This window comes from Acomys russatus, chromosome 22, assembly GCF_903995435.1.
Source record: "Acomys russatus chromosome 22, mAcoRus1.1, whole genome shotgun sequence".
Taxonomy (NCBI): Eukaryota; Metazoa; Chordata; class Mammalia; order Rodentia; family Muridae; genus Acomys; species Acomys russatus.
This window is the reverse complement of record NC_067158.1, coordinates 12,531,689-12,790,830: the sequence shown is the minus strand read 5'-3', so window position 1 is coordinate 12,790,830 and position 259,142 is coordinate 12,531,689. Positions and strand designations below refer to the sequence as shown.

Genomic DNA, 259,142 nt, shown 5'->3' with positions numbered 1-259,142 from the left:
TCCTCACAGGGTAAGAAACAAACCTCCAGGAACGTGGGCTGGAGTTTGAGACCAGAGAAAAGCCACTTCCCTTCCACGTGGCCCAAATTCCTCCTGACAGGTCTGTAGCTCTGAAGGAGGATGAGGGAACCGGAGAAACACACACACGCGCGCTCACGCACACACGCACGCACTTGTACATTCCCATATACACACTTGTACATACTCACTTATATACACTTGTATACACTCCCATACACACTTGTACACACTCATATACACACAGTTTACATACCCATACACACACTTGTATATGCTCATTTATACACACCTGTACACACTCACACACATGTCAACCGAAGCAGGATGGTGGAGCTGAGGAGCTCTTGGCCTTCTGCAGGCCACAGGGTGGGTGCCACCTGTCCTCTCTGAAGCTGGAATTCCTTTGCTGCTATAGCTCGGTGGGAGCAGCCCAGGGCCCCACCAGTGGGTGCAGATACAGAGACCCCTAGAGTGAAAAAGGTCACACAGCAGAGACTCGGGTCGCAGCTACTCTACTCATTCCACACAGGATACATAGCTAAAGGTGTTCACAGGCAGGTGAGTGGGAAGGGAAGGACTCGAACAAGGGCCCCGAGTGCCAAGAGGCTGAGGACCCAGCCTTGGGCCAAGAGGGGCAACTACTTGGAGAAGCCAGATAGCAGCAGAATCTCACTGTCAGACCAGAGCTGTGAGAAGTAGAGCAGCGCTGGGAAGCAGGGCAGGAACCGAGGGGCTCTGAGACCCATGGGAGCAACCAAGAAAGGGCTGAAAGACAGGTATTTGGGGAGCATGCTGGCTTCATGCCAGCAACCTGTGCTTACACCTGCAGTCATCCTCCTGAAAATCACAGTGGTTTCTCCCTTGAGCCTGTGTCTGTAAGTACAGCAGGACAGTAGAGCATAGGCCAGAATAACAAGCAGTGTGCATAGGACACAGAGTACATCAGGCCCGGTTCCACGTGTACAGAATCCCAGTGAGATACAGATAGAACAGAGTTCTGGCTCCCAAAACACAAGGCCTTCTGGGAAACTCAAGCAGCCAAGAAACACTGGCCAGCCCTTTCCTGGTGGCCACCAGTCTGTGCCAGCAAAGGCGGAAATGGGAACAGGGGTAGACGCAGCCTTGGCAGAGCAGAGGCTTAGACTCAAATAACACAAGCATGGCAGTGGCTTACAATGTGGGGGGTGGATGGCTGTGAATGGATAGTACCACCAAGCATTTTGGTGCCTGCTGTGGAACACTGGCCCATAAACATGAATGAAGCCTCGGCAGCTGCCACAGGGTACATAAACCTCCAAGCACACTCAGTAAGAAAAGCACGCTGCATGCTGTCAGGTCCCATTTACTTGACATGTCCAGAATAGTCAAGTGCAGAAACAGAGAGCAGAACAGTGGTTGCCAAGGTCTGAGGGCTCAGGGGACTAACGAGAGGCTGCTAATAGGCACAGGTTTTCCTTTGGGGCTGGTAGAAACGGCCTGAGATGAGAGATCAAGGTTACAGCCTTCTAAGGCTTCCCCGGAGACCTTGTTTTCAAAGCTGAGAGGCCACAGGCCACCAGTGAAGAACTCTGGCCAGACAAAGGAGTTTGGGCCACACCACAGGCTGGCACTGACTGCCCATGAGCACACAGTCACGGTAGGTCATTACATCCACTGCATCTACTACCCTGCAGGAGAAATCAAGAAGATGTCAGCCAGGCATAGTGGCACACGCCTTTAATCCCAGCACTCGGGAGGCAGAGGCAGGCAGATTGTTGTATGAGTTCGAGGCCAGCCTGGTCTACAAAGCAAGTCCAGGACAGCCAAGGCTACACAGAGAGACCCTGTCTCAAAAAAGAAAGAAAGAAAGAAAGAAAGAAAGAAAGAAAGAAAGAAAGAAAGAAAGAAAGAAAAAAGAAAATGTCCCTAGAACAACAGGGGCATGGTGCCCAGCAGGACAGCCCAGCCCAGCCCATGACACACTTGGCACAGGATGGGCCCTTCTGGGAAGTGGCTTTCCACTCTGGCCTGCACAGGCAGCTCCTTTTCAGTGTTGTACCCTATAATCTCTGCAAGGAGCAAGTGCGTCCTAGTTCTTATATAAAAGTTTAGAAAACTCCAGAAAATAGCCCCAACTCCTGAGACTTCCTTGGCATCTCATGTCTTGTTTCCTAACGTGACTCTGTACAAATTTGGAGGCGAGAATTTCCTTTGTCTGTGGAGGGTTCCAGCCAACCACTCAAAGTGGCACTTGTCACATTCATTTGTCACAGATCCTACTACTTCCTCCTCTGCCCCTTAATTTACTTTCATAATAAATGTGTATTACTTTTTTTAAAAGATTTATTTATTTATTATTTATACAGTACTCTGCCTGCATGCCAGAAAAGAGCATCAGACCACATTATAGATGGTGTGAGCCACCATGTGGTTGCTGGGAATTGAACTCAGGACCTCTAGAAGAGCAGTCAGTGCTCTTAACCTCTGAGCCATCTCTCCAGCCCCAACATGTATTACTTTGTAAATGAAAAAATGTATTACTCTAACTTAGGACTTAAAAAAAAAACAACTGCTGGGGGGCTAGAGAGATGACTCAGAGATTAAGAGCACTGACTGCTTTTCCAGAGGTTCTGAGTTCAATTCCCAGCACCCACATGGCAGCTCACAACTGTCTGTAACTGAAGGATCTGATACCCAGAGACATACATGCAGGCAAAATACTAATGCACATAAAATAAAAATAAATTAAAAATAAAAAAATAAAAATAAAAAACAACAACAAAACAAAAAACTATGGCCTCCATTGTCTTGCTCCTGGCAGCCTGGGGCTGCTCTATCCGTGTGTCCAAGAAGGAAGTGTTCCAGCCCATCTAGGGCTATGCCAGCCTGGCCCCTCCCTGAAGTCTTCCTCCTGTGGGTCCTTTAAATGCATCCCAGGCACTCAGACTGCCATCAGTCACTTGCCTGCCACTGTCACCATGCGTTGTTTCATCAGCCTTGCTCTAGGCCTGCTGGCCCTGGAGGTGGCCCTTGCTCGGAACCTGCAGCAGCAAGGATTCGACTCAGGTAGGCCCCAGCTATTCACTTTACTGCTGGCTGTGGCTTGGAGAGTCCCGCAGATTGAGCACAGCTCTCTATGCCCAGGGTGCTGAAGAGGCAAGGAGTAAAAGGGCTTCCCTTTGGGGAGAATGCAAGGATGGCAGGAAGTCAGGGCCTTGTCCCCGCACAGAGCTACATGGCCAGGGCCAAGGCCCTGTGGAAAATGTCCACACTGAGAGATGCGTTGATGGACTGGGTGACGGTGGCGCACGCCTTTAATCTCAGCACTCAGGAGGCTGAGGCAGATGGAACTCGGTGAATTCGAGGCCAGCTTGGTCTACAGAGTGAGTTCTAGGACAGCCATGGCTACACAAAGAAACTCTGTCTCAAAAAACAAACAAACAAAAGATGCAGATGAAAGATGGGTTTGGTTTTTGTTTTTTTTTGTTGTTGTTGTTGTTTTTTGTTTTTTGAGACAGGGTTTCTCTGTATGTTTTCCTGGCTGTCCTGGACTCACTTTGTAGACCAGTCTGGCCTCCAACTCACAGCAATCCGCCTGCCTCTGCCTCCCGAGTGCTGGGATTAAAGGCATGGTCAGATTCTTAACACTCTGTCTATGGCCACGAGCCTGTGACACACTTCCTAATTTTCACAGCGGCCTTCTCGGGCTTCCATCACCCAGACCACAACTCAGGCAGGTATTTTTCACCTTAAAGGTTGATCAAAACCCCTGGGCTCTTTGTAGTCTCCATCCATGTCTCCAGGCTTTCCTCTGAGAAGCCTTAGAAGTGGGCTGACATCTTGGTCCCCATCTTTTGTGCAGCTCAGTCTGTGGATCATGAGATCAGCTGCGGTGAGAGCGCGGAGTGTGTCACCTGTCACAGTAGTGAGGAGTGTGCCCAGAACACCATGTGTTGCCCTGATTCCGGTGATATTACCCACCGAACAGCTGTCAACAACAGTAAGGCCCTGCCCAGTCCAGGTGGTGGGGAAGAACCAGTGGGCTCAAGAGTCTGCCTGGAGAGGACACACAGACCTTTACACCCACACACCAACTCTGTGAAACCCACTCACCTGCCAGACCCCCCTGAATCCTGCTGCCCAGCCTAGTCCCTGAGGTCTGTGAGCTACCAAGGGGGCTGCCTGACAACAGGAGGAAAGACCTCCTGCCAATGACCCATCCACAAAATGGGGTCTTTTCAATCAGGGGTCCGGGAAGGCGGACTCAGCACAGCTGGGGTATGAAAGGGCTTTGGGTGGTAAGAGAGCAGCCATCTCTCCCCAGTTGATGTTCCAAAGGCTGACTGCTGCACCTGGAATCTAATCCCAGGGGTCTCTGAGGTATACCCAGAGGGGAGCAGATGCGCCCGGAACAGTGACTGTGAGGGCAACTTAAAATGCTGCACCATGAGCTGCGCCATCGACTGTGAGGACTCACAAGCAGGTATGTAGCCTTGAGGCCCCGGAGCCCCATGTCTCCCTAGGCCTCCTCTGGCCATCGCCATACCCTTCATCAGATCCAACAACAGCCCAGGACTAGGTCCCAGGGTAGGAGGAGAATGGCTTGGCCAAGTCATACACACCACCTACAGGCTTGTGGGTTCTTGGTGTGGCCACTCATGATAGGAAGGAGCGCCAATGAGCTAGAAGGCCTAGGAAAACAGACCATTCTGGCACTCAAAGCTGGTCCTGGTGAGTCTATGAGCCAGGTTGGACCTCTGGCACTGAACATGAGAGAACAGCGAAGTGTTCAAAATTAAGAACATGAACATGACATAGGGTTAAATCCTAACTGTCCATGTCCTCCTGTGACCTGGGCATCCCTCCTGTAGGTGAGGGTGTCTTATCCTCCTACCTATGGGTGATTGGGGGGGCAGTATAAGGAACTATACATACTCACCTGCAAAGCCTATAAAGGTGTCTGCCCTTCTGGTCCCTGGGTTGGTGGGTAGGACGAAGTTAAAAGCAGAGGTTAAAAAAAAAAAAAAAAAGCAGAGGTAACCCTCCCTCTTTTCTCACATCCCCTCACCACCCCCCATCTCCATTTCCCCAATATTTCTACAGAGCAACTCTCCCTGTGAGTAGCCTACCCTGGGATCCCTGCCTGGCTGGAGTGACCAGCCCAAGCCTGTACAGCACAAACCTTCACTCCTGGATCCAGAAAGAACATAAACCTTCTCTGCTGCTGCTAATAAAAATCCATTTGGCTTTATGTCTCTGTCTGTCTCTCTCCTGAGCTCCTGAAGGGATGACAAAGCAAGCACAGGCCTGCATTGCTCTAGGCTCTCCAGGGTGGCAAGTCAGCCATAGGTGATTCCTGAGTGGTGATGAGCATGTACGGGAGGGTGGGATGCTGAATCAGGCTTGCAGAGCCACAGTCTAGCTCCATCAAGACCGTGGGACCACAGTGAGTCTCAGGACCAGGAAAGGCCTCCTCACCTGGCTCTACAGGAATGTGCATTTTCTGCATCTAAACTGTTCTAAGGTATGACCAAGCCCAGCCTGCAGACAGAGAAGAAGCTGAGCCTGCAAGGGGCTTGTCTCAGCATCGTACAGACTCTCCAGCAAGGCAGGTGTGCACTGCTCAGACACAAGCAGCGTATGCCAATCCTGCCACCGTCAGCTTGGGTTCACATCAGACTCCACACGTGAGGGGTTCAATCCCAACCTCAGATACCAGCTGTAAGCCTATAGAACCTCCCACACTCCCAACCCAGTCACTTTCCCTGTCCCTTTGTAACTGTTTTTGCTGAAACAGAGGTGTTCTAAAGAAACATCCCTACTGTACCCTCTCCTGGCAGCTATCGGGCTACTGAGGCAATGGATGTCAAGGGCTGGAATCTCTCTAGGAGTCTCACTCTGGGAGAAAGAAAGGGCTGACCTCTGGTCCAGTCAGAGGAGGAAATACCTCCTGTGCTGGCTCCTAGTCATCTTGGAAGAGGGTTCCTCCTTTGAGATTCCCTCAGACTGGCCTGTGGACATGTCTGCAGGGCACTGCCTTTGCTTCTTCTTTTTATGGAAAAAAAAATTTTTTTTTTCGAGACAGGGTCTCTCTGTGTAGCCTTGGCTGTCCTGGACTCACTTTGTAGACCAGGCTGGCCTCGAACTCACAGCGATCCGCCTGCCTCTGCCTCCCGAGTGCTGGGATTACAGACATGCACCACCTGGCTTTTATTAATTATTTTATTTTGTTTTGTTTTTTTTGTTTTTGTTTGTTTGTATTTTTTTGGTTTTTTTGTGGGTTTTTGTTTTGTTTTGTTTTTTGAGACAAGGTCTCTCTGTGTTAGCCTTGGCTGTCCTGGAGTCACTTTGTAGACCAAGCTGGCCTCGAACTCACAGCGATCCGCCTGCCTCTGCCTCCTGAGTGCTGGGATTACAGGCATGCGTCACCATGTCCGGCCATGTGGGGCAGTCTTGATTAGTATTTGGTATGGCTGAACCCAGCTGACTGTGTGTGGTGCCATCCCTGGGCAGGTGGTCCTGGGGGTGTACAGAAAATGGGCTAAGCAAGTCAGGGTGAATAAGCCAGTAAGGCCATTCCTCCATGGTCTCTGTTTCAGTTCCTGCTTTGAATTCTTGCCCTGACTTCTCTTCAAAATGCACTACAACTGTAACTGAAATAAGCTCTTTCCTATCCTCAAGCGGCTTTTGATCATGGTCTTTCTCACAGCAACACAAAATTTGCAAGAGATTTCACATAGTGCTAACAACTTACCAGACCACCTGGCCTTCAGATAGACTGGGGCAAAGATGATTGTGAGTCAGGGATGGGCACGACCACATCTTGACCAGGACTGCTCAGCTATGTGTACCTCCTGCTTCCTGCGTACACCTAAACCTCATTTCTGGACCCCAAAGATGGGCCCAAGGAGTCAATGGGCCTCTTTATTTGTTCCTCTTCCCAATGTGGCCCTACTGAGGAAATCTCCTTTCTCTGTTTTTCATTACTAAATGATTCTTTACTTGGTGTAGAGGGCAGGTGGTTGAACCTAACTTGTTAGGGCTGCCAGAGCCCTGGCCTTGACACTAACAACACCAGAAATAGCTTCACGTTAAACAAGTCATTAAAATGACTCACAAAAGCACCCTGAGCACACAGCTTACAAACCTGCATTTGTCATGAAGGCCAAAGATCAGGAATAGCCGGGTTATCTTAGGCAACGTTCTATAGCTGTGAAGAGACATCATGACTTCAACAACTCTTATAAAGGAAAACCTTTAATTGGGGCTGGTTTACAGTTTCAGAGACTTAGTCCATTATTGTCATGAGGGAAACATGGTGGCATGCAGGCCGACATGGTGCTGGAGACAGAGCTGGGAGTTCTACACCCAAGTCAACAGATAGCATGAAGAGAGAGTGCCACTGGGCCTGGCTTGACCTTTTGAAGCCCCAAAGACCACCCCTACCGACACACTTCCTCCAACAAGGCCACACCTCACAATCCCTGTTAAGTAGGCCACTCCCTAGCGGCCAAGTAGTCAAATTTATGAGACTATGGGGACCATTCTTATTCAAACCACCACACAGCTGGAGACACACAGGGTGGGGCAAAGGAGTAGAAGATATAGGGATGTCTGTCCCTTTAGTACAGACACCTACCAGTTCTCCTAAGCATCCATGTCCAGAGCTACCAAGGAAGGTTTCATTATAGAGTCATGTTGGTGGCTGAATTTCTCTCTCTTACCTGGAGGTCATGAGTAGATCTGGGGGGGTCCAGCCCACTAATCCTATGCCTGGTCTTTGTGGTAAGCAGCCCCATCTGAACCTACAGAAGCCCCCATGTGACCAGACCCCATTTGAAGCTATAGACACCACCATCTGAAGCCCCTGGTTGGGACATCTTGGTGTCACACAAAGAAACATGTGAAAAAAAAAAGCAAAAGTAATTCAAAGCAAGGCAATTTCTTGTTGAAAAAAAAAAAATGTGTGTGCGTGTGTGTGTGTGTGTGTGTGTGTGTGTGCGCGCGCGCGCGTGAGAGAGAGAAAAAGAGAGAGAGAGAGAGAGAGAGAGAGAACCCAAACAAGACTAGAAAGCACTCTTAGCCAAAATGGCCTCCATCTCTTACCTCTGACGTAAGTGGTGATATGTTTCATCCCATTGGTGGGAGTGCAGCTTCACAAGTGATCACACTGGCCGGGCATGGCGGCGCACACCTTTAATCCCAGGCAGATTGCTGTGAGTTCGAGGCCAGCCTGGTCTACAAAGTGAGTCTAGGACAGCCAAGGCTACACAGAGAAACGCTGTCTCGAAAAACCAGAAAAAACAAAAACAAAAACAAGTGATCACACTGGCATTCAGTTGGGGTTTGGTCTGGTTGCTGCCCAAATAAGCAAACTCACATACCCCCAAAATGTGTGTAACCTTGCCTAAGAACTTATTCCTGTTTGGCCAATAAAAAGCAAACATACCTGGGCTGGGATAGGCATGGCTAAGGTTCCAGGGCTAGTCAGGCAGAAAGGTTCTTGGGAAAAGAAGTGGTGAGAAACCAGAGGAAGATTGGAAATGAGGGAGGAACAGGAAGAAGGAAGGCCACGGCGCAGGGATGAGGTGGAGACACACAACATGGCCGCCATGAATGGAGGATTCGGCCCAGATGATGAATGTTAGCAAGTATTTGGGATTGTGGGTGGGGGGTAGCTCAATAGACATTATTAGAAGCAGATGGCATGGGATTGGAGTAGAGTATGGGATAGCGGGCCAAATAGGGGAGATAGTTTAGGAGATTCATATCTGCCCTGCCCCAGGTGAACCAAGGTTATTTTAAAATATAACATTTGTCTGTGTCTTCATTGATTGCCAGCAGGCTAGAAAATAGCCATCCCCACAAGAAGACCATGAGGGCTGGCAGATCTGGATGCATGGGGGCCTGCACAAACTGCTGTACCAACCAAGGACAATGCATGCAGTATACCTAGGCCCCTTATTCAGATCTAGCCAACAGACAGCACATTCTCCACAGTGTGGAGAGCGGGGACTGCCTCTGACATGAACTCTGGTGCCCGCTATTTAACCACTTCCCTCTTGATGGGGAGGCCTGGAGGCACTGAGAGGAAGGGGAAGCAGGCTATCTGGATGAGACCTGATAGGCTGTGATCACTTGGTGGGGGAGGTCTCCCTTTCTGTCACAGACCTAGGAGAAGGGAATTGGGTGAAAGAGGGAGGGAAGGGGAGAATGGGAAGATGCAAGTGAGGGGATAACAATCGGGATGTAATCTGAAGAAATTATTTAAAAAATAAAAAAGAATCCGGGTGTGGTGGCGCACGCCTTTAATCCTAGCACTTGGGAGGCAGAGGCAGGCGCATCACTGTGAGTTCGAGGCCAGCCTGGTTTACAAAGTGAGTCCAGGACAGCCAAGGCTACACAAAGAGACCCTGTCTCCAAGGGGAAAAAAGAGAAAGAAAACACTACCATAATAATAATTAACCTAATAAACATTTATTAGGCCATACTTCTAAATTAACCACAACAGCATTGTGATACAATTGGCTAAGGGTACAAAGGGGAGGGAGGGGGATCAGTTGGAAAACACAAATTTAAAATGTTTCTCACATCTGAAGCTATGATTTGACTGTATCTCAAATGAACTGGATCAGACCAGGGCAGTGTTTTATAGCAATTTCCTCAGAGATAAGATCCCTCACAGAGAAGCTAGTTAAAACTCAGGAAGTGAACAACTCAAATGTTTTAGAAGCCCTTGGAACTAACCATATGTGGTAGGCTCCTCCCTCCCCAAATTTGTGTAAGGAAGAACTGCTTATACAGTAGGAACTGCTAAGAGATACTCTCAGACCAGCAAGCTGCATGGAAGAAATTGAGACCAACTGAGGTACTGGAAAAGAACAGTGTCCAACCTGGTGAGCTGCTGCAGGCTGAGCCCAGCTTTCATGAGCCACTACCCATATTTGGGTGGACTCTTTGTGACTAAATTATCTTAAAGTCAGGAGGGGGGAATGGGAAGATACAATTGAGGGGATAAGAATCAAGATGTAATCTGAATAAGGTATTTAAATAAATAATAAAATTTTACAAAATTGTCTTTTTTTTTTTTTTTTTTTTTGGTTTTTCGAGACAGGGTTTCTCTGTGTAGCCTTGGCCATCATGGACTCGCTTTGTAGACCAGGCTGGCCTCGAACTCACAGCGATCCGCCTGCCTCTGCCTCCCGAGTGCTGGGATTAAAGGCGTGCGCCACCACGCCCGGCCAAAATTGTCTTTTGAGTCATTTCTGATGGTCATGGACTCTAACCCTCTGAAACTGTAAACTACCAATAAACTCTTTCTATATTTTGCCTTGGCCATAGTGGCTTGTCACAGCAATAGAAAAGTAACTAAGACACTCTCAGCAAATAAAAAATAAAAATAAAAATTGTCATTGTTTCACCCTTACTTTGGTCCATTATTGGTTCCTTATCAGGACTGAGCAGGCATTTGTTCTTGCCTCTCCTTTCTTGATTCCTACGAGTCAGAATAAAAGGCACGCTTGGCTTTGTTGTTGTTGTTTTATTTTGTTTAATCAATTTGACACAAGCCAAGGTGTAGTATATAAAAATAGAGAGAGATGCCATGCAACAGATCTGATACGAAGAGATTTGGGGAAGGAAAGAGGAGTTAGGGCCATAAGGGTAGAGAGAGGCAGCAGGAGAGAGAGAGAGAGATGGAGAAAGGGAGAGGCGCCCCAGACACAGGGAGGGAGAGAGAAACCTAGGCAGAGAGAGAGCTCGCAGTGACAGGTCAGTCCTTTATATGTGTGCACAGCTGAATCATGCACACACCCAGAGGTGGCAAGTGATGACGTCAGGTTACGAGGCAACGTAGGAGTGAGCTTGTGGTGCTGCCCATATGCTAACATTCCTCCCTTTCCTTTAATTTAAAAAAATTAGGAACTGGGATGGGAGTGAGGGCCTTGTACTCAGAAAAGACTGCTTTCATACAAGACAAGTTAAAGTATACAATGTAGGTTCATTGGGAGCAGCTCTTGGCTGCCAGGCAAGGGAAGAAGAGAGAGACAGAGACAGACAGAGAGAGAGAGACAGAGAGTGAGCAACAAAATGTCTGGATTATATGGTGAAGGGGAAGAAAGAGCCCTGCCCTGGAAAGTTCAGGGTAGAGGGTGGGGTATGCCAGCCATGCCCTGTAGCAGATAGGGACCTAGGAATGCTGGGAGAACCCGGAGCTGTTTCTCCCAGGTTTAAAGCACACCATTCCAACCTTTTGTTGATAATAAATGGATAAGGGTGAAGAAAGTAATCACCTTTGGCTACTTCCTTCTGACACTGGGATGGCGCTAGGCAGCCAAAAGGCTGAAATGTTGGCCAAGTCTAGGAAGAGCAGGCTGTCCAGGGTCTGAGGGCATCTTCAGCTAGGAGGGGAAATGCAAGTGCAGCTGGCACAATCTGGGCGGTTAGACTGGGGCACCTGCGGGTAGCTGCTTTGGCACTGTCTTAGATGTAGGAAACCTGGCACGATACTGGAGACCAAGTTAACTAGGTTAGAGAGAAAAGAAAAATCTTTTAGGTCCATTTGAAACTTCTGGAGAAGGAGCAAAGGTCTGCCTTAACGCCCCTAGCTAATCCTCTGAGCTCCTTGTTCCTGTCCTACAGCTCTACTCTCCACCACAAGGTTGCTGTCATGGTGGCGCCCTACATGCTCCTATCTCAAGCAGCGTGGCTCTTGCTCCCTGCCACACGGACGTCTGCCACTAGGCAGCTGACCTGAGAACCGCCCAGTCAAGCTGCCCAGCTCTTGTTCCTTCTTTCCTCTGCTCCTCTCCTGTCCACTAGGCAGCTTCGAGATTGACTGTTCACCTGCCCTGGGGTCTTCTTTTTGAACTCTTGTCCTCAGCTTCCACTTTTCTAAAATTCTTTTATTAATGAGCAAGAACCGAAAGAACCCCGATTCCCTAGGTGCCATATGGTGGCCCTGCTGGGGCTCCCCAAGATTCCCAATTAACACGCCTTTCCTGCCTTTTGTGAGTGCGAGGCCAGCCTGGTCTACAAAGCAAGTCCAGGGACAGCCAAGGCTACACAGAGAAATCCTGTGTCAAAAGAAAAAACCAAAATAAATAATAATAAAGGTATTTATTACATATACAATGTTCTGCCTGCATGTGTGCCTGCCTACCAGAAAAGGGCTCCAGATCTCATTAATAGTTGTGAGCCACCATGTGGTTGTTGGGAATTGAACTCAGGAAGAGCAGCCAGTGCTCTTAACCTCTGAGCCATCTCTCGACCCTGCCCCACCCCCTTTTATTATGTAATTGGCAGAGAAAATGAACCCATTCCTGTACCTCCAGCTGACATCACTTCTGTGGCCACCTGGGGCTGTAAGGCCTCCAGCACCTGGCCTGTCCCATGGCTCCAGGGAACTATGACTAGGTACAGACATGACAGTGGCCCAGTCGCTTTGAGCAGCCTTGGGTGGAGGTGTTCAGAAGCTCCACCCCTTCGCCGAACACAGGGGACCCCACTGTCAGCCCTTTTTTTTTTTTTTTAAGATTTATTTATTTAAATATACAGTGTTTCACCTTCATATATGCCTGCATACCAGAAGAGGGTACCAGATTTCACTACAGATGGTTGTAAGCCACCATGTAGTTGCTGGGAATTGAACTCAGGACCCTTGGAAGAGCAGGCAGTGCTCTTAACCTCTGAGCCATCTCTCCAGCCCCCTGTCAGCCCTTTCATAAGAAAACTTAGGTCCACCTTCTGACCTGAGCCTGTGTCTTCACAGAGCAGAACCCTGTCTGGCTTACAGCTGTGGTGGTATGAAAAAGAATGGTCCCCGTAGGCTTATATATTCGAATGGTCGGTCTGCAGTTGGAGGAACTGCTCGAAAAATTAGAACGTGTGGCCTTATTGGAGGAGGTGTGTCAGGGTGTGGGGTGAGGGTTTTGAGGTTTTAAAAGCCCTACCGTCCCCAGTTAGCTTCTTGCTTTCTGCCTCTTGCTTGCAAATCAGATGTGAGCTCTCAGCTACCGCTCCAGCCTGCGCCGAGTGCTCTGTCATGATGGTCGTGGACGCACCCTCTGAAACTGTAAGCAAGCCCTCAGTTAAATTCCCCAAATTGGGCTGGAGAGATGGCTCAGTGGTTAAGAGCGCCACCTGCTCTTCCAGAGGTCCTGAGTTCAATTCCCAGCAACCACATGGTGGCTCACAACCATCTATAATGTGATCTGATGCCCTCTTCTGGCCTGCAGGTACACATGCAGGCAGACCACTGTATACAAAATAATAAGTAAAATCTTAAATTAAAAAAAAAAGTCCCAAATTAAGTGCTTCCTTTTATAAGGTGCTTTGGTCGTGGTGTTCTGACACAGCAATAGTGAAGTAACTACACACCAGAGGTGACTCCCACCACTGGGCTAGCTGCAACAGTTGGACCCCAAGAGACAGGTCAACTCCTTTTATCCTGCTCTGGGAAGACCCTTCTCAGAACTTACAGGAAGGATAGCAGTGTAACTCACGGTGAGCCACACTTAAGGGGCACCACAGTCACCAGGAGCCCATAGCCAGGGGAAGCCCATGCTCACAGGAGCCCATGCTTACAGGTTCTATGACCTGGTGACACCACTTCACTCAGGCTCCAGTGCCCACAGAGATCTGTACATTGGTACAATGTCAGTGAACAGGGGAGATAGGCGATCTCTATGTAGTCAGGCCAGGCTCTGAAAGAGCAAAAAGCATCAACTCTCCAGCCACTCTTTGGCAACTTTAAATTAGGAGTTGCTTGTTAAGATTTTTTTTTTTTTTATTAAATTATTTTGTGTTTGGGTGGTTTGCCTACATGTACCTATGTGCAGCACCTTCATGCAGTGTCAACAGAAACCAGAAGAGATCATCAGATCCCCTAGGACTGAAGTTATAAAGGGTTATGAGCCACCTTGTGGGTGCTGGAGATCCAACCAGGGTGCTCTGGAAGAGCAGCTAGCTCTTAACCACTGAGGCATTTCATTACTCCAGTCCCAGCAGTAAGTTTTTTGTTTTGTTTTGTTTTTTGTTTTTTTTTTTTTGGTTTTTCGAGACAGGGTTTCTCTGTGTAGCCTTGGCCATCCTGGACTCACTTTGTAGACCAGGCTGGCCTCGAACTCACAGCGATCCGCCTGCCTCTGCCTCCCGAGTGCTGGGATTAAAGGCGTGCGCCACCACGCCGGGCTCCCAGCAGTAAGTATTTTACAAACCTCAGCTGGGTATGGTAAGCATGTCCCACCACAACTGCAACGTTTCGTTTCGCTGTCTCCCTTATGGTATTATTTAAAGCCCTTTTTTTTTATTTTATATGTATTTATTTATTTATTTTTGGTCCTTTTTGCTTTTGGTATCTTACTATTGTTTAATCCAAGATAATACAAATTTATTTCCAGCAGGGCACAGTGGTGCATGCATGTAATACCAGCACCCAGAAGAGGCAGCCAGATTGCTGTTAGTTCGAGACCAGCCTAGTCTACAAAGTGAGGACCACCAGCGCTACACAGAGAAACCTCATCTCAAAACAAACAAACAAACAAACAAACAACGGAGGCAGAGGCAGGTGGATCTCCATGAGTTTGAGGGTAGCCTAGACTACAAACCCAGGACAGCCAGGGTTGTTACACAGAGAAACCCTGTCTCAAAAAACAAAGCAAAAACAAAAACAAACAATAAAAGTGTTTCCCCTTGAGAGTTTTCTACCTTTATACCTCCGGTCTATTTGAGTTAAATTTTGTATTCAACATGAGACTTTTTAAAACAAGAACAGCCGAGGTAAGTACACCTATGAGGTTAAAGCACAAGCAATCTGCCCCGGGTAACTCAGCAATCTATTATTACAACAAGAAGAGTTTACACTTCATTTTAGCCACAAAGAACATAAGAAATACAATTATTAAAATATAATTTTTTAGGAAAAAAAGGTTTTGTTTTTCCGAGACAGGGTTTCTCTGTGTAGCCTTGGCCATCCTGGACTCACTCTGTAGACCAGGCTGGCCTCGAACTCACAGCGATCCGCCTGCCTCTGCCTCCCGAGTGCTGGGATTAAAGGCGTGTGCCACTACGCCCGGCTTTGCTTTGTTTTTAACAAAATTGGGGTCATGCCTTTAATGCCAGCACTCAGGAGGCAGAGGCAGGCGGATCTCTATGACCAGCCTGGTGTACAGAGCTAGTTTCAGGGTAGCCACGGCTGTTACACAAGAAATGCTGTTTCGAAAAACCAAAAGGAGGAGGGAGGAGAGGAGGAAGAGAAGCAGCCACAAAATAGCTGGGGGTGGGGTGGGGATGAGGCACACATCTTTAACCCAAGCACTTGAGAGGCAGAGGCAGGGGATCTCTGTGAGTTCCAGGTCAGGGCTACACAGAGAAACCCTGGGAGGAGGGTGGGGGTGCGGAAGGACAGCTTAGTGGATAAAGGCACTTGATCTGAGTTCAATTCCCAGAGCCCAAGTGATGCAAGGAACCAATTCTCACAATTTTTCTTGTGCACGCACACAATTGTTTTTTAATACATACAGTGCAAGAAGGAAAACTAAGTCCATACAGACTTGGGCTGTGTACATGTGTAGACCAGAGTACAGACAGTATCAGGTGCCATCCCTCAGAAGCCATCTTTGGACAGTGCCTGGGCTCCAGTAGGCTAGACTGACTGACTACCCAGCAACTCCCAACGATCCAGTCTCTGCTTCCCCAGCACTAAGGTCCTCATGGCATTTTATGGGCAGAGTTATCTCCCCAGTCCTGCTGGGGGGTTCTGTTTTTGTCTTGGGGGTGTGTGCTGAGACAGGGTCTCTGTATCCTACGACTCGATATATTGACCAAGCTAGCCTCGAACTCACAGAAGTCCTTTTGCCTCTCTCTCCTAAGTGCTGGGATTTATGTAGTGCGCCACCACGCCCGGCTGTTCTGCTTCTCGAAACAGGGCCTCAATAGTAGCACAGGCTAACCTCTGCTTTTACCTCCAGTACTGAAATTACAGGAATTTTTATAAGTGTGCCACTGTCAGCGTACAGGCCATTCCACGGTATCCCGTCGCCGCCCCATCATCATTTATCATAACAGCCATCGTATGAGGTCCGTACTTTTGCGGCTTAACTAGACAAACTTCTTGCACTCCCACGAAGATTTTCAGCTGGAGCTACAATTTGCTTCTCTGTAATTAGTAGCCGCTAAAGAAGCGCCCTCCCGCCCCTTACCCCAATGTCACCACCGCGACCCGTCGCCCAAACTCACACCTCTCCTATAGAACCTGTGAAAGGCCCAAGGGAACAGGGCAACACGGACTGAAGCTACCCAAACACTGCACAAGAAGGAGGTTCTGGCCCGATGTACCCTCCTTTCGGTATGAACTTCCCAAATACGGGACACCTGTGCTCGGCAAAGATGGCGCCTGCTGGGAAAAGAAGAAGGGCGTGGCCTCCCGCCGGCAGCACTTAGAAACCTCGCTTCCGGCGGCGCACAGATGACGTACGTGGGCGCGCCAGGCCGCGTGGAGGTGATACGGCTGATGGAGGTCAGCGAGGGTGGTAGCTGCACCAGTCTCTCGTCATGTAGAGACTGGGCTGCTGAGCGTAGGTACCCGGGACGGGGAGGGGGGCTGGAAAGGGTACCAGTTAGTAAGGGCCTGCGAGGCCATTGTGGGGAGCTCCGGAAAAGGGGCTTTTGATTCCGTGACCCAAGGGCGCTGGCAGGTTGCAAATTCGGTTCCTGCCGGCTATTGCGCACGCGCCCTTCTGCGGGTGTTGGACGCTAGGCCTAACCGAGGAAGCTACGCAGCCCGCGGTGACCCTTGGCGTCCCCTGCCAGTTGCTTTTCGTGTTTCTGTATTTTAGGTTTCAGGATGGATATTTACTTTAAGAAGCAGGTTTGACTTAAATTGCTCTTAGAGTTGTCTTGAAGAGCGATAATGTTTGCCAGCGCTTCCTTACTGGGTTCAGCAAGTGGTAGATACTGGGTTTGGGTTCCGAACCGTATTTTATTTCCCGGTAAGTATAAGTTAAGCTAGTCTGTTTTTGTTTTGTTGGTTTTTTCCAAGACAAGGTTTCTTCTCAGGGTAGTTTTTTTTTTTTTTTTTTTTTTAATGTGCATTGGTGTTTAGTCAGGTCCCCTGGAAGTGGAGTTACAGACAGGTGTAAGCTGACACGTGGGTGCTGGGAATTGAACCCAAGCCCTCTGGAAGAGCAGCCAGTGCTCTTAACCGCTGAGCCATCTCTCTAGCCCCCCCCCTCACCCATAGTCTTGGTTGTCCTAGACTCAATTTGCAGACCAGGGTGGCTAAGCCAGTCATTTTACGGCTGCAGTAATCTGCTCATATGACAATAAAATAAGCTAGCCATATGCCTGATTCCCGGAAACAGAAGAATTCAAGGTGCTTTCCGTCTCACACGGGTCCTGTCTCACTTTAGGGAGCAAGACTGGCAGGATTGTGGAAAGAAGCACCGTATGGACGGATATGTAGTGTGTTCTTCCAGAAGGTAACATATGGCAGGACTTGAAAAGGGGTCAGTGTGTTTTGCCCCGTGATTGGCAGGGAGGGCAGTAGTACCAAGTCGTGCACCGTGGGATGAAAGTGCAAAGCGTTATTTGGAGCGGAGCCTGTGCTGTTTAGCTAAAAACTGGGAAGGTGGCTCTGTGTGGTGTCAGGGAGTGTTTGCTGTGATCGATTCAGTTCACGGGTTCCGGGGTGTGACTCGGTTGGAACTGCTCGCCTGGCTCACATAAAGCCCTGGGTTGATCTTCAGGAGTGGTAGGTAGGGTACTTGTAATCCTAACACTTGGGAGGTGGAGGAAGGAGCAATAGAAGTTGAAGGTCACCCTCAGCTACATGAAATAATTGTTGTCAGCCTGGGCTATATGAAACTCTGCCGTTTTAGTTTTGGTTTGTTTGGTTTTTCGTTTTTTTGTTTTTTTTTAAGCCAGTTATTTATTTATTTATTTCTGTGTCTCTGTGTGTGTGTGGACAGAGGCCCAGAAAGAGTAGGAGCCATGGAGGTGGAGTGAAAGGTAGCTCTGTGAGTCACAAGGGTGCTAGGGACTTTTGTTAATCTGGGGAAACAGCAAATGCTGTTAACTGCTGAGCAATCTCTCCACCCACCCCCACCTCCAAACACACACCAAAAAAAAAAAAAAATCCAAAAGTTAAGGGGAGTGATTTTTTTTTTTTTTTTTTTTTTAAAGACAGGTTTCTCTGTGTAGCCCTGGCTGTCCTAGACTCACTTTGTAGACCAGGCTGGCCTTAAACTCACAGAGATCCGCCTGCCTCTGCTGGAACTAAAGATGTGCTACACTACACCCGTCATGGGGAATGATCCCCCCCAACCCCCAATGTTGGTTAATGAGGCAGCCTTCCTCATTTGGGGAGTCTTACTCCCATGTCCGTGGTGTTGGTGTGTTTCCCAGAAATCACAGGAACATGAGTTATATATCCTAAGTTTCCCAAAATCATTCTGACTTAGAATATACTGTCATGTTTCTTTAAGCCAATAATTGGCGTGGGGGGGGGGTGTTGTTGCTTGTTTGTTTGTTTTTTAATATTTTATTTATTATTATATATACAGTGCTCTGTCTGCATGTATACCTGCAGGCCAGAAGAGGGCATCAGATCACATTATAGATGGTTGTGAGCCACCATGTGGTTGCTGGGAACTGAACTCAGAAGAGTCAGGGCTCTTAACCTCTGAGCCATCTCTCCAGCCCACGCCAATAATTTGTGATCCTGGATACCAGCGAAAGTAAAAAACAAAATAACCAGACACACATGTCCAGATTCTCATACAGAAAGGGGGACCCGGGGATCTGGGTGAATTCTGAAGTGCGGCTGGGACTAGTGCCTCCCAGGCCGGAATTGGCCACTTTCTGTCCTGAAGCAGAGGCCGCTCAAGGCTCTTGTGCCATCGTACATAGTGAGTGCTCGCAGCAGAGAAGGGCTGAGGCCAGCTCTCGTCATTCTCATGCTGGTGTCTAAGCTTATATAATACTACTTTCTCTTTCTCTTCAGGACTTTGGAATCACTTGCTAGGGGTCTTACCTCCCTCCCCTCCCCACCATGGCAGTTCGCTTGATGAAGCAGTGCACATGCCTGCTGAGAGAAGCTACCCGCCTAATCCCTGCCAGTGCTCCACTCGGCCAACTGAGACTTGCTGGAGTGGCCTGTAAGACTCTGACCTCCTCAGTCACCTCGGCCAGTTCCCCCTCCTCAGGTTCCTTGACGGAGCTGTTGGGGAGAGAGCAAGTGTTTACTGCCTACCCGGAGCACCAGGAGGTGGACTCCCTCATTGAGAAAGCCACCAGGCCAGAGGAACTGCTGGAACTGCTAGGTGGGGATCACAGCCTGCACAACAATCATGCGGCCCTCATCCTCATCCGCCTCTCTTACCTGCTGTCTGAGAAGCCAAAGGAGAAGGCCTTGCTTATGGAGGATGCTCGCTTCCAGCAGCTTCTCCGGCTGGTAGACAGTCAGGTGAGTGTTAATATGTTGCCTGGATAGGTGACACCTGCTATTAGACAGGGCTCCTGACATTTGAGGGGTGGTGCTTTTTGGTTTTCAAGCAGTTTCTCTATGTAGACCAGGCTGGCCTCAAACTCACAGAGATCTGCCTGCCTCTGCCTCCTGAGTGCTGGGATTGCAGGTGTGTACCAGCCTACCCAGGCATATTCCTGGCATTTCTTATTCTAGTTTTCAAAGAACGTTCCAGTGCTTTTTGTTTATGCTCCCAGGAACCTATTAGGTAAATGTTGGCATCAAAGACAAGCAACTGACACCTGGTGTCAGAAGTGCAGGAGATGAGCCTGGCTCCTTTCAGTTCCCTTGGTGCTTTCCCCTCAACAGCAGAGCCCCCTGAACTACAGCGGGAGGAAATGCTCTTTCACACAGCTACTTCCCGGCGTTTCGCCAGCTAAAAGGAAGTGCAAACCTGCCCTGGCTAACCTGCCTCTCACTCCCTGTCTCAGTGTGATAAAGAAGGGCTGGGCTAAATGCTTTAAAGACTTGCAGGGAGGAAGGGTGGCGGCAGGATGGCTTGGTGGTTAAAAGTACTGGCTGTTCTTGTGCAGGTTCTGAGTTCACTTCTCAGCAACCACATACATGGCGGCTCATAACCATCTTTAAAGGGATCTGATGGTCTCTTCTGCCATGCAGGTGTAGTTAAGCATGTTACTTAGTTTGCAGTGTGTGTCAAGTCATGTTCACTTGTTTCTTCCTGAGTGTATAGTTCATAAAATAAACTTAATAAGCCCCTTAGTCTATGAGGTTTTAGTTGCAGTTGGGTTTTGTTTAATGTTCCCATAGATAAAGTCTTAAGATACAAGACTAAACATTGTTTTGCAGAATAAAGATAGTAACAATAGAAACAGGAGGTTCTGTGGTTTTAAAGTTATTTGTTTTGTTTGTGCTTTTAAGCGTTCATGTGGAGGTCAGTGTTTGCCTCATAGGAGTCCATTCTCTCCTTCCATCCAGCTTCGCTACAAGCGCTTTACCCTCCAAGTTGTCTCCCCATCCCTGAAGCCAAGTGTTTACAATGTAAAATGTTGACAGTTTGCCGCTGTTCAGGTTTGAAAACTGCAGCTCTAAACTGTTCCTGGCTGTAAATGCAGGGGCCTGGGAAAGCCCCACCCCTGCCCACAGTTTCTGAGTACCCCTCCCTGCCTCCTGTGTGAGGCACCAACATTCTTTGAGGCTCTACAGTAACCCCACTGTGTGTATGTACAAAGGTGGACTTGTCCAGGAGGACCAGGAAGTGCAGACACCCAGACCTCCCAGGGGCCGGAATAGCAGTGGTGCCTCTCAGCCCTTCAGACAGCAGCTTCTGTCTTCCACTGCGCTTCCCGTTCTCCTTTCAGAGGTGATGAGAGGTGCAGAGAGTTTGATGCACAAGTAATCACACCATTTGCTGTCTTCCCTGATGAGCCATAGCTCCTAAGACTTGAGTCATTCAGTGTACAGAAGAATCAGCCTTTTCAGAAAAGAGGCAGTAGTGGCAATAGGACAACAGGATCTGCACTCATAACTGCTGAGACTTGGGGACAACTGCACATCACCAGAAACTTGTTGAAAAGTAGAAGGGAGGGTTGGAGCTTTTCAGACTCAAAATAATTTTTCTGAAGAAAAGACATGTTTTTTTATACCTAAAAATTTGTCATTGTAAGCAAAAGTAATAAGTGTATACCAAAACTGGCCATAGAAACCTGGTGCTGTTGGAGGCAAGGCCCCTGGGCCTGTGTTCTCTGGCCAGTGTTTGTATCTCTTGTGCTTGCAGCTCAGGTATGCGCCATGTGACCATGCCAGCCACAGACTGAGTCTATATTAAGGACTCTGTCTTACACATAACTCTTTCTTGCAGAGGTGAGCTACCTAGGCCACCACTAGTAAAAGTCCTAGACTCTTAGGCTGCAGGAACAGGTTCAGGAAACAGGGCCTGTGAGGCTGGGCTGGCAGTAGCTGCTCGGAATGCTTGTGTTAGATACCTATGGAACTGGCCTCACGTTGCCTTTTTCCTTTTCTGTGCAGATATCTTCGATCTGGCATGGGACCCTTGTGAAGCTGCTGCGGAGCCTGTATACACTAGGGCTTCCTCAGACCTCCAAGGAGCTGCGGTCAGTGGAGCAGGAGGTACGCTGGCGTCTGCGCAGGCTCAAGTACAAGCATTTGGTCTTCCTGGCTGAGGCCTGTGCCTCCTCCATGCGGGAGCAGCACTCCCAAGAGCTGATGGCTGAGCTGCTGATGCATCTGGAAAGGCGTTGGACAGAGATCAATGACAGCCGTACGGTGGTGACCATGATGACGAAGGCAGAGCACCTCTCAGAGTCACTGATAAACCACGTGGAAGACAAGGTATGGGCCAGAGAACAGACCTTCTGGGATGTTGGGGCTGTTCCTTGGGTGGTAGTCTTCTGCAAAAGAGAAATGGGATTGGAGCCCTGGAAGCATCTATACAGTCTCAAGTCTTGCAGAGACAAGGGCTCCAGCCACATAAACCCAACATCTAACCACGTGATCTTGAGAAGTAGGTGTGGTAGGTAACTTCTGAAGTTAACACAGGAGTCCTGGTCTGGCCTCAGCTATCCCGTGCACAGCTCAGCTTCTAGCTAGAATTCTAGAGGTGGCCCTGTCTACTACCCCTTCCGTATTGCTATCCCTGCAGTCAAGTCAAATTCGGTTCCTGTCTTCTCATGATGGGAGCTGGCCCAAATGGCTGCCACAGCAAGCTCTGCTGCTCATGGGCCCTGTGTCCCCTACCCTGGGACCTAGGGATAAGTTTGGCTGCAGACACTGCACTCCAAATCCAGGCATTCCTGGGGCAGGCATACAGGCTGATTCTATGCAGCCGGGCCTGTGTTGAGTCAGCTCAGGCCCAGTTGCTGTCTCACAGGGGCTGCACTGGATGGGACCCCTGCCCCCAGCTCGTCCCAGCCACTTCAGCTGATCCCTGCGCGGCTGTGGTTGACAGTGCCTGGAGCTGGTGGAGCAGTTTGGCCCTGATGAGCTTCGGAAGGTGCTAATGTCGCTGGCAGCACAGAGCCGGCGGTCAGTGCCCCTGCTGCGGGCCATCTCCTACCACTTGGTACAGAAGCCCTTCCCGTTGACGAAAGGCATGCTCCTGGACCTGGCCTACGCTTACGGTGAGAAGAGAGAGCCCCGGCTGTGGACACCTGCAGCTGTGTCAAATTCAGTGCCTGTCCTAATGATGGCGAGCACTGGCCCAGAAGGCTGCCACAGAAACTCTGTGACTCCTGAGCCCTGTTCTTTATGCTAGGTTTGGGGATAAGTGTAGTCACAGACACCAAGCCCCCAGATGTGAAGTCTGAGGTGGGTGGGGCGGTGAGCGTGGGCACTGCCCTCCCCCACAACGAACCTCTGCCCCACAGGTAAACTCAGTTTCCATCAGACCCAAGTGTCCCAGCGCCTCGCTGCTGACCTCCTACCCTTCATTCCCAGCATGACCCCTGGCGAGGTGGCCCAGTGCGCCAAGTCCTTCGCCTTCCTCAAGTGGCTCAACCTGCCTTTGTTTGAAGCCTTTACACAGGTGAGTTAGGACTACAGGGCTCTGTGGAGAGGCTTTGCAGGCCTCCGTTGAGAACTGCTGTTTTAATGATGGAAGCAAGGTCAAACTGAAAATACTCATTTGTGGGTCAAAAATACAGGTTTCTGATTTGGAAGGTGATGTCTAGTGGTGGGGAGAAAAATGTATTTGAAGGCAGTTGCCTGTTTTGTTCCCGAGTGTCCTGTCCTGTTGCCATTTATCTTGGGGCAGCCATGACTCTACACAGGAAAGGGAGGCACCTTTGTACTCCAGCTTCTGACCATCCATGTGGATTGTATGGAAACATGGTGCCTAAGTGCACATGTCCCTATAGCGATCAAAGCCACTATCAGGGAGGTGAATTCTGGGAAGCTCCTGCTGGGTGCAGAGTCTGGGCTCTTAGAGAGGGGAGGAGGCTGCTGCTGACAGGCCACTGACACTTGTCTCTCTACTGTCTTAGCACCTCCTGAGCAGAGCTCAGGACGTCTCCCTAGCCCATCTGTGCAGTGTGCTTCTTGCTTTTGCCCGTCTGAACTTTCATCCTGAGCAGGAGGATCAGTTCTTCAACTTGGTATGCGCACTCAAAACCACTTTCCTGACACACTGGCCACTGTCAGGGGTGGCGGGGGTGGGAGTGAACAGCCCAGCATTTGGCGTGAGAGAGTAGGGGCATCCCAGGGGTCATTGGAGCACAGGCAGGCTATTGGCCATTGGCTTGGTGTGGTTCTGAAAGCAGCTATATCACTGTTGCCCACTGGGGAGCAAATTTCACAAGAAATTTGAGGCCTAGGTCCCTGCTCATGGGCAAGATGTGAGTAAACCTAGCTAAAACACACCAGGATACTCGACTCCAGGCACGAAGAAGGCTCCTTGTACATTAGCCTGGGATTGGTGTAGGCTTTACCTAGTCAGGATGTGGGTCTTGCTTTCTAGCAGCTGCCTCTGGCTCCAGTATGACAGGTCAAGAGCCGAAGTGGCTGCAGACTTGGCTAGGGTGCTCCAGGCCCTGCTGAGCCTGCTTCTCCACTGTACCCCTTGCTCAGGTGCACGAGAAGCTGGACACCATGCTGGGAAGCCTGGAGCCAGCCCTGCAGGTGGACCTGGTCTGGGCACTGTGTGTGCTGCAGCAGGTACGAGAAGCAGAGCTGCAAACAGTTCTCCATCCTGGACTTCACACACGGTTTATAGGTAGGTGAGGACTCTGCCCTGCACACAACATAAGCATGCATTCTCTTCTGGAACATGGAAGCTTGCTGTTCTACCAGCCAGGCAAGAAACTGGAGCAGAGTCAGGAGAAGGCCAGAGTGCACAAAGCACATCCCATGATGTCTTAGAATTACTCCCTGTGATTGGCCTACAGATTTTTTAAAAATTTATTATTGTGGTTCGTCTGCATGTACACCTGCATGCCAGAAGAGGGCATCATATCGGATTATAGATGGTTGTAAACCACCATGCTGTTGCTGGGAATTGGACTCTGAGCCTTTTAACCTGAGCCATCTCTAGCTCCCTGGCCTATAGATCTTAACTTTGGAACCAGCCTAAGGCTGTGCAGACACTACAGCCTTAAAATGTGCTGTCCCTTGTGATCCCCATTTCTTTTTTCTTTTCTTTTTTGTTTGTTTGTTTTTATTTAAGTAATTTATTTAGATTACATCTCAATTGTTCCCCCGTCCCTCCTTCTTCCTCTCTATTCCTCTCCCTAGGTCTGTGACAGAAAGGGACCTCCTCCCCCACCATATGACCACAGCATGTCAGGTCTCATCTAGATAGCCTGCTTCCCCTTCCTCTGAGTGCCTCCAGGCCTCCCCACCGAGGGGAAGCAGTCAAATAGGGGTAGTAGAGTTCCTGTCAAGAGTCAGGCCCTGCTCTCCTGCAGCTGTGGAGAATGTGCTGTCCATGTGATCCCCATTTCTTTTTTGCACCTGCTGTTCTACATCACCCAACCTCTCTTCCTTTCCCAGAAAGCACATCTGCAAAGGATCAGAGTACCTTCCAGAAGTTGGTGCACATCAACACCACGGCCCTGCTGGAGCACCCTGAATATAAAGGCCCTTTCTTGCCAGCCTCAGCTGTAGCACCCACTCCCTTGTCCTCTAGCAAGAAGATGACACCCCTACAGAAGGAGCTGCAGGAGACACTGAAGGCCCTGCTGGAGAACGCTGACCAGGGCGGCCTGGAGGTGGCCACACAGTATGGCTGGGTGCTGGGTAAGTGCTCCCTTCCACTGGGAAAGAGTCTAAATGGAACAGGCCTTTGTAACTCTGCGTGGTACAGCGATTAACAACAGAGGCCTGCAGGCGCCTCCCCCCAATGCATCTTCGTGTGTACACTGAAGGGTCTCTGAGGCGTCTCCTGTAGGTCTCATCCAGTTCCCTCCCCGCAGATGCAGAGGTACTCCTGAGTGCTGATGGCCACTTTCTGCCCCTAAGAGATTTTGTGGCTCCTCACCTTGCCCAGTCAGTTGGGAACCGGCCACTACCCCCTGGAGCTAAAAGGTACTTGGGTGGGTACCCTCGTCATGGCCACTGCTGTTTGTGAGTGTCTTGATCTGAGAACATGCCTTGTAAGCACCCTTTCCTCTGCCAGGATCGCTTTCCTACGCTGGGAGTTCCCCAACTTCAACAGCCGAAGCAAGGACTTGTTGGGCCGTTTTGTCCTGGCCCGTCGACATGTTCTGGCTGCAGGCTTCCTAGTGGTAGATGTGAGTACCTGCTGGGCACGGGTCACTGCCAAGGGAGAAGCCCCTACCTAATTAAAAGAGCTAGCAGGATAGAGGCAGGTACCCAGCTCTAGACCCTAAGCCGGTGCCTCCCCCACTATACACACAGAAGCTTAGCTTGCGCCTGTGGCGCTAGGGTTCAGGCCTGTAGTTAACACCGCTGTGTGGCCACGTGGGGCTGCAACACAGGAACACCTCAGTGCGGAGTTTCCTTCAAAGAAAAGCTTCAGAGCTTTGAGGGCTGTCCCATTTTCTTCAGAAGCCCTGCTGGCACCTCACCATGTGCATAGCCTCACTCCCTGTGCTCTTCCTGAGGACACTGAGGCCAAGGGTTGGGTATTTGAAGCCGTCAGTCACCAGCACTGACAGTAGGAGGGGTCGCACTGGCCATGTAAGGGCGGAAAAGGACTCCACAGCCTCTGTGACCTGTCTCCGCTGCTTTCTTCCAGGTCCCGTATTATGAATGGCTGGATCTCAAGTCTGAATGGCAGAAATGCGCCTACCTCAAGGACAAGATGCGGAAAGCAGTGGCTGAGGAGCTAGCCAAATGACCTTTCACTTCAGTTCAGACTGCTTAGAGACCAGCAGGGAGTGCTGGCCACCAGAGTCCTCATCCGTAAGGGTGAACCATCTCTGAAGGGCCTTGGCCAGCAGCTCCAAGGACAGGTGGTCCTAATAAATCTTTTGTTTTGGTGGAGGCCAGATATCCTCCTAGGCTCTGTCTGTTCTCTCTTCTCTCCTTTATTTTGGAAACACACCTCTGTCTCTTTGCCCAGCTCTCCAGGGTTCTACCCAGTGTGCTCACCTCCAACTCCCCAATAATGCCTGTGGGATCGGCACGGCAGAGGATTTGAGAGACAGAAAACCTGGGGCGCTTGAGGTTCCCAGGAAACTGACAAGAATTGGAGTTGTGATTAGAGTCCTGAGAGGTTTCCTCCCATCCCTGTGTGACTAGAGCGTGTCTGATGGGAGCAGGTGCTGTGAAAGCATTTGAAAGGTCATGGTTCTGGGAAAAGAGAAAGGGCCACTTGGCTGATACCACTCCATGCTTACCTAACTACAGCCAGCTTGGCAACCCGGTCCAGATGGTCACCCCCACCCCTACTCCCAGCTGCTGTGAGTAGCATCAAGGTGTCTGCCTTCTGCCCCTGCAGGGGACTGGCTCCCTTAGGTAGGGCTTGCCTAGTCTGTACATTCCTCCCAAAGCACTTAGCACCTGTGTTGTCCTGTACAGGCTGTTGCTTACCACAGAGGCGAAGGGGGAAGCAAAAAAGTGGCTAGAACTGCAGAAAGGAACAGCTAGCCACGGATTGTCTGTGTTGAGGTGGGATAGGTATAGTGAGGCCTACTGGTGTGTGAGGAAATAAACATACTGTTGACCCCCATGCGCCCCTGGCTTTTCTTTTGAGCTAACCGAAGGTCACCATTCAGTTAGTACTCAGGTGGCTTCCTCAGTGGTCGGACTGTGCTGCAAAGTCACTCTGGCGCTAGCAAAAGGATGCTCCTGTCACCACAGGATCCTTACGACAGTTGCTACTGCCATCAATCTAAATGGTACAAGGACTGGCATGTAACCTGGATGTAGGGACATGAATTTTCCTAGATTGCTACAGCTCATTCTGCAGGCCCCTAACATCTTTGTTGATGATGCTTTATTTGTTTTTAAGGTTTATTTTTAATCTTATAGGTGTGTGTGGATATGTGCACCGGGTCAAGTTGCCTGTGGAGACCAGGGCATCAAAGCGTAGAGTAGTGCAGTACTCAGAACTGAGCTCAGGTCCCCTGCTGTTCTTTACCTGCAGATTCTTGGTTCCGGCAGCTTCCTTGTGACAGGTGAAGATGCGCTTCCCTGGTCGCTGCTGACCTTTTTGTGCACCTTTTTGTCTTTGATAAAACTAATGAGCAGTTGCCACCTGTTTTCTGAACCACCCCAGGTCTCGGTGTTGAGGTGGTGGTTGTTGTGGTAGCATGTCCGGCTATCAGCAGTGCTGAGGGTCAAAACCAGGTAGATGCTCTGCTGCTTGAGCCACACTTCCAACCAAGTCTGACTGTTCTGTAGACTCCAGGCCTTAATCCTTTGTTGGGTATGCAATTTGCATACGTTTTCTCCCAATCTATAGCTTGTGGTTGTTAGCCCTCTTACAATGGCTTTTTACAGAGCATAAAATTTTTAATTAGATTCAGTTACTCATTTTTACTTTTACAGATTCTACTTTGGTGTCAAGTCTTTTGTGGTTTTGGGGCTGGGCATGGATTTTAAGACAGGATTTCTCTGTGTAGCCCTGACTACCCTGGAACCTCTTTGTAGACCAAGCTAGCCTTAAACTCAGAGATCTACCTGCCTCTGCCTCCCAAGTACTAGGGCTAAAGGTGTGTGCTGCCACACCCAGCTTGGTGTCATCTTTTTTGTTTGGTTGGTTTGGTTTGGGTTTTGAGACAGGGTTTTTCTGCATAGCCTTGGCTGTCCTGGACTCACTTTGTAGAACAGCTATGCAGAGAAACCCTGTCTCAAAAAAAGAATTCGATAATTTTAAGTCTTTGATTTTTTGTTTTTGTTGTTGGTTGGTTGGGTTTTTTTTTTTTTTTCAAGACAGGGTCTGTGTAGCCTTGGCTGTCCTGGACTCGCTTTGTTGAATCACATTTTTTTTTTAAATGTGCATTGATGTTATTCCTGCAGCCATGTCCTTGGAACTGGAGTTTCAGGCAGTTGTGAGCTCTCATGTGGGTGCTGGGGATTGAACTTGGGTTCAGGCCAGTGCTCCTAACCACTGAGCCATGTCTCCAGCCCCCAGTCTTTGATCCAGTTAGAAGCAAGTGCTCATCTTTAAATGAGGGGGTTTGTTACCCAGTTTCCATGTGCACCCATGTTCATATGTGTGCACACCTGAGCATGCATACTAGAGAGCAGCCAGTGTTCCCCCAGGCACTGTCCGCCTTTTGCTTTGTTTCCTCGTGGTGTGGTCTCTCTGGCCGGGATCTTGCCAAGTAGGCCAGACTGGCTGGCCCTGAGCCCTGGGGTCCATCTGTCTCTGCCTTGCTAAGCCTGGAAACATACATGCACTTTAGGGATTAAACATAGGTCCTCACATTTGCAGGCAAGCATTTTACCTGCAGTTTTGTAAGACTTAAAATGGAGGATGAAGGGTGTGGCTTCTAGGTATCCGCTGAAAAGCGCCCCTCCTTCCTTCACCAGCACTGTCCCCCGCTGATTTTTGTATCTGTGCTTATACAAAAAGTTTGCATATTTCTCTGTGTCCATCACTGAGGTTTGTGCTGTTGGTGTGCCTGCAGTGTTACATGTTCTCAGCTACCATGGCTACAAGATAGCCTTAGGCCAGGCATAATGGACCACTCCTGTAATCCCAGCATCTAGAGGGGCTGAAGCAGGACAATTGCAAGTTTTGAGCTAGCCTAAGCTTTTTGCCTTAAGTAGACAGGCATAGTGGCTCACAACTTTAATCCCAGCACTTGGGAGGCAGAAGCAGGCAGATCTCTCTGCATTCAAAGCCATCCTTGCTTACAGAGACAGTTTCAAGACAGCCAAAGCTACGTAGTGAGACTGTCTTGAAAACAACTAGAAAATCACTTAATGAGTCTTCCTGTCTAAGATACTTTCAGTTGGAGCTCCTTGGTCTTTCCGTTGAGTTAGTAAGCATGGAACTTTTAATAGAAATTATGCTAAGTCTATAGAACAATTTGAGGAGACATTATTACTGTTCTGAATTATGCAAGCAACAAACACATCTCATATTTTTGTAGGTCTTTGATAGCTTTCATCACAATTTTGTAGTCTTTGTTTCTTCAGCATATGGCCAAGGGCTTAGAATGATTGACTGTGAGTGACAACATGTTATTGTTCAATTTGGGGGTATGGGGCGGACTGAGACAGGATCTCACTATGTAGCTCTGGCTGTCTTGGAACTCGCTGTATAGAGCCAGCTGGCCTCAAACTCACAGAGGTCCACCTGCCTCTGTACCGCCACATCATGCCTGTCTTGTTTTTAAAGATTTAGTTATGTATATATACATGCGTATCTCTGGGTTTCTGCAGGTGCCTGATCTTGAGCGGGAATCAGGCAGAGATGAGCTGCCTGGCATGGATTCTGGGAACCAAACACCTACTGAAAGAGCAGCCCTGTGTAACATGTTCTTTTCTGATGTGTGTTAGTGTACAAGTTTTAAACTGTCTAACATCTGGGCTCTCCCCACCCCCAACTTGGCTTTTGGTTTTTTTGACATAGAGTTTCTCTGTGTATCCCTGGCTGTCCTGGAACTCAATCTGTAGACCAGGCTGGCCTTGAACTCACACAGATCCGCCTGCCTCTGTCTCCCGAGTACTGGGATTAAAAGTCTGCACCACTGCCACCTGCCCTGAGCTCTATTAGTCTCATGCACTTGTTTGTTTGTATTTAGTGGAATCTGGCCTTGAATTTATTTATTTATTTTTTTATTTATTTATTTTATGGTTTTTTTGAGACAGGGTTTCTCTGTGTAGCCTTGACTGTCCCGGTCTCACTTTGTAGACCAGGCTGGCCTCGAACTCACAGCCATCTGCCTGCCTCTGCCTCCCAAGTGCTGGGATTAAAGGCATGCGCCACCACGCCCAGCTTTATTTTATTTTTTAAGATTTATTTATGCAGTACTCTTATCTGCATGTATGCCTGCAGGCCAGAAGAGGGCACCAGATCTCATTATAGATGGTTTATGGGCCACCATGTGGTTGGTAATTGAACTTCGAACCTTTAGAAAAGCAGCCAGTGTTCTTAACTTCTGAGCCATCGCTCCAGCCCCTGGCCTTGGACTTCTGATCTTGACCTTCCTGCTACCTTCTCCCAAGGTCTGCGATTAGGAGAGTGTGCCCAAAATAACCAAGGAAAAGTCTTGCCTTACAGTTCAGTGGGGTGTTTGTTCTGCCTCTGGGCAGAAGCACTTCCTGCTTTGGTTCCAAAATTTCTTGGCTAGCAGAGCACAATGTTGCAGGGGTACAAAACAAAAACAAACAAAAAAGTTGTAATGGTCACTAGGAGTGGTCCTCCACTCCTTGGATGTTGGATTCATGAATCCTGGATCCTGTCAGCCCTTGAATTTTGGTTGGATTTACTTCCTATTCTCCAGTGCACATAAGCGTTCCAAGAGTAAAGCTGCTGCCTTCAGTTCACTTGCTCTAATCAGTGTAATATTGCTGTAAGCAGCCTAGGGCTGTCACCAGGCTAAGGGCAGAGAGCACAGCAGAGATGGCCAGAAGCTTTTGAGGTCTCCAAGCCTGCTGCAGTGACAAATTTCCTGTGACACACTTCCTAACCTTTTCTTACCAGTCCCACCAACGGGGACCATTCTCACTGAATCATGCTGCTTCACAAGTGGGAAGTCCTGGTGAAAGAGGTGAGCAGCATCATGGAAGGATGTAACCCATTCAGAGACTGCCCTCAGGGGTCTGGGCACCAAATGTGAGGTGGGCTGGGGAAGAGGAGGAAGTGGTTCTGCCAGACAGCCCCACTAAACAAGACAAGGTGTTTACTGTGTGTATGTGTATTCATTGGGTTAGGTGTTGCGTTATTATCTGACTTATAAAAATAAATTTTAAAATAACTTCTGGAACAAATGTTTTAAATTTATGTTAACTTCACTTTTTAGTAGAAATATCCCATCTAGTTTTTCATTGGGAGTTCTTGTTTTGGGTGTTTTTGTTTTTGTTTTGGAGGCAGTCTCACTAGGTAGTGCTCACTAGGTAGTGGCACTCATTATGTAGACTAGGGTGGCCTTAAATTTGGAGTGTTTGTTCTACTGCCCGAGAGTTGGAATTATGAAACATATAAACAAACCTGCTTTGTGCATGACAATTTATTTTTCTTTTTATTGTCTTAGAGTCTTGGCAGTATGGGTGTATTCTGTATTACTTCAGTGTTGGGTGGTTTGAGGGGATTTGTTGTTGGGTTTGTTTGTTTGTTGAAACAGGATTTCTCTGTATAGCCCTAGCTATCTTGGAACCTGCTTTGTGTAGACCAGGCTGGATCACAGAGATCTGCCTGCCTCTGTCTCCTTCCTGAGTGCTGGGATTAAAGACATGCCACCAATGCACTGGCTGCCTGGGCGTGGTGGCACACACCTGTAATCCCAGCACTCTGGAGGCAGAGGCAGGCAGATCTCTGTGAGTTCAAGGCCAGACTTGTCTACAAAAGGAGTCCAAAACAGCCAAATCTACCCAGAGAAACCCTGTCTTGAGGGCGGGGGAGAGTACTGGCTGTTCTTCCAAAGGACCAAGGTCCAATTTCCATAATCTGCATGGCAGTTTACAATTGTCTATAAATCCAGTTCTAGGGGATTTGACACCCTTACACAGACAGACATGCAAGCAGGGCAGGACACCAATGTACTTTTTCGTTTGTTTGTTTTGGTTTTGGTTTTTTATTTTCCAGACAGGGTTTCTCTGTGTAGCCTTGGCTGTCCTGGACTCAATTTGTAGACCAAACTGGCCTCAAACTCACAGAGATCCCCCTGCCTCTGCCTCCAGAGTGTTGGGATTACTGGTGTGCACCCCTGTGTCTGGCTAAAAGTCTAATATCTTAACTGTGGGCTTTTGTAAAATCCAAAAATAAGTAATGTACTTCCTTTTATAGGAGGGAAGAACCAAGGCACAGTTATAATCAGTTCAAAACAAAACCAACCTCTGGCAGTGTAAGTAGCTCAGTGTCCAATGTCTAGAAGTCACTATGATCTGGGCTTCAACGGGCCTGAGTAGTCATGAGGCCTGCGGTACATGCAGCTTGTCTTGTAGACTCCACCCACTGCTGTTAGTAGCCACAGACCTGGTGTCTCCAGTGCACTGCGCTCTCAGCTGCTCTCTGTGTCCTCAGCCCCAGTAGAGAGATCTCAAGACCACCTGGGATACTCTTACACATTCCTAAGATTGGCTGCCCACTTGAAACTAAGCCTTGGCCCTACTGGACCACAGCTTCTGTGTGCCTACCCTGAGAGAACTTCTCAGAAGATTTTGCCTCAATGATGCTGGTCTCTATTAATTATAGAACTTTTTCCCCCCCGGCCCCAGTTAAATGATTTTCAGGTTTCACTTTGTGGTGCTGGTCTCTTGTTAAAATCATGGCTGACTCTGCAGTCCTAGATAACCAGAAAGCACAGATTCTTAACTCAAGATATGACACAAGTGGCCCCAGCAGTCTTCGCTTCCCTTTGGAATGTCACAAGCCAAGCCTCCGCCATCTGTGCCTCTCAACATTCCTACCTCCTAAGCTCCCAGAACAGCTCACTAAGCTCTCAGCAGCCAGGGGCCTCTCTAGCCCAAAGCTCCAGACATCTCCACTGTCTTCCCACAAGCCGGCATGGTCAGTCCACCACAGCAACAAACCCATCTTCTGGTACTAATTGCTGAATTAGTTTGCCTTCTGCTGCTATGATAAAGACCAGGACCGGGCTGGAGAGATGGCTCAGCGGTTAAGAGCACTGACTGCTCATCCAGAGGTCATGAGTTCAATTCCCAGCAACCACATGGTGGCTCACAACCATCTATATATAATGAGATTTGATACTCTCTGGCCTGCAGGTGTGCACGCAAGCAGAGCTCTGTATACATAATAATAAATAAAATATTAAAAATAAATAAAATAGAGCCGGGCGTGGTGGCGCACGCCTTTAATCCCAGCACTCGGGAGGCAGAGGCAGGTGGATCTCTGTGAGTTCGAGGCCAGCCTGATCTACAAAGTGAGTTCAGGACAGTCAAGGCTACACAGAGAAACCCTGTCTCGAAAAACCAAAAACAAAAACAAAAACAAAAATAAAGACCAGACCCAAAAGTAACTTGGAGGCCTGGCAGCAATGGTACCCACCTTCACTCATGAGGCAGAGGAGGGTGGATCTCGGCGTTTGAAGCCAGCCTAGTCTACAGTTCCAAGATAGCCAGGGCTACACAAAGAAACCCTGCCTCAAAAACAAAAAACAAGCAATTTGAAGAGGAAAGGGATTATTTAGCCTGTGTGTCCCCATCAGTTGATCACTGGGTCAAGCCAGGACCCAAGTATGTGCAAAAGCAGAAATGGTGGAGCAATGCTGTGTGACGCCTTGCCTTCTTATACCACACAGGACCACCTGCCAGGGGCAGCACTGCCCATCCACTGTCAACCAAGAAACCACCCCCCCACACTCGCCTACGGGTAATCTGATAGAGGCAGTCCCTCAAGGCTCCCTCTTTCCGGATGCCCCAGATGGCTAGGTTAGGTCAGCTTGATAAGACAGAACAAAACCTAGCCAGCACAGCCACTATGCACACCTGGCTTTTATGGCTGTTTTGGTTTTTGTTGTTGTTGTTGTTGTTGTTGTTGTTGTTTTTAGGGGGCAGAATGAGATGTAAGGTCCACACTGGCCTCAAATTCACTATAAAGCTGGGAACCACATCCCAAGTGCCTGGCTTTCCTGAGTGACATTTTTCTTGTGTTGCTAGTGTCCCATCTGCAGGATCTCAATAGAGCTGGGAAGAGAACAAAGAACCCAGAAGGTTCCCTCGTCCCACCAGCCTCTGTTGGTGTCAGAGAGCCTTGATTCTATATGGGGATGAAGAAGCCTACATGGTCTGCCTGTTGTTAGGCTTGAGTGAGAAAACAGCAAACCTGGCTCTCCACCATGTCTTCCTGCTGTGACAGTCGCCTGATTCCTCAGCGCGTCATGGCTGGCTTCTCATCTTCGAGAGTTCTATTTTGGTTTTCTTCAGTTTACAGTTGACCTTAGTAAAAGAAGCAGAGACAGAACTACACTATCTTCTCTGGGCCAGAAGCCCATGAGGCCTCAGAAAAAGACTGGCTTTTGGAAATTCTGTGATGTTGATAATCCAGTAAGGGGCAGTCAGAGAGGGTTGGGGTAGAATTCAGCTTTTAAAAAAAAAAAAAAAGAGAGAGAGAGCCTGGTGGTGGTGGCTGCGGCATTGGCCGCACACTTCTGATCCCAGGGCTTGAGAAGCAGAGACAGATCTTTTGAGTTTGAGGCTAGCCTGGTCTACAGAGTTCAAGGACAGCAGAGAAACCCCGTCTCAAAAAAAAAAAAAAAAAAAAAAAAAAAAAAAAAAAAAAAGGAAAGAAAGAAAAACAAAGTTAACAGGAGGAAACAACTTAGATCCTTGGAGACTAGGTAAGGGTCCGTAAGTGGAATATAGAGGAAAAGAAGGAAGTCAAGTGAAATATTGGGAGGATGTAGACTATCAGCAACTGAGAGGAGTGGGGCAGTTTTTTTGTTTGTTTGTTTGTTTGCTTGCTTGTTTTGTTTTAACCTTTGGACGTGGTGGGTAAGGGTGACTGGGAGCACTGGTGTGCGGTGCTGCGCCTTAAGTCATGAGTGGAGAACAGCATCCAGCTTCCTGGGCAGACTGCACACCCAGAAGATCCTATTTATTGGCCACTCCCTTCTTGCCTAAACAGCTACTAGTTTCCCTGACTCCAGCTCAAAGATGACAATGTGTCATTCATTCATCTTCTGGTGCCTGGCACTGAGAGGGGAAGGGGGACGCGCTCGCTCGGCAATGCAACAGTCAGTGTGGAAACAGTACATTTCACGAAGGGGTATGGTAAACATAATCTCTGAAGGTGTGGCACAGGTCCTGCCGGGAGTAGAGTGAGGTGGATTTCCTCCCTGGCCTAGAGATCTGAAGGATAAAAGGAAAGGAAGCCGACTGCCGAACTAGAACTCCAAGATCCAGCTGGGCCCAAGAGCTTGTCTGGAGCCTCTTCCCCTGCTGCACTCAGCTCTTCCCCGGTTGCCACAGAGACAGGAGGTGGTTGCTATGGAGACTGACTGCCAGGACCAGCCAATCTGGAGCTGCTGTTTAATCTCGTCTTGGGGCTTGGAGGTAATAACTCCTTCCCTGGGCTCCCTGTGTCTTCTGTCCAGTCACTGAGCAATAGGTTAGGCCATCAGCTCATTAAAGTGGCCCTGCCCCCTATGCAGAATACATAGCTATCCTCCCAGATTAACCTGCATCCTGGTTCTGGAGATACCTTTTGCTTCTTTCCAACTAAGAGGCGATGTCACCTTGGGAGGAGCCTGGACTCCAAGTGGCCCCTTGGATGCTGCGGGAAAGGCGGGGCAGGGCGCAGCCTTCGGGCCCTAGACTCAGCACTGGGAGAAAGGCGAAGGGGTGGACTTGAGGAACGAGCGCCCTCCCTCTGGCGCTCCGCATTGCCTGGTGCGCCGGCGCACGCTCACCGGGCTTGCTAGGCGGGCGGGGCAGCGCTGACGTCATTCACGGCCCCCCCTCCCCAGCAGAGGGGCGGTGGCCGCGCTGGCTACTCCGAGCGCATTGACGGACAGAGGGACAGAGAGACCGGGTACCGGCAGGCACACGTCCAGGCCATGCCCGGGGAGGCTGCGGGCGCTGAGCTGCCGCTGCCTGAGGCAGGAGGGCCTGGATCGCGCACAGGTGAGACTGCGCCGGCTCCCCTTTCAGGCCCAATACCTTTCTCTGGCTTTCTCTCTCCTCCATCCCTCTGCCCCCTTCCCTGACTATCCAGACCGGTTCTTTCCTCCACCTGCATCCTTCTCCCACCTCCCACCCTCACTTCCAGGATTTCATGACATAGGCAGCATCCTCCAAGCTTGCAGCTATGAAGGAAAGTGTCTTGGCCTTTCACTCTAGGCTGTAGGGGACCATACTCTTTGGACCAAGTCTCATTTGCATGGGCCTCTGTGCCACATCGAGTTCCATTGTCCATAGAGATCTGGGGTGGCAGGTTTGGAAGCAGAGGGCCCAGAAGGTCCCCGCAGGTTGATCCTGTGACCACCAACGGGTCCTTAGTGCCCAGAGCAGCAAGCAACTAGACTTAGGTGTAGGACTGTTGGGACCTGGGAGCCCAGCCAGAGGACATTGGCAGAACTGGGTCTGGGGACTGGGGCCCTGGGCAGGTGTCCTGGCCAGCAGTGGTTTTACTATGCAGACCTTGGAGAAGGGGCATTAAATGTTGGTGGAGGCCAGTCCACTTGCAGGCCTGAAGATACTCCAAGTTTGAGTGGCCTCTGCTGGAGATGGGCTGTGTGTAACTTGGGCAAAGCCAAGGGCACCTTGTTGTGTGCAAGAAGTCATCTGGGGACAGGGTGGGCAAGAATGGGGATGGTGCCAGTGCTGGGCCAGGGGCCTGGCTGAGAGCTAATAGTTGCCACCCTACTCTTGTTGGGAAACAAGCAGTCCAGGCTGGGACTCCGGCCCATAGTCATAAGCTGGTTCCTTTCTGGTTTACTTGGTGACCTTGAATCACACACACACACACACACACACACACACACACACACACACACACACACACACAATCTTTGGCCATTTGTTTCCCTTCCATTTTAACCTTGGCCCAATTCTGCCCTGGGGCCACACTAGGAAATGGAGATGGCAAGGCAAGAGCCTGACTCCAGGACACCCAGTGATGGACACCCAGTGATGGCTACTAGCCACACCCACTTTCAGGGCCAGGTATCCCACGAAGGACCTGAAGCATCCTCCTTCCCTTTCCGTCAGGACCCCTGTTTGCCCTACTAGGCCAGCTGCTGGTCAGTGAGTCCAGCTGGTGTCTAAGAGCCCAGTGCCCTGACATTGCTGAAAGCAGGTATCAGAGGAGGTGGCTGTCTCTCCTTGAGCTTTCCTCTGCCCGCTGGGTGAGATCTGCTCAGTAGCTGAGACAGACAAAGCCACGGTGCAGGCGATGTTGCCCCGTCACCAGTGAGCATGGTAAAGCCAGCAGTGTTGGCTGAGTGCCTGCTGGAGCGGCAGGCCCCTAGGCACTGCCCCTCCCCCTCTCATGCAGGACTTGGCCTGGGCTCTGGGGACAGTAGGAAGGCTTTAAGTGGCTACTTCAAAAAGATATGTGTTTGGCCATGGTCCAGGTGAAGGTGGAGCTATCACAGAGTCTTTAAAAATGAGGCTTTGAGCAGTCAAAGAAACACTTACGGGGTTGAGTGAAAAGCCATGGGACTCAGATAAATGTGCATAGATCTGACTGGTGACATGCAGGGCAGCAGGAGACAAGAAAGACAGCATCAGCCAGAGAGATAGGAGGTAGTATGGAGCGCTACCATCTGGAGGGTTGCTTTGCTACCTTCCTAAGTCCCTAAGTACTTTCTGGTTCGCATGCCATGCTCCACGGCACGGGTGTGTATATGCGTTATAGCATGTCAACTGAAGGCGTGCCAGCCCATGAGCTCTTGTGAGCACCTGTACCTGGCTGAGATGGTACCCGAGTCTTAGGGAAGGACCCCAACACAGGCCAGGAGCTCTCAGCATGGTGGAGGATCTGTTACCATGAGTGGCTGTCTCTACGGAGAGGACACAGCCAGCCTTCCCTCAGCTGTCCTGTTCCCATGGGCATCATCTCCCATCACCGACCTTTTTGAGCAGGATGCTTCAGCTCAGCCTCGGATACACGTTTGCCTCCATTCTCCAGAAACTTAGCTGCATGCAGACACCTGCATGAGAGCTCTGGGGAACTCGGGGTTGGCCTCAAGTCTAGGCAGCGAGGGTAGGCGAGAGATGGGCTAGAGGCAAAGCCTCCTGCTTACAGGCAACTTGGAATGTTCCAGAGCTGTAGTGTGCAGGACCCCCTGCCCTCGTCACAAGAAGGGGCTGGCATTATTCAGTGGATGCTTGTGGCCCTCTGTTCCTGCCGAGCCTAGCAGAACCAAGCTGAAATGGCAAGCCGGGCCAGGCGTGGTGGCACACGCCTTTAATTCCAGCCCTCAGGAGGCAGAGGCAGGGGGATTACTGTGAGTTGGAGGCCAGCCTGGTATACAAAGTGAGTCCAGGACTGCCAAGGCTACACAGAGAAACCCTGTCTTGAAAAACCAAAAAAAGAAAGAAAGAAAGAAAGAAAGCTGGATTTTGAGCAGACAATTGCTAGTTGTGCCTTTTTGCTGAAGTGCCCCCCCCCAAAAAAGCCTGGGTTCTGTTACCACTCCATATGGCTCCCCTTCTTATAAAGCTTGTCAGCAGCTGCCTGCTCAGCTGAAACACCTGGGAATTATTCCCCAAGTACACTTAGCCTACGTGCCATTCTCCTCTCTACTACCGTCCCTGAGCAGCTCCCCCTCTGGAATTTTATCCATGGAGACCTGTCCCTGTCCCATGTTCAACTCTTCACCCAGCCTGGCCCTGAGATGTTATCCAAGGGGGCACCTCATGTCCTTTTCTGTCTCCACAGATCTCTCGTGTGATGCAGCCATTGCAACCATCCTGAAAGGAGACCAACGGGAGCCCCACGCCCTGATCCCAGGGCCTAGTCCTCTGCCCCTTACATTCTTGTCCAGCAAGCCAGGTGCCAGGCCCCAGCCTGAGGGGGCCAGCTGGGATGCAGGGCCCAGTGGGGCTGCCTCAACCTGGGTGGACCCGGCAGAGGGCGGCCCAAACCCAGCGGTCCTCCCTGAGAGCCTGCCTCTCCAGCCTTTACCCGCTGAAGTCCCTCTCCCCACCACCCTGGAGCCCCGCATCGTGATGGGTGAGGAGACATGCCAGCTCATCTCTTCACCCAGGGCAGCCTGGCCAATGCTCAGGGACCGGGAGGGTGGGCACACCGCCCTGCACCCACCCCCGGAGCTGTGTTCTCAGGGTGATTCTCCCGTGCCTTCCCCTCCCCCTGACCTTGATTCTTACTTCACACCCCCCTCTACTCCCACCAAGACCGCCTATGCCCTACTTCCGGACCACAACGGGCCCCGAAGGGATGCCTGGGGCCTGGAGGCCAAGCTGCTGGATGAGTTACTGGACTCAACGCCAGCTTCACCCTCGGGCTCCTACATTACAGCAGATGGGGACAGCTGCGCGTCGTCACCATCCTGTTCCCTCAGCCTGCTAGCCCCAGCTGAAGGACTGGACTTTCCCTCCGACTGGGGCCTCTCTCCGTCAGGGTCGGTGATAGATGAACTAGAGTCACACCCTGCAGCACCCCCAGAGCCCCCATCCTCTGAATCTAGCCTCTCAGCAGATAGCAGCTCTTCGTGGAGCCAAGAGGGCCATTTCTTTGATCCGAGCTTCCTGGCCAACGACCCGATGATCCCTGCCGCCCTACTACCCTTCCGGGGTAGCCTCATCTTCCAGGTGGAGGCCGTGGAGGTGACACCACTGCCCCAAGAGGGAGAGGATGAAGAGGAGGCAGCTGCTGATGCTGCAAGCCCCGATGGAGACCTGGCTGGAGAGGGTGAGGACGACAGCACGTCCGCCTCCTTCCTGCAATCACTGTCCGATCTGTCCATCATCGACGGCATGGACGAGGCCTTTGCCTTCCGGGATGATACCTCGGCACCCTCCTCTGACTCGGACTCAGCTTCCTATGCAGGGGCAGATGATGACAGGCTGTACAGTGGGGAGCCCCACGCCCAGCCCAGCGCAGAGAATCCAGAAGAGGAGCACAGAGGCAGGGCCACAGTTCAGGGGACAGAGTTCACAGCTCAGATTTCAGAGCAAGAAATCTGTCTTACAAACAGCCAGGAATCGGTGGCAGAAATGACAGATGAGGCCCTAACTTCAGGCATAGAGTCTGAGGCTGCTGGGAGCTCACTTGATCTGCAAGCAGCTCCAGGCCCTCAGGTGGAGGAAGCTACCACAGTGACCCCTCAGGTGGGGGACGAAGGAGTTGACTCAGTCTCTCAACAAGCACCCAGGGCTCTGCCTCAGCCCTGTGAGAAGGGGATAGGCACTGTCTTAGGCTGTAAGGCCATCACTGCAAAGGAAATTCCAGATCTGCAGGAAGGACTGGTCCTTCCTGATAACTTGAAGGAAGAAGGTCAGGGCCTTCCCTCCACACTGGAGTATATGGTCGTGGCTTCAGTGGGGCCCCAGAAAGCTGAGGGAGGTGTCACAATACCCGAGGACTCCCTTATGACGTTACCCCAGCTCTTGGAAGGTACAGATTCCACCTCAGGACCAGAGTCTGTGGCCAGAGTTGTGCTGGGACCCCAGCGGGATGAGGAGTGTGACAAAGCACTGCAGGGTGTTCCTATGGCATCATCTCCACCCCTACAAAGTACAGACCCACCCTCAGGTCCAGAGTGTAGGGCTGTGGCTCCATTTGGGTTCCAGCAGGCTAAGGAAGGTATCACAGGACCCCAGGACTCCCCCGTGGCATCACCCCCACCCCTGCAAGGCTCAGATCCCACCTCAGACCCAGAACCCGAGGCTGTGGTCACACTGAGGTCCAAGCCGGATGGCAGGATTGACACAGTACCCCAGGAGTCCCCAATAGCATCATCGACACCCCTGCAAGTTTCAGATCTTACTTCAGACCCAGGACCTGAGGTTGCTGCAACACTGGGACCACAGCAGGTCGAGGAGGGTGTCGCCATACCCCAGGTCACCCTAAGAACATCACCTTCACCCCTGCAAGGCTTAGATTCAAGCTCAGACCTAGAACCTATAGCTGCAGCCACACTGGAGTCCCAGCAGGCTGAAGAAAGTGCCACAGCACCCCAGGACACCCTTGTGATAGCACCTCTACACCTTCAAGATACAGATTCCACCTCAGACCCAGAGCTGATAGGTCCAGACACCTCTCAGGCCCTGCCTAGGAAAGCAGGCTACATGCCAGAGACCAAGCCTTCAGCCTCAGAGGCCCATCAGGAATTAGGTGCGGCCGCAGGACCAAGGCCAGTGCTCCCCAAGGAGCAGCAGGATGCAGCACCCCCTCCACACTCGGTACTCCCGGCTTCCAACCAAGCCGGACAGAATGGCTCAGAGGCAGCTGGAAAGGCTGACAACTTTGAGGCTCCAGAAGAGTCAGGTCTCACCTTGAGCACAAAGACTTCTGAGGCATCTTGCATGGGGGAAAAAGAAGCCGAGAGCGCATCTGCTACAAGCCAACAAGGAGCATGTCTTAAAGCCCATGATGGCGTCAAGACTCACTCACCTCAAAGAGAGGCCCCGGGAGTCAAGAGCAAGCGGGGTAGAGGCCCCAAACCACCAGGGCATGGAAATAGGTCTAAGTCAGCAACCCAAGGTGCTGGGGATACACTCAAGGCACATTCCGCTGCATGCCCTGAGGTCAGCCAGCCACAGCTGATGAGCCCTGCTGGAGATAGAAGGGGCCTGGGCAGCAAGAACACCTCAGGCCCCAGGCTTCCTGGGGCTGTATCTGTACAAGCCAGGCTAGGATCCTGCCCAGGGTCCCCAACAAGGGCCACATGCACACTAAGCCAGGTCTATTCTGAAGAGACCGCCAGGTGTGCACCACCTTTCCAGCACCTGGAGCCTATGCTGAGCCTGGGTAGTGGGGAACAGCCCCAGGTGACCCCTTCCCCAGCAAACTCTGCCAGTGACCTGCACACTACACCCCAGAACAGGTTCCAGGAACCTGACCCTGCTGCTCCCAGTGCCCTGGACAGGGCATCCCAGTCATCCCCGGGGCCCCTAGCCCCCTGCTTGGGCCCTATTCCCCAGAAAGCCTCTGTGGAAGAGGAGGAGCCCCCAGCCTCTCATGGTCTGATGCCTCGGGCAGGAGCCCAGGGAGCTGCTGCCATTACCAGCTCAGGATCCACAAAGCCTCTGGGGGCCAGGCAGCGTGTCAGCCTCTCACCTCACTCCACCCTCAACCCCAAGGTGACCCCCACAGATGCCAAAGACCTGACTTGCATCATCTCAAGCCCCTGCCAAGTGCCTCCTCCCTCTGGGACCCACACCCCATCTGGCCCTCGAGGGTTCCCAGCCCAGGAACAAGAGGACGAGGACAGCCTGGAGGAAGGTAAGGTTATGTGGGAGTCAAGGCCTGGGCCAGCTGGATTCTTCTTCCTGAGGAGACACTAGAGGACCTTCTGCAATAAATAGTAAGAGGCTCTCATACCTCACCCCTTCCTCAGACTCACAGAGGGCCCCAGGTTCCGGCCAGCATTCGGATAGCCATGGGGAGTCATCAGCAGAGCTGGATGAAGAGGACATGTCACCTGTGAAAGCACAGTGCCCATCACAGGTGCCGGGTCCCAGAAGCGGGTGGGTCTCTGAGTGACATCAGCCAAGCCCCTATGGATACTTAGCCTTCATCTTCCCACAGGGCCCAGCAGGCAGCAGTGACGAGACCATTGCCAAAGCCAAGCAAAGCCGCAGTGAGAAGAAGGCTCGAAAGGTCAGCTGAGGGCAGGTCCCCTAGAGGATTCTGGGAGAGGACACGTATCAAGGGAGGGGTCCTTACCAACACCCCTCATACCTTGTGGCCAGTGAAATTCACACATCTAGTCACCCACCCCTTCCCCTGAACCCTGGAATGTCCCGAGAAGGCCCTTACAGAGGGAGGGCAGCCATCCAGTCCCAGGAAAGATGGTCTGAGTCTCCGGCCCTCCACCTCAGGCGATGTCAAAACTGGGCTTACGGCAGATTCAGGGAGTCACCAGGATCACCATCCAGAAGTCCAAGAACATCTTGTTTGTTATTGCCAAGCCAGACGTCTTCAAGAGCCCCGCCTCAGACACCTATGTGGTCTTCGGTGAGGCCAAGGTCTGTCTTGGCTATGACCAGGCTGTGGCTTGGGGGAAGGGCCAGGGGGAGGCAGGCAGGAGTCAGTGAGTTCTGCTCACACAGCTGTTCCATATTGCAGATCGAGGACCTGTCCCAGCAAGTACACAAAGCCGCAGCAGAGAAGTTCAAGGTGCCCTCTGAGTCATCGGCCCTGGTCCCTGAGTTGGCACCTGGGCCCCGGGGAAGGACAGAGTGTGAGGAGCAGGAGGAGGAAGATGAGGAGGTAAGGCCCTGGTGGCTCTGGACACTTGACAGGTGGCTAGGGGCAGATTGTGGGTTAGCGTCTTACTCTACCTGGGCAGCTTCGGCCACCTTCCTCTTCCCCTCTGCCAGGTAGAGGAGGCTGGACTAGAACCTCGGGACATTGAACTGGTCATGGCCCAGGCCAACGTATCCAGGGCAAAGGCTGTGCGGGCCCTTAAGGACAACCACAGTGACATTGTCAACGCCATCATGGTGAGCAAGCCCCTTCCTTCAGCTTGCGGGTCCATAGGGAGGTCCTCCAGAAAAGGCCCGATCCTAACATTACTCTTCTGTCACAGGAACTGACAATGTAGCTGCTGACTGGAAGCTGCTCTGCCTCTCCCTGTCTCTGCAGCCCAATAAACCAGTGTCACATCATCACCCTGAGTCCCCTCAGCTCTGTGGTATACTCTCATCATTGGGCGTCTTATCAGGGCCCATTGATGCCACTTCACTGCCCTCTGGTGTCCCCTTAGAGCCTGGTATTTTTTTACTGTCATCTCACTGCTTGGATGTCATCACCATGTCATCCATCGTCATCGTCCTTAATGCCCCATCAATCTCTGCTGTTATCTGATTGCCCTCAGGTGTCTCCCCAATACCTCTGACACCCCTCTCATCACTCTTCTTTGGTTGTGTCACACCCCAGAGTCCCTTCGTCCCTCTTTGACATTCTCTTAGACACAGATATGGCAGTGTGGCCATGCACTCGCTGTCCTTCCCTCCTGCAGTTCTGGCCACAGAAAAAGGGCTGCCGTGGTCCTTTACATCCACATGCACCCTGCTGTATACATGGGAACACTAGGACATAATTGGTCACAGGATGGACTTTGGCTCGACCTCAGCATCTTCACAGTTCCGGGACACAATTAGCTGCACATAAATTGACAGACCACCCAGTATATGGGCTTTCCTGGCTTAGCCTAGGTGCCCATGGAGGTTAGCAGGAGAGGAGGTAACAGGAAGAAAATGCTGTTAAGTACTGTCCTGAAGCCATGGCACTGCTGAGGAGAGCATCTGTGATACCCTAGGGACATTCTGGCTTGCCCAGGATACAACTGAGGTGTCCACAGAGCCCAGGGGCTCTGCTAAAGCCGTCTGTTTGTCCAGGACACTGACCCTCCTCCCTGAGTGTGGGTAACAGAGGCAACCGACCAGTCTCCCTAGCCTAGGAGCTTTCTGGGCCACCCTGACCCCAGGTCGCTTCCCTCCCTTCCTGGTTGCTAGAAGAGGTTCACGGGGCCTGTCTAGAGGGTAGAGGCCAGAATGAAGCCGAAAGACAGAGAGGAAGAGCTGACTGTGGAAGGGACAGACGAGGGCCCAGCCCTCTGTGTCAGCCTTCCAGAAACCCCAACTCTTAGCTCTGGGGGCTGCACTCTTTCTGGCACACTGTACTTCTGGTCATCAAGGAGGCTTAGGCAAAGGACCAGAGCATGCTATGTCCTTGGGATAACCTGCACACAGAATGCAAAGATCAAAGTAACCCTGACATGGGAGTGAGATCCCAAAATGTCTGCTCCTGTCCCTTGTCCACAGAGCCAAAGCAGAAGCACCAACCCTCGTTACTGTGGGCAGCCATGGTCCAGCAGACAGAGGCCAGAATGGAGACCCTCAGTGTACGTACACGTACACACACACACACACACACACACACACACACACACACACAGAGGCCAGAATGGAGACCCTCAGTGTACACACACACACGTGTACACACACACACACACACACGCCAGAATGGAGACCCTCAGTGTACACACACACACACACACACGACAACATGGCTTTCAACCAATGGGAATAGAAAAAAAAATGCTTGACAACTGGAGATTAAATTATTCACATTGTAGTAAACTTTTTAAGGTCTCTGAGAATTAAAAGAGGAAAATCATGTGCAAAATATCAGCTGTCCAGGCCAGGCCGACAGGACCGGCTCTTCCTGCCAGCTGCAACTGGCCCTCCCCGAGTGGGGACATGCTACAGGCATTGCTGAGCCCCTGAGGAACAGGCACAGAGGCTTCTGCCCTGTGCTGGGGCACATGTCCTGTGGCAGCTCTCCACTCCTTCACAGTAGAGGACCTGGCCACTAGAGCCACCTGTGTCTGCGGTTCTCCCTAGCTCCAAGCTAGGAAGGGCTGACACTCCCCAGGAAGGCAAGCCTGGGATGGCTGTGTGAGACAAGTGTGCACGGTCACGGCCCATCAAGCTGAGTCCTGGTCCATGCTGCAGCCTAGCGCTTCAATGTCACTACTGATGTCCAAGATCATGCGGTCCCACTCGTCTCCTTCTGAAGGCGCTGACCGGTCATCAGGGCTGCCCGTGGTCCTGTTCCCATTGGTGGTAGAGGTGGAGGTGGTGCTCAGGGCACGCCGGTGCCTGCCAAAGCTGTCAGTGATGATGCCGCGGCCATCTTTCACACCAATGGTCTCCAGGAAGTTTTCAAAGTGCTGACTGTCCTTTTCGGGGATAAAGGGCCTCAGACCTGCCAACACACACAGTAGAGTGACATCTCACGGGGGATCAGGGCCCTCAGACCACAGAGGCAGGTTTAATTAAATGGGACTCTGACCCAGCTATGACTAGCTTACTGTCTGTCAATCTCACCCTCTCTGGCTTTGAGCACGGCATGGGTCAGGGGCCTATGACCTTCAAAGCCAAAAACAATGAATGAGGTCTGTCCTCAGAGCCAGGACTTATGCCAAAGCCACTAACCAAACACATGATAACCCCCTACCCAGGATAACCAACGCTCATGATCCCGGAACCAGAACCTTGATGTGGGCAGGCAGGCTGGGCCTTCCAGAGTACACAATGGGTGAGTTTAAGAGAACATTCCCCTGCAGTGGCGCCTGTAAGAGAATCCCTGACATACCATTCATACTGCTAGTTGCAGAACATGAGGAGCAAGAGGGTAAGGAGTTCAAGGTCATCCTCCACCACACAGGGAGTTTGGGGCCAGCCTGAGCTACATGAGGCTGTATCATAAACCCAAACTAAACCGAACCAAACATGAAACAGCCTGCTTAGGTGGGGGCCCGGAGGTGAGAGGCCTAGAGGCTAGAAAAACTGCAGCATCTAAGCAGCAGGTGCCCACAGCTCAACTCATTTCCAACGTACCTTTTCTGAGGGTCTTGCTATATAGCTCAAGCTAACCTTGAACTTACTATCCTCCTGCCTCAGTCTCCCGAGTGCTCAGTTTATGGATGTGTCTTATCACCCCTGGTGCTCTCTACTTACTTCTGGCAAAGAGACAGCTGAGAACAAAACAGGAAGAAGCTGGCTTCAGGTTTCTGAATGTACATTTTGTGCTGGGTGCCAGTGTAGTGGATGTACACATGTTTTTGTTTTGATCCCAACTGTGGGATGGGGAACAGCCATGTGAGAGATCAGGAGATGTTTATGCACTAGAAAATGAACCACCTCGGCAGGAGCGTGGTTGTTGCCAGCTGAAACACATCCTAGTACAGACTCTGAGATATATGTATGACCCCAAAACAGGAGGTGGGGCTTTTTGGGTCTTGGTATTGTTTGGCTATTCATCGCTCCACTTTGAGCTGCTCTTAAGAGAGAACCACGTCAAAGAACGCTTTGGGGCTCCGGGTTCCGGCTGCTATTCCAGGTTCCAGCAGCAACTTTGGTTGTATTTGCTGGTCTGCTGAAATCCTGCTGACTACGCCAGAGGAATCGCACCCAGGAACTGAGAGGAATCGCACCCAGGAACTGAGTCCAAAGAGGTCTACTTCTCCTGTTCCCATGAACCTCTTTTCTCTCTGGAGGTATAAGCATTAAAGAACCTCAAATAAAGTAGTTTTGGAAAAGGCTAAAGCCCACATGCCAGGTACCTGGAAGTACCTGGTCCAGAAGGCCTGTCGGGAGGAGGAACTAGACTAGACTCTCGTGGGTCTCTGGTCCTTCACCTCCCCACAGACGAGAGCCCCAGGCAGGCAGCTGGTGTTCACCAGATCAGCTGACTTCCCTTGGTTCGCTGGAGCCCAGGTGAGAAGCTCAGAGTGCTCAGTGAGCTGCTGCAGATCACGGTGCTAGGTGCTGGCTAAAGGGTTGAAACCACAGAGGCACTACTGTGCCCTCCAGGTGTGGGGAAGATGCGGCAGGCCTGACACTCAAGACTGGCAGTGAGCCTGAAGCATGTGCTGGGCCCTTCGAGGGTGTTGGACAAAGGCTGATCATTCCATCTAGATGGTGTCTTTGCTTCCCCACTTGACAAACTCCTGTATGCTCCCCAAAACCCACTGACAAAGATCCCTCCTTAAAGAGCCCCTTGCCTCTTCCCAGGACACTTCTGACTGGGTGGGTTTTGCTTAGACCCTTTTTACACTTCCTGGCAGAGCCCATCCAGCTCAGCTCAAGGCTCTAAGCAGACTGAGAACGCAGGAAGGGCCCTCCCGAGCAGCTATGTCAATCCTGGAGCCTCGGCCAACTTCGATGACAGACACGTCTGATGGAGCACCTCCCCTCTGGACTCGGCACATTCCCAGAGGGGACGAGTGGCCCTCCCAAGCTCCACTCACCAAGCAGCAGGAACTTGCGACTGTCTCCATACAGCTGCCGCAGGCTGATGCAGAACTCATAGATGGAGGCCCCATTGCGGTATTCATGTAGCAGTGCTGCAAACTGCTGGATCTCCTGTGATGACAGCTTGGTACGTAACTGAGAGAGAGGAGACGTGCAGAGTAGTGAGGGCTTAGCGTGTACCTGCTGTGGGGTCATAATGCCAACCATGTGTCTCTGTCATTAGGCCCAGCATAGGAACTACCCAGAGGACCAGGGTGAACACAGATCTGTTGTCGGGAAACAAAAGGGGGCTCCCATGGGTCTCTAGTCCTTTGCTTCCCAACAGCCAAGAGCCCCAGGCAGGCAGCTAATGCTTGCCTGCCCAATACAAAGCAAGCTCAGCTGACCTCCCTTGGTTCACTGAGAGCACAGGTAAAAGCAGCTCTCAGCAGGGCTGTAGGGAAAGAAGCTAGCTCTGCATGGAGCAGCAAGTGTGCACGCGTGACCTGGGGGTACACAGATCCAGAAGGCTGACCTCAAAGACAAATCTAAGATGCAAGGAGGCATTAGGCCTACGCACCAATGGAGCTGCTATTCCGAGTCAGCACCAGCATGGTCCAGGCTAAGCAGCCCAACACTAGCCCAGGCCTCCAGATTCCACTCCCACAGAGCAACAGCGACCAGAGCAGGCAGGTAATAGGCCCAACTGCCTACCGTGAGCATGTAGTCCTGCAGCAGCTCTGTGGCGCTGGCGCTCAGCTCGCTCTCGCTGACAGTCTTGCTATGGGGTGAGGCCTGCATGCAGAAGGGCAAGGGTGGCAGGCCTCCTCCATCCCCGGAGTCAGGGAAGCAGCTGCAAAGGCACAGGGTTAGCACAGGTGAGCCCTCAGTCCTTCACTCCCCAACCTCATGTGCCTCGTGAGGACTGGGGCCTGCAGACCTGCTCACAAGCAGTGACTAAGAAGAAACACCCGGGCATAGCCGAGTATGGAGATCAAGGAGATCCTAGGAATGGGCCAACCTGACAGTGGAGCTGAGAGCCCCGGTGGAGTGACTCTCAGATGGGTTCTGGGCAAAGAGAGGGCGTTCAGAGGAAGGGCTAGGATAGAAGGCTTGGGTGGTGCCCAGAGCTGAGGGACGGCAAAAAGAGAGACAGGAAGGCTGGGAGAATGCGCGGGCTGAGCTAGCACCACCATTCAGTGTGCCTTTATCAAGGGCACGTCTGGAGGCTACAGAAGGTAGAGAGGAGAAAGGACTCTGAAGGTGGACACCTGGGGCAGCGGACTCAGTGGAGCTGAAGAGAACCTGCAGGCCAGCAAGCTACAGAGTAGACACAGAAGACCAAACATTTGGTGAACTAAGCCTGGAGCTCAGTGCATGTACTCACAAAGGGCTGGTGTCAGCATCATAAGTGTCCTTCATGTCCACTTTCGTGGAAGAGTCATCTGCACAAAAGATGTAGAAGACACAGAGGACTTTCAAGTACTGGACAGGTGTTTCAGGCCCAGGTACCCAGCAGGCCCTGCAGTGAGCACTCGGTGCAGGTGACCCCAGTGTCACATCCATAGGCAAGAGCCCCGCGTTGGGGACTTTATCATGGAGCTTCCTATGCTGGAAGTGCTGAGTGCCCAAGACAAGGTTCCCAGACTTGAGCCCATATCCCCTGGAGGATTCAGTCAAATGCACACCCTGCCACAGGCTGAGACAGCGTCCAGGAGGGCCCACAGCTGGCCAAGGTAGTAACAGCTGCTATGGAAGATGTCACCCATGTGCTCAACTACACCAGAGTAGTAATGCCACTTGTCCCAGGTCCCTCAGCAGAAGCCACAGAACTAGGAAGTTGAACTAGGATTCAGCCTGGACATCAAGAAATCCCTCAGTATAGCAAAGGATTCGGCCCAACAGAAACCACTCTTGTGTAGTTAAGAGTGTACTCTGCTTTTCCAGCCCTGAGGAAAGACAGCCCAACACCAGGACAGGCAGAGTCCTGAAGAAGACCAACTGGGAGCAGGAGGCTGGTGATGCAAGAGGGGCCAGGTATGCCTACATCCTCTCCTGGGACTGGGACTGCAACAGTGAGGAGCGAACAGTAGTGAAGGTTACTAATTAGTAGACCCTGAAACAGGGGTATGACCCTGGATATTATGTGTGTGTGGCAGGGGATTTAATGTGGTTACAGCAATCTTCTGTGGTTTAAATATGAAGTGCCCTGCCCACAAAAGTCTCAAAGATGAAAAGCCTTGTCCTAGCTGATGGCACTATTTTGGGGTTCTGAAAACCTGAAGATGTGGGGTCACTGGCGCTGTGCCCACTGGAATTGTACCATGTCCCTTCTGTCTCTCTGCTTCCTGGCCACCAGGAAGTGACAACCTTGTTCCTCCCACCATGATGCTGTCTCACCATGGCCCAGGAACAGGGCCAGCCAAGGACTGAAACCTCTGAAGCTATAAGCCAAAGAAACCCTTCCTCCTTTAAACCATTCCTCTCTGTCACTGTGATGAAAAGCCTAACACAGCTTCCATGTGTGTTGGTGGGAGATGTGATGTACACGGCTGCAGTGAAGATCAAGGAAGTCTCTAGAACTGCAGTTTTCAACCTGCAGGTTGTGACCCTCTCAGGGGTCCCACATCAGATATTTATATTATGATTCATAATAGTAGCAAAATTACAGTTATAAAGTACCAACTAAATAATTTTATGGTTGGGGGTCACCTGTAGTGAAAGTTTTGATTTCTTTAAAAACTTAGTTATGTTACATAAACAGGTTGTTTTTCTGTCTTTCCTTTTTTTTTTTTTTTTTTTTGTTTTTGAGACAGAGTTTCTCTGTGTAGCCTTTGGCTGTCCTGGACTCACTTTGTAGACTAGGCTGGCCCTGAACTCACAATCCACCTGCCTCTGCCTCCCAAGTGCTGGGATTACAGGTGTGCGCCACCACACCTGGCCAGGTTTTTGTTTTAATCCTAAGTGTGGAATATGGAGCTGCTTTTACTTTGTCCACAGCTGATAATTGCCTCATGCAGCTCAGAGAAGGCTGTGGTCTTTGCCAGCTGCAGTTAGTGGGACTCTGAGGACTTGGAGAGGGTATAAGTACCAGAGCCCAAAGAGGGGGGGATACTTCGAGAAATAATTGAAGGAAGAGGGTTCCTGGTTGTTTGCTGGACTTCTGGATATCCTGCTCCAAAGAACCCAACGCCCCTAACCAACTGGAAGTGGCTAAAGAGAACTCCGCCCCTTCCTCACTAACCTTCTTTCTCTCCTACCTAGTGCTGGAAGGAAGATAGGAAGGGCCATAAGAACCCCAGAAAAAGATAGTAAAAAACAGCTCCTACAGTCACCACAACGTGAGGAACTGTATTAAAGGGTGGTAGCATTAGGAAGGAGGAAAACCGCTGTTCTAGAAGCTAGGAAGGTTGGGGAAATGGGGGTTCTGAGGCCTTTGAAAAGGCTTCAGTGCCATGAGGCTTGAGCTGGACTCCGACATATAGAACACCGAGAGCACATGCTTGTGCTGTTTGAGACACTGAGCACTGGGATCTGTCGAGGTAGGCAGGACCCTGCAAGCAAGCCAGAAATGGGCAGAATGTAGCAGGGGTGTGTGTGCCATTCTCAGGGAGGGCTCGGGACAAGCTGGCAGAAGAGAAAACCCATTCAGTCACAGGCACTACATGTGTGCTTCCTGCAAAAATTCACTCCCATGTGTATATGTATATATACCTATACACTGCTATTGTTTTTGAGACAGGGTTTCTCTGCGTAGACTTTGCTTCTGGGCTTGCTTTGTAGACCAAGTTGGTCTCAAATTCACAGTGATCCACCTGCCCTAAGTGCTGGGACCCTTAATAGTTACCAAAAACCCAGTAATCAACTAGGGATGCAGCCTGACTGACAAATGTCTAGCATATAAGCCCCTGAATTAAATCCACAACATCACATAAAAACTAGATTTAGGGGCATGGAGAGGTGGCTCAAAGGTTAAGAGCACTGTCTGCTCTTCCAGAGGTCCTGAGTTCAATTCCCAGCAACCACATGGTGGCTCACAACCATCTATAAATAGATCTGGTGCCCTCTTCTGGCCCACAGGTGTACATGCAGGCAGAGCACTGTATACATAGTTGTAACAAATGCCTGTGATCCTAGCTCTCAGGATTTTTTGAGACTCCTTTCAAACAAACGGGGAGAGGGATGATGGTGCATATCTTTAACCTTTAATCCTAGCACTTAGGAGGCAGAGGTAGACAGATCTCTGTGAGTTTGATACCAGGATGGTCTACATAGTGAGCTCCAGACAAGCCAGGACTACATAGTGAGACCCTCATCTCAAAAAAAGGAAGGAAGGAAGAAAGGAAAAAGAGAAAGAAAGAAAGACCTTATTAGGATTTTAAATGAACAAGGGGTCAAACCAATCACAGGGACACAGAACTGCTCTAGCTGTGTGTGCCCTGGAGAACTGGTGACCTCTCAGCCTCAAGTTCCTTACCTGAATATTGTCAATGATAAAGGCACTGCTGTTTTACTGGCATGTAGAAGACTCAATGGCTCCTATAATGGGCCACATATGTGTTCAAAGGCTCCCTTTGGCTTCTTAATGGCACCAACAGGTCTCCCCTGCCTGGGAATCACCAGGAACAGGGTAGAAGACAGGACAGTCGCTCCATAAAAACAAGTAGCAGACAGCAAGCTGCTCCCAGCATCATTTCCCGCCTCTGATTCAGATGCACCATTAATCCTCAGTAAATGACAGTTAGACATGTATGTTTAGACCCATCTTCAGTGAGCCTGTCCACAAATGAACTGTGGAGGCTAATTTCAGTTGTCAACTTGATCGGATCTGAGATCAGCTAAGATCTGGGTCAGCCAGTGAGGGCACTTCTTAGTAGGATCAACTAAGGAGAGGCAGATCCTCTCCCGGAGTGACAGCACTTCCCATGGCTGTGGTCCAGATATACCAGCATCTGAGGTAAATGCAGCTTCTCTGGCTCCCCAGATGTGTCCCACTGGCCATGTGTTTGAACAACTGTTCCCTAGTTAATGGCACTGTTTGAGAAAGGTGTGGAACCTTTGTGTGGCAGGTGGAGCCTTGCTGAGGAAGTAGGTTCCTGAGCTGTGATGGTTTATAGCCTGGCTTCTCTCCCTCTGCTTCCTGACTACAGAAGCAATTCAGCCTCTGACATCTGCTCCTGCCGCCATGCCGTCCTTCCTCACCCTGAGGAAAGACAATAAACCATTCCTCCCTTAAGTGCACCTAGTTAGGTATTTGGTTACAGCAATGAGGAAAGGTCGTATAAGAAGTGTGCTATTTTGAAACAGGGTCTGGCTATGTAGCCCAGGCTGGCCTCAAACTTATAACAATCCTGCCTCTGGCTCCTGGCTTCCTGGATTACAGGTATACGTCACCACACCCAGACAGAAAGTGTCTAACAAGAGGTCTGCAGCCAGCTTTCATGGGTGACCCCTCCAGGGTGCCTCTGGCTCTTCCTGGTCTCAGCCTCTCACAAAGCCAGAACAACCTCAGGCAGCTGGCTGTGGTCTGGGGCACTGAGAGCAGCCCAGGAGGCTTGCCTGCCCAGTCCCACAGTACCCTTTAGTGGGGGCTTGTGCTTCCAAATGAAGTACCCATGACCCCCCACTTCCAGTCAACATACCGCTGTGCAGTGACAGGTGGTGAGTGGGTGTAGAGGCCCCATCAAATATTGCTCGGTCCAGGAAGTCGATGGTGGACTCCGTGTAAACAATCTGGAAGACCTGGCTGAGCAGGGAGCACAGCTCTTCCGCAGCGACCTACAGTGAGGGAAGGACAGCATCGGTCCTCAGTGGCTACAACTGCAGACAGAAGCCTCCCACAGTCTCTAAGGAACCCATAATGCTTCAGTGGCTCCACTACTGTAAAAGAGGAGCAGACCAGAGCCAAAGGGCCCCTGCTTTCACAGCCCACAGGGTTATTACAAAACAGAACCAATGCTTGAGAACAGGTTGTGGCCTAGGTATGGCCTCCCAGGTGTCTGGAGACCACGACAGACATGAGTGTTGGCATCAGCTTTGCCTCCTCCTCTTCTCACTGGCCATCAACATGTTCAAAGTTCCTATCTAAGCCAAGTAAGAGAGGGAAAGGCACCCTGGTCTCACTTCTGACCTTTGAGGCATTTCCAGAAGCAATGGAGTCGTTTTGTTACCGTGCACTGTTTAAAACAGGGCTTCTTTAGTGGGACTGATTGTGTCCAGACCCTTAGATGTGACAGTAACTTGGGACATTTCTGGTCATTACAAGGGAAACCCAGGGACATTGCTCAACACTCCAGTGCATGAGTAACTGCCCACAACAAAGTATCTGATGGAAAGCATTTAGCACAGAGGCTCAGTAAGGTAAACTAGAGGATATGTAGGTGGGCGCTCACTGCTAGCCAACCAAAGTAAGAGGCAGACATTAAGTGGAAGGTGTGATCTCTGAGGGCCACCGCCTCCTTCATGCCTCCAGACTGCCCACATGCTGAGGAGAGTGCTAACTCTGTTCGCGGCCCCAGGCGGGTGTGAGGTTCAGGTCCCTGCACTTGTGGCCATCACTATCAGTGTGGGGTGGGGAGAGGCACCCCAAAGGGGAAACAGGTGAGCAAAGCTCTGCTGGCCACCTCAGGGATGCTGCCAGGGGAGCGGCAGGGAGAGAGCACAAGGGCAAGGCTGGCAGAGGAAAAGGGGGAGGCAGAGAGAGCTAGGTACCTGTGGTGTGCTCTGGGGCCAGGGAGTGTGGGTTATACGTGGGGACATTGACTAGGTTGTAGGCAGGGCTTGGAAACTGAGGGTAGGACTTGGTCAGGGAGAAACAGTGGGAAGGGATCTGAAGTAGTGCTAGATAAGGCTGAAGGAAGGCTGGCTAGGGCCAGGGCTCTAAGTGGGGCCATGAAGATCTGTGGTGGGATCTGGTCTTGGGTAGGACTGGGCCAGAGGCAGGGCAACCTCTGATCATGGCAGGACTGGGATGTGAGCTGGGTCCTGGGCAAGGCTTGGATGAATGGTAGGCAGAGGCTGTGGATAGCTCTGGCCCACAGCAGGGATGTCTCACCTTGCTCTCTGTGGCCATGATGACCAGGCAACATGCCTCTACTGGCCCCACTGCACTTTCTGACAAGGAACCCGCGCTGAGGCCTCTAGAACTTTCTGCACAAAGACTCTGGCTGGGAGAGATGCCTGGGTCCTGGGCTGAGAAGTAAACACATCAAGTTAGTGCAGTGCATGGAGGGCAGGTGTGACGGCAGCTGGTGCACCAGGTAGACCACTCACTCCCCAGGGGCCCGTGAGATGTCTCAGTGGGAAAACACTTGCCATGAAAGCCTGACAACCTGAGCTCCACCCCCAGGGACCCACATAATGGTGGAAGGAGAGAACCAACTCCAAAAGGCTGTCCTCTGACCTCTACATGCATGCAACATGTGCAGACCACCCTAACAGCATCACACACACACATTTTATTCTATTATATATATTTAAAAACAAACCAACCAACAGCCAGACATGGTGGCGCACGCCTTTAATCTCAGCACTCAGAGGCAGAGGCAGGATGATCTCTGTGAGTTTGAGGCCAGCCTGGTCTACAAAGTGAGTCCAGGACAGCCAGGGCTACACTGAGAAACCTTGTCTTGAAAAAAACCAAAAATAAATAAATAAATAAATAAAACCACCAAATAAAATCCAGTCTTCTAGTCCTTCCAAACAAAATTAACTTGTGAGAGTCCCAGGGCAAAGCACCTATCCTCATCCTCCACTGTGTGCCACCCAGGCCAGCTGCTCAGAGCTACATAAAAGGCAGGGACTCAAGTTAACAGGTGACAGAGACTACAATAAACCCAACAGGGGTCCACACCTCCAGGAAGTTTTTGGTTCCTCAGGATGGATAACTAAGGTGAGGGGACTCTGAAAGGACGTGAATGGTCCAGTTGTGAATATGGAAACAGCCGAAGGCCACATCCTCACACTGCACGCGACAGCAAGTGCACTGTGGGTTCAGAACTGTGATGGGGTGGGCTCTGAGGGCAGCACGAGGGTCAGGGCAGCCTGGGAAGGGCAGACAGACTACAAGGCAAGCTTAGAGCTGGCCCCGCTGTAATCTCAGGTGTGTGCAGAGGACAAAACTGGAACAACACGAGGCAGAGGCAGGCTTAGGCCCGACACAGGTGGGAGTGTAGACAGTGGCTATGGGACACCAGTGAGATCCTGTGACAACAGTGTCCTCACAACAACCACTGAGCACACAGCTACTGAGCATAAGTGCCCTGACAAGGCTATAATGAACGGTAGACAGGGTCAATCACACCCAGGGCTTGATTGATTTTTAATTAATAACAACTAGCTCAGTCATCCTTATATTGTTCACAGGCTCTTATAGCAACATAATACTAGATACAGGGGGCAAAACAACATTATTAAAGCCAGGCATGCTGGAGCATGCTGCAAGGCCTGCCTGGGCTACACAGTGAGTTTAATGCCAACCATAGTGAACACTGTCTCAAAAAATTAAATAAATATGTTCAATGAATATAAATTTTAAAAATATAGAGAAGGCAAGGGATATAGTTCAGCTGGTACATGTGTATGTGTGTGTATCCCACCACCTCCTTCACCACAGACAGAGACAAAGAGCCTATGAATTACTTATTACAAGTTGTTTTACTTGTTTCTATTTTTGTTACATTTTAAATTGGCTTCCTGGCCTCCAGTGGGCAGCTGTGAAGTGTGAGTCCCAAGCAGGCACCATCTGTGAAGATGTCACTTCTCCCCTCTGGGCAGCATGCCGAGACAACCACCCAAGCTGCTCTGCGCGGCCAGCTTCTGACCTGCCACCTGTCTCTCCTCCACCACTGAAACTACTCTGGCAACCACACAGGGTCCCGGCTTCACCCGCTCGCCAAGGTGAACAGATCCTGAGCTCGCCACACTAGGCTGCCTCAAACACTAGCGGAGGCGCCTACTGAACGACACAAATTCATCTGCCTGGCTCTGTGTGGGGAAACTACAGGCCAAAACCTAACCTACACCGTGAGCGCAAAAGCCTGAATCAAGCGGATGCATACATGCTCCTGGCAAATGAGGCCGGCCCCGGGCCACAGGCACGAATTCTCTGCTGGTGAGAAGAGGAGTGTCGGGCCAGCTTCTCACGCTTTTGGAATGTTCCTTATATGGAGGGAAGTCTCTATTTTTCTCTTCCTTAATAATTTATCTGATTGATTCAAGCAGACACACATTGCTGCAGCATGAGAAACACAGGGGCCACTTCCCCATACCAGCCTGACATGCCCCCAGGAGCCTGGTCAGGAGCAGTCTTCTCAGCCTTGTCTCTGAGGGCCAAGAGCCAGAGGATCACCTCGGTGATGCCGGACAGAGTGGCTGGGATCTAAAGCCAGGAGGAAGCAGTTCAAAGCCCCCACCTGCACCACAACTGAGACGAGACTCTCGGACCCTCTTAGCTCTATTACAGGTGTTAACTGAAGGGAACTCGTGTCATATACTTTGTACTAGTTTGACTCATGTCTAAACTGACAATTTTACAGATTAAAATGGTCAGTGACAAGTTCGTGCTGTTGAACCTCTTTCAATACCCAGCATGAAACGAGATCAGGCAACCCTGAGAAGAAAAACAAGCACCATAATCAGGACACTAAGTTTGTGGCAAAGACTTGGCCAGAGGGCGGAGCTACTGGGAACTGGTTGAGTTTTCAGGAGGTTTCAGAGGAAACCCTGGGCCCGAGGCTCTTCTTCCTCTTTTTGGGTTTTCTGTCCCTGAAGCGAGCAGCTTCCTTCTGTCACGCAATCCCCACTGTAGCCACCTGGCACCTGCACCTCAGAAGCCATGAGCCAAATCGGCCTTTCCCCTTTGTAGCTGGGGACTTGTGCAATCTCATTACTAAGAAAGCTGGGGTATTACTGCTGTGAGTTTGAGGCTACCCTGGTCCTCAGAGTGAATTCCAGGTCAGATGAGATTAGAATGAGATAAAACTAAACCTTTGTAAGTTAAATAACTCAAGGGGACCTTGTTCAGGTGTACTTGGTAACAGGACAGGTGTCATGTGACAGCAAGTATCTACAATGTGTATCTACATATGTGTGTGGATGTGACTGGGTTGGCAGGCAAGCGCATCTGATTCTATGGCTGTGTGTGTGTGATACGGGACGTGTGAGCTGTAGGAAGGAAAATGTGATGTGTAAGCGTGCTGGGCAGGGGATGAGCTATTCTGCACAGACAAGGCAGAGCAACTAGAACTCCTTCACGACCCTCCAGTGGAGCTGACCACAGCACTTGGACCAGCATCATAAGCCAGACACACCCCTCCCCACCACAAAACAGGCTAGACCATCTGACCCCACCCCCGCCCACCCCGTGTGGCTTGTCACCGCTGGAGCTGGCTTCAGGGTCATCCCAACCACTCACAGTGCCTGTAGTCCCAGCACTCGGGAGGCAGAGGCAGGTGGATCGCTGTGAATTCAAGGCCAGCCTGGTCTACAAAGCAAGTCCAGGACAGCCAAGGCTACACAGAGAAACCCTGTCTCGAATAAACAAAAACAAACAAACAAATGTTAGGGTGGAGCCCAGAAGCTGGTAGAAGCTTGTACACTAGCACAAAGGCAGCGCTGGAGTCTGGGGAACTGTCTGTCTCTGGGGCCCCAGCTTTGGGAACACTGGAGCCCAAAATATGGACTAGAGGCTAGATGTGGGGGTACACACCTTAACCCCAGTATCCAGGTGACAGAGGCAGGGCGAGCTTTGAAGACAGACAACCCTATATAGAGACCCTGACTCATCTCTGTCTGTCTGTCTGTCTGTCTGTCTGTCTCTCTCTCTCTCACACACACATACACACACACACACACACACACACACACACACACGAGTGGGGGGGGCCGGGATGATGACAAAACAAACGTGGGTTGGGCTCCCAGCTCTAACTTTCTGTCACCACCCTTCTCTCTGGGGCTCCACTGTACCTGAGCAGTAGAGACATCATCAATTACGGGAAGCAGAGGCTTTTTTTGAGACAGGGTCTCACTATGTAGCCCTGGCTGTCCTGGAACTCACTTTAGAGACCAGGCCTCGAAATCATAGAGATCCACCTGCCTCTGACCACTCCTGACCCAAGAAAGGCCTTTTTGAACACTGATCTTAAATATTGTATTCCTCAAGTCTCCAAAGGCCCTGGAGTGACAGAGACCCTGGGGCCATAGGAGTTCATGGCAGGAAAACCAGGAATCTTCCTTAAGACCTCCAGACCACACCAACCCAGACCCATACCTGTCTTTAGGACCACGAGGTGTGCAGCATCATCTCGGACGTAGGAGACAGCAGCAATGTCGTGGATGGGCACCCTGAGGATAATGTCCTCCCCGTCCCTCCAGGCCAGCTTGACATTGTAGGCAGACAGACTGAGCACAGCATCATGCTCCTGGGTCAGGTGACCAGGAAGTTGGTGGGACCGCTGCAAAGAACCACAGGCATCAGAAACACTGGGCCACTGCATCAGGCTCTCCTCAGGGAGCGCGCAGTGTTGGCTGACGTCCACACATGACTGGTTCTTCTAAGTGGGGGGCGGGGGGATAAAGAACAGCCCTGACAGGATGAGAGCACTCATTCCAAGGATGTCAACATGCTTGAATCATGTAGAGGACTTTTCTGGAACTACCTTTTAGGGTCAGATCTTCAGAGTGAAATCTAGAATATCTTCAAACTGTAAGTGTGGGAAGAAGCCCAAAACCAAGTCTAGACATTAAAGGTTTCGGCTAAGAAACAATCTTCATCTTTGAGAGCCAAGAAGACCCACAAGGTGATAGGGCTGGGTCATCCCTCCCATTCTGAGGTCAAAGGTAAGGGGACTAAGGGCTGGTGTAGCAGAGTGCATGTGGGAGGGGCTGTTACCTTTGCCTTGTCTATGAAATGCAGGATTTCAGTCCGACTGGAGGGGTTCAGGTAGCCGGGTATGGATGTTAACTGACCTAAATACTGTGAGAGAGAGAAGAAGGAGTGCCATGAGAAGCAGAGCCAGGACCTCTGCTGCTACTACAGAGCATGGACCTGTGCCTGTCCCAGGCCACCAGGCCCATCTGGCTCCGCGTACTTTTGTTTGTTTTCCAGTACGTATGCATGCATGTCTGTGTGAGGGTGTTGCCAGGGTCCTCTAGAAGGGCAGCCAGTGCTCTCAGCCACTGAGCCACCCTACAGCCCCTGGTCCTACACTCTTACTCAAGTCCCAGCAGCTGTCGGCAATCGTCTCAGCACCGCCTACTGCTCTGTGTTCACAACTGGCATTGAGAGTCTAAAAGATATCGCAAAACTAGTTTTCGTACAATAGAGACCAAGATGGCAGGTGTTTCCCGTTCACTGCTGCGGTACAGTGCAAAGCCACACTAAAAGTTTAAAAAACCCCATCAGCTCAGCTGACAAATGTACACAAATGGAAAAGTCAAGTGCCATGGCTTCAGTGCACCCTCAAAATCCATGTTTGAAACGTAACCCTTAAGTAACAGAGTTGAAAAGTAGGCTGTGTGTGTGTGGAGAGGGCGGGAGAGGGGATTAGGTCGCAAAGGCTCTGTCCTAAGAAATGAATGAATGAGCCGGGCACACATGGCGGCCCACACCTGGAATCCCAGTTCTTGGGAGGCAGAGGCAGGCGGATCACTGCCTGTAGGCCAGCCTGGTCTACAAAGTGACCAGGACAGCCAGGGTGACACAGAGAAAACCCTGTCTCGAAAAACAAACAAAACAAAACAAATAAACAAGCAAAAAAAACCACAAGAAATCCATTCCTTTTTCTTTTCTTTTCTTTTTTTTTTTCTTTTTTTTTTTTAGGATTTATTTACTGGGGCTGGAGAGATGACTCAGTCGTTAAGAGCACTGTCTGCTCTTCCAGAGGTCCTGAGTTCAATTCCCAGCAACCACATGGTGGCTCACAAGCATCTATACCCTCTAACGCCCTCTTCTGGCATGCAGGTGTACATGCAAACAGAGCACTCATATACATAAAATAATTAAATAAAATCTTTAAAAATAAAGACTTATTTATTATTTATACACTATTCTGCCCACCACAATAAGTCACCAGATCTCGGGACAGTGGTGGCGCACGCCTTTAATCCCAGCACTTGGGACGCAGATGCAGGCGGATTGCTGTGAGTTCAAGGCCAGCCTGGTCTACAAAGCAAGTCCAGAACAGTCAAGGCTACACAGAGAAACCCTGTCTCAGAAAAAAAAACAAAACAAAACAAAAAAACAAAAAAAACACCCACAAACAAACAAACAAAAAGAAGTCACCAGATCTCATTACAGATGGTTGTGAGCCACCATGTGGTTGCTAGGAATTGAACTCGGGACCTTTGGAAGAGCAGACATTGTTCTTAACCTCTGAGCCTAATCACAAGACTAACAACACAACTCTTACCCAACAACAAAGGCTCTTGTTTCATCTAGTAAAAACTGCAGGTTCTTAGAACCTTACTTAAGGTTCCCCAGGAGAGAGAGAACCTCAGACACCAAAGAAAATTGTAGCTGCTGTCATGTATACTTACCACAATCAAGATAGCATCATGAGCTGGCAGGCCACCATAGCCCTCCACACTAAGACTCTGCCCCATGCCCACCCACGTTCCTTGCATATGGGCCATCATACTCAGGGCTCAACAGGTTACAAGGCATACAAAAACAAGACAAAACCAGGACCACAGTTGGGAGGCCCCACAAACGGTAGCGTTTTTCAGACACGACAGAGACGCTGTAACTGTTAGACTGGGGATTTAAAACAATTGTGATTAACATGCTAATAGATGAAATAGAAAAGTGTGCAACAATGAGGAAGAGACGGGCGACAGAAGCAGGAAGATGCAAAGTCTAAAAAAACCATCAGGGCATTCTAGAAATCAACAGTACTGTGACAGCAGTAAAGAACAGCCCTGGTGGACTCCCTAGTCAACCAGAGATCTGGCCAAAAAAGGAAATCAATGGGCTTGACGTGAAGATAAAAGAGAATCCCAAAACTTAAAAGTAAAAGGGAGGGGCCGGGCATTGGTGGCACACACCTTTTGAGGGGGGCACACACCTTTAATCCCAGCACTTGCGAGGCAGAGGCAGGTAGATTGCTGTGAGTTTGAGACCAACCTGATCTACAAAGTGAGTCCAGGACAGTCAAGGTTACACAGAGAAACCCTGTCTGGAAAAAAGCAAACAAAACAAAACAAAACAAAAAAAAAGTAAAAGGGAGCCATTGATAAAGGGACACACCTGTAACTCAGAACTCTGAATATTGAGGCCGGATGGTCACAAGTATGAAGGTACTCTTGGCTACACGGTAAATCTGAGGCCAGACTATTTGAGAGAGAGGGAAGGAGGAAGGAGACATGAAAGAAACAGTAAGAACTGTAGGGCAGCTGTAGCTGTAATGTGACGGGTTGGGGCAAAGGTGGCCCAGCAGTTAAAAGCACTGGCTATTCTCACGGTAACTAGGTTCAGTTCCTAGCACCCACCTCAGGTCACCTGAGGCATGAGCATATACCCACATCAGAACACATACATATTCATAAATTAATGAGATTTTTTTTTTAATAAGAAAAAAGCAAGCTGGGCGAGGTGGTGCACGCCTTTAATCCCAGCACTCGGTAGGCAGAGGTAGGTGGATCGCTGTGGGTTCCTGGCCAGCCTGGTCTCCAAAGTGAGTCCAGGACAGCCAAGGCTACACAGAGAAACCCTGTCTCAAAAAAAAAAAAAAAAAAGAAAGAAAGAAAAAAGCAAACGAAAATATTTAAAGTACTGATGCCTAAGGACTTCTCCATTTAAGGTGAGCACACCAACCCACAGCCAGAAAGACCAGAACACCAAAGAGGATAGAAAGCAAAAAGTCTGCACATAAACTTATACTCAGTTTTCAGAAAGAGAAAAAACAAAGACTAAGTCGTGAAGGAAGGGGGCTGGAGAGATGGCTCGCAGGTAAAAGCCCTGTCTGCTCTTTGAAAGATCCTGAGTTCAATTCCCAGCAACCACATGGCGGCTCACAACCATCTATAAAGGGATCTGATGCCCTCTTCTGGCCTGCAGGTGTACATGCAGATAGAACATTCATATACATAAAATAAATAAACATGTATATATGTATTTATATGTCTACATACATAGATACATACATCTTTTTTAAAAATCACAAGGAAACAGCAGAGAACCAAACACTCCATAAGAAGGTGAAGGCTAAAAATGACACCATGCTTCTCTCCAGAAGACAAGGATAAAGAGGAAAACCTAACAATAAATAAATAGATAGATAGATAGATAGATAGATAGATAGATAGGAAAACCTGCCAGCCTATAACTGTGAATCCAGTAAAATTATTTTTCAAAAGTAAAAGAAATGAAAAAGTAAAGCTTTAGCCAGGTACCATCACAGAACTCAGGAGGCTGAGACAGGAGGTTTAGCACAAGTCAGAGGTCAGGTCCAGCCACAGAAGGAATTCTAGTCAGTCTGAGCTATGACTGAGGCGCTGTGAAACAAAAGCAGGCCAGGTATGCAGGTACATACTGTTAATCCCAGCATTCCAGAGGCACAGGCAGAGGCAGACCGATCTCCAGACCACCCAAGGCTACTTAGTGAGACCCTGCTTTAAAAAGGGGGGGGGGGCAAAAAGGAAGGAAGAAATGATTCTTCTCAAACAAAAACTGAAGGTCTCAGGTACTTGGTAAGACATGTTCAGAGAACTTCAGAGGGACTGGCTGCTCTCACAGAGGACCCAGGTTCAGCTCCCAGCACCCACACGACAGCTCACTACCACCTGTAACTAACTCCACGTCCAGGGCATCCTTCTGGCTTCTCCAGGCACCACACACACACATATGCACATAAAATAAAAATAAGGAGCCGGGCGTGGTGGCGCACACCTTTAATCCCAGCACTCGGGAGGCAGAGGCAGGTGGGTCACTGTGAGTTCAAAGCCAGCCTGGTCTACAAAGTGAGTCCAGGACAGCCAAGGCTACACAGAGAAACCCTGTCTCAAAAGGAAGGAAGGAAGGAAGGAAGGAAGGAAGGAAGGAAGGAAGGAAGGAAGGAAGGAAGGAAGGAAATCACTTGGTCAGAATCTGTGATCTACATGAAGAAAGAACTATGTAAATAAAGGTAAAATAAAATCTTCTATTTTCTTTTTCTTTTTGGTTCTGAGACAGGGTTTCTCTGTGTAGCCCTGACTGTCCTGGAACTCTCTTTGTAGACCAGGCTGGCCTCGAACTCACAGCAATCCTCATGCCTCTGCTTTCAGAGTGCTGGGATTAAAGACCCGCCCCACCTCACCCAGCAAATCTTCTAGTCTCTTATTTTAATTGCCCTAAAAGCAGCTGATTGAAAATAAAAACAGTAGACGTTGCTTCCCGGCAGGGAGCGCCGACGCCTTTTCAGTATATCCCACCATAGTGATTTGTAAAAATCCCTACTTCCGTCCGAGAATTAAGGCAGGTTGGAAATGTTTCAAGTACTCAGCGTGCTCTTCTGGACCTGTCAATGGTCAGCAGACATGGACTGTTTTTTTTGTTTGTTTGTTTGTTTTTTAAAACATAGTTGAAGCCAGGCTTGGTTGTTTCACATCTGACATTTTAGCACTTGGCAAGTGGACACAGGAAGGTCAGGAGTTCAAGGCCAGACTGAGCTTCATGAGTTTCAGTCAAAAAACCAAGGTGGGGCTACACAGTTGTATTGGGAGTTGGGGGAACTCTAAAATGAGAACATAATTGCTAGACAGGAAGCTTCAAAGGAGTCAGGTGGTGTATGCTTGTAATCTCAGACAACAGAATGCTTAGGCAGGAAGACCATGTACGAGTTCCAGGCCAAATCTGGATTAAGTAGTAAAACTCTGATAAAAAATAAAATAAAATAAAAACAGTAATAGTCCACTGGGAGAGGATAGCTTAGGAGTAAGTGAAACAAATGGGGTGGCGGGTACGGGGGGGGGGGGGGGAAGCTGTTGGGTTGGGGGAAGGGAGGGAAATGAGCAGAGTACAGTAAGCAGCCTAATCCAACCCCTGAACATCCTGAGTATCAAAAGGATGCTCCAAAGTCCCAAGATGTGCAATGTTTTGGGTTTTCAGGGATGCTCAACCCATAAGACAATATGCAAACATTCCAATACCAGAAAACTCCAGTATCTGAAACATTTTGGTGTTTTCCTAATAAGGGCTACTCAAACCATTTTCAGGAGTAAAGCGGACACAACTATGCATGAAACAAGATGGCACTGTCAGAAAGCGGAGCAAGGCTAGTTGTAATGCTTTCTGCAAATTCCAAGGCATTAAATTAAAATAATATATATTGAATTAAATATAAAATATATAAAAATATATATGTGATATTGTCTGAAGAAAAACATGGCTGTACAAAATGCTCAAATAAAACCAGAGAAAGCAGAAAAAGAAGAAGAAAAAAAGACCAAAGGAAGGAAAGAGGTTAAATATACTAAGTATCAATCTAGCTATATCATTATTTACTTTCCCCCTCCCCACAAGTTAATTTTATTCCCACTATTATTTACTTTAGTATGAGTGGGATAAATATACCAATCCATAGAGAGATTGGGCACTGGTGAGATAACATGTGTGAGGCCCTAGGTTTTATGCCAGCAAAACACACACACAAACACACACACACACGGACTGGGAAGTGGCTTACTGGGTAAAAGCACAAGGACTTGGGTTCAAATCCCCAGAGCCAACATAAAAAGCTGAGCATAGTCCCACAGGTGCCAGTAACCATAGTGCTGTGGGTGGTAGAGACAGGAGGATCACCAGGCTTGCTGGCTGCCAGTTTAGTTCAGTGAGAGACCCTGTCTCAAAGGAATATGGCAGAGGCAAGGCAGGACATCTGATGTTCTTTTCTCTGGACTTGGTGAGACCACAGGCACACCCATATAAGGAGGGAAAGGCAAATACCATCAGGCTGAATTTTACTTATTTTAGCACTTCAGACACAGAGGCAGGCAGATCTCTATGAGTTTGAGGCCAGCCTGGTTCCAGACCAGACGAGGCTACACAGTAAAATCCTGTCTCAAAGAAAAGAAAGAGAGGGGCTAGAGGGCTCAACCCCCAGTACCACAGAGGGGGATAACCCCAAACCCACGGCCGTGCAGGTGGCCCTGGTTACACTAAGTGTGGCACAAGATAAATGCAAGACAAGCACTGGGAAAGAGATGGTCAGTAAGGCAGGGCAGTCGAGGGGGAGAAAGGGATGAGAGTGGTCATGTACAAAACTGACAAAGGACAAACTGTTTTTACACTCACATTTATTTTTAAAGTGTAAGCTGAAATAAACCCTTCCCTCCCCTGGCTGCTTTGGCCATGGTAGCTCACCCTAGCAGGAGCAACCCTAACTAGGACAAGTGATAAAGATTGCATTGTATTATTAGCTATCCCTCCTATCTTGGTATGTCAAGTGCTGAGTGAGACCAAGTACCCTGATATGTTTGTTTGTTTGTTTGTTTTGTTTTGTTTTTCGAGACAGGGTTTCTCTGTGTAGCCTTGGCTGTCCTAGACTCACTTTGTAGACCAGGCTGGCCTCGAACTCACAGCGATCTGCCTGCCTCTGCCTCCCGAGTGCTAAGATTAAAGGCGTGCGCCACCACGCCCGGCAAGTACCCTGATATGATGTCCTACAGGAGTTCTCGTGTACTTGCAAGACCTGGGTCACATATGCCTGTCATCACTACCACCTTCCTTTAGTGTCATCCAAAGTCTGGCCACCATACTTCCATAGGCCCGAGGGTCAAAGAAGAGTCTATTTTTTCATCTTTTAAGTTTTTTCAGTTTTAGGTATGGTGGCTCACACCTTTAATCCCAGTGCTCGGGATGCGGAGGCAGGCAGCTCTCTGAGTTCAAGGCCAGCCTGATCTACAGAACAAGTTCCAGGACAGCCAGGGCTACACAGAAAAATTCTGACTTGGAAAAAAAGTTTTTTAATTAAAGATTTATGTGTTTTCTTCTATCTATGTGTGTACCGGTGTCCACAGAGGGAAAGGAGTATCAGATCTCCTAGAACTGAGTTAGATAATATGAGCCTCCTGATATGGGTGCTAGGAACCAGCCCTGGTCCCCTTGGACAGCAGTGAGCACCTTAGCTGAGCTGTCTCTCCAGCCCAGACTCTACTTTCTTCACATACGTAAGGGTTCTCTACTTAAGCCCTTTGGGTTTTCATTGTGCTCTGAGATAGGGTCTTACTCTGTGGCCCAGATGACAGAACTCTGTGGCCTCTTGAGTGCTAGGATTGCAGGTGAGCCGACACACAGCAGTGAAGCAGCTTTATCAATAAGAAAAGCCACAGGTGGGAAAGCAACCTCTCCCCTGGCCTTAGTCAACACACTCATCTTCTGGTCCCCTGGATAATCAGGATGTGGAGCCTCTTAGAGCACCACCTGTCCTGCCAACACAAGCGCTATACTGATGACCTCATCAAGGCTAGCTGAGGTCACAGCTCTGAAAGCTGGTAAAGCCATGAGAAAGCAAGGAGACACGTGACTGTGGAGTCATCAGCTCATTTTGCCGCAGTGGTAGTGAGACAGGAAAGAATGCAGCTGGACAGTGTCTTGGGCATCCGCAGCCTGAGCAGTCCTGTGTGCTCCTCACTGGCAAGGCTTTCATTTGAGAGCTAAAGGGGGAGAAGGGCCCTAAATAGGAGCTCCTTCCATTTGACAGTGATCTCAGAACAGCCCCCACCTCACTTTCATCTCCCAGCCTTTGAATAAGTGTCCACGGCAAGTCTGGACCCAGATGGGAGGTGAGCTGAGGAGACCGGGTGAATCCCTCCAGTGCCTCCCTCCTCCACAGACCCTTCTCAACGCTCTAGCCTGTTGCCATGCTACAACACAGAGTATCCCAATCTCCCAGGCTGAAAGTCAACAGGCCCATGTCCACCTCCTTCAGCTCCGGGACCTGCCTACTATACAATGCAAGGTTCTGTGGTGCTGGGTCCAGGAGGTGGAATACAGATTTGGATCACATAGTCTGTCTCCACTAGGCTTGAGTAGCTCTTGTTCCACAAGTCGCAGGGCCAGTGTGAGGATTATGTCCTGTATTGGGTACTTGGTAGGCAGCAGACCACCAGCTTTTTCTCCCAGGGGACACTAGGAGGCAGACCCACCTTTGCAGAGATTCCCTGATTTGTGTGTGTCCATGCCACACAGAGTGGTACACAGCTACTCAGCCTCTCTCAGGCCCAGTGTGATGAGAGGCCAAGCCTCATCGAAGGAAGGACTCCAACTTTCTCAAGAGACTTGGTTGACCTGTGTCCATGTTCTGAGAAAACGGTAATCTTCAAAGGTTTCTGGAATGTAAGTGGTAGATGACACCGACAGAAGTCAATGTCCTCCTAAGATCCAGGGGCCTTTCCAACCTACAGCGGCAGCTCTCAGGAGTACTCTGACGCAGAGGTAGTGTGCTGCTTGGTTTTCTGTCAATGTGACACAAACTAGAGTGAACAACTGAGGAACCGGCTTTATCAAATTGGCCTGTAGGCAAGTCTAAGGAACATTTTCTTTTTTTAAAAATTTACTCATTATTATGTATACAGAGCTCTGCCTACATGTACACCCACAGGCCAGACAGGGCATCAGATTACATTTTAGGTGGTTGTGAGCCACCATGTGGTTGCTGGGAGTTGAACTCAGGACCTCTGGAAGAGCAGGCAATGAGTGCTCTTAACCGCTGAGCCATCTCTCCAGCCCATGGAACTTTTCCTTGATTAATGGCTGGTGTGGGAGGGCCCAGCTCACTGTGGGTGGTGCCACCCTTGGGCAGGTGGTCCTGGGTTGTCTAAGAAAGCGGGATGGCTAGCCTCTAACTGTAGAAAGTGATCACTCAGAACCAGGGACCCCAGGGACAAGGCCCAGGAACTGCACAAGCCAGGACGTAGCAATTCACTGCTGAGGGCAGGGTAGTTGAGGCTGGTAACATGCAGCAAGGTTATCGTGACAGTGGAGCCACCTCACCCACAGGAACCTGCGGATCTGGCTCAGTGACTGCCGGAGCCCCTTGGGGCAAGAGAGAGGAGCCAAGAGACCATCACTGAATTTGCAAACCATATAGAAATGGGCAAGCAGAGGGCCAAGCTTCTGTAAAGCAAGTAGCAGCCCGAGTCAGTTTCCAGTTCTGGAACTGTGATAACAGGCCCAGCCTGAAAGGGAAGGACTCCAAATTTCTCAAGGGACTTGGTCAAGCTGGGTCCATGTACTGAGAGGATGATAATCTATCTTCAAAGGTTTCTGGAATAACAGTTGTAGGTGATGGTGACGGTGACACTTTAGGACAGACACTGCCAACAAGCCCTGTGTGTGGTAAGAACACACGCAAGTCAGGGGATCACTGCACGGGCGGGTCCCCTAGGGGAAAAGAGCAAGTGGCCGGCTATCCACCATTTACTGAACACAGGACACAATACTCAGCCCCTCTGACTTGTGGAACAAGAGGCCACCTGGAACCCCCTAAAACTGACCTCCACCCCACACTGCAGAGCAAAGTGGTAAATATAACCTAGTATTCATGTGGGGAAGGCAGAGAATTAAAGCCACACAATAGGCCTGGTGAGCACACAGACACTCAGTGCATCACAAGCTAGCTTTATACCACATATACTAAGCCAAACCAGCTAGTGATGAAACATACTAGACAATGTTTCAACTCATAATGGTTTTATAAGGATTAAGTAAGAATTATGTGAAAATGTAAAATACAGTTGTGTGGATTCAGCATTCACTACGTTTGCTGACTTTATCAGTGTTCATTCAAAATCTAAAACACACAACACACACACACACACACACACACACACAGAATTCTTGCTGTCCCTAGAACTTATTCTGAAGACCAGGCTGGCTTCAAACTCAGAGATTCGCCTGCCTCTGCCTCCCGAGTGCTAGGATTAAAGACGTGCACCACCATGTCCAGCCTAAAATATTTTCTTTTTTTAACCTTTCTTTTTTGTTTTTGTTTTTCAAGACAAGGCTTCTCTGTGTATCCCTGGCTGTCCTGGACTCACTTTGTAGACCATGCTGACCTTGAACTCACAGCAGTCCACCTGCCTCTGCCTCCCAAGTGCTGTGATTAAAGGCCTGTGCCATGACCAGGCTAATTGTTTACCGCTTTAATGTTATCACCAACAACACATCCCTGCCCCCTCCTTGAACTCCTGGCTCAGATGACTCTCCCCAAGCAGCTGGGTCTCAGGCGCACACCGCCATGCTCAGCTATGCATAAGTTTTCCTTTCTTTCCTTTCTGTTTTGTTTTGGAAAGAGAGTAACTATGCACCTTCAGGTGGCCTGGAGCTTCTATATAGATCAGGCTGGATTTGATTCATGGAAATCCACCTGCTTCACATACACATGCATACATACTAAACTACTTTGTTTTCATACAAATAGAACTGTGCAGCTCAGTGGGATAAAAGGCTTCTTTAGAATTGCAATGCTGAGTGGCATAGTAACCAACATTGAGGTTTTAAGAGAGTGCCAGGCTCCCTCCCAGCATCAGGGTGTGGACTCTGCGCTCTGCATCCTCACCAGCAGCAGGTGCTGCCATGGTTTTATTCTCAGCCTACTGTTAGCAGTGTGCTGATATCCACTGTGGCTTTTGCCTGCACTTTCCTGATGGACATCCTTTAATGCCTAAATTCTGCTTCACTGCAATGTCTATCTAACCCAAATGGAACTGGATTGCTTTCACACTGAGTCTGGAAAGGCTTTACTGTATTACTAGCCTTGGTTAGATATGTGGTTTGCAAATATATTTTTCAGTCTGTAGCATGTCTTCTCATCTTTTCTTCTGTGGCTCGAGGATAGAATTCAGGGTCCTGTGTATTCAAAGCAAACATCCTATTGCTACTTTCATCTTTGTGTACAGAGCACAATTTTTGCATTTTGAAAGTCTGGACAAGCCGGGCAGTGGTGATGCATACCTTTAATCCCAGCACTTGGGAGGCAGAGGTAGGAGGATTACTGTGAGTTCAAGGCCAGCCTGGTATACAAAGCAAGTCCAGGACAGCCAAGGCTACACAGAGAAACCCTGTCTCGAAAACAAACAAACAAACAAACAACACCCCCCCCCCAAAAGAAAGTGTGGACGGTGAGTTTTCTGGTGTCATCTAAGCACTCTGGCTAGCCTGACCATGAATTATTTTGTCCCCCACCAACGACCTTACAAGTTTAAGTGGACACTTAAGCCCAAAGTCCACTCTAAGCTGGCTTTGTGAAGGCATAAAGTGGTGGGCAATGTCCCTTTCTGTCTACATTGTCTAACTGCTCCAGCACGCTTGCTGGCCTGGCCCTTCTTCCTCCACAGAATGGCTCTTGCATCCTGGCAAGAACCAGAGGGCAGATCTGTGTAGGTCTACTTCCAGGTTCACAATACTATTCCCCAGTCCTCGGCAGCCCTCTGCAATCTGGGTAGCAAGAATAATCCAACCAGAAACTAGGCAGTTGACTCATTTTATTTTTTTTTTTTTCTTTAAAAAAAAAAAAGGTTGTTTCACTAGCCTTGGCAAACACATGTCTGACTAATCTTCTGTCTGCAAATATAGCTTGCTGGACTTGTGACAGAAACTGCTATCATTAAGCTAGTCAAATTACCTGTTTCATACTAGGTGCCCTGTGCACTTTGTGTCTTTCTTTTTTTTTTTTTCTCTTCGTTTTTCCAGATTGGGTTTCTCTGTGTAGCCTTGGCTGTCCTGGACTTGCTTTGTATACCAGGCTGGTCTCGAACTTTCAGAAATTCACCTGCCTCTGCTCCCTGAGTGTTGGGATTACAGGCATGTGCCACCGTGCATGGCTCATTCTTTGTGCTTTTTCAAGGTGTTGACACACACATGTAACAAAAATAAATTTAAAATGCAAAAGTAGAATCCTTGTTATTGCATTTCTAACAGTATGTCCTCTTGTCTTTTTGAGACTATTATATACAGCCAAGGCTGCCTAGTGATGACAGCTGACGTAACAATGGTTCTCTAAGATCATGAAGGTATCAAGTGTTTCTAATGCGAAGGAAGTTTGTGGCTATACCAACGTCATAGTGCAACGCATGGCTCAATTCACAGTGACACGTGTGAACAAGCTGGAATACATTAACAGCTACACAATGGCTACACAGCACATACAGAGTGTTTGGCAGTCATAACAAATGACTGTGGAAGACTGTCAACCTGACAGAGTCTGGAAATACCCAGGAGACAAGCCTGTGAGGATGCCTGTGCAGAAGCTTATAGCCTAGGTCAACTGAAGTGGAAAGACTCACCCAAACCACAGGCCACACAGCACCATCCCAGGAACTGGGACCCCAAACTAAACAGAAAGGAGAATGTAAGCACATGTCAGCATTCATGCCCCTCAGCCTCCTGACTGTGGATGCCACGGGAGCAGCTGCCTCATACTCTTGATGCCACGGCCCCCCTGTTACAAGAGCAGAAAGGAAGGCCCCCTTGAGCTGGCATGCTGACCAGCTTAGCTGCTGCCCAGGCCCAGATCCAGGGCTCTGAGTTAACCCACTCCAAAATCTGTATCATTTGCAAACAGTTGGGATGCATTAAAGGACCAGTCCTATTGAACGAAAAAAGCAACAACAGGATAATTGGGAGGACACCCGATGAGGATCCAGTATTGATGGTGTCACAGAAGCCAGAGATCTCAAATCAGACAATGAACATCTGCAAGTGAAGATGTGTGATAGAGGGATAAATACTGTAGGGCACACTGTGACACACTTCAGCTTCCACAATGAAATGTTTTAATGTTTTCTATGCTTTGTTTTGTTTGGGATTTGTGTGTGTGTGTGTGTGTGTGTGTGTGTGTGTGTGTGTGTGTGTGTGTGTGTGTGTAGAGTAGAGAGATCGCGCGCGCGCGGGCCGTTCGTGTTTTATTGGGAGGGGGTGGGCAGTTGCAAGAATGAAGGGTGGAATTGAGGGTAGGGAAAGATGACCTGGACTGGGGTGCATGATGTGAAAGTCACAAAGAATCAATAAAAAGTTAAAAAAGAAAGGCTGGAGAGATGGCTAAAAGGTTAAGAGAGAGCACTGACTGCTCTTCCAGAGGTCCTGAGTTCAATTCCCAGCAACCACATGGTGGCTCACAACCATCTATAATGAGCTCTGGTGCCCTCTTCTGGCTTCCATCTGTACATCCAGGCAGAACACTGTGTATAAAATAATAAATAAATCTAAAAAACATAAAGAAAACTTCCCCTTAAGTTGTTCTAGTCAGCTGGTTTGTCATAGCAACGAGAAAAGTAATTGTGATTACAGGCATTTGCCACTGAGGCTTTAAAAAACTTTTTTTTTTAAAGATTTATTTATTTTTATTATGTATACATTGCTCTGCCTGCATCTATGCCTGCACACTACAAGAGGGCATCAGATCTCATTATAGATGGTTGTGAGCCACCATGAGGTTGCTGGGAATGGAACTCATGACCTGTGGAAGAGCAGACAGTGCTCTTAACCATCTGAGCCATCTCTCCAGCCCCCTAAAAATATTTTTAAAGCAGACTAAAACCTCAGCTTATTGTCATCAGTTGAAAGCAGTTCACCAGCAGCCAACAGTAGCCTCGTTCATCTCCTGTGTACCCCACTTTGTCATAATATCAAGAACACAATGGGGGACCATTACACCATCTACACGTAGATTCGCACACTCTGCAATGCTCCTAACAGTGAAGCTATAAAATAGTGCTTTTCTCAGAATATGACCCACAATCAGGCGACACACAGAATGTTCACAGGTGCTCTTATTTTCAGAGTCATCATTTTCTCATTTGTGCGTTTTGTCTTGGGCTCAATCTCTAGGTTAAAAGTTTGCCTCAAATATGTACTTATCCTCTGCTGCTTGTGTTTAAAGCAAGGCCCTGAGCTGGGCGTGGTGCAGGCATGGTGGTGCACTCCTTTAATCCCAGCACTCAGGGAGGCAGAGGCAGTCGGGTCTCTGTGAGTTCGAGGCCAGCCTGGTCTATAGAGTGAGTCCAGGACAGCAGGGACTACACGGAGAAACCCTGCCAGATAGATAGACAGACAGACAGATAGACAGACAGACAGACAGACAGACAGAGCGAGCAAGGCCCTGAAGAGCTGACTGGAGATGTATACTAGTAGACTTTCCACCCACTGGACTTTACTCAAGCTGACTGGGTGGTGATTCCTGGGCCAGTAAGGAGTACCTCAGCTACATCAAGGAGAAGCGACACTTGATGTGAACTGTTTGTGAGAGAGGACTGTTCAAAGACTCTCTGAAGCCTGAACATAAAAGGGACTGGGGCTTCTTTCCATCCCACCAGGCTTTGACTTAAGCTCCCCTTCTTCAGCCTGGGTCTCTCCCACCCACTCCTGTGCCAGGTATCAGTATATCCAAAACTCCACCTCCCCGTGTGGAGGGTGCCGACTAATCCACATTAGTCACCCCTGGATCCTCTGCAGAGACCCACTGAGCTACTTCACCCACCGTCACTGGCTTCCTTCTTCCCATTTGTGGGCGCCCACAGCCTGACAATCTCTCCTCTTCTCTCTGAACTCAGGGCTACATATCATTTAATTAACTTATTTCATTTTAGGGTTATCACTCATCTTCAACAGTCTCTTGGGCCCACGCCTGAGATGGAAGACCTCCAGCACTCAGACTGAGGAGCTGCATCCTGAACACACATGCACTGGCTCCAGGGTCTAGAAGACGCAGCTGCTGTCACCTGTAAACTGGAGAGGTTGTGGTTTCCCTCTTCTACAGGCATTTACTGATGGCAGAACACAACATCCATGACCTTCAAGACACAGGGGAGTGCACTGCCAAATACAGGATCAGAAAGCAAAGTTAAGGCCTAGGCCTGGGTTTGGAGTTTTCTAGTTATTAGAAATATCCAGAGGCAAGACAGTGGGTAGGACGCAGGCTAACTCAGCTATGTGCAGCTGGCAATGAACCTTGGCAGGAGTGCCCTGTGGCCCACGGTGACTTACCTTCACCTCCTTCTCAATATAGTCGCTCAGCAGTCTGTCTGGCTCGACGCGCTCAGGTAATGACAACACCACAGTGTGCAGAGGGCGCCTCTCTGTCACCTTCTCATGGGCTTTCTTATCTCTACTCTTTTCACCTTTTAGGAATACTCGTTTAAATGGCGACACAATTCCAGGCTGCAGGCAGAAATGGCAATGATTGGAGTTCATTATTCACACATTTGTGCTGTACCCACTGCTAACAAACAGAAGTGGCCAAAATGTTAGCACAGTTGCCATGAAAATGGGGCCCGACCACGCCAATGAGAAAGGACCAACACACAAGGCTGAGGCGTGGCCCTAAGGCCGGCTCACAGGCCGTGCAAGTGTCCATGCAGACTGCGTGGAGAACAGAAAGACCTGTCGTGACTCCTGTAACATCCGGAAGGCAGCTCATGCAGGAAACAGATCCCAGAAAACAGTCACAGAGCAGAGTTCCCACTCCACCATGTCAGCTCCGAGGCAGCAAGTGGGACAGAGGTTGCCACCCACAAAAGCATCTCAGCAGCCAGGGTCAAGTGAGCTCTAAGGAGCCCAGGCCCTAACAGAGCCCAGGGCCTTTTCCCTCTGCTGGGGCTCCAAGTCAGCCACCACCACCACCACCACCACCACCATCCTACTGGATGTGAGCTTAGTACCCGGGCTCTGAAGACTCATCCTATAATCAAAATGGACTTCTGAGCTAGAGAGAGGGAATCAAACCCAGTACTTACTACCACAGCTACAGAACAGAGCTATCTCCAGCTCTGGAAAATGGTGCTGCTGGCCATTTCACCACAAAGAAAGACAACAGAAACCAAGACACTTAAATGTGCCTTCTACAGCAACAGGCCACAGAGACTAAAGCCATGAGCAGTGCAAAAAAGAAAGGATGTCCTTAGCTGTTTTCTCTCTGACTCGGTAGACAGCTCAGAGAGATGTCAACACTTCTGAGGCTCACCACAACATGACCTGGCACCCAGGCAGGCAGCAGCTGGCGAACCATATCCTTTAGCCCCAAACTAGTAACAAACAACCACATAAATGTATGTATCGAATAGATTATCAAGCAGGAGTCACATGGCCAAGGCTCCCAAGAGACCCCACAACATGTGGGCTGCTCCCCAGCCTCGCTCTCAGGCTCGGATCTCTAGCACTAGGCATGAAACCAACAAGCAAGTAAGACTGACCTGGCCTCAGAACCCACCCCCACCCTCACCCTCCCCCGCCACACACACACACTCTTGCTATGCCTGCTGCCTCCGGCCATGACAGCTTCCCCGGCCCTTGGTTTCACACGCTCGGCCCTTTGAAACTCTGGTCTTATTCCACTGATGTACTGAAATGGACAGAGATCAAGAGGCCCACTCAACAAAGTCACAACAGCAGCCACGTGCACTGCCACCATGCCTGCTGCTCTCCCCACGGGTGTCCCTCCAGCTCAGGATCTTAGGCTCAGGATGAGCACAGAACCCTCGAGGCTCAAGGCTTGGCGGCTCTGATGTGCCCTGAGCCACCCTGTTTCCCATACAAGACACTTAGCAGAGTCTACCTTCTCTAAAATGAGCATGGTCCTTGCACGTCATCACAAGCTGTCCACGAGCAAGCTGCAGAAAGCTCTTAGCAAATGGAGTCAGTGGTTATTTCTGTGTTTACTCTTGACAATCCATCTCCTCTTCAACTACTGTCTTTAGAGCCCAGCACCAAAGCCTCAGAGAGTCTTCTACTCACCATGACCATAGACTGGATAGTTAAGTTGGGGCCAGCACCTACCTGCCTCCTCACCCATGCACCCAAAGTAGGAAAACACTGTGACCCAGGGCTGTAAATATGAAAATATTGCACTCATGGGAGCTGAATCTATCATCCTGCATCTCCATCTGTGACTGGGATAGTCTGTCACTGACCCTAAAGTCTTCTGGCACTTCTTACTGGTGTGGAAAGGTGAAGTAAGATCACAGGAACTACAGCACCAGAGCTGGATGATGACAGAGCGTCAGTTACTTTTCTGAGACAGTGTCATGTAGCTCAGGCTAGCTTCAAACTCACTGTGTAGCTGCGGCCTCTGAACTTCAGTCCTATCTCCTGCCCCCGAGGGCTACTGCTAGGATTAGGCTTGGACCACAACACCTGGTTTTTTGCAGCGCTAAGAACAGAACCCAGGAGGCTGGAGAGATGACTCAGGGGTTAAGAGCATTGACTGCTCTATCAAAGGACCTAAGTTCAATTCCCAGCACCCACATGGCAGCTCACAATTGTCTGTAATGCCAAGATCTGAACCCTCACACAAATATACATGCAGACAAATCACCAATGCACATAAAATAAAAATAAAAATAATTAATTAAAAAAATAATAATAAAGGAATAGACCCCAGGGCGTTGCACACGCTGGGCAGGAGCTCTGCCACCTCAGCTATACTCCTAACCCTCCATTGCTCTGCTTTTTTGTTTTGTTTTGTTTTAAGATAGTGTTTCTCTGTGCAGCCTTGGCTGTCCTGGACACTCTTCGTAGACCAGGCTGGCCTCTCAAACTCACAGCGATTCACCTGCCTCTGCCTGCAGAGTTCTGGGATTAAAGGTGTGCAACACCACACCGGCTTAAATTTATATTTTCATAACAGTACATACTTGAGATGGATGAATAAACAGCAGTCTATCACTGGCCACGCCTAACTATGATAAGATGTAAACACACAAAAAGTAATGAGAACCAAGATCTGTAGAAGATGACAACCAGAAGAAAGGACAGAAGGCTCCGGGCGGTGGTGGCGCACGCCTTTAATCTCAGCACTCGGGAGGCAGAGGCAGGCGGATCGCTGTGAGTTCGAGGTCAGCCTGGTCTACAAAGTGAGTCCAGGACAGCCAGCGCTACACAGAGAAACCTTGTCTCAAAAAAGAAAAGAAAGGAAAAGAAAGGACAGATTGCACTTCCAGAAGAGCCAGGGGGATCAGCCTGCCAAGTCCCCACTTTGAGGTGAGTGAAGTCAGGCTGTCTTGTCTTTGAGGACCTCCCAGGCTCGCTCTCTCTGAGCTCCCATAGCATTTCTTTCAGCCCCAGGATGAGTTCAGACAAGTGATGGATGGGGCAGGGCCACTTGGACAGGATGATCTCAGTGTGCAGTTTGTATGGGAAATGGTCACTTGAGACTTACCAGACAACCTGACAGCAAACTGCAGGCTAGAAATGATCCCCAAATTCAGTGACATATTTGAGCAACGTAAAAATCGTGTTTCAATGGGAGCAGAGGCTGTCTCTGAATACTGCCTGACACTGGATCCCTTCCCCTTAACTGGGTTGCCCTATCAGGCCCCAGTGGGAGAGGATGTGCTTAGTCCTGCTGTGACTTGAGGTGCCTGGGTGGGTTGATAACCCTTAAGGGCCTCCCCTTCTCTGAGAAAAAAAGGAGAGAGGGAAATGAGGGAAGGAATATGAGGGCAGGACTAGGAGGAGAGGAGGGAGGGGACTGGGATCAGGCTGTAAAGAGTTTAAATTAATAAATAAATGGAGGGGGAAAGTTTAAAAAATCATATTTCATCACTCCAACGAAGACAGCTGTGACTTCCTCACCATGGGACCTTTGGCAAGATGGCACTCAGCTGATGCCAAATGTGTTACACTTGATCGCTTCTTTTTCCTGAGCCTTTAAATGCCCATATGTTCATGGCCCATGAGCCTCACCCTCCAGAAGTATCGTCTCTACAGTCACAGTACCCACTCTGGCCAGAGAGAAAGTCTCTCCCCACCCACTCCCCCTGCAGCCGCCCGGATCTCCTTCTTCAACAACAGTTCTTTGCAGAGCATAGTGACTGAATGTTTGCTCCTATGGGCAGGCAGCTCAGTTCCGTCTGTCGGCCCTTCCAGAAGCTGTCTGTCAGTGCAACTCATTACCGACTTACACAGGGAAACAGTAGGAAACCAACTATGAAACCAGAGGTTTGGCAAGATTAACCTTTAACCAAGAAGCTCTCACCAAATCAACAGGCCCACAGACCACAGGCCACTTATACTGTGACTATAACAGTGATATATAGCTCATAAAATAAGAGTTTGTGGTGGGAGGCCACTGGAGTGTCTTGTAATCCTAGCCCAAAAGACAGACTTTCTGTACCGATGCAACGTGGGCTACAACTCTCCAAGACAAAGAAACCAGTCCAGCTCCTGATGGCCCTACATATGCCTCTTATTGTCTGAGAGTTCATTCCTTCAACTGCACACATGCCCAGCAAGTGCCCAACCACTGAGCTGTACCTATAGCCCATCCTCAGACAGCTTGTGTGACCTCCAGCATCCAATATGTAGCCTGAACATAGCCTGTACAGGCTGCAAGAAGTAATAAATCCCAAAGTAGACCTTTTCTTTTGTGTGCCTTATCAGACCAGGAATCCGGTGGATGGAAGAGTCCCCGCCCTCAAGAGGGGAGATATGGCTCAGAGGTTAAGAGCACTAGCTGCTTTTCCAAAGGTCCTGAGTTCAATTTCCAGCAACCACACGGTGGCTCACAACCATCTATAATGAGATCTGGCACCCTGATCTGGGGCAAAGGTGTATATGCAGCCAAAACACTGTATACATAATAATAAATAAATAGTTTCTTTTAAATAGGAGTACAGTGATTTTTTTAAAAAATTAAAAAGGCCAAGAGCTAGTAAGAGAAACTAAACCCATGTCAAAACTCAGCCAGCAGCCCAGCAGCCTTTGAAGGCCTATCCTAATGTCAAACCACTAGGTGTTTGTGCTACCCTAAGCAGCACGGAACATGAAGGGCTTTTACCCTTGGTCCACTCGTAGACTAGCCAGAGGAAGCCAAGTCCCCAAATTCCAAGCCCAAGTCATGAGAAGGCACTCCGGTACCTCTCTGACTCGGGCTTTCAAGTGTAACCAAACACAGACTCTATGGATTGCAGTAAGTCCCCTTATTCATGGCCTCGCTTCCTGTGACTTCAGTTACCCACAGCCAGCGGTGATTGGTAAAAATCAATAGAGAACTCCAGAAACTACCAATTCACAAGTTTTCAATACCTTTACAACTACCCTCAGCTTCAAGCACCTACTGGTAGACCTTCAATGCACCCATGTAGTCAGGGAGAACACTGTCTGTGGAGGGAGACCTGTCTTTCTGGCCCTAGAACTGTGCCTTGGCTATACCACACACTCCATGCTCTTCGCCCTCCACCCCCTAGTCCCCAGATGATTTTAATTGGTTCCTACAATGTAGAACACTGATACTGAGCTGTTCCTCTGCAGACATCCACTGTGATGTCACCACAGACACAGTAAGGAGTGGCTGTACTCTGGAGAGGGCTGACCAACAGTGCTGCCTCAGCTCTTAGCTAGTGGGGAAAAACAGCTAGGACAGCAGGACGGGAGGACAGCACTCAGACATTCCAGAAACTAACCTGACCAAGGAGGAGGGGCAGTGCAATGTTGGAAGACTGCAAGATCAAGGTCAGACTGCCTCTCAAAATAAAACAACAAAGAGCCGAGAACACACCGGGTGGGTGGAGCTTCTGCCTAGCATGCAAGAGCCACAGCCTCCATCCCTTATACTACAGAGAAAAAAAGAGGTGGAGGGTGTATCTCACATCTGAAGCTGCTTTTTGTTTCACTGATTTGTTTAGCAGTCTATTTTCAGTTGGTTTCTTTTTATTGATAGCAGGGTTTTTCTATAGCTCAGGCTGGCTTAGGGCAGAATTCATGGCAACCTTCCTGCTTCAGACTTCTGAGTGCTGCCAGTATAGGTGAAAATGTAAAAGGAGATTCTGGTGAAAGTGTGAAGGGGCTGAGCATGGTGGCACATGTCTTTAACAGGGAGGTAGAAGCAGGAGGATCTCTCTGAGTTCAAAACCAGCCTGCTCTATACAATGAGTTCCAGAGCAGTCAGGGCTACACAAATAAATTTATTTACTTATGTCTAAATAAGGTAAATGACAGATTTGGGGGGGGGGTTGGTTTTTTGAGACAGGGTTTCTCTGTGTACCCTTGGCTGTCCTAGACTCTCTTTGTAGACCCGGCTGGCCTCGAACTCACAGTGATCCACCTGCCTCTGCCTCCTGAGTGAACAAATTTTGGTTTTGTTTGTTTGTAAGATGTATTAAGTATAGAGTGCTCTGCCTACATGCATGCCTATACTCGGAAGAGGGCACCAGATCTCATTAGAGATGGTTTGTAAGCCACCATGTGGTTACTGGGAATTGAACTCAGGACCTCTGGAAGAACAGACAGTGCTCTTAATCGCTGAGCCATCTCTCCAGCCCCTAATAATTAATATTTTAGTGCAGTCAAGATTTCAGTAATCAATCATAGGGTCTTTAATTTGCTGTGATGTCCTATAAATCAATCAATCAATACACTGAGATTAAAAGACAGATTTAGCCAACTGCTATCCTTCCTTCCGTAGGGACATTATGTCACTGAGTGACCCCAGCAGAGCAGCAGGCTCCAGACCAGGTCTTTCCTGAAGAAACTGAGTCCTCAGGTTGAAGGGACAAGACAAAGTCCAAGACACAGAGCTGGGAAAGGAATACAGAACACAGAGGCAAAACTCCTCAAAACAGAGTACAAAAGTTTCTAGAGTCTCCTGAAAAGCCCCTCTGATCCTGTCAATATTTTTCCACTCTGCCATCTGATGCCTAAAATAGTCCTTCCAGTTAGAAACGGGAATGGGCATGTAGCTCGGGAACAGAGTAATTAATTCTCTCACTAGCAAACACTAAGCCATGGTTTAATCTCTAGTGTCACAGAAAGAAAAAAGATATGCGTGGGGGTGGGGGGTCATGGTTAGGAACCTAAAAACAACAACACCACATCTGGAGAACCATGCCGTGAAGTCGGCTCTTGGAAGTAGGAGAACCTGAGTTTGATGCCAGCCTGGGAGATCCTCTCTCAAAATCACACAAACCTCTGAAACTAACTTACTCTGGTCTTTTCATGTAGTGATTCTGCCCTCCACATGCACTGTGCCATGGTCACGGACACACAGAGACACACAGACACACAGACGACACACACACACTGAAAAGAATGACATGTTGGCTTTAAATATATATACATATTTTTAAAAAAGCCAGGTGTGATGGCACACGCCTTTAATCCCAGCACTTGGGAGGCAGAGGCAGGTGGATGGCTCTGAGTTCGAGGCCAGCCTGGTCTACAAAGTGAGTCTAGGACAGTCAAGGCTACACAGAGAAACCTTGTCTCAAAAAACAAAACAAAAACAAAAACAAAAAACTAATACCTCTAGACTCCTGAGAATCAAGCTTTTTTTTTTTTCTTAATTTATTATGTATACAGTGCTCTGCTTGTATGCATACCTGCAGGCCAGAAGAGGGGCAGCAGATCTCTTTGTGGATGGTTGTGAGCTACCATGTGGTTGCTGGGGACTGAACTCAGGACCTCTGGAAGGGCAATCAGTGTTCTTAAACACTGAGCCATCTCTCCAGCCCACAAGCTCTTTCTTCAAGGACAGCCACAGATGCTAACTGGGTCCTCCATGCAAGGCCCTAAGCTCAGCACACTATTCTGGAGATAGAAGAGAGAAGTGAACTAAGGTACAAAGGGGCACCTGTCACGAGTGCATGGCACTTAATCTTCACCATCAACTACTTAGTAGGTTTCATCTCACTCTTAAGACTACCCCATGCTTAAAGCACACTTGCCACATGTCACAACACATGGCTAGAAACAGCGAAAGTGAAAGTACTGGCTCCACATCCCCAACCTAACAGGAAGACAGACAACAACTGCACTGAGACTGACTGGTGGAGACACAGACGTCAGTGAGAGGATCTGAGGAGGCCTGTGGGCAGGCTTGTACAGCTCTGTCCATGGGGCGGCAAGAGCTAGTCCCTACAGATTCCACTTGTCACTCCTCACACATCACATCCTGCCCAGGCTGCACATATACAAACCCTAACAGAAAAAAATTCCTAGCTGGAGCTGGTGGTGGTGGCGGCGGCGGCAGCAGCACACACCTTTAATCCCAGCACTCAGGAGGCAGAGACAGGAGATCTCTGTGAGTTCCAAGTCAGCCAAAGCTACATGGTAAAACTTGTCTCAAAAAAAAAAGCCAAAACCGAGGCCAGGCATGGTGGCGCACGCCTTTAATCCCAGCACTTGGGAGGCAGAGGCAGATCACAACTGTGAGTTCAAGGCCAGCCTGGTCTACAAAGCAAGTCCAGGACAGCTAAGGCTACACAGAGACACTGTCTCAAAGGAAAAAAAAAAAAAAAAAAAAAAAGCCACAACCAAACCAAACAAAGCAATGGGCACAACATGCCTGCACACATCCTAGAGGAGCGGAACCAAATGGGGTCTCTGCCTCCTCTGTTTGCTACTGAGAAGTCCACAGGGGTCCTAGCCCCGCGAGGGCTACGTACGCTGGGCAGGCCAGGGCCCATGCTGGCAGCCTCGCTCTGTTACACACTCGTGGATGGCTGTGTACCCCAGGCACAAGTCTCCCCAGATCTGAGTTCCCTCGCGTTCTCAACCTTTCCCCTCCACCATTTTTCAAATGTGATCTTAGAACTCAATGGACCACAAGTCTGCGGGAAATGACTTTCCCTGGAAGGCACAAAGCCATGGCCTCTTGTTTCTTCAGATGAGTAAGTGCAACAGTCTAACCTCGGCTGGACAAGACAGTGCCCCCCCACACACACACACAGGCCCGCACCCTCCTCCAGCACACCGTCTTCCGCCAGTCTCAGCCCAGGAAGCGGGTGAATGAGCCTCCCCCACCGCCCCCACCCCGCATCTCAGAGCAGGGCTCAGGGTTCCGGTGTGCAAGCCCATCCTGGAAGCCGCAGGAATGTTGGTTCCTAGGAGGATATTCTTTCTGACACCGGGTATGAACCTACCTCGTCCTCCATGGGCGATCTCCTGGTTCCCCACTTCTGCTGACAGCTGCCGTGTACTTCCTAGTCCCTTCTGAGCTGGTTAGAAACTATGATCAGATGCTAAGCCCTCCCTCTAAAAAATATGAGTGCACAGGAAGACCAGAACCACAGCTTCCTTCTGCAACGCTTACTGAAGTTGTTTACAGTTTTTAAAGAGCTCAACAGCCCCCAGAAGCTGTTGGCCAATTCCAAGAGGACTGCATGTAAGACACGCACAGTAAAGCAGCCAGCAAACATTCTCCCACTGCTCAGAGCAGGCGAGTCCCGGACAGCCTGCTTCCGGTCCCATCCAGCTCCGGGCAACGCTGCAATCCATCTCTGGCGGATGGGACTTTGGAAGTCTGACTATTCTACAACTTCAAGCGCCAAAGGCAAACCAGAAGGCGGACATTGCAAGGCTACACCTCTCAGGGAGAACCCCAGGCCCTCTGGTCCCAGCGTCAGGAGGACAAGGACAAGCCTTCTTGCTCCACCATGCTGTTTCAACACTTGGTCACAGCAGCAAGATCTTGACAGAGACAGATGCGTTTCCAGGTGTGCTCAGGTGAAGGCAACGCCTGTCTCTAGGCGCTCAGCCTACAGCTCCCTAGGCCAGCAGACTCTTGAATTCAAGTCACCAACTTGGAACAAAACAACGTGCGCTTATAAGCACGTCTGCTTTAATTTCCTCACAGTTAAACTTCCTGATCTTGGAAAGGAGAAGTTAAATTTATTATTGATAAAAGACCCTTACAGTTGAATTTCCAGAATGGCTTGCAAATAAAAATGCCTTCCCCTCCCCCCCCCCAAAAAAAAGGGTTCTCTGTTGTAGCCTTGGCTGTCCTGGACTCACTTTGTAGACCAGGGTGGCCTTGAGCTCACAGAGATATGCCTGCCTCTGTCTTCCAAGTGCTGGGATTAAAGGGATGTGCCACTATATCTGGCCTTAGGAATGGCTTTTTAACTGGCTAATTAGTGTGACTATCTATAACTACAGACTAATAAGTGAACCTAACAGAATGTAGATGTTCCTGCGCCCCAATAAATCCATCGTAAATTAAGTCAAATGCGTTTAACCCATCTAAGCTCCCCGTGTATCTGTGTCTGCCTTAACTGTGCTCGGAACACCTCCACTGGCCCTGTCAGGCAACCCAACTAACAGTAGCGCGGCAGCGGGTATTTTTGTAATCTATTGAATTCTATATACTGAAAGTGAAAACTTCTTGGGAACAACTGTGTGGGCGTCTCCTGTGTCATAAAGCTGAAAATCCATTAAGTGAAACTATCCTATAAGGAAGCACATTTGTCACTTTATGGATCCCAGGTTGAACCGAATCAAAAGGCTAACACATTCAACTTTGTCTGTAAAAAGGGCAATTTCATACTGTTTTGCTTCACTGGCCTAGCAAGTAAAGTTTAATCCTTCCTAGTTCAAATAAACTGTTACAGCAGATCAATTCTGTGTTTCAATTATTCACCCAGGTGCCAAAAACGCAGAGAGCACAGAAGAGTGGGAAAGCAGTTCTACACATTCACAGCCCAATACGACTGCCCTGTTGTGACCTTGTAGAGGCCAGAGCAGTCACAACCTCAGGCTCCTTTCTACATGCTTTACAGAGAGGAACCGGACAACAATGGCCATCACAGAGGACACACTGGGGGAAAAAGAAACCAACTGAGACACCAGAAGGCCTCTCCTAGGGAAACACACGTGACTGAATGGTAACTAACATGTTCTGACAGTAATCCACCAATCAACACTATCCTCCACAAATGCACACTGGATCAGGAGCATGAAACAGAACGGCTACTGAGCAGACAGGGAGAGGCATTCAGGGAAAGCTGTTGAAGAGCTATACCACAAAACAAGAACAGACAGTGATGAAAAGAAAACAAGTACACTATCTTAGAGGTTACAAAAAGTTCATTAGGATAATAAAACAGACATTAGCTAAGACCATAGTAAATGACCTGGAGTGGTAGACTGAGGTTGGCCAACATCTGTTTGTTGCTTATAGGCTCAAAATACAAATAATTTTTTTTAATTTTGTGGTGCTGGGGATTGGAGCCTTGTATATGCTAAACATGCATTCCACCCCTAGTCCTACTATGAGCACTTTTTTTTTGTTTGTTTTTTGTTTGTTTTGTTTTTTCGAAACAGAGTTTCTCTGTGTAGCCTTGGCTGTCTTGGACTCGCTCTGTAGACCAGGCTGGCCTCGAACTCACAGAGATCCGCCTGCCTCTGCCTCCCAAGTGCTGGGATTACAGGTGTGAGGTACCGTGACCAGTGAGCACTTTCACAAGTAAACATGTGGGCCAGGAATGATGACACACAAACTTGCAATCTCAGCACTTGAGAGGTAGGTCAGAGGAGGAAAAACCTCAAGGCCAGCTTTGGCTACATGAGTCAAGACTTGCCTAGCAAAATGTTAAGTCACCCAATAAAATTCCATTCTCAGTAATAGAATCCTATTAGAAAAAAAATCTGTGTTCTGGGATAGAGAGATGGCTCGGCCATTAAAGACTAGCCTCACAATCAAGAATTCAAGAAAAACTGTATTCCAAGCCAGGCGTGGTGGTACATACTTTTAATCTGTGAGATCAAGACTAATTAGCCTAGTTTAAGGAACTGTGGGACTCTGCTGGATAAGGCTGAAGTCTGACTTCTCCAGATAGCCATTCTGCGCTCTGCCTACAAAGGTGGACTTCCTTTTCTCAGCGGGGTTCCCACTCCACCTGATCTGGTAACCGCAGATTTTATAAGGAATATCACATAAGCCTCAAGGAAAGGCCTGACCCTTTCCTGATAAGGAATTTGTTCAATAAGCACAGAGAATTCCTGGAAGTACCCCACCCTATGCTGAAGAGATCTTAGCCTCCAGCAAATGACCTCTAATCCTACCTAGAACTTATTCCCTCACCTATATGATAATTAAGTACTGTGTCTCCTTGTGATAGGGTCCGTGTTACTGCCTGTAGATGAGCTCCTGTACCACTGCATGTAGATTAAGTATGCTGGCACCCTTAACCCTAGCAAATCAGACACACTCACCCTCAAAACCCCTCCCCACTGCCCAAGGTTTATAAATAAAGGCTAGCTGGCGGGATCAGGACTTCAGGCTCACCATTCCTCCATCATGACTGTCACGGGGAGGGAGGGACTGCCGGGTGGTCAGGTAGATATGGCATAACTGTCTTTGCAGCCTCTGGTGCCTGCTCTACCACCGCTGCTGGCTCGGTGCTAACCGCCAGTGAAGCACTGCCCGGCCTGCATCTCACAGACCTACCTGCCAACAGGTTTCGGACATGTGCTTAGCACAGTTGCACAAATAAGGGGCTGGCAATAAAAACATACATCAAAGAGTCAACGGACGCCTTACTGTGTTAAGTCGCAACAGAGTTGAGGTGTGCTTTGAATATAAACAAGGCCAATAATCTTTTTTGTTTCTTTTGTTTTTTAAGACAGGGCTTCTCTGTGTAGCCCCAGCTGCTCTGGACTCAATCTGTAGACCAGGCTGGCCTCTGCCTCCCTGAGTGCTGGGATTAAAAAAGGCCTGTGCCACCACACCCGGCTCGGTAATCTTTTTTAAAATGGCTTACTTTTATTATTTTTAAGTGTGTGCACTCATGAGTACATGCACCCACAAGGCCAGAGCATTGGCTCTCCTGGGAGCCAGAGTGATAGGCGTTGTAGGCACCTGATATGAATGCTGGGAAGTAAACACGGGTCTTCTGTAAGAGCAGGATACGTAGCTGGGTGTGGTGGCGCACACCTTTAATCCCAGCACTCGGGAGGCAGAGGCAGACGGATCACTGTGAGTTCAAGGCCAGCCTGGTCTACAAAGCAAGTCCAGGACAGCCAAGGCTACACAGAGAAACCCTGTCTCGAAAAAACAAAGAAAAAAACAAACAAACAACAACAAAAAAGCAGGATATGCTATTTATTATACCCTGAGCTGCCTCTCTGGCCCCAAGGCTAGTAACCTTCCTTGTGAGAAACTCAGAAAGTTACAATTAATAACTGGGGAAAAAGAAGGTTAAACTCAATGGTCATATGCTCTTTGGCAGCAATCATGGTTGTTATTTTAAATTCTTATTCAAAATATCCCTATCAAGCCTGACGTTATGGCTCAAGCCTTTAACTCCAGCACTCACGAGGCAGAAACAAGGAGATCTCTTTGAGTTCTAGGCCAGCCTGGTCTACACAGAATTCCAGGCCAGCTAGAGTCTTTCATTTCAAAAGAAAAAGGAAAAAAAAATTCTCCTTCAAAGAAAGAAAACTGGGGGCTGGAGAGATGGCTCAGCGGTTAAGAGCACTAGCTGCTCTTCCAAAGGTCCTGAGTTCAATTTCCAGCAACCACATGGTGTCTCACAACCATCTGTAATATGATCTAATGCCCTTACATTTAATAAATAAATAAATAAATCTGAAAGAAAGAAAGAAAAGAAAAGAAAACTGGGCTGGGGATATGGAGACACAGCTTTGCTGGTAAAGTGCTTGCCTAGCATGGACAAAACCCTGGGTTCTGTCCCCAGCACTACACAAGCCAGGCATGACAGCACACACATCTCTAATCCCAGCAGTTAAGAAGCAAATGCAGAGAAATCCGGAGTCCTTTGGCAACCGTCAAACCTAGTTTGAAACCAGGCTGGCTACAGGAGACCCTGTCTCCAAAAAACAAAAACAAAGAAAGAACCCTGACCTGTCAAGACACTGGTGTAACTGAAATACGTAGCGTGCACGTCATGGGAGTGATCAGCCACTTCCTGACTAGATTCAAGTCCTACTCCACGAGAGGAAACCCATATCTAGCAACACTGCTGGGCCGAGAGCCTGTGGCTGGAGAGGACGTGGGCCCTAGGGGAGAACCACCTACCACTACGGTGCTAAATGAGCACGGAATGCAGCTGGCCCCGAAGGACTTACTGCTGTGCCCATAGACTACTCAACCTCAAGCCTCTTCAAAGACGCTTCTATCTGCAGGAGATGGCGATCAACAGGGACCCACAACTGACAAAGTACAGGGCGCTCAGCCCTAAGCGGACTGTCTACACTGCACCCCTCCTCCCAAGGCTTGGGGATCACTGCAGAAGAGGGTCAGTGGATGTAAAGAAACACTGTTCTCCAGACACATCAGGGAAGCAGCACATGTGCTCCCACACAACAGAGACAGCATGTATGGTTCCTGCGCAAGCTCAAGGCAGACCAAATCCCAGCATGTGGAGGGGAGGTGGACATCAACTCCCGCTCCCACACAGCGGAGCAGTGACTGGCGATGTATAGCTGCTGTGAGAGGGCGGACAAGTGTTCTTGACGAATGTGTTGCCCCTGTAAGCCGACCATGATCCAGTGAAAGGCTACACACCCATGAATATGACTTGATGGGTAAGAGATTTAAAAAGGTGACACAAAGCTGAGTGATGGGGCAGGAAGAGGGCAGGGCAGTGGAGGAGTTGGGGGAGGGGGGGGAATACAGTCAAAATTCACTGTATACTATTCTCAAAGAAACTATTTTAAAAAGACAGTTATCACCACGAGCAGGGTTGAGGATATAGCTCAGAGCTAGAGTGCTTGCCAAGAATGTATGGATCCCTGTATTACAAAGAAAAGCAAGCAACTCACTTTCACCTGGCACAGTGGCTCACACCTGTAACCAGGAGGCTAAGGAAAGCACACAAGGCATGGCTTCAAGGACAGCCTGGACTACATAGGCTACAGAGAGAAACCTTTTCTTTAAAAAAAAAAAAGGAAGAAACTTTTCTGAATTAGATCTGAAGCTTGCTTGCTGCATAATTGGGAATTCATGTCTGATACTCAAACTCTGGCCAAAGGCCCTTGAGCCCCAAGGGGAATCTACCACCGCTGTTTTGGCAAACATGTTGTCAGACTGCCTCCTAAGCACATATATTTTTTTAATGTTTAAAATTAAGTTTATTCATTGTTATGTGTAAATGTTTTTTCTTTTTTTATAGAGTAGGTTTTATTTTTTTATTTTTATTTTTTTAAAAAGATTTCTTTATTATTATGTATACAGTATTCTACCTGCATGTACACCTGCAGGCCAGAAGAGGGCATCAGATCACATTATAGATGGTTGTGAGCTACCATGTAATTTCTGGGAGTTGAACTCAGGACCTCTAGAAGAACAAGTCAGTGCTCTTAACCTCTGAGCCACCTCTCCAGCCCCCATGTGGGAATGTTTTATTTCAATGCATGTCTGTGTACCACAGTATGCTTGGTGCCCAAGAAGTCAGAAGAGGTCACTGGATCCCAAGTTACAAATGACTGTGAACCACCGAGTGCTCTTTTTGTTTTGTTTTTGTTTTTGTTTTTTTGAGACAGGGTTTTTCTGTGTTAGCTTTGGCTGTCCTGGACTCACTTTGTAGACCAGGCTGGTCTCGAAATCAAATCGATCAGCCTGCCTCTGCCTCCTGAGTGCTGGGATTAAAGGCCTGGCATGTACTTGTTTTTATACCTATAGCTTATTGATGCCTTGGCCAGAGAAGCTTCTTTTACAGAGGCTCATGAGAAATGCAGGAACTCATAACTGGTCAAAGTTCTGTGAGAATAAGTCACTGCTGAGGGCTCAGCCCCAAATCAAGACCTCTTTGTCGCCCCTGGAAGGATCAGGGAACAAAGCATTAGCGGGAGCAGACAAGATTTAAGAGCTAGCCCGACGGTGGTGGTGCACACCTTTATTCCCAGCACTGGGGAGGCAGAGGCAGAGGGATTTTCTTTTGGAGTCAGAGTCTCATTATGCACATCTGGCTTCACCTTGGAACCTTCTGCCTCTCCTCTGCGTGCTGGAACTAGAGACACGTGCCACTGCGTCTGCCTTAGAGCTTATTCGTAACTAGCTCTGAGATGTGACTGAGGCACCTGGGTAGAAGGCATATGGTACTCTGTGTCTTCAGGGTAGCACATGACTGCAATCCAGCACTTGGGGGAGGCGGAAGCTGGAGGGGTAGAGTCTGGGGCTGCCCAACTTCGGATATATAGACGGCCAGCCTGGCCTGTGTGATGCTGCGCTGTAACATCGGAATTGCAACACACACCTAAATAAACTATCGCTTGGAAATTGCTCAAAGGACAGAATGGGGTTTACCTGACTGATACCAGCCTGTCACAAGTTGAGTACTGTAGTCTCTAAAGAGGACACACACAAACCCAGCAGTGCTAGAACCGTATGCTTTGAAGTACTCAAGCCAGAGAAGACAGACAACAAAGATCAACTAAGAAACCCAGGAAGGCAGATAACTACAAATTCAAAGCCAAAAGATGCCATCTCAAAAAAGCAACAGAAAGGGAGAAGGGGAATGGGAGAGAGAGGTCAAGTACAAGGGGAAAAGACAGAGAGGGAGGGGGAGGGGGAGAGAGGAGGGGATCTCAAAGGAAAAACAGAAAACAGCCAAGCCAGCCCAAACCACAAGGGCATTTAGTTTAAACACAGCTACAAGGCAGAGGCCTTTCCTGGTAGGACAGGGTTTGATTCCAAAACCACAAATCAAACAGAAAAGCCTCAGGCGTGGTGGTCCACGCCTTTAGTCCCAGCACTTGGGAGGCAGAGGCAGGTGGATCGCTGTGAGTTCCAGGCTAGCCTGGTCTGCAAAGGGAGTCCAGGACAGCCAAGGCTATACAGAGAAACCCTTTCTCAAAACAAAACAAAACCAGAAAAGCAACAACAATGCATGCACGCACACATGCACGCACACACACACTATTACATTAAATATAAACGTGAATTAGAAGACAACTAGCGTAGGCATTTCAGTCCTGTGCTCCGGAAGTTCAGGCTGGAAGATCTCAAGTTAAAAAGCTAGTGTGCTATAAGAGAGGCTATAAAAGAAAAAAAGACGGGAAGCGGAAGAAGGGGAAGGCAGAGGAAAGGAGGGGAGAAAGGAAAAGAAAGAAATTCAGTTGGAAACAGTTTGATATTATCTTATAAGCCGGGCGTGGTGGCGCACGCCTTTAATCCCAGCCTCGGGAGGCAGAGGCAAGCGGATCACTGTGAGTTCGAGGCCAGCCTGGTCTACAACGTGAGTCCAGGACAGCCAAGGCTACACAGAGAAACCCTGTCTCGAAAAATCAAAAAAAAAAAAAAGCTGAATATAGCTAGGTATGATAGGTCGCAACAGTAATTCCAGAAGTGCTTGCTGTGAGTTCAAGGGCAGCCTGAGGCCGTAATCTCAAAACCAAACAAATAAGGTCAGGCATGGTAGTACAAGCCTTTGATCCCAACACTTGGGATGCAGAAGCAGGTGGATCTCTGTAAATTCAAGGCCAACCTAGTTTACATAGTAAGTTCTAGGACAGCCAGGGCTACAGACAAACCCTGCCTCAAATAATAACAATAATTATTAAAAACTTAATTAAAATTCCTACTCAAGGCTGGGGATATAGCTGTCACTTGGTAGAATATCTGCCTAGCAAGCACGAGGGCCTGTCCTAGCACAGGACAAAAACCACTTAAGTCATTACAACAATAAGATAAGATACTCAAGGTTCCAGCTACAAAGATAGCAAGGTTGAGACCACCTTTAAGACCTTGTCTCAAAAATAACTTCACCTGCTGGGCAATGGTGGCCATGCCTGTAATCCCAGTACTCAGGAGGCACAGGCAGGGAGATTTTTGTGAATTCGAAGCCACCCTGGTCTATAGAGTGAGTTCCAGGACAGCCAAGGCTACACAGAGAGACCCTGTCTTGGGGCTGAGGGGTGGAGGGTGAAGGAAGGACTCCACCAATAAAACCTTAAGAGACATAAAGGAATATTCCCAAGGAAAGTGGTAATTTTTTGCTCTGCTATAAATGAGAGATTCAATCTCTCCCTAAACAACCTGTTTGGTAAATGTTTGGTCCCCAGCCCAGCACTATTGGAAATGGACACTGGTAGTGGACCTGTCAAAGGGTCCTCAAGTCAAGGGGGGTGGAGTAGGGAGTGCCCACGATCACCAACCCCTTCTGCCCTTGGCTCTAGGTCAGCAGGTGCTCTGCCACATACCTTCCTTGTTCTAGGTGCCACCTCACCACGGACCCAATACTATGGTACAATAAATCATAGAGCAGCCCTTTAAAGTTGACTATCTCTAGCGTTTTGGTATAGGTTATAAAAGCTAACAACTTGTACAATGTATGTATTTATCAAAACTTAATTAATGTACAATGGACACTATGTACCTTCACTTGTTTATAAATTGTCTCTCAAAGATTTTTTTTTTGCTGTTGTTGCTGTTGTTGTTGTCGTCGTCGCCGCCACCGCCGCAGGACTATGCGTTAACCCAGCACCCCAGAGGCAGAACTTTTATAAATTCCCAGTCTGGACCACCCTATTCTACATTGCAAGTTCCAGGCCTACCAGGGCTACAAGATCTTGCCTCAAAAAAAAAAAAAAAAAAAAAAAAAAAAAAAAAAAAAGTAAAGAAAACAAAGGAAAGGAGAAAAGAAAAAAGGAAAAAAGGAAGGAAAGAGTAAGAGGGGGAGGGAAGGGAGGGGAGGAGGGGAGGAGGGGAGGAGGGAAGGAGGGAAGGAGGGGATCTGGAAAGATGGTTTAGGATTAGGGTTAGAGCTGGAGAGATCAGTTCAATTCCCATCACCCACATGTGGCTCATAAGCATCTGTAGGTGCAGTTCCAGGGAACCCGATGGCCTCTTCCGGCTCTTGCAGGCATCAGGCACATGTGATACACAAATGTAAGCACAGTAAATCAATCATGCACATAAAATAAAATTTCAAACTGTAAAGTGAGGGAGGAGCTGGAGAGAGGCAAACATGGGAACCTGAGTTCAAGTCCTCATAAAAATCCAGGTGCAGCTAGGCTGTGGTGGTGCACACCCTTAATCCTAGCAATTGGGAGGTAGAGACAAGTGGATCTCTGTGAGTTCGAGGCCAGCCTGGTCTACAAAGCAAGTCCATGATAATCAAGGCTACACAGAGAAACTCTGTCTCAAAAAACCAAAAATTAAAAATAAAAATACAGGTGCTGTAATACACACCTGTAATTCCAGAACATTTGAAGAATAAAAAGAAAAAAATCATAATTCATAATGAAATGCTTAAAGGACAGCTTAACAGTTAGAGCACTGGCTGCTCTCGCAGTTTGTGGGTTCAATTCCCAACACCCACACAGCAGCTCACAACTGACTGTAACTCAAGTTCCAGGGGACCTAATGCTCTCTGCAGGCCTCCACAGGCACTGCATGCACATGGTGCACACACATTCAGATAAAACATTCATACACCAGGAGCAGGAGAGCAGACCCTGACCTGTGAACACAGGAGCAGGTAAGCTGGCCCTACCCTGATGACACGAGATTGGGAGATCGGGCTCTGCCCTGAGGACAAGGGCTCAGACTAGACCTCACCCCAACATCTACCCCATGTATGACCTGCTAGAACACATAAAGGGGCCGGACCTGCAGATTCACAGATTAAGAATCTCCTTGACACACGACAACAATGGGATATCCGACAGAAGTCCCAGTGAGGATCCAGTAATGATAGTGTAGGCCTCCAACCAGACCCATGACTTGTAGCAATGAACATTGGAAAGTAAACATATGTGGACAAAAGGTTATATTGTGTGATACACTACAGCTTCTGTGACAAGATTTTTTTGTTTATCTATTTGTTCTATTTTCCTGGGGGGAGGAGAAGGATTTTGGTGCATGACGTGTAAATCATAGACATTCAATAAAAGTTTTTAAAAAACACATTCATACAAAACAAAAATAAATAACTTTAAAAAATAAAACACAATGCTGTTGTGGTGGTTGGGTTGAAAAAAAAGAAAAAAAAAAAGAGAGAGAGAGAGAAAGGGAGAAAAGAGAGAAAGAAAGAAAGAAAGAAAAGAAAGAAAGAAAGAAAGAAAAGCAGCCAGGCAGGCATGGTGCTGCACGCCTTTAATTCTAGTATTTGAAAAGGCAGACAGAAGCAGTCAGTTCTCTATGAATTCAAGGCTAACCTAGTCTACAGAATGAGTTCCAGGACAGATAGCTAGGGTTACACAAAGAAACCCTTTCTCAAAAAAAAAAGAAAGAAAGAAACAAAGAGAGGGTGAGAGGGGAAAAGAAAGAAGAAAGAAGGAAAGTAAATGAACCACAGTCCCCTTGGTTTCGGGATAATGACAGACAATATACTGTGAGGAGTCTCAAGAAAGAAGCTGGCCTGGGTCTGACACCAGATGCCCAGCAGCCAGGAGCTAGTAAGTGAGTTACTGAACAGCAGACACACAACGGCTATACGCTATCAGACCCTGGATCTACTGACATGTGAGCTTGCAATGCAGTAGACTTCTTTCTCTTTAAGCTGTGTTTATTTTTATGTGCCTGGGTGATTTGTTTGCATGTATGTCTGTGTACCACACTCAGGGGCTTGGGAAGGCTAGAAAGAGAATGTCAGACCCTGGAACTGGAGTTACAAGCAGCTACCACCATGTACATTCTAGGAGGTCCTCACTAGAAAGTAGCCAGTCTTCTTTCTTTACCAACGAGCCACATCCAGCCCCTTCCTCTCTTTCAGACAGGATCTCACTAGGTAGTCCTGGCTGACCTGGAACTCACTATGTAGACCAGGCTGACCTCCAATCTCCAGAGATCCACCTGTCTCCGCTTCCTAAGAGTTGGAATAAAGGGGTATACCACCATGCCCAGCTCCTAGGTCTCCTTAATAACATTTGCTCCCTGTAAAATAACAAAGGGAACTGAATTTTCTAAGTCACAGGTGATGCAGTGTTCATGTACACAAAGTTCGTTAAAGATTTTTTTTTTTTAAACTTTCATGTAATCTTAAACTATAGGATAGATAAAAACATTTTGTTTCTTTTTTCCCCTTCAAAGTTACAAGTAATCATGTGCATGAAATGTACTTTGCACACCCAAGTGACAGCATACACACAGTCCTGTAAGGTAAGAACAGGAACACAAGGTTTAGGCTGACCACTCTGCTCAGATCCAGCCATTCTTTCTACCTCCCAGGTTACATGATACACCACTGTAAGCCCCAAACAAAAGCCAAATTCCAACTTCCTACTGTGCTTATTAAAGAGGATTACTTTCATTGTACACACTTAATACCTGTAGTCAAATGCTTAATTCTTCACACAATCCAGACAAAAAACTGTTGCCAATCAGGTACACTTGGGAGGGAGAAAAAGTGTCACATTTTTGGCACCAGCACAGAGCTAAGGGGAAAAAAAAATCTTATTTGTACTGGGGGTAGGGGTGGGGGGTTGGGTAAGACCTGGCTTGGAGGTATGGCTCAGTGATAGAGGCCTTGGCTTGGAAGCATGGCTCAGTGATAGAGGCCTGCCTTACATTCATGAGGCCCTGGGTTTTTCAACCCTCAGCAACAGAAGCCCCCCCCCCCAAAAAAAAACAAACATCTATACCATTTCCAGAAAAATCCAAACACAAACAACCCCTTTCACCTCTGCATGGTCATCTGAACAAGTGCTGCTGCAGCCAAGCACTTACCATTAATCCCAGCACTAGGAGACAGAAGCAGGTGTATTTCTGAGTTCAAGGCCAGCATGGTTTACATAGCTGGTTACCAGGCCAGCCAGGGCTACATAGTGCAATCCTGCCTCATGAACCACAAAACAAAATCCATCTGCTTCTCTCAGACTAAGGGACAAGCGTAGCAGTGCAAGCGTACGAAAGAGATCCAGCCTTGCAAGGACAGCGTAATTTATGCAGGTCATAGCTAGGCACTCCTGCTACAGACCCCCTAAAGACAAAACCTGATTCCCCATGGAGGCTTCCTTGACCATAAAGAGTGAACAGAAGGCATGTACGATGGTTTATGCCTGCAATCCCAGGATTCAGGCGGTTGAAGATGAACCATAGCCACAAGTTCAAGGGCAGCCTGGGCTAACACACACAGTGAATTCTGGGGCGGGCAGGGCCAGGGTAAAATGCTATCTCAGAGTGAGATGTAACTTGTAGTCCTTACAAAATACAATGAGAACTTGTCCAGAGTGGCTGGGTAGATCAGCTCCTCAGAAACCTCCCCAGGAACAGTTCTCCCACATACAAACTGTTTTGTAGAGTGAGCCTTAGACAGCCTAAGGGGCTGAGGAAACGGCTCAGTGGACAAAGGGCCTGCCCCACCGTTGTAGGATATTTGATCGTATTGTGAACCCTGGAGATTGTGAACTGTAAAAACCTGTTTCTAGTTGTGGAGTGGCTCAGCCTAGCACACACCTTTAATCCAAGAGCTTTCTGTTTGTTGTAAACAGGTGGCTATGGTGTGGCTCAACCCTAGCACTCACCTTTAATCCAAGAACTAAATAAAGTCAATCCTAGGTCAGAAGGTGGAGCAAGAAACAAGCTGACAGAGATCAAACAGAAGAGAGGGACACTGAGACAGCATGGAGGAGGAGGGGGAGGAGCTCTTTGGCTTTTTCCATCCGGGACATGAGCTGAGTAGGAACACCAGCTAAGTGCCTTCTCTTTCACCCCAATATCTGGCTCCTGAGCCTTTATTGATATTATTGAATAATTGGGACTTTTTTTGTTGTTTATAACAACCCCCCACAAGTACAGATTCCTCAGTTCAGACCCCTGACAATCATGTAAAAGCCAAGCATGGAGGCACACCTCTGTGACCCAAGAGCTGGTGAGTGGCGGATCACAGGGGCTTAATGGAACAGGGAGCTCCAGGCTCATGTGAAGAGCCAGAGAGGAAGACAGTGCTTACCCTCTGCTTCCACACGTACGCACATACCTGAATAAATACGCACAGGCAAGCAAACTCTCACCACCTTCCTCCCTCCCCTCTCTCATACACTGGGGGGAAAAGGGGGAGAGGGGACTTTTAAAAAAATCTTTATGAGCCAGGCATGGTGGTGCACGCCTTTTATCCCAGCACTCGGGAGGCAGAGGCAGGTGGATCTCTGTGAGTTCGAGGCCAGCCTGGTCTACAAGGTGAGTCCAGGATAGCCAAGGCTACGCAGAGAAACTCTGTCTCGAAAAAACAAAACAAAAAATCTTCATGAAACTGGTAGTGGAGTTTGCCTTTCACTTGAGAGGCAGAGGCAAAGACAGGCAGATTTCTAAGTTCAAGGCCAGCCTGGACTACAGAGCAAGTTTCAGAAAAGCCAGGGCTACACGGAGAAACCCTGTCTCTAAAACGAAACAAAACAAAACTTCCTAGGGCCACCCGGATGAATCAAACACATAGTGGCACAGCACTTGCCTGTGCCTCCCTCAATACCCAGTACTGCCAAAAATAAATAGCTAATTTTTTTTAAATGGCTTGCTTGACCGGCTGAAACTTATTCTCTCCCAGCTCTGGGAGCTGGACATTCAAGATGTAGGTGTAGGCAGGGGTGCTTTTCCTGAGCCTCTTCTTCCTTGATCCCACACTGTGCCCCTATCTGGCCTCAGATGAGATCACAGCCATCAGTCAGCCTCAAGCACACCATTTAAACTTCAGCATCTTTTGCCAGGTATGGTGGTGCATGCCAGTAATATCAGCACTTTGGGAGCTAAGAGAGGAGAGTCTCCATAGCTTCAAGGCCAGCCTGGGCTACAAAATAAGCCCAGGACAGCCTAAGCTAGAGACTCTGTCTCAAAAACAATCAATAAAGAGAAACCTGCAGACACCTATTTAAAGACCTTCCTCCCTCCACCCGGCATGGTGGCACATGCATGCCCTTAATCCCAGCACTTGGGAGGCAGGGGCAAGGGATCTCTGTGAGTTCAGTCCAGCCTGGTCTACAAAGTGAGTTCCAGGCCAGCCAGGGCTACACAGAGAAACCCTGTCTCAAAAAAAACAAAATAACCCCCACATATAGTCGCCTCCTGAGATTGAGGGTTGCACTACATATAGCACATGAACTTGGGGGATGCAGGGACAATTCAGCCCACACAGGTACAAGCAAGATTAAGAATAAAGTAATAAAAAGGGCTGCCTACACATCATACCGTTTGATTGATGTCAGGCATGGGGGTTGCATTCGTAACCTGAAGTATTCATAATTGGAAGGTTTTCCTGATCATTTGTATCAAAACTTCTTCAGCCTGTCCTTGGCTACACTTCCTATGTGGAAGCTGCTGGCTGCTCTCTCTACAGTGTCTGTGCCTGGCAATGGTGGTGCTGACCAACATTCATCTAAGGGTTAAAAAAAGCAGACTACGACAGAACACCTCTAGCAGCTTCTAGTCTCCTGCGGCACACATTGGCCTCAGCAGAGTAGGGAAGGGTGTCTCGATCCCTTCTCTGCGTTCTACCTTCAGCAGCAGCCCCAGGCCCCAGCTAGAACTTGCAGGTGCTGTCTTCCTCTCATACTCTCGGATTTGACATCTAAGCTTTTGGAAGCAGGTCCTTAGTTAGCCTTCCTCTCACTATGCAAAGCATGGCATGGGCACTCCAGTAAATAAAGATGAGTTAAATATTGGACAGTAGCTGTGGACAATGCCATGCACAGCTATCGTTTCAGACTTGAGAGGCAGAGGCAGGAGTTAGCAGTTCAAGGCTATCATCAGCAGTGAACCCAAGGCCAGACTAAATAACCAGAGACCCTGTTGTTTTGTGTGTGTTTTATTTTGGTTTGGTTTGGGTTTTGTAAAAAGGCATGGTGTGACAAGTCTTTAATCCCAGCACTCAGGAAACAGGCAGGAGGATCTGAGCTCAAGGCTAGCCTGGTCTACAGAGTTCCAGGACAGCCAGGGCTACACAGAGAAACCCTGTCTTGAAAAAACAAAATAAAAACAAAAAGCCAGGAGTGGTGGTATGTCTTCAATACCAGAAATTGGGGAGGGGAAGAGGCCGGCAGGATCTTTTGGAATTTGAAGCCAGCCTGATCTGCATAGCAAGTTCCAGGCCAGCCAGCACTACGTAGTGAAACCTTGTCTTCATAAAACAATCGGGCCGGGCGTGGTGGCGCACGCCTTTAATCTCAGCACTCGGGAGGCAGAGGCAGGCGGATCACTGTGAGTTCGAGGCCAGCCTGGTCTACAAAGTGAGTCCAGGACAGCCAAGGCTACACAGAGAAACCCTGTCTCGAAAAACCAAAACCAAACCAAAACAAAACAAACCTCTCAGAGATCCACCTGCCTCTGCCTCCCGTGCACTGGGATTAAAAGTATGTGCCACTGTACCTTGCAAAATTAGTATTCTTAATTACCATCCTACATTTCTAGCGAATCTCATACCATTTTTGTTTAAGTAAAGCAAATAAAGTAACCAATACAAAATATCTAACTCAGCTCTGGTGGAAGTCAGGGCCATTTTGTGCTGCAACCTCAGGGCAGAGACGTCGAAGCTGAGACCAGCAATGAAACCAAACGGCAACTTCCCTGCTCTGGGCTCCTCATTCTCCAAGGCTTCTCTACTTAGATACACACCTAAATTTGTTACAAAAGGAATTACTTGACCAATGAGATGAAAAAGATGGCTAAAAGATATCTAAGAACCGGAGTTCCAACACCAGGACCCACAGGGCAGGAGAGAGCTGTTTTTTAAGATTTTGTTTTGGCTGGGCATGGTGGAGCATGCCTTAAACCCCAGCAAAAGCAGGTGGACCTGTGGGAGTTCCAGGGCAGCCTGATCTACATAGTGAGTTCCAGGACAGCCAAGGATATGTAGAAAGATCCTGTCTCAAAAACAAACAAACAAACAAACAAACAAATTAGGGCTGGAGAGATGGCTCATAGGTTAAGAGCACTGGCTGCTCTTCCAGAGGTCATGAGTTCAATGCCTAGCAACCACATGGTGGCTCACAACCATCCATAATGAGATCTTCTGATGTGCCTGTGTACATGCAAAACACAGTATACATAACATAATAAGTAAATCTTTAAATCTAAAAACAAAAACAAACCAAATTAAATAAAACAAAATGATTTTATTTTGACCAGGATTGGTGACACATGCCTTTAATCCCAGTAGTTAAGGCACAAAGAAAAATGGATCTCTGTGAGTTCAAAGCTAGCCTGGGCTACATAACAGGCACAGCAGAGCACATGGTCAGACTCTGCATGGTGTGTGTGTGGGTTTGAGTGTATCCTACCTTTGTGCAGGTGGAGGGGAGGGGCAGGGAGGAGCTGCAGGGCACACATCTTTAATTCCTGCACTAAAGATGCAGAGGCAAGTGGATCTCTGTGAGTTCATGACTAGCCTAGTCTACGAAGGAAGATCCAAGACAGCCAAGGCTACACAGAGAAACTTTGTCTTTAAAAACCAAAAGAAGAAAAGGAGGAGGAGTGTGGCTAGGCGTGGTGGCACACGCCTTTAATCCCAGCACTCGGGAGCAGAGGCAAGTGGATGGATGCAAGTTCAAGGCCAGCTTGGTCTACAAAATGAGTCCAGGACAGCCAAGGCTACACAAAGAAACCCTGTCTCGGAAAAAAAAAAAAGTGGAGGAGGAGGAAGAGGAGGAGGAAAAGGAGGAAGAAATCTAAAACACTAAAAGCTAGCCATTGTGTTGGTATATGCCAGTAATCCCAACACCTAGGAAGAAGACAGCTGTCACAAATTTAAAGCAAGTTTCCTGCCCAGCATGCACACAAAGCTGTGGGATTGATGCCCAGCACTGCATAAACAGGGTAAGGAAGTTCCAAACCCATCTAGAACATAATGAGATCATGTCTACACACAGACACACACACAGAGACACACAGACACAGACACACACAAAGACAGACAGAGACAGAGACACAGAGACAGAGAGAGTCGGGAATTAGAGGTCAGGAATGTAGTTTAGTTGGCAAAGCACTTGCCTGGGTTCAATCCAGCACTCCATAAATCCAGACAAGGTGAGGCATGCCTGCAATCCCAATACTCAGGAAGTAGAGGCAGGAGGATCAGAGGTTGAATAGTTCAAAGTCATTCTTGGCTTCAAAATGAGTTCCAGACCAGCCTGAACTAATAAGAGCCTGTTCTTTTTAGAAGAAAAAAAAAAGGGGGGGGGTAGGAAAATAGAATGTAGCTTAAATTTACAGAATGACTGACTGCCTATCACGCATGCAGCTCAGATTCAATCCCCATGCACACACCTATAATCCAAGCCCTGAGAAAGGGAGGCAGGTAGATCCAGAGTTCAAGGTCATCCATCCTTGGCTATATACTGACTTCCAGGCCAGTCTGGGCTATGTGAGATCCTGTCTGGGGAAAAAGTGTGTGGAGAGGGGGGCTCAGGAGGGTGGTTACATTGCATCATGATAAAGTAATACCATAATATACAACATCTGAGACTGTTCTGTACATAAGAACCTTATTCAGGGTTGGGGAGATGACTCAGGAGTTAAAAGCATTTACTGTTCTTGCAGAAGATTCTGGTTTAATTCACAGACCCTGTCTAGTGGCTCATAACTGGCTCTAAGTCCAGCTCGAGGGAGCCATTGCCCCTGGCCTTCACAGGTACCCACACATGAGCACACCCAGACATATATACATATACAAAATTAAAAGTAAGGGGCTAGAGAGATGGCTCAGGGATTAAGAGCACTGGCTGCTCTTCCAGAAGACCTGGGTTCAATTCCCAGCACCCACATGGCAGCTCACAACTGTCTGTAATTCCAGTTCCAAGGGATCTGACACCCTGACACAGACATATATGCAGATAAAACATCAATGCACATAAAATAAAAATAAATCATTAATTTTTTCTTTTGTTTTTTTTCCAAAGATTTATTTATCTTGTATACAATGTTCTGTCTGCATGTGTGCCTGCCTGCCAGAAGAGAGCACCAGATATCATTAGAGATGGTTATGAGCCACCATGTGGTTGCTAGGAATTGAACTCAGGACCTCCGGATGAACAGCCAGTGAGCGCTCTTAACCTCTCAGCCATCTCTCCAGCCCTTTCCCCCCACCCCCTGGTTATTGTTTTTGTTTGTTTGCTTTTCACAACAGGGTTTCTCTGTGTAGCCTTGGCTGTCCTGGAACTCACTCTACAGAACGGGCTGGCCTCCAACTCACAGTAATCCACCTGCTTCTGCCTCCCAGAATGCTGGGATTATAGGCATTTACCACCAAGCATGGCAAACTTTTTTTTTTTTTTTTTTAAGACATGGTCTCATGTAAGCCATTCAGGCCTTGAACTCAAACTCACTATGTGGGCAAGGATGATTCAAGTGCTGGGATTACAGGCATGTGTCATAGTGACTGGCTCAAAAGGGCTTCTCCCCCACCACCCAGATAGGGTTTCTGTGCGTAGCCCTGCGTGTCCTGGAACTTGCTCTGTAGACCAGGCTGGCCTCAAACTCAGAGAGCTCCACCTGCCTCTGCCTCCCGGGTACTGGGGCTATAGGTATGCACAACCACTGCCCAGCTAAAAAAATTTTTTTAATTAGAAGTCAAATTTTAATATAAAAACAAAAGCCTCATCCACCAAACCCAAAACAGGTACTTTGGGTATGAAATGTACCAGTCACGAGGACATCATGTGGTCACCCCTTCATAGGTGTGTATACCCATAACTTTAGCAGCTAGTTTTCCTGACACACTCACGCATCCATCTGGCTTGGCCTGGGACTAGTCCAGGTGTACAACTGCTGGCTCCACAAGCTCTCTAGCTTCTCCTGTATCTCCATCTCCTGAAGGGCTCATGGAACACAGCAAGGGTTCAACAGAATGTCTGACAGAGATAAATAGTAACCATACTTCTGTGTGCTATAGCAGCTTCAAGAATGGCAGGGCAAGACTAGGGCCACTGGGCTGGAGAGATGGTTCAGTGGTTAAGAGTGCCGCCTGCTCTTCCAGAGGTCCTGAGTTCAATTCCCAGCAACCACATGGTGGCTCACAACCATCTATAATGTGATCTGATGCCCTCTTCTGACCTGCAGGTATACATGTAGGCAGAGCACTGTATACATAATAATGAATAAATAAATCTTTAAAAAAAAAAAAAAAAAAGATTAGGGCCACTTCCATGAAATCCACTCCGTCCTCAGGATTGCCAGTGGTTCACTGATTTCTGTCTGAAGAGCAGGCCAGAGTCAAACTATTGCTTGACATCAGAAAAGTTATGTATTTGGTCTACCAGTAAGTTTTGGTTGTTTTGAGATGGTTCTTATATATGCCAGATTGGTCATGATCCATAGTAAGCTGCCAAGGATGGACCCTGAACTTCTGTACCTCAAGCCTCCCCCTCCCAAGTGCCAGTTACAATGCACCATCATGTTGTGGCTCATTTATCAGTATGGCCTAATAATGTTTATTAGACCTAAATAATTATTGTGGCAGTATTTTCTAACCCGCTAGCAATCAATCAAGACACAGACACATGTTATATTTTTAAATAGCCTTAGTTAATCTGGGGCAGGGCAGGTATCAATCCCCTAAACTACCTCCCATATTGGGGCAGGTATCCCAAACCTGTCCCAATCCCATGCCATCTGCTTCTAATGATTTCTATCCCATCCATAATCCCAAATACTTGCTAAATATCATCATCTGGGCCAAGTCTCCATTCACACCGGCCATGTGCTTCTCCTCCACCTAAGCCTTCTTCCTCCTCTCCTCTCCTCTGCTCTCCTCCTCCCAACTGTCTCTCCAAGCTCAGGAACCTTAGGCACACCTATCCCAGTCGCCCAGGCCAGGTATAATGGCCTTTTATTGGTCAAACAGGTTAGGCTCTTAGGCTAAGTATTGGGGGGCAGGGGCAGGGGGGAGATGGGACAGGACTGGACACAAAGCCAACAAGCAGTAATTAGCATCAAAATACATCAGACCAACCTCCAACACCAACACACCTCTTGTATTATGTAGCACTGGGGCTCCAAACCAAGGCTTCAAGTTGGCAGGCAAGCACTCAATCAAACAAGCTACATCTTCAGCCCCCATTCATAACTTTCAAGAGCTCAAATCTGCATCTTTCTGAAGGGGCTGACTGCACTTAAGTGTCCCAACTGCAATAAAACTTATTAAGGTTGAATTTGTAGCCAGGCTGTGGTGGTGCACACCTGAGACAGGTACATCTCTTCAGTTCATGACCAGCCTGGTCTAGAGTGCCAGTTCCAGGACAGCCAGGTCTATACAGAAAAAACCCTGTCTTGGGGTGGGATGAATTTTTTAAGTGTTTAAATGTTTAAAACAAACATCTCTGGTTAACTGACCATTATGACTTAATGGACTTAAACTCCAAAGTGACTAAATTAGAAGAGACACCACGTATTAATGAACATGTCGAGAAGGCAGGTGCAGAGTCTGCTGTGGTGGCACAGCAATCTCTGTAAGTTCAAGACCAGACTGGTCTACAAAGCAAGTCCAGGACAGGCAGGGCTGTCTCGAAAAACAAAAACAAAACAAACAAAAGAAGCCAGGTGTAGTGGCACAGCCTTTAACCCAGTGCTTGAGAGGCAGAATCTCTGTGAGTTTGAGGACAGCCTGGCTTAGATACCAAGTTCTGGGATAGCCAGGGATACATAACAGAGAAACCCTATCTTAAAATAAAATTTTAAAAAAAGTTTAAAAAGCAAAGCACATGAGGAAGGTTCTGCCAGGTCCAGATCAAAAGATACCTGGTAAACTGTGTTAAGTCATGGCCTACATAGGAATCCATGTCCCAAAGGCTGTCTCACTCACTTACAGGGAACAAACTAAAACCAGTGGCAGAAAGTCTATAATTGCAAGCATAGGTCCTGACACAACTCATTATCTCCTTTAATAGACAATGAGATTCATCACTGGCTTTGTCTATACCTGTGTTTTTGGTTTTTTCCACTGCCCACAACTATAACATTTTCTTGCCACTGCTCTACAAGCTCAAGGGAAATCTTACCGCATCTCTCTGGCCCTTGGCTTTCTACCCAAAGTGTTACCCTACGCAAAACAACAAAAATCAGCCAGCCCATTTGTCCCAGACAAGAATGTGGGCCAGGTGTCTTACAGGGCACTTAAAAGTGTGGTACAAACACAGTAAGTGAGGAGTCCCCAGGGTTGTAGGCTGCTGGCATTGTCAAGACCAGCTGGCACGGTTTAGCATCCACCCTCACTTGGGCCAGGTCCCTCCTAAAACGGCACCTCTCTTTTCTAGCTAAATCCTTTTACACTGCCTCTACACTGCCTCTACTCCCCCCCCCCACCCCCTTTTCTGTATAACACTTGTAGGCTGAATCACTCTGTTGGGCTGTTTCCCAGTCTTAAGCCACCGTCGAAGGTAACAAATTGACATGGCATCTAAACTGCAAGTGCAAGTTTCAGTCTTAAAACAGTAAGAAAGTGGGGACAACGCAGCTGGTCTGGACTCCCTTAAGGCCACCTGGCTATACTCCATTTCAAGTAAGACTTTCTAAAAAATGGGGCACCTCCTAAAACAAGGTGATGCGTAGTGTGGCCAATTTAAGACTTAAGGAAGCAGGGTGTTAACAGAGCTAGGACACCAAAGTCTGTTTTAAACTTGCCCATAAAGTGCACACATTTATCAAAATGAAAATGACAGGCAAACCGTGGAAGATTGCAAAGCATTTATTTGGAAGGGATACAATTTATCAAACACCACTTTCCACTTTAACGGCAGTTCATCCCCACATGGTCCTTCCAAGCTCCTTAAAACGTTCTTTATCAACTATTCAAGCCTGTAATTAAAGCCACATTTTTAAACTACATAAACGAAGGAGCCTCTTGAACCATGTCCTAAATCTCACTGCCAAACATAACGTCACTAAAATCACTCAATGGTATTAAATACGAGCGACAGTCGACGAGCGAACCGGCCGAGAAGCTAAGTCCATCTTTGCTTTTACTGGACATCCAAAAACAAAGCCAAGTGGGCAGTAAAAGCCTCGCCGGTCACCACACAGCCAGTGTCCCAAGTTCCAGCCCCGGCCACCTACTAGCCCCTCACTGGGCCCACTTCCTCTGCGGCCCCAACCCGTCGCGCGGGGAAGGCGGGCCCCCTGGCAGGCCTTCTGGAGCAGGCCAGGGGGGGCAAGCAGCAAAAGGGACCCCTCCACCGGAAAGGCGCGGCACTTCCTCCGCGAGCCACAGGCCCACCTGACCACTGTCCCAGCCCGCTCCACCGCCCACCCGGAGAGACCCCACCCCACCCCACCCCACGCCCCGGCCCCGCGGCAGGACGTGCCGCTGAGCGCTCACCTTCTTTCCCTTCTTGCCCTCCTCCTCCATGTCGCCGCATGCGGCCCCCGCGGCCCGCCCCGGGAGCCCCACCGCCAGCGGCCGCTACATGCTCGCTCTGGGCCCGCCACCCCCGCGCTCACCGCGCCGCCGACCCGCCCGCAGTCTCCTCCCCGACCGCGCCCCACCCGCACTTCCGGACCTAGGGAGCCCGCCCACCGCAGAGGCCACGCCCCCTAGCGCCCCGCCCACAGCCTCGGCGCCCCCGTACTTCCGGCCCGAGGGAGCCGCTGGGCCCAAGGAGGGTGCTGTCCTCCTAGGCAAAGGCCGCTCTCTCGAAAGTCCCTCAAGAGACCCAGGGCCATTCCAGACTCCTCCACATTCACCTCAGGGCCGAAGGAGCACACTCGCCTACCCCCCAGTCCATCCCATCCCCTCTGGAAGGGTATCCCCATACCCCCCAGCTCGCCCGAACCCTTCAGGGCCGCGGGAGTAGCTCCAACTTTTCAATTCTGCCGCCATCTTTAGGGAGGCCGACTTCCCAGCCTGCCTCGCGACGAGGGAGGCGGGCCCCAAGCCCCTGGGAAGGGGCAGAGCCCGTCTCCTACCGCGGTTCTGGGCGTGCTGCCACTTGGCTTTTCTCGCTTTTTACTCTGAGCTACAAGGAAACCCTTTACTAGTAACTTTCTGTTCTGGCTGGGCGTGGCGGCGCACTCCTGTGTAATCCTAGCACTCGGCTGTTGGAGACAGGATGATCAGGAGTTCAAGGTCATCCGTAGCCACGAGAAACTTTGAAATAAGAATCCAGAAATGTGCACTAGCTGCCAACAGCAACCTCCTTAGTAGTGTATGCAACCTGCTGTCTGTACTGGTTGTCCTAAAGGACCCCGAAGGTAGTATTCTGATGGATAGTCGGGGTTCTGAGCTTACGTTGTTTGCAATCTTAAGAAGGGAGGCTTAACTTTAATGAAAACGATTGGGGGGGGGGTTGTTTTGTTTTGTTTTTTCGAGGCCAGATTTCTCTTGTGTATCCTTGGTTGTCCTGGACTCACTTTGTAGACCAGGCTGGCCTCGAACTCACAGAGATCCACCTGCCTCTGCCTCCCGAGTGCTGGGATTAAAAGCCTGCGCCACCACGCCTGGCTTGCATTCTTTTTTTTAAAATTACTTTTGTGTTTATGAGTGTTTTGCTTGCATTTATGTAACTGTATGTAACATGGGCAAAAGAGGACATCAGATTCCCTGGAACTGGAGATATAGACAGTTGTCAGCTGACACGTGGGTGCTGGGAATTGAACCCAGATCCTATGGAAGAGCAGTATGTACTCTTAACGACTGAGCCATCTCTCCAGCCCCAGAGTTTCCTAATTAGCGATAATATGGGAGGCCCCAGCTCACTGTAAGCAGTGCCCCTGGGTGGAATAAAAGAGCAGGCTGAGCCGGGCGTGGTGGCACACGCCTTTAATCCTAGCACTCGGGAGGCAGAGGCAGACGGATCGCTGTGAGTTCGAGGCCAGCCTGGTCTACAAAGGGAGTCCAGGACAGCCAAGGCTACACAGAGAAACCCTGTCTCGAAAAACCAAAAAAAAAAAAAAAAAAAAAAAAAATTCCGTCCCTCAGTATTTTGGTAGCAGGGTAGTGGACCTCAGATTCTGCTTATAATGCCACAGAAATCCACTGGCCTCTGCATCTCTCAAAAGCATGCAGATTTCCACCATGGGACACATCAAGCCGAGGTATGGGAAGTACCCTTTTTGTCTTCCTTCTGCAATGATCCATAGACACAGATGAAAGAGTACATCTTGCCAGGTGTGGTGGCGCACACCTTTTTTTCTTTCTTTCTTTTTTCTTTTTCTTTCTTTCTTGTTCTTTTTTTTTTTTTCTCTCCAAGACAGGGTTTCTCTATGTAGCCCTGACTATCCTGGACTCACTTTTGTTGACCAGGCTGGCCTAGAACAGCAATCTGCCTGCCTCTGCCTCCCAAGTGCTGGCACACAGTACTCGGGAGGCAGAAGCAGGTGAATTGATGTGAGTTCGAGGTCAGCCTGGTCTACAAAGCGAGTCCAGGACAGCCAAGGCTACACAGAGAAACCCTGTCTCAGAAAAAAAGAGAGTACATCTCTAGTCTTTAAGCATTTAACAACAGATTCCTGAGGACTGGAGAGATGGCTCAGAGGTTAAGAGCACTGTCTGTTCTTCCAAAGGTCGGTCCAGAGTTCAATTCCTAACAACCACATGTTGGCTCACAAACCACCTATAATGAGATCTGGTGCCCTCTCCTGGCCTGCAGGCACACATGCGGGTAGAATACTGTATAAATAATAAATAAATCTTAATAAATAAATCTTTAAACTCTATGAGTTCGAGGCCAGCCTGGTCTACAAAGCAAGTACAGGACACCAAGGCGACACAGAGAAACCCTATTTTGAAAAACTAAAAACCAAAGTATACCTCACTTCAGATTTGACTTCATAAACCTGGATTAAAGGAGCTGGGCATGGTGGCACACTTTTATTCCCAGTACTCGGGAGGCAGAGGCAGATGGACCACTGTGAGTTCGAGGCCAGCCTGGTTTGCAAAGCAAGCCCAGAACAGCCAAGGCTACACAGAGAAACCCTGTCTAGGAAAAAAAAAAACTGGATCAACCTGGTTTATTGCCAATATATTTAAACCCAGTATAATTTGGGGGAAGGGGGAATGTGCCCTGGTGTAAAACAATCCCTGGTGCACAATAAAGCATAGTTACATTAAAACTAATTTGGGGTACATGTCATTTCTTGCAAGAAGATAGATTCTAGAGATAGGTTACCTGTATTATCCTACAGGCCTAAGGAAGGATGTGACCTGGTCTCAGCCATGCAGATAGTGTACAGATTATTTGGGCTATTAGACACCTCTAATCCTAGTTGTGGGAGCGAGGGGGAGCCCTGGGCTACATAGATAATGTAAGAGTCATTTATACTATTAGGTACCTCGGGCTGGAGAGATGGCTCAGTGGTTAAGAGCGCCACCTGCTCTTCCAGAGGTCCTGAGTTCAATCCCAGCAACCACATGATGGCTCACAACCATCTATAATGTGATCTAACACCCTCTTCTGCAGATAAAGCACTCATATGCAATAAATAAAATAAATACTATGAGGTACCTCTGGTCCTTGTTGTGGAAGCTTGGGGAACACCTGCCTGAAAGGGTCACTTAGATTACTAAGTATCTCTGATCCTGGCTAAAAGAACTTGATATGGCCTGGCCCAGCAGATAACGCAGATCACCAGGCTATTAGTCACCTCCAGTTGCCAGCTTTCTGTATGGAAGAACAGGTTTTACACCTATTCCTTTGAGAGGACAACCCTGTACGCTCAACATTCCTGATTTCTCTTGAAATCTGTGGGCACAAGGACCTTCGTGCTGTGCTGCCAACGGGCTTGGTAGCTTACACCTGTAACCCCAGCACGCCAGAGGCTGAAGAGAAAGAAAATTATCACAAGTTTGAGGTTTCAGGCCAGCAGGGGTTACATAGCAAGTCTCTGTCTCAAAACAAACCAAAAACAAGAACAAAGCAGGGAGGGAGGGAGGGAGGAGAAAGCCCTGATTAGAAATTTAGAATTCAGGCCAGGCATGGTGGCACACACCTTTAATCCCAGCACTTGGGAGGCAGACGCAGGCAGATCGAGGTGTTTTTTGTTTGTTTGTTTGTTTTTCAAGACAGGGTTTCTCTGTGTTAGCCTTGGCTGTCCTGGACTCACTTTGTAGACCAGGCTGGCCTCAAACTCACAGAGATCTGCCTGCCTCTGCCTCCCGAGTGCTGGGATTAAAGGCGTGCAACACCATGCCCATTGAGATAAAAACAGAAACTTACAATTCATCCTCTGTGGGCACCTCACATATAAGGTCTGTCTGTTGTGTGCCCTCACACATTTGGTTAAGGGAACATATTTGTCTTCTTTTAGTTGGTGTTAAGTTGGAAGCCAGGGCATAAACTAGGGAAGCTACCAATTATTAATCATGGTCTGGATATTTGAAGCTGGAACAGAAGTTACAGGTTGATTGGCTTTTTCATTTTTCTTTTTTTTTTTTTTTTTTTTTTTTTTTTTTGGTTTTTGGTTTTTGGTTTTTCGAGACAAGGTTTTCTCTGTGTACCCCTGGCTGTCCTGGACTTACTTTGTGGACCAGGCTGTCCTCAAACTCACAGTGATCTGCCTCTCTCTGACTCCCAAGTGCTGGGATTAAAGGCTTGCGACACCACGCCTGGCTTTTTTCTTTTTTTTTTTTTTTTTGGTTGATTGGTTTTCGATTGTCACCAGAGAGCCCTTGGCTTCCTGCAAATATGACTTATAGCAAACTGGCTTCCTGTGACAATGACAATGACTGTTGCTCAGGGTTGGTTTCTTGTGTAACCTACTGCAGGTTGTGGCTCAGAGTTCCCAGGATATAAATGGTCTGGCTGTTTACGGGATTGGTGGGTTGGTGTTAATAACACACCAGTGAAAACAGCTAGAATCATAACCATCTCGTTTCCCCCAAAAATACCATGGCAAAATATTCTTTTCAGGATTTCCTGCTTTTCTTTTTTTCTTTTAAGTCAGAGCTGATCTCAAGCCTGACATATAGCCAAAGCTGACATTGGATTTTTGATCTTTTCACCTCTACCTTCCAAAAACTGAAATTACTGGCCTGGATGACTACTCTTTTTTTTTTTTTTTTTTTTTAAAAACATATTTTATTAATTTATTCATATTACATCTCAATTGTTGTCCCATCCCCTGTATCCTCCCATTCTCCCTCCTTCCCATGATTACTCTTTTCTTTTCTCTTTTTCATCTTCCTTTCTTTCTTCCTTGTTTCCTTTTATACACACTTAATTGTTTACTGGGTGTGTGCACGCACACATGCACTTTGCCACCGAGCATGTGTGCTGGTTGAAGGACAACTTGCCAGAGCCACTTCTCTTCCTCTGCCGCACAGTTTCCAGGAGTTGAACTTAAATCTTCCGGATCGGCAGCGAGCACCTTTACCCACTGAGCCGCCTCTCCAGCCACTGAGTCCTGCTTTCTTACCAATAAACAAACTCCCTGATTGCTGGGGTCTCTTGAACAAAAATGGCTGAGCTATCTTATTACCAGACTGCCCCTTTCTTTTCTTTCTTTCTTTGAAAGATTTCTTTATCTTTTGTATATGAGTGTTTCTGTCTTCATGCACACTAGAAGAGGGATTAGATTCAGATTCTATTCAGATTCTATTACAGACGGTTCTGAGCCACCATGTGGTTGCTGGGAATTGAACTCAGGACCTCTGGAAGAGCAGTCAGTGCCCTCAACCGCTGAGCCATCTTTCCAGGGGCCCCGAGACTGAGCCTTTCATGAGGGCCACAATCTGGAGCTGATCCTTCCCTTTTTTTCAGAAGCTCCCCCCCCCCCATCTCCCGCAAGAGCCAGCCTGTCCTTTTTGAGATGCCCTTCTTGGCTGTGGCAGGTTAACGAACCCACCCTTGTTGCCACCCTTGTTGGACTAGTGGCAAATGTCAGCCAGCTCTGCCACCTTTCCCAGTAAATCTCTCTGTGTGATTCTCCACCCTCCAATTCCTAGAGTGTTCATCGCTAGTTCTATCATACTATATTTAACCATTTCCTCCTATTTAACCATTTCTGCATAAGCAGCTCTAAGGCAAGGCAAAACAGAAGGGTCCGGTAGCCAAGGTTCTGGAGCCTGCAAGAGCTAATGTCTGCAGGCTGGATTCTCATGCTGCCATGCAGAAGTGCAGCTAACATGAGCTGCTGCACTTTTTTTCTTTTTTTTTTTTGAGTGAAAGAGGGGATTTTATTAAAAAGAAAAACAACAAAAAGGAACTGGGGTTGTGGGGTTGGTCTATCCGGGCTTTCAGTGTCCTGGTGGTGATTGTGTCTTTTTCAATGATGTACACAATGACAGCCATTCCTGATACAGGCATCCAGCACGGCCTGGGGAACAGTTTCAAACAGGTGTTCTGGATCCGTGTTGGGCTTCCAGAGAGACTCACACATCCCATACATTTGTTCGGAGCAGGTACAACTGATTTCAAAGTCATCAGTCACCATGGAGCAGCCAATGAGGTCTAGAGAGAAGATGAAGGCCTTAAAGGTCTTCCGGTCCAAGCCAGCAATGGCAGGCCCTGTGTAGTACGGACCAAACTGCTTCTCACACAAGAGGTTGGTTGGCACGCTCATGAGGTTGTAAGGCTTGGTCTGCCCACTCTCCTGCAGCTCGTACAGGTTCAGTCAGACTTGAGGCACTGGGAGACTATCTGAACATCGGTGGACAGCCCAGCCGGGCCCGTGTAGAGCCTGTCCCCCATGGGAAAGATCTTCTGGAAGTCCGTGGTCACCATCTGGGCCTGGATCCCTAAACACCCATCTGCAGTGATGGCCACACAGTGCTTTCCCTTCATGACCATGAGGGCCTCTCCATTAGAGGACATCATAGACACATTTGCACTCTAGTAGGTCTCCTAGCTTCCTACTTATTAAGACAGAGGCCTCCTGTTACATTTATTAATAAGCTTCAAGCACCATAACTGGGCAGGTGTCGATCTATTCTAACTTGACTATGCTAGCTGAGTCGGGGGGGGGGGGGGGGGGGGGGGTCCCAGGGAAAGACAGAGACAGAGACAAAGGAAGGTTGCCAGACCATGGGAAGTCACCATGAGGACAAAGATGGAGCAGGAGGGCTGGAGAGATGGCTCAGAGGTTAAGAGCACTAGCTGCTCTTCCAGAGGTCCTGAGTTCAATTCCCAGCACCCACATGGTGGCTCACAACCATATATACTATGATCTGATGCCCTCTCCTGGCCTATAGGTGTACATGCAGCTAAAATACTTATATATATTAAATAAATAGGTACATCTTTAAAAAAGGAGCAGCCAGGGCAAGACTAGATGGCAAGTAGCATGGGGCACATGGCTGGGAAGTGGACCAGGCAGGAGACTGTGTATGTGCCTGCTCTTTGGGCCTATATAGTAGGTACTCATCCTGGATCTACTGGGCTCACACTTGGCTCACCATACTCCTGCCACTAGGGCTAACTCTACTGTGCTGCCTAGGCAATGCACAGGGACTGCCCCCATCTCCCAAGTGCTGACACTGGTGGGGCCAGCTCTCCAGGGGTCTGAAGCCAGTGAGGAGCGGGACCAGTTCTGCACGGCACCAGGACATCCATATGTTCACCAGCTGCCCCAACCAGATACATCCCATGATCTCTAGTGGTACTATGAGCCATGGACATCTATACCAACTCCTGCTGCTGCATGGCCACAGACTCAGAGGTGGCCCTCAGTGGCAGCTCAAGCTGGCAGCTCACCGTGGCCCCAGGTGGCAGGGCTGGCCACTCACAACAGGCTACTCCTCTCTACCCTTTAGTCTCCAGTTCCATGTCTCTTCATAATGCTCAAGCTGGGCTGGAGAGATGGCTCAGAGGCTAAGAGCACTGACTACTCTTCTAGAGGTCCTGAGTTCAATTCCCAGCAACCATATGGTGGCTCACAACCATCTATAATGTGATCTGATTCCCTCTTCTGGCCTGCAGGTGTATATGCAGGCAGAGCACTGTATACATAATAAATCTAAGGTAAAAAAAAGTTAGAGGACATAATGCTGAAGCTGCTTTGCTTATCTTTTTTTTTTTTCTTGGTTTTTCGAGACAGGGTTTCTCTGTGTAGCCTTGGCTGCCCTGGACTCTTTGTAATCCCAAGTGCTGGGATTAAAGTGTGCACCACCATGCCCGGCTTTGGATTGGATTTTTATGTGTCCTAGGCATAAAACAATTTGGGAGACAGAGGCCAGGTAGATCTCTATGAGTTCGAGGCCAATCTGGTCTACAAAGTAAGTCTAGCACAGCCTAGAGTTACACAGAGAAACCCTGTCTCAAAAAACTATAAAAACAAACAAACAAAAAAACCCTTTGGTTCCCAAGCCAGGCATCAAGTTAAGATGAATAAAGGACTGCCATCTGCTCTGCCCCTGACCAACAAGGTGTCTCTTTGCCCATTACTTGAGGTGGGGTCATGGTGTTTTACAACAGGAATAGTAACTCTAACTAAGACACATACACATAAAATGATTTAAAAATTGTTAATGACTAAGACAAATAGAGGTTAAGTTTTAAAGCTGTATTTAATTTATGTGTGCATGTGTGTCATACTTTACATGGAAGGTCAAAGAACAGCTTGTTGGTCTTCCCCTTCCACTACACATATGCCAGGGATCAAATTCAGGCCATCAGGCTTAGTGTCAAATGCCTTTACCCAGTGAGCCATCTCAGTGGCCCAAAGCAGGCAGGTTTTGTTATTTGGAGTCAAGGAACAAGCTCTTGTCATCAAAACATTGGAAGATGGGAGTTTCCAGTCCCTAGGCAACTGCATTTCAAAGAGATGACTCCCAGCTGGGCCTGGGGGTTACAGGCTGGTAATCCAGCTACTTGAACGTGTAGATTCCTGGAACAGGAGTTAAAGATAGTTGGCAGCCACCATGTGGGTGCTGGGGATTGGAGCTGGGTCCTCTGTAAGAGTGGCAAGTGCTCTTAACTGCTGAGGCATCTCTCTAGCCCTGATAATAAACTCTTTGTACGTAGCTTTCATATTTTACATTTGTTGTTTTGAATGTGTGTACATGCACATCCCACAGCCCATAAGTGGAGATGCAGGGACAACTTGCTAGAGTCAGTTTTTGTTCCGCCGTTTGGTGTCTGCGGTTCAGACTCAGCTCAGTGCCAAGGGCCTCTAGCTGCAGATCCACCTTCCTAAGCCAAAATCAAAGTCTTAACTCCTTTCAGGTGTGAGCTGTGGTTTTGTTTGTTTGTTTGTTTGTTTTGTTTTTTGTTTTTTTGTTTTTCGAGACAGGGTTTCTCTGTGTAGCCTTGGCTGTCCCAGACTCTCATTGTAGACCAGGCTGCCCTCGAACTCACAGCGATCCGCCTGCCTCTGCCTCCCGAGTGCTGGGATTAAAGGCATGTGCCACCACACCCGGCTGTGAGCTGTGTTTTATCTTATTATTTTTTTGGTTTTTCCAGACAGGGTTTCTCTGTGTAGTCTTGGCTGTCCTGGACTAATTTTGTAGACCAGGCTGGCCTCAAACTCACAGAGATCCACCTGCCTCTGCCTCCCGAGGGCTGGGATTACAGGCATGGGCGCCCATGCCTGGCCTAAAGATTTGTTTTGTGTATATGAATTCTGTATCTGCATGTACACCTACACACCAGAAGAGGGCACCATATCTCATTACAGATGGTTGTGAGCTGCCATGTGGTCACTGGGAATTGAACTCAGAACCTTTGGAAGAGCAGCCTGTGCTCTTAACCTCTGAGCCATCTCTCTAGCCGGGTGAGCTGTGTTTTATGACACCAGTAAATTAGTGAGAATCAAACTGTCTCACCTTAAAAAAAAAAAATTCAAGAAAGAGCTGAGCTCTATCAGCTTTAAGTAGAGCACTTGCAAGTGCAAGGCCCCTGTGTGTGTTGGAGAGGGGGCTCTCAGGAGACTTCTGATCCCAGTGTGGCCATAAGCTTTTTTTTTTTTTTTAATTCAAGACAGGGTTTCTCTGTGTAGCCTTGGCTGTCCTGGACTCATTTTGTAGACCAGGCTGGCCTCGAACTCACAGAGATCCATCTGTCTCTGCTTCCCAAGTGCTGGGCTTAAAGCCCGGCTCCACTGAGGTTTTTCTTTTCTACCTCTTTTGCGCATCACTTTCCGAAGCGTTGGTCCATCTCTGAGCCCCGCGCTCAAGTGCTGCCCAGCGGGGACACCTGTCTCTATGGGACAGCCATGGCTGTCAACGCTCCATCCTATTCCAAGCACTTAGTCATAGTACCCAGATTATAAAGGGGCTAGGGTACCAGGCCTGAGGTCTCCCTGAGTTCGCCTGTCACCACCACCTGGGTGACTCAGTGGGAACATCCCGCGCTCGAGGCCACGCCCTGGGATGGCTGACGTCACCATCCTGGAGCCCGCGCAGCCGGCTCCGGGGCGGGGCTGCGCGATGACATTGGCGATGACGTTGCGCGTGCGCGGCTTGCTGCTGTGGCGGTGACCTTAAGCAAAGGTGTGCGTGCGCAATCAGCAGCCATGCCTGGTGGGCGCATCCTCGTTCGCGCTGCGGTTCTCGCCCTTTCTCCATCTACCGCCATCAGCAGCCAGGAGCCAGGCCGGGCCTTTCCGAGTCCAGGTAGGGATCGCGAAGCTCAGTGGCGGGAGCAGGAGGGCAGACTGCGGTGGAGCAGGAATGGTTCTCCCCGGAGAGACACGTGTCATGGGGTGACTTCAGCTGGGGGACTCGGTCCAAACCTCCGCGAGCCCTACCGAAGCACGGAGGGGCTCCCCTCAAGAGATAATGTTATAGAGAGCGTTTCGAGGGGCTAGAACTGGGTGAGAGGCATAGGCTGGGGCTGAATGTGCCTTTGAACCCCCTTCCTAGCTGGAAATCGAGGCCTGGTGGACGGCCCCATAGCGTGGAAGGGCTGACCCACCCAGCATCTTCTGGAAGATGTCCTGGTACGGCTCTGCCTGTCCGGAAATGGGCCCTCATTTCCCTGAACCACTGTCGAATTATGTAATGTGACGGCAGCCTACATCCCATCTCAGAATTGATCTCCAGCCTGGAAAATACATCTTGAGAAGAATAAGGAAGAAAGGGCCATATATTTTTTTTCCATAGGTATGTATGCTATATACATTATTTCTGTTGTCGTGAGAGTTTAAGAAACACTGTTCTATACTGTCAGCTTACACTGCCTAACCTTTTAAATAAGATGGCCTCTTCCAGAGAGACTTCCTTACTCCCTCAGCCAAAATGGGGCCTCGAGAGACAAATTCAGCATCTCTAATCCTGTCCTCCAGAGTTCTCCAGGCACTCTGGCTGTGCAGGGTTTCAGTGATTTCCTTAGCAAGCCTCCAGCGTGCCTGGGTCTGCGGTGACCCTGTGCATTCCTACAGTGCTTGCCAGAGCAGTTACGAAGTGGTTTGAGGCCTTGCCCTGCTCTCTCCGGAGCAAGGTTATAGAAATTTCAGACACTATGGCAGACACGTTCCACGTGCGTGGGTGAGCTACAAGTGGATAGAATAGCCGCATTTCATTGTTTAACTCTTTTTTTTTTTTTTTTTTTTTTAACTGTGGTGGGAAAGCTTTGCATGTGGTGTAGAGGCAAATAAGTCATTGAATTTTCCTTTTATTTATTTATTTTAGTTTTAAGAGACAGGGTTTCTCTGTGTAGCAACCCTGGCTGTCCTGGACTCACTTTGTAGATCAGGCTGGCCTCTTAACTGAAATCCACCTGCTTCTGCCTCCCACGTGCTGGGATTAAAGGCGTGCTCCATCGCCTACCACTTGTCTGTTTAAGGAAGGTCACTATCCTGAAGATGACCTTGAATTCACAATCCTCCCTCGGCCTTAACATTTCTGGGCTTTTAAGCATGTGTCATCATGCTTGGCCTGGGACGTGTTTCATGTCAGGGGCCTCGCTGGGGCCTTGCATGGTTTGGACTCAGCTCTGCCTCCCAAGTGCTGGGATTAAAGGTGTGCATACTCCTGGCCTTCATTTCACCTGTTTAATTCTATTTCTTTTTCTCCTTCCACCATGTGGATCCTGGAGGTCAAACTTGGGTAGTCACAGGCTTGGTGATGACCGTTTCTGACACGTTACCATATGAGGTGGTTGTATGCCCAGGGGTTCCCCAGAAGGAGCTGTGTGGTTAAAATGTGGTAGCAGACACCTTTAGCCCTTCAGCCTGCCCTGTTTTCTGGGGTGCCAGTCCTGAGTGGGTGGGATCTTAGACGGGGTGGGAAGCTTGGGCTGAAGGGGGAGATTAGTTCTTGGTGTGGTAGCTGTGGGGTCGCCAGCTTAGTCTTAGCCATGCGGCTCACTGACTCTTCTTTCTCTAGGAAACCCAAGATGCCGAAGCTACAAGAGACTTGATGCTTCAGAGTGATTGGGCTGTTTGATGGAACTTCTGAGGGGGTAAGGCACACTATCTGGTCACTTCTGAAATTTGTTTCTGATTCTCCAGTAAAATTAGGCTGGCCTCAAAGTTACTATGTAGCCAAGGGTGCCTTTGAACTCCTCATCTCAAGAATCCACCTCCCTAGAGTTTGAGTTACAGGCCAGTGCCAAAAAAGCTCAGGCTTTGCTTCTGTTTGGTTTGGTAGTTGACCAGTCATCTAGCTAAACAAACAAAAACATATTTTAAAAAACAAACAACAAGCAGGATGTGGTGGCACACGTCTTTAACCCCAGCACTCCGAGAGGCAGATTGCCATGAGTTCAAGGCCAGCCTGGTCTGCAAGGCAAGTACAGGATAGCCAAGGCTACACAGAAACCCTGTCTCAAACAAAGAACAAGAAACCTATGACTTTTTTGTGTTTGGTTGGTTGGTTGTGTTTTTTTGTTTTTTGTTTTTCGAGACAGGGTCTCTCTGTGTTAGCCTTCACTGTCCTGGACTCACTTTGTAAACCAGGCTGGCCTTGAACTAAAAGCGATCCGCATGCCTCTGCCTCCTAAGTGCTGGGATTAAAGGCGTGCGCCACCGCGCCCGGTGACATTTCCATGTTATGAGCCATGTGATTGAATCAGAAAAGTTGCCTATGGCAGGGCGTGGTGATACAGGCCTTCAGTCCCTGCACTGGAGAGGCAGGCACAGATCTCTGAGTTTAAGGCCAGCCTGGTTTACAAAGCCAATCCAGGACAGTCAAAGCTACAAACATAGAAACCAAAAGAAAAGTTAGCAATGTTGAAGTTCATGGAACTATTTTGAAATTTCTGGTATCTGGGTCTTGGAGATGACATTTGCCTCTGGTTTGAATTAGGCTTATGCAGTCATGATAGGTCCAGCAGGAATTGGCTGTAGGCTGCAGGCCTATTGGCTCACTGGAGGTGCAGCTAGAATTCAGAAAATTACGTCGGGCGTGGTTATTGGCCGTCGTGGTGGCAGGCATTAATAGCAGCCCTTGGTCTTGTCAAAGTGCCTAATTTTCAAACATAACTTGGTATTTCTGTCTCTGTAGGTAAAGGAATGGCGACTAAGAAATGAGACTCCAGGCTACTGAAAGACAATCTCTCGGGGTCTGAAGCCTGCTTGTTTCCCTCCCTTCAAAATGGATCAGCAATTTCTGGTCCTTGCCCAAGCTGCTGTGCATCTCGGGACCAGTGCTGTGTGTGTAGCACCCTCCTCCCAGGCGAAGGAACCTGGCTGTGCCTAAGGTTTTTCTGACTTCTGAATATAATAAACCATGGCTGTTGTGGACAGCTGAGGGAAGCGCACCTGCCAAACACACACTTTGGAGGTGGAGCAAGATCAGGAATCCAGGGCCAGCCTTGGGCTGCAAGAGGCCCGGTCTCAAAATAAATAGGGTTTTATTTATGATTCATTGTAGCGTGTTTTCTTCCCGTGTTCCATGTGCTTTAAAACCTGATTCTGGGGCCTGGAGAGATGGCTCAGAGGTTAAGAGCACTAACTGTTCTTCCAAAGGTTGTGAGTTCAATTCCTAGCAACCACATAGTGGCTCATACCCATCTATAATATGATCTGATGCCCTCTGCTGGCGTGCAGGTGTACATGCAGGCAGACATTGTGTACATAATAAATATGATTTTTTTTTTTTTTTTAATCTGGCTCTGGTGGGGCCAGCTCAGCCCAAGTGAACCGAGGTGCCTTGCCGTTTCATTATTCAAGCACTTGCAGAGATGTGCTTTGGCCATTTGGAACTTGCACTTGGTTGAATAGATGGCACACCGGAGTGGTAGTCACCTCAGGCCTAATTTGAAGGGATGAAGTACAGAAAGTTTCTGTTTTTATTCCCAGTGTAAGAGGCCTGGAGAAGCCAGGCACTCTGGCTCTCACCTGTAATCCCAGTACTCAGGCAGAAACAAGCAGATCTTTGAGTTCGAGGCCAGCCTGGTCTACAAAGCAAGTCCAGGACAATCATGGCTACACAGAGAAACCCTGTCTTGAAAAAAAAGGCTGGAGAGATAGTTCAGTGGTTAAAAGCTATAGCTACTCTTCCAGAAGACTTGGGTTCAATTCAGGTACTCATGTGACTCGTAGCTGTTTGAATCTTTTTTTTAGTTTTGGTTCTCTGAAACAGGGTTTTTCTGTATAAAAGCCCTTGCTGTCCTGGTACTCTTTGTAGACCAGGCTGGCCTCAAACTTAGAGAGATGCATCTGCCTCCGCCTCCCAAGTACTGGGGAAGTTTTTGAAATTCATACCTTGCCGGGCCTGGTGACACACTCATTCGAGTCAGGAGGATCTCTTGAGTTCGTGGCCAGCCTGGCCTACAGAGTGAGTCCTGGACAGCCAAGGCTAACATAACTTTATTCTTCATATACCAGTAGTGTCAGGATCAAGAACTAAACCAGGCTGGAGACAGGTTAAGAGCACTGTCTGCTCTCCCAAAAGTCCTGAGTTCAATTTCCAGCAACCACATGGTGGTTCACAACCATATATAGTGTGATCTAATGCCCTCTTCTGGTGTCCAGGTGTACGTGCAGGCAGACCACTGTATACATAATAATCTTTTAAAAAAAGAGTGATGTTCCCTAATGTCAGCTATTAATTGTGAAAGTATGGCTCACACAGGAGGCATTGTCAGTAAACATGGGCAAGGCCTGCCAAAATTGGCCGTTGAGGTTTCATTGCTACTGACAAACTGAATGGAACAGTGTCCAGAGATGCCAGACCCCCCCACATCCCTGTTGGGCACAATCAAAACTACTCAGAGTAGAGACTGTCAGACAAATATGCAAAGTACCCCCATCCCCAACACACATACAAACTAAAAATAGATAAAAAGCTGTGGTTTATAAGCTGGAGAGATGGCTCAGTGGTTAAGAACACTGCTCTTTCAGAGGTCCTGAGTTCAATTCCGAGTAACCACATGGTGGCTCACAACCATCTGTAGTGGTGTCGGACTCCCTCTTGTGTGCATGAAGACAGAGCATCGGATGTGCTACACGCGTGTGTTTATATTACTTCCTCCCCCCCCCCCAAGACAGGGTTTCTCTGTGTAGCCTTGACTGTTCTAGATTCGCATTGTAGACCAGGCTGGCCTCAAACTCAAAGCGATCCACCTGCCTCTGCCTCCTGAATGCTGGGATTAAAGACATGCACCACCACCACCCGGCTACATATTACTTTTTTCTTAAGGCTGTGGTTCAGTTTCTTGGTTTTGTTGGTTTGGTTTTGGTCTTTTTTGAGAGAGTTTCCCTATGTAGCCTTGCTTTGTAGACTAGTCTGACCTTGAACTAAAGATCCACCTGCCTCTGCCTCCCTAGTGCTGGGATTAAAGGTGTGGACCTGGGTTATGACTCAGTTTTATTGGGGAGTTACTTTGGCAAGACTGGGGCAAAGGCCAGACCAGACTGGTGGGTGCTGGCCAAAGAGGCTTCCACTGAACTAGATGAAATAAAACTACCAGGGTTTCCTCAGTCACCCCCAGACTAGAGTGGGTGGTAGCCTCACCCTATTGTCCTGTGCTGTATGTACACTGCTACTTTATTTATTTATTTGTTTGTTTATTTAGTTTTTTGAGACAGGGTTTCTCTGTGTAGCCTTGACTGTCCTGGACTCCCTTTGTAGACCAGGTTGGCCTCTCACAGTGATCCATCTGCCACCATGTCCAGCTTGCTAGTTTGATTGTATAAGAACCATACCTTGAGGAAGTTTCAAGAGACTATCACTTGTCCAAAAGTGACCAGTCCTCCCTGCCACCTCCAGACAGGGTTTCTCTGTGTAACAGCCCTGGCTATCCTGGAACTCTCTTTGTAGACCAGGCTGACCTCAAACTCAGAGATCTGCCTATTTCTGCCTGAGTGCTGGCATTAAAGGCATGCGCCACCACGCCCGCTCTGACCAGTCATTTTCTTAAAACCGGAGCCTCTTGGTTTGGTGCTGAAAGGGCCCAGAGTTGGTTCAATCCAGGAAGGACTTTAATGTGATATCACCTCTTTGGTTTCAATAGTGTGAAGTGAGAGAAACTCCTGTGTGGGTCATGGGAGTTGATGCGTGACTGTGCAAACCCCCAGGGTGGGAGAGGCTCGCTCATGTGTTGCTGTTGCTAGCACGTGGAGACAACCAGAGTCTAATGCTACACCCACGGGGTCAATCTCTGACCTTAGAATGATCTTGGCATTTTTAAGTGGTTAGGAGAAGGAAACCCCCAAACTACACTATATCATGACAGGTATGCTTTTTTTGGCGATTACAGAGTTCTGTGTCTCAGATTTTACTGGAACTCAACCACGTCCGTTCTTGTTTGAATCAGCAAAGGCTCTGGGTCTTTTTTAGGGCCTGGGGCTTTGGGAAGTGAAACCCAAGGATGAGAGTCCCTAGGTTGGGGAAACCCTATCAAAGCACCACCCCAGGAGGCAGGGCATGGAAGGCTCCTGTTCCGGGCCTGAAGGGAAGCAGCCTGTCTGGGGCTTGTAGAAGAGCCCTGTACTGCCTGCCCCATGGTGGAACCAGAACCTTATTCCTAGATCTGGGACATTTTCAGTCAGTGACTCATCTTAGCACCACCTTTTCCGCCACATGGTGGATAAGAAGTTACAATTTCACTAGGTATGGAACAGTATCAAATAATTTTAAAAGTCAAATGAAATTGAAATATAATAGCAGGGTAGTGGTGGCCAACGCCTTTAATCCCAGCATTTAGAAGGCAGAGGGGCAGGTGGATCTTTGAGTTCCTGGCCAGCCTGGTCTACAGAGCTAGTTTCAGGACAGCCAGAGCTACATAGTGAGACCCTGTCTCAAAAAAAAAAAAAAGACAAACCCCAAACAAACAATACGATTGTCAGGTATGTTTGAATACGAGACCTCTCAAAGTTGGCCCACAAATAACTCGTATTTGGGAACATGGGGGCCTGCCATCCAGGCTTCTCCCAGGATAAGAGAAGGGAGGAGAGAGAGAGAGAGCTGCTCTGCTGCGGCAGACCTTGTGATCAGGAGGACTGCACAGAGAAACCTGAGAGGTCAGTTAACCATTTCTAAGTGTCCCATTCATCTACAAGCTCAAGGATGGGCTGAGGCCTGTGAGAGCTAAGAAGAGACCTCAGAGCTCCAAGAGGTATGGTCTTACCTCAGAGGCTGGATGACAGAACAAAGCTGAGTATATATAAGCCGACAGAAAGCTAGCCCACTAGAAGGCTTCATAGTGTACTGTACCCTGCCCTTGACACTGAGGTGAGGAAGCACAGGGTGCTGAGCTCCCACTGCTGCCTCATCTGCAGAGTCAGACAGGAAGCCTTTACGGTTTAAATTCTATTGTGGCCACCTCTGTCTAATGTTGAGCTTTGGGGTGGCAGACATACAACTGGGTAACTATGACTGTGCCAAGAAATGTCTGTTGGCTTGGAGAGATGACTCAGAAGCTAAAAGCACTGACTGCTACCCAGAAGACCGCAGCTTAAAACTGTCCACCTCTCCAGCCCTCTGCACAGATGCCAGGCATGCACACAGTGCACTTATATACACGCAGACAAAGCACTTATACCCATAAAATGTATATTTTAAAAAAGAAAAGAACCAAGCCGGGCGTGGTGGCGCACACCTGTAATCCCAGCACTCAGGAGGCTGAGGCAGGCGGATCGCTGTGAGTTCGAGGCCAGCCTGGTCTACAAAGTGAGTCCAGGATGGCCAAGGCTACACAGAGAAACCCTGTCTCGAAAAACCAAAAAAAAAAAAGGAAAAAAAAGAAAGAAAGAAAAAAGAGAAAAGAACCATCCCTTTTGGTGGGCCTGGTACAATCCTAGCTACATTGGGGAGCTGAGGCAGGAGGGCAGCTTGGGCTATAGAGCTAGAGGGAATAAAAGAAGAAAAAGGGAGAGACAGGAGGCAGGGAATCTCTATGAGCCAGCAGATCATGTACAGCCAAGGTTGGAAACCAGTACTCAAAAATCTAGTGGCAAAGCCAACCGTGGTGGCCTATCCCTGTAATCCCAGCACGCGGGAGGCAGAGACAGGTGGATCACGGTGAGTTCGAGGCCAGCCTGGTCTACAAAAGGAGTACAGGATAGCTAAGGGTACACAGAGAAACCCTGTCTCAAAAAAAGCAAAAAAAACAACAAAACAAACAATCTAGTGGCAGCAGGAGCTCCTGTTGTTTTGAGACAGGATCTTGCTATATCGAGTCTACAACTCATTGTAGACTGTGATGGCCTTGAATTTATGGCAATCCTTCTGCCTCGGCTCTGTTCCCTACCCCACCTTTTTTTTTTTTTTTTTTTTTTTTACTTTTTAGTTAAGTAATTTATTCAGATTACATCTCAATTGTTATCCCCTCACTTGTATCTTCCCATTCCTCCCTCCTTCTTTCATCCTATTCCCCTCTCCTAGGTCTGTGACAGAAGGGGACCTCCTCCCCCACCATATGATCACAGCCTATCAAGTCTCATCATGGTAGCCTGCGTCTCCTTCCTCTGAGTGCCACCAGGCCTCCCCACCAAGGGGAAGTGGTCAAATAAGGGGCACCTGACTTCATGTCAGGATCAGTCCCCGCTCTCCACGCAACTGTGGAGAATGTCCTGTCCATTGGCTAGGTCTGGATAGGGGTTCTAGGTCTACTGCATGCACTGTCTTTGGTTGGTACAGTAGTTTGAGCCGACCCCCCGGGGTCCAGATCTGCCAGCCTTGATGATCTTCTTGTAGGTTTCTAGGACCCTCTGGATCCTTCTATTTCTCCATTCTCCCATACCTCTCTCACCTGGAGTCCCAATAAGAAGTCCCAGCATCAATCCCAATCTCCTGCTAAGTGAAACTTTCAGGGGACATCCCTGTTGGGCTAGTGTCCAATTATAAGTGAGTATATACCATGTATATCTTTCTGGGTTTGGGTTAACTCACTCAGGATGATCATTTCTAGTTCTATCCATTTGCCTGCAAATTTCAGGATTTCCTTGTTTTTAATAGCTGAGTAGTATTCCATGGTGTAAATGTACTCTCTCTCTCTCTCTCTCTCTCTCTCTCTCTCTCTCTCTCTCTCTCTCTAATTTAATTTAATTTAATTTTGAGTCAAGGTTTCTCTGTGTGGCCCTGGCTGTCCTGGAACTCACTCTAGACCAGGCTGGCTTCAAACTCAGAGATCTGCCTGCCTCTGCCTCCAGAGTGCTGGGATTAAAGACGTGCGCAACCATACTCTGGTCCCCTCTTGATACAAGGTGTCGTATAATTCAGATTGGTCTCAAACTTGCTATGTCATAAGGTACTACCATGAACTTCTGGTCCTTCTCCAAATGTTGGGACTGCAGACTTGTGCTACCATACCCGGGTTGTATATGGTGCTGAGAGAATTGAACCCAGGGCTTTGTGGATGCTGGGCAAGCACTCTACCAACTGAGCTATATCCCCAGCCTGCCCTTAATCATTGCAGTGCTTGGGATGACAAGCATCTACCACCATGCCGACCTTGGAAAGGGCTTTGAGGAGGCCAATAAGGACCCCGTCAGAGCAGAGGACCGGACCATTAAACACAGACTTTGCGGGCCAGGGAGCAGGAAATGGCACTTGAATCAAGGGAGCAACGAGTGGGCAGGGCCAAACACCCCGGCAGAACCCACTTCCTACTTTACCTCAGCACTGTAGGAGTTAGGCAGGGCTGGGACTCCTCTTTCTGTCTCCTCCTTCATCTCTGTACAGAACGTTCTGGTGCTGCGACCTGGGTGCTTGCAGTGGGCAGGATGGAGGACGAGGAAGGTCCTGAGTATGGAAAGCCTGACTTTGTGCTTTTGGACCAACTGACAACGGAGGAATTCATGAAGAACCTACAGCTCAGGTAGATGGGAGGTCGAGGGGGTGGGGAAGGTGCTGTGTTCCTTTCTTTCCCTCCCTCCCCTCTCATCCATGCCGACCCGAGGGAAACAAGGAAGGTGACACTGGTCCCATCATCAGAATTGTGACAGGGCTACACATACCTAGACAATACAGGCTGAAATAATAGCATCTCCGGGAGATAATGGCCATTCAGAAAGTAACCAACTTTCAGAAATGGAGCTGCCCACCGCTCTCACCACGCCCTAGTTGGCAAACCCAGAGTGTGATGTTCCCCTGAGAAAAATGGGTAAAACTGTGGGAACTAGGAACAATATGGCATTTTCCCTCTCTGTAGCTGCTGATGTTTCTTGCCTGCATCTCATGTGGGACCTGACTTGAGTTTCCTTAGGAACTCCAAGATGAAGTGGCTCCACCCTAGAGTCCCAATAAACGTGATGCTCTGGATTGGCCTTTGTCCGTGGGAGGGGTCACAAGCTATGACTAGTTGAATTGACACTGCAGCCTGCTCTCCCACTGAGAAAGGCAGGGAAGGGGGTCCAGGAGCTAGAAGCATGGCCTGTCAAATGGCCTTGTGTGCAGGTGGACTTCATGCCTGCCTCCTAGGGAGGTCTGCTGTGTACTAGGAGGCTCCTTGGAGAGCAATTGAGGACCAGGAATCTTAATTAGGCACAGAGATGGAGGGCCCAGGCTGACACATGGAGAGGGCTGTCCAGGAAATGAATTCAACGCTTTGTTACTCTGCCTCATTGGCGTGACAAGCAAGCTCACAAGCATGCCATCTCTGCTTTGTACATGGAGCTTCGGAGGACAGCGGCTGAAGGTCACACAACTTGTAGTCTTTGGGAGGAGTACCCATGTCAGTAGTGGCAGAGAAAGAGGAACCCTGAAGAGGCCGCCTGGGGTTGGGCGGGTCTCACACAGGAGGGTAGTTGGGGCCCCAAGGAGCAGCCAGGCCAGTACTCCTCCCAGAACACAAAATTCTAGAGAAGCATAGCCTTGCGCGCCCGCTGGTAACTTGGTTTGTGAACAGAAGGGTGGAGTGATCTGAAGATGTGCTGGAAAGGGGCGGTGGCCATGGCTGGGGTGGGGGGGGTGCGAAGACAAGCAATTCTCCACCCTATGATTTGGGTGGAGTAGGGCGAGTCCCCTTCCGGCTCTGGTCCCGCCTAGACTCTGAGACAGGAAACAACCAAGGCGCCCCCTCTCTGGAAGAGTCCCCTTTTCTTAATCTCATCAGCTCAACTGCCCTGCAGGAGTCACCTGGAGCCACCTCTGATGCTTGTGAAAGAAAGACCCGGGGCTCTTTGTGGAATGTATGGTCCTGATTCCTGGGACCTGAGCATCCTGGGAGAGAGCTATGTGGCCCACTCACTTTGGTCTGTGCTGAGGACTGCTCTGAGGGGCTCGGGTTACTCAGGATGGCTCCAACGAGACTTAAGTCAATGAGGCCCCCTTTCTCTTCTCTATGATCTTTCTGGGAGGGGGTGCTGACTGCTTGGGGGAGTCTCGTGTACCCCTCTCATGGATGTAAATACTGAGGCCTTGTTCTGCTGAATCTAGGTTTGAGAAGGGCCGTATCTATACCTACATTGGTGAGGTGCTGGTATCCGTGAACCCCTACCAGGAGCTGCCACTCTATGGGCCGGAGGCCATTGCCAAGTACCAGGGCCGTGAGCTCTATGAGCGTCCACCTCATCTTTATGCTGTGGCCAATGCTGCCTACAGGGCCATGAAGCGCAGAGCCAGGGACACCTGCATCGTCATCTCAGGTACCTGTCCCTGAGACCCAGGTGCCAGAGCCATGTTTGATTAATAAAGGAGGGCGGTGGTGCTTCCGCCTCTAAGGATTGGCCAAGGATAAGGATCTGGGCTAGGGGTACCCAACACAGTTGGTTCTATCCTTTCCCGTCTTCTCGGCAGGGGAGAGTGGGGCAGGGAAGACCGAAGCCAGCAAGCACATCATGCAGTACATCGCTGCTGTCACCAACCCAAGCCAGAGGGCTGAGGTGGAGAGGTGAGCACTCAGGGGTCCCTGCAGGGGTGAGGCTTCTTTGCTAGGGGAGGGGCCTTGTGGACTAGGAGGGAAAAAAAAAAAGAAAAAGAAAAGAAAGGTAAAGGCCAGATCAAGCCATTCCGTTGGGAAGGCTCCAAGGTACTCCCTACATCCTAAGAAGGTGAGCCCCCCCCCCCCCGCTACTTTCCCCCAACACCCAAAGTATTTACACTGCCAATTGGGGAGGAAGTGACATCAACATTAATTAGTAAAAATGTCTCAGTGCTGGGGACAGTGGCTCCTGCCTGAATCCCAGCACTCAGCGAGGCACAGGCAGGTGGATCACTGTAAATTCAAGGCCAGCCTGGTTTACAAAGTGAGTCCAGGACAGCCAAAGCTACACAGAGAAACTCTGTCTCAAGAAACTTTAAAAAAAAAAAAAAAGTGTCTCAAGGAAGAACAGGAAATATCTTGGGGAGCCCACAGAGGCCTGAAGAAATCGGCAGCTTGGTGAGGAGAGCCAGGCAGGCAGATGAATCCCAGCTGCCTGATTTAGGAACTAGGAATAGGTTCTGCTCCCCATCCAGACCCAGCAGGAGTACCCTCCGGGGTCTTAGCCCGTCCTTTCCTGTAGTGATGCTGTGGTGGGGCTTGGAGGACCCCTGCAGGAATGTCAGTCCTCAGCATGTGTCTGTCACTGCTACCCAATAAAGGTCTACTGCAAAACCGGTGGGGCATGGGGTGGGGGGGATGGCCACAAGTAACAGCACATAGCATTTGCTGGGCGCTTGTCCTGGACTCAGAGCGACGCAGACAGTGTGTGACACCAGCAAGCTGGACAAGAGCATCCCCAGGTTTCAGGGCAGAGGCAAATGGAGCAAGGTGGACCGCTCACTCCTTCGCAGCTGGCTGAGTTTCTTGGCCCATCCTGAGATGCTATACTTGTTTTCTAGATTGGGGGTGGGGACGTGTCTTTACATTGAACCCCTGGTCCCTCTGCTCACAGGGTGAAGGACGTGCTACTTAAGTCCACTTGTGTGCTGGAAGCTTTTGGCAATGCCCGCACCAACCGCAACCACAATTCCAGCCGCTTTGGCAAGTACATGGACATCAACTTCGACTTCAAGGGGGATCCGGTTGGGGGACACATCCACAGCTACCTGCTGGAGAAGGTGAGTAGGTTGGCTGAGGAGACCCTCCCCCCTCCCAATGGAGGGCCCAGGGATTGGGAACATACCTATTTGATGTTGCAGCTTAGGAAAGCAGAGCTCTCAGTGGCCCTCTGTCGCAGCATTCCTATTCCCAGCCTGCTTTCTGCCTCATAACATATGATGGGGTGCCTGGTACAGACCCTTTACCAGACTGGACTCCAGCTACCCCTCTTGCCTCAGTCTAGGGTCCTCAAGCAGCATGTGGGTGAGAGAAACTTCCATGCCTTCTACCAGGTAAGCCTCCGTGAGTGGAGAGTTAGCAGGGAAAAAAAAAAAAAAAGGGGAGAGGCAAGGAGGGGCAATAGGCTGGGCCTGTCTTCCATCCCTTCCTCACTGCCTCCAGTTTTCCCTCTCTATCCCACACTAGCCTGTCCCTGACCGCTGCCTCTATTCGCTTTACCTCTATCCCAAACATAAATACCCCTGACACCAAAGGGTGGGAGATGCTTGAGAACGGAGATGTCCCCAACATCTGAGATCCAGAGACTGTAAGAGTCCTCTGCTGGTGGTACAGGCAGTTTTTCTATGGGTTCTGTGTGTGAGTCATCCTGTTTCTCTTGGGGGGGGGCAGGGTTGGTGGAGGAGGGTCACTGAAACCCGGTGCCTAACTAAAGGACTTCTGTGCCCTCCAGTTGCTTCGAGGCAGCGAGGACCAAGAGCTGCAAGGGCTGCATCTGGAGAGAAATCCTGCTGTGTATAATTTCACGCGCCAGGGAGCTGGGCTCAACATGGGTGTGCACAATGTGAGGGCAAGGGGTATGGGTCTCGGTCAGACTCAGGGAGTGGGCGGTGATTGGTGTAGGCCAGAGGGCGTGAACAGCTCGAGTCAGTGGGAGGTGAAGAGAAAGCAGCTCAGGGAGGGGTCGGGATACAGGACGAGCAAGCGCCAGGAATGGAAGAACAGGGATGGATAGAGGAGACCAGCTAGGGTGAGCAGGTGCCTGAGATGGAGGGCCTGAGGTCTATTAAGGAAGGGCAGGTGGCCTGGGCCCGTCTTAGCCTGGGTGGTAAAAAGCTTCTCCCCTAGGCCTTAGATAGTGATGAGAAGAGCCACCGGGCAGTGGTGGAGGCCATGAGGATCATTGGCTTCAGTCCGGAGGAAGTGGAGTCCACCCATCGCATCCTAGCTGCCATATTGCACCTGGTGAGCTTGGCCTGGGAGACCAGGAAGGGCTACCTCTCTGCCCGGGCCCCTGGGAGACCCCGGAGGACGAACTCTCCGCCTGGGGACCTGGGAGACCCGGGAGTGCTAACTCTCCGCCTGGGGGGATCTCCAGTGGGAAAGGATTGGATGCACTGGAGATATTCCAGTTGCGCTGCCTCCCTCCTCTTCTGAGTCTGAGTTGGTGATGCACAGTAGGGTCTGGTAGAAAGCTGGGAGCCAAGGCTGTGCGTGCTCCCTAACAGCTGAGCCTTGAAGATCAAGCCTCTAGCTCTGCAGCCTGTGAGCTGTTCCTCAACATCTTTCGGCTTCAGCTTGTCTCTGAGAGGCCTCAGTTGAAGGCTTTAGAGTCAGTGGTCCACAGTGAGTAGCAGACAGTACTGTCTGAGTGGAAGCTGTGTTTCCCATACACGCATCCTCTGCCATCCGTTCTCTCCATGCAAAGGCAGCTAGACTCCTAGGGGAACATGGAGCCTAGCCTGTTCATGTTCCCTTCATCACCAGGGGAACATCGAGTTTGTGGAGACAGAGGAAAATGGGCCACAGAAAGGAGGCCTGGCAGTGGCTGAGGAGGCCCTGGTGGGCTACGTAGCCAAGCTGACAGCCACACCCAGAGACCTCGTTCTTCGAACCCTGCTGGCTCGCACAGTGGCTTCAGGAGGCCGAGAACTCATCGAGAAGAACCACACGGTGGCTGAGGCCAGCTTTGCCAGGGACGCCTGTGCAAAGGTATTCTCAGAGGAGTTGGAGGGAGAAACCGTGGCAGCTGCATAGCTGGAAGCAATAAATAAATAAATAAATAAATAAATAAATAAAATAAAAACAATCCGGGAGCGGCGGCACATGCCTGTAATCCCGGCACTCAGGGAGGCAGAGGCAGGCGGCTCTCTGTGAGTTCGAGGCCAGCCTGGTCTACAAAGGGAGTCCAGGACAGCCAAGGCTACACAGAGAGACCCTGTCTCGAAAAACTAAAAAATAAATAAGTAAATAAATAAACGAATGAAATGCTTTGCTCCAGGCGATGTACCAGCGCTTGTTTGAGTGGGTTGTGACCAGGATCAATGGCATCATGGAACCCCGGGGGCGTGACCCTCGGCGTGACGGCAAGGACACAGTCATTGGTGTGCTGGACATCTACGGTTTTGAAGTGTTCCCCGTCAACAGGTAGGCAGCCCAGCCAACCACATCAGTACCTTGGACTCTGCAACCACGGTGGCCACCAGAAACTTTGGTTAGGCTAGAAGAAGAAATGTTTAGATTCTCCCTCTAGCCCTTGAGTACTTTAAGCTTGCCTTGGCTGTGCCCCCAGCCAATTAGGTAAGCCGATAACAGGCAAAATTTGAGAGCTCACTTCTCTCTCTCTCTTCTTTCTATTTTGTTTTGTTTTTCAAGAAAGGGTTTCTCTGTGTAGCCTTGGCTGTCTTAGACTTGCTTTGTAGACCAGGCTGGCCTCAAACTCACAGAGATCCGCCTGCCTCTGCCTCCTGAGTGCTGGGATAAAGGCATGGGCCACCACACCTGGCCCTTCACTTCTCCTGATGGTGGCTCCCAAGTCCTTTCTGGGGTGTGGAGTGGTAGGGTGGAGAGTTCATAGCCTACAGTGCAGAGTCATTAGGAGAGAAGCAGATGTCCATCACTGCCTACCGCCCCCCCCCCCCCAGCTTTGAGCAGTTCTGCATCAACTACTGCAACGAGAAGCTCCAGCAGCTCTTTATCCAGCTTATCCTGAAGCAAGAACAAGAGGAATATGAGCGAGAGGGCATTGCCTGGCAGAGTGTGAGCATAGCAGCTGGGCCTGGGTGGGGAGGGAATGTGGGGGGCCTGGGGGGGAGGGGGGAAGGGGAGGTGGTGGCTTTCAGGGAGGAGGAGCCTCAGCCGGGCGGAGGGTGGGGTGGGGTGGTAGGGGGGTGAGCTGTGGTGGGGGGAGGTAGTGGATTTCAGGGAGGAGGAGCCTCAGCTGGGCGGGGGTGGGGTGGGGGGGTGAGCCGTGGGGGGGGCAGGTAGTGGATTTCAGGGAGGAGGAGCCTCAGCTGGGCAGGGGTGGGGTGGGGGGTGAGCCATGGGGGGAGGAGGTAGTGGCTTTCGGGGAGGAGGAGCCTCATTTGACGTGGAGGGTGCTGAACCGCACTGAGGGGGCAGAGGGGGGTGACTGGCTAGTGTCAGAAGTGTGTCTAGAGCCTCTCTTCTGGTGGTCTCCACTCCAGATTGAGTACTTCAACAACGCCACCATTGTGGAACTAGTAGAGCAGCCACGCCGAGGCATCCTGGCCGTGCTAGATGAAGCCTGCAGCACAGCGGGACCCATTACTGACCTCATCTTCCTGCAGACCCTGGACACACACCACCGCCACCACCCGCACTATTCCAGCCGCCAGGTGCTCTTGCTGTCCCCATGCACAGGGGGTGGGACACAAAGAGGTGTCGTGAAGCTTATGCCTCATGGGGGTTCTTGGCCAACCTAGTCTGGTGGTGCTAACGTCACAGTTACCTCTGTCCAGTAAGGGTGACTGTGAGACTGTCCCCTCGCAGAGACTACAAAGCTGCTCCTGTTGTCTGTGTCTTACCTTTGCCTGTCCCATAGCTCTGCCATACGGACAAGACCATGGAGTTTGGCCGAGACTTCAGGATCAAACACTATGCAGGGAGTGTCACGTAAGTCTCACCTTCAATCCCAAGAAGCGTAGTTACAAGGAAGGACACAAAGTTCTGTGTTCCAGATGTATGCATAAAGGAGCTCTTTAAAAATACCTAGGTTAAAATTGGCACAGTGGCACACACCTTTAATCCCAGCCCTTGGAAGGCAGAGGCAAGCTGAGCTCTGTGAGTTCAAGGTCAACCTACTTTACACAATGATTTCCAGGGGGCTGGGGAAAAGATGGCTCAGCAGTTAAGAGCACTGGGTGCTCTTCCAGAGGTCCTAAGTTCAATTCCTAGCAACCACATGGTGGCTCAAAACTCACCCAGTGACTTCCAGGACAGCCAGGGTTACATAATAGGGGGATTCTGTTTCAAAAACAAACAAAACTAACAACAACAAAATAGTGACTCCAGAGCCCTAACCTAGCCCTGCTTTTTGAGGGACCTTCAGGTTGGAAGGTGGGCCCCAGAAAGCTAGAATCCTGCATTTCCATTTTCTTTCTTTCTTTCTTTCTTTCTTTCTTTCTTTCTTTCTTTCTTTCTTTCTTTCTTCCATTCTTCATCCTGAAGATCAAATTTGGGGCCTTGTGTGCATGGTGAGCAAGCTCTGTACCAGTGAGCTGTACCCCAGCCCTTACATGTTTTATACAGGTTGTCACTACATAGCCCAGTCTGACCTAGAACCTGCAGTTCTCCTGCCTCAGCCTTCTGATTGTAGGGGCTAAGTATGGGTACCACCATATCCTGGTTAAGATCTTGTATTTATGAACTGGAGAGATGGCTCAGAGGTTAAGAGCACTGGCTGCTCTCCCAGACGTCCTGAGTTCAAAGCCCAGCAACCACATGGTGGCTCACAAACATCTATAATGAGATCTGGTGCTCTCTTCTGGCATGCAGCATACATGCAGCCAGACCACTATACATAATAAATAAATCTTTACAAGAAAATCCTGCATTTATAATTAGTCCCCAGGTGAGGGCTTACTGCAGTCCCCAGACACCTGTCCTAGCTTTCTTTCTATTGCTATGATAAAGACCATAAGCAAAAGCAACTTTGGGAGGGAAATCTTTCTTTCAGTCACATAAACCAATTGTAGTTCATCAGTGAGGGAAATAGGGGCAGGAACTAAAGCAGAGGCCAGGTGAAATGATACTTGCTGGCTTGCCTTCCTTGGTTCACTCAGCCTGCTTGCTTACATGACCCAGGAGCACCTTCCCGGGATGGCTCTGCTCACAGTGGTCTGTGCTTTCTCATATCAAGCAAGAAAATATCCCCGAACTGGAGACATGGCTCGGAGCTTAGGAGCACTGGCTGATCTTCTAGAGAACTTGGGTTTGATTCCCAACACTTACAAAACAGCTTACACTGTAACTCCAGTCCTGAGGGACCTGATGCCTTCTTCTGGTTTCCATGGGCACTAAAGACACAAGTGATGCACAGACACACACACAGCAAAATACCCATTCACATAAAATAAAAATAAATAAATACATCTTTTGAAGATTATAAAAAAAGAAAGAAAGAAAGAAAGAAAGAAAGAAAGAAAGAAAACACCCTACATACTTGCCTACAGACCAATCTGATGGAGACATTTTCTCAGCTGAGGTTCCCACTTCTCAGATGACCCTAGCTTGCATGAAGCTGGGGAAAGAAAACAAAAACAAAAACAAAAACAAAAACAGAAAAACTAACCAGGAGAAAAACCTCTGAGCATCAAAGCCTAGGTTTTCATTTTGAGGTTGCCATGACGACTGATAATTCACCTCTCATTCCTCTCTAAAGTGGATTTGAGTACAGCAACTGTTTGGGTTTTGGTTTGGTTTGGATTTGTTTTGGTTTTTGGTTTTTTTTATTTTTTATTTTATTTTTTTGGTTTTTTTGAGACAGGGTTTCTCTGTGTAGCCTTGGCCATCCTGGACTCACTTTGTAGACCAGGCTGGCCTCAAACTCACAGCGATCCGCCTGCCTCTGCCTCCCGAGTGCTGGGATTAAAGGCGTGCGCCACCACGCCCGGCTGGTTTTTGGTTTTTGCTCTTTGGTTTTTGGTTTTTCAAGACAGGGTTTTTCTGTATAGCCCTGGCTATCCTGGTACTCACTCCGTAGACCAGGCTGGCCTCAAACTCACAGAGATCCTCCTGCCTCTGCCTCCTGAATGTTGATAAACTTTCTAGTAGTCCAAGAACTGGATAATTATTCAGAGGATCTTCCATCGCAAAGTTGAATTTGCTCACCCTCACTGTAATGGCTGGTATTTGTAGAAGCTCAGTAGACTTGGTTCAAGTCCTTAATGTACATGGAAGAGCAGAGAGGCTAGATAACTTTTCCAAAGCCACCCGATGCAAACATGGGGGAGCTTGGATTTGATCTTGGGGCCGTTTAGCTTCAGACCTGGGGCCTTAGCCACTGAGTCCTTTTTCAGGAGGGAAACTTATCCTGAGGGGATAAGGTGTAGGCTACAAAAGAGAATACAGATGTGAGGGAAAGAGCAGAGGGTAGCGGGCTGGAAGAAACCGAGCCAGGAAATTAGAGATAGCTGGCCGAAGGTGGGGGCCTTCAAGGTAGCTTGGCTGGCTGGCCTTTGATCTACTCACCCACGTTGCCTCTGTCAGGTACTCTGTGGAGGGCTTCATTGACAAGAACAGAGACTCCCTTTTCCAGGACTTCAAACGGCTGATGTACAACAGGTGAGTGTAGCTTGCTGGGCTGGGACTACGAGCCTTCAGAGACTCGGGGGTCTAATCCCTACTTAAATGACAGACAGCCTGAGGCTCAGGACTAAAACTATGTAGTTCCTGGAGCCATCCTGGGCCAGGTAGGGTTTGCCCTGCCAGGGCAGCTGGGTAAATGTAGCCCATGTTTGCAGTACGGATCCCACCTTGCGGGCCATGTGGCCAGATGGGCAACAGGACATCACAGAGGTGACCAAGCGCCCCCTGACAGCCGGCACGCTCTTTAAGAACTCCATGGTTGCCCTCGTGGAGAACTTGGCTTCCAAGGTATTACCTTTCAAACCCTCCTCAGTGCCCTGGGTACACACCGTGGAGAGCATTTCTATTCTGTCTGCCCAGACTGGGGACCTGGCTCTGGCAGAGGTTAGAGATATGGGGCTCAGAGGTCAGACTTGAACAACCATTGAACACAGGGCAGACTTTAAAACCAGCATACCTGTAGCCCACTGCCCCTATCCCTAGCGCCTCCTGGGTAAGAGGGTCTGGGAGCCACACAGATAAGAAAGTCAGGCCAAAAGTCAGAGGAGCAACTGGGGGAAAGCGTGTGTTGACAACAGAACATCCATCCGGGAAGAGGAGGATAATGGGAGTTAGGGGACTCCTACCTTCTTCCTGGACTGACACCTAGCTCTGAGCCCTGGTCCGGCTCCAGGCCTCCAGTACCCTTGGTCTGTTTGAATTTCGCCTGTCCCAGCTCTGCTAACCCAGGCTCTTGGGGGCCGGAGAAGCCCTGGCTTCTTGGGGCAGGACACACAGAAATGATGGGCTTGGGTTCCTAAGTGTCCCCTGTCCCTGCAGGAGCCCTTCTATGTCCGCTGCATCAAACCCAACGAGGACAAGGTGGCCGGGCAGTTCGATGAAGGCCACTGTCGTCATCAGATTGAATACCTGGGCCTACTGGAGAACGTGAGGGTCCGCAGGGCTGGCTTTGCTTCCCGGCAGCCCTACCCTCGATTCCTGCTCAGGTATAGGCTCCCACACATGTCACAACGTGGGCCGCGGCCTCTGTGTGGAATCTGGGGGATGGGAGAGGGGGTATAAGCAGAGGGGACCCTAAATGATGTCTTGCATCGTAATGCTTTGAGGATTCCTAGCACCCCTGCACTCTTCCCGGGGTGGATCAGAGAGGGGGACTCACGCGTACGGCCTGATGCCAAGCACCCACCATTCTGTTCCGTGGTGACAGGTACAAAATGACCTGTGAGTACACGTGGCCCAACCACTTGCTGGGCTCTGACAAGGAGGCTGTGAGCGCCCTTCTGGAACAGCATGGGCTGCAAGGGGATGTGGCGTTTGGCCACAGCAAGCTGTTTATCCGATCCCCAAGGACGCTGGTCACTCTGGAGCAGAACCGAGCTCGCCTCATTCCTATCATTGTGTTGTTGCTGCAGAAGGTGCGAGGAAGGGGTGCTGGGTGGACACCCACCATGGTGGAGATGGGTGCCCCCACAGATCCTGCAGCATATGCCTCTCCGTTCCCACTCCTGATGGCACCCCTGATATTTGGAGGTCACGTGTGGGTCCTTGGCTACCTGCCTTGTAAGAAATTCAGTCTCAGTTCTGATGGTCATATTCTGGGGAAGTCCCTCTGACTCTGGGAGCTGTGGAGAAAACACTGCCATCTCCTCTCTCCTACACAAGCTGTCTTGTTAGGGAGCCTACAAGTGCCAGCTTACAAGGTCTGGTACAGATAAACTACTTTTTTTTGGTTTTTCGAGACAGGGTCTCTCTGTGTAGCCTTGGCTGTCCTGGACCTGCTTTGTAGACCAGGCTGGCCTCGAACTCACAGCGATCCACCTGCCTCTGCCTCCCAAGTGCTGGGATTATAGGCATGAGCCACCACGCCCGGCTCAGATAAGCTACTTTTTTGTTTTGGTTTAGTTTGGGTTTTTTCCGAGACAGGGTTTCTCTGTGTAGCGTTGGTCATCCTAGACTTGCTTTGTAAATCAGGCTGGCCTCGAACTCACAGCGATCCACCTGCCTCTGCCTCCCAAGTACTGGGATTAAAGCTGAGTCCCACCATGCCTGGCTAAGCTGCTCTTTATTGAGAGCCTGCAGAGCTGTGTGCAAGGCTTGTTTATCCTTCGGGGCCACATGCCTATCCAAGACCAAGCCTCCAGAGAGAACTGGCTCCAAAGAGCAGGAGACATGGTCAGCCTTCTCAGAGACAACCTGGGCGGGCGGGGGTAGGGGGGGTTGTCGTCCCCTCAGGAAAGACTAAGGGCCATCGCTAGAATCAGGAGGCTAGTGCTTTGCTGGTAGTAACCTCATGTCTACCCCATGTGTTCCATCCAGGCGTGGCGGGGCACCCTGGCTCGGTGGCGCTGCAGGCGTCTAAGGGCCATCTATACCATCATGCGCTGGTTCCGGAGGCACAAGGTGCGTGCTCACCTGGTGGAACTGCAGCGGCGGTTCCAGGCTGCACGGCAGCCCCCACTCTATGGCCGTGACCTTGTGTGGCCACCCCCTCCTGCGGTGCTGCAGCCCTTCCAGGACACTTGCCATGTACTCTTCAGCAGGTACCATCCTCAGTCCACCATAGTGCCAGCCAGCGTTCTCTGAACACTTGAGCCTGACTGGGAGACACATCATAACTGCCTAACCATGTACCATGACTGTCCTGGCACTGTCCTGGCCCAGTTCACAAAGCAGGCTGGTTAGTCAAGGCTGGGAAATGGGGACTCCGTAATGGGATGGACCTCGAAGCCTGAATAGGAGATCTCCAGAAGGAGAACACAAAGCAAGTGTCAGAACAGGAGGCCCTGAATGGCTACGGGTTTGGAGGCTGTCTCCTGGGGACAAACACTGGGTACAAAGGGCCAAGGCTAGAGAGGTAGGCAGGGATTGAGACCCAAAGAACAGTCAACATCAGATTAAGAAATGGCTCTTAACGGGAGTGGTGGCACACGCCTTTAATCCCAGCACTCGGGAGGCAGAGGCGGGCGGATCGCTGTGAGTTCGAGGCCAGCCTGGTCTACAAAATGAGTCCAGGACAGCCAAGGCTAACACAGGGAGACCCTGTCTCGAAAAAAAAAAAAAAAAAAGAAAGAAAGAAAGAAAGAAATGGCTCTTTACCAGGCATGGTGGTGCATGTCTTTAAGCCCAGCACTCGGGAGGCAGAGGCAGGCAGATCTCTGTGAGTTCGAGGCCAGCCTGGTCTACAAAGTGAGTCCAGGACAGCCAAGGCTCCACAGAGAAACCCTGTCTTGAAAACAAAACAAACAAAAAACCAAGCAAACAAACAAACAACAACAACAAAAAAGAAACGGTTCTTTAAGGAAAGGGCTGGAGAAAGTATAAACAAGATAGGCAAGCTGGGCACGGTGATGCATGCCTGTAATCCCAGCCCTCGGGAGGCAGAGGCAGGCGGCATCCTCTGATCCCTCTCCTCTTCCAGGTGGCGGGCACGGCAGTTAGTGAAGAACATCCCTCCTTCAGACATGACCCAGATCAAGGCCAAGGTGGCTGCTATGGGGGCCTTGCAAGGATTGCGTCAGGACTGGGGCTGCCAGCGGGCCTGGGCCCAAGACTACCTGTCCTCCGTGAGTATGGGTTGGGTCCAGGGCAATGGGAGTGCTCAGAATTGACACTGTGGTGGGTCTTACCAGCTATTCTGTCCATCCTAGTGCTGCCTGGCCTGTTGAACCTTCTTGGCCCTGCCCTTGGCACATGCTTCAGGTTTTGGGAAAAAAAAATTTTTTTGTTTTTTCTTTTTTGTTCTTTGTTTTGGTTTGGTTTGGTTTACTGTTCCCCTTCTTGGACTCTGCGGAGTGTCCACTGACCACTGAGAGTCCTGTGTTCTCAAGTATAAGTGCCCCTCATGTTCTCAGTTACAATACCCCATCAGGCACAAGCACACACGTGTGTATGCACACACATTCTCACACATGCATATGCCACACATACAGTGTTTCTGCTGCCATGGCTCCCTTTGCCTTCACCTGGCTGCTGTACGTTTGCCATTTCTTCTAGCCTGCCTTCTGTTGCTGAGATAAACACTGTGACCAAAAACAACTTGGGGAGAAAGGGTTAGTTTTGGTTTACAGTGAGTGTATCTTCCAGAGAAGCAAAGGTAGGAACTCTGGGAGGGACTGAAGCAGGTGCCATGGAAGATCGCTGCTTACTAGCTCACCCACTCTGGCTTGCTCAGTTATCATTTTAGGCAGCCCAGGCCCTCCTGCCTAGGGATGACGTCACCCACAGTGGGCAAAGCCCTCCTACATCATTTAGCAACCAAGAAAGTGCCACACAGATATAGCCACAGGCCAATCTGGAGGAGACAATTCCTTAATTGAACTTCCCTCTTGCCCAGCATTTCACGTTGACAAGTGACCACAACTATGACACTATCTCTTGGTCTCCAGGGAAATTCTGTGTGGTTGGGTGATACATGCAACCCATTCTTGCCTTCTGGAGGCTTTTTCTAGAATGACGAATACAACCCAGGCCAGCCAGGGTGATGTGAAGAAGAAAAGAGAGGTAGCTAGCTGGTCCAAACAATGCAGTTCTGTGCCCTTTGCTCTCATAGAAGCCATGTGCTCAGCTGCTTATGTTCAGCGCCTTGCCTGGGGTTCCCCAAGGTGAAGGATAGTTGCGTGGTGTTTTGCTGAGAGTTTTTTTTTTTTTTTTAAATCAGCCAAGCATGATCCCAGACCCCATCCCAAGCACCCTCCATCCATCATCTGTCCGCAGGGCACCAACAACCCCGCAGCAGCCCATCAGTTTGCTGAGCAGCTAAAGGCGCTTCGGGAGAAGGATGGCTTCGGAACCGTGCTTTTTTCTAGCCATGTGCGCAAGGTTGGTACTTAGCCTGGAGGTCCTGGGGCACAAAGATCGGAGGGACTCAGGAGAAAGCTGAGAGAGGCCCCCAGGCCAGGTCTGGTTGCGTCAGGTACTCTAGGAACTCCCACCCTTGGTCAGGCAGTGAGGAAAGAACACAGAGAGGGAGGAGGTTGGGATCGCTGGGCCTGGAGAAGGATGGGTGGTACCAACCTGGGCTCAGGCAGCTCTCCTGTAGGTGAATCGCTTCCGTAAGAGCCGGGACAGGGCCCTTCTGCTAACGGACCGGCATCTCTACAAGCTGGAGCCTGGACGACAGTACCGGGTGATGCGGGCTGTGCCCCTGGATGCGGTGAGACACTGTAAACATTCTACACTGCCTGTAGAGTGTCTGCGAGGGGCCTGGGAGACTTAACTCTCCTCTCCATTGTCTGCCAACGATAGATAAACCAGATCATTCTCAGCCAATGGGTGGCGGTGTTCCTCTGAAACCCCTGTGGTGGCTTTCTCCCTCAAGTACCTGGACACCCACTACCTCAAACCTTCATGTTCCAGCCAAGCCAAATGGCCTCTCTTTATGCCTTTGCTGTGTTAGGGAGTCTCTTGCCTGTATTGGTTTGAGCCCTCACCATAGCTTTCAGCCATGCCCTGTGGGACCCTGTCCCTTCCTTTGCCTGGTTTTATGGCTACTTGGTCCCTTGCATGGTAGCTTTGTCTCCAAGAACTTTCTATCTCTCAGGACAAGGAGCAACCTGGGACAGGGATCAGGCTGTGTTACCTCTGAGTCTCCCACCCCTGGTGGCTCCATTGTTGTAAAAGTCAAAGGACCACTGGTGTCACCCTATGCAATACAGTAGCTACATGCCAGTGTGGCAATAAAAATGTTCCAAAGTAAAATAAAAACTACAGCTCAGCTATGCAGTCACAGTAGTACACTCCGACCAGAATCTAAACATTTCCCTTATGGCACACACTCCTATTTGGGTGACATCATGCCAGTCCTCACCCCCATCAGTGGGGATCAGAGAGGGAAGGGAAGGTTGGCAGGAGGTGGCTGGACACTGGAGCAGACACTCTGCCAAGGGCAGGGCTCCGCAGGTGGCTTGCTGTGAACCTGACCCCAAGCTTGTCTGCTCAGGTGACGGGGCTGAGTGTAACCAGCGGGCGAGACCAGCTGGTGGTGTTACACGCCCAAGGCTATGATGACCTTGTCGTGTGTCTACACCGTTCCCAGCCGCCACTAGACAATCGGATCGGGGAGCTGGTGGGCATGCTGGCCGCACACTGCCAGGGGTGAGTCTGGGGTCATTTGGGGCGATGTGGGCATAGGGAACTCTGCCACCCTGACCCTCTGTTCTTCCTGTTGCAGAGAGGGCCGAACCCTGGAGGTCCATGTCTCTGACTGTATCCCACTGAGCCAGCGTGGTGCCAGGCGCCTCATCTCTGTGGAGCCCAGGCCAGAGCAGCCTGAGCCGGATTTCCGATGCACCCGCAATACCTTCACCCTCCTCTGGCCAAGCCACTGAGCAAGCCCAAGACAGTCTAGCCTGGTCTCCACACAGCTCTAAACACCTGGCCTTGGCCACACTAAACGCCAGGACTTGCCCACCCCTGCCTGGAACATTACACAATAAAGATGCTAGATTTGTACCAGCGTGGCTGCCACTGCCTTGGCCAATGTTACCCAGTATTCTCTGCTAATGCACTGTGGGGCCACATAAACTAAAGGAGGGGGCCTGAAGGCCCAGTCTGAAGTGATTGACAAGACCTCAGATGTCTCCGTGAACACTTCCCTGGGCACCCAAGGCAACAATCAACAATGGTCCCCAGTCTTTCTTTCTTTCTTTTCTTTTCTTTTTTCTTTTTTTCTTTTCTTTTTTTTTTTTTTTTTTTTTTTTTTTTTTTTGGTTTTTTTGAGACAAGGTTTCTCTGTGTAGCCTTGCTGTCAGGAACTCGCTTTGCAGACCGGGCTGGCCTTGAACTCACAGCGATCCACCTGCCTCTGCCTCCCGAGTGCTGGGATTAAAGGCATGCACCACCACCGCTTGTTCCTCAGCAGATCTTCCTTCCCCTCCAGGACTATGGCTCTTGGTGCTCCAGGGTCATCAGAACAGAGCAGCCCTGATGTCTCACAGGGTGTGCTGCTAGTCAGCCATGGTCCAGCCGCTAGCTGTCCATGGTGGGTGCTAGGTAAAGATGTGGCATCTGAAGTGATGGACTCTCCTCTTCTGGGAGAACCATTGAAAAATGGATTCAGCAGCTCAGATCACTAGAAAGCAGAGCTACATCTAGATTTATGGGTCAGCCACCGAGGGAGGCCAGGGTAGACACATTTCCATGTCTCTGGTCTGCTAAGCATTTCTCCAGCATTGTCCATGCCCCTGTCGGCCTTCAGTGCCCCTCAGACCCCCCCTCAGACCCTTTAGCCTCCTTCAGCTTTCAACAGCTTTTCAGAGAGAGCGCTTCTATATTTTTCCTAAAGATTTATTTATGTATACAGTGCTCTGCCTGCATGTACACTTACATGCCAGAAGAGGGCACCAGATCTCATTATAGACGGTTGTGAGCCACCATGTGCTTGCTGGGAATTGAACTCAGGACCTCTGGAAGAGCAGCCTGTGTTCTTAACCTCTGAGCCATCTCTCCAGCCCAGAGCTCTTCTATTTCTTTTTTCAAGACAGGGTTTCTCTGTGTAGCCTTGGCTGTTCAGGACTCACTCTGTAGACCAGGCTGGCCTCAAACTCACAGAGATCCACCTGCCTCTGCCTCCCAAGTGCTGGGATTAAAGGCTTGTGCCACCACCGCCCGGAGAGCTCTTCTATTTTTTTTTAATTTAAATTTTTTATTATTAATTTATTCTTGTTACATCTCAATGGTTATCCCATCCCTTGTGTCCTCCCATTCTTCCCTCCCTCCCCTTTTCCCCTTATTCCCCTCCCCTATGACTGTTCCTGAGGGGGGTTACCTCCCCCTGTATATGCTCATAGGGTATCAAGTCTCTTCTCGGTAACCTGCTGTCCTTCCTCTGAGTGCCACCAGGTCTCCCCCTCCAGGGGACATGGTCAAATGTGAGGCACTAGAGTACGTGAGAAAGTCATATCCCACTCTCCACTCAACTGTGGAGACTGTTCTGCCCATTGGCTAGATCTGGGTAGGGGTTTAAAGTTTACCACCTGTATTGTCCTTGGCTGGTACCTTAGTTTGAGCGGGACCCCTGGGCCCAGCTCTTCTATTTTTGAGATCTCATTCTAGGGTTCATATTGGTGTGAGACTCTATAGCGCAGACCAGCCTCAGACTCCTGACAATATTCGTGCTTCAGCCTCCCCCCACCCCTGCCCCCAGGTGTTGGGATTGCCGGCACGCACCACCATGCCATCAATCCCTCAGCTCCTCAGCCCATAGCCACTCGGACTCTTGGACTCCATAGCTCCATAGACTCCCAGTCTCTCAGACCCACGGCCCCCAGATCTAGAGACCCACACACCTTTGGCCTCTCATACATTTAGCCCCTTAGTCCTATATCCCAAGACTATCTAACCCTCATACCTATAACCCCTCAGCACCCCCACACGCACAGACCCACAGATCCCCTGCCCCTGTGCTGGCTAGTTGTTGTCAGCATGACGCAAGTTGAGTAATATAGGAAAAGGAAATTAACTCCATCAGACTGGCCTTTGGGCATGTCTGTGGGGAATTTCTTAACTATGGACTGATGTGGGAGGGCCCAGCCCACTGTGGGTGGAGCCACGCCCTGAGCCGGGGCCCATGGTGGCATATGCCTGTAATCCTAGCACTCGGGAGGCAGAGGCAGGTGGATCTCTGTGAGTTCAAGGCCAGTCTGGTCTACAGAGTGAGTCAAGGACAGCCAGGCCTACACAGAGAAGCCCTGTCTCAAAAAAAAAAAAAAAAAAAAAACCAAAAACAAAAACAAAAAAAAGGAGAAAGAAAGAAAGCAGGTTGAGCAAGCTGCAGAAAGCAAGCTAGTAAGCATCACCCCTCTGTGGTCTCTACTTTAGTTTCTGCCCCCAGTTTGCTGACTCTAGTTTCCTGCCTTGCCATTCCTGGACTATAACTTGTAAGGTGAACAAACTTTCTTCCCCTGAGTTGCTTTGTGTCATGGTATCTGTCGCCACCATGGAAACCAAGCTATGACAGGCACAACATGAGAAACAGGGTCACAGCATTAGGAAGGCTGAGAACCACTGATGTAGAAAACTCTTGTCAAAGTTCCTCTAGATCTTTGCTTATTTGTTTAGACGTTAACATTTTTATACTTGTCTGTGTGTGTGTGTGTGTGTGTGTGCGCGCGCACATACATACACAAGACCAGCCTGTGTGTGAAAGCCAAAGGACAAGATTATTTCCTTCCGCCTTTTCACAGGTTCTAGGCATTAAACTCAGGTTTTTAGGCTCACATAGCAAATGGCCCTCCCACGAGGCCATGTGCACAAACCACATTTTGTTTATTCCTCATCTCTCAATGGGTATTTGTACTGGCCTCTTTGGACAATGATGCTAGAACATTTGTGTACATGTTTTGTTTTGTTGGTTTTTCGAGACAGGGTTTCTCTATATAGTGCTAGCTGTCCTAGACTCACTTTGTAGACCAGGCTGGACTCGAACTCACAGAGATCTGCTTGCCTCTGCCTCCCAAGTGCTGGGATTGAAGTCATGTACCACCACACCGGGCTGTGTACAAGGTTTTATGTGCAGATATCTTTTCAATTCTCAGCAAGTATTTAGGTTGGAATCTCTGAGTTAAATCGTGATATAAATTCTGAAAAACCACAAGTCGGGCATAGTCCAGCCTGGTCTACAAAATGAGTCCAGGACAGCCAGAGCTACATAAAGAAACCCTGACTCAAAAAAAAAAAAAAAAAAAAAAAAAAAACAGTACAGAACAAGAACCACAAAATGGCTTTCCAGAGTGGCTGCACCATTTTACATTCTTTTGGTTTTTTTTTGAAACAGGGTCTCTCTGTGTTAGTCTTGGTTGTCCTAGACTCCCTTTGTAGACCAGGCTGGCCTCAAACTCACAGCGATCTGTCTGCCTCTGCCTCGTATGTGCTGTTCTTTTTGTTGTTGGTGGTGGTGGTGGTAGTTTTTCAAGACAGGGTTTCTCTGTGTAGCCTTGGCTGTCCTGGAGTCACTCTGTAGACCAGGCTGGCCTCAAACTCACAGAGATCTGCCTGCCTCTCCCTCCCGAGTACTAGGATTAAAGGTGTGCACCACCACGCCTGGTTGTCCTTTTTTTAAACAGATGAATTCTCATTCTGTTGCCCAGGCTGACCTCTAACTCCTGGGCCCAAACAGCAGGAGTAGCTGGACATGGCTCACACCACCATCACCATGACTTTCAATTTCTTTCTTTCCTTTGAGAAGATGTGGGGCTGGGGCATGGTGGGCGCACGCCTTTAATCCCAGCACTCAGGAGGCAGAGGCAGGCGGATTGCTGTGAGTTCGAGGCCAGCCTTGTCTACAAAGTGAGTCCAGGATGGCCAAGGCTACACAGAGAAACCCTGTCTCAAAAAACAAAAAAAAAGAAGAAGAAGAAGCAGAGCAAACCCAGAGCCTGCTCATGCCAGGCAATCACTGTGCTACTAAGATAGACACACAGAATTTTTCTTTTCTTTTTCACAGTCTTACTATACGAGCCTGGCTGTCCTGGAACTAACTCGCTATACAGAGGAAGGCACGTTGAGCCATCACCACGCCCAGCCATGCTGTTTCATTATAACTGAAAAGGCTCACTTTTATATTGTTCTCAGAGTTAAACCACAGTCCTGGTGGATGTTTGGGGAAGGCCACCTTTCTGTATCTGATATACTCGGAAATCAATTCTTCAGTCAATAGTCTGAGTCCTGATTTCCCTCTTGCTCATATTCAAGGAGGAGAGGTGGACTCGGGACAGCACCATTTTTCTCAGGTAAGGTGTGCATATGAAACAACTCAAGGGCCACTGACCACTATCTGGAGATCACCAGAATGTTCTTTATCCAAGCAGAGACCAGCAGGCCCTGCCTTTGCCTGCTGAGAGTTCCTCTGTCTGTTGTTCCATAGTGTGGGAACCGAGAGGTACGCTGTGATCTGACAGCAGGTCCATGGCTACATGGGTGCGTCTATCCTGCAGTAGGCAGGAGGAACCCCCAAGGGGACAAAGCTTTGCCCACACTGGAACTGTCTCTCTCCTTTCCCTCAGATGCTGCAGTGATTTCCTAAAGCTCTGTCATAGCTGCTGGTGACACTCAGTTCCAAGATCAGCTGAAGAGTGGAATGAAACGGGGAACCTTGGTCTGTCCCTCCTAAGTCCATAAGCAATTGTGATGCTTTGAATAAGAATGGCCCCATTAGCCAGGCAACGCTGGCACGCGCCTTCACTCCTGGGCAGAGGCAGCCGGATCTTTGTGAGTTTGAGACTAGCCTGAGATTGGCCCCATAGGCCCCATAGGCCCCATAGGTTTGACTGTGTTGTCATTAGGGAGTGGTACCACTTGGAAGAGATGAGGAGGTGTGTCCTTGTTGGAGTAGGTGTGACCTTGTAGGAGTGTGGCCTTGTTGGGGTGGGTGTGGCTTTGTTGGGGTGGGTGTGGCCTTGTTGGAGTAAGTGTGGGCTTGTTGCAGGGGATGTGGCCTTATTGGAGGAAGTGCATCACTTGGGGTTGGCTCTGGGGTTTCCAGGGCCTATGTGGGTCAAAGGATCTCTCTTTTCCTGCCGCCTTCTGATCTGCTTGTAGACCACTCAACTTCCCCAGCACCATGGCTGTCTGTGCGCTGGCACGCTCCATACCATGACGAGAACGGACTAAACCTCCGCTACTACATGCAAGCCTCAGTTAAATGCTTTCTTTTATAGGAGTTGCCACGGTCGTGGTGTCTCTTCGCAGCAATAGAACAGTGAGTAGGAGGCACTCGGAGCCAGAAGCCCCCCCTCCCCGCCCCCCAACTCATACCGTGTACCATCATAGCTCCCAGCAGTGTGCTTGCAGGCTTTGATGGGTGAGAAGATTGAATAAACAACATGGAGAGTGACTCCTAAAGAGGTGGTTCAGGCGAGGATAGTCAAAACAGCATGCACAGTAGAACCCAAGGGTGGCAAGAGAGCCACCTGGGAAACAGGAGGAAAACATGGAGCTCTGAGAGCTTACACTTATTTTATTTTATTTTTTTACACCCATCTTATTTTGGCAAGTGTTTTCCTGTTTCCCTATAGTGAATGTTACAAATCTATGTGTGCTCCTGGGGTGTCAGTGCACCACACACAGGCTACAAGTTCTCCGTGACGTCAGGGGCCTATGGGTAGCTCTCTAGCCAAGCCCACTGCAAGCGCCGATGTTTCAGGAGACTGCCAGCACTCCACTGGGGAGAGCCTGCAGTTCCTGTCTGCCACCAAGCCACCTAGGACTCTCAGGAGAAGCATCAACCACCAGAGCTCACCAGCTACAGTCATTGCTTTCACCCAGTCTCTCCACTGGCGGCCGATGGCACGTGGCTGTCTACTGTCCATTGGCGGATGGCAATTTCTCAGGTTGGGCATGTGGAGTTTGACCCTCCTGTGCCGAGCGTGCAGGTAGGACCAGCCTCATCTGTGGTCTGGGAGGCAGGGATAAAGAAGACTTCTGTGGACATTTCCACCCTCAGCTCCTGTTAGAGATGTCCACAGGTACCCAGGGCCACAGGGCAGAGGCAGAGAGGAGCCTGAGACTTAAGGCGTACAGAGCAACCGAGCAATGCCACCATGGTGTGCTCTTGCTCTCACTTTATCTTGGGGGAGGAAAAGGTCAGAATATTCCAGAAGCAACTTTAGACGAGCAGAACCATCTGTTCCGGTTTAAACCCTCACTAAGAATAGTCCTGCAGATGGAGATAGCACAAATTGCAAGGTCCCTGTGGCAGTGCTGGGGATTATTGGTTCTGTAACTCCGTTTCCCATGTGCCACCTGTTAGTCTGTCCTCCTTATCGGGGACGAAAGTAGGTCACCAAAAAAAGTCATACACTTTGCAAGTGACCAAAACACAGCCTTGCAGATCTTCTCCCACTGGGATCCAGCCTGCGTGTCCTTCCCCCGAAGCAGGATCAGCCTTACTCTACCTCCACCACCCCAAGCCAAGCACAGGCCGACACATTGGGGGTGGCGCTGTAGGTCAAGCTAGGGGTAGAGGTGACATCACAGGACCACCAGCAGCCCCGGGGTATGAATGCCTCATTACTCTTAAAAAGCTGGTGAGAAGCAGCTTGCGTGGCTGAGGCAGGAATGAGTACAGAGCAAGAGGGTGAGTTCCAGAGAGTTCTGGACGTTTGGGAGTAAATGATACACCTATTATTTGGTCTTCATTGTCAAATTGGCTAGATTGAGAGATGTCTAGGAATGGTGACGTGCACCTCTGGGTGTCTTGGCGGGGGTGGAGGTGGGGCATTTCCAGAAAGGATTAATACGTAGCAGGTGAGGAGGGACCCACCTCGAATGTGGGTGGAGCCATCCAAAGGGCTGGAGGCCCAGAAGGAGAAAAAGGTGGAGGAAGAAGCAGCCGGCGGAGAATGTGAGTGCGTCTGTCACTGTTGCCATCATTGGAGGACACCAGCCAACAGCATCTTCAGGTTTGCCACATGGACCTCAAACCAGTCAATTCTCCAGGGAGATTTCAGGCCTCCAGTGTCGGGGCAGAACTGCAGAGGCGGTCAGCTTCGTGCCCTGAGAAGCTGCTGAACTCTCTGCCTCTTCAGCACAAAGACGGCCATCACTGAAGGTGTGCTGTGTCAGAAACATAGACGGACATGTCTCTGTCTGTGTTTCCACAACATCAACGTTTATTGGATAACGATAAATTCACAAGCCAACTTGGTCTCATTGGCTTCATGGTTGCTTCATAGTCCCGATTCCCTTGGATAGCAGGCCAAAGCAAACACAGCTTCTTTTATTCTAATCTTAGCTACCAATGTTAACTTTCAGATTCCATGTTGTATATCACATGGTAAATATATCTACGTGTGTGTGTGTGTGTGTGTGTGTGTGTGTGTGTGTGTAGGCTACAGAAGGGCTACAAGAACTCCAGGCCACAGCAGAGCTCAAGGAAGTCAAAGGGGCCTTATTAAGATTCAGAAGCAGGGCTGGAGAGATGGCTCAGAGGTTAAAAGCACTGCCTGCTCTTCCAAAGGCACTGAGTTCAAGTCCCATCAACCACATGGTGGCTCACAACCATCTATAATGAGATCTAGTACCCTCTTCTCACCTGCTGGCACACATGCAGTCAAAATACTGTATAAATGATAAATAAATAAATAAATATTTTTAAAAAAAGAAAAGAGACTCTTTGCACGCCTTTAATCCCAGCACTTGGGAGGCAGAGGCAGGTGGATCACTGTGAGTTAGAGGCCAGCCTGGTCTACAAAGCAAGTCTAGGGCAGCTAAGTCTATACAGAGAAACCCTATCTCGAAAAACCAAAATAAATAAGTAAATTATATTTCTATAGGAATACACAAATCTCCTAGCACTCGGGAGGCAGAGGCAGGCGGATCGCTGTGAGTTCGAAGCCAGCCTGGTCTACAAAGTGAGTCTAGGACGGCCAAGGCTACACAGAGAAACCCTGTCTCAAAAAACCAAAAAAAAAAAAAAAAAAAAAAAAAAAAAAGAAATACACAAATCAAGAGCATTTAAGATTTGTGAGAGTCAAAGAATTCAGTAACTCTAAATATGATGTTTTGGAACATTTCAGGAAAACTAAGGAATATCACAGTGCTGGCTGCTTGTTTCTGGCCATCTGACAGCTGAACATGAGGATGACAAGTGTCATGAGTTTTCTGTCCTATGGACTGAGAATATGTTTGTGCATACATACACATGAATGAAGCACACATCCTTCGCTTTCCTATTCCTTATCATGTAACATAACACTGACTGAATTAATATCAGTACTAAAATGTTAAAGCTATATTATCATATTTATTACATTATGGGATGTCTGGAAAGAGTAAGTACTCCCAAAGGGACTTTGTCATCTCTTTGGGAGAACGAATTAATGAGGTTTTGGTGGCACACAGGATAGCTGTATTACACTAGGCAGAATTATGATCTTTTTACAGTTTTTATTTGGAGACAAAGCACAGGTAAAGGGGTCTGATGGTGTGTCGAACAGACAAAGAGGGGAACAGGTGGGGGTTTCCATTACCGAATTGATGAGACGTGGGGAAGCATACATCTGGGTATGTCTGTGATGTGTGCAGCAGTGACTGGGGCAGAAAGATTCCCTGAGTGAGAGCGTAGCACCCTGTGATGGGCTGGGGGCCCAAATGGGGGAACACTGGGAGAAGGGGCACCCTGGGCTAAAGCTCCTTCTTCCTGGGTGACTGCAGCTACCACCACACCCCAGCGTCTTCATCGTGCCTGGCTGGACTCCATGCACCTACAGCTCCTCAGGGCACTTCCAGGCCTTCCGCAATGGGCTGGGACTGTTGAGGCTTTTTGTTTTTTTTGGTTTTTGTTTTGTTTTTGGTTTTGGTTTTTTGTTTGTTTTTCAAGACAGGGTTTCTCTGTGTTACAGCCTCGTCTGTCCATGACTCACTCTGTAGACCAGACTCTCTTCTCTTTTGGATGCCTTTTCTTTTCTTTTCTTTTCTTTTCTTTTCTTTTCTTTTCTTTTCTTTTCTGAGACGGTATCTGACTGTACACCCCTGTCTGGAACTCACTATGTTCACTTTGTGGACCAGGCTGGCCTTGAACTCACAAAGATCCACTCTGCCTACCGAGTGCTGGGATCAAAGGCGTGATAGGCTTCTTTTGGATTTTTGGATCTGTTTTGCTTTGGGTTTGTTTGGGTTTTTTTGTTTTTGTTTTTTGAGACAGGGTTTCTCTGTGTAGCCCTGGCTGTCCTGGACCTCACTCCGTAGACCAGGCTGGCCTCAAACCCAGAGATCCGCCTGCCTCTGCCTCCCAAGGGCTGGTATTAAAGGTACGCGCCGCCACCACCGTCCGGCTTCCTTTGCACTTTTGAGACAGGGTCTTATGTAGTCTGAGTGGCGTTGATCTTACTATACAGCTGAGCGTGATCTGAAATTCCTGACCCTTCTGTTTCCATTTCACATGAGCTGGGATTACCAGCACGGGCTACAACCCTTGGCTCATCCATCCATCCATCCATCCATTCATCCATCCATCCTTTCTGTCTTTCTCTTTCTCCCCCACCCCCTTTATTTCTTTGGTCAGGTATTCCTATGTTGGTAGACGATTTCATGGGCTCCAGTGACCACCTTGCTCCAGCCCCTTGCGTAGCTGTGTTTACCAGCGTGCACTACTCTACTGTAAAGCTATCGACTAGATTTCAGGCAGAAACCTCTCCCGAGGTTAGGGAACTGATTATATATTAGTGGGACTAGAGGACTCGGGAGCTGGCCGTCTCCTTCATAATCAGCAACTTGTAAAATCAATGCCTGCAATCGCAAGCCTCTAATTACGAGCCGGAAGAATGGGACGTGAGTCACAGCTCTGGCCCTGTCAGGCTGAGCTGCTCTGGAGATCACTAACTGATAACTACCTAGGTCATCTCCAGGACCCTAACCCTCATTATCTGCAGGAAGCTTTTCTGAAAAAAAAAAAAAAAAAACAAAGACAAAAACAAAAAACAAAACAAAGACAAGCACCACTGTGCTGTCCTGCAAAGGTCAAGCTGAACAGGCTTGTTTGCTGAGGAACAGGACAAAGTCCCTCAGGGAAGGAGTGTGTTGCAGAGGCTTGAGAAACAGTGTAAAGCCTGAAATGTAGATGTGGCAACGGCTCCTTAGCTGTCGCTCACTCTGCCCCCTCCAGGGTGAGCTCACTTCCGTCCTGTCAACACTTGCCTATCTTCTACTCTCCACCCAGGTGGCTCATGGGAATTCCTTCCACCACAGACCACAAGGACCCTAAAGCGAGGGACATTCACTGTGAAGATCCAGTGTCACCAGGACTCCCCAGCCAGGGCGGTGACTAAGCCCATTGTCAACAAGGAAAGCCACACACCCAGAGTCTGTGTCACACAAACCGAGGCCATCCAAGTGAGGCAAGGCTTGCTCCAGCAAGGGGCAGCCACCCCCCCCAGACACCCAGGAAAGCCATTGACTAGGAGCCAGGCATCAATTACAGGTGAGTGACTGTGGCTTTCTGTGCTTAAACCCTATTTTTAAAATGGGGACAAACACTAGGGCAACAACCAGATAATTACCGAGTTCTAGCCATTTGGGTTTGTTACAGAAATCATTCCTGGGCTTTCTGGAACAGCTGGCATGCTGTCTCAAAAAAACAACAACAAAGAGCCCCACAAACAAGTCAGGCCATCCCAGCAAAGGCAGGCAGATCTCTGAGATCAGCCTGGTTTACAGAGGAAGTTTCAGACAGCCAGGGCCACACAAAGAAACCCTGTCTCAAAAAACAAAACAAAATAAAAATCCACACTCACACACACACAAAAAAAAAAAAACAAAAAAGCACTAAGACAAACTGTGACTCTGCAAAGATAAGTTACTAACTCGGTGTACCTGCAGTTTGAATTGTACATTTGTCTGCTAGGAGTCCGGGTAGCATGAGTCAGGCCCCCAAAGTCTGACCAGCTCTGCAGCACGATGGGTGTGGCTCTAGGAAAGACGAAGGTCAGACCACAATCTGGGAAGGAGACCAGGATGTCAGATAAGGGACCTTCCTGAATGGGGTCATGTGGCTCCTCAGAGGCTCAATTGACATTTTACAGACCAGGAAAAAAATGCCAGCAGTCACTTTTATATTACCTCATCTTAGAATCACCGTCTGAAGGCAGGGCGGTGATGGGTTCAGGTGGGAGTGAAGGGAGATTAGAGTGAAATTTGGAACAGGGAAGTGTGTTAGAGTTCAGAGGAAAGGATTACAGACTTAAGACAATTCTGGAAGAGCCTTTTTCCTACAGGGCCACAAATTTTATGATTAATAATAAGAAATAAGATAATAAGACAACAGATGTCAGATCATATAAGGTTTATTAAATGAGCATGGGGAGAGAAGGAGAGGGGGAAGGGGTACCCCCAGAGAAAGAGAGGGAAAGGGATAGAGACAGAGACAGAGGAAGAGACCCAAAACTCAGAACCACATAATCTGTGTGTGGTAACTTAAAAACTGAGCTATATTGTTGGGCATGGTGGCATGCGCCTTTAATCCCAGCACTGTAAGTTCGAGGCCAGCCTGGTCTACAAAGTGAGTCCAGGACAGCCAAGGCTAACACAGAGAGACCCTGTCTCAAAAAACAAAACAAAAACAAACAAATAAACAACAACAACAACAAAAACTGAGCTACATCCCCAGTACCAGATAGTTTTATTTAATTTATTTATTTATTTACTTTGGTTTTTCGAGACAGCGTTTCTCTGTGTTAGCCTTGGCTGTCCTGGGCTCATTTTGTAGACCAGGCTGGCCTCGAACTCACAGAGATCCACCTGCCTCTGCCTCTCGAGTGCTGGAATTAAAGGTGTGCACCACCACATCTGGTTTTTATTTTTTTCCTTAACAGACTTATTTATATTATTTATTTGTGTGTGTGTGTGTGTGTGTGTGCGCGCGCGCGCGCGCGCGCGCGCGCATGCACAGTCACACAAGCGTGTGTAAGTTTATGCAAGCCATGTGAGTGCAGATGCCCACAGAGGCCAGATGGTGTCCAATCTCCTCGAACTGTAGTTACAGGCAATTGTGGGCTACTTGATATGGGTGCTGAGACTCTGGGTCCTCTGCAAGAACACTAAATGCTCTTAGTCACTGAGATATCTCTCTAGCCCACTTCTTTCTTTCTTTCTTTCTTTCTTTCTTTCCTTTCTTCCTTCTTTCTTTCTTTCCCAAGACAGTGTTCTTTGTGTAGCCTTGACTGTCCTAGAACTTGCCCTGTAGACCAGGCTGGCCTCGAACTCACAGAGATCCACCTGCCTCTGCCTCCCAAGTACTGGGATTAAAGGCGTGTGCCACCACGCCTGGCTAACTAACCTGTTTTTTCATGTATACATATACACTGATTCACTGACGTGGACTCAGGTGAGGGCTATTCTTGGTTGTCAACTTGAACACCCAGAATTAACTAAAACCCGAGGAGCTGGCACACCTGTGAGGAATTTTTTTTTTTCCGTAATTAAATCATTTGAAGAGGGGAGACCCACTTCTAATCTGAATCTTTGATTTGGAAAGATCCACCATTCTGGGTCAACCTTTTGCTGGCAGCCTACATACGGGACATGGAAGAAGGGAGTTTTCTTTTTTTTTTTTTTTTTTTTTTGCCTCTTGCTCTCACTCTTGGTAGCAAGCCCATCCCTTCACTGGCATTAGAGCCTACTTCTTCAGGATTCCAGTACATGCTGAAGATGAGCCGAGACAGCCAGCCTCATGGACCTTCCATTCACAGACAGCCATTGTTGGATTAGTTGTACCAATGGCGAAGTCATCCTAATTGTGTGTGTGTGTGTGTAAAGACAGACAGAGAGAGAGAGAGAGAGAGAGAGAGAGAGAGAGAGAGAGAGAGAGAGAGAGAGAGAGAGAGAGAGAGAGAGAGAGAGAGTGATTCATTTTATAAGTTCTGTGGCTCTAGGAAACCGTGACTAATACACATATCTCTTCAGGCATTGCTATACATACCTGTAAATCCCAGTACTCAAAAGTCTAAGGCAGGAGGATTACTTAAGAGTTCCAGGCCAAAGCCGGGCGTGGTGGCGCACGCCTTTAATCCCAGCACTCGGGAGGCAGAGGCAGGCGGATCACTGTGAGTTCGAGGCCAGCCTGGTCTACAAAGTGAGTCCAGGATGGCCAAGGCTACACAGAGAAACCCTGTCTCGAAAAACCAAAAAAAAAAAAAAAAAAGAGTTCCAGGCCAGCTTGGGTTATAGTGTGAGACAATATATCTCGAGATATCAAGCTAAACAAGACACAGCAATAGAAACAACCATACTCCAATGGCTTGACTTATCAACTACTTTTTTTTAATAAAAAGATTTTATTTATTTATTATTTATACAGTATTCTGCCCCCATGTGTGCCTGCATGCCAGAAGAGGGCGTCAGATCTCGTTATAGATGGTTGTGAACCATCATGTAGTCGCTGGGAATTGAACTCAGGACCTTTGGAAGAACAGACAATGCTCTTAACCTCTGAGTCATCTCTCCACCCCTCTACCAACTACTTTTTAGCAGTTCAGTCAAGTAGACGCTCTCTACCGGAACTTCATAAATACATAAAGGTGTTGGTCGCCCCGTTAATGAAGCCCATTATTCAGATACAGATGTCAGAGTTGTGGTGTGTAATGGTGGGTGGTATTTCATCATATGATTACGTCATTTGTCTCCTGCTGATGACCCTTGGCCATCTCCAAGTCTGGAGCTCTGGCTAATGCAGCTTCTCCCGTGTGTGCTTCTATTGAGTAGACCGGTAAAGACGAAGGTGTGTGGATACCGCTCAGCTAAAACGTCTGACGCATCTGGGTGAGGAGATGTGTGCCTAGCACCTCAGCACACTTGAGGATCAGGAGTTCGATGTCCTCTTTGGCTACGCGATGAGTGTGAGGGTCAGCCTGGATTCTGTGAGACCTTGAATCACAAAATAAACATACCGGGGGCTCAACAGTAAAGGACACTGACTGCTCTTCCACAGGTTTAACTCCAAGCGCCCACCCTCGGCGGCTCACAACTCCGATTGTAGGGGATTCAACATTCTCTTTTGACCTCACTGGGCACCAAGCACACAAGTGGTGCACAGACAGACAGACAGACAGACAAAGCACCCATGGCCATGAAATAAAATAAAAAACAGGCCAGTGAGATGGCTCAGTGGGTAAAGACACTTACCACCAAGCCTGAACACTTGACTTCAGTCCCAGGACCCATGTGCTGGGAAGAGGGAATTCACTGCCACCGGTTGTCCTCTGACCTGCATGAGAGCACTATGGCACATATGTGTGCCGTTGAGCTCTTGCACACATGCACAGAGAAGACAAACAAGTGGAAAATTTTTAAACAAATTGGACACAAAGTTTAAATATATTCTGATGCCCTAAAAGTAATCTACTTTCCTTTTAAGTAAGAAAAAAAATTAAATTAACTATTCTGCCAAACTCCTTGTAAAGCAATGGTGTCGCTCCATGTCCCCTCCCGGGATAGAGCTGATATCACTCCTTGTATTGTCAGTATTCCTCCCCGTGCCTTTGTTGGTTTGTTTTTTTTTTTGTTTTTGTTTTTTGTGGCTTTTTTGTTTTTTTGCTTTTTTTTTCTTTTGTGGTGTTTGGGATTGAAGCCAAGGCCTCATGTATCCTGAACAAGTCCTAAGCTACACTGCAGGACCTGACAGTTTCTTCATCTGGTAACTGTATAGCCGTGCGGAAGTGTTTAATAGTCTCTCCTCGTTGCTAAGGACATTGAACGGCATTTCACACACACCTTGGCCATCCAAGGGCTTTCTGATGGTTTATTTAGCCGATTTTCAGAACCTCTGAAGCTGAACGGTGTTCACTGAGCCCTGGTTATTCTTTCACACAGTACTTGTGCGCCACAGTCCTCAGTGACTGTGTGTCTTCAACACCTTCCACAGTGCCTGTAGCCTGGAAGGCATCGAGGGCACAGGCTGTGTCAACCCTAGGCAGTCTCAGAGGTGATCACAGCCAGGAATGTAGGTGCCTTTGTTATTCCGAGATTACCCAGATCGCGAGACATCCCTCCCCGCCAAAAAAGACCACCAGGACTCAATACCGATGCAACAAACACAGGATCCTGTATTACGGGCTCAGAGCTTCGGATCACAATCCTTCTTGACGCAGCAGAATAGGAGAGTGATACTGGAGCTTCAGGGGTGATGGGTTTATAAGGAAAAACTGTAATCAGGGGTGGGGGGTCACAGGGAAGGAAAAAATCATAAGCGGGGGTCGTGAGTCTCAGGAATGTAGACTTTCAGGCAGGCTGGGTGGAGACTGGATCTCCGAGATCACTGAGTGTTAATTGTATTTCATTGTTCCTGTGCAGTTTCTGGGGATTGCTGGCAGGTGTCACCCCCACGACGCAGAGAGAAGGGCACCTAGAGGACACGTTCTTATACAGACCGTCATTAATTGCAGAATATAAATTACATATAGGATATGGCATTAGTTTTCCCCCTACACAAGAGGTTCCTTGGAGACTCCTTGGAAACTCTCCATTCACGAAGCCTTTTGGGGATAACTTAGTGTTCTTTCGAGCTAATCGGTATTTTGATTTTATGATTGTTAGTGCTGAGAGCATCAATTCCTACCACGGCAGAAGTATGCTTAGGGCCATTTCAGAAATTGCTGGAAATTCTATCTTAATCCCAACCCCAAATTCTTTTTTTTGTGACACTCAAGTCAGCAACCCAAACTACAATTTTCAAAAATCGAACATTTTAACACAATTATGTTCCAGACACCAATTTGATGTATGCTGAGCGACGGTGGTAGGAAAAGTGTTGGGCCTTTGTTTTCTGTGGTTAAATCATTTTCTGTCTATGAGGAAGAAACTTTGGGCCATAAAAAACCTTGCAGCTGTCAGATCTGAGGAAGGTATTCCGTTCTTGTCTGTGTTCTGGGTTACTCAGGTGCACCGATGTGAGAGAGAGAGACACTGCAGGATGAGTTTAGGCTTCTCAGTGGCAGGATGGATGGATCACCCTAGAAGAACTGAGCACCTAGGAGCTTTTCAGAAGCTCTTTATTATCACACAAAAGGCACATTGAGCAAGTAGGTTTCCGCATACTGAAACCTCTTATCTGATCTAGGGGTTGTCTGAAGGTTCCTTCAGCTTTCTGCCACAGGAGACTTCCTGGTTTGCTAGGCCCTAAATTATGCAAAGGCTCTGTGAATCCTTCACAAGAGCACCCCCATAAATCTCAGATAACAGTGACTGTCTATTCACAAAAGGCTACTTCAAAGCCTAGGTGTCATCACTCTGGAAGGAATTCATGCCAGATCCACTGGTTCTGCTAAAACTCCGCTATACTCTCTGCTGGCATTTCATGGTCTGAGGGCGTGCACAGCATAGAGGGTTCCTGTTGTGTGTTTAGAACCGAGGCTTCAGTGAAGCCCTGCATAAGGTTATTGTGTGATTCAAATGCTGATTTCTGTACCCCTCATATCTGGCTTCAAGCCTTGTTATGAGAACCTCCTGTCTCAACATTGTATAAACTCTACTCCCCAACTGTCCCCTCGTATGTCAATAAAGCCGCTTGTAGAGAATTGCTGATCAGGAGAGAGAATAGGCCTAGACTTCCTGCTAGCCAGGGGAAGAGGAGTTAGAAGAGAAAATAGGGGATTCAGGAGAGGATTCCCGCAGCAGGCAGAGGTGCAGGAGAGATGAAGAAGATTCAGCTGGGCAAAGAAAGAAATAAAAAAAAGCAAGTAGCACAAGGATTTTGGCAAAGATGCAGTCAGAAAAATATAGAAGGTTAAGAACAGACTGAAACGTCTCAAGATTGTGCCGTAAACCTTTATAACCCAATATAAAAGAGTCTCAGTTATTTGTGTGACAGCTGGGTTCAGAGAAACAAACACAGTTTTGTAAAACTGACACTAACAGATTTTGATGTTTTTGTTGCTGCATATACTCAGAAATCTTTTATTGGTGTGATGTTTTAAAAACAAAATCCAAACTGTTCGATTTACTAATGAAGACTCAGAAGCCAGATGCTGGGGTGAAAGCCTGCTAGCTCAGAGAGGCAGAGAAAGCACCCAGCTGACCTTCCAATTCAGCTGATGTCACAGAAGGAAAAAGCCCTTCCTCCTCCATGCAGTCTTAAATACCCTTCAACTCCATGCCCCTCCTTTCTACTTCCTGCATATCTCTCTATCCATCCTCTGGACTTGCTCTCATTATCTATGATTTTTCCCCCATGTTCACTTCCTGTCAATCTGGTTGCTTGCTCCGCCTCTTGACCTGGGGTTAATTTTATTTACTCCTGTTTACAGAAAGCTCTTGGATTAATGTGGGGAGCCAAGACCATAGCTGGCAAACATCTTGGACCTTGGCGTAATACATGGAGTGGACCTGGAGCAGGCTGCCTTTGACCTCTTTCCCTCCTTGCTTCAGGGTACATTCCAGAAGGCTGCCTTGTAACCTCTTCCCCTCCCTCAAGGTACTCTCCAGCTGTTCTCAGTATTCCCGGAATTACAGAGGCCTTCAGAGGATGAGCAAAACAAAGTCTATAGATAACACCTGTGGTTCTAGATCCCTAACAATTCCACCCAGCCCCAGAACCACAGGGGTCCTCGCCCTGCCAAACTTCCTGACTTCCTGATATCTTGCAAAAACCGCCCACCCGGATCACCCCACTCAGCCTTCTGCTTCAATGATACATAATTGCCTGTGAGAAAATAAAATTTGTCAGCTTGATCAGACTCCTTGACTTGCTGTCGGTTCTTCTCATCTCTTGTCCCCCATTCTCTCCCTAGGGGTCCAAGGGTCCCAGTTGATTGTCCGGCGGGTTCGGACCGATTAAAGGTGTGGAAAGGGCTGAGCCACACCACAAGCACTTGTTTACAGTGAACAGAAATCTAGGATCAATGACTGAGCCACACCATAATTAGACACAGGTTTTTACAGTTCACAGTCTCGGGGTTCACAATGCGATCAAATATCTTGAAACACTGGTGACAACTTTTACATATTGAAAAGCCAGGTATGGTGGTCCATCACTTTGATGCCAGTATTTGTCAGGAAAAGACAGGTAGATCTCTTTGAGTTCCGTGCCAGCTTGGTCTACATAGTGGGACCCTGTCTCAAAAAACAAACAAACAAACAAGGAACAAAGCAACTCTCTTCCTTTGGAGTGCCAACTCACAATCTAGGAGACAGTACCTTGGGGCTGGAGAGATGCTCAGAGGTCAAGAACACTGGCTGTTCTTGCAGACGGCCCAGGTTTAGTTTCCAACACCCACATGGTGGCTCACAAGCATCCATTACTCCAGATCTAAGAGATCCGATGTCTTCTTCTGCCCTTGTTATAGAGTTCAAGATGACTGGGAAAGGCTACCAGACTCAATTCAGATTATAATTATTGGAGTTTGTTAGAACAGCTAGCAGGGCCGGGCGTGGTGGCACACGCCTTTAATCCCAGCACTCGGGAAGCAGAGGCAGGTGGATCGCTGTGAGTTCGAGGCCAGCCTGGTCTACAAAGCGAGTCCAGGACAGCCAAGGCTACACAGAGAAACACTGTCTTGAAAAACCATTAAAAAAGCCGGGCGTGGTGGCGCACGCCTTTAATCCCAGCACTCGGGAGGCAGAGGCAGGTGGATCGCTGTGAGTTCGAGGCCAGCCTGGTCTACAAAGTGAGTCCAGGATGACCAAGGCTACACAGAGAAACCCTCTGTCTCGAAAAAACAAAAAAAAAAAAAAAAAAAAAAAAAGAAAAAAAAAGAAAAAAGAAAAACCATTAAAAAAAAAAAAAAAAAAAAGAAAGAAAGAAAAGAAACCAGAGAGACAAAAGGTTATTTGGTATCAAGATGGATACCTAGAACAAAATGGAGTTTCTGTAAGCCATCACACGCTCAGTGGGCACTTAGCATGCATGCTGTGCACCAACACACAAACAGGCAAAACATCCCTCCTGAAATAAATAAGTACACATTTTAAAGAAGCAGAGAGCTGTGTCTTGGAGAACCCTCTCTGCCTCCAATGACGCCAACAAGTGCTCTGTGGTCTGTGGGGAAATGTCTCTGTCCTCTCTCTTCTGATGACAGCCTTCTATGCTTCTGGGGTTAAAAATGACCATTGTAGCCAGGCAGTGGTGGTGCATGCCTTTAATCCCAGCACTCTGGAGGCAGAGGCAGGTGGATCGCTGTGAATTTGAGGCCAGCCTGGTCTACAATGCGAGTCCAGGACAGCCAAGGCTACACAGAGAAACCCTGTTGCCAAAAAAAACAAAAAACAAAAACAAAAACAAAGAAAGACCATCCTTTCCTGAAAGATGTGAGGTGGGACTTTTTGAGGAGAAAACACAGGATTTTTCTTTTTTAGGTCTGGGGGTTGAATCCAGGTCCTTGCACATGTTAGGACAGCTCTCTACTGCTTAACTACATCCCCATCCCTGTTTGTACTTTTTATTTTGAGACAAGAGTCTCACTGTTACCCAATCTGGCCTTGAAGTAGCAGTAGGTAGCCCAAGATGGACTTGAACTTCTGATCTTTCTTCCTTGTGCCTGAAAGCTGGGCTTAACGCCTGTACCATCTCACCAGTCTGAGTGGTAATTTTTTTTCTTTCTTGTTTTTTGAGACAGGGTTTCTCTGTGTAGCCTTGGCTGTCCTGGACTCGATTTGTAGACCAGGCTGGCCTCGAACTCACATCGATCCACCTGACTCTGCCTCCCGAGTGCTGGGATTTAAGATGTGTGCCACTGCCCCCAGTTCTGAGCAGTATTTTTCTTTCTCTTTCTTTCTTTCTTTCTTCCTCTTCTTCTCTTCCTCCTCCTTCCTCCTCCTCCTCAAGATTTATTTATTTATTATGTATACAGTATTCTGCCTGCATGTACACCTGCATCCCAGAAGAGGGCACCAGATCTCACCATAGATCATTGTGAGCCACTGTGTGGTTGCTGGGAACTGAACTCAGGACCTTTGGAAGAATAGCCAATGCTCTTAACCTCTGAGCCATCTTGCCAGGCCCTGAACAGTACTTTTCAAAGCACGAAATAAGACACTTGATAGTGGTGATGTGGAGACGCTGCTTGTCTTTGAAATCCAAATGTCCAGGATCTAAGAGAGAGCTCCCTAACAGAAGCAAAGGTCAGCCAGGAAGGAACCGAAATGCTTTCTGGCAGACATATTAGGAAAAAAGAGAAGCTGATGAGCTAGATTTTAGTCATATTTTATTTGCCATAACTTATCCAAAACATTAGCAGTTCAGTGTACAGCCAATATAAAAATGATTACCATATTTTATTTTTACAAACAGATATTCTAGCTGGGCACAGTGGTGCACACCTTTAATCCCAGCACTCGGGAGGCAGAGGCAGGGGGATCGCTGTGAGTTTGAGGCCAGCCTGGTCTACACAGCGAATTCAGGACAGCCAAGGCTACACAGAGAAACCCTGTCTCAAAAAAAAAACAAACAAACAAACAATAATAACAACAACAAAACTAGATCTACCTAGCCAGGTGATGGCAGTGCACCTGCCTTTAACTCCAGCACTTGGGAAGCAGAGGCAAGGCCAGCTGGGTTTATAGAGTGAGTTCCAGGATGGACAGGACGACACAGAGAAACCCTGTCTTTAAAAAAACCAAACACCGGGCTTGAGAGATGGCTCAGCCATTAAAGGCTAGGCTCACAACCAAAAAACCAAACACCAAAACCCAAAATAAAACAAAAAAGCATTACTTTTATGTGTATGAGTGTTTTGCCCGTATATATGTGCACCACGTGTTTACAGTTGCCAGAGGAGGCCAGAAAAGGATGTTGGATCTGCTGGAACTGGAATTATACAAGGTTGTGAACTGTCATGTGGGTTCTGAGACCCAAACCTACGTCCTCTGCAAAAGCAGCCAGTGTTCTTTTTCTTTTTCTTTTCTTTTCTTTCTTTCTTTTTTCTTTTCTTTTTTTGTTTTTTTTTGGGGGGGGTTTATTTGTTTGTTTGTTTGGTTGGTTGGTTTTTGGTTTTTTGAGACAGGGTTTCTCTGTGTAACCTTGGCTGTCCTGGACTGCCTTGTAGACCAGGCCGGTCTCGAACACCCTGCCTCTGACTCCCGAGTGCTGGGATTAAAGGTGTGTGCCACCATGCCTGGCAGCCAATGTTCTTAATCGCTGAACCATCCTACTGGCACCTCCCCTTCCTCCCATTTTTCTTTTTTAAAATACTAAGTCTTTTACACAAAATGTGTTTACACCAACCGTACATCCCAGTCTGCATTCATTGCCCTTCAAGTGTCAGGGCGTTTGTGGCTGTCATGTGGACAGCGCAGCTCCAGAGCTCCGAGGGTCTGCTGGTGCTCAGCAGAGACTTCAGGTATGTGGGAACCAATGGATGCCCACTTCTGACTATGAAGATAGGTCCAGCCCTGTGCCACTAAGATGGGGTGGCCACAAGGGGGCGGGAGAGCACAGGTGGACCTATTTCTTGTGCCATCCTTGCATGGTGTGCCATCTATCATAGATCTCTTCCCCTTTCCCTAATTCAGCCCTCCCCTTGTTGGGGGAGGGGAGAGGGGACAGTAGCTGGGAAAGAATAGGTTGAGGTCTCTGACCTCTCAGGAAGACACAAGGCCCTTGACTCACAAGCCCTAGGCCTGGTCTTCACTGAGCCAGATGGGACAGCTGGGACTACAGGAAGCCCACAGCAGCACCCCACGCTCACCCCAAGCTCCCTTCCCGGGGCACTCTTGGGTGTGCTGAGGCCACACAGACCACTCTGCACTCACAGCCGCTGTCCCCTCGACCAGGCTCGCAGGCCCCATCTCTTTGCCAGGCTGTCACACCTCAATTCTCCAGAACACTGGGTCCAGGTCTTGCCTAGGACACGTCTTCTGCTCTTTTCAGGTGCTCCTGTAGCCTGGCTCCTCCCTTAGAAAAGTCTAGGTGGTTTTCTACTCCATGGGTTCTATACACTCCCTAACCGCACTGGTTTCTCTGTTTTCTGAGGCAAAGCTGGTTAGTGGGTTCTGGAAGGGACAAGATACTCCAAAAAATCCCTCCTGGGCATCTCCACCCCTAAAAACCAAGCCTCTGGAAGCAGGCCTGCCCTCCAAGCCTCAGGATGTTAGAGCCTGCCTCTCCTACTAAAGGCTGGTCACCTTTTCAGAAGGCCATGCTTAGCAGGTGGCCAATAAATATTCATAGCCTAACCGAATGCCGCACTCAGTGGGAGGCCAAGCGCATTCTTGGAATGGATGAATGGATTTCTCCAGGACTCTCTTGCGTCCCCAGCTGAGTCCAAGTGCACGGTTTGCCCAAAGCCAAATTTAGGATGACTTCCAGACATTTCAAAATCTTTACACAAAGGCCAGGTGGTGCCTTTAATCCCAGCACTTGGGAGGCAGAGGCAGGGGGATCGCTGTGAGTTCTAGGCCAGCCTGGTCTACAAAAGCGAGTCCAGGGACAGTCAAGGCTACAGGCTAACACAGAGAAACTCTGTCTTGAAAAAAACAAAAACAAAAACAAAATCTTTACACAAGACGGTCCAGTTTATCTGCACGACTGTCCTGCTAGGTTAAGCGCTGTCTCGTTCCTTAAGGAAGGCGACCTAGGCCTGAGATGAAATGATTAGAGGTAGGGGCTCCAGACCCCTCCAGCCCATACACAGCTGCCCCCCACCCCGTCCCAGGACTCTCAGGCCACTGCTCTTTAGTTACAGTATAGTTCCGTGTGTATGAACCGCATGTTTTCAATTGCATCTTTAAAACTCATTTGGTCTTTTTGTTCCGTTCTTGTTTGAGACAAGGTATCATTATGTATCTCTGGCTGTCTGGGACTCACTTTGGAGACCCGCCTGCCTCTCTGCCTCCTGAGTGCTGGGATTAAAGGCGGGAGACACCAAGCACAGTTTACCCTTTTGTACTTTGAAGACAAAAGAGCAGCCACACACACACCCCACACCCCCCACTCACACACCACCCCCCCCCCCCCCCCCCCCCCGCCGCCGCCGTGCGCAAGACAGGGTAGCCTTGGCTGTCCTGGACTCCCTTTGAAGACCAGGCTATCCAGACCTGCCTGCCTCTGCCTCTGCTGGGATTACAGGCATTAGCCCCTGCACTCGGCTGAGCAGCCACACTTTTTAATAAGGTATATTCAAGGCTTTGGTGGACGGCTTGGTGTGGTGGGCTTCTTTTCTAATCCTGGGTAAATACAGACATAGCTGGTGACTCCAGAACAGATGGTGTGGCTGGACCTCTGACTGTGGGGCCAGAGGGGCAGGGGACTACAGGGAGTTGAGTGGACTGATCTCAACCACATGTAGTCCAAGGCAGAGCTAATGTAGCATTCCACTCCCCACTCCCATACACAAACTGCAGAGTGGGACAATGGGGAGAGAAAAAGTGGACTAGAGAGCTTGAAATGATCCCACGGCAAATCAATTAAAGCTAAAAGAAAACCTTCCAGGCTCAGGGGCCAGCATTTGCTGTGGGGTAGTCCTAGGATGCAACTGGACAGAGCGGGCGGTGGGGGAGGGGATAGGGAGGTCGTGATTACAAGATGTGCACGTGATGCTGGGCAGAGTCAGCACTGCCAAAAATCCAAGTGGTGGGAGGCCAGCTCAGCAGGCAAGCAAGGGTGGTGGCAGGGTGGGCATATTTGATGGGCTTTGGCAGCCGGGGATGGCGGCGAGGCACAGACAGGTTTTGCCTTTTACCCTTCTCCCTCTTGCTAAACTGCTAAATTACATTACTAGAGTTAGCACTCAAGGTCTACTCCGTCATGTGGCCACTTCCTCCTCGTAAGGATGACTGCTTCAAAGTATTGAAGTTTAGCAACCAGGAACCCCCTTTTACCTTCCCTAATTAACATGTCCAATCAAAACAAATCAACTCAAGCCCGGCACGGTGGCATAGGCCTTTAATCCCAGCACTCGGAGGCAGAGGCAGGTGGATCCCTGGGAGTTAAAGGCCAGCCTGGTCTACAAAGCGAGTCCAGGACAGCCAGGGCTAACATAGAGAAACCCTGTCTCAGAAAAAACAAAAAACAACAAAAACAAAATAAAAAAACCCACATCAACTCATCCTATCACAGGCTTCCCCCTTTCCCTCCATCAACTGCCATTTGCCTAGAGGCCACTGGTGACTCCTCTCTATCCAGAAGCAGTCTTCTGTCCCTGTGGGGCAAATGTCCCTCCCACTCTCCCTTGTTCCTTCCCCCTTCTCTCCTGTCCTCTGTTTCCTGTTCTCTGTTTCTTATTCCCTGCCCTTTGGCTCTCCTGTCTTGGTGTGTCCTGGCTTCACATATATGCTGCTTGTCTAACTGAAAAGATGGTCCTTAACACCCAAGTCTGCCAGATGAAAAGGAGAAACACATGAGGCTCCCAATGGGCCTTTGCTAAGATGCAGGTGTGACCCTAGACTGTCCCTACAGCAAAAGGTGGCCAGGCGCAGGATAGGTGAGAGAGCCTGGGAGCAGCAACGGGCTGTGGCCTTCGGTTCAGTGACTCTTGGCTTCCTACCCAATCCACTGAGATGGCTGGAGGGTTCCCTAGAGCCACCTTATCCTCCGTCACCCTTCACCTAGGTGAACTTGCTCCAGCTCTGTCTTGACAGATGAAGTGTGCCCTATTTCCTGTTCAAGTTGAGCAGTGTCCAGGGGGCAGGTCACGGCTCCTAGTGGCACAAAAGTCTACAGGGAACTGGAGCAACATCACAAGGACTTGGTCCCACTTCAGGCTCCACGATGTCCCATACTCCCTAGGTCACTGCTTTGAGAACCAAGGATTCTGTGCCTCCCTGTAAACTGTTTAAAATATATTGACAACAGCCGGGCGTGGTGGCGCATGCCTTTAATCCCAGCACTTGGGAGGCAGAGGCAGGCGGATCGCTGTGAGTTCGAGGCCAGCCTGGTCTACAAAGTGAGTCCAGGACAGCCAAGGCTACATAGAGAAATATATATATATATTGACAATTAAACAGAACAAGCTGCTGGGTGTGGTGATGCACACCTTTAATCCTAGCACTTGGGAGGCTTTTCTGGTTTGGTTTTGTTTTGAGACAAGGTTTCTCTGTGTAGCCTTGGCTGACCTGGACTTGCTTTGTAGACCAGGCTGCCCTCGAACTCACAGTGATCTGCCTGCCTTTGCCTCCTGAGTGCTGGGATTAAAGGTGTGCACCACGACGCCCAGCTAGGAAGAACTTCTTGAAGAGTACAATGCAACTGTTTCTATAAATGCAGTATAAAGATGCCGCCAAAAATTAAAAACAGAATTGCTGTATGATCCAGCTGTCCACAGCTGGGTTTATATTTATTTATTTTGCTGTTCTTGAGACTGAACCTCATACATGCTAGGCAAATTCCCCACCACTGTGCAACATCTTTCGTCCAGAAGTCTGGATCTCAAGGCGATATGCCTCCCATGCTCACAGATAGTGGCATTGCCCACAACAGCCAAGCTCTGGGAACCTCACTTTTCACAGATGGATGTGTAAAAAGACAGCATGGCACCTCACATACGCTCAGTGAAACAGTCAGTCTTAGGAAGAAAGGAAATCTGCAATACGCAAGCAGCATGGATAAACTGTAACAGCAGTGTGCTTAATGAAGTAAGCCAGTTACACATACACAAACAGTGCCGGGTACCACTTACATTGGGCTCCGAGGCAGTCAAACTCAGCAACAGTGGGATCGTGGTTGTCAGGGGGATGGCGAGAGGGAACCAGAACTGCTGATCCACAGATGTGAAGTGTCAGTTCTTCAAGATCAATTAGCACTATGGAGCCAGGCGTGGTGGCCCAAGTCTGATCCAGGCGCTGAGGAGACGGGACAGGAACACCATCCTAGGTTCAAGGCTAGACTGAGCTAGAGAGTGAGCTCCCCTCTAACCCCAGCACTCAGGAGGCAGAGGCAGCCAGATCTCTGTAAGTTTGAGGCCAGCCTGGTCTACAAAGTGAGTCCCGGATAGCTAAGGCTACACAGAGAAACCCTGTCTCAAAAAAAAAAAAAAAAAAAAAAAAGAAAGAAAGAAAGAAAAAAGGAAAAAGAAAAAAAGAAAAAGAAAAAGAAAGAAAATCAAACAATAAAAAAATAAAAAAAGATAGTCTAGGCAGTCAGAGCAACAGAGAAGTCACTTCAAAACAAAACTCCTATCAATTTGCTGTGTACTAAAAATTCAGTTAAGAGAGCAAATCTCTCCCAGGACTTTGGAAGGTAAAAGGACCAAAAGTTTAATGCCATCTTGAGCAACATAGTAAAATCACATCTTGAAAAATTAGGAAAAAAAATGTAAACCTCATGTTAAGTATTCTTACCACCAGGCATGGTGGCACACACCTGTGATCCCAGCCCCCAGGAGGCAGAGGCAGGCAGATTGCTGTGAGTTCAAGTTCAGCCTGGTCTGCAAAGTGAGTCCAGGACAGCCAAGGCTACACAGAGAAACTCTGTCTCGAAAAACCAAAAAAAGAAAAAAAAGGAAAAAGAAAAAACACACAAGTCAGTCAGTCTGCTTGTCTGCCTGTCTATCTATCTATCTATCTATTTTGAGGCAGGGTTTCATACTGTAGCCCAGCCTGGCCTTGAATTCCTGATTTTCCCATTTTGACTTTCCAAATTCACACCCAGCTATTTTTAATTTTTGAATTTCTGAGGAAGAGTCTTGCTACAGCGCACATTTGGACATCCGAGGACAACCTGTGGGAAGTCAGTTCTCTCCTTTCATGGGTCCCAGGACCTTGGCTTGTCAGGTTTAACAGTAGACGTCTTTACCAATTGAGCTGTCTCTCTGGCCCAGGCTCTAATTTTTAAAAATCTCAATCCCCCCCCCCCCCGGTGTGTGCGTGCGCGTGCGCTATGTGGATGGATGCCCATGTACTATAGCACACATGTGGAGATGAGAGGACAACTTTGTGGAGTCTGGTCTGTCCTTTTGACCTTGCCTGGGTTCTGCGTATGGAACTCTGGTTGCCAGGTTTGCATGGTAAGGCACTACCCACGAAGCTATCTCAGCAGCCCAGGGCGGGCTGAAACCCTCTGCTTTCCTATGTTCCTTCAGCTGAAGATACTTCTGAAGACCACGGGGACTGTTCAGGCCATCATCATCTTATCGGTGACCCTAGACACCCTCTCCTGTGCCACATGGCTGTCCTTGTGCTCAGTGCAGACTTGGACACCGTCCAGCCTGTGGGAGACCCTTGCTCTAATCAGGCAGAAGGGCAGACGGAGTAGCCAGGCAGGGGCCTGATTCTAAGCCAGTTGGCCTTCTGGAAGTTTCAGGGGAGACAGAATTCCCCAGGAAGTGGGGGGAGTGCGGGAGGGTAGCAGTGGACATGGGGAGCACTGGGCTTTTGTGGGTGAGTGAGAAGCCAGAGCAGGTGGGCTGTTGGCTGGCTCTGCAGCAAACCCACAAGTGACCTATAGTGTGTCTGAAAAGGACACACCTGTTCCCCACAACAGCTGGGATGAGAGCCCTAACTGGAGGCTTTGTGGACACAACAGCTGGCTTCAGTCAAGACCGGGGCAGCTGGGAGTCTACACGGAAGCACTGTATGGCCAGCTGTTGGCAGAAGCAGCCCATGAGAGAAAAGACTACCCCAGCAGGGTTATGGGTGTGCAGCCTTCCCCTGTTGCTTTGGGATATAAATGACAGGAGTCCTGACCTCCCCTGACCTGTCTACTCATTACCACCTCACATTCTCTCTGACCTCCCATGCCAAGATCATTCACTTTTTTTGGTTTTTCTTTCTTTTTTCTTTTCTTTACTTTCTTTCTTTTTTTTTTTTTTCAACAAATATGCTTCCTAAAGAAGGACAAAAGCCTATCTGTGTTTCATTTGTACGTTGTCACAGTTCAACATTTGCTAAAAAATAAAGATTGTCCTTATGGGAGCCAGATTTATGAAGGAAGCTGAGTAACTTCCATGAATAACATCAACAACAAAAAGTGTTTTTGACTCTGGATAAGCCAGACCTATCTACCAAGCCATAGGCTGCTCAGGTAGCTTGGTGAGCATCTTCACTTTGCAGGTGGGCGGTAGGAGTGACCTGAAGAGTGAAGAAAGTCACTCAGGGTGCTAAGCAGTGGGAAGACGGATTGTGGAAAGGTCCTAGGTCACCCAGCATGTGCGTCCTGGAGACTAGAGATAACCATGCTTAATGTGGTGGCCCAGCCTCTCAAGTGCTACAGAAGCCACAGTTGACAGCTAAGCCCAGAGGCTGAGAAACTGTGCTTCCTAAAATCCAGCACTCATGCACAGAATTGATTTTCCACCTCATAGAGGACAAGAATGCCCAGAATAAATAGCGCAGCTGTGGCACAGAGTCAGGGTGAGGCAATGACTATGGACTGCTCATGAACCACAAACTTGCTTTCAGCCACGCAAATCCAAGATGCCAATGGAGACCTGAACAGCGCCTTTGGCCCACAAGCTAGCATGTGTCTGCAGCATGGGAGGCCTGGGCTGGGGCATGAGCTGATCTGCTCTCTCGGCAGCTCACGCACGCTCCTGTGGAAGGCCTCACTGTTTTCCCCTAGTCGCTTTTATCCCAAATGGCAGAAGGCGATAAAGAACAGGGAATTGCAGCATGTGAACAAGTTGGAGCAGAGCAAGGCTTTAGCTTACATATACTCACAAACCCTTTTGTGGGGCCCTACATCCTCATGCCAGCCCCTGCCCTGACCATCCTGGCCTGCCACCATGTCGTTGCCCTCCTTCTAGCTTGAGGCACAAGCTGGTTGGCACATGGACAACCGTGAATGCACTGTGGGGAGCTGGAAGGGCCAGGGCAGCAGACAGGTCAGAGTTCAGCCAAGAAGCACCTTTAAACCCAGACTACTAGCATTTATACTTCAAAATGTCACTGACATGGCTAACAGAGGCCCAGAGCTGATCGTGGACCAAGGAGAGCAGACTCTGTGACCTGAATCCTGTAGGCTTCTCCATGTTGTGGAGGGCACAGTCTGGACACTTGGCACAGTCTCCTTGGGTCTGCAGATGGGCTAACGGCAGGTGTGGCTGAGCTAATTTGTTGGGTTAGACCATGGTGCTCCAGTTAGCTAAGAGTGCCTTTGTTCTGGTAAGCAGACATGGAAATGTTGCAGGGTGAATGGGCATACTAGTTTACTCCCAAAAAGTTCAGAAGGAAATCTAAACACAAAGACAGAGACACAGAGAAATAGAAAGGGACAGACACAGAAAGAGAGAGACCAAGCCTGAGATGGGAGAGAGAGATTAGTGTCAGATTAGCGGTAAATGTCCTGACATGTTAATATCTGAGTGAATTTGTGTGAAGAATACTACTCTTACAACGTGTGTGTGTGTGTGTGTGTGTGTGTGTGTGTGTGAGAGAGAGAGAGAGAGAGAGAGAGAGAGAGAGAGAGATGCTGTGCTATATATGTCTGCATGTGTGGGTGTATGTGTGGGTGTGCTCATCCATGCCTGCAGATGTGGAGGCTGGAACTGGAACATTTTCCTCAATCACTTTTCCATCTTATTTCTGAGTCTCTCGTTAGATGGGAGCTCAGCATTCCAGCTGAACTGGCTAGCCAGGGGTCCCCAGGCTCCACCCGACTCTGACCCAGCCAATGGCTGTTTTGTTGTCTTCTGTCCAGTTCCTCTCCCAGTGCCGGCCAAGTCAGCATGTGGCCTCAGGCAAGCTTCCTCGACTTCCCCCCTTCCACCAGAAGCCCCAGCTTTGTCTCTTCTCTCCCTTCTCTCAGAAGGCAAAGGATACTTGTCACTGCCTACTCTGTCTTTTTCCCAAGTGCCCACCATCGCCTGTGATTCTGGATGAGTCTCCATGCTCCACCCTTCTTGCCAACCAGGTTCCTCTAGAGCAGCGTTTCTCAGGCTGAGGGACTTGGCCCCTTGAGGGGGGTGTCAAACAACCCCTTCCGCAGGGGTCACATATCAGACACCCTGCATATCACATATGCATATTCTGATTCATAACAACAGCAAAGCAACAGTTATGAAGTAGCAACAAAATAAATGGTATGGTCGGGGTCACCACCACAGTATGAATAATAACTGTATTCAAGGGCCACAGCGTCAGGAAGGTTGAGAACCTCTCTAGAGAGAGAGCCGGTGCCCTTTGACCATTCCCTTCCTTTCCTGTCCTGTCACAGGGTGGTTCCTCAAGCCACACTTCCTGCCCACATCTACTGCTGAGTGCTTCAACATCTGCTTTCCAGCCCCTCCCCCAGTTACAATGTGAAATGGGGCTGAAGACACAGTAATTAAGAGTGGGAAGTCTGAGCACTGTGACCTGTGGTGCAACTTGGAAACTCATGTGCAACTCAGTGTTAACTGTCACATGACCTCCAGTCCTCCAGTGCATCCGCTGTGCTTGCGGCCCATTCTGATCTCCTGTCACTTGCTTTATGTGAACCCCCCCCCAAGGGGCGTGATGTGCAGTCTACCTGTCTTCTGGCGGTCTCTACGCTGTTCTCTACCATCCAGCCCAACACTAGGCTCACCACTGGCACCTTCGCTCAGAGGCAGCCAGCCAGTTTCTCAAACAGTTAACAGATCTGTCTCACTAACCCTTAAGGCAAGGCTTTAAGTCCACCAAAAAGGGAAGAAATGGAAGAAATGACTGATATTACCAAACAGCACATTAAAGCAACACTTTTCCTTGAATCCATGTGCCTGAGGGAGGCGGAGGAGCATCTAGCGCCTGCCACATTTGAGGTCTTGTGAAGTCTAAGCTTGATGCTGGATTGGAATCTCCATCCAAAGAGCCCACGCCCGCGATCAAGCTTACCTGCCAGCATTAGTCTCTGTTCACCAGAGAGCCCTCACTTCAAATTACCATCTACTTTTTTTCCGGGCCACTTCCTTGAAGTACAAGGCTAGAGGACGACTCCTGTTTATACAGTTTATGGTGGTCCCTGTCCACTCGACCAAGGATCTCCCATCGCCACCACAGAACAGCTGTCCCCAGTCCCATTGTTCACAACCCACTCCCAACAGACCTTGGGCCCCAGCCAAAGCGCACAACTCACCATCTGGGGACATATGTTCCTTCTGCCCCAAAATAACCTACCCGTGGCTGCACCTGCTATCATCCATCATGGAAGGATTACTCAGTAAGTAGTGCTAGGACAATAGGCTAATCATTTGAAGGAAATTCCTTAGATTCTTAACTTCCCACTAGACATCATGCTATACTGTAGATAAACTAGGGTTAAATATAAACATAGCCATGTACCTAAAAAGTCAAGCCATAAAGACTCTCAAAAATAAGCCCTTCCTAAAAAATTGAAAGAGCAGAAGATCCTAGGCTTGGGTACAGATGAAATTTCAAAAGAAAGATGCACCAGATAGAACACAGGATAGGCAGTTAAGTGATTATCACACAAACATGAAGACCTGAGCTTGAATCCGTAGCACTTTAGAAGAACGTCGTTAACTAGGATTGAATTGATGCGAGAACTTGGGTAGACTTAAGCTAGACTCAAGTCAGTCTAGCTTAGATAGTGAGATCCTGTCATAAGAATACCTCGTTGTAGCCGGGTGTGGTGGCGCACGCCTTTAATCCCAGCACTCGGGAGGCAGAGGCAGGCGGATCGCTGTGAGTTCGAGGCCAGCCTGGTCTACAAAGTGAGTCCAGGATAGCCAAGGCTACACAGAGAAACCCTGTCTCGAAAAACCAAAAAAAAAAAAAAAAAAAAAAACCCTTGCAAATAAACAAAAAGGGAGAGTTTTTTTGTGTGTACTCCATGCAGGGAGTTTATAAAGTAAGATGGTCCCCTAGTTTGATTAGAAACACGGGCTTGTTTGGTTTGTTTTTCGAGACAGGGTTTCTCTTGTAGTCCTGGCTGTCCTTGACTTGCTTTGTAGACCAGGCTGGCCTCGAACGCTTGCCTCCGTCTCCCAAGCGCTGGGATTACAGGCGCGCGCCACCACGCCACATGGGCTTCTTTATTGAAGACTTCGTCACTGAAAATTGACTGGATCCTTAAAACTCTGACCTAATTAATGCATTAGTCAGTGTGGGTTAATAATCAGGTGGCATTATTGCGAGGTAGGATCTCACTGGAAAAAAACAGGTTTCTCTGGAAAGATCCCTCGTCCCTGACCCGACCTTTTTCTGTGTCTCTGCTTCCCAGACACCACTTTTGAGTAATTCATATGCTTTTCAGCATAATGTTCTGCCTCAGCACAGCCCAGAAGCAACAGAGCAGTCTAATCATAGACTAAGTCCTCTGAAACTATGAGCATCAATAAAACATAAAGAAAGCCGACCCCAAGACCAGCAAGCAGAAGCGCAGACAGAGTCACCCAGAGAGCCGCAGGGCGCTTCCCCGGCGCGGCCAGTGACGTCACCTCTGCGCCCTGCCGGCGTGTTGTGCGGTTCTTCCGGCCCAGAGGCGGCGGCAGGCGGGGTGGAGTGACGTCACGAGAGCCGCGCACCGGAAGCGGGCCGTGCTGCACGGAAGCCGCGGGGGCGGGGCGCGGAGGCGATGGGGGGCGGCGGCGGCGGCCGGCGATGAGCGGCGGGCGCGCGTGAGGAGCCGGCGGGCGAGGCTGGGGGGCCCCGGAGCGCGAGCCGCAGGGCGGAGGGCGGGGGCGCGAGCGCAGCGGGCGGCGGCGAGGCGGCGGCCGAGAAGATGGCGGACGGCGACAGCGGCAGCGAGCGCGGCGGCGGTGGCGGCGGCGGCGGCGGCGGGCCCGGCGGCTTCCAACCCGCGCCCCGCGGCGGCGGGCCTGGCGGCGAGCAGGAGACGCAGGAGCTGGCCTCGAAGCGCCTGGACATCCAGAACAAGCGCTTCTACCTGGACGTGAAGCAGAACGCCAAGGGCCGCTTCCTCAAGATCGCCGAGGTGGGCGCCGGCGGCTCCAAGAGCCGCCTCACGCTGTCCATGGCGGTGGCCGCCGAGTTCCGCGACTCTCTGGGCGACTTCATCGAGCACTACGCGCAGCTGGGTCCCAGCAGCCCGGAGCAGCTGGCGGCGGGCGCCGAGGAGGGCGGCGGGCCTCGCCGCGCGCTCAAGAGCGAGTTCCTGGTGCGCGAGAACCGCAAGTACTACCTGGACCTCAAGGAGAACCAGCGCGGCCGCTTCCTGCGCATCCGTCAGACGGTGAACCGCGGCGGCGGCGGCTTCGGCGGAGGACCCGGGCCCGGCGGCCTGCAGAGCGGCCAGACCATCGCGCTGCCCGCGCAGGGCCTCATCGAGTTCCGCGACGCGCTGGCCAAGCTCATCGACGACTACGGGGGCGAGGATGACGAGCTGGCCGGCGGCCCGGGAGGCGGCGCCGGCGGCCCTGGGGGTGGCCTGTACGGAGAGCTGCCGGAGGGCACCTCCATCACGGTGGACTCCAAGCGCTTCTTCTTCGATGTCGGCTGCAACAAGTACGGGGTGTTCCTGCGAGTGAGCGAGGTGAAGCCGTCCTACCGCAATGCCATCACCGTGCCCTTCAAGGCCTGGGGCAAGTTTGGAGGCGCCTTCTGTCGGTATGCAGATGAGATGAAAGAAATCCAGGAGCGACAGAGGGATAAGCTTTATGAGCGACGCGGTGGGGGCAGCGGCGGCGGCGACGAGTCCGAGGGTGAGGAAGTGGATGAAGATTGAAACGGGCAGCTTCCCGTACTGGCCTCCCCCACCCCACCACCATACCCTTGGCTAGAGAGTTCCCTTTCCTACTCGTCCCCAGTGAGCTAGTGGAGAGAGGGATCAAGTGAGGCCGCAAACGGAGAAAAAAAAAATTTAAATAATATAGTTAAGAGAAATAACCATAAGAAAACAGTCACAGACAATTAGAGAAAAGCAGTTTAAGTTCCAAGGAACTGCCAGCAACCTGCAAAGAGGACAGCAGCATCTCCTCACCTGCGCAAGAGTCTCAGCTTCTGTTGTTTAAAACCAAGGTTCGTAAATTCATCAGGAAAACATTGGAGGGGATAGATCTTCGAACGTCTGGGACAAAAACCACATCTGAGTTACCCAGACTCATCCATTGGTAATGGTTGGGTTTGTGTTGTACCTGGGTAATCTGGTCTTAGGATCCCTCCAGGCCTCGGTATTGCAGCATCTATCCCTTCACCTCCATCGAAATCAGCTTTTTGGATCTAGGTCTTAATGGAATCTTTGAGAAGAAAGAGGCCTTTGCAGTTACCCAGTTCTGAGGGCACAGGTTTATGAAAAGGAATGCAACTTTACACAATCATGGACAGGGCAAGAGAAGAATTCAAGAAGCCATCGGAGAATTCAAAAATCAATTGGATCCATTTTTTAAAATGGTTTTGCATGGAACCTGGACCAAGGCCCCTGTCTTTTCTTTGCAGAATTGTTTTCCGGGATGCAAGTGAATTCATGTATCAAAGCTTGAACTAGAATCCATTACTAAAACAGTTTAAAGGTTGGCAAAAATTTTTTTTTCTCAAAAACAAAAGCAATTATACGATGGGGATTGCTGAGGTAGGCACAAGAAGTCAGGCATAAAGCACAAGGCGGACTGTTTGAGTGGATTGGTTGCTGCTCACTAAAGTTCTTCCCTCGATCTCTTAAGTATGGAGGTCATTGCCAAGAAATGGCTTAGCGTGATTGAGAGCTGGATCCCTGTGGCTCCACCGTATGCGCGAGTGAATTATGGCTAATTCGGCTGTTACAGCCACTGTCTGGCTGCATTTTAAACCTTACAACTTGACTCTCTGCAAAAAGGAACAGTGTGGCTACATGCCTGAGCTTTAATGGAATGAATATATATCCTCACAAAGAAGTTGGAAACAACCAGAACTGAAGTCTTAATTTACCTTCAGTTTAGTCTGCGGATTTATTGAGATACTGACGATCCTCAGGTCCAGAATTCCAGCATCATTTATTCTTTTAAAATAAATTTTTAAGAACTTGATCCATTGTATTCAGTACCTCACAATCAAAGTTGGCAAATGGTGGATGAATGATTCAAGCATTGCACCCGGTGGAAGCTGAAATCCATCTCTGAATGGAACTGAAGTGAACGCTGACTCTATCCTGGAAGCATTTTTATACCATCTTGAAATTTCAACAAACTGGCATTTGCCGGTTATCCAGCTGTCTTTCAAGAATAAAAGTTGGGGTTTTCAAGGATCGCCTCTTCTATATTTTAAATGGATTTTCAGTATAAATGATTTTTCTAATCAAGTTAATCCCACCCCATCAAAAGGTATTCCTAGAAATGTGATAGACCTAGGCAACTTTGAATCAAATGGGAGCTAATGTTCTTTCCAAAGTTTTTCAGGTATTTGTGTGACACCTTCTCAAGAACCAGGAGGCAAGTAACCCCACCTCCACAATCTTAGGTTTTGTTTTTAAACTGCATGCCTGCCCTTTATTTGAGCTGCCTTTTTAATTTATTGCATATCCTTTTTATTATCTTATTTTGGTATTATTCAATCTATACAATCTTTTTGTATTTATTGGGAAGTAAGTGATACACAGAAAGGTCATTTTCGTGTCTGTGGCTGAGAGGGAGGGAAATATTTGTGTATATAAAATTAGGCTTTGAAAAAAATAGATTGATTCAGAATATTGTTGATCTTAGACTTAAAAATGGAAGAGCCACAAACATTGGTGCCCTTACAGACTATTTCTCTACTCTCATCATCCACAGTAGAATTTTTAAACAGATTTTTAAAAAACTTTTATTTCAAATTTTTCTCCGTTGCAAAGAATGTTTCCTAAATTGTATGGGAGCAATAGTATTTTTGATGTTCTAATGACATCTGTATACTTGTACTGTATTTTGTACTACAAGGCAGCTGTTTTCAATAATGTCCTGCTGTATTTAACTATATGTTTTGAGTGTTTGTTTCTTTGCTGCGGAGAACAAATTCATACTTTTAGTAAAGGAGCTGAGAAGCTAGCATTAGGTTTGCAGAAACTTTATAGTTTCAAACTCTGAGGCAGCAATGAAAATTAAGGTTGCAGCTATTCGTTGATTGCTGTAACGTTTTCATTTTGAAATCATGTACAATTCCTGTATAGACCAACTTGTTTTCTTGCTTCAGTCGTGGTTCTGTTGCTCAGCTGCAGTGAGCCAGTTGAATTTTGCAAAGGTGCAGTACCTCTCCTTTTCAAGGGGTTGGTTTTTGTTTTGTGTTTGTTTTTTTCTTTTTTATTTGGCTGAATTGCAGTAACTAGCCTTGCCTTTCTATTCTGTAGAAATGACAGGGTCTTCACAATCCTTCACCAGTGGCTACTAAGCTATAATTAGCTGAATAGGAAGAATGTGGAAGTGGTCTGAGGCATAGAGTATATGCCAAGAACACTACCATATATGGCGTCAGCTTTGGTTACCAGAGAAATTTTCTTAGTCATTAGACCATATAACAGTAATATATCATATGTAAATCTTTAGATACCAATTTGAGAATCCTCCAAAAAAAGGAGCAAAGAATGCATAAGCTATGTGTTGGCAAAAGTAATTTATATTAAAATTTTGACCTGCCTTTGTAAGATTAAGTGGTAAATGTCATAGTGGTGGGTTTTTAAGTCTTAGCCATCTCTGAGGTTTGTTTCTCCTGCAGTGGGTGGTTCATGGCCTCTCTTCCCACTGTAGGAAGATAGCAGAAGGATGGGGTCAGTGTAGCATTTCACTGGTCCTCATTCCAGGAACTAGGGACAATAGAAATCTGCAAACATGGCAGTCAGTCGGTCATAAATAGTAGCTTTTTGAAGGCGTTGGCCTTTGTTAACTTCTTTCAGAAATGGCATTGTCCAAATTATGGGAAGCAACCAACTTTTCTGTACCGTTTTTGAAGTGCTACTATGAACGATTTAGAGTTGTATTTTTTTTCTTTCAAATTTGGCAGATATCCCAGCTAATGAAAATAGTCACATTCCTGAGAAGTAGGAGCCAGAACTCCAATTCAAATTATTGTTGATGTTTGTTTCTCAGGCTACTGCGTTTTTAAGAAAATCAAAGAGAGGAGGGGGGAAATCTACGCAGAGACCCTGCTACTTTCTGGTTTCTATTGTCCCTGCACATCATTTCAGCAAGCCTAATGGCAGTTCTTGTCAGCAACTTCTTTAGTGCACGTTCTGCACAAAACAAAACATAATCTGTACAGCACCAAAACCAAACAAGCAAACCAAAAACCCAGACACCCTATGTATCTGTTGGAGGCATGTAGGTGGTACAAATGACTGTAGCCATGAAACACACATGGCTACTTGTCATGTCACTTTCCATAATTATTTACTGCAAAATGATTGAGAGGCTTTTGGTGCAGGCAGCCATTAGCCTTCTGCTTCCTTTGTTACCTCTGATCACTTTGCAGTAAATTGCAGGTCTTTTGAAAGATTCAAGCTTCGGTTTTCTCAAAACAAAACAATTATCCTGTCTTACCTGAAAATGCAGGGTTGTGGGCAAAAGAGGCTGGTTATAATAATGCCCTCATATTGAGTGGTCTGTAAATGGCTGCACACTTCAGGCACTAGAGTTGCTGAGGATGCTTTGTTAATGTGACCTTGACTGGCTTTACGGGGGTCGTAGAACAGTCTACACCGGCGACTATTTGCATCCACCTTGCTCTTGAGGTGGATGGAAGTAAGGAGAGGCTGGAGTGTGTAAGTCATGCACATAAGTATTCTTCACTGTAAATTTTGCTTTCATTTTTAACCCAATTATGGTACTTTGTCCAATGCACAACTGATCTCTCAGTAGATATTGATTTGAAAATTGTGTGGCCTTGACCAGTGAGGAGGGGGAAGAAGTGACTTATGCTTGTATTAAATGACCTGTTTGTTGAGAGTGGTCGTTCTGCGGCACTCTTACTGTCATGTTTCTGATTGGGGAGAGTTAATGCTTTTGACCCTGAATTAAGTTTTCTTCTATTTTTAGAAAGTATCAGAATTGCTCTGATGAGTAACAAAGTTAACTGCTTTGATGTCCAATCTCAGGTTTTAAAATATAGTGGTGTAAAAGCCCACTAATACTAATTCTTAAGACAATTTTGATTTAGTATACCCTAAAAGTCACGTGCATAAGGCCTGTTCCGAGAGCAGAGCCTCCATCTTTTTGCTCCTTTTCCATTTTGTACTTCACTTGAAAAGGTGTCAAGTGACTTTGCATTGTATATTTCCATTTTAACCCTGACGTAGTTTTCAGAGATAAAGCACTTTTTGAACATGAAGTACATGGGTAATGTGTGGTGTGGATCAGGGTTTCTCAGGCCCCAGACAGTCCACTTGTGAGTACTGTTGTGTGTGAGGAGAAGAGGGATGTTTGCTAATGTAGGAGTTTGTGTCCCTGAGTAGAGTGCATCTGCTAGTTTCCAGTGGAGGGGAGAGTAAACAATGCTGCATTCACAATTTAATAAGTTGCTTTCCCTTGAGCCTTAAGGTAACCTTTTCTTTTCTGTCAACAACAGCACTGAAGTTATAGTAAGTGAATGAGATTATCTGTTTTCAGGGTTGGTTTTAGAGTACTGTAAATCAATTAGCTGTCTTCCTAAAGAGTCATAACTCCCTTCAATAGACTGAACAGTGGGTGTGGGGAGGGGGGGGTAGGGAAGGGAGGGAGGTAGTTTGTAGAAAAGAAAAAAGAAAAAAAGAGCCACGTTTACCTTAAAATATAGAGAAAAAGAAAGTTCATGTCCTGTCCTGTTGGAGATTTCAGATATAAGGTGGAAATGACAAAGTATAAATCCATTTCCCCCGCGTCTTAATTTTAAAAATTTGTTATTTTCAAATATTAGCCCCTAGAAGTTCCAAGAGATAGGTAGACTTGTGAACAATGAATTCTAAAGCAGAAACTTTTAAGAATAGCTAGACTCGGGCCGGGCGGTGGTGGTGCACGCCTTTAATCCCAGTACTCGGGAGGCAGAGGCAGGCGGATCGCTGTGAGTTAGAGGCCAGCCTGGTCTACAAAGTGAGTCCAGGACAGCCAAGGCTACACAGAGAAACCCTGTCTCGAAAAACCAAAAAAAGAAAAAAAAAGAAAAAAAAAAAGCTAGACTCATAAATGGTGAATTCTATAGATATCTCCAATTTTGCTATTTAAAGTTACCTTTTTCAGTCCTCAGTTTTTGAACTAGTTTCATTACTGAAGGATTTAATAAACTTTTATGTAAACAAATGAGATCTAGTTGTCAATACTTTAAAAATTAAATTCAGGCCGGGCGGTGGTGGCTCACGCCTTTAATCCTAATCCCAGCACTCGGGAGGCAGAGGCAGGCAGATAGCTGTGAGTTTGAGGCCAGCCTGGTCTACAAAGCAAGTCTACGATAGCCAAGGCTACACAGAGAAACCCTGTCTTGAAAAAAAATTGTTTTTAATTAAATAAATCTGGAAAATGGAAAAATAATAAAATTGCACCACAAAGATTTATTACGGCCTTTATGAATGTATTTTGTATTTCCTAATAAAGTAGTAAATAGCCACCAATGTAATATGTAACCACTTGCATTTACTTTTACTTTCATTTGAAAAGTAAATGCCTCTTGAGTTAGACATTCCAATTGGAATAGGTAGAGCCATGTTAAACAATAGTAATGCCATATTTGTAGTTTCAGTAGGACTTCTAATAAAGAGACAGAACTTTGTTAGAAGTTAAAGCCCTTTTGTGATTCTAACGCTTTGGAGAAAGATTTTTAACTATAAACATACGGTTATGTGATCAAATTTTATGGCCTCTACATTTTTGTGCTCTGGGAAGTGGGGCTGGAGTTCCAGCAGCAGAGGTCTGCTCAGTGTCCACTCGGGAAGCACGGAAGGCGCAGGGGACCCTTTCTCTCACTGTAGGAGCTTGTCAGTGGCTAACTTTCAACAAAGTTTTTGTTTCTTAAAGGCAAAATATCTTGTGCCCTGTGTTGCAAGATCACAATAGTTAGTAAAATCTTAGTGTTAGGAAAGAGAATGACAGGAAATTTGTTTCTTCCCTTTAAAAATGTCTGTCTTAGAGAAATACAGGTGCAGGAAATCCAAGAAAACGAGCAAGATTATATCACTGAGCAGTGTGTTGGAAGAACTTGGAGGTTTTTGTTCTTTTTTTTTTTTTTTAACAAAGAGTCTGTGGTTTTGCATATTTGGTGGCAGGCAAGTATATTTTAGTTACTTTTCCATGACCTTGGTATTTGAAATTAAGATTGTCAGTGTATTTGGACTTTTTCCCCCTAAAGTTAGGACAGTTGTGTTAGGTAGGCGTTCGCTCGTGTGAATTATCATGCAGACATCTTACCAGTCTTGTGAGACAGTGCCGATGACACACTTTGTATTGTAGGACTCTGACTGCCTGTCCTGTCTGCCAGTGGCTCTGTTAGGCTAGGCTCTTCACTCCAAAGCTGGGACTCGGGTCCTTCTAGTTGGGAATCTACAGAAGTAATTGGAATGAGTTAAAACCAAATTTTGACAGCAGGAGACAGCTTCCTGGTCTAAATGCCCCCTTAGCTTAGGTTGGGAATTAAAGAGGGTTTGGGCATGTCTTTAGTCTCTGTGTAAATACCACCATGCTTATTATGCATCATAAGCCAGTGTGTACACCTGTGTATGGATTTGTAGAGCTGGTTTCTGCTTCAAGTGAAGCTGCACCTTTGATTTTATAAGGTCCCCTCCACCCGGAACCCTATAAACGTTTGTAAATAGAACACTAAAATTTGTAGCGGTAGGTTCAATTTGGGAAATATCTGCTGAGAGACCAAAAAGTTCATTTTTTTAAGTACCTTGGTTAAAGAGTAAAGATTATTCCTCTTATTTTTTAAAAGAAGAATGCACTTTAACAAACACAGCTGCATGGGCAATTCAAACAAATTCATGAAGTGCAGTACCCATCCAGAAACCACACTTCCTGAAAACCGTTCAAAGCAGAGTCCGGACGGGCTGGTGATCTCACTGCCTGTAGGTTGAAGCTCAGATTCTGAGGAATTGTGAGACAAGCAGGGCTGCTTCAAAGAGCAATGTGAATACAGCCAGACGCTTCAGACAGGTCTGTAAAATGGCGGGTCCCGTATTTACCACTAACTAGCAAAACTGACAGAAAAACTCATAGAAATAAAATGTTTAAGAATCCTTCCTGCTGGTGTGCACTCCTTCCAATAGCAGACTTTTGCAAATGGAGTTTTACAGTCTATATTTAAAAAATTGTATGTTTGTAACAAATAAAGTATGCGGAAAAGTGAATGACAGTCTTGTGCCCTTGTCTCTTATTTAAGGGGTTGCATGGTAATTAAGGACGGAACTGTTATCATCCGTTGTGGGTCACAAATGGCTATGGGTTTGAAGGCGGCCCCACTTAAGTGGCCTGAGATCTAGCCACTTTCAGATCATCTGAGTTTCTGTGGTCCTAACTAGTAAGGCATCTGTGGAGTAAGTCAACAGATTAGGACTCAGAAAAGCTTGCTGCCCCCATATGTTCCCTTGTTGATCACCCATAGAAGGACTGACTAAGCAGCAGATTAGGCCAATCTTCTCATGCCCAAATGGTAGAGGAGAAACAAAATGATTGTGTCCAGTGGTCCTGGCCAGAGGTGCTCAAGCTGTTTGTCTTAGGAATTGCTTTACACTTCATATCCAAGCGAGTCTTCCTGGACAATATCAGACTAGAAATGGTTTTTTCAAGGCAGATAAGCACACATTTGATCTACTGTCAGAGCAGTGACCCCGTTTCCATTTGGCTTCTGGAGCACACCATAGACGTGAGACTAAGTGAGAACAGTAAACGAGCTATCAGGTGTTTTTTGGCCAGACTCCTTGAGAAGGTCCTAGGATTCTCCTCACCCTGGAGACCTAGGCAGCATCACTGTGTAAGTGATGGAAGCTTAGCTGGGTGTGGTGGCACAGGCTCTTATCCTGACCAGTGGATCTCAGTTCATTCAAGGCCAGCCTGGTCTATATAGTAAATCCTAGCCCAGCCACAGCTATAAGACCTTTGTCTCGGGGGCAGGGGGGGACGTCTTATGAAGTATATACACAGAGACAACACTTAAGTGCATACTCCTACTTTTCTTGTCATGATGCCTTTGTGGAGTCTGGCACTGGTTATTAGTGCAGTACAGACAACCAGTTCGCATGACCAGGCTAGCTGGGCCAGAATCTTTGGTTCTAGTGTGTGGACCTTCTTAAAGCTCCCCCAGGTTGGTTTCACTATGTAGTAGACTGAGAACAAGGGGCTTGTGGGATCGTAAGGTACAAGGAAGGGGAGAGGATTGAAGCCTTGGGGGTCTACCGAAGCAATCCTGAACACAGCTTTCCTGCAACCTCCAGGCTTAAATGGTGCATGCCACTGTGGTACTTAAAATAAGAGGATATTATTGAGAAAGGATGGAACAGACAACCCTCCAACATTGTCTTCAGTTATTCAGTCGCTTGGCAAAACAAACCTGGCGTGGGTTAACACTGGAGTCCTGAGTCAGCCCAGGAAAGAAGCTGTATTTCTAACAAGCCTTTTGCCAGTGTTGATGCTCTTGGTTTGAGGACTGAACTTAGAGATGAGCTGCGGGGCCAGTGGGATGACAGGTACAGGTGCTTACTGGGCTGAAGGAATGGTGGAAGGAGAGAACTGACTTCCAAGGGTCATCCGGCTTCCACCCATGCATCATGGTATGTACCCACACACATACACAGAAAACAATAAAGATAAACTGTAAGGCAAGGTGTGGTGGCTTACTCCTCTAATTCCAGCACATGTGAGGCTGAAACAATAGTTTTGAGACAAGCCTGGACTACATAGCAAGACCATGTATCCGAAAAAGTGGGAGGAGGGGCTGGAGAGAGGGCTCAGTGGTTAAGGGCACTTAACTGCTCTTGCAGAGGGTCTGGATTTGATGTCCAGGACCAACATGGCAGCTCACAACTATCTGTAACTCCAGTTTTAGGGGATTCAGTTCCTGCCCCCCAGCCTTTATGAGAGTGCACAGATATATGCAGGTAAAAACATCCATACACATAAAAAGAAAAAATTAAGCCTGGCGTTGGTGGCACATGCCTTTAATCCCAGCACTCAGGAGTCAGAAGCAGGTGGATCTCTGAGTTCGAGGCCAGCCTAGTCTACAAAGCAAGTACCAAGACAGCCAGGGCTACACACAGAGAAACCGTCTCAGAAAACCAGAAAAAGAAAGAAAGAAGGTGGAGCCGGGCGTGGTGGCGCACGCCTTTAATCCCAGCACTCGGGAGGCAGAGGCAGGCGGATCGCTGTGAGTTCGAGGCCAGCCTGGTCTACAAAGCGAGTCCAGGATGGCTAAGGCTACACAGAGAAACCCTGTCTCGAAAAACCAAAAAAAAAGAAAAAAAGAAAGAAAGAAAGAAGGTGGATCTCTGAGTTCAAGTCCAGCTCCTTGGTCTACATACTGAGTTCCATAGCCAGGGCTACGTAGAGAAAGCCTATCAAAAATAAACTAGCCTGCATCCAGGGGAGGATTTTTGGCTGTTTGGCACATCAAAACTTCTAAGGGCCACCAAGCCAATCTAGCTTCACAGGAAGAGCTGAGACTTTTGGAAATGAGAGCCACCTGGTGGTCATGGCCAGAATCTCAGTAATTGTTATATGGTTAGATGTTTTTCTTTCTTTCTTTTTTTCAAGACAGGGTTTCTCTGTGTTAGCCTTGGCTATTGTAGACTTGCTTTGTAGACCAGAGTAGCCTCGAACTCACAGCGATCCGCCTGCCTCTGCCTCCTGAGTGCTGGGATTAAAGGCATATGCTACCATGCCCAGTTTATTTATTGTTTTGTTTTGCTTTGTTTTTTGAGACAGAGTTTCTCTGTATAGCCCTGGCTGGGTTTCTCTGTATAGCCCTGGCTGTCCTGGAACTCACTGTGTAGACCAGGCTGGCCTCAAACTCAGAGATCTGCCTCCCTCTGCCTCTGAGTGCTGGGATTAAGGGTGTATGCCACTATCTCCTGGCTGTATGCACTGATTTTTACCAAGAAAATAAGGGCTGGAGAGATGGCTCAGTCATTAAGTACTTACTGCTCTTGCAGAGGACCTGAGTACAATTCCCAGTACCGAACTGAGATACCTCTGACCTGCTTCAAGTGCTCATACCCACATAATTTAAAATAAAAGTGTTGTGTCTTTAATCTCAGCACTTGGAAAGTTGGGAGGCAGGGGCAGGCTGATCTCCATGAATTCTAGGCCAGCCTGTTATCTACAAAGTGAGTTTTAGGATAACCAGAGCTATATAGTGAAACTCTGCTTCAAACAAAACAGAAAAGCATATAGCCAGGCATGGTGGAATTAAAAGACTGAGCACCACCATGCTGGACTCTGAAATATTTTCTAATAAACATGCTTAATCATTAAACTGTGCCACATGGCACACAACATTTAAACAGAAATTACATTGAAAAAAATAGCTTAATGCTTCCATGTGTTAAATTCCACTGACACAGATGAACTGAAACTTCTCCTGTCTCTAGAAAGAATTTTTAAAAATGTCTTTAAGTAGGGTGTGGTGGCACACACCTTTAATCCCAGCACTCAGGGAGGTAGAGGCAGGCAGATATATGAATTTGAGGCCAGCCTAGTCTACAAAGTAAATCCCAGGATAGCCAGGGTTACACAGAGAAACCTTGTCTCAAAAAACTAAGTTAGGCATGTTGTCACATGCCTTTAGTCCCAGCACTCTCAGGAGGCAGAGGCAGGTGGATCGTTGTGAGTTCGAGGCCAGCCTGGTCTACAAAGCAAGTCCAGGACAGCCAAGGCTACACAGAAAAACCTTGTCTCGAAAAACCAAAAAAAAAAGAAAAAAAAAAAAAGGCTGGAGAGTTGGCTCAGAGGTTGAAAGCATTGACTGCTCTTCTGAAGGTCCTGGGATTGATTCCCAGCAAGCACATGGTGGCTCACAACCATCTGTAATGAGATCTGGTGCCCTCTTCTGGCATGCAGTTGTACATGCAGACAAAACACTGTATACATAATAAATAAATAAATCTTTAGAAACAAACAACTGAAACCAAACCAACAACACAAACAAAGAGAAAACATCTTTATTACTTTGGCTGTGATAGAGATAGCATTAGATGCTCACACGCCATATATGTTCTACTTGCTGGAGGCACACATTACCCTTGCAGAGGAACAGGCTTGTTTAAAATGAATGAGTCAGGGCCACAGAGACGGCTCTGTGGCTAAGAACACTGAATGCTCTGTCAGAAGACCTAAGTTGGATTCCCAGCACCCAAATGACAGCTCACAACTACCTGGAACTCCCATCCCACGGAATCTGACACCCTCTGTGGCTCCCTCAGGCATCAAACAGACAGACATGCAGGCAAAGCATCCATACATGTAAAAATAAAATAAAAACCAATATTTAAACATAAAACAAGCCGGGCGGTAGTGGCGCACACCTTTAATCTCAGCACTTGGAAGGCAGAGACAGGCAGATCGCTGTGAGTTTGAGGCCACCCTGGTCTACAAAGCAAGTCTGGGACAGTCAAGGCTACACAGAGAGACCCTGTCTCAAAAACAAACAAACAAACAATAAATAAATAAACATAAAACAAACAGTCCAAGACTGTGATGTAGCTTGTTTTTGTTTGTTTGGTTGGTTGGTTGGTTGATTTGGTTTAGGTTTTTCGAGACAGAGTTTTTCTGTGTAGCATTGGCTGTCCTAGACTCGCTTTGTAGACCAGGCTGGCCTCGAACTCACAGCGATCCACCTGTCTCTGCCTCCTGAGTGCTGAGATTAAAGGCATGTGCCACCACGCCCTGCCCTCTATTTTTTTTTAAAGATTTGTCTATTATTTCTACAGTATTCTGCCCTCATGTGTGCCTGCACACCAGAAGAGGACACCAGATCTAGTTATAGATTATGTGAGCCACAATGTGGTTTCTGGGAATTGAACTCAGGACCTTTGGAAGAACAGTCAGTGGTCTTAACCTCTGAGCCATCTCTCCAACCTTTTTCTTTCTTTCTTTCTTTTCTGAGACTGGGTTTCTCTGTGTAGCCTTGGCTGTTCTAGACTCACTTTGTGGAGCAGGCTGGCCTCAAACTCACAGTGATCTGCCTGCCTCTGCCTCCCAAGTGCTGGGATTACAGGTGTGTGTCACTACGCCCAGCTTTTGATGTTTTCTTTTCTTTCTTTCTTTCTTTTTTTTTTTTTTTTTAAGATTTATTTATTTATTTATTTATGTATACAGGGCTCTGTCTGCATATACACTTGCAGGCCAGAAGAGGGTACCAAATCATATTCTAGATGGTTGTGAGCCACCATGTGGTTGCTGGGAATTGAACTCAGGACCTTCAGAAGCGCAGTCAGTGCTCTTAAACCTTTGAGCCATCTCTCCAGGCCCTTTTGATGTTTTCTTAAGTTTTTGTTCTTGTTTCTTGCTTTTTGTCTTATTTTCCTCTATATAAAGCCCCTGTACCTGTCTACAGCTAACTTCTGCTTCTGGACCTGAAGTTTTGATAAATAATTCAGAACAATCATTTCCATGGTTTTAGGTGTAGGATGTAGCTCAGTGGTAGAACACTTGCCCAGCATATGTGAGGCCCTAAATTCAATTCCCAGAGCCCCACCCTCAACACATAGACCATGTACACACTACATACACTATATACTTTTGTTGATGGTGGTTGATTTTTCTTTTATATGTTATTTACTCCCTAAAAAGGCTTCCATGGGCTGGAGAGATGACTCAGAGGTTAAGAGCACTGACTGCTCTTCCAGAGGTCCTGAGTTCAATTCCCAGCAACCACATGGTGGCTCACAACCATCTATAATGTGATCTGATGCCCTCTCCTGCAGAAAAAGCACTCATATACAATAAATAAATAAATTTTTTTTTAAAAAAAACCTATTTTTTAAAAAAGGCTTCCATGATTTTAGTTATGAGTAGGTGCATTTGTGTGTGGGGACGAGGCACTGGTTGCTAAGGGAGGTTAGGTGGTTTTGAGCCACCAGACATGAGTGCAGTGAACTAACTCCAGTTCTCTGCAAAGCAGTACGTTAGCTTCCTGACTCAACCACACTCTTGCTTAAGGGGTATCTTTATTACACGTACGTGTATGTGAATGCCATGGCACCCACGTGGAGGTCAGCCGGTTCTCTCTTTCCACCATGTGCATCCTGGAATCAAACTGAGGTCATCATGCCGACCAGCAAGCACCTCTGTTTGCTAAGTTATCTCACCGTCCAAACCTTTATCACCAGTTCAGAGCGGAAAGTCAGGTCTTTTATCCTTTTGTGCAGACGTTATGAAGAGAGAGAGAGCATGTTGAATGCTCTGGAAGAGGAACACAAGCAGTCTCCTGAGGGATGAAGAGCTCTTGTCAGACAGCAGGAATGCAGGACAGCAGCTGCTGGCTTCCAGAGTGGATAGCCAGCTGGTGACATCATGGGGGCCAGTGACTCATCAGGGCCACTGTCTCTGTCGCCCTGTATACCTTTCTCTTTTGGACACAATTGCTGGACTCTCTCAAGTCCTCATGCACTGGACGTGCCCTCTATGGATAAGACTTAGGATGGAAACAGTATTCAGAGGATTCTGGGGGATTTTGTTGCAGTGTTTTCACAGTCTGACTGCCACAGACTTTAGGAGAGATGGCTCTTCTATTTCCTCTGTAAGCTGCTCCCCTCCGGCTAAGGGCCAGGTCTGACATCACTGCTGAGAGTGTACTCTGGAGTAGAGCTGCAGGGAACAGTCACTCTTCCTGTCCTCAACCCCAGTGGTGGCTACACACAGCCTTGGGATTAATACTAGCCTTCCCAAGCTCCCTTCAAGGCCAAATGTGGTCTTCCTACACGTCAGCAACTGGGAGGGTGACATTTTTCACTGTAATAGTCTTAAAACAAAGACTATTGATATCCAGAAGAAAGTATTGGGCAGGGTGTGTGTGGGGGGGGTGAGGGGCTGGAGAGGTGGCTCAGAGGTTAAGAGCACTGACTGCTCTTCTGAAGGTCCTGAGTTCAATTCCCAGCAACCACACTGTGGTTCACAACCATCTATAATGAGATCTGGTGCCCTCTTCTGGCCTGCATGTGTACATGCAGACAGAGCACTGTATACATAATAATAAATAAATAAATCTTAAAAAAAAATAAGTACTGGGTTTAATTCAGTAAGTTTCAGTAACTACCAATATATTACCAAGAAAGGCATTGTTTTAATAACAGCTGGCCAGACTCATGCATGCTTTAAGGGCACTGGCAGTCATATGCATATTTCCACACACAACATACACATACACATAATTAAAAACACTTAAGCCACTTTAAAAACTATATGATATATAAGAGAAAAAATAACAACCACCACCAAAAAAAATGTACAGTGTGAGCCAGGCGTGGGGGTGCACGCCTTTAATCCCAGCACTCGGGAGGCAGAGGCAGGCGGATCGCTGTGAGTTCGAGGCTAGCCTGGCTTACAAAGTGAGTCCAGGATGGCCACGGCTACACAGAGAAACCCTGTCTCAAAAAAACAAACAAAAAAAATGTACAGTGTATGTAGTATATACTTGGTATGTGTGTTGAGGGTGCATTGCTGGAGACTGAATTCAGGGCCTCACATATACTGGGCAAATTCTCTACCACCGAGCTTCAGCCTGCATCTAAAGTCAATGATTTTATAAATGATTTTTCTAAATTATCTATCAAAAGCTTCAGGTCCCGGAGCAGAAGCCACTGCAGACTGGTGTAAGAGTTTTATGCAGAGCCGGGCGTGGTGGCGCACGCCTTTAATCCCAGCACTTGGGAGGCAGAGGCAGGCAGATCGCTGTGAGTTTGAGGCCAGCCTGGTCTACAAAGTGAGTCCAGGATGGCCAAGGCTACACAGAGAAACCCTGTCTCGGAAAACCAAAAAAAAAAAAAAAAAAAAAAAAAAAAAGAGTTTTATGCAGAACTGAGCTAGCTCTCTGCAGCCACAGCATTGCAGCACACTGTGCTGGACCTGCACCGTAGCACTGCAGACTTCCTTGGCTGAGGTGGTGAATGTGAGTGTTCAGCCATGGAGGCCTCTAGGAGATTCAGAATATACAAAATTAAGTACTAAGTAAGGCTTGATGGTGCATATTTCATAATCTGAACTCAGGAAACCGAAGCAGGAGGAGCCAGGTTCCAGGCCAGAAAAGGCTATAAAGTGAGATCCTGTCTCAAAGAAAAACCAGCCAAACAAACAAACAAAAAACCCAAAAACAAGCAAACAAAACAACAACAAAACAAAACCTGTTGTTTCAAGTCCATGCCTTTAGTCTCAGCACTTGGGGAGGCAGAAGTACGTAGGCCTCTGTAAATTTGAGGCCATTCTGGTCTACAGATTAAGTCCAGGATAGCCAAAGCTACACAGAGAAACCCTGTTTAGGGGAGGGGGAAAAAAAAAAGAACTGTTTTTCATCAGTAATTTCAACTGTTAATGGCAGCTCCCTTGATAACCCTGCAGGAAACAGACAAGTCATACCTCTGTGGGGGATGAACAATCCACTGAGAAATCTCTTAGCAACCTCCAGCAAAATGACTTCAGAGGCAGAGATCCCGGTCCTGGGAGTGTATGTCAGAGACAACAAGGCAAAAAACTGTGAAGAAAGCAGAACGTCTGGGCCTGTAGGGCCTTTTGTTCCCTGCCAGGAAGGTCAACAAAATTCAGCTTCATGACTTTTAGGAAGGTGTGAACTTGCATTGCTTTCATACTCAACACAGAAGGGGAAACACATCTGGCATTTTCTGCCTATTTCACTGTGAGGTTAATTGAAACATTCAGCAATTAAGAGAAGATTATTGCTGTTGGTGGCACAAAGTAAAATTGGAACCAAAGTAAATTCCCATGACCAGGCACTCCCAGTGCTTATGAGCTTTTTTTCTCTTTCTTTTTTTTTCTTTCTTTATTTGGGGGGTGGTGGTGGTGGATATTTTTGAGACAGGGTTTCTCTGTGTAACAGCCCTGGCTGTCCTGGACTTGCTTTGTATATCAGGCTGGCCTCCAACTCAGAGATCCATCTGCCTCTGCCTCCCGAGTGCTGGGATTAAAGACGTGTGTCACCAGCCCTGCTTTTTCTTTCTTTCTTTCTTTTTTTCTGAGACAGGGTTTCTCTGTGTAGCCTTGGCTGTCCTGGACTCGCTTTGTAGACCAGGCTGGTTTCAAACTCACAGCGATCCACCTACCTCTGCCTTCCAAGTGCTGTGATTAAAGGCGTGCGCTACCATGCCCGGCATGCCCGGCTCTTTCTTTCCTTTCTTTCTTTTTATTTTTTTTATTTTTTGTTTTGGTTTTTGTTTGTTTGTTTTAAGATTTATTTATTTATTATGTATACAGTGTTCTGCCTGCATGTACACCTTCAGGCCAGAAGAGGGCATCACATCACATTACATTATAGATGGCTGTGAGCCACCATGTGGTTGCTGGGGATTGAACTCAGGACCTTTGGAAGAGCAGGCAGTGCTCTTACCCACTGAGCCATCTCTCCAGCCCCTTTCTTTTTATTTTTAACAGAGTCTCAGTATGTAGCTCTGGGCTGTCCTGGAACTATGTAGACCAGGCTGACCTTGAACTCACAGAGGTCTACCTGCCTCTGGCTCTTGTTTTACTCATAAAAGGTGAGTCCTAGAAGTGTGCTGGCTAGCCAGTCTGGCCAAAATGGCAGCTTCAGGTTCAGTGAGAGGTCCTGTCTCAAGGGAATAAAGTAGAAAGAGATGGAACAAGACATCTGACATCCCCTCAGACCTCCACACATACGCACGTGTGCACCAGCATGCATACATGTGGACATACACATAATCCTTTAGAAAAGGTTTGTTTTTTGTTTATTTATTTATTTATGTTTTTTTTTTTTTGAGAAAGAGTTTCTTTGTGTAGCCTTGGCTGTCCTGAACTCACTTTGTGAGCCACCACATGTTTGCTGGGAACTGAACTCAAGACTTCTCAGAAGAGCAGCCAATGTTTTTAACTTCCGAGCCATAACATGCCTGCCCCAACCCACCTCCACCCATTTCAAGTTTGTGTGTGTGTTTTTGTTTGTTTGTTTGTTTTTGAGACAGGGTTTCTCTGTGTAGCCTTGGCTGTCCTGGACACACTTTGTAGACCAGGCTGGCCTCGAACTCACAGCAATCTGCCTGCCTTTGCCTCCCGAGTGCTGGGTTTAAAGGTGTGCACCACCACGCTGGCCCGGTTTTAGTTTTATTAACAACAAAATAGGCTTAGTGACATGAAATACTTGATTAAATCACATTAAGTGGTAAGTAAAGGAGCCAAGATCCAATGAGGCCTTCGTATGGACGACACTATCTTAGTGACTTAGAATGACAGAGATCCTTACAATATATAACCTGTGCTATAGGCATACAGAGGGAGGGCACTCAGCTCAAACTGGCATGCCAATAGTAGACGTTAAAGAAAATGTCTTCAGGGCTGGAGAGATGGCTCAGTGGTTAAGAGTCCTGTCTGCTCTTCCAAAGGTCCTGAGTTCAATTCCCAGCAACCACATGGTGGCTCATAACCACCTATACTGAGATCTGGTGCTCTCTTCTGGCATGCAAGCTCACAAGCAGGCAGAACACTGTGTAAATGATAGAAAAATAAATAAATAAATATCTTCAGTAGGGTCCTTTTTTCCCCTGCAGGCAGGGTCTCTATATTTTGCCCAGGCTGGCCTTGACCTGGGGAAAACCCAACTACAAGAACAAAGTTTTAAAACAAAACAAAACCAAAAGATAATTTTGCTCACAATTAACTCCTAGAACTAACCTGTGTTTCCTACTATGAAAGCACTTAAAACTGGAATCAGAACAAATCTAAGAATTCTGATGGGCTGTATGCAAATGCTACGTTTGCTTTAACTCATTTCTCCAGCTGAGAAACAGACATGGCTCTCCCAAATCGCCCAGGTTCAACGACCGAAAAAATAATGAAACCTTTTTAAGTTGTTTGAACGAGGAGTCAGCGATGGCTAGAGAATTTTACTACGTGCCAAGTGAGATTCACACCTATTTCAAATTTTTCACAATAGTTTCCGCACGAAGGTAATTCCACTGTAAACCTTTCCTCCCGTGCTATCTGGACGCCTCCCCTAAACTTCTAGCAACAGAAACAAAACAAAACAAAGCAAACTAAGAAGGCCTAGCGGGCTCTTGAATGGGCGGGAAAGGCACAGAGGCGCGGAATCACTCTCGTCCATTGGCTCACTCTGCTGTTGTTGCCAGCTTCCCGCCTTGGGTGCCGCCGGCAATGTTTTCATTGGCTGTCCTCCTCTCATTGGTTCATTCCTCTGCTCATCAGAATTCCACGCAAACTGAGAGGCGGAGAGCTCGTCAATCGGGGTTGGAGGCCCCACCTCCAAGTGCCGTGTGCAAAAAACAAACAGCCGTTAGGGAGGCGGCACCCGGGGGGGCGGAGTTATGGCTAGAAGGAGGCGTACCATTGGCCCGCCGCCGAGGTTCAAACGAACAACGTGAGTGGCTATTGGTCGCGGCAGCGTGAGGCGGGTCCCGGGCATTGTCCGGTTCTGGCAGCGACGGTCCGGCTGCGAGAGCGGCGGCGGCGGCGGCGCGGGGCGGCAGTGGGCGTCGCGCGGCCAAGACCATGGTAAGTGCAGGGTCGCGCGGGGAGTAGGCGCGCGGAAGGCCCGGACGGCGCCTCCACCTGTGGAGCCGTGGGTGGGCGGTGACGTACGCACCGCGACAGGAGAGGCAGGAGCAGGGGGGCGGGCTCTGTGGCGCGCGGAGGAGGGAGGTCGGGCTGAGTCTCCATCTCCGCGGTTACGTAATCCCCCTGCAGGAGATCTGGAGGCGTTCTGGTCCTGCCCACCAGAACCGCTTGGTCCGGTCGCTGTTGGCTGGTTCTTCCCCGACATCTTTGCAATAGGAGTTTATTTGCATGGCTTCATTTTAAAGTATCTTTTCATTCTGTAGTTTATATCTTAGTTTAAAGCGGCTTCTAAAGAACGAAAGTGAGTAGAACTTTAGCCCCATTCTAAAACTGAGGGGAAGGAGAAAGTGCTAAAAAGCAACAACAGAAACTTATGCGTTGCATCAAGATTGTTACTGTATTTATGTCCGATTCCTTGTTTGACGTATCCTTTAGCTGTTACAGAAGTAGCATGCCTTCCCAGTAAGGAATCTCTCCACATATTTAGGGATTAGTTATAATTAAGAAAAAGCTCTTTGCCGGGTATGTATGGTGGCGCACGCCTTTAATCCCAGCACTCGGGAGGCAGAGGCAGGCGGATCGCTGTGAGTTCGAGGCCAGCCTGGTCTACAAAGCAAGTCCAGGACAGCCAGGACTACAAGAGAAACTCTGTCTCGAAAGCCCCCCCCCCCAAAAAAAAAGAAAGAAAGAAAGAAAAAAAGAAAAAAGAGAAAAAGCTCTTTAATGACGCTTGTCCGGTTGGGCTGACAACCGAAGATCTTATTAATTTTGTACACTTTAGGCGTGTGCGTTCCACAGACACATCCTGAAATCTCTTTATGGGTCCCAGGTTACACTTCAATCAATTTAAGCAGAGTGTGGAGTCGGCAAGGCTAGCAACTTAGGCGGATAGATTTATACAGTAAAAATATTACATATTGTCAGGATTACTTTTAAGTATGTCAGTGTTCTTTTTCCAAGTAGTTGTTACCCAGGGCCATCTTGCCCACCTGGCAGAATTATGCTTTTTTCCTGATAAGAGCACAGGGGAGTAAATGGCTGAGTGGTACTTATTGATGGCAGGGACCCTATTCTGCCCACTGGAGCAGGGTTTGTTTGGGTATGGAAATCTGGGCCTAACTGCTGGCCATAAATCAATGCTGTCTCCTTTGTCATGGGAATGGAGTCTAATTGGCTGGTCAGTCTTGGTGAACAAACAATTACATCCTACCATCTTAAATTTCACTTATCCCTAATAGGCCTGGTTAGCATACTACTTGTCTTGGGGATATTTTGGAGGCAATGCTCCTTTAGCTAATTTCACTTGTGTCACTGTCTCCTGAGCAAACCTATTAGTATATCCATTATAACATAAATATTACTACTTTGAGTTTTATCTACATCTTCACAAGACAGTTACCTTCAACAGGTACTTCATGCCACAAATAATATCATTTGTCTTGTGTTGCTAATGACATGTGAGGTGTTTAATAGATCAAGTAGAAACAGATTGGCTAATGGAAAGTTTCCAAGTTTGGACTGTTAAATTCTCAAACTTTGAGCCAGGTGTGGTGGCACACGCCTTTAGTCCCAGGACTGGGGAGGCGGATTGCTGTGAGTTGGAGGCCAGACTGGTCTACAAAGTGAGTCCAGGCCAGCCAAGGCTACACAGAGAAACCCTGTCTCGAAAAAACAAAAACAAACAAACAAACAAACAAACCCTCAAACTTTGAGCTAGAAAAGTTCTGTCTTTGCAGTTGTTACATGTGGATTATGGGGAGTACTCTGACAAGCAGCAGGGGTTCCTTCTTGTAAATAAATTAATATGCTCAAGCAGTTGATTTTCGTGATCCTTGTTTTTCTTAAAAATTCTAGTGATAGATTTTTAATATCCATTTAAAACTATGGACACATTAACTTAAAATATAAAATAGTGGATATGTTGAGCTTTGTGGTGCTTGTCTTTAATCCCAGCGCTTAGGAGGCAGAGGCAGGAGGATCTCTGAGTTCAAGGCCTGGTTTATTGAGTAAGTTCCAGGACAGCCAGGGCTATACAGAGAAACCTTGTCTTGGGAAAAGAACAAAACAAAAAAAAAAAATACTGGACAAATGCATTGGTTGCCTTTGGTAAATATTTTTTTTAATTGGCAGGAAATAATAGTGTATCAATTAGAGTAATAGAAAGGTATCCAGTTTTCAAATTTTTAAAGATTTATTTATTTGTTGTTATGTATACAGTATTCTGCCTGCTGGAACACCTGCAGGCCAGAAAAGGTCATCAGATCACATTATAGGTGGTTGTGGTTGCTGGGAATTGAACTCAGGACCTCCAGAAGAGCAGTCAATACTCTTAACCTATGAGCCATCTCTCCAGCCCCCAGTTTTCAATTCTTTGGGGAATGAAAATATATTCCAATGTACTCTTTTCCCACTGTATAAACTCCCCCACCCCACCCCCTCCCTAACAGGGTATCTCTGTGTAGCCTTGGCTGTCCTGGGCTCGCTTTGTAGGCCAGGCTGGCCTCAGATTCACAGAGATCCACCTCCCCCCTTGTCGCCCCAAATGCCAGGATTACAGAGGTGCCATGCCTGGCTTGTCTAGAAACTTTTAACCAAGAAGTTTAGGATAAGAACTATTTTAAATGTAAAGTTTAAACAATTATATATGGTTTGGGAGGTAACAACTTATTGTTTGTTTCTATAAGTTTACTTTTATCACTATATTTTAAAAAGGTATCCAGAATCTGTATATTAGAAGTAGTAGCCGTTCAAGTCAGGTGGTGGTGGCACACGCCTTTAATCCCAGCACTTAGGAGGCAGAGGCAGTCAGATTGCTGTCAGTTCGAGGCCAGCCTGGTCTACACAGTGAGTCCAGGACAGCCAAGGATACACAGGGAAACCCTGTCTCGGAAAAAAAAAAAAAAAAAAAAAAAAACAGAAGTAGTCATTCAATAGGTTGTGGTCTTCCAGATCCTACTACCACAGGAGTCTAACTTAACTGTGTAGCCCAGGCTGGCCTAGAACTTAGTATGTAACTTAATCTCTAACTGAGAAAAGGCCTGTCTCAGACTCTGGAATGGTAGGAACACAGGCTGTGACACTTACTTGGGCTTTGGAGTGTCTTTAATGATGTTTCTGTATCATAATCTCCTTGCCCGTGGTGGTTTTTATAATCCTGCTGGGCTAGACAGATAGCTCAGTGGTTAAGAGGATTGCTATTCAGATGACCTAGGTTCAATTCCCATCACATGGCAGCTTGCAACCAGACCTGGAAAATCCACTACCCTCTTCTGACTTCCATGGGTGTCAGGCATATACATGGTGCACAGACATACATGCAGGCAAAGTACACATAAAAGGATGAAATTAATATTTTTAAATTTTTATTTAAAAATGTTGAGCTTTTTGCTCTTGATCTTTGTTTACAGCAGCTAGTAACAATACCAAAGCTTGGGTGCTACGAAATCTTGAAATTCCCTCCCTTAGTTCACTAATGTGACGCCTTTAAACTCAGTTTTTCATAACATTTTAGTACATATACAAAATATAGACAATTATAATATGAATGGGACATTATGTTTATAGCATATAATGTCTTAGTACATTTCCCAATAGAATCGTTGTTCCCATCTGAATCCTTGTATCATCTTTGTTGTCTTTTTCTTTCTTTTTTTTTTTTATAGTTTCTCTGTGTATCCTTGGCTGTCCTGGATTCGCCTTGTAGACCAAGCTGGCCTCGAACTCACAGAGATCCACCTGACTCTGCCTCCCAAGTGCTGGGATTAAAGGTGTATGCTACCATGGCTGGCTTGTTGTGCATTTCTTTTTTTTTTAATTAATTTATTCATATTACATTTCAATTGTTATCCTATCCCTTGTATCCTCCCATTCCTCCCTCCCTCCCTCCCACTTTCCCCTTACTCCCCTCCCCTATGACTGTGACTGAGGGGGACTTCTTCCCCCTGTATATGCTCATAGGGTATCAAGTCTCTTCCTGGTAGCCTGCTATCCTTCCTCTGAGTGCCACCAGGTCTCTCCATCCAGGGGACGTGGTCAAATGTGGGGCACCGGAGTTTGTGTGAAAGTTAGTCCCCACTCTCCACTCAACTGTGGAGACTGTCCTGTCTTCTGTATTTCTGATTGTGCTCTATTCTTCTGAGCTTCCACCAAAACTGTTGAGCTGTGTTTACAACATCCCAGGGCTTCTCTAGCCCGCATCTCCAAAGTTCTTCCACATTGCCTCCTCTAGGCTAGTTCCAGAAGCCCGAGAGGTACAGCTCAAGTTTGGTCATGGCAGTAGCCCCACTCCTGGAACTAAAATTCTCTAGTACTTACTTTTCTGATCACCATGGCCAACTTCTTGACAGAAAGGTTTAAAAAAAGGAATGATTTTGTTTTGTTTTGTTTTTGAGACAGGATTTCTGTGTGTAGCCTTGGCTGTACTGGACTTGCTTTGTAGACCAGGCTGGACCTTGAACTCACAAAGATCCACCTGCCTCTGTCTCCCAAGTGCTGGTATTAAAGGCCTGTGCCACCACGCCTGGCAAGGAATGATTTTGGCTCATGGCTTCAGATGATTCAGCCCATGCTCACTTGGTCCCATGTTCTTGGGCAAAGCATTATGGTAGCATTCATGGCTGGCCAGGAAGCAGAGAGTGAAACAGAAAGCAGCCAAGGATAACATACTCTGTAAGGACGCATCCTCAGTGCTCAACAGGAATATCCTTCATTTCTGTCTTACCACCACCTAAAGAGTGCTACCATCGCTAGGTGTGGTGGTGCACGCCTTTAATCCCAGCACTCGGGAGGCAGAGGCAGGCGGATCGCTGTGAGTTCAAGGCCAGCCTGGTCCAGGACAGCCAAGGCTACACAGAGAGACTCTGTCTCAAAAAAACAAAAAATAAAATAAATAAATAAATAAAATAAAAAGAGTGGTACCACTTAGGAACCCAGGCTTCCGTTCAGTCCTTTATTGATTCTGTGTGGATGTTGTAAACAATGCGGCTATGAACATAGCTGCCCAAGTACCCATTTGCGTCTTGGCTTGTTTGGGATATAATAACTAGAAGTGGAATTGCTATATCGTGAGACACATCATTTACTTGGTTTCAGTATTGGTTTTGGTTAGCCCAGTTTTTGATAATATACTTCTTTTTTTCTCTCAAAAGAGCTAAATTCTCAATTTTCTATGGAAATATTATGCTGACTTTTAAAAAAGTTAACTGTTAACCAAGCCTTGATGGCTCATGACTTTACCCCAGCATTTAGGAAACAGAGGCAGGCTGATCTCCGAGTTTGAGGCTCACCTGGTCTACAGAGAAAGTTCTAGGCTACATAGAGAAACCTTGCCCTGAAAAAACAAAAAAAGTTAAATGTTTCTGAAATGCATGAAACTTACATGATCAATCAGAAATTTGCAAGATATGTCTAAATTTATAGATAGCTTACATTTTGAATAAGTTAATGTTTCATTTTAGTATGTTAATAAGAGGAAATACATATTTACAGTGACATAGGAGATCACCTAGATACATTAAGTTTTTAGTTATTAATAGATATTTTTACCCAAAGTAAAACTAGAATTTTGTTTTGTGACTTTGGTTTTTTTTTTTTGTTGTTTGTTTGTTTGTCGAGACAGGGTTTCTCTGTAGCCTTGGCTATCCTGGACTCACTTTGTAGACCAGGCTGGCTTCGAACTCACAGCGATGCGCCTGCCTCTGCCTCCCGAGTGCTGGAATTAAAGGCGTCCGCCACCATGCCCGGCATGACTTTGTTTTTTGAGGTAACATTTTCAACTCCAAATTCTCTTCCTCTAGGCTGGAGGCAAAGCTGGAAAAGATAGCGGGAAGGCCAAGGCCAAAGCGGTGTCTCGCTCACAAAGAGCTGGGCTACAGGTAATGGATGGACCAAGTCTGTCACAGCTCATTATTTTCTTTGTCTTTGCGATTCATGACCCAGAGATATTTCATTAATTACAGAAATATCCTTTTATTATGATACTCCTTGAGTGTCAGATTAACTGGTTAAGACTTAAATTTAAATCATAAAGTAAGCCATTCATTTGTATTTTATAGGAGAATAGGATATCTTAATGAATTTGTTGATTCTCCCCCCCCCCCCCCCCATTAGTATCTGTTCTTGGGCATGAATGCTAAGTTAGCAGTTACGAATGTTTACTGCTCTTGTAGCCAGGCTGTGGTGGCATACCACTCAGGAGCCAGAGGCAGGTGTATCTCTGTGACTTTGAGGCCAGGGCTACACAGAGAAATGCTGTCTTGAAAAACCGAAAAAGAAAAAAGAATGTGTACTGCTTTGTAGAACACTTGGGTTTGGTCCCCAGCACCCGTATCGGAAGGGTAGCAACCACCTGTAACAACACCTGCTCCAGGGAGACACACATAACTTTGAGACAGAGTTTCTCTGTGTAGCCTTGGCTGTCCTGAACTCACTTTGTAGACCAGGCTGGCCTCGAACTCACAGAGATCCGCCTGCCTCTGCCTCCAGAGTGCTGGGATTAAAGGCGTGTGCCACCACACCCAGCTCAAGACACACATACTTTAAAGTAAATCTTTTTTTTTTTTTTGAGACAAGATTTCTCTTGTAGTCCTGGCTGTCCTGGACTTGCTTTGTAGACCAGGTTGGCCTGGAACTCTCAGAGATCTGCCTGCCACTGCCTCCCTAGTGCTGAGACTAAAGGCATGCACCACCATGCCTAATGCTCCCAAGTATCTTGAATTTCTTGTATCTGAATTATTACAACTTTAACCTACAAGCTCAACTTTTCCAGATGAGTAAAATTTCAAGTCACTCCCTACATATTATAAGGAATACTTTAAAGAGGGCTGGAGAAGAGTGGCACACTGCTGTTGTACTGGAGGACCTGGCTTTGATTCTCAGAACCCACCTGCCAGCTCACAACCATCTGTAACTCCATTTCCAGGGCATCCAACACTCTTATGACCTCTTTGACCAGGCATACATGTGGTAAACAGACATAAATGTAGGGAAAACACTTATACCTGTAAAATAAAAATAGATTTTTTTTTTTTTTGGTTTTATTTGTTTTGAGACAGGTTTTCTCTTTGTGTAGCTCTGGCTGTCCTGGAACTCACTCTGTGGACCAAGCTGGCCTCAAACTCAGAGATCTGCCTGCTTCTGCCTCGCAAGTGCTGGAATCAAAGGTGTGCTTCATTGCTGCCTGGCTAAAAATAATTATATCTTTAAAAAAATAAATAGGGTTGGGGATTTAGCTCAGTGGTAGAGCGCTTGCCTAGCAAGTGCAAGGCCCTGGGTTTGGTCCTCAGCTCTGAAAATAAAATAAAATAAAATAAAATAAAATAATGGGCCCAGTCTTGCAGAATGTAGGCAAGGACTGAGCTACATTCCAGGCCAAGTTACTTATTTTTATTTTATGTATGTGGGTGTTTCGCCTGCTGTTTGTCTGTGGAGCATGTACAGACAATGCCCAAGAAGAAGAAAAGGAGAGAGAGATCCTGGAACTGAAATTACACATATACCATGTTGGTGTTCAGAGCTGAACCCAGGCCCTCTGCAAGGGCAGCAAATGCTCTAACTACTGAGCCATTCCTCCAGACTCACTAAACACTTTTTTGTTTTAAAGATTTATTTATTATTTATACAGTATTCTGCCTGCATGTGAGCCAGTAGTCCAGAAGAGGGCACCAGATCTAATTATAGATGGTTATGTGCCACTGTGTGGTTGCTGGGAATTGAACTCAGGACCTTTGAAAGAACACCCAGTGCTGTTAACCTCTGAACTATCTCTTCAGCCCCCCATGAAACATTTTTTAAAAGGGAAATTAGGATTACTCAATGAGATGAGCACTTGCTGTCAAGCCTGATGACCTGACCTGAGTTAAATTCTCAGGACCTACATAATGGAAGGAGGTAACCAGCTCTAAATAAATCATTTTTAAGAGAAAAATTGTCCGTACTGTGTGATGTTTTGCTTGTGTGTGTTTTTGTTTTTGTTTTTTCACAGAGCTTCCCTTTGTAGCCCATGTTAGCCTCCTGTCTAAGGTATGCACCACCACAACAGCAAAATCAGGTTTCTTATGGCAAACATGTCAGCAAGTAGATGACATAATGTATGTGACACGGAAGGCAGAGGGATAGGAACTTAAGCTCTTTCTTCTGTTAGTTTAATGGTAGGCCTAATAAATGTTTATTAGGCTTATAATTATTACCGTGGTTATTATTTACCCATGTTCACAATCAATACAGACAGACACATGATATAGTTTAGAACAGCCTTTATATACCCTGGGGTATGACAGACATTCCCTCCTAAGCTACCTTCCACTATCTCCCAGCCTCCATCCCATGCGGTCTGCTTCGAATACTTTCTGTTTAGGCTACCTTCCGTCCATATTCCCAAAATACTTGCTAATGTTGTTCACCTGGGCCATTTCTTTCATGTGGCACTTCAGAGTTCCTCCTCCTTCCTCCTTCAGAGTCTCTCTGCTTCTTCCCAAGGTCATCTCTGTGGGCAAGCTCTTGAACTTTTGCTCCTCCCCTTCCTTGTGCCATGCCCAGGTGTAGGCCCTTTATTCAGCCAGTTAGGGAGGCAAGGTTACATAGCAATGCTTGGGGTATGTGAGATTGTGCTCAGGGCAGCAGCTAGATCTTGGGAGCCAGTAATTAGTATCAAAATACATAGCACCAGACCAACCTCCAACAGTTCTTTTATTTTAATTTTATGTGTATGAATGTTTGACCTACATGTGTTTACACTATGTGTGGAGGTCCAAAGAAAGCACTGGAATCACTGAAATTCGAGCGAGCTGTATGTGTGTGCTGGGAACCAAACCCAGATCCTCTGCAAAGGTGGTGTGGGCCCTAACCACTGAGTCATCTGCAGTTCGGCGACTTAGCTTTAAAGCATACATTATAATTTTAGGGCACTACTTAAATCCTCTGAATTTATTTCAAGTGTATTTAAACTGTGACAGTAGTCACGTGGAGACTGTTGCATTGGTTTAAGAAACAAAGGGTGCCAGTTGGTGGTGACAACACGCCTTTAATCCCACTTGGGAGGCAGGGGCAGGTGGATCTCTGAGTTCAAGGCCAGCCCTACGGGTCAGGTTCCACAACAGCCAGGGCTGTTACACAGAGACACCCTGTATCAAAATAACAAAGAGCAACTCTCTGTAACTCTAGTTCCAGGGCTTCTAATAATCTCACACAGATATACATGTTGACAAATCACTAATGCACAAAAAATAAAATAAATAAATTGAAAAAGAAAAAAGAAGAGAAGGGCTGGTGAGAGGGACTAACATGTAAAGGCATAATACCCAGGACCCAAATGGTAGATAAATACTTTAGTGTGGTTTGAAAGAATTAAAAACGGGACTGGAGAGATGGCTCAGAGCTTAAGAGCACTGTCTGCTCTTCCAGAGGTCCTGAGTTCAATTCCCAGCAACCACATGGTGGCTCACAGCTATCTTTAGGGTGATCTAGCGCCCTTTTCTGGCCTGTACATGTACATGCAAATGTGCAGGAAGAGCACTGTACACATAGTAAATAAATAAATAAACAAATCTTTATTTAAAAAAAAAAAAGCCGGGCGTGGTGGCACACACCTTTAATCCCAACACTCGGGAGGCAGAGGCAGGCAGATTGCTGGGAGTTCGAGGCCAGTCTGGTCTACAAAATGAGTCCAGGACAGCCAGGGCTGTTACACAGAGTAACCGGGTCTCAAAAGAAAAAAAAAAAAAAAGAATTAAAAGCATGTATGTAGCTGGGTAGTGGTGGCACACACCTTTAATCTGGCACTTGGGAGGTAGGCAGATCTCTGCTCAAAGCCAGCCTGGTCTACAGATCAAGTTCCAGGACAACAAGGGCTAACCAAAGAAACCTTGTCTCAAGAAACAAAAAAACAAAAACCAGTCAATTCATGTAGGGGTTGGAGAGACAACTCAGTGGTTAAGAGCACTGACTGCTCTTTCAGAGTTCCTGAGTTCAATTCCCAGCAACCACATGGTGGCTCACAACCGTCTATAATGTGATCTGATGCCCTCTTCTGGCCTGCAGGTGTAAATACAAGCAGAGCACTCACGTACATAAAATAAATTTTTTTTTTTTTTTTTGAAAAGAGCACTAGTATTTCTTCCCGAGAGCATGGGTTCAGTTCCCAGCACCCAAATGGCAGTTACACCTGTCTGTACCTCTCCTCTCCTTCCAGGGGATCAAACATGCAAGTGGTATGCAAATATACATGCAGGCAAAATACCCATACATATAACATTTAAAAGATAAAATGAGGGGGTAGGAGAGAGAGCTCAGTGCTTAAGAGCACTGACTGCTCTTCCAAAGGACCCAGGATCAGTTCCCAGTGCCCACATGGCAGCTCACACTGTCTGAAACTCCATTACCAAGGGATCTGACACCTTCACAATAATGCATATAAAGTAAAAGTAAGTAATTTAAAATGAAACTAAGGGAGTGTTTCCTGTGATGCCAGCTGCTTTGGAGGCTGAGGCAGAAGGATCACAAATTCAAGGCCAACTTTGGCTAAATAGTGTCTTCAAGACTAGGACAGCTTGTAATCTCAGTACTCGGGGGATTTCTGCAACTTGGAGGGCCACCCATACTCCATAGCAAGAGCAAAGAATTAGTAAGAAACACAAGAGCATTGATGGTCCCTTTCCAAAGATTTTTCCCTTATTTTGTTTGGGGGCCAGCATTTATAGACAGAGTCTTGCAGCCTGGTTGTCCTCAGGCTAGTGATTAGAATGCCTTCTCTCCCAGCGCGGGGGTCCAGTGGTATACCACTGGGTTCTGATAGTCCGCTTGGTCTTGTACATATGACCATAGCACACAGGACGTAGGGAGTCAGAGGCAAGAGAATCAAGGTCCAGGGCAGCCGGAGAATTTAGCAAGACCCTGTCTTTGTTTTTCAAGACAGGGTTTCTCGGGCTGGAGAGATCTCAGTGGTTAAGAACACTGTTCATCTTGAGGTCCTGAGTTTAATTCCTGCCAACCACATACATGGCTCACAACCATCTATACTGGGATCTGATAGCCTCTTCTGGCATGCAGGTGTACATGCAGATAGAGCACTCATACATTAAAAAAAAAAAAAAGGACAGGGTTTCTCTGTGTAGCCTGGCTGTCCTGGAACTTGCATGTAGACCATGCTGGTCTTGAACTCAAAAGATTCACCTGCCTCTGCCTCCTGAGTACCGAGATTAAAGGTGTGCCCCACCCCTGCTGGGCTATCAAGACCCTGTCGTTTTGTTTTGTGGTTTTTGGGATGTGTGTGTGTGTGTGGGGGGGGGTTCTCTGTGAAGCTCTGGCTGTCCTGGAGTTGCTTTGTAGTCCAGGCTGTCCTCGAACACACATCAGTCCACCTGCCTCTGCCTCCAGAGTGTAGAGACTAAAGGCATGCGCCACCACACCCAGTGACTTAAAGACCTCATTGTAGGGCAGGAAAGGCTCAGCTGTTAAGAGAACTGGCTATTGTTCCAGAGCGTCCTGGTTGGATCCCAGCACCCCTGTGGCAGATCACAACTGTTCTCCAGTCTTAGGGCATTCGGCGACCTCTACAGGACCTAGCATCACATATTTTGTGCCCATACACATAAATAAATTAATTAATTTAAAATAAAGTTCTTTATAGTCTCTAAGACTTAGTAAGAGATGGTTTGGGGGTCCTGTTATCTGACAGACTGCATACTTTACAAATTACACAAAACCAGGAGTAAGGCATTGATTGTGCTCTTAAAAAAAATACAACTAGGGGGCCTGGAGAGATGGCTCATCGGTTAAGAGCACTGTCTGCTCTTCCAAAGGACCCAGGTTCAGTTCCCAGCACCCACATGGCAGCTCACAACTGTGTGTAATTCCAGTTTCTAGAGGATCTGACACCCTCACACCAATTCACATAAAATAAAATTAACTGAATTAAAAAATATATATTACAACTAGAGGCTAGAGAGGTAGCCCAAAGTTAAGAGCATTGTCTGCTCTTCCAGAAGTTCTGAGTTCAATTCCCAGCAACCACGTGGTGGCCCACAACCATCTATAATGTGATCTAATGTCCTTTTCTGGTGTGCAGGCATATATGGAGGCAGAACACTGTATAAACAAACAAATCTAAAAGAAAGAAAAAAAATTATAACTAGCTGGGTGTGGTGGTGCACACCTGTTATCCCAGCACTTGGGAGGCAGAGGCAGGTGGATCTCTTGAGTTTGAGACCAGCCAGCCTGGTCTACAGAGTAAGTCTAGGACAACCAAAACTACACAGAGAAACCCTGTTTCGAAAAAGCAGAAAAGGCGGGGAAAGGAAAAGAAAAAGAAGGAAAATTATAACTAATTCTGGAGATGCTCTTTCCCCCTTGAGAATGAAGTCTACAAGTGACCTCTAGAGTTGGTAACTGAAATATCATGGACTTCTAAAATAGTATTTATCAGAGGCCAGATCTGAGTTGGGAAAAGTGAAAACAGAAAACTGAGTTGCATCCCAGCACTTTGGAGGCAGAGGCAGTCGGATCTCTGAGTTCAAGGCCAGCCTGGTCTACAAAGCAAGTCTAGAACAGCCAACGCAACATGGAGAAAGCCTGTCTCAAACAAACAAACAAACAAAAGTCAGTTGCAGGTAGCATATACCCAGAAAGCCAGTGCTGCAGACATTGTCTTAAGTGGATTGAGAATTTGAAGGAAGCCTTGAGACGCAACCCTATCTTAGACAAGTGTATAAATAGATATAAGCTGAGGGGTGATGGCGCACACCTGTAATCTTAGCACTCCAGAGGCAGAGACAGGCAGATCTTGAGTTTGAAGCCAGCCTAGTCTACAGAGTGAGTTCCAGAATAGCCAGAGCTACCCAGAGAAACCCTGTCTCAAAAAGCAAAAATAAAAAACAAAAAATACACATAAAAGTTAGGGTTTCAGGATTTGTTTTTGAAATTTGCCTTTGAAAAACAGGTAATTAGCCAGGCGTGGTGGCGTACATCTTTAATCCCAGCACTCAGAAGGTAGAGGAAGGCAGATCTCTGTGAGTTGGAGGCCAGCCTGGTCTACAAAGAGAGTTCCAGGACAGGCAGGGCTACACAGAGAAACCCTGTCTAGAAAATCCAAAACCAAACCAAGTACATAGATAGCAGCCAGAAAGGAAGCAATTCGCATTGTTGAAAGGCAGTAAAGTGACTGGAGAGTGGTGTCTTGGAATGTAGCTCTGTGTAGAGCTACTTTGCATATGCAAGGCCCTGGGTTGTATTACCAACACCCCAAAACTAGAACAAATATCACAATGAAAGAGTGGGACTGATTTTCCTTAACTATCATGTGACCTTTGAAACTGAGGAAAGAACAGAATTAGCGTCAGAGGAAAATGGTGGAGGTCCAGAGTCATGTGGCTTTTATGTGAAAATATTTGATTAGATATGGTTGTGATTATTGGGCTGTGTTGAGCCTGTAATTGGTAACAGCATGGTATAGTTATAATTTTACAGTCAAACTATGTTGTCTAAAACTTGAAAATTTGAGGCTAATTACAGCACAGAGACCCTAGCCAAGACTGTTCATTACCAAGTAAATTTGCCCTGTAGCAAGAATTGCTAAGCCTTCAGTTACACTCAACCATGTATTGTCAAAACTCTGCAACGCTTCCCAACAAGACATCTCTTTTTCAGTTTCCTGTGGGCCGCATCCACAGACATTTGAAGACGCGCACCACAAGCCATGGACGGGTGGGTGCCACTGCTGCTGTGTACAGTGCCGCAATTTTGGAGTACCTCACAGCTGAGGTTTGTGGAGGATGACCTGGGTGGGAATCCAAAGGCTGCTCTAAACTAAATGCCTGAGAGTGCCAGAGAGGATACTTGTTGAGAGATTAATGCACTTTTGGTTTTGCTTCTTTTGGGTTTTTGAGAGATGGTCTCTGTGTGGCCCTGGCTGTGCTTGAACTCACTCTGTAGAGCAGGCTGGCCTCAAACTTACAGATCCACCTACCTCTGCCTCCCAAGTGCTAGGATTAAAGGCGCCGCCACTTTTGGTTTTTTGAGCCTCATGTTGTCCAGTCTAGCCGCAGTATCCAACACAGCAGAGGATGACCATGTCTTCTGTTCCTTGTGTCCACCTGCTGGGGTTGCAGAGATAGACCTCTACGCTGCCTGCTTCCTATTTTGCTTTCTCTTGCTTTTTTCAAACAGCAGCTCATGCTGGCCTGGTGCTTGCTGGCCTGGTAATTACTCTGTGTGCTGCTTACTTTGGAGGGGTTTTGTTGCTTGATTGGGATTGGTAGAGACAAGGTAACTCTGGCTGATTGTAAATCTGTATAGACCAGGCAGTCTCATCAAGTTTTATTCTTTTTTTTTTTTTTTTTTTTTTTTTTTTGGTTTTTGGTTTTTCGAGACAGGGTTTCTCTGTGTAGCCTTGGCCATCCTGGGCTCACTTTGTAGACCAGGCTGGCCTCGAACTCACAGCGATCCGCCTGCCTCTGCCTCCCGAGTGCTGGGATTAAAGGTGTGCGCCACCATGCCCGGCTAAGTTTTATTCTTTTTTGTTGTTGGTGGTGGTGGTGGGTTTTTTTTGTGGTTTTTTTTTTTGTTGTTCTTGTGGGGTTTTTTTGTTTGTTTTTTGGTTTTTTTGCTTTTTCAAGACAAGGTTTCTCTATGCAGCCTTGGCTGTCCTGGACTCACTTTGTACACCAGGCAGGCCTTGAACTCAAAGCGATCCACCTGCCTCTGCCAAGTGCTGGGATTAAAGGCATGTGCCACTACGCTTGGCTACTCTGGGCCAATTTTAAAGAGTCTTGGTCATTTTTTAATGACATGATAAATAAGGGGACTGGAGATGGGGCTGGAAAGATGGCTCAGAGGTAAGAGCACTGGCTGCTCTTCCAGAGGTCCTGAGTTCAATTCCCAGCAACCACATGGTGGCTCATAACCATCTAGAATGAGATCTGGTGCCCTCTTATGTCATACAGGCTCACATGCTGGCAGAATACTGTCCACATAAAGTAAATAAATTAAAAAGCAGGGGGCAGGAGGGGAGGCATGGCTAGAGAGATGGCTCAGCAGTTAAGAGTACTGACTGCAGCTGGGTGTGGTGGCGCACGCCTTTAATCCCAGCACTTGGGAGGCAGAGGCAGGCTGATCGCTGTGAGTTCGAGGCCAGCCTGGTCTATAAGGTGAGTCCAGGACAGCCAAGGCTACACAGAGAAACCCTGTCTCAAAACAACAACAACAAAAAAGAGCTATACAATGCCATATTTAATATAATGAGGTGTTTTACCTTCCTGTATGTCTGTGTACCACTTGCATTCAGTGCCCACAGAAACCAGAGGAAAGTTTCAGATACTCTGGGTCTGGAGTTAAGGCTGGTTATGATCCACCATGTGGGTGTTGGAATTGAGCCAGTACCCTCTGGAAGAGCAACTAGACCTCTTTTTTTTGTTTTGTTTTGTTTTTCTTTTTTTTTTTTTTTTTTTTTTTTGCTTTTCGAGACAGGGTTTCTCTGTGTATCCTTGGCTGTCCTGGACTCACTTTGTAGACCAGGCTGGCCTTGAACTCACAGCGATCCGCCTGCCTCTGCCTCCCGAGTGCTGGGATTAAAGGCGTGCGCCACTACGCCCGGCCGCAACCAGACCTCTTAACCATTGAGGCATCTTGCCTGTCCTATCTTTTGTTTCTTTGAGGCAGCCTCGTAGGCCGCCCTAGCTGGCATTAGACTTGTAGTCCTGTCCCAGTCCCTCCAAGTCACTGAGATAACATATTTTACTCACAGCTAGCTAAAGTTTTTAGGGTAGCAGTAGACTTCTTACCAGTACAGCACAGTAAGAGGGTAGATATGTAAATAACTGTGTGAGGCCCTCTAGTTTTAGTTTTTTATGCTTTTAAGTTATTACTCCCTTTATTCTTAGACGTGGCCTCATTGTCAGTACACCATCATCATTTTCAACTGTCTTATATGTATCAAAACTCATAATTAACCATCAATTCTGGACTGCAAAGGTTGGGGGTAGTAGTTTTGCACCTGTTTTTATGTCTTTGTCCACCAGTTCAATAAAAACACAGGTGCTGGGGCTGGTGAGATGGCTCAGCGGTTAAGAGCACTGGCTGCTCTTCCAGAGGTCCTGAGTTCAGTTCCCAGCAACCACATGGTGGCTCCCAACCATCTATAGTATAATCTGATCATACTGTATACATAAAAAATATTAAAAAAATAAAACATAGGTGCTTCATAATACATTTTTTTAGAAAGTGAACATGCTTTAGGTATTTAAATTTGGAACTTCGATCTGGTGGTAATGGGGCACGCCTTTAATCCCAGCACTTGGGAGGCAGAGGCAGGTGGATCACTGTAAGTTTGAGGCCAGCCTGGTCTACAAAGTGAGTCCAGGACAGCCAAGGTTACACAGAGAAACCCTGTTTCGAAAAACCAGAGAGAGAGAGAGAAAGAGAAACAAAACAAAATTGTGGAGTTTTGTTATTTAGCAGAGATAAAATTGTGAACCCTAATCTAAGCGTTTATTTCAGCGGCATTCATTTCTCAGTCTTGGCTCTCACTAGAGCCTTTGGAGCGCTTTCAAAGCATGCTGGTATAGGGGAGCTTTGGTAGGCAGCAGGTATGCTCTGCTCACCCCGGACCAGCCAGAGGCCCAAGGTGAAGCACTAGCAGGTTGGACGCTTGCCCAGCAGTTGATTCAGATATAGAACACTGTCTGTGCTCTGCTTACATAAGGGTGCTCTGTGGAGTTACTTCTGTTATTTCTGTCAAACACGGAACAGAGTCAGAGCCACATACGGTGACGCACACCTTTAATTCCAGCATAGAAGGCAGAAGCAGGTGGGATCTCTGAGTTTGAGGCCAGCCAAGTAAGTCTACAAAAGGAGTCCAGGACAACGAGGGCTATTATACAGAGAAACTGGGTCTCAAAAAAAAAAAAAAAAAAAAAAAAAAAAAAGCGCAATAGGGCCAGTAGAGCTGATACAGGTTAAGACACATAACAAATGCTGTGTTAACTGGGCAAGCTGGTACACTGTAATCCCAAAACTACAGAGACTTTGGCAGAAGGAACGCCAGCCTCAGCTCCAAAGACTGACCCTTTGTTCAAAACCAGAGCAGCGGTGCGTTGCTGTGGTTGACTAGAACTGTGAAATGTCTTGAAATAGGGCTAGGGATATAGCTTAGTTGGTGGGGTGCTTGCCTAGCATACATGAAGCCCTGCGTTTAATGCCCAGTGCCACGTACATCGGGAGTGGTGGTGTGTAGCTGTACGCCTTGCTCTTGGAGATGCGGCCAGAAGGGTTAGAAAGTCATTGTCATCCCTGGCTACATAGCAAATTCACAGCCAGCCTGGGATATATAAGACTGCAAAAACAAAAGAAAATTTCTACTACAGAATAAAAGGCTCCTATCTTATTAGTTATAGGTCTTTGGGCTCACATTTGAGAAGATTTCTATGCAGGTAGGGGTGGTAGCACATGACTATAATCTCCAAACTTGGGAGGCGGGGCCAGGAGGATCAGAAAGCCAAGGGCAGCCTTAGATGCATGACCCTTTCCTTCTCAAAAAACAAACAAACAAACAAACAAACAACAACAACAGCAAAAAAAAACTTTTGGTTTGCTTTGTTTCTTTGAATGTTAAAGAGGTTCCGACTGAGGCCAGGTATGGTGATGCACGCCTTTAATTCCAGCACTTGGGAGGCAGAGGCAGGTGAATCTATGTGAGTTCCAGGCCAGCCTGGTCTACAAAGTGAGTCCAGGACAGCCAAGGCTACACAGAGAGACCCTGTCTCAAAATCCTCTCCACAAAAAAAAAAAAAAAAAAAAAAAAAGAGGTTTCAACTGTTACAGAAAGTGCACTTACTAAATTGTCTATATAGACAGCAAATGGGCTACATTAATATATCAAAATGTATGACTTCTAAATGTTCACTTCAGACTCTTGGCTAATCCCTTGGTTTTTGTGTATCAGGCATAACAGCACACACCTTTAATCCCAGCACCCAGGAGGCTGAGACAGAAAGATCATCACTGAGTTCAAGGCAGGCAGTGCTGCACAGCATGGCCCTGACTTTAAAAACAAAACAACTTTTTGATTTGGTTTGGTTTTTTGAGACAGGATTTCTTTGTGTACCCTTGGCTGTCCTAGACTTCACTTTGTAAGGCTGGCCTTGAACAGAGATCCACCTGCCTCTGTCTCCTGAGTGCTGCCATTAAAGGCGTGTGCTACCACCACTGGGCCAACTTTTTTTTTTTAGATTTATTTATTTATTATTATGCATACAGTACTCTGCCAGCCTATACATCTGCAGGCCAGAAGAGGACACCAGATCTCATTATAGATGCTTGTGAGCCCCCATGTGATTCTTGGGAATTGAACTCAGGACCTCCAGAAGAGCAGTCAGTGCTCCTCTGAGCCATCTCTCCAGACCCCTTAAATTCTTTTTTTTTTTTTTTTTTTTTTTTTTTCCCTTAATTTGATTTTTCAAGTCAGGGTTTCTCTGTGTAGCCTTGGCTGTCCCAGACTCAATTTGTAGACCAGACTGGCCTTGAACTCACAGAGATCCACCTGCCTCTGCCTCCCAAGTGCTGGGATTAAAGGCGTGCACCACTACTCCTTGCTCCAACGTTTTTTTTTAAGAAGCAGATTTTTGCACACTCTGTATTTGAGAGGGAATAAATATGGTGGGAGTTGAAAGTCACAGAGGCATACAGTGACACAGGAAAAACTGTTATGCACAGGAGCTAGAGAATTCATTCTCCTACACTCGGAAACCCACTGTTTCCCTATTATGTTATTTTATGGATGTGCTGTAGGTGCTGGAGTTGGCAGGTAATGCTTCTAAAGATCTCAAAGTAAAGCGCATCACCCCACGTCACTTGCAGCTTGCAATCCGAGGAGATGAAGAGTTGGATTCGCTGATAAAGGCTACCATAGCTGGAGGCGGTATGTACTATTAAGCCTAGTTTATTTCTTTTCTTTTTAAAAAAAGATTTATTAATTTTTTGTGAGTGTTCTGTTTGCATGCATACCTGCATGCCAGAAGAGGGCATCAGATCCCAGTATAGATATGATTGTGAACCATTGTGTAGTTGCTGGGAATTGAACTCAGGACCTCTGGAAGAGCAGATAGTACTCTTAACTGCTGAGCCATCTCTCTAGCCCCAAAGCTTAAATTATTTCTAACAAATATGTCATTCAGATCAGTGGTCCTGTTTATTGAATGATTAACTAGAAACCATATGGATTTTAATTCTGTAAGTGTTAAGTGTACTACAGCTCTGTTGGTAGTAGGGTGAACATAGGTCCTCATAAATGCTACAGGTAAACACTATAATTTGAGCCAAAATTCTGGGCCCTCTAAGCCTCTTTTCATAGTGATTTGAGTAAATATTTATTCTCTTGTCATGTGCACTGCTGCTTTTATTTTAGCTTATTCTTTATCTAGATGGTGCAATGGTTCAACCCTAAGGTTTAGTATATTTCCTATACATTGTGAACATGCTAGAGACATTACATGATCCAGAGGACTGTTTAGTGTGGCAGACTTGGCAAGACTCAAATAGTTCTGTCCTGGGGTCAGTAAAGGTGTGAGGTGAGTTGCTGACTCTCATCTATTATGAACATTCCTCACAGAACCTTGTGATAGCTGTCGGGAGCTATGTTTGCTAGTCCTACAGAAGAGCTCACAGGCTCCTGTGGCTTTAATAGGATCCAAAGGAGAAAAGGGATAGAACCTTAACTAAATTCCATCCTTTGAGGCCGGGTGTGGTGGCGCACACCTTTAATCCTAGGCAGAGGCAGGTGGATCACTGTGGATTTGAAGCCAGCCTGGTCTACAAAGTGAGTCCAGGAGAGGCAAGGCTACACAGGGAAACCCTGTCTTAAAAAACCAAAAATAAATAAACAAACAAACAATAAAAAAATTAAATTTCATCCTTTTTATAGCTGCTTTTTGACTTTAGCAGTAAAGCATTAAGATATGAAGAATTATTAAAAATAACAGTTGCTTAAAACTTTTGTTCCAGGAGTGATCCCGCACATCCATAAGTCTCTGATTGGGAAGAAGGGACAGCAGAAAACTGCCTAGGACATGAGCTGACCAGCGGCTCTCCCCTATCTGTAGCTGCAACAGAGGACACCTGTGGGTATGCAGAATTCTTAAGAACAGTCTAATGGGAAAGCATAGACAATTGCTGTAGACAAGATAAAAGAAGCATTTGTATGTTTTTAGACTTGCAAAGTTTGATAAGTCCTTTTCCCTGTGGTCACAATCATGTGTTGATTGGCCAAGTTTCTCCCTGTGTTTTATACAAAAATAGAATTGATAAAACATTTTTTACAAAATTAATTTGTCTCAATATTTCTTCATGATGTGTTGGAAATACGTTACTTACAGCTGGGCATGGCCATGTGGCCTGGGACCCCAGCAATTGGCAGACGCGGGCAGGGCCTTCAGGGTTCATGGTGACCTTTTCTAAAATTCTGGACTACAAGAGACTGTTTCAAAAAAAAGAAAAAGAAAGATTTTGTTCAGACATTGAAAATTTAAGTTGCAAATTATTCAGAATAATATTAAAGCAAAGACTGGACTGTATTGAGCCTTGGTTGGTACTGTTAGGTTGAATCGTGCATACAATCTTAATTTTTAGAAATATTACTTTATTACATGTGACTAAGAAAGAAAAACGCGTGGTGGCGCACGCCTTTAATCCCAGCACTAGGGAGGCAGAGGCAGGCGGATCGCTGTGAGTTCGAGGCCAGCCTGGTCTACAAAGTGAGTCCAGAATGGCCAAGGCTACAAAGAGAAACCCTGTCTTGAAAAAAAAACAAAAAAAAAAAAAAAAAAAAAAAAAGAAAAACGTTGTAAACTGATTCCAGCAGTGAAGAAATAAATGGTTTTTGCAAGGGCGTTAGACCCTGGGGATGTGAGTATTCAGGGTGCTTTACCCCATGCTGTTCTTGTGCTAACTGCTTTGCTCATTAAGGGATTTGTCATCTATTTTCTAGGCATGCTTCCTAGTGTCCACAGGACTTAATGATCTGCTGAGAAGCCTGTTGAGCTGGCGGATGGGACAGTGGGGTTAGGACATAAATCTAGGTTTTTCTGCCTCCAGAAGTGATGCTACTAAATCAAACTTTTCTGCTTTGGTCTTGGAATTCTATCTTTTTGTGGTCTCTCACTGATCCCAGGAACCTGCAGTAACTTCAAAGATGATGTAAATTAACTCACTAGCCAATGGGAGAGCCAAAATCTTGTTTTTCTTCAGTATAAGTGGTTGTGAGAAATGGGTGTTTTTGATATAACAATATCAAAACAATTCATATTTTGAAGAAATATTTTATTATGGAAATTCTGACAAATACACAGAAATAAAGAGAATAGCACTAGTGTGACAAAGCCATGTGTTCTGGTCTCCGAGATTTAGTTTTGTAGTCTGTTTTAACCATGTCCTACCTGCTACTACCAATGGAATGCTGTAAGTCCCGTTACAGTCTTTTCATATCTGTGTCCTATAGAGACTTACTCTGAGTCCACTAAAGACCTCTAAGACAACTAATGGTTTTATTACCAAGTACCATTCAGGCATATGTTTATTTGTTTGTTTTGTGGTTTTGATGTTTTTTTTTCCCAAGACAGGTTTTCTCTGTGTAGCCCTGGCTGTCCTGGATTTGCTTTGTAGACCAGGCTGGCCTCACAGAGGTCCGCCTGCCTCTGCCTCCCCTTGTCCTGGGATTACAGGTGTGCACCACTGTGCCCATCGACAGTTACTGTTTTTGGTTTTTTCCCCTACATTTTATTTGAATTAGGATCTAGACAAATTGGGGCTGGAGAGGTCACTCAGGTTAAGTGTACTGGCTGCTCTTCCAGAGATCCTGAATTCAATTCCCTGCAAACAACTGGTGGCTTATAACCACCTATAATGAGATCTGGTGCTACCTTCTGGAGTGTAGCCATGCATGCAGGTAGGACACTATATACATAGTAAATATCAATCTTTATAGTGGAAAAAAAGATCTAGACAAGTTCTATCTTGGTTTTGTGCCTGGTCTTGGCTTTTTTTGAGGCAGGGTCTCATATATAGCCCAGTGTGTCTGAGCTCACTGTTTGTCTAAGGATACACTTTGTTTTGTTTTTGTTTCTCGAGACAGAGTTTCTCTGTGTGGCCTTGGCTGTCCTGGACTTGCTCTGTAGACCAGGCTGGCCTTGAACTCACAGAGATCCACCTGTCTCTGCCTCCCAAGTGCTGCCTGGCTGAGGGTGCACTTTAAATGCGTGGTTCTCTTTCCTCTACCTCCTAGATGCCTAGATTATTGGTATATACCACCACATCCAGCCTGTATTTTGCATTTTTTAAGAACTTAAGTTCACTTGTTTAAGCTATAAGTATATTTTTCTTGTACTTTAATTTTTGAAGAAACTCAGTTCTGTAGAATTGTTACTGATTTACAGTTTTGTGTGTGTGTGTGTGTGTGTGTGTGTGTGTGTGTGTAGAAGCCAGAGATCAGCATCAGATGATTTCTCCTGTCACACTCCACCCTCCCTTTGAAGCAGGGTCCCACTGAACCCTGAACTTACCTATTCAGCTAGACTGGCTAGCCAAGGAACTCTGGGAATCTGCCTGGCTCCATCTTCTGGTGCTGGGTTACTACAGATGTGTGTCTCTGCGGGGTGTGTGTGTGTGTGTGTGTGTGTGTGTATGCTTTTTTAAAATTTGAGTATGTATAGTGGATATAAACATGTTTTTGTTTTGATCCCAAGTGTGGGATGTGAAACAGACTTGTGTAAGATTGTGCAGTGTTTTTCCGCTGAAAGCAGACTTGTGAGAGAACAGGTAATGTTTGTCCACTGGAAGAGGAACCACCTCTTGCAGGGGCATGGTCTTTGCTAACTGATAAACATCCTATATGGGCTCTCAGAAGATACACACAGCGCACGCACGCACACACGCATGCACGCACGCACGCACGCCCAAAGCAAGTGGCGGGGCCTTTTGGTCTTGGCTGTTCATCACTTCGAGACACTCCTAAAGAGTACTACTCTAGCAAATGCTTTGGGGTTCCAGGTTCTGGCTGCTGCTTCAGGTTCCAGCAGCTGTGGTTGCACTCACCTTTGCTGAATTGCTCGTTTGCTGATTAATGTGTCTCCTGGAATCCTGCCGACTGTGCCAGTGGAATCGTTCCAAGGAATTGAGTCTTAAAAGGTCTACTTAAAAGTCTTAAAAGACAGGCTGGAGAGATGGCTCAGAGGTTAAGAACCACTGACTGCTCTTCCAGAGGTTCTGAGTTCAAGTCCCAGCAACCACATGGTGGCTCATAACCATCTATGTTATCTGATGCCCTCTTCTGTCCTGAAGGTGCACATGCAGGCAGACACTGTATACATAATAATAAATCTTTTAAAAATTAATCTTAAAAGGCAGAGGCAGGTGGATCTGTGTTCCATGGCAGTCTGGTCTACAGAGTGAGTTCCAGGACAGCCAGGGCTACACAGAGAAACCTGGCCTGGGGTGGGGGTAGGGGGATTGTATCTTTGGTGGTGGTGCATGCCTTTGACCCCAGCACGTAGGAGGAGAGATGGGCTATAAGTTGAGAGGAAGTTCCAGGTCAGTGAAGACTATAAAAAGGGAAACCGAAAAAACATAGCTCTAAATACCATAGTCAGGTATTTTTTTCTGCCCTCTTGTTATTTTCGAGACAGGTTTCTCTGTGTAGCCTTGGCTGTCCTGGAGTGGCTTTGTAGATCAGGCTGGCCTTGAACTCACAGAGATCCACCTGCCTCTGCCTCTCAAGTGCTGGGAATAAAGATGTGTGCCACCATGCCCGGCCCTTTTTTCTGCCCTTTTAGTACTTCATATGGGGATTAAATCTCAACACAAACTTATGTGGCATTTTATTTATTTATTTTTATTTTTTATTTTTGGTTTTTCAAGACAGGGTTTCTCTGTGTAGCTTTGACCATCCTGAACTCACTTTGTAGACCAGGCTGGCCTCGAACTCACAGCGATACGCCTGCCTCTGCCTCCCGAGTGCTGGGATTAAAGGCGTGCGCCACCATGCCTGGCTTATGTGGCATTTTAAATAGTTCCGTTTATTGTCTTGTTTGGTCTGGAGTACTAATCTTGAGACAAGGTCTCATTCTGTGGTCTTGACAGGCTTAGAACCCACTGTGTAGACCAGGCTGGCCTCAAATTTGTTGTGATACTCTTGCCTTGCACATGCCTTTAATACCAGCACTTGGGAGGCAGAGGCAGGTGGATCTCTGGATCTCTGAATTCGAGGCCAGCCTGATCTACAAAGTGAGTCCAGGACACCCAGGGCTGTTTATACAGAGAAACCTTGTCTCAAAAGAACACAACAAGATTAACATATTTACAAAATTAACCAATACAAAACAAACCAAAGAAAACATATAAATACACACAAGGAATAAGTCTGAGATATAGAGATAGGAGGAGGGAGGGATTTTGCAGTTACAAAGAGGAAATGACTGACTCAGGCCAACATCTTTAACTGATGTCAAAACCATCAGGTGAAAGGTTGAAGGAGAGGGTTTTTACCCCTCCGGCTACTTGCTCCACAGAATAGTAACTTTTTAAGGCCAGACATGGGCTCACACTGGTAATCTGGTAATCACAGCACTTTGGTTTTTTGTTTGTTTTTGAAACAAGGTTCCTCTGTATAGCCTTGGCTGTCCTGGACTCGCTTTGTAGACCAGGCTGGCCTTGAACTCACAGCGATGTGATCCACCTGCCTCTGCCTCCCTAGTGCTGGAATTAAAGGCATGTGCCACCATGCCCGGCAGTCCTAGCACTTTGGAGAATAAGTGAATCAGGGTTGCTGCAAGCTTGAGGCCAAGTGAGTTCCAAGCCAGCTGAGCTAGAAGGTGAGAGCCTGCCCACTCCCCACCTCTGTAGGTCCTCTCTCCCTGTCTTTCACACATCACACACATACTTTCAGTGAGTGATCTGCCCGATACCACTTTAACCTCACTTTTTAATTTAGTCTTAACACTGAGCCAGGGTTTGATTCCGTGCTTCCTAAGGGGGAAAAAAAATCGGGCTGTGTTCCATTTTACAGCAGTTAAGTATTCTGTGGAGGCTGGAGATGCTTAACGGTTAAGAGCACTGACGGCTCTTCCAGGGACCAGTGTTCAAATCTCAGCACCCACATGGCAGCTCACACCTGTTTGTAACTCCATGATCTGACCTCAGAGAGACACACATGCAGGCAAAGCACCAATGCACATAAAAATGTTTAAGAAAAAGTGTTCAGGCAGCACTAAGGAAGCAGAGGGAGGCGGATCTCTGTGAGCTCAAGGCCAGCCTGGTCTACAAAGGAGTCCAGGATAGTCAAGGCGGCAGAGAAACCCTGTCTTGAAAGGAAAAAAGTGTTCTGTGGGTGGAACCTGGCAGTTGGCAGTCCTCAGGGTAGGGGTTTGAGTTTATAATTCCTCCAGCCACCTAAAGTCGCTTTAAGAATAAAGAGAGGGGCTGGAGATATGGCTTAGAGGTTAAGAGCATCTGGGGAGGCAGAGGCAGGCAGATCGCTGTGAGTTCGAGGCCAGCCTGGTCTACAAAGTGAGTCCAGGATGGCCAAGGCTACAGAGAAACCCTGTCTTGGAAAAAAAAAAAAAAAAAAGCACCATCTGTTCTTCCAGGGGTCCTGAGTTTAATACTCAGGACCATCTGTAATGAGTTCCAATGCCCTCTTGTGGCGGGGGCAAGGGTACATGTGGGCAGAATACTGCATACATTATTTATTTTTTATTTTTGGTTTTTCAAGACAGGGTTTCTCTGTTTAACAGCTTTGACCATCCTGAAACTCTCTGTAGACCAGGCTGTCCTGCCTCTGCCTCCCAAGTGCTGGAATTAAAGTGCAGCCACCACCTGGCCTGTAACTAAATAAAAAAAAAAAAATCTTTTTTCATTCCAGCACTCAGAAGGCTGAGTTCGAGGCCAACCTAGACCAGAGTTCAGGACAGCCAAGGCTACACAGAGAAACCCTGTCTCATCTCAAAAAAATAAAAGGATATAATTTATGTGTAATTGAAATTAGAATATGCTAAACATCCCTTTCAACAACTCCAGGATCACATTACTAGAATGGGTCCCTTGGAGCTGGGGTTATGAGCCACTGGATTGGGTTGTTGGTCACTTGGATCCTCTGCAAGAGCATTAAACATTTCCTGAGCTCTCTCTCCAGCCCTAATACTTAAAAATCTCTATCTATATAGCAAACATTGACAAAATAGCTCAGGGTTAGGGGCATTTATTCTTGCCAAGACCTGAATCCAGTTCCCAGCAAAGTGAGTTCAGGATGGCCAAGGCTAGACAGAGAAACCCTGTCTTGAAAAACCAAAACAAAAACTTAAGAGGGGGCGTGCACCCATACTGGTAATCTTTTGGGTTGGAGGCCAGCATGATCTGGAGGACAACCAGGGCTACATAGAAACCTTGTCTCAAAAACCAAATCCCTCTCCAGCACCAATGAAGTTTAATTTCATTGGCCAGATGCCTTTTTGGCCTTTCATCTTCATGTAGGTTTCAAGGAATAAACTCAAGATTTGTCAGGCCTACACTTACCTACTTAAAAACTTGATCTTTCTGCCACCTCCAGAGAATCAAATCTGAGGCTCAAAAGATGGCTTAGCTGGTAGAGACATTTATCCTGATTTACACACACACACAGTCCCTATACAAACAAATTTACAGAAATTCCTGTTTAATCTAACCAATCTCTGCAAAGTCCTGGCTCCTTAACCCCACCCCCAGATACTCAGGGTCAGTTAGGACCTCTCGGGATAGGGAAGACAAAAACCTCAGAGTGCTGCTATCTTCAAAGACAAGTAACCAAGTTGCTTGGAGACCTACACCAACACAACACAAATGAGGACAAGCAGTTCCTATTTACTTTTTATTCATAATCTCATAAACTTAACTCTGCAATCCAGCTAAACTTGGAGGGGAATGAGGACAATATGGAACCCAAAGAACTTCAGCGAGAGCAGAGATTATAGGGCACTGGGAGCAGATGGGGCAGGGGCGCTCTCCTGAGCTACAGAAGGAATGGTTTGGTGGGTAAGATGCCCGCAAGTCAAAAGAATTAGATTTGTCCACAGTCGGAAATGGTGATCATCTTGCTGGTCTTGCCATTCCTGGACCCAAAGCGCTCCATGGCTTCCACGATGTTCATGCCTTCCTTCACCTTCCCAAAGACCACGTGCTTACCATCCAGCCTGTAGAAGAATGATTACCACTATCAGCAACTACACCACACACTAAGATTAAAAACAAAACAATAACAACAAAAAACCCACTACCAAGCCGGGCGTGGTGGCGCACGCCTTTAATCCCAGCACTCGGGAGGCAGAGGCAGGCGGATCGCTGTTGAGTTAGAGGCCAGCCTGGTCTACAAAGTGAGTCCAGGATGGCCAAGGCTACACAGAGAAACCCTGCCTCGAAAAAACCAAAAAAAAAAAAAAACCCACTACCAAACAACCCAACACAAATACAATCAGAACTGGGCGTGGTGGCACATGCCTTTAATCCCAGCACTCGGGAGGCAGAGGCAGGCGGATCGCTGTGAGTTCGAGGCCAGCAGGGTCTACAAAGTGAGTCCAGGATAGCCAAGGCTACAGAGAGAAACCCTGTCTGCGGAAAAAAACAAAACAAAAAACAAAACAACAACAACAAAAAATTACAATCAACACTCTTAAATTCCACTAAGAGATAGAATGGAAGAAACACTGAAGCAAGAAACATGTGCGCCCCAGCAGGGCTCCGTACTCTTCCACTGTGCTGCTTACCACTCAGTCTTGGCAGTGCAGATAAAAAACTGGGAACCGTTTGTGTTTGGTCCAGCATTTGCCATGGATAAGATGCCAGGACCTGTGTGCTTCAGGATGAAGTTCTCATCCTCAAATTTCTCCCCATAGATGGACCGGCCGCCAGTGCCATTATGGCGTGTGAAATCACCACCCTGTGAACATAAGATAGAAATCTGTCACTCAACATTGTAACTGCAAAGTCTGCAAAGTACAGCTTTTATGCATTTCTAATTTTTTTGCCGTGTGCATAATAAATCACAGGATCTTAACTGTTTCCTGGAAGGGCCACCTACTTTTTATTTCAGGCAAGTCTCATTGGTCTGGGGCTCAAAGCCTATCTAGACTGGCTGACAGCATTAGAGCATGGGCTACCACACGCAGCTTTTTACAAGAGCTCTGCGACTCAGGTCCTCAGAGTTTTGAGATTCTTGTGTGGTAGGCACTTCACAGGGCTTATCCCAGTCCAAGGCACACAGTTTAGAAGGATGGTGTGTAACACATCTGGAATCCCAGCACACACGAGAAAGAGGCAAGAGGACACAGAACTTAAGGCCAGCCTAGATGACATAAGACTATTTCAAAACCAACAAGAAACCTATGCTGGGGCCAGTGAAACAGTTAAGCCATCAAGCTTGGAACAACTGACCTCCACATGTGCTTTTAAGTGTACACACTTACATTCCATTTCATACCTGGCACATGAATCCTGGGATAATTCTGTGAAAGCAGGAACCCTTATATCCAAATCCTTTTTCTCCAGTGCTCAGAGCACGGAAGTTTTCTGTTAAAAACAAAAACGCATGTACATACACACACTTTCCTAAAATAGCTATATCCACAAAAGTTGTTAAATTCTGAAAATGAAACTAACCTGCTGTCTTTGGAACTCTGTCTGCAAAGAGCTGTAAAGGAAAAACAATAGCTAATTAATAATACATAGGAGAATATTCTCACATAAGCTTAACACCCTTGACTTTAAGGATTTCTAAGTCAAAAATTCATTCTCACTAGGAGAGAACACTATTTCGGCAATATTCAATTCCTAGTGGAAAAAAACAAACTCACCCCTAATAACTGTCAAGTCCTGTAAGGTTGGGTTGAGAAACATGAGAACCAAAAATATTCAGAAACTCTGGGACTGGTCATGACTTAAATAGTGACAGACTCCTTAACCATGACTCAGAGCTTTTAACATATCACACCTACTTTTGAACAGACTTCGGGCTCCTCACCGCCCCTAACTTCACGTTGGAACGGAAAATCGAGAATTCTGAAAGCACTGTCACACAATGCATGACCAGATAAATAAGCTGTGTGGCCTTTTCTTGGGACCTGGGTTTCTGACATACTATTAAGAGGCTTTGAACCTTTCCCCAGTGTCTACAAGCCCTTTCATAGTTAGCTGAAAGCCACAAGTTCGTATCAGAAAACGTTTAAACTCCTTTTCTCAGAGCTTTGCATGTCCACATCTTTTATTACAAGTAAGGCTTCAAAAGCCCTTCTTGGCAGTCCCATCTCTATTTTCACCTACGGACCCACAGGTCTTGTCTCAATCCCATTAAGCTCTGGCTAACCTGATACTAACCTCCTACCCAGCGCTCAGCATAGGCCAAGTTTCCACAGGAGCTCTTGTCAATTATCAGCTCACTACAGAAAACGCTGGCTGAAGTCTAATTAGAACCTAATGTCTCTCTAGGTGCCTACCTACTATGTACGGAGCAAAGTGTGAAGAAATCTAGCATCAAAACCCAACAAATGATACCTTTGGAGGATCATTTAACAGAATAGGTACGAAGTAATATATTTCATTACAGCCTAAGGCACCGTACCGAAGTTAACGAGAGTATTTTTGTAAAAGCACGCCAATTGCTTAGGACACTAATTACTAACTCATCTTTAAGCAACCACTTAACACCTCCAAAACGAGCTAACCGCTGGCGATCCACCTTGGTCAACGCAAACCTGCAGCGTTGCCAGTTATAACACGCCAGTTGCAGAGGGTAATCGGGAGGGGCTCCAGAGCGCCTCCCCCGCTGCGCCATCACTGCGACGGGAGGCGGTCCTTGGGCACTAGCAAAGGCCAGGCCTTTCCCGTTTCCGCTCGGGGGTGGGGGACGCGGAGGGATGTTTTAGGTCTCTCTAAACTATTGGAGCTTCAGACCAAATGGAGAAGCGCCTAAGTCACAGTCGAGCACACCCTGCATTGTTAGTAGGACCCCTTAGATTTACCGGCTCACTGAGCCTTCGTCCTTGAGACCTTAGCCATGGTCTCTGCCCAGACCCGACTAAAAGGCAGTGGCTCCGGGAAGGTGGTTGGAAAGAGGCCGGCGCCGCAGCCGAGCAGGGCGCGGCCCAACGGCTCCGCCAAGGGAGAGGCGCACCGAGCACGTGCGCCGGGCCTCGCAGGGCCCCACAGGGCGCAGCCACGTGCGCCTGCGGGCAGGCCCAGGCGGGCGGGGGAGGGGACAGCCCCCTCCCCCCAACGGCCGCGCCCCGCCCGGCTTTGTCCGCCGCCCGCCCAGCCTCCTCGCGCCTCGCCGGCCTCCCAAAATGGCCCCTCGTCAGGAAATGGCGCCGCCGCCGCCCGCGCTCGTTCCTCAGGAGGGTCGGCTCGCGACCGGAGGGAGCCTTCCCCTCCACGCCCCCAGGAACCCACCCTGGAGCGCCACAGCCCACCCGACCTCGAAGGAGACGCGGCCCAAGGGCTCGCCATCGACCGCGATGTCGAAGAACACGACGGGGTTGACCATGGCTGCAACAAGCGACGAGAAGGGACGGCGGCGTCTGCAAAGCGGCACGAGCCTGGCCGCCGCTTCTTTTATACCCCGGTCCGGTCCCGCCCTCTGCCCGGTCGCGCGCCCGGACCTTGATCAATCACAACTGCTTCCCAGACGGAGTGACGGTGCGGCGGGCCTATCGGCGCACGCCGGCACAGGTGGGGGCGGGGAGCGAGGCGCGCATGCGCCGTGGCGCGCGAAGGCAGGTTCCCGCCCGCGGGCTCCTATGGGGAGGTAGTGGCGTGGTCGGTGGGGGAAGACTCCGAGGGCAGTTAGCGAGGGCCGCCGCACAGACTGGCTGTCCTTAGGAGCAAGTCGGGGCCTCCCGCCTTACCCAGTGATAATGCGTTATCTTCCCATTGCACAGAGGGTGTAACTGAGGCAAACGCGGACTTCAAGGTCGAGCGGCCCTTGAAGGTCGGGCGGGGTCCTGCGGCGCGCTGCGGAAATGCGAACAGGCTTCCCTGGGCGGAGATCCAGGATCCGCATCAGCATCCTGCAATGGCAACGGTTTCCTGATAGGTTCCTTTGAGCGCCTCCGTTTTCTTAAACTCTCGGGAATGGGCAGAAGCAGCCCCCTCACTTTAAAGGTTATGAAATACTTTTTAAATGTCCCACTTTCCAAAAATAGCTGCATTTTCTCCAGGAGGAAGCTATTTAAACAGAATTCTGGCCGGAGTCTACCTGTGATTTTTCTTTTCTTTTTTTCCCCCCATCACAACAACGTTTTCTCGTTTCGTCCTGAGGCCTAAGGCAAACGCTTAGTACAAGCGCTTCCCAGCATGGTGGCACACGCCTGTAATCCTATCTCTAGATAGCCGGAGACAGGAATATAGTGAGTTCCAGACAGCCTGAGCTGTCTGTGAGACCCTGCCTCAAAAACAAAAGGACAATGACAAAGCACGCCTATGGGAAAGTCACTGCTGTGGAGGATCCTTAGTAGCTCACCAGCCTGTCTCTGGGAGTTAGCCTCAAGCTGTAAGGCCTTAGACACAGAACCTCAGGAATGTGGGTCTGGCCACGCCTTATTTGGATGAATCATACCAAAAGCACATTTGGTTGAACTGCAACAAAGGGTCTTGCTCTGCCTAACTGGGCATTTCTGTACCAGGGTAGCTTTTATTCATACAGCATTCTATAAAGGTGCTTTTTCTTAAGAACGTCTCCGACGGTAAAGTGCATCCAGTGCAAGGACCTGCATTCAGGTCCCCAGCACATCCATAAAAGCCAGATCTGTAAGCCCACGTGGTGGGAACGGAGGCTGGCTGGCCAACCAGTCTAGGCAAAGCTGAACTCCAAGTACAGTGAGACCCTCTCAAAAATAAGGTGGAGACGGGCGGGAAGCTGGTGCCGTGGTTAAGAGCACCTGCCATCTCATTGCCTTCATTTTAACTGGTTGGTTTTGAGTTCTGGGAGTTCTTTACGTATTCTGGGCTTAATTTCTTGACTCCTAATTTACTGGTATGTTCCCCCATCCCTCCACCAACGTTGACCTACCAAGATGGTTCAGCAGGTAAATGTGCTTGTCATACCAGTTCCTGGACCCACGTGAAAAGCCCGGTCAAGTGGCCGACATCTGTGACGCCAGCACTCTAAAGGTGAGGTGGCAAGCTGAAGTCACTAGAGAGACCTTGCTTCAGCAAGGTAGATGCCACAGAGATGCTCAGAGGGACTTGAGGTCGACCTCGGGACCCGTGTGGATTAAGGAGAGGACAGGCTCCCACAAGTTGTCCTCTTAACTCCACATGCACACACACACACACACACACACACACTTACCTGCACGTACACACACACACACACTTACCTGCACGTACACACACACACACACTTACCTGCATGTACACACACACACACACACACACGATGCTGAAAGAGTGAGAAAGATCCAACTTGCAAAAAGTTTTTCTTTAAGCTCCACATGTGCCCACACGCACACAAACAAGTAGATCCATGTAACATGTAAGTAAATGTGAACACACAAATAAAGGTGCCCCACACACAAGTGAATAAATCTGAGTGGCTAGGATTACAGATAGGTACCACCATACCTGGTTTATGCAGTGCTGAGGCTAGAACCCAGGGCTCAGTGCATGTTAGATAAGCAATCTACCACCTGAGCTACGTCCCCAGGCCTCAAAAAGGGCACCTGTAGCAAGACCTTGGATCACAGGATGGTTCTGTTTATTACTGGAGACACCATAACAGGCTCCCAACAATTCATAAGGGTTCTGATTTCTCCATATCTTTTTGTTGTTTTGTGGGTTTTTTGTTTGTTTTTTTGAGACAGGGTTTCTCTGTGTAGCCTTGGCTGTCCTGGACTCGCTTTGTAGACCAGGCTGGCCTCGAACTCACAGTGATCTGCCTGCCTTTGCCTCCCAAGTGCTGGGAATAAAGGTGTGCGCCACCACACCCCACCGGTTTCTCCAAATCGTGAGCCATACTCCTCTTTCTCTCTTGAGAACCCATGGAAGCTGGGGTATAGCTCAGCACCTGCTTAGCACTGAAAGGGAAGGGTTTAAGCCACACTCAGCCTGGCAGACGCACCAGTTCCATGTAGTGCTGCTTGGAACTGGCCAACAGGGCCAACCCTGCATTGACTCCCATAAGCATTGCCCAAGGGCACTGGGGCTCATGTGTTAAGCGAGCAAGGGGACCTGGGAGAACTGCTCTGGGATTTCCCCAAGAGCTACATTGACTGCTCCAGACCAGCCGTCACCATGGGGATGAGAGAAGTGCAAGCCAGGGAGATGTCATCTTTAAATAACTGAAAGCTAGACTTCACAGCCTCAAGCAGATGTCCCTCCACACAAACTGGATGGACTTGACCCCAGCACGAACAGACCGCCAGATGAAAACGGCACACAGTTTTCCTGACAGAGCTCCTCTTTAGTCTCTATCTCTGCTTTTGGGGGTTGAGAGGGCAGGATCTTGATATATAGTGGCTGGGCTAGATCTCACTATGTAGCCCAGTCTGGCCTTCAAATCCTAGCCATCCTCCTCCTGAGCCTCCTGGAAGCCGGGGCTACAGGTGAGTGCCACAACCTCTTCCCAGCGGATTTTGGCCTGTTTCAAGTCAACATCAGCTAACCAGCCCAGCATCCCAGCTTGCTTCTAGGAGTTCCTGCAACAAATAAGTTCCAGGTGGAGCTGGTCTCACTCCCAGCCTCAGGCTTGCGATTGAATAGCTCTGGCCTGTAAAATCATGGTATTTTCTTCAAGAAAGCAGGGCCTTCTCTGGGACTTTTGCTTTAATACTGGGAAAAAGATGCTCTTTCTTCCGGGGTGACTGGGACATGGGGTCTCTTTCCAATGCATTCCCAAAGCTTGATCTCTGGCTAGGTTGGAGTGGCTCCTGCCCTGGGCAGCACCGCTTCGGAAGTCTTAGCTCAGTCTTCTGCCTCCAGCAGCTTTTTAAAAATTCTTTTTCTTTTTCTTCAGCTTCTTATTCCACCAGGCCAAACTACAGAGGTCCCCCTGTTCAGACATCTTGAAAAAGTTCAGGACAGTGACAGCAAAGCATTCATCTCCGCGTGGCCCTTCTAAGGGCGTGGCCTCTGGCGGAGCTCGCTTACCTGTGTTGCTTGCAATGCCGCCTAGGCCCCAAGGGGGCAGCACCCAAGCATAGCACTCTCCACTGTTCCTCGGGACCTTGTCCTCCATGACCCAGCCTCCAAGAACAGCCCCACCCCCACCCCCGTGTAAGAGGCCGGCACTCCAGATTCTGCCCATTTCTCCAGGTTACTCAGCGGACTCCAGAATAAATATTGGGGTAGACCTGGAACCTCACTTCTTCCAGAGAGCACAACTGTGCTATGTTACGTGTGTACAGGGATGTCAGGAGGCAAATTTCATACCAACTATTCTGGGGTGGCTAGAATTAAAAGACATATCTTTTTTTTTTTTTTCCCCCTGAGACAGGCTTTCTCTGTGTAGCCCCAGCTGTCCTGGAACTCACTCTGTAGACCAGACCAGCCTGCCTCTGTCTTCCAAATGCTGGGATTAAAAGCGTGCATCACAACAACCGGCCATGTGCCCTTTTTCAAAGGGAGGTTCCTGTACCTGCCACAGTTTGGAATTGCAACCAGTAGATCCAACTCCAGCTAAATGGAGCAATGGGATTACTGGAAAGCTTGCTAACAGCTCATGATGCATTGAAAGAACAAGAGACCCAAGCTTAGGAAACAGGAATCAGAGGCCTCACACCCAGAACAAGCAGAATTCGCCATCATGATACACCGACTGAGGATGCAGCCTCCAGCATCCATGGACACACCTACAGTGTCCACGCCTGGCCCATGTGCTTGCTACTGGACATGAGCACATGGACTCCAAGCCCCGGCCCTCGCTCACCGGGTTTTCTAGTTTCCTTTCTGTTGCTGTGATAAAACACTGTGAGCAAAAACAGCTGAGGCGAAGAAAGAACCTATTTAATCTTACACTACCAGATGCATCATTGAGGGAAGTCAGGGCAGGCACTTGAGCAGGAATCCTGGAGTGGTACTGCTCACTGGCTCATGGTCATGGTCAAATAGCCTTCGTATACAGCCCAGGGCCACTTGCCCAGGGATAGCACAACCCACACTTGGTGTGCATGGAACTGTCTTAATGCTGACATGAGAGGGCCCAGCCAAGTGTGAGTTGTGCCATCCCTGGGCACATAGTCTCACTAGCAAAAAAAAAAAAAAAAAAGGATTTCTCAAGCAAAAATCTTTTCCCCAGCAGGGCGTGGTGACACACTCGTGTAATCCCAGCACTCGGGAGGTAGAGGCAGGTGGATCACTATGAGTTCAAGACCAGCCTGGTCTACAAAGCTAGTCCAGGACAGCCAGAGCTACACAGAAAACCCTGTCTCGAAAAACAAAAACACCCTTTCCCCCTCTGTGTTACCAGGTATGGAAGCCAGAGCTTTGCATTAAGCAAGTGGTCTGACACTCAGCTGCACCCTGGGCTCCTAAAAGTGTTTAATCACAATAGACCTGCCTCCTGACCAACAGGAGGGGTGGCGATGAGAAAGAGACCACTCTCAGTGGGACACTCAGGGGATGGTCTACACAGAAAGATGCTCGAACAGTGGAAAAGATAGAACAAATAATTTTTATTTCATTTTTGTTTCTTCTAGACAGGGTCTCTCTGTGTAGCTTTGGCTGTCTTGGACTCACTCAGTGGACCAGGCTGGCCTCAAACTCACAGCGATCCACCTGCCTCAGTCTCCCTGAGTGCTGGGATTACAGGAGTGTGCCACTGCACCCAGCCAATGAATCTACAAATATTAAATAAATAATAAAATAAAAAAGCTATGGACCACCATAGCCTGGTCACTTCTGTGTGTTCTTTATGACAGTTAAATCAAAACAAAAATAAACCATGGGGCAAGTGACCAATAACTTCTGAGACAAAAGATAAAATAGGGAAAAACAGAAAATTATTCTAACAAGTTCCTGATAGTGGAGATAGCTTTTATTCTTTGAACCAAGGAGGCCTAGGGTGGGTATGGGGGAGAGGGGGTGGTGGCAGGGGCAATAGTGGCAGGGAGAGAGGAGCCTGGCCTACAACGCACAGCATATTGAGGAGTTCCCTCTTTTGAGGCTCTGCAGTCTCTGTGGCCATTCTCTGATATAATTCCACATCTGGCACTGGGCTTTCTGTCAAGGGAAGGCTTCTGAGGACTCCACCATCTTCCTGGACGTCTGCTGAGGATTCATGTGTTGTAGACTTGGTCTTGGTCATCTGTGTTGTTTAATTTGTTCATGTAACTGTTCTTTTTTATTATCTTTTTATTTTCATGAGATTGGTGTGAGCATTTTTCTTTCTCCCTTCCTGCCTGCCTGCCTGCGGTGCTGGGTGCAGAGCCTGGAACATCTGAGCTACACAGCTAGCTCCTCAGTTTTTGGTTTTTTTGTTTGTTCAGACAGGGTTTCTCTGTGTAGTCCTGGCTGTCCTGACTCACTTTGCAGACCAGACTGGCCTTGAACTCATAGAGATCCACCTGCCTCTGCCTCCCCAGTGCTGGGACTAAAGGTGTGTCCACCACCAGGCGGCATCTCCTAATTTTCAATTGTTTTCCTAGTCAGTTTAGCTAAAGGCATTTGATGGACCCCCTAGGACAGGATTGAGAATGGTTGTGAGCGGCCATGTGTTAAGGGTGAAACCCAGGTCCTCTGAAGAGCAGCCAGTGCTCCCAACTGCTTGAGCCATCTCTCCAGCCCTAAGAATTTCATCTTTTTGTTTTGTTTTTCAAAACAGGGTTTCTCTGTGTATCTTTGGCTGCCCTGGACTCAACTTTGTAGACCAAGCTGGCCTGAACTCACAGCGATGTGCCTACCTCTGCCTCCCAAGTGCTGGGATTAAAGGCATGTGCCATCATGCCAGGCTTCCATCTTTTTTTTTTTTTTTTTTTAAGATTTACTTATTATGTAGCCAGTGCTCTGCCTGCATGTACACCTGCAGGCCAGAAGAGGGCATGAGATCTCATTATAGATGGTTGTAAACCACCATGTGGTTGCTGGGAATTGAACTCAGGACCTCTGGAGCAGCAGTCAGTGCCCTTAACCTCTGAGCCATCTCTGCAATACCCCAGCTTCCATCTTTTAAAATTAGGCTATTGCCTGGTTTTGGTGACAAAGCAAGTATGATAAAGTGTAAAGTCATGAAACCACCAGCTCTTCCTGGGTCTCCACAGCAAACGAGCCAATGCTCTCGCTTACTTAACAGAAATGCGTGTATAAATACATTATAAATGCATGTATAAATCCTGTGTGAATCATATTAGCTTTGAGGGTCATACAAACCGTGTACTGTAGAGCTTCTATGACCTTTCTCATTTTGTCCCGACACTCATTCCCGATGGCGCACAGGGGCTCTGGCATCCCTCAGTCATTTATCCATCCTCTGAGCTTGGACTTTCTGAATGTTTGTGTCAGGTCCAAAAGAAAGCTCAGGATAAATGGCTATGTGTTTAATAGTGTACCAAAGTCAACATTGCAAGTATCTGTACAGAGTGCACGCTGGCACGCTGGCTCTTCTACCGCTGCCCCTACCCTAAGCTTCTCCAGGCTTCTTCCTATCCAACCCTGCCATTTCAGTCATGCGCTCCCGAGCTCGTGGCTGTCCTCTCACGGTCAGGTTCAATCTGCCGGCCATGCTCAGTCTACTACTTTCTCTCCCTGGTCTGGACTCTCCATGTCTCTGGCTGCACCCTTCTTCATTTCTACAATAAAAACTTCTCAACCAGGGGCTGGAGAGATGGCTCATCGGTTAAGAGCACTGACTACTCTTCCAGAGGTCGTGAGTTCAATTCCCAGCAACCACATGGTGCTTCACAACCATCTATGATGTGATCTGATGCCCTCTTCTGGCCTGCAGGTGTACATGCAGGCAGAACATTGTATACGTGATAAATCAATCTTAAAAACAAAACCTCTCCACCATACCCTGGAGCGGCCATACCCTAATTTTACGTAGTTGGTGGCTGAAATGCCCACTTCATACAACTGTAGCCTTTGATTGATGCCACCCCCCACCCTGCCTCAGCCCCTCTCTCCCCATATAGACCAGGCTGCCTCAAAATTGCAGCAAGCCTGTCTACGGGTGCTGGAATTACAGGTGCGTACCATCATGTCTGCTGTGGTTCCCATTTTGAACCAGGAACGTCAGATTTGCAACAGGCTGAGTAAACATGAGCTCAATAGTCTGATCCAATCCAAGGAGGGCCAGCTCTTCCTCCCCTTCCGCAGTGGAGGCCCTAGCCTGCCGTGCAGTCCTCCCATTCCCTTGGCCCTGGCCCACCGTTTTCTCCGCTTCTGTCCCCTCCCCTACTCTTAGCAAGAGGACAGAAAAGCTGGAATAGGCTCCTGTGGGTTAAGAGGGCCACCGGTGTGTTCTCAAATGTCACAGATACTAGGAGCGACCAGGGCTCAGCAGGCAATTCCTTTCTCCTCCCATGCAACGCTCCCAGACGGCCTCCCGTGCTGCAGGGCAGGCTTTGGCAGCCAGCCGAGGATTCCCCTCACCCCTCCCTGGTCCTTACCTTTCCGGCTGCACAGGAAGGCTGTCTGGGCAGGGCCTCTGGGCCCAGGCCAAAAGGGGCAGTGAGCACAGGCTCACAGCCCAGTGCTGCTGAGGCCCCTGGCTGTGCTGCAGTCATTTGACAGACAGCTGGCTCTCTGCCCTAAGGCACACCCAGGGAAGGTGACTTGGTAGCAAATGTCTCCAGGGCAAGCCTGAGACACTTACAAAACAGCTCTGTCAATGGAGTCAATTTGGAAAATTCCAGGGTAAAGGAAATTTACCACAGCTCAGGGATAGCCTGAGAGTGGGTGAAAACATCTAGATTTTTTATTTGGGGTGCTAAGAACAGGAAGACCACAGTCCCTCAGCACAAAGGAAGGACTCAGCCAGGCCCACCAAGAAGGAGTCCTTTAATAGTTCGCACAGACAGAAGACACAACAGGCCAGCGCCCTGCTTGCGGGCCCAGGCGCTTTGCCAGCAGATGCAGTGGCCTCTCCCCCCCCTTGGGTGTGGGCACTAGGGTAGAGATGAGGTGGTTTAAAAACACAGCTGTACTAATTCTTCACTTTCACAGAAAAGAGGAACTTGGGGGGAGCAGCTCACTGGAGAATTTACATAGAGCTGAGTCTGAAAGCCCACCCCTAGAGTGGGGTTGAACCTCTCCGGAGCCGACTGCACCCAGTGAGGGGCAGACACCGTAGGGAAGGCCCAGGCCAGGCCAGAGGAGCATGCTGACTTCTAGCCGTGCCCTCCGTTTCCCAGCTGTGAGCATTTCTACACTATGTACATTGTTGTGCTTTATTGCCCCACCCCAGCCTCTGCCTGAAGCTCAGAATGGAGGGAGGAGCCCCCTGCACCACGTTCTGCTGGGTGAGAGTGCCAGGCCCCAGAGGCTGGCCCTCTGAATGGTTCTGAGGCTGCCACACTCAGGCCGCTGGAGTGGCAGCCCAAGGGTACAGAGCCAGCCTCGCCAGCCGGCTCTTCCAAGGAGGAGCAGAAACAGAAGGGTCAGTGCTGGACAAGATGCAGGCTGGGTGGGAGCAGGCAGGGTGGAGGGACAAGTGCAAGGCCATGAGTCTTGGGGGACAGGGTTATACACACGGGTTGTTGGGGCCTGCAGGACCTTACAAGATCCATTCTGCAGCAGTGTACCCGATGGAGGGAGGCTGTGAGGACCACTGGCCTAGGGTCCCTCGGAGCACAGGGCTGCTTCTAGTTCACCAGGGGCTGGTAGTGGCAGGCCCAGCTCAGGGTGTGTGCATGGGAGATTCAGGGAGAGCCACCAGGCGTCCTGTGGAGCTGGTGAGTCGGGAAGGCTGTGGTGGTGGTATCTGCTGGGTGTGCCCTCGACAGCCAGGGGTTAACATAGGGTCAGTTGTTCTCGAAGAGTGAGAGCAGGTCATCACTGCTGTTTGTGGGGAGGTCGGGTGGACCCAGGTAGGAGAGCAGTTCATCAGGATTGGTCAGTTCGGGGAGCAGCTGAGGACAAAGCAAACACATTAGCAGCACTGCTCTCAGCCGCTTACGTCCAGTGGCCATGCTGTCCTCTCTTCCCCTGCCACATGCCGGCTGCCTGAGTGAGGCCATGTGGCTCTATGACGCTGCTTGACTCCCCATGGAAGGCTCTCGAGAGCCAGGGTGTACAACCTGAGGTGGCCCAGGTGTGCACCAGAGACGCACAGATCTGAGAATGGGTCTGCAGTGTCATTCCCAGGAGCCAAAGAGGTGGCAGAGTTCCTCACCCTGGGGCTTTCTGCTCTGGCCTACTCCATTTATTATGGACCAGGGGCAGTGAAAACACTTGTTTTTGTTTTGTTTTCCTGAGACAGGGTTTCTATGTAGCCCTGGCTATTCTAGACTCACTTTGTAGACCAGGCTGGCCTCAAACTCTCAGCAATCTACCTGCCTCTGCCTCCCGAGTGCTGGGATTAAAGGTGTGCGCCACTTCGCACGGCAAACACACTGTCCTTTATGCGTTTGCTCATACACTGCCTGAGTTGTCAAGATGCAGAACTCAACAACTGCCCAGGTCAAGCTGGACTTTTGAGGATAGTGCCATGCGCTTCCTTGGAGGCCTCACACATCCAGGCTCCATAAGCCTCTAAGGATGGGTCACTCATTAACCACAATAGGAAGCTGGTATCCATGGCTATTCCAGATATCCAACCTGTGTGGAACAGCTGCCCTTGGGTGACATTATCTGACAGCCTCTCCTGAAGGTTCACTGTCTTCCCTTCTATGAAGCAAGGTGGGTAGACCCAGGGAGCGATGCACAGACAGCCCCAACGGCTCCCACCCCAGCACACGACAGGCTACTCACATCCAGAGCTGGTTCTGAGGCTTCCCCTGCCCCAGCCATGCTGGGAGGCCCCATCATGCCCGTGGCAGGATTGAAGGCCAGTTCGCTGATGGGCCCTGTGTTTGGTTGGCCCAGGGGCTGCCGGGATGCAGGGGGAGGGTTTGGATGGTGTAGCTGGGAGCCTGGGGTGGGCCCGAGGTTGGGGGTATGCAGCCCTGGTGGTCCAGTATTGTGGGCTGGGTCCAGGTGGCCTGCTGGTGTCATCTGAGGATGGAAAAGGAACTTGTTAAAAGAGCTTGGACTCCCTGGGAGACTCCCGCCCATGGGCCTCTGTGCACAGCACTGACCTGGCCTGGGAGGCAAGGAGCAGACTTGTCTGGAGTGAGGAGGCTGCTGGGAATGTCAGATTGGTAGGAAATGGGGGGTGGCCCCTGGGTGAACTCAGCAAGATTTGGGGTGGTGGGTGTAGCAGATGGGAAGGATTCTGGGAAGGTTCCAGGACCCAGGAAGTTGGAACCTACAAGAGGAAAGTCAGAACAGAAAACTCAGATGCGCATGGTGCCAGATGGGGAGGTGGCATTCAAGGGACACACCCACCCAAGCAGGACTTCTACATTTCTTCCCACCAATGTCAGGGCGTTAACTATGGCAGCCCTGAAAACGGGACCCACCATAACAGTGCAGCACATGCGCACCGTGGGTCCTTGAGGGGTACCCCACATGGAAGTACTTCAGTGAGAAGTCCACAGAAGTAGTTCAATGAAAAGCCTTACTCCAAACCAGAGATGGGGGGGAGCCTCACTACTTTGCTTACTAGGGTCACGGCCCAGATGAACTTCCTACCATGCCAGCGATGGGCTACGAAGAGCACGCATCCTCAGCATGCTACTTGTAACTGTGTGGCAGTGGCCGATCTGGAGAGGGTGAGGCATTTGCCAGGGTCACCTGGTGGTCAAGTCTGGGTGCTATACTCACCCTGGCTGGGGTAGTCATTGGGGGCAGTGGCCGAAGGGGGCTGCAGAGGGGCAAAGGGGGCAGCGCCAGGGCCCAGGGCAGCGATCATCTCCATCACACTGGGCATGAGCACATGGGCAGGGCTCACGGTGCGGCAGCGCTTCAGCACTGGCCCGTCCGGCTCCTCCTTGATGTGCAGGTCAGGCTTCACAGGCACTGGCTTCCAGCTGCACGTGGGGTCGATGGTGATCTCCTCGTAGTCTGAGCTAAGGCGGGGCAGATGGGAACCGGTCACTTGCCACTGTCTGGTACCTGATGCCCCACTCAGCTGACAGGACATTTCCCAACAGACCTTGCACTCGAACACTCTGCTCCCAGACCCTTCAGGGTGCTTAGCAGAATTGTGTGTGTTTATGTGGGGGTGAGGGGCACCGGCCTGGCCTGGAGCTGCTTCACCGTGGAAAGGTGCACCTGCCCCAGGCCTGCCCTCTGCGGGCCGTAGACGCAAGGGTGGCAGCAAGAGGACACTTACTTCTGAATATAAATCAGGATGCCCAGCATATACTGGTCCACCTCCAGGCCCTCCAGCAGTGCCGTCTTGCTGTAGAAAGCAAAGGAGACCAGCCGCTCAGGAGCCTAGCCCACTCAGCTGTAGTCCCCATCAATCCCCTGAGCCTGGGTAAACCACTATGGCAGTCCAGTGTGCGAGGATGCCATGCACACCGCCTAGCAGGAGCTCTCTGCGCTGATACTATGTGATGTTTAACCCTCTGAGGAAGTGGCAGTTCTCCCCTCCTCATAACCAAGACGGACTCACTTGCACACTGGGCACCTCCAGGTCCCCCGCTCACAGTTGAGCTGTAAGTATGACTCCAGGTCGAAGCACTGCAGAGAGACAGGGAGACAGTGGTGGGGCTGTCCCGGCTTCTAGGAAGCATGGCTCATTTAGGTGTATATTTAAGGGATCAGGATTCTACTGCAGTTCTTTTTTTTAATTTGTTTTAAGATTTATTTATTTATCATTTGTACAGTATTCTGCCCGCATGTGTGCCTGCAGGTCAGAAGAGGGCATCAGATCTCATTATAGGTGGTTGTGAGCCATCATGTGGTTGCTGGGAATTGAACTTAGGACCTTTGGAGGAGCAGTCAGTGCTCTTAACTTCTGAGCCATCTCTCCAGCCTTACTGCAGTTTTTTCCCCCCTGAGACAGGGTCTCTCTGTGTAGCCTTGCCTGTCCAGGACTCGCTTTGTAGACCAAGCTGGCCTCGAACTCACAGCGATCTGCCTGCTTCTGCCTCCCGAGTGCTGGCATTAAAGGCGTGTGCCACCACACCCGGCTCCCTATTGCAGTTCTTGATAGATCCAGTTTGGGATACCCCAAGCAGCCCCCCCAAACACTGCCATGCCCTAGGACAAAAGCAAGGACCAGACAGATGTATCACAAGGAGCTACCTTTAATGCCAGCACTCAGGAAGCAGAGCCAGGTGGACCTTTGTGTTTGAGGCCCGCCTAGTCTACCTAAAGAGCTTTCCAGGACAGCCGGAGCTACATGTCACAAGCATACATGCATACATAGGGAACACCATGTTATGTTTCTTTTGTTTGTTTTTCTGTTCTTGTTTTTTGAGACATGATTTCACTGTGTAGCCTTGGCTGTCCTGGGCTCACTTTGTAGACCAGGCTGGCCTGGAACTCACAATGATCCGCCTGCCTCTGTCTCCTGAGTGCTGGGATTAAAGGCGTTCGCGACCACCACTGGGCCCATGAGTATGATTCAAAGGAGCAAAACTAATATGGGGGGGGGGGGTGCTGGGAGGGCAAGGAGGCCAGGGCCCTGTGGTAGGTCTGCCTTTCTGGTCTGACAGCTGAGGTATTGAGGTTCCACCTGCCAAAGAGGATGACACTGAAGTGTCAGCTCAGAACATTGCTTTTCTAACACTTGAGTATGGTGGCGTCTGTCTGCCACATCAGGTTATGGCAAAAAGATCAGGAATTCGGGTTCATCCCCAGCCACACAGGGGCTAAGGCCAGCCTGGATACACAAGACCCTATCTCAAGGGGGAAATCTAAGACAGAGTCTCACTGGTACCCCAGGCTGGCTTCACACTTAAGATCCTACTGCCAGCAGGGTGTGGTGGTGCACGCCTATAATCCCAGCACTCAGGAGGCAGGTGTGGATCGACAGACCAGGCTCAGAACACCTCTCTAAGCTGCTGATAAGCTGTTTCTCTCTGAGGCTTTACAGGTCACAGCTGTGAACATCAGCTGGGAGTTGAGCCCTTCCCAGGTGCCCTTTCCTTTGGTGCTGCTAGGCAGTCACATCCCACTGAATACTACGTCAGCCTTCCAGTTTTTCCACAAACTCAAAACATTTTTAGGGACAATAAATTTCAACAAAGGTCTGCAGGGACCACACACCTGTATGTGGCGACAGTCGTGACCACGGGCTGGGAGCTGGATCCTGCGGAAGGTGATGGGGCACTTCAGGGACACCTTGATAGCCGTCTGCTCCACCCCATCCTCTCCATTGGGCCCAGGGGTGCCAGGGATGGTGCCGCTACTGAAGTTCCGCTTTACTGACAGTGACAGGGGAAAGGACTTGAGTAAAGGTCCCCAACACCCCGAGGCTATGAACTGGTATGCTAACCAGGGACCCAGTCAATGCTCAACCAATGGCTCTAAGGAGTTGCCTGGTAACCAGGGCCCCGGGGCAGAGCCAGCAGAGAGGGAATGTCTCTGGGCCACACAGCAGGCGTCAGCCCAGCACAGCAGCTGGTTGAGGAGTTGGGAGCACTCACTCTTGGTGATGCAGTGCTCAGCTGGCAGGAGGCGCTTCTTGAGGAGGCCCTGCAGCACAGAGCGGACAGACGGGCGGTGCACCAGCTGCAGCACGAACAGGTGGGACTGCAACAGAGCAAGACACGTTACAGAGAGCAGGAAGGCTGGGCAAGATGGCATATGGCTCAGAGGGCCATGCTTAGGAGTGAATTCGAGGGGTGCCGGGCAGAGAGGGAAGAGTTTAGCATGGGAGAAAAGCCAGGCCAACCACTTTCCTGGCAGCGAGGCCCTCCCAAGTCTCTGCCACGCTACACTATCTCAGCATTCTGTCTGGTTTTCTCCTCCATCTAATCACCCTGAGGCCCAGGCACAGCCCCTTGCTTGTCACATCTACTCTCTGGAACAATGTGGTTTGTCAGCCACCTAGTCTCCAGGCCTCTCAATCAGGTGGGCTCCTGGGAGCCTGCAGCTCATGGTCTGCTTGGGATCTTACCCACTGGAACCTGGTGAGCCCAGACCAGTGCAGGTGGACCACCTTCCACTAGCTTTCTGTGCAGCTTTGTTTCTTTGACATAATTAAGATGAGCATTAAATCTTTTTAATGCAATCTAACTGGAAAACAGAGTGTATTTAACTGGTTCCACTTTCTTTCTTTCTTTTTTTTTGTTGTTGTTGTTGTTTTTCAAAACAGGGTTTCTCTGTGTAGCCTTGGCTGTCCTGGACTCACTTTGTAGGCCAGGCTGGCCTCGAACTCACAGAGATCCGCCTGCCTCTGCCTCCCGAGTGCTGGGATTATAGGCGTGCGCCACCACGCCCAGCTGGTTCCACTTTCTTAAAGGCTAAGGACAGAGTAAAATAGAGAAGCAACACCTTGTTCTTCAAGGATAAACATCCGCCCCCATGAGCTCCCAAGCCCTACAGGAGAGATGATGGTCCGGGTGGTGTCTCAGCTGGCCCCAGCCTGAACCCTGCCAGACCCCGCCCACAGCCCTGCAGGCTACCCACACAGCAGCAGGCGGTAACGGTGATCTGGATGGTGTTGCGACCTGGCTGGCACACGTGCTTCAGGTAGAGAGGCTTATGCGAGGTCTTGTTGTCTCCACGCTCGATGCTGAGGGGTGTGGCATTGACGCTGACCTGCACGGATGCTGGCCAGTTGGTGTTCATCTGCCGGTCCTCGTGGTGGTAGCACTTGAACTGCAGCTCCAGGTCAGGCCTACCAGGGAAGAGGATGATAGGAGGCCACACGGTACAGGCAGGGCCCAGGGGTAAGATGGTAGCAGGACTCACCTCAGCATCAGGGTCTTATAGACAGAATCTCGGAGCTGGAAGACATGGTTGCTCACAGCCAGGTTGTGCTGCAGGCGGAATGGCTCCAGAACTACCCCATCTCGGACTGGGAAGGTCAGGCGCAGCTCATCACAAGGACCACTTCCTGAGGGCAGAGGTGTACTGGCCGTGAGGTTGGTACCCTACCAAGGGCTCTTGCCTCAACCTCTGCCAGAAACTCTCAAGAAGACTGAGATACCCCCACCCTGGGGCTCCAATCCATGGTTTTTCTTAGAACTTGCGCCCACAGTCTGCACTTTCGATCCTGCCTTGGTCCCTGAGCAGTCTCCATCACATTCTAACAGTCACAGGACACACTTCCAACCTAGCAAGCACACTCAGACTGGCCCACCTGCCATCACCCTGTGGTTCCCCTGAAACAGAGGGTCGTAGGCAGGGACTGGCTGCTAAGAGTTCATTTGGGGGACATACACACTTTTCTAGACAGAGTATCCGCAGCACCCAGCAGATCTTGACAGGGCCACCATGAGAAACAGGCCAGCATGACCTAACCCTTGCAGTTTTTATGAAGCTGGGGCCTGGGCTTTCCTTGGAGTCTAGCAATAGTCCCTGGGCTCCCAAGCTCTGGGGAATTGAGTCCTGATTACCCCAGTCAACCTCAGGGGCTGCTGTCCTAACGCACTCACCAGAGGGGGAGGACTGCAAAGAGCTGAGGCTTGGCTTGAGGTCAGGCAGGAAAGGAGACTTGACCTCCTGGCTTGGGGACATGTAGGGGACATTGCTGCTAGGCGTCATGGGTGGCGTGGGATTCCCCGGCAGTGGGGAGCTGGGGTAACCAGGGATGGAACGGGAAGGCTGTAGAGGTTGAGCATAAACAGTCAACACAGAACGGCAGGGCGGGAGGGCAGTCTGCTCACGGAGCGCCCCGGGAAGCCATCAGAGCACAAGTGGGCAGGAGGCAGCCCCAGAGCGCCAGGCAGGGCGCCCACACTTCCTCCTCCTGCCTCGGTGCCCTCTTTCCATGTGCCCACCCTGTGAGCCTCCCGGCCCAGCCACCCTGCCAAGCCCCGTACCCCACTCAAGCCAGGCTGGCTGTAGCTGATGCTGCCCCCGTTGAAGCTGGTGCTCTGCCCGTTGAACTGCTCTGTGGGCTGTGGGAAAGAAAACTGAGTGTGCCTGGGGCTCCAGCCTGCCCCGCACTGACCCCTTAGGCCCAAACTTAGGCCCTCTGCCACACAGGGCTGCTGACCTGTGCATTACCTACACTCCCCAAAATTTATGAGAAACATTACTGATTTCACAATGTAAAAAGTTAACACTACAGAAACAGGAGTGGCCTTCCATGCTGGAAGGGCTGACAGTAACTGCACACACACTTGTGCCTTCCCCTTCTCAGCCTCCTCATCTGCCTACCCAGGCTCCCAGTGAGGTGTGCTCACTCTCCATGTACCCAGACAGGGTGCCCCGCCAGCAAGAGCCCTAGACAGGGGTCAGGGTGTGGGGTAGAGGAGCGAGGGAATAAAATGCACAACTCCACAAGAATGGCTTAAAAGCCTGTTTACTGCTCCCCACACCAAATATCCATGGAAACAGACATATGCATGTACCACAGGACCAGACTGGTCACCCTGGGAGCCGTTCCTGTACTGACTAGAATTCCCTGGCCAATCTGCCTAAAGGTTCCCACTGAGTCCTATGGCATTCAACCCACCACGGGCCCACGGGAGCCGGTCTTACCTTGTAGTGCAGTCCCGTGGGGCCAGGTGCAGACAGGGACTGGGCCATGCCTTGCTGCAGGGGTAGCCTGTGTCCGGGGTAAGAGGAAGCGGGTCCTGGGGGCTGCCCAGGGCCAGGAGCATACTGGGCAGTGCTGGCTGCATACTGGCCTCCTTGCAGATACTGCTGCCCAGGGTACACCTGAGAAGAAGCAGATGCCCAGGGAAAGACAGAGCTATCAGGGGGAAGCAGTCTGCCATGCATGCCCACACACAAGTTGTGTGTGTGTGTGTGTGTGTGTGTGTGTGTGTGTGTGTGTAAAAGAGGGGTCCACACGATCCTGCTGGACCCCCCAGTCATCATCCAGGACACCAGGCTGAGCAGCAGAGACACTCACCTCTGAATAGGCTCTCTTGACCCCCTGCCGGGGCAGTGGCTGGGCCTGAGGAGGCCCAGGGTACCCATGCTGAGGCAGTCGCTGTCCTGCATATAAGGGTGTCATGCTTGCTGCCCGGGCAGGGGTCATGGCCATGGAGGAGAGGCTGGAGGGGCCCATCATTCCTCCCATGCCAGAAGGGTTCATGCCAGGAGGCACGGTGGGACCTCGAGGACCTCCATGCTGCAGAAACTGGCTGTTAAAAGACTGCCCAGTCCCCATCTGAGAAGAAAGAAAAGAGGAATGGTCCAGACCCCACTCGCAGCTGTGGCCATGGGCCTCCCTTTTCCTGCTCCTCTTTCTTTCACTGGCCTCATGAGACCCCAGCACAGTCCACACTTGTCTCCAGAACCCACTGCCTTGCGAAATCCACTAAGCTCACCCGTACTTGCCACCACACTGAAGGAGCTTGAGGAGGCGCTTACCGCTCCATACTGGCTTAGCTCCTGGCTCTGCTTCTCCTGCAGGGCAGCCACGGTGGCCGTGGCCGTGGCTGTAGCTGTGGCTGCAGCAGCAGCCATGGCAGCTGCAGCTGCTGCTTGTGTGAAGTCAGTTGAGGGCCGTGCAGCATGTGAGGGGAGGCCCAGGCCTCCAGGACCACCTGCATACCTGCAGACGGTGATACAAGATTGCCTCACTCTCTACAACGGCTGGCTCTGGGACACACAGCACTCAAGGGAAGCCCATTCATTCATTCATTCATTCCTTTCTTTTTTTTTTTTAGACGGGGTTTCTCTGTATAGCCTTGGCTGTCCTGGACTCATTTTGTAGACCAGGCTGGCCTCGAACTCACAGTGATCTCGACCTGTCTCTGCTTCCCAAGCATTGGGATTAAAGGCATGCACCACCACACCAGGCTCATTCTTTCATTCTTTTTTGTTTGTTTTGTTTTTGTTTTTGTTTTTGTTTTTCGAGACAGAGTCTCTCTGTGTTAGCCTTGGCTGTCCTGGGCTAGCTTTGTAGACCAGGCTGGCCTTGAACTCACAGTGATCTACCTGCCTCTGCCTCCCGAGTGTTGGGATTAAAGGCGTGTGCCACCACGCCCGGCTCATTCTTTCATTCTTAACACATCTTCCACTGTAGCTATTGGAGACAGTGGAGGAGGCAATAGGCAACAACCAACCCTTTTGGAGCACCTGCCAGGCTGATGGTTTCAAGCTACTGGCCAGGTGAGGGGCCCGCTTACCCAGTGCCGAAACTGGATCCCCCAGGGTAGCCCCCTCTGCCATACACTCCTTGCTGTACGTAGCCCTTGCTAGCACCACCTTCAGCAAACGCCTGCTGTCCCAGGCACTGCGGGGAGGTCAAGGCAGAGCTGCCACCTGCCACACCAGGCATCATGGAGCCACCAGGGGGGCTTCCTGCAGGGCCCATGGGGTTTCCCAAAACCTACAAGGAAGTGGGAGTCACCAAAGGGAACCAGACAAACCACAGACTTCAAGACACACCTCTAAAGTACTAGATGCCAAGAGAAGCCCAGTAGTGGGGGAGCACCTGGGGTGGGAGGAGTATCTGTATACAGTTCTGACTAGAAGGGTCTATGGAGCCAGGGGAAGACAACCCGTGACAGTACAGAAGGAAGGTTCCTAGTGACTTGAGACCCTCAGGGAGCCCCATCCTGTCCTTCAGCCAGTCCGCTTGTCCCTTGTTCTATCCCTAAGATGGTAAAGGCACTGCTGAGGCGCTGGATCCTGAGGGCTAGGGAAGACAGCCCAGGTGCACACTCACCTGGCTCTGTGTTGCGTTGCCAACTCCCCACACAGTAGTGACCACGGACAGTGACCCAGCTGGCTGAGTGGCACTTTGTTGCCAAGGCACAGACTCATATGCAAATGAACCATCACTACAGAGAGAGCAGCTGGTAAGGCAGGGTCAGGCGGCCCAGGGCTTGCTAGAGGCAGGCCACAGAAGTCCACACTCACCCGTGTGGTGCAGGGGGCAGGACAGGTTTCATGGGGTTCATGGGGTTCATTGGTGACGGAGCAGCCTACAGGCCCAATGTGCTGGAACTTATCTGGGAGTTGCTGCTCCGGCTGCTAGACAGGAGGGAGAAGACAGGAGCTTAGACGCAGCAGGAGCACCGTGTGGTACCATGGACAAAGCCAGGGCAATGGTGTTGGCAGATGTAAGGCCAGAATGCAGTGGAAAGCAACCCTAACAAAGGGCTTATCATCTTAAGGCACTGGATGAGGCCTGGAAAAGGGCTTTCTGCTCTCAAACCCTCTCCACAGACCCTTTCCCACACCATTTCCATATAAAGCCAGGAACCCCTCGGCAGGCCCTGGGGTGGAGGACAGAGAGCCAATGGGGGTAGCACCCACCCTGGGCAGCCCAGAGACCTGATAAGGAGCAGAGCCAAAGTGTTCTTTGAGGCGGGGGCTGGGAAGGTCAGGAAGCAGATGCGGAACAGCAGTCCATCCACCAGCTTGGCCTTGGGGAGGCTGTACCAACACGGCTGAAGCAGGACACAGGCACCAACCCAGCCCCTGGCTGGCAGCTCTTTCCTACCAAGAGGGTGGCAGAGGGGCTTTAGGCCACAGAACCTTCAAACCAATCCAGATGACTTGAAGGGAGCGCGTGTGTGTGCGTGCGTGCGTGCGTGCGTGCGTGCGTGCGTGTGTATACAGGGTCGAGTCCTGCCCTCCACAGACTCATCTGAGTTCCCAACAGGGCAGTGACACACACAGCACACCAGGTGTGTGTAGGGTATCTGCACACACAAAAGCCCCTGCTGTAACTAGTGTCTTTCAGTGAGAGTGAGTATAGGCTAAGCCACATCCACAGGATGGGACCAACTGGACTTCATCCTCAGAAAACTGCAGCAATGGCTGGTGGGCAGGGGAGACTATGGCAGGGAAGGCCAGTGGTTGGCGTCAGGAGACTACAGCTCACTGTGCTGGGCCTGTGCTCCTATGCAGCTACTAAGTCACAGGAGTGAACACAGCTCTAGGGTGCTTCCAAAGCTATGTCTCTCACACTGCCACAAGCAAGCTCCTTCCTAAAACAGCTCAGCTGTCCTCCAGGGCTGTGCCCTCCCTAGAGCCTCATTTATTTGCTCAGGCCCTAACATACCCTGAACCACCTTCATGCTCACCTCTTCTTGGTCTTACCAGAGGGGCACACAAGCCATGTGTTAGGCATGTCTCAGGGAACCCTTGGGAAAGGCCTGCATGCTCCTTCTGACCCTTTGCCCTGGTAAGTGCTGTGTGATACTGAAAGCTGGTGATTTCTATCCTGCCACTCAGCCTCATTAACACCCACTCAACTCTGGGACAAACATGTCTGTGTGCTGAGCACTCAAGAGCTACACACACAAAGCCCCAGAACAGGTGAGACAGGGTGAGAAAAGGGGACTGTGACTCGGTCCTGCCTGAGCAGCCTTAGGCTTCTGGTGGGGTGGTCCTCCCGCACTCAGCACCAGGCTAGAAGGGGCCAAGAGGCACCAAACACAGCAGTCTGTTCCCTAATCCTCAGAGGCAACTAGACTTGATTCTGGCCTTTCCCAGACCAAGTCTTGTCTAGGCAACAGAGGCCACAAAGTGCCAGCTTGGTGGCAGAGGCTGGCATCTCTGTTGCTACCGCTGGATCCTGGGAGGGTGACCTGATAGGAAGAAAAACGTGTCAACAGACTAGGACTCCTCCCAAGACCTGACATGTGGGCCTGGAACCACCATGTGAATGTCAGGAAGCAGGTTACAGGGATCGAGTCAGAAGTAGGACTTAATGGAAGGGGCAGAGATGGGAAAATAGCCACACAACACTCCTGGAGGACCACAGCAATCCAGTGGAGGAGCAACGAGAGTTTTCATCAGTAAACAAAAAAAGTCAGACACAAAACACGATGGGGGCGGGGGAGGGTGCTGGAGAGATGGCTCAGAGGTTAAGAGCACTGTCTGTTCTCCCAAACATCCTGAGTTCAATTCCCAGCAACCACATGCTGGCTCACAACCATCTATAATGAGATCTGGTGCCCTCTTCTGGCATACAGGCTCACATGTGGGCAGAATACCGTACAAATGGTAAATAAATAAATCTTAAAAAAAAAAAACAAAAACACGATGGGAGGGGCAGCCCACAGTGTAGGGGGAGGGGCAGCTCACAGTGTAGGGGGAGGGGCAGCTCACAGTGGCCCGGCAGAGCACTCACTGGCTTGGTGTTTGCACTTGTCATGTTCTGGGTCTGAGTCTCAACCCTAAAACAATAATCAGTTCACGCCACATATCAAAGTGAATTAGGTCCCAAGTTTAAATGTAAAATACAAAAGTGTAAAAAGTTTGGGAAAGGTAAAAGGAACGCCACAGGATTCAGGCCATGCAAAAAGTTCTGAGATTTGACACCAAAAGGTATGCTCCATAAAATAAATAAGCAAATCTGTGAAAGATTTGCTTAAAGGATTATATGATACAAGCTGGAAAAAATGCTGGCAAGCTACCTGTTCCGAAAGAGGTGGCATCTAGGACATATAACAAATTATTACATTATTATCTGAACTTTTGAGACAGGGCTTTTCTATGTAGCCTTGGCTGTCCTCGAATGATGCTGGGATTAAAGGTGTGTGCTGCCACCACCTGGCTTAAATCATTAAAACAAAATCCAAATAGAAAATCAGCAAAACACGAATAGACTTCTCCAAAGAGTACATAAATGGTAAATAGCCCAAGAAAAGTGCTCATCATCTTGTAAGGAAAACTCAGATTAAAACACAAGGCAATACCATCGTACATCCAAAAGAACAAGTAAAATGAAAAGTGACATCACAAAATGCTGGCAAGGAGAAACTAGACCTCACATACATTGCCCGTGAGAATGTAAAATAAGTGGCACAGCTACTGTGGAAAAGTCTAGCCATTTCTTTCTTTCTTTCTTTTTCCTCCATTAATTATTTTATTTAATCACTTTACATCCTGATCAAAGCACCCCCCCCCCACCCCCTACCATTTCTTTTTTGGTTTTTAGAGACAGAGTTTCTCTGTGTAGCCTTGGCTGTCCTGGAACTCTCTTTGTAGACCAGGCTGGCCTCAAACTCACAGCGCTCTGCCTGCCTCTGCCTCCCGAGTGCTGGGATTAAAGGTATACTCCACTGTGCCCGGCCCACCGTTTCTTATAAGTTCAAGCTTGCAGTTACCCACAGTACAAACCAGCAACTCTATGCTGGGGCATGGAGCTCAGAGAGATGTCAACTTAAGTTCACAGGAAAATCTGTACGTGAATATTTGTCACAGCCAAAGACTGCAAACAGCCCAGGTGTCCATCAATGAAGGAATACTTGCATCAGTGTAGGACTCCCACAGCTCAGGTGCCAGAAGGGACACACTACTGCTAACACACTACAATCTATTCTAGATAAATCTCCCAGATTTATCTGGGCGCAAAAAGCCAATTACTGGGGCTATGTGTATAAAGTATGAGTCCTTCACCTGCCAGAGTGGGAAACTGTCAACAGGGTGACATTGGCCAGGGGTTAGTTTTTGTTTTGTTTTGTTTTTTTGAGACAGGGTTTCTCTGTGTAGACCTGACTGTCCTGAACTCAGTTGGTAGACCAGGCTGGCCTGGAACTCACAGCGATCCTCCTGCCTCCGCCTCCCTGAGTGCGGGATTGATGAAGGGTGGGGAGGTTGGTCTTTAACTTCAGCAGAAGAAAGATAGATGGGTGTGAATATAAACCCACAACAGGGAGGCACCTCCCAACTGCAGCAATGTGTCATCCCACAGTGATCTACTACAGTTCTGCAAAATGTTACAATTTGGAGGAAACTGGGTAGAGATACAAGGAATCTGTAATTTTTTTTTTTTTTTTTTACAACTGAATATAGCTACAATTATCTCACAATAAAACATTAGCCAAACCAGGATATGGTGGCCCGTGCCTATAACCCTAGCACTGGGAAGGTAGAGGCATGAGGACCAGTTCAAGGCCAGTCTTGGCTAGATGATGAGTTCTCAACTAGCCTGGTGTGGTGGGGCCTTCAGAAAACCACAGCAACTGGGAGAGGGCAGCAGGCAGAAGGGTCATGAGTTCAAGGCCTGCCTAGGTTACACAGTGAAACTCTGTCTCAAGATAAAAATAATTAATTACATAATTACAAAATTACACCACCAGTGGCAACCACCTCTCCTCTCTAAAAGGCTATGGTAATCCAAAGTTGGTTGGGTTGGCCAGGGCCACTCTGCTGTCCCAAGCACAGGAGAGGGACAACCTCTCAGCCAGCATGAGTCCTTGCCTCATTTCAAATCATTAAGGCAGCAGCTGGTGAGACAGGCTGCTGGCCCCACCCAGAGCCATTAGGGCAGGCTGGGTCCCCAGCCTTGCATATTTTACACACCTGACCACAGTTTGGAAGCCTCTGATCTCGGAAATACAGAGTTGGGGAGAAGAGAGAAGGGCAGGAGTGGGTTGGGGAGACACCCACAGGAGCCTTCTACATCACATGGGCCCGGGGAATTCCACCCACAATGCGTCTTTGCTGTGGACAGAGACCACAGACATTTCCAGTTCCCCCTGAAAACGCCTCTCTGTGCTGGGAGGACTTCCTGCTAAACTCTTAAATCCACACCTCAGCATATAAGTCTGGTGGGAAGGTCCTGAGCCCCCAGATCTGGTATCCAGTGGGCCCTCGTCTCCTGACTACAGGGAGGCATTCTGCGAGTGTAAACCTTCCTCTCACACCCAAGGCAGAGCTGAGGAGGAGGAGGCCTGGACCTTCAGTGCGCCAGCTTCAGCTGGAAGCCAGGTCCCCTAACCAAGCTGCTCTGACCCGAGGTCAGTCTAGGAGTACAAGGCTTCCTGGGGTGTCAGGTCATGTTTTCCTTCAAGCACAGAGCTCTGGAGAACTTGCTTTCCAGCTGTCCCAGAGCAGCTACACCTCAGTCTCCCGGCTCCATCCACCTCTACCTGTCTGAGCAGCTAAGAATGGTCTCAGAACATTCCTGCTCCAGGCCAGCCCTTCTCAACAGCTCAAGAACCAGGGTTCACTGCCTCTAAAGTTTCAGGGCTAGGCTTCAACTTAAGTGGAATCAACTGGGCGGTGGTGGTGCACGCCTTTAATCCCGGTACTCAGGTACAGAGGTAGGTAGATCTCTGTGAGTTCGAGGCCAGCCTGGTCTAAAGAGTGAGTTCCAGGACAGCCAGGGCTACACAGAGAAACTCTGTCTCGAAACAAACAAACAAACAAACAAAAACAGTAACAAAACCAAAACCAAACCCAAAACAAAAGAAAGAAAAGAAACTGGGATGAAAGGGCCCCCAGAGAAATGACAGTTCCAGAAAAGGAACCAGAGGTGGTGTGAACCTGTAGTCTTAGCCACTCAGGAGGTTGTGGCAGGAAGACCATTTAAGCCTGGGAGTTCAAGGCAGCATAGTAAAATCACATGACAGGGGTGAGTGGGGGAGGAGAATATAACAAGTTTGAAGTGTGGCAGAAGCAGGCCCTAGTAGGAAAGGAAGGGGTAGGTAAGTGCTCAGAAGGCCCACACTGCACGTGAGGCTACACGACTTCCTACCTCAGTGTGCCGACAACAGTTCATGAAGGAAGGAGCATCTGCCAATAGCCCAACCAAACAGCCAAAGGGACAACCAAACCTGACTGCAACTTACAGCGTTTAAAACGGGAACCTGGAAGCCGCTCTTGGCTATATGGCCACTTCTGTGTCAGCAGCCCTCAGAGATCAACCCTAGCAATCAGGATGCTGAGCCTGTCTCTCAGAAGTCTTCACCTGCTTTCACCCTCAGGGAGCACGTCGTTGAGGGCCTTGAGGTCAGTTCTTGTGAGTAAGACTAAGCCTCCCTGCCTCGGTACCATTCTCAAGTGTCAAGGGATGCCCTTGGTTCTGGCTCTGACAGGACATGGTGGTGACTCTTGTGTGCACCCTATCCACATCGATCACGGTGTTAGATCAGGTCACATGTGCTATTTGTGTCCCTGTGAAAATTTCTGTAATAACACCAACGAATTAAAGACATCACCAAAGACGGTCTCTAACTACTACAAGAAGGTACCCTGAGAGGGATAGGGGCAGGACAGGGAAGCAAGCAGGGCAGGTGACAGGGCAGGTGACGAAGTAAGAAAGGCACTAGGTGCTGGAAAAAGGATACCTTGAGGGAAAGGGATACTGGGGGGGGGGGGGGGGGGGGCGGCGGCGGCACTGGTCACCTGGGAGTAGTTGTTAAGGGTACCAGAAAACAAAATATCTAGGGAGAGTAGGGCACCTTCGTGGCTAAGATTCAGTACGGAAAAGGGTGTTCCCGTCAAAAACCCGGCCAGGGACTGACAGGTCAGCGTCCTCAGCCTAGGAACAGCGCGGTTCCTCTTCCGACCAGTAACGGCTTCCAACGCTCCCCCCTCCCCATCACCCAGATGATGAGCACCTAAGTGGGATCCGAGGGGTGCTCCGTGAAGGTGAGTCTGCCGGGCTCCAGAGCTGGAACGACAGGCTGGGGAGAGGGCCCATCAGCCTCTTCCGCTCAGGAGGCCACCGAAGGCCACTTGCACCCCTGGGCCAGCCCCAACAAAGCCTCGGCCGAAGGGTGAGTGAGCCCGATTGTACGGGGCAGGGGACAGGTACCCAAAGGTGGGCGGCAGAGGCCGGCCAAGCCAAAACCTCGTTCGGTGCTCCGGGACCGGCCGCACCTGCCACCGCACCTGCCGCACCTGCGCGTCCCACCGGCCGCCAATTGCCCGCTGTGTCCCGCGCCACCCAGTCGCTCACCTCCGCCCGGCACGGCCCGGCCCGTTGCCGCGGCCCCCGGCCCGCGCCGCTCCATGCGCTCAGCCCGCCCTCGGCGCCGCCCGCCGTCCTCCGGCCGCCGCCGCCCGCGCCATCGCGCCGCCGCCGCTCCGAGGGCACAATGGAGCCGCCGCCGCGCTGCTCATGCATATGCATGACGCCGCGCCGCCGGCCCCGCCCCCCAGGCCAGAGCAGCGGAGCCCCGAGCGGCGCTCTGGAGGCTCAGGCAGGGGCGAGTGAGGGCCTGCATGGCCGGGCTGGGCCGGGGCTGGGCCCTGGAGGCAACTGGCTGCCGCGCTGGAAGCTCTGTGCGCCCGGCCTGCACCCCGCGCCCCGTCCGCACCTTTGCGACCGCGGTGTCAGAGGAGCCCGCACGCTTCCTGCTGCTGTCCACCGGGGCGGGGCCGAGCAGGGGGGTCGGGCCATGGCGGGGGCGGGGCCACGGCGGAGCAGCCTGGGCCTGGGCCTGGGCCTGGCCTCAGCCTGCCAGTCTAGTCTGTTCGTGACTGAATACTGTCTAAGTCCCTCCGGAACCTTCGAGTCCCTCATGGCGGACATGCACATCTTAGGAGACGGGGACCCAGAAGCCCATCGTTGAAAATGAAAACAACATAAACCTGCCCAAGTAGCCTTCTACACAGCTGAACGGTCCCTTCCTGGAGTGCTGCCTGCTCACCTCTCAGATGAAATCACGATTTTTTTTTCCCTTAGGGCTGGAGAGGTGGCTTAGTGGTTAAAGGCGTTGTTTGGTCCTCCAGAGACCCCGGGTTCGGTTCTCAGCTCCAACAGGTGGAATTCCCCAGGAGTCCCAGTTCCGCTGACCTCCAGAGGCGTCAGGCAAGCACGTGATGCAAAGATACAACAAGCTAGCAAAACACTTGGCACATAACTAATTTAAAAAACTATTTCCTAGGCAAATAAAATAGACCTGTAGATACTTCTGTCATTCTGTAAGCCTGGCAGGCTCATCCAGCCTTTTGACATTGCAACGAGAGTTCATACTGGAGAACCGGGCAATAGACTTTTGGTTTGGTTTGGTTGGTTTTTGTTTTTGTTTTTTTTTATTTTGTTTTTGGTTTATTTTGAGACCGGGTTTCTCTGTGTAGCCTTGGCTGTCCTGGACTCTCTCTGTAGATCAGGCTGGACTCGAACTCAGAGATCTGCCTGCCTCTGCCTCCCGAGTGCTGGGATTAAAGGCGTGTGCCACCACTGTCCGCCATCTCATAATGTTTTAAGTAAGTTTATGATTTTTGGGGGGGCGGGGGTTGGGCAGAATTCGTTAAAATCGCCTTCCACATGTATGTGTGCAGGTCCCCAGGTGCTAGGTTAGATACCAGAAAAAAATATCTACTTTTTTCTACCTTAAGTTTCAGAAGAGTAGCCGGGTGGTGGTGGTGGCGGCGGCAGGGGCAGCCCACGCCTTTAATCCCGGCGCTCCGGAGGCAGAGGTAGGTGGATCTGTGAGTTCAAGGCCAGCCTGGTCTACAAAGCGAGTCCAGAACAATCAAGGCTACACAGAGAAACCCTATCTTGAAAAAGAAAACAAAACAAACAAACAAAAGAGAAAAAGAAAGAAAGAAAAAGAAACTCCATTTTTTGTTAAACCTGGCCAAGAGCTAAACCCAGATTCCAGAAAAACCACAAAGTAGTCTAAACAGAAAAATATTCCCTAGCAACACAATCAGCTCACCTTGGGAAAGTCCAAATATACTCTCTGCTGGTGGTCTGGCACATAGCAACAACCAATTAGGAGACGCCGGGCCAAAGTTCCTAACGCCCTCATGACTGCTTCAGCCAATCTTTTCTATAGGCCAACTTGCCCCTATACCTATTAGCCAACCATGAGACGCCAAGGCTTGTAACTCCCTGTTTGCAGCTTTTCTGCCCAAATGCCATCCAACCATATACTATAAAACCCATTTCTTTGTCTAAAACCTATAAAAACCCCTCTCGACCCCTCTCAATTGAGACTTGGGGTCACTTCTGTACATCTGCTGTGTGGCCTGGGTTTAAACCTGCAATAAAGACTTTCTTGCCTTTGTGTTTGGACTCATTTCTTAGATGGTCTGTTCGGGGAGTCTCTCAAAATTTGGGCATAACGGTAACAGCCGTGTGCATCTAGGACAAGGGTGTATGTTTTTGCCAGCTTCAGTTGGTGGAATTCTGAGGACTCAGAATGGGTATAAATACCAGGTCCCAGAGAGAGGAGGAGCTGGTCGGAGGAGGAAGAAGGCTGCTTGCCTGTGCTGCTGCTGTGTTTGCTGTTCCCGGTTAGCTGGGCTGCTGGATATCCTGATGACTGAGATTGGTGTTGCACCAAAGAACCTGAAAACCTAACAAACTAGAAGTAGTAAAGAACTCTGCCTTCTCTCCCAATTAACCTTCTATCCCTACTATAAGAAACACAAATAAAATAGAGCATAAAAAGGAGGGCCAACATATAAGAGTGTTGGGGAGAGAGACTGGAGGCCATGTGAAGGCAGGACAGAGACGGAGCTGTAATAAAGGGAAAATGGAGCCACAAGCAGCTAAAAAGGTAGGAAGACACATCCCTCAGGGCCTGCTCACAGTCTATCTCAGTCTTTGCTGCTCTGGACCCTCTGGAACTGCCTGTTGTTGGAGCCACTTGTTATGGCAGTCATGAACACTGGAACATCCATCCCTACAGCTGTTGCTCCAGGTTCCTGTGGAATCAGATGCAACCCTCTGTAGCCACCATTTGTCATTTGCATCTCTTGGCTGTGGTTACTTCCTTATTTCTCTGTCCCTCGGGGCCTGTCTCTCTCTGTCTCTCTCTCTCTCTGTGTCTCTTTCTCTGCCTCTCTGTCTCTGTCTCTGTCTCTCTCTGTCTCTCTCTCTTTGTTTTGTTTTTTGGAGACAGGGTTTCTCTGTGAAGTCTTGGCTGTCCTGGACTAACTTTGTAGACCAGGTTGGGCTCAAACTCACATTGATCCACCTGCCTCTGGCTCTCGAGTGCTGGGATTAAAGGAATGCGCCACCATGCCTGGCTTCCTTTTTCTTTTTCCAAGACAGGGGTTTTGTGTGTGTGTGTGTGTGTGTGTGTGTGTAGTCCTGGCTGTCCTGGAATTTTCTCTGTAGACCAGGCTGGCCTTGAACTCAGAGATCTGCTTCCAAATATTTGGTTTTCTTTTCTTCTTCTTCTTTCTTTATTTCTTTTTTGTTTTTTGTTTTTCTTCAAGACAGGATTTCTCTGTGTAGCAGCTCTGGTTGTCTTGGAACTCACTTTGCAGACCAGGCTGGCCTCAAGCTCACAGAGCTCCATCTGGCCCCTCCGCCCATCCTACCCCCACTCTCCTACCCCTCCCCACCCCACCCCCACCTTTCAAGTGTTGGGATTAAAGGCACATTGCCACCATGCCTGGCTAATTTTCAACCAAAGACTCAGGAAGATCTCAAATTGAATTTGTGAAGATAGTTAATAGATACCAATTCCAATGTGACAGAAATTTTAGAATTATTTAAAAAGATTTCAAAATGGGCTTCAACAGTGGGGCTGGTGAGATGGCTCAGCTTGCTGCTCCTCCAGGAGCTGAGCTGGGTTCCCACCAGCATCTATGTTGGGTGGCTCACAGCTACCTGCCATTCCAGCTCCAGGGGGGAGGTGGTGATGCCCTCAGGAGACCAGCAACAGGGGGAATCTCTGAGTTTGAGGCCAGCCTGGTCTACAGAGCTAATTCCAGGACAGCCAAGGCTACAAATCATCAATCAATCAAGCAAGCAAGCCTTAATATATAAATAGAAGATCTAGACAGATGTGGCAACCCATACTTATAATCCTAGCTCATGGGTAATAGAGACAAGAAGGTCAGGAGTTCAAGACCAGCCTTGATTACAAAGCAACTTCAAGAGCTGGGCATGGTGGCACACACCTTTAATCTCAGCCCTTGGGAGGCAGAGGCAGGTCGTTTGGTTGGATGTGGTAGTGTAGCCTGCAATCTCAGGGCTCAGGATGTAGATGCAGGAGGATCAAGAGCTCAGAGCATCCTCAGCCACATAGAAAGTTTGAGGCTGGCTTGGACCATATGAGACCCTGTCTTAAAAAAAAAAAAAAAAAAAAAAAAAAAAAAAAAAAAAGCCAGGCTTGGTGGCACACACCTTTAATCCTAGCACTCTGGAGACAGAGTCAGGTGGATTGCTGTGAGTTCGAAGCCAGCCTGGTCTCAGTGCGAGTCCAGGACAGCCAAGGCTACACAGAGAAACCCTGTCTTGAAAAAACAAGCAAACAAAAATAGAACTGAGGGCCTGGAAAGATGGCTCTGCAGTTAGGAGCGCATTCTTCTCTTATAGAGGACCTAGGTTCTGTTCCTAGCACAAGTATCAGAAGCTCATCACTGCCTGTAAGTCCAGCTCCAGATCAGAACCCTCTGGCTTCTGCAGGCACCTGCTTCAATGTGCACATACCCACACACAGACACACAAAAATACACATCATTAACATTAATATAAAGAGCCAGGCATAGTGGCACACAACTTTAATCTCAGCACTAAGGAGGCAGAGGCAGGTGGCTCCCTTTGAGTTTGAGGATGGCATGGTCTACATAGTGAATTCCAAGACATGCAGGGCTATATAGAAAGATCCTGTCTCAAAATAACAAAGACACGAAACAAAAACAAACAAACAAATATAATGAAATAAAACAAAAGCAACAAAAATGAAACAAAGTAGCCCTGAGTGGGCTGGCAAGATGACCCATGGGTAATGTGGACTCTGCCAAGCCTGATGACGTGAGCTTTATCCACAGGCCCAAGGTGAAGGAAGGAGAGAACTGACCCCACAGTTTCCCCTTTGCCTTCCACCCGTGTGCTATGGCAAGCACGCCCGTGTATGCACACACATAGAGGAATACATAAGTAAACAGCCTATTACCAAATTCCCACTAATCCCCTCCTCGGCACACTCCATCCTTCATTAACAGGCTATATTAGTGTGACATTATTATAGTTTCACACTGAACAACAATACCAGTACGATACTATTGATTGCAGTTTATAGTTCACATCAAAGTTCTCTTGTGTTATACAGCTCTATACATTTTGGAAAGCATGTAATTCTTCATGCACCATTATCTTATTATCGTGTAGTTTTACTGTGTTCAGTGCCCATGGCCCCTTGTCCCTTACCTCCTGTCTGGCCTCGGTCGCCTTTATTCACACCATCCTCAGACTTCTGCCTTTTTTAGATGGTCGAAGAGTTGGCGTCATGTACAACGGTTCCTTTCCAGACTGTCTTGCTCATTTATCAACATACATTTAAGGTGTCAGTATCTCCTTTCGCACGGCTCAACAGCTGCTTTCATTTTTTATTTTTTACCACTGTCAAGTGTTCTATTGTACAGCTTTTCCATTCCCCTACTGAAGGTCATCTTATTCTTTTGCAAGTATGAACAAAGCTGCCACAGCGTTACATGCAGGTTTTTGTGTGGGCTTTTCTTCTGCTCAGTTGGGTTAATTTCTTTCTCTTTTTAAAAAAATTTTATTTCTATTTTATGTGTGTTGGTGTTTTCCTGCAAGTATGTCTGGGTGAGGGTGTCAAATCTTGGAGTTACAGACAGTTGTGAGCTGCCATGTGGGTGCTGGGAATTAAACCCAGGCCCTCTGGAAGAGCAGTCAGTGCTCCTAACCACTGAGCTGTTTCCCCAGCCCCAGTTGGGTTAATTTCTAGGGGTGTAGAAATTCTAGGGGTGCATTGTAAGAGAATTTTAGTTTTTGTTGGGGAACAAAGGTTCTTGATGACGTGGTAACCTTTCTTTCTTTTCTTTTCTTTTTTTTTTTTTTTTTTTTTTTTTTTTTTTTTTGAGACAAGGTTTGTCTGTGTAGCCCTGGCTGGCCTCTAACTGCCTTTGCCTCCCAAGTGCTAGGATTAAAGATGTGCACTGCCCAGCACAAAGGAGTTTCTATGTAGTCACACCTGAGCTTTATTGTGTAGCCGGAATTGGAATGACTGTTACCTGGAAACTTTCCCCCATGTTCTACTGTATTTAAAAATGCTGCCTGGGCTGGGCGTGATGGCGCAGGCCTGTAATCCCAGCACTCAGGAGGTAGAGGCAGGCGGATCTCTGTGAGTTTGAGGCCAGCCTGGTCTACAAAGTGAGTCCAGGACAGTCAAGGCTACACAGAGAAACCCTGTCTCGCAAAACCAATAAATAAATAAATAAATAAATAAATAAATAAATAAATAAATAAATAAAATGCTGCCTGGGATAGAGAGATGGCTCAGTGGTTAAGAGTACTGTCTGCTCTTTCAAAGGTTCTGAGTTCATTTCCCAGCAACTACATGGTGGCTCACAACCATCTATAATGTGATCTGATGCCCCCTTCCAGCATGCAGGCATACATGCAGATAGAGCACTCATATACATAAAAAATATTTAGATATGCTGGCAATAAACTGCCTGGCATCAGACTCTCTAGACATTTGACCTAGCCTGGTAGACTATGTCAGGTTGAATCTAGTTTTCATTGTCCCCTCTTTGAGGTTTTCCTGCCTGCTGTGACTCTTGCAAGGACCCCCTCCGTTGCTGAATGAAAGCGCCCTTCTCCTTTCCAAAGTGCATGCACCATCTTGCATTCCCATAAGCAGTAGATAAGCCCTCCTGTTTTTCCACATCCTTGTCCACATTCCATGATGTCAGTATTTGGAGTTTAGCCATGCTAGTCACTATGTGGTGAGATGTCATTGCTGTCAAATAGCACACTTTTTGAAGAGCTTACAGGATCAGTCTTTCTGGTCTCAAAGTTTATCACACTGTGACTCGTATTGGACCTTCTGGCTCTGTGACCAAATACTAGGGAAAACAACTTCAAGGGAAAGTTGGTTTGGGATCATGGGTTCAGGTGTTTCAGTGCATGGTTGTCTGGGTCCCTTGTGTGGGGCTGTGGTGAGGAGAACAGCATCACAGGCGGGAAGAGAAATAGGAAAGGACTGGGCACCAGGAGTAACTCTCAAGGCCATACTTCCAGCTCCCCCACCTCCAAAAACCCTATTCAGACTTTAAATCTATCTGTGGCTCAGTCCATTCAAGAGGACCGAGCCCTTCTGATCCAGTTATCTTCCTTAAACCCCATCTCTGAACACTGCTTGTATCAAGGACCCTTTCAATGCAAAAAGCTCCATACCACAACTATGGCACTAGTATAATC

The 259,142-nt window shown here is 48.5% G+C and overlaps 8 protein-coding genes, 4 non-coding genes and 2 pseudogenes across 20 annotated transcripts; 9 read left to right on the top strand and 5 right to left on the bottom strand.

Moving 5' to 3' along the window:
• Positions 1 to 16,448: 16,448 nt before the first annotated feature.
• On the top strand, positions 16,449 to 26,562 carry Tbrg4 (transforming growth factor beta regulator 4). The gene is made up of 11 exons (XM_051164939.1): positions 16,449 to 16,574; positions 19,001 to 19,462; positions 21,509 to 21,832; positions 22,449 to 22,620; positions 22,867 to 23,024; positions 23,482 to 23,592; positions 24,065 to 24,209; positions 24,986 to 25,231; positions 25,408 to 25,519; positions 25,611 to 25,725; positions 26,193 to 26,562. Exons 2-11 carry the CDS (start codon positions 19,049 to 19,051, stop codon positions 26,292 to 26,294), a joined length of 1,899 nt encoding a protein of 632 aa, XP_051020896.1. The 5' UTR covers positions 16,449 to 16,574; positions 19,001 to 19,048; the 3' UTR covers positions 26,295 to 26,562.
• Positions 22,138 to 22,273, top strand: LOC127206098 (small nucleolar RNA SNORA5). The gene has a single exon (XR_007832780.1). It is a non-coding gene; the product is annotated as a small nucleolar RNA SNORA5 (small nucleolar RNA).
• Positions 22,652 to 22,784, top strand: LOC127206097 (small nucleolar RNA SNORA5). Its single transcript, XR_007832779.1, has one exon. It is a non-coding gene; the product is annotated as a small nucleolar RNA SNORA5 (small nucleolar RNA).
• Positions 26,563 to 35,945: 9,383 nt separating the features above from the next.
• Positions 35,946 to 43,843, top strand: Nacad (NAC alpha domain containing). Its single transcript, XM_051164936.1, has 8 exons — positions 35,946 to 36,160; positions 38,922 to 42,449; positions 42,565 to 42,674; positions 42,756 to 42,827; positions 43,049 to 43,195; positions 43,296 to 43,439; positions 43,550 to 43,672; positions 43,759 to 43,843. The coding sequence occupies exons 1-8, from the start codon at positions 36,094 to 36,096 to the stop codon at positions 43,771 to 43,773; spliced, it is 4,206 nt and encodes a 1,401-aa protein (XP_051020893.1). The 5' UTR covers positions 35,946 to 36,093; the 3' UTR covers positions 43,774 to 43,843.
• A 1,445-nt stretch (positions 43,844 to 45,288) lies between these two features.
• On the bottom strand, positions 45,289 to 107,359 carry Ccm2 (CCM2 scaffold protein). 4 transcript variants are annotated; one of them, XM_051164924.1, is made up of 10 exons: positions 107,256 to 107,359; positions 74,934 to 75,107; positions 59,865 to 59,948; positions 59,244 to 59,427; positions 55,026 to 55,162; positions 53,614 to 53,749; positions 49,359 to 49,416; positions 48,686 to 48,824; positions 47,989 to 48,127; positions 45,289 to 45,941 (listed from the first exon to the last, which is right to left on the bottom strand). In XM_051164924.1, the coding sequence occupies exons 1-10, from the start codon at positions 107,265 to 107,267 to the stop codon at positions 45,661 to 45,663; spliced, it is 1,344 nt and encodes a 447-aa protein (XP_051020881.1). In that variant the 5' UTR covers positions 107,268 to 107,359; the 3' UTR covers positions 45,289 to 45,660. The 4 variants fall into 4 exon arrangements, with proteins under 4 accessions (XP_051020881.1, XP_051020879.1, XP_051020880.1 ...); XM_051164922.1 differs by lacking the exon at positions 107,256 to 107,359 and adding an exon at positions 106,862 to 106,990; XM_051164923.1 differs by lacking the exon at positions 107,256 to 107,359 and adding an exon at positions 83,804 to 83,939.
• A 272-nt stretch (positions 107,360 to 107,631) lies between these two features.
• Positions 107,632 to 107,739, top strand: LOC127206092 (uncharacterized; annotated as a pseudogene).
• A 2,457-nt stretch (positions 107,740 to 110,196) lies between these two features.
• LOC127205519 (proteasome subunit beta type-3-like) lies at positions 110,197 to 116,980 on the bottom strand (annotated as a pseudogene).
• Positions 116,981 to 117,743: 763 nt separating this feature from the next.
• On the top strand, positions 117,744 to 117,876 carry LOC127206020 (small nucleolar RNA SNORA9). The gene has a single exon (XR_007832716.1). It is a non-coding gene; the product is annotated as a small nucleolar RNA SNORA9 (small nucleolar RNA).
• Positions 117,877 to 126,409: 8,533 nt separating this feature from the next.
• On the top strand, positions 126,410 to 142,836 carry Myo1g (myosin IG). Its single transcript, XM_051164938.1, has 22 exons — positions 126,410 to 126,620; positions 128,180 to 128,388; positions 128,540 to 128,633; positions 129,619 to 129,784; positions 130,004 to 130,057; positions 130,456 to 130,566; positions 130,851 to 130,967; positions 131,490 to 131,714; positions 132,004 to 132,149; positions 132,647 to 132,761; positions 133,190 to 133,360; positions 133,567 to 133,637; positions 136,233 to 136,307; positions 136,487 to 136,619; positions 137,151 to 137,317; positions 137,539 to 137,746; positions 138,648 to 138,871; positions 139,750 to 139,894; positions 141,045 to 141,149; positions 141,370 to 141,483; positions 142,270 to 142,424; positions 142,501 to 142,836. Exons 1-22 carry the CDS (start codon positions 126,526 to 126,528, stop codon positions 142,655 to 142,657), a joined length of 3,057 nt encoding a protein of 1,018 aa, XP_051020895.1. The 5' UTR covers positions 126,410 to 126,525; the 3' UTR covers positions 142,658 to 142,836.
• Positions 142,837 to 175,326: 32,490 nt separating this feature from the next.
• Purb (purine rich element binding protein B) lies at positions 175,327 to 177,072 on the top strand. Its single transcript, XM_051164928.1, has one exon. The coding sequence runs from the start codon at positions 175,327 to 175,329 to the stop codon at positions 176,287 to 176,289; it is 963 nt and encodes a 320-aa protein (XP_051020885.1). The 3' UTR covers positions 176,290 to 177,072.
• A 17,976-nt stretch (positions 177,073 to 195,048) lies between these two features.
• On the top strand, positions 195,049 to 215,279 carry LOC127205683 (histone H2A.V). Of its 3 annotated transcripts, none has more exons than XM_051164934.1 (5): positions 195,049 to 195,145; positions 201,004 to 201,081; positions 208,847 to 208,960; positions 214,052 to 214,112; positions 215,195 to 215,279. In XM_051164934.1, the coding sequence occupies exons 1-5, from the start codon at positions 195,143 to 195,145 to the stop codon at positions 215,254 to 215,256; spliced, it is 318 nt and encodes a 105-aa protein (XP_051020891.1). In that variant the 5' UTR covers positions 195,049 to 195,142; the 3' UTR covers positions 215,257 to 215,279. The 3 variants fall into 3 exon arrangements, with proteins under 3 accessions (XP_051020891.1, XP_051020890.1, XP_051020892.1); XM_051164933.1 differs by having other exon boundaries at positions 213,983 to 214,112; XM_051164935.1 differs by lacking the exon at positions 208,847 to 208,960 and having other exon boundaries at positions 213,983 to 214,112.
• LOC127206048 (small nucleolar RNA SNORA40) lies at positions 211,110 to 211,236 on the bottom strand. Its single transcript, XR_007832741.1, has one exon. It is a non-coding gene; the product is annotated as a small nucleolar RNA SNORA40 (small nucleolar RNA).
• A 6,790-nt stretch (positions 215,280 to 222,069) lies between the features above and the next one.
• On the bottom strand, positions 222,070 to 225,838 carry Ppia (peptidylprolyl isomerase A). Of its 2 annotated transcripts, none has more exons than XM_051164930.1 (5): positions 225,678 to 225,838; positions 223,868 to 223,898; positions 223,689 to 223,777; positions 222,976 to 223,148; positions 222,070 to 222,405 (listed from the first exon to the last, which is right to left on the bottom strand). In XM_051164930.1, exons 1-5 carry the CDS (start codon positions 225,744 to 225,746, stop codon positions 222,273 to 222,275), a joined length of 495 nt encoding a protein of 164 aa, XP_051020887.1. In that variant the 5' UTR covers positions 225,747 to 225,838; the 3' UTR covers positions 222,070 to 222,272. The 2 variants fall into 2 exon arrangements, with proteins under 2 accessions (XP_051020887.1, XP_051020888.1); XM_051164931.1 differs by having other exon boundaries at positions 225,653 to 225,795.
• Positions 225,839 to 235,119: 9,281 nt separating this feature from the next.
• Zmiz2 (zinc finger MIZ-type containing 2) lies at positions 235,120 to 252,388 on the bottom strand. 3 transcript variants are annotated; one of them, XM_051164921.1, is made up of 20 exons: positions 252,325 to 252,388; positions 245,579 to 245,761; positions 245,180 to 245,293; positions 244,986 to 245,100; positions 244,444 to 244,646; positions 243,683 to 243,866; positions 243,219 to 243,479; positions 242,843 to 243,022; positions 242,179 to 242,256; positions 241,792 to 241,960; positions 241,106 to 241,250; positions 240,821 to 241,031; positions 239,836 to 239,941; positions 239,456 to 239,613; positions 237,855 to 237,922; positions 237,570 to 237,638; positions 237,059 to 237,303; positions 236,431 to 236,600; positions 236,105 to 236,347; positions 235,120 to 235,263 (listed from the first exon to the last, which is right to left on the bottom strand). In XM_051164921.1, the coding sequence occupies exons 3-20, from the start codon at positions 245,227 to 245,229 to the stop codon at positions 235,156 to 235,158; spliced, it is 2,763 nt and encodes a 920-aa protein (XP_051020878.1). In that variant the 5' UTR covers positions 245,230 to 245,293; positions 245,579 to 245,761; positions 252,325 to 252,388; the 3' UTR covers positions 235,120 to 235,155. The 3 variants fall into 3 exon arrangements, with proteins under 3 accessions (XP_051020878.1, XP_051020876.1, XP_051020877.1); XM_051164919.1 differs by having other exon boundaries at positions 245,597 to 245,761; XM_051164920.1 differs by having other exon boundaries at positions 245,180 to 245,290; positions 245,597 to 245,761.
• Positions 252,389 to 259,142: the final 6,754 nt, after the last annotated feature.

What these genes read in the sequence shown, in the direction of transcription:
- Zmiz2 (XM_051164921.1), bottom strand. Translation starts at nt 245,229, where the DNA reads ATGAACCCCATGAACCCCATGAAACCTGTCCTGCCCCCTGCACCACAC. An exon ending in TCAAGAGAGCCTATTCAGAG is followed by an intron (nt 243,023 to 243,218) that starts GTGAGTGTCTCT and finishes GCTTCTTCTCAG; the next exon opens with GTGTACCCTGGGCAGCAGTA. An exon ending in ATCCTGATTTATATTCAGAA is followed by an intron (nt 237,304 to 237,569) that starts GTAAGTGTCCTC and finishes GCCCCGCCTTAG; the next exon opens with CTCAGACTACGAGGAGATCA.
- Purb (XM_051164928.1), top strand. Translation starts at nt 175,327, where the DNA reads ATGGCGGACGGCGACAGCGGCAGCGAGCGCGGCGGCGGTGGCGGCGGC.
- Ccm2 (XM_051164922.1), bottom strand. Translation starts at nt 106,891, where the DNA reads ATGGAGGAGGAGGGCAAGAAGGGAAAGAAG. An exon ending in ATATTGAGAAGGAGGTGAAG is followed by an intron (nt 59,949 to 74,933) that starts GTAAGTCACCGT and finishes TCTCTCTCACAG; the next exon opens with TATTTAGGTCAGTTAACATC. An exon ending in TCGCAAGTTCCTGCTGCTTG is followed by an intron (nt 45,942 to 47,988) that starts GTGAGTGGAGCT and finishes GTGTGTTGGCAG; the next exon opens with GTCTGAGGCCCTTTATCCCC.
- Ppia (XM_051164930.1), bottom strand. Translation starts at nt 225,746, where the DNA reads ATGGTCAACCCCGTCGTGTTCTTCGACATCGCGGTCGATGGCGAGCCC. An exon ending in TCCCAGGATTCATGTGCCAG is followed by an intron (nt 223,149 to 223,688) that starts GTATGAAATGGA and finishes TTATGTTCACAG; the next exon opens with GGTGGTGATTTCACACGCCA. An exon ending in TGCACTGCCAAGACTGAGTG is followed by an intron (nt 222,406 to 222,975) that starts GTAAGCAGCACA and finishes ATTCTTCTACAG; the next exon opens with GCTGGATGGTAAGCACGTGG.
- Nacad (XM_051164936.1), top strand. Translation starts at nt 36,094, where the DNA reads ATGCCCGGGGAGGCTGCGGGCGCTGAGCTGCCGCTGCCTGAGGCAGGA. An exon ending in GTGAGAAGAAGGCTCGAAAG is followed by an intron (nt 42,828 to 43,048) that starts GTCAGCTGAGGG and finishes CCTCCACCTCAG; the next exon opens with GCGATGTCAAAACTGGGCTT. An exon ending in AGGAGGAGGAAGATGAGGAG is followed by an intron (nt 43,440 to 43,549) that starts GTAAGGCCCTGG and finishes CCCCTCTGCCAG; the next exon opens with GTAGAGGAGGCTGGACTAGA.
- Myo1g (XM_051164938.1), top strand. Translation starts at nt 126,526, where the DNA reads ATGGAGGACGAGGAAGGTCCTGAGTATGGAAAGCCTGACTTTGTGCTT. An exon ending in CAGAGGGCTGAGGTGGAGAG is followed by an intron (nt 128,634 to 129,618) that starts GTGAGCACTCAG and finishes CTCTGCTCACAG; the next exon opens with GGTGAAGGACGTGCTACTTA. An exon ending in CTGGCCGCACACTGCCAGGG is followed by an intron (nt 142,425 to 142,500) that starts GTGAGTCTGGGG and finishes TTCCTGTTGCAG; the next exon opens with AGAGGGCCGAACCCTGGAGG.
- LOC127205683 (XM_051164933.1), top strand. An exon ending in CACAAAGAGCTGGGCTACAG is followed by an intron (nt 201,082 to 208,846) that starts GTAATGGATGGA and finishes TCTCTTTTTCAG; the next exon opens with TTTCCTGTGGGCCGCATCCA. An exon ending in GGCTACCATAGCTGGAGGCG is followed by an intron (nt 214,113 to 215,194) that starts GTATGTACTATT and finishes CTTTTGTTCCAG; the next exon opens with GAGTGATCCCGCACATCCAT.
- Tbrg4 (XM_051164939.1), top strand. Translation starts at nt 19,049, where the DNA reads ATGGCAGTTCGCTTGATGAAGCAGTGCACATGCCTGCTGAGAGAAGCT. An exon ending in GGACCTGGCCTACGCTTACG is followed by an intron (nt 22,621 to 22,866) that starts GTGAGAAGAGAG and finishes TCTGCCCCACAG; the next exon opens with GTAAACTCAGTTTCCATCAG. An exon ending in AGGATCAGTTCTTCAACTTG is followed by an intron (nt 23,593 to 24,064) that starts GTATGCGCACTC and finishes CCCCTTGCTCAG; the next exon opens with GTGCACGAGAAGCTGGACAC.